Here is a 277,957-nt window from a genome sequence, read left to right as displayed (position 1 = left end):
AGGGCGCGCCCCGCCCCCGTCCTCCCCACGCCCCCCCCGGGCGGCGCTTTCGCTTTCGCTCTGGCTGGGGGGGAGGCGATGTGGGCGCCGGGGGGCGCGGCGGCGGCGGCGGCGGGCGTGGAGGTGCGGGGCGTCCCGCCCGAGGTGGCGGACGAGCTGCTGGTGCTCTACTTCGAGAACCGGCGGCGCTCGGGCGGGGGGCCGGTGCAGAGCTGCCGGCGGACGGGCGGCCGCGCCCTCCTCGCCTTCCACAGCCCCCACGGTGAGCCCGCCCCGCCCGGAGGGAGGGGTGGGGCCAGGCAGGGCGCCTCCGCCGCGGGGCACGTGCAGAGGGCATCTGCCCCCTTCCCCCCGGGAGGCGCTGCGGCTTCTCGCGGGCTGCCCGGGGACGGAGTGGTGCTGCAGGCCCCGGGCCGCCCGCGGGGAGGCTTGAGGAGGCCCTCCGCTGTGGGCGGCTGTGCAGGTGACCCAGGGGCCGCCGCTTGGCCCGCCCGCCCGTCCGCACGCCCACCCTCCGCTGCGCTGCGCTGCGCCCTCCATCTGCATAGGCGCCCGGCCCGGGCAGAATAGGCACCCCGCGGCGCCCGGCCTCGAGAAGCGCAGCCAGAGAGCTTCGCGGGGGCGGGGGGGGGCCCGTGCCTTAGATCCTAGGAGAACACGCAACACGCAACACTGTCGCTGCATACGTGGGGTTGGTTTTCGTGGGTTTTTATCTTCTCTTTTGGAAATGTACATCCAGGTTTTTTTCCCTTTAAATTTTGGGGGGCCCCCAAGGGAGTGGGGCCCTCAGCTATGGCTTGTTTCGCTTATAGGCACTGTGCAGGCCGCTCCAGGGGAGGGGAGGGGAGGGGGTGGGGTGGGGGGGTCGGCTGTCTGGAGCTCCTGGTGGGTCCAGGGAGGGGGCGGACCTGAAGGGGGCCCGGGGGTGGCTGGGCTGGTGCGCCAGCTCCGGAGGGGGTCTGGCTGCGCGCAGGGGAAGGGGGGTTTGGCCAGAGACTGGCGGCAGCAGCGTCTCTCTCTCCCCCAGCGTGGCGTAGTGGTTAAGAGCAGTGGTTTGGAGCGGTGGCCTCCAATCTGCAGACCCAGGTTCAATTCCCCACTCCTCCACATGAAGCCAGCTGAGTGACCTTGGGCCAGTCACAGCTCTCTCAGCCCCACCTACCTGACAGGGTATCTGTTGTGGGGAGGGGAAGGGAAGGTGGTTAAAGGCCGGTTTGATTCTCCCTTCAGTGGTAGAGAAAGTTGGCATAGAAAAACCAACTTTTCTTCTTAAGAGGGGTGGTTCGGAGTGGTGGACTCTGGCCTGGAGAACCAGGTTTGATTCCCCACTCCTCCTCCACATGAGTGGCAGAGGCTACTCTGGTGAACTGGGTTGGTTTCCCCACTCGTACGCATGAAGCCATTTTTGGAGGCCTTGGGCTAGTCACAGCTCTCTCAGCCCCACCCACTTCACAGGCTGGTCTGTTGTGGGTAAGGGAAGGCGATTGTAAGCTGGTTTGATTCTTCCTTACGCAGTAGAGAAAGTCGGTGTGGCGGGACTCTTTTGTTCCCCCCTCCTTCTAGTTCATTGTGCATGGCCCTCTCTGCCTGCTTCACTCACCAAAAAGCAGCCCAGAGAGATCTGGATATAAAAGGACCTTTCATACAGAGAAACATTCTTACACAGTCATTCTTAAACAGCATTCAAGCCATATGAGCAGTAAACCAAACAGTTTTATTGAACTTACAAAAAGAATATGGAGCAAAGGAAAAGCAATATTTAACTGAATACCGTGTTTCCCCGAAAATAAGACACTGTCTTATATTTATTTTTCCTTAAGAAGACACACTATGGCTTATTTTCAGGGGATGTCTTATTTTTATTAAGTATGGTACAACAATCTACATTTATTCAAAGATAGTTAAGTCGTCTTCTTAACTAAACCTGCTCGATGGGAAACGAACCCCGCCGCAGTAGACACCTGAGCTGACTCCGCCAAGCCGAATCTGCCCGCCAAAAGCCAGGCGGCGCTGCCCTGCAGAGCACCGACTCTGGCATAAGCGGCTTCGGGATCGCAGGCTACTTTCTCACAGACAGCCTGGAGAGTTTCCCCAGGTCCCCCTCGCCCGTTTTACAGTCACACAGAACCGAACCTGCACGCATCTGGTCCCCCCCCCCGCAACTTAATACTGAGAGACAGAAATGCCCCCAGTTCTCCCCCCACCCTGTACACAATTCCCCCCTTTTAAACAGATAGTGAAGGGAAGCATCTGCAGACGGAGAAAAGAAGCCGTTTTTACCTGATGAGGCAGTCCTCGCTCTTCTTCCTTTGGATCTCACCCAAACCCCACTGGGTCAGGAAGGTGGAGAGGGAAGCTGCCCAATTCCTGCATTGTACTAATTTAAGGATCGCCGCCAAGATCTGGCTTTGTTCCATCGCTGGCGAGTGCCCCAATCCTCCTCATAATCCCCACCTTCCCCCGACGATACGATTCCCGGAGGGCGGGCGGGCGAGCAAGGGGGGTCTTCCAGAGCCTCTGTCCAGCCGGTTATTCAACCCAAATGCGCCAAGAGCGGAGGTGATTCCCAAAGCCTCTTTTGTTTGGGGGGTGCGCAGGGAATCAAACCTCTCCCCACCCCCACCCCCGCCAAAGATCCTGAACGGCGAAGGGGCTGAGTCAGTGCAAGGCACAGCCCGCAGACCCCGAGGTTCCCATCTCCCCAAAGCGCGAGCTGTTGGGTTTAAACCGGGGGGCTGTGGCGATGGCGGCAGTGCGCAGCGTCGCCCGCCTCGAACAGCGCCTTACCGCTCCGCGCAGGTACGCTGCATATCACCATGTCTTATTTTCGGGGTATGGCTTATGTTGCGTAAATGCTTAGAAATCCTGCTACGGCTTATTTTATGGGTATGTCTTATTTTCAGGGAAACAGGGTATATATGACAGTACTTAACAAACGTACACATATTGACAGACAACAGAAACAGAGGCCCCTGGGTCACTTCCAGAGAGAGAGACAGAGATGGCAACCATTCAAACGGTCTGTGGTCTCTCAGTGGAAGTACAAAGAAGGTATATTTGGACTGTTCATTTATAGAGAGGAGAAGGTCTCAAATGACTCCTCCCTGTCACATTCTTAGGAAATGAGTTTTCTGCAAATCATGACTAAATTGTTTAGAAATATCTTGTTCCATAATAATTATTTCAGTGTCCGGGTCTGCTAACTGATTGTTCTTTCCATCCATCACTGTTCCAAAACAATCTTCTCCCTTGATTTGTTGTCTGTTTTAATAACCTTGCATAAATTTTGGGGCATCTGATGTGCTTTGGGTGATTAACTGCGAGCAATGCAATTTCTTATGACCTTTTAGGTCACAGTCCTGCTTGGAGCTGATGTCAGCTAAAGGGCTGCTTTTAAAAGGTCAGGTCTTTTTTTTGTGTGTGACTTATAGGTGATAACGGTAAGGTATGCATGTGGTCATTTTCAACCCAAACTCATTTAATATAAAGTAATAATATATTTAATATGAACTAATGTTCAATACTGAAAATTCTCGCAACAGTCAGCATGTAAATAACTCCTCTTCTTCCTCCTCCTCTCGATGCAGATGCGCAGCGGGTCCTCTCCCAGTCCAGCCACGCCTTGCAGGGGGCTGAGCTGATGGTCCAGCCGGCGCCCCCACGGGATTACGGCAAGCTGCTGCTGCAGGGCCTGAGCCGGCAGAGCAGCCAGGAGCTGGTGGAGCTCTACGTCGAGCGGCTGCTGGGCTGCCAGGACGGCCAGTGCTCCCTCCGCCGCAGCCCCGCTGGGGACCAGGCCCTGGTCCTCCTGCCCCAGCCCATCACCCAAGCAGGTCAGCAGGGAGGCAAGCTGCTGGGGGGGGGGCAGGAGCTGCCCAGGGGGCATCTGCGAGGCAGGGGTGTGCGTGGGTGTGTCGGGCTCCCGGGTTGGAGGGGTGCTCTTGGAGCCTCCTCCCTCCCAACTGGCTCTCGTGAGTGCCGTGGGGTCCTCAGTCTTGTGGAGCCAATGGGCACTTTGGGACACTTGAGAAGGGGCAACAGCGGGCACCAGGACAAGACGTCTGCCCTGGGTGGCACCTCAGCATTACCGTGTTCTGGGCAAAGGGGGAGGACCTGTCACCCAGGTGTATTTGGGCAGACTTTTGAGGGAATATCTTTGCCATACAGACTTCAGGAATGGAATTGCAGGTGGGAGGGGTGGCGGTAGGGAGTTCTTTGAAGGAAGCAAAGGAAAACATCTGGCGGCCGCCAATGATCCCAGCCGAGGAAAATCCTTCCAGGGGAAATACTTTGTGTGTGTGTGTGGGGGTCTTTGTTACCATCTGCAAGTCACTGTGGGATGTGGGGGGGTCTCTAGTCAGGGAAGGGGTTTCCACTGGCCCTGTGAGCCTTGTGGCTTGGCTGTCCTTTGGTGCCCCTGCGTAGGGCTGACCAGAAGGTGGGTGGGGGCCAGGGGGTGAGTGTGCCCTTCCCCAGCTGTGCCTGGGGGAGCCTCCGTGCCCCTTGCTCCTGGGCTCTCCAGTCAAGCGGCTCCCCCTCCAGCACAGCAAAGTGGTAGGACTGACCAGTGGTGGCGGCAGAGGAGTCCTGAACACAGGGGGCCACCCCCGTGAAGCTTGGTACTGGGGCGCCCGTTGCTCTACACACTGTGGCCGCAGCTCACCCTTTGGGGGGTGGGTGCTTGTCTCCCCTCCCCTCCTAATCCTGGGGCAGCAACCCCTGCAGCCTCTCCCTGGGGCCAGCTGGAGCGGGGGGGGGGGTTGAGGAGAGAGACAGAATGGGAGGGAGGCAGGGGAAAGGACAGGAAGGGGATTGGGGCTGGATGTGGGAGACAAGAAGGGAACCGGGGCGGGGGGGGGCGCGGGGGGGAAAGGTTGGGAGGGCCTCCCTCATCTCATGGGTGTGTGTGTGTGTGAGTGTGGCTTTTCCAGAGCCACCCCTGCTCCTTCATCGTAGGCGCACGGCCCTAAAAGGGAGCCTTCACAGGTGTTGCGCGGCCTGTGGCGTAGAACAGCTGCCGACCTGCGTGCCTCACTCCACGTTGGGTCCTCTGGGGCATCGCTCTCTCAAGAGAAAACTGGCAGCCTAAAACATAAGCAGTACAAAAATCTGTTCAAGCAAAATAATACAAATCTCGCTATAAAGATACATATACATCCACGTAACATTCCTGCAACAAGAAAGTAGACGGTTATAGGAACGTTAAACTGTTATTTTTGTATATTGAACCCACCTGAGGCTCCTGAATGAACTTGGTGTTTGTGAAGGCCTCTTCTTTCCTCACTGTTGTTGTGAAACTTATTTCATTTCACTGGTAAAACAAAGGAACGGTAGTAAGTTTAGGAATTGTTGTAATAGTATGTATAGTGCATGCTAGCGTGGATGTATATGTATTTTTATAGTGAGATTTGTATTATTTTGTTTGAATAGATTTTTGTACTGCTTACGTTATATGCTGTCCGTTTTGTTTAGACGTTAGTACAGCATAGAGTATTCTTTAGTTTGGTTTTTGCAACCGCTGTCTCTCGAGCCTCCTCGGCTCCCAGAAAGGTTCCTCGCTGCTCTCTGGGTAGCTCGAGAGACTTCAAGGACGACCCTCCCACTGCCTCTTGCTGCTGGTGCTGAGCTGTGTCCCAGACCAAGGGGGCAGGCCTCTGTATGTCCTTCATGGGGCAGCACCTCTGTACGTCCAGTAGCCGCAGAAGGAGGGTTAGGGCTTTCTCCCTTCCTCGCACAGAGACACAACAGACAGGGTCTCTGACTCCTGCGGGCCAGGACAGAGGTCGACAAATCTTCCTGTGCAGAAAGTGGGGTGGGGTAAAGAGGAGTTGTGACTGCTCCTGGGCCGGGAAGGTCCTTGGGGGCCCTCGACTCAAGACCCCTTCCTTCCCCTTGACCCGGCAGAGTTCCTTGCTTTGGCCGAGCGTGTGCAGAACCAGCCGCTGGAGAAGGCCCGCCTGGAACTGGACTGGGTGGAGCAGACGGACAGCCTCCTCGTGGCGGGGGGTGGGGTGGGGCTGAGCCAAGACCTTCTGGAGCTCTACTTCGAGAGCAAGCGGAGCAGCGGGGGCCCCGTGCGAGCCGTGAGACTGTTGCGAGGGGCCACGGTGGCCGTCGTCTCCTTCCACGACCGTGCAGGTGAGGCAAGGGGGTGCTGGGGGGGGGAGCGCTGCTTGCAGAGCCTGTGGGCGGAGGTCCCCCATGGAGGGGCCCAGGCCTCGCTCTCTGCACCCGTGGCTCCCTGGGTCTTGGAGGAAGGTGGAGTTTCTGCCTGCCCCACGGCTGGCTGATCTCCAGAGGGTTCGCCTGATGATGGGCTCTTGATGCCTCTTCCGAAGCCCTGCACAGGGGGGAAGGTCTTCTGGCAGTCTGGAGCCCCTTCTGGCACAGCACCCTAAGGGGGTTGGGGTTGTGGAGACTTGTTAGTCGAGAGGCAGTGGTCCAGGAGGGTGAGGAAGTCCGGCTGGGCATTCCAGCACCCTGGGGTGGGGGATGGATGCTGGGGGAGGGTCTTAATCCTATATGGTCCTTTGCCTCTCTCCACAGTGGTGGGGAGGGTGCTGCAGAGAGCCCATCAGCTCCAGGGCCACAGCTTGGATGTGTCCCCTTACTATGACTTCTTGGAGCCCCCCGAGGATGAGGAACCAGCCACTGAAGCTGCACCCTCCCCAGAAGACGGCGGGGTCTCTTCTCTGTGCGTACCCCTTCCCGAAGCAGCCCCTCGCCGCCTGCTGGAGTCGGTCCTCGTCCTGGAGGAGCTGGGAGCCTGCGTCCCGGAGTGTGCACTTCGCCTGGAGGGAGGGGGGCTGTGCATCTCCGGGGGGGACGCAGCCCGCCAGCAGCAGCTGCGGGAGAGCATCCAAGAGGCCTTACGGGGGGTGGTCCAGGAACACCTGCCCTTCTCTGCCTGGGTCCTTGGCTTCCTGCACCGGGCAGATGTGGAAGAGCACCTGGCGGGGCTGCTCGCGCAGCAGGGGCTGGGGGCCTGCTACCTCCCTGCCGAGGAGGGGGTGCTGGTGGTGGCTCTGAGGCCCTCCGCAGCTCGCCAGGCCACCTCCTTGCTGGGCTCGCTGCTGGCCTCCTTCTCCCTGCCCGTGTCGGAGAGGGAGCTGCTGGCGCTGGCCTTGCCGCGCTGGGCCCGGGTGCAGGCGGGGCTGCGGTGTTGCCTGGTGCGCCTGGCGGAGGACGGTGCGCACCTCGAGGGCCTGACGGTGCGGGGGCTGGAGGAAGAGAACGTGGCGTGCTTGAGGGCTTTCCTGCGAGACGGCGTGCCCGACGAGACAGTGGTGGCCATGGAGGCGGGCGCCCTGCGGTACCTCCAGCTCTACCACCAGGAGATCCTGGCCGGCATCGCCAATGTCACCCTGCTGCCACTGGAGGGCGCTGATGTCACAGGCTTCCGGGTACGGCTGCCTCCGTGGGCTTCCTGCTCCGCCCCCCCCTTTGCTGCTTGCTCTCCCCTGCCGAAAAAGGGGGCGTCTTCTCTGGGCCCCCCTTGGCCTCTGGGTGGTGGGCACCCAGGTCCCAGCCTGTCCTCCTCTGCTTCAGAGAGCTTCAGTTTATGGTTTCAGGTGGCAGGCCCAGGACATCTGAAGGAGCCACATGGAACACATGAAGCTGCCTTATACTGAACCAGCCCCCCCCCCTGGGTCCATCAAAGTCAGTACTGTCTACTCAGACTGGCAGCGGCTCTCCAGGGGTCTCAGGCAGAGGTCTTTCACATCACCTACTCGCCTATAGTCCCTTTAAGGAAATGCCAGGGATTGAACCTGGGACCTTCTGCGTGCCAAGCAGATGCTCTACCACTGAGCCACGGCCCCTCCAGAGGGTACCTTAGAGAGTACTTTCCCTCTCTCAACCCCCCCAATAATCATACCATCATGGAAAAGAACAGGCTTGAGAGCTCCGTGTACCCCATTCCTCCCATGTGGTTTCTGGGCCAAAAGTCACGTGGTGCAGGACTTCCTTCAGTCCCATGGATGGCTGCTCCGTAGGGGCAAACGGTGCGCCTGGCAGTCCAGTCACTGTGCTCCGGGCACCATGTGTGGCTTGGCTTGGTGCCAGCTGTGCCCCATGTAGGCCAGGGTGGAGGACCCTGATGCCTGATGGGGGGCTGGAGCATTCTCACACCAGGGTTTCCTGTGGGAGGAGGTTGGGAGGCACTGTGGTCCTGGGAGTAGACGGGGATCTGGATTCGAGGCCTTCCTACATCTGTAAACTGAAAATGAATCCAGCTACTGTTCTTCTGCTAGCTGAGAACACGGAGGAAGCTGCTTCCTGCTTGGGAGCTCTTGGCGGGCGCCTGCTGACTCTGGGCCTCTCTTCTCTCTTGCAGCTGAGTGGCGAGGCCGGGGCATGCCTGGCGGCCGCTGAATTACTGCAAAGCCTGGCAGGGGCCATCCACACCCAGACCCTGACCCTGCAGCTGCCCGGCATCTGCCGCTTCCTCCTGGACGGGCGCGGACGGGCCGTCCTGCAAGACCTGGAGAGGCGCTTCCGTTGCGTCGTTGGGTTGGAGAGGGTCTCCTGGAGCCCCCTGCTTTTGCAGGTGAGAGCCCTTGGAGGTGTCGGAAGGGGCCCTTGCCCATGAGGAGGGTGGTGGTGTGTTGCATGGGCATATTTGGCACATGGGGAGATGGCAGAGGCTTTTTTGGGGGTGCAGAAGCTGAGGCCCCAGCGGGAGAGGAGATGAGTATGAGTGGGGGGACCCAAGGGCCTGAGGAGGGGTGGCGATTTCCCCTGGAATGAGGGGTCGATGTGGGGGGTTGACCTCTGGTGCCAGGGCCTCTATCTCCTGTGCCCCTTCTCCGCAGCATGAACTGGAAATGTCTCAGGCGCCGCTTGCCCTGAGTTGCCGGCGGGACTCCTTGTGTGGCTCAGAGCAGCCCCCAGACACCGAACAGGGCCCCACCAACATGGGTAACGAACTGGGCACCTGCCCTCTGCACCTGGGACAGGCTAGAATGGTGGGGGGAGAGCGAGTTGTGGGGGTGCCCCAGAGAGGCACTGAGAGTGTGTGCCTCGTTCCACTGGACTCTGCAGCAAAGGTCGGTTTGGGGGCTGCCTGCCCGCCCACCAGCCTTCTGCGGGGTGCCGGAGACCCCAGCCACGCCGTTCCCTGTCCCCAACTGATGCCTCCTGTCTGGGATGAGGTTTGCCGTGGATTTGAGGAAGCCCCCCCCCCCCGGCCACGTGTGTCCCTGTTCTGTTCCTGGCTAGCAGGTCCTGGCTGCCTGCCTGCCTCCGAGGGTCCCTCTTCTCCCATTGTCTGCCCTTAACCCTCTTCTCCCTCCGCAGAAGAGATCAAGGGCTTGCTGGCGGCTCTCCAGCCGGCCAGCGTGGGTGCTGCTGCGGAAGGGGAGGCCTGGCCCGTGGGGAGCAACGAGGTGGAGATCGAGGACCTTTACTCTGCGCCGGAGCTAGAAGCAGCGGTGCCGCCCTCTACGGGTGAGGAGGAGGCCCGGCCGAGCAAAGGGGAGGTCCTGGAGGGGGGCCCCCTGTGCCCCATGGCTGACACGGCTGCAGAGGAGGCCCAGCTGCTGCTGGCCATCCAGCAGTCGATGGACAGCGCCCGGCAGGAGGAGGAGGAGCTGCGGCGGGCCACGGAGCTCTCCCTCCGCTCCTACCAGGAGGAGGAGACGGTGCGGGGGGCCAGTCCCGATGCCGCCCTCCAGGCCGTGCTCAGCATCTCTCTGGAAGAGGCCCAGCAGACCGCCCACTCGGCCCAGCTGGGCATCTGCGCGGCCTCCCCGGGGGATGCTACCCGCCTGGCTCAGGAGTTGGAGGTGGCTCTGCGGGCGCAGCTGCGGGAGGAGACAGTGCACCACGAAGGCCTCTGCTCGCTGTCCGCCCCCTGCCTCGAGTACCGGGCCCACCTGGAGCGCAAGCACGCCGTGCGGATCTCGCTGGACGGCGCCGTGGCCACCGTCTGTGGCTTTGCTGACTACCCCGTGGCTGCCACCCGTGACCTGGCGCTGCTGCTTACCCGGTTGCTGCGGGCAGAGGCGGCCAGGGGGTCTGGGGGTGTCTGCTGGGTCCACTGGGATTCCTCGGGACGGGGGTCTCCCACCCCGTATTCCGCAGAGGCCAGCGCCCTCTTGGAGGAGGCCTGGTGCCGGGGGCACAAGCGGGTGGACGTGTTTTTCGACGGGCACCCCTTCACCATTGACTTTGAGCGCATGGAAGAGTATGACATCGGCAACGCCCGGACTCTGCCCATCGGCCGGACTGAGCGTCCAGTGGCCCCCCCAGGTAGGCACCTCCCCCCCCCCCCAGTTTAGCCTCTTGGGAATGCAGCAATTGGGTGTGGCCTGTCTAAAGATGTTGGGCATCCCCAGGGGTGGGGGCTCAGCCTTGTGAGCATCGGCTGTCGTCCGCAGCTCCCCACAGCCCAGCTGCCCTGGCAGGCGATGAAGTGAAGCTGCTGCTGCTCCCCGAAAGCTCGGAGGAGTTCCAGGCGACGGTGCGCCAGTTCTACGGCACGCTGGAGGATTTCCACAACAAGATCCGCATCGTAAAGGTTTGCGAGGGCAGCGGCGGCGGTGTCTCTTGCTCGCGGCTTCTCTCCCTCTCCCTGGTTACCCCTCTGCTTTCCTGGGGAGGTCTCTTGGCGCCACGCTTGAGCCATGGGCTTTGCTTGCAGGGTCCAGCAGCCCCCCAGGGAGCAAGTGGGGCCCCAGAGAGTCCTGGGCCGTGGGAGGGGGCCACTGGAAGGGCCAGTGACTTGACTGGGGGGGAGGGGCACAGAGGGCAGAACTGCAGCTTTCCTGGTCATCCAAAGGCCTTTTCCTGCTTGGTCTCTGACATGTAGGGCTGCCAACTCTAGGTCGGGAAATTCCTGGAGATTTGGGGAGTGGAGCCTGGAAATGGCAGGGTTCTGGGAAAGGGAGGGACTTCAGCGGGCTGTCACCAGTGCCACAGGCTCCACCCTCCAAAGCAGCCATTTCCTCCAGGGGAACTGACCTCTGTCATCTGGAGATCTCCAGACCCCGCCTGGAGGCTGGCAGAGGTGGCAGGCCTGTGCCCTCCCAGTGAGGAATGCCTTGTGTGCCAGGAGAGGCAGGGTCTTCTGGGACGGCGTGCCTGCCTTTCTCCAAACAGCCAGGGAGGGAGGGAGGGAGGAGGTTCCTTTGGCAGCTGAGAACTTGTGGGGCTGCCCCAGTCACTTGAAGGGAGATGGAAACTGGTCCCGAGGAGGAGGAGGCAGGGAGCTGGGGAAAACTTCCAAAGCGTTCTTCCCCTAAGCTTTGGATGCATTTCCTGGGGCCGCTGTGGGGTAAGCAAGGGTGGCTGCAGACTGTGGCCAGGGCTGGTAGGTCTCAATCTAGGGTCAGGCCCAAGGGAACAGAGGCAAAGGAGGGACCTGGAGACGAGGGTCCCGTCAGGGGCCTCCTGCCAGACTTCCTTTTCTTCTGTTGGCCCAGGAAGAGAGTTTTCTGTCACCAAGGCCTCGACTAGCTGATGCTCGTGGTTTCAAAAGCTGCAAGGGCTGAACAAACAACCGCTCTTTGCCCTCTGTGTTGCTTTTCTGTTAGATGAGATCCTGTAATACATATATTTTTTAAGAAAGCTGCCAGGGTTTTCACATCTCGGTTGCAGTTTCCTTGTGCAAGGAGCAGCTGCCCAGGAAATGGGGAGGAGGGGTAACCTGGGCTCTCCCCCAAGTTATAGTAATGTCCCAGAACCAAGCTAGTGGCAGGAAGTGCCTGGACTGCTCAGAGGTGTTACGGGGGGGGGGGGGGAGCTGATTTTTCTACCCCCTTGGGAAAGGGGGGCTCCGTCGAGATCCTCCCTATCGAAAAGCTTCCTGCTTCTGTGACTGTTTCCCCCCTCCCTGTCCTGATTTGTAACTCCCCCCCCCCCGTTTTGGGGTTTTAATTAGATTTCATTGCCAGGGTTTCTAAACTGGTGCACCTTCCCTGCGTTACCTCAGAGCAGACCCCAGTGGAGAGGTGGGTGTTCCGCCCCCTCCCTCCCACCCACGGGCTCCTTGACCCTGCCCCCCCCGTCCCCTCTCGCTGGCAGGTCCAGAAGGTGCTGCACCCGCTCCTGTACCAGCAGTACTTGCTGAAGAGAGCCGCCATGGAGAAGGCGTGCGGGCACCCGGAGGTGGAGCGGATCTTGTACCATGGCACCACGGAGCAGTCCAGCCGCGAGATCTGCCAGTTCGGCTTCAACCGCAGCTTCTGTGGCAAGAATGGTGAGGGGCCCCGGGGGCTATGGCTGGCGGGGGAGGGGGCTGCTGTTTGCTCTACTGACGGGGTGGGGGTGGGAGGACTTCCGTTGGGCTCCTGGGCTGTGGATGCTCCGTGGACTTCATTTATACCCCACCTTTTTCCCCAGTGGGGGCCCAAAGTGGCTGATGCTGTCATCCTCACCATTCCCACAACAACCCTGTGCCGGTAGGTTGGGTCGAGCGTGTGTGACTCAGCAAACTTCTAAGGGGTCTGGAACCTGGGTCTCCCAGATCATGTACGACACTCTGACCCAGTGAGAGCATCAGAATGGCCCCGCTGGGTCAGACCCAGGAGGCCCATCCAGTCCAGCAGTCCGTTCGCACAGAGGCCAACCAGGTGGCTCCGGGAAGCCCACAAGCGAGACGGCTGCAGCAGCAGCATTTATCCTGCCTGTGTTCCTTTACAGCACTTAATGGAACAGGTGGGCTCCTCTGAGACCCGAGAGCGTAGGCCTGCATCAGGACTAGTAACCCCCTATTAGCACACTGGTTCTCCCGCCTGCATGACCCACTCCTGTGGCACAGTTTGGGCTGCTGGGATTCTGGACCATGTTGCACATGTGCGTGCACAGCACTGGACAATGGGGGTGGTGCAAGGAAATGTGGAAGGTTTCTGGGCATAGAGCAAGGGTCACTGGGGGGTGGGGTGGGAGGCAGTTGCGGATTTCCTGCCTCGTGCTGTTGGGCTGGATGGCCTAGCTCTCTGCTTTTAGGGAGCAGCCATTTGTCTTTAAACCCGAGCAGAGGCCTGGGAGGAGCAGCTGTGGGTGTTGCCAAGGAGACCCCCCCCCCCTGCGGGCGGGCGAGCCAGGACTTGGCCTGCAGCTGTTTTGTTCCCTGTGAGAAAGTCTGTGCTGTCAGTTGTGTGGGGAAAAGCAAAGTGGCTTCCGGGCACAGTAGCTGCCAGCCCTGATGGAGCTCTACTCCCTCCAGTCCCAGAGGCAGGACGACCGACGCTTCGTGTCGGTTGCTGAGGAGCACGGCAGGAGGGTGCTGCGGCCGTCACCCTGCTGGGGGGCTTCCTAGAGGCAGCCGGTCTGCCACTGTGAACAGGATGCCGGCCAGGTTGGGCACCTGGGGCCTGATCCAGTGCGGTGCTCTTACCCAGGGGCAGCCTGAGGACCGGAGCCTCCGCGGCGGAGGATCAGTGGGCTGGAGGAGGGAATGCAGTACAAGGAGATGAGAAGAGCCTCGCTGGATGGGACCAGGATCGAGGAAGCCCCAAGTTCTCTGCCATGCAAGGTGGCTGGGTGACCTGGGGGCCAGTCACACACACTCAGCCTAACCTACCTCACAGGATTGTTGTGAGGATAAAATGGAGGAGTGGAGAATGATGTAATATTCTTTGGGTCCCCGACTGGGAAGAAAGGCAAGATACGTGTAAAGAAAATAAATACACTTGGAGTGAACAAACAGGGAGATGAACCTTGCCCAGTGGAGCGGCTCCTCCCCAGTCTGGCTGTCCCATTTATGTGCTGTGGGGGCCATGGCCCGTAGTGTTCTCCTTCCTGCCCGCCACTGACCCTGCCCCCCACTGCTTCTGTTTGTTTTGCCAGCCACGCGCTACGGCCACGGCGTCTACTTTGCTGTCCAGGCCTTCATTTCGGTGCAGGAGCAATACTCGCCCAGCACTGCAGACGGCAACAAGTACATCTTTGTGGCGCGGACTCTGGTTGGGGACTACACCACTGGCAGCCAGGAGCTGCGGGCGCCGCCCCTGTGGGAAGGAGACGTGGCGTTGCGGCGCTATGACAGCGTGGTGGACAACCTCCGGGCACCCTCCATCTTTGTCATCTTCAACGACACGCAAGCCTACCCCCAGTACCTCATCACCTGCCAGCGCTCCAGGCGACGCTGACGGGACTGCGGGGGGCCTGCTTCCTGGCGCGGCCCCTTCCTCCGGGGCTCGCTGCACTTCTGCTCCTATTGCCTCTTTCTCAGGAGTACCTCAGCCCTTCTGATCCAAAGTGTCCTTTATGTGTGGGGCGAAAGGGAAGGCCGCAGTGGGTGGAAGGTGCCTTGACCAGACGGCCTTCTTTTGGCCCCTGGTTTTTGGATATTTTAAGTGGGGCTCACTGCGAAGGGGGGGGAGCGGTCTCAAGGGTGGGAAACGTGGGCACAGACCGTCACCATGTCAAAGGAGGTGGGCACAGCTTCTCGTGCCCTGCTGCCTGTCCTGTCACTGTTTGACTGGGCAAGAACGGGGGGCGGGAGCGGCAAGGGCAGGAATCTTAACTTCCAGCCCTCTTCACCTAATTTCTGCATAGCCAACTCAAACTCAGATGACTTGGGGGGGGGGGGGGGACACACATTGCTGTTCTGTTGCCTTTTCTCTGCTGCCAGCCCAGTAAATGGTCTGAATTCTTCAGCTTCTCACTCCCATTTGTATTATTGAGTCTCCGTGGTCTTTAGATGCTGTATTTCCGGGATCCTGGAGCCTGCACTGTTTTTCTCTCTTCTCTCCCCCCCCCCCAGTGAAGGAGATGAAGGCATCGGGGGTGGGGGCCTGTTTCACCCCCCTCCCCCTGGCAGGGCCACACTTCCTGCCCTCTTCTTTGTGGCGATCTGGAGCCATGTTTCCTGCTCCAGGGCTGGATTTTTATGGCCGGTGGGGAGGTCTGGTGGGGGGGGCTTGGAGTTGGCTCCTGCAGAAAGGGAAAGCTGTGGCCAGGATGTGCTGCTGGGTTTTCTTTACACGCCCCCCACCCACCCCAAGCAGCAGTCTTCCGGGTCTGCTGTTTATTTGTTTGTTTGTTTGTTTGTTTATCTTTTAGACTTATAACCCCCCCTCCCCAGCAAACTGCCTCAAGGCGGGTAACATTATTTAAAAGCACAACAAACAATATATATAATCCTTAATAAAACCGAACAATAAAGCTCTAAATCCCCAACATGATGGCACGCTGAATCCCAAGTATACTGTAGGTGCCATACAGGTGGCAATTCTTCAGTCTACATTATTCCCATTCACGGGAGGGAAGGGGGTGGGTGGCGAGTAAAGATGGTATAAGCTGATACAGGCGGCTGCCCTCAGTTGTAGGCCTGGTGGAAAAGCTCAGTCTTGCAGGCCGGAGAGTGTGACTAGCCCAAGGTCACCAAAGCTGGCTTCATGTGGAGGAGTGGGGAAACAAATCCAGTTCACCAGATTAGCCTCTGCCACTCATGTGGAGGAGTGGGGAATCGAACCCGGTTCTCCGGGTCAGAGTCCACCTCTCCAAACCACCACTCTTAACCACTACACCACATGGGTAACATCATTTAAAAACTCAAAAACATTCCATATATACAGTCATTAATACAACCAAACAATAAAGCTCTAAAACCCCAACATGATGGCACACTGAATCCCAGGTATACTGTAGGTGCCGTACAGGTGGCAATTCTTCAGTCTACATTATTCCCATTCACGGGAGGGAAGGGGGTGGGAGGCGAGTAAAGATGGTATAAGCTGATACAGGCGGCTGATATAGGCCTGGTGGAAAAGCTCTGTCTTGCAGGCCCTGCGGACGGCTTTCAGGTCCCACAGGACCCTGATGTCACCAGGCAGAGCTTTCCGCCAGGCCGGAGCCAGGGCTGAGAAAGCCCCGGCTCTTGTCGAGGACAGCCGCTTAGCTCTTAGGGCCAGGGACCACCAGTATTGTCCTTGGGGGGGAGGGATACCAGGAGAGGCAGTCCCAAAGATAGGAAGGTCCCAGACCGTGTAAGGTTTTAAAGGTCAAAACCAGCACCTTGAACCTGATCCGGTTCTCCCGCTGGAGCCAGGTGCAGTTGGCAGAGCACTTGGCTCTCCGTGCTCCCTGGGCGAGAGGCTCCTTCCCTCCTTTGGGGCCGAGTGGGGGCGCGCACGTTCCACTGGAGCTAGCAAGGGTGTTGCCTGTGTTTGGGGGGGGGGGGGAGGCAGCCATGGACCGCCGGCTACTTTGGCCAGGAGGCATGTTCAGGGTTTTTGTGTGGCCGGTTCAGGAAGCGGCTGCTCCCCGGGGGCCCCATTCTTCCCTGATTGCTCATTATTTGGGTTGGGGAAGAGAATGTTCCAGGCAGCAGAGATCTGGCCAGGCAGGGCTGTTTCCATTCAGGGGGGCAGGACGGGCGGCTCTCCAGTGTTTGCTGCAGAGATTGGGGGGGGGGGTTCTTCCCCAGTTTAGGGGTGTAGCTGTGAGATGAAAGTGCCCCAACTTTTCTAAGGAGGGGATAGAAGCTGGGAGCCTCCCCACCCCCACACCCCAGGCAGAGTCTGGGGCTGGGATGTGGTCGGCTGCTTCTCCCTGCTGACTCTGCAGTGATGTGCGGTCGTCACGCCGTTCTGATTTGGGAGCGGCCAGAGTCTGGCATGAAAGGGACTGCAGGGCTGGGGGCAGGAGAAGTGAGCACCCCCCCTGCCCAAGATGCCATCCTCTTTCATCCTAGGGGGCAGTGCTATCTCTCCCCCAAATGTGTGGGCGGGGGATGGGTCGCGGCCCTCCTTCCACCCCGCCTGTGTCATGGGCGGGGGCCCCTCATCTGTTCCTGGAAGCGGCAGCTTCCCCCCCCCCCATCAAAGCGGGCTGTGGGGCATTGCCAGGGCTGTGGTTGGAGAGCAGGCGCTGTTTTTCCGGGGGGGGGGCTGGGGCCGTGCTTCACCCTGGGTGCGCCGCAGTGGCTGAATGCCCCTGCCCTGGCTGCTGCCCCCCGTGGGGTAAGTGCCCCCCCCGCCCAAGACCGTGGCTGCCCCCTGCGGCGCTGGTGCTTGGTTTTGTCTGGGGCCACCGGCCATCTCGCGCACCAGGAAACCAGGGCTGTCCCCGGCCGTAGGGCTGCCCCACTGCTTAGCAAACTGCTCCAGTAGCGGGCGAAGTCTGCAGACAGCAGGAAAACGTGCAGAACAGCCAGCCTTTGAGCTTTACCCACGGCCGTGTCTGCAAGGTGGAGCAAATTTGCACCCAACCAACTCCCCTGTGCAAAGGTGGGCCCGAGAGTTGTGGGGCGACGCGGGCCGGGATCTGAGCCACCGGTGGTTTCAGGACACCCCTCTGCCTGCTGGGTGCTCTCTAAGGCTGGAGCCTTTACCCGGAGGCCAGCTGTTCACCCACAGCTGAGGGGCTGCAGGCCAGGCAGCGCCCCCCCCCCCGCCTCCAGAGTGGGGAGGCAGAGGAAGGCGGCCTGGCCCTGGGACTAGGGGTTTGGGGGGGTGGTGGGGGGAGATAAAAAGGAACTTCCTGCCCACCTACTTATTTTTTGGGGGGTGGGTGGGTAACTCTGAGGGGCCTTGGGTGTCCCATAGTAGGCGGGGCTTAGTGTGCTTCAACTTTGCCTCTGGGTCTAGGCCCACCTCCGAGGCTGCCTGCTCCGGGGGCCCCTCGCCGGCCGCCTATGGGGCTGGAGCCAAAACGGGGTCGGGGGCGCCTGGCCAGGAAGCCCCTCCTGGAGCCCCCCCCCCGGCAGGTTGGTGGCGAGGCCGGGCGGAGGAGGCGCTTCTTCGGCAGCCCGAAGCCCCAAGCTCGTCCCGGGGGGGGGGTTGGTTTTGAGAGGCCGCCCCTCCTCTTCTCCCCCCGCCGCCTGCCGGTGGCCCTCCTTGGGGGCGGCCCTGCCCGCCAAGAAAGCGCTGGGTTCGAGTCCAGCAGCCCCTCCCTCCCAGAGCCGCGGGATGCGCGGGGACGGCCGGCGGGCAGCAGCGCCGGAGGCAGCGTGGCGCAGTGGGGGGAGCCGCCTAGGAGCCCCCCTCCCCCGGGGTGGGCAGCTGGGGGCTGGTGGGCGGGCCTGGAGAGGGGGGGTTGCGAGCTGGGGGGGAGGGGCCTCTCTCCTGAGCGGATCCCGGGCTGCTGCGTGCAGGGGGGGCCCGGAGCCCTCCCGCGTTGACCGCCGCTCTCCAGCCAATCGAGGTCCGTTCCCCTGCAGAAAAGGGCCACTTGGGCCATCGGGCTCTACGGCGTTGAAGTCCCGCCCCTCCCCAACCCCCCTCCTCAGACTCCACCCCCCCAATTGCCAGGCATTTCCCAACCGGCAGCTGGCAGCAGTGCCCTGGTTCGGCAGGCAGGCAGAGCGGGGGGACGGGGGGCTGCTGTATTTGGGGGCTCCGTCAAGAAGCCCCTTGGTAGACAGGGGGCAAGCAGGTGGGGAGGCAGGCTCAGCCGCCCCACCCACCCACTGTGAGAGATCCCCCTCTCTGAGTTTGCTTCTCCAAATCAGTTGCTCAGACGTTGATACAGAAACAATAGATTTATTGAAGCCTTCAGGAGATGAGACAGGCACAGGTAGAAAGTTGCAAGTGAGGGGCTATACGGGTTTACAGAATATATTGACTCCAGGGCACTGGGGCACTGGGGTTCACACTTATTGTTATGGGAAGTTACAAGCTTGGCATAATACAAAACATCAGACGGATCCCAAGAAGTCTGGTGCGGCTATCACACTTCCAAGGCCGCACCGGCCTGAGGGAGTACTGGCAGGAAGAACAGCGGGGGGGAAGATACATGGGCCATCAGGCCTGGCGCCTGAAACCAGAAGGTGTGAACTGCTTTTACGAGTTCACTGATAACACCGCAGGTGATGGAAAGCAGAGACACAAAGACAGAGACCCTCACATTCTGCCCCCCTTAAGGCCCCCCTCCGAGAGGACGAGGCTTATCGGGATAAGCGAGGTGGAATTCTCGGACCAAGCGAGGAGCTGCCATGTGGGGTGCGGCCACCCATTCGTCATGAGCGGAGCCAAGGTTTTTCCAGCGAACAAAGTAAAACAGTTTCCCTTTCTTCCATTTGGAATCTAAAACCTTGGATATTTCCAAATGGGTATCCCCTCCTACTACGGTAGGAATCTCATGAGCGGGAGGGGGGTGGAACTGGGGAGCTGCTACATAAGGTTTGAGGAGGCTTACATGGAAGACTGGATGAACTCCCTTGAGAGTCTTAGGGAGACTCAGTTCCACGGTAACCTCGTTGATTACTCTGGTAATGGGGAAAGGTCCTACATAACGGTCGCTCAGTTTTTTGCAGGGGCGAAGAGAGCGGAGGTTTTTGGTGGACAGATAGACTTGCTCCCCCACCTTGAGTTCCCATCCCGGAGACCGGTGTTTGTCTGCTTGTTCCTTGTACTTGCTTTTTGCCCTTTCCAGATTTTTGAGCAACCATGGCCAGGTGGATTTAACCACCTGAATCCACTCCTGAAGATCAGGGGTAGACTGGAGCTCTGGCGAGACGGGGGCAGAACCGAAAGGGCCAAAATCCGTCCCGTATATAACTTGGAAGGGACTAAAGCCGGTAGAGGAATGAGGCGCATTGTTGTACGCATATTCGGCAAATGGCAGCAGGTCGACCCAGTCGTCCTGGTGGAAATTTACATAGCAACGCAAATAACATTCTACTACCGCATTTACTCGTTCCGTTTGACCATCCGTTTGGGGGTGATAGGCGGAAGAAAGGCCCTGTTCCTCCACTCCCATTAACTTTAGGAAAGCCCGCCAGAATTTGGCAACAAACTGGACCCCCCGGTCGGAGAGGACCTTCCTCGGGATCGAGTGTAGCCTGAGGACGTGCGTGATGAACAGTTTAGCTAAGCCCTGGGCTGAAGGAAGACCTGCACATGGAACGAAATGAACCTGTTTGGAAAAGAGGTCTGTGATAACCCAGAGAACCGTTTTCCCCCGACTTGGAGGTAGGTCGGTGATAAAATCCATGGCGATGACTTCCCAGGGACGGGAGGGGTTCTCAAGCGGTTTGAGAAGCCCCGGGGGTTTTCCCATCCGTTTCTTGGCTGTGGCGCAGGTGGGGCAGCTGCGCACATACAACTCTACATCAGATCTCATACCGGGCCACCAGAATTGCCTTCGAACCAGGTGAAGCGTTTTTATGAAACCAAAATGACCCGCTAGCCTGGCCCCATGTACAAGTCCCAATACTTCTTTGCGAAGGGAAGATGGGACATATAGTTTCCCCCCTTGCACCCACCAAGTGTTGGTTCGTTCCAAGCCAGTGGGGAGGAGATGGTGCTCCTCCTCCTGTAAGGAGGCGTCCCGGAGTCGCTGTTGGAATGCTTCCGGGATACCTTTGAGCGTAGGGGGGGTCTCCGGTTGGCGGGCTTGGGATCGGGTGGTGACGGCCAAGCCAGGGACTTCCCCTCGCTGTTCGGGAGTGAACAGGGAGTCGACGGGGCGATCGAAATCGTTGCGATACTGGGGAAGTCGTGACAAAGCATCAGCTAGGGCATTTTCTTTGCCAGGGACATGTTTGAGGGTGAACCGGAATTTTGCAAAAAATTGGGCCCACCGAATTTGTTTGGCATTGAGTTTTCTAGCTCCCTTGAGAGCCTCAAGATTCTTGTGATCTGTGCACACTTCGAACGGCAGCTCGGCCCCCTCTAAGAAGTGTCTCCATATGGTAAGGGCATGTTTGACCGCTGCTGCCTCCTTCTCCCAAATGGCCCAGTTGATTTCGGACTGGGAAAACTTCTTGGAGAAGTAGGCGCATGGCCTCAACCGTCCCCCCTCATCCCTCTGCAATAGGGCCCCGCCCATGGCTACATCCGAGGCATCCACCTGCACCACGAAGGGCTTGGTGCAATCCGGGTGAGCCAAAACGGGTTCGGATGAAAAAAGTAGCTTTAAACGTTCAAAAGCTTGCTGGCACTGGGGAGACCATTGCAGACGGGCTGAGGGGAGTGCGGCGCTAGCCCCCCTGTCCTTGGTACGCAACAGGGCAGTGAGGGGAAGCGCAACTTGGGCAAAGTTGGGAATGAAATTCCGGTAAAAGTTGGCAAACCCCAAAAACTGTTGAAGTTGGCGGCGGGTAGTGGGGGTTTCCCAGTCCCGCACCGCCTGGACCTTGGCGGGGTCCATTTCCAACCCTTGGTGGGAAATCACATACCCCAGAAATGTAATAGAAGGTTGGTGGAATTCACACTTGGACACCTTAGCATACAGTTTGTGCTCCCGCAGCCGCTGGAGCACTTCTCGCACTAGGCGCACATGTTCTTCCATGGTCTCAGAGTAAATAAGAATGTCATCGAGAAATACCACCACCCCCCGAAACAGTAAATCATGCAAAACTTCATTAATTAATTGCATAAAGACACTCGGAGCCCCCGAAAGTCCGAACGGCATGACCAGGTACTCAAACATCCCAAAACAACTGGAAAAGGCCGTTTTGGGTTCGTCTCCTTCTTTGATGCGAATGCGGTGGTAGGCTTCTACCAAGTCCAGTTTGGTGAAGATTCGGCCCTCCTTTAATTGTGCTAGAAGGTCAGGAATAAGAGGGAGGGGGTAAGCATTAGACTGGGTGACTGCGTTCAGTCTGCGAAAGTCAATACACAGTCTTAAATCTCCCGTCTTTTTCTTTACAAAGAAAGCTGGGGCTGAATAAGGAGCCTTGGAGGGGCGTATGAAACCCCTCGCCAGATTGACATCCAGATAGTCTCGCAATACAGTCTTTTCACTAGGGCTCATGGGGTAAACCTTTCCCTTAGACAGTTTGCCTTCCCCTACAATCTCGATGGCACAGTCCGTTTCTCTGTGGGGAGGCAGTTCGTCGCACTCTCTAACATCGAAAACATCAGTAAACTGCGAGTACTCAGAGGGTAATTGAGGAGAGACTGGGGCGGGGGACCCTACCAGTGCGGCGGCTGGAGTTCTGAGTACCCGTTCCTTGTCATGCAACCCACAGGGGTTTTCGGGGAAGGAAAGCACCCGTTTAACCCAATCAATGGAGGGATTGTGTCCCCTTAACCAGTTCATCCCTAACACCACAGGGGTTACAATAGGGGCGATGGTGAAATACAACCGTTCCCAATGTTCCCCCACGGACATAATCACGGCTGCAGTTCTGTGGGTCACAGGGCCCCGTTTAAAGTCACTCCCGTCCATTTGGGAAAAACGGAGGGGTCCCGGAAGCCGCTTGCGCCGGACACCCAACTTCTTGGCAGTTTCCTCATTTATCATGGTGCGGGCACACCCCGAGTCGACCAACGCGGGGACCTCTAACGGGGGACCCCCTTTGGGTAGGGACAGATGAACACGCACAAATACATTGTCCTCTTGGGCGCTTACCATCGGTGGAGCTCCTTGCACAACGATAGGGACGGTCTGCTGCGGAGCCCCCTCTACAGCAGACCGACGGCGTTTTTTGCCGGCTGTTCCCACTCTTCCTCCTCGCTGGAAGAGGGGGACGGGGTGGTGGCTTCCGGGGAGCCGTCCGAATCAAAGACGGTATTTGTAATCCGGGACCCCGATGGGACCGTAGAGTCGGATGCCCCATCCTGGGGGCGCGCGTGGAGAGCGGAGGGTGCGCCGGAGCGCCGGCTCAGTGGTCCACTTCTGCGGCGAGGCTGGCTGTCGGCGGCCGGTTTCGTCGGCTCGGCCTGGGTTTGGCGGGGGGGGGTCGGACGGCCTGAGCGAGAGGGGCATTGCGATGCAAAGTGACCCTTTCCCCCGCAGATCAGGCAGACGCCGGCCTCGAACCGCTTGCGGCGTTCCGCGGCCGAGAGACCCCCGCCACCCCCTTGCCGGAGTTCCCGGCCACGGTCACCTCGGGGCCTGGGGTCTCGCCCAAGCCGTTGCTTGGACAAGTTCAGGAGTTGTTTGCGATTCTCGATGTCAGCAGCATGGCGAACCCAACCTTCCACATCCGGGGGGTTCCCTTGCATGAAGGCCCAATGTTGGAGGTCTGGGTTGAGACCCTCCCTGAAACATTGTACCAAGGTAGCTTCACTCCAGTCCAGAATTCGGCTAGCCAGTGACTGGAACTCACTTGCATACTGCGCCACCGACTTAGTCCCTTGGCGCAGTTGCATCAGGGAGGCTTTAGCCCGCTCACCCAGAGTCGGGTCCTCAAAACGGTTTCGGAGTGCTACCATGAACTCGTCCAGGGTTCGCAGCACCGGCGAGCGGAGTTCATACTGCAACACCATCCAGGCAGCCGCCTCCCCTTGCAGTAAGGAAGCCACGTACTGCACCCGGGACTCCTCAGAAACGAAGGTTCGGCCTTGTTCCCGCATAAAAATGTCTACTTGGACCATAAAAAAGGTCAACTGGTCTCCCGACCCGTCATACGTGACTTTCAGGTCCCGACGGGCCGGGGGGGCAGGGGTTGCGGGCGGAACTACCGGCGCCCCGTCTGGGGGAGCACCGGCTGGAGGTTGCAACTTCAGCGCATCTAGGGTCGTGGCCATCTCACCCATTACGCGTTGCATGATCTCCATCTGCTCCTGCATAGCCCGGCGGTCTTCCTGCCACTGCTTTCGTTCTTCCTCCATGAGGGCCTCTTTGCGGGCCGGGTCCCCTTCGAGTCCCGTGCTGGGGAAGGCCAACCGGCGATCCTTCGCCGCAGTCCGCGAGAGCGACCAGCCCTTGGGAGAGTCCAGCCAATAAGTAAGCCCCCGGGGACGTCCGTCCCGATCTTGGTCGGGGGCGCGACCCTTCGGTTTCTTTGGCTTGGCTCCCTCCTCCTTCGGGTCCGGCTTCTCCGGCTCGTCCGGTTCCTTGGGGGCATCGGGGTTAGGGGTGGTGTCCTCGTCGGCTGACATTCTGTCCAAAGCGGTACAGCTGCAGTCCGAGAGGCAAGGACTTGCAACTTAATGTGAGAGATCCCCCTCTCTGAGTTTGCTTCTCCAAATCAGTTGCTCAGACGTTGATACAGAAACAATAGATTTATTGAAGCCTTCAGGAGATGAGACAGGCACAGGTAGAAAGTTGCAAGTGAGGGGCTATACGGGTTTACAGAATATATTGACTCCAGGGCACTGGGGCACTGGGGTTCACACTTATTGTTATGGGAAGTTACAAGCTTGGCATAATACAAAACATCAGACGGATCCCAAGAAGTCTGGTGCGGCTATCACACTTCCAAGGCCGCACCGGCCTGAGGGAGTACTGGCAGGAAGAACAGCGGGGGGGAAGATACATGGGCCATCAGGCCTGGCGCCTGAAACCAGAAGGTGTGAACTGCTTTTACGAGTTCACTGATAACACCGCAGGTGATGGAAAGCAGAGACACAAAGACAGAGACCCTCACACCCACCCACCCAGCCAGCCAGCCAGCCAGCAGGTTTCTGTGTGACGGGAGGTGGTCCCACTTCAAAGCTGCCTTAACGCCCCCTCCCCGCCCGAAGTGGGGACTGGCCGGGGAAAGACGTCCCCTGTGTGCCCTGAGCCCCTCGGGGGGCAACCCTGAGCGAAGGGCCGAAACTGCCGGTCTCTTTTGCGGGGGGGGGGGGCGCTTCCCAGGGAAGGGCTGCGTCCCCTCCCACCGCCCCCCTGAGCAAACGGGCCTTTCGCCCCCCCAGCCCCAGCTGCAGCCCCATTGCCGGGAGTCCAGCCGGGCCCCTTTCAGCGGCCTGCCCTGGGCGTCAGAGGCAGGCGGCTGTCCGGAGGGTCAGGTCCCGTGCCGGCCCCCCCCCGAGGCAGCGGGTGGGGGGGGGAGAGGAAGGCGAAAGGCGCGGCCCCCCCAGGCCTGCCGGCCCGGCGTCCTCTTCCCGCCGCCCAGGGCTGCTGCCTCCGTGGGCCGGCCACATCTGGAGCGGCAGGCGGGCCCGCCGGGGTTAAGGGGGCCGGGCCGGCACACCCTCCCGCCCTCCCGCCCGCCCGCCCGCCCGCCCCGGGCGGCTCAGGCCGGCGGGCGTGCGTGGCAGCGGAGCTCGGGGCAGAGCATGGCCTTGGGGGGCGCCGGGGGGGCGTGGAGCGAGGCTGCGTGGCTGCGCGTGGCGTGGGTGGGGGGCGTGGCGCTGGGCTCGCTGGGCGTGTGGGCCCTCTTCCTGCTGCGCCCCCGCCCAGGGCCCCCAGCCCCTCGCCTCGGGGCAGGTAGGTGCTCGGGGGCCCCGCCCTTGCTGGGCACTGCTTGAGGGTGCGTGGGCAGCGGGCAGGGAGTGGCGGGCCAGCCGCTCGCCTCTCCTTGCTGTTCCGTTGGCTGCTGGACACCCTCTGGCATGCCCGGTTCTCCTTCGGCAGGGGGCTCACGCTCTCCCCCCACCGCCAGCCCCTCCTGGCCCGCGCCCTCCCCTCTTCCTGTGCCCGCCCAGCCCTCCAGGGCATCCTCGCTCGCTGGGGCTCCGCTTGCGCCCATTTCGCAGATGGGCTGAGCTGCCGCCCGAGGCCTGGCTTCCCGGCCCCTGGCGCTCCAGGGCCGCTGTCTGCTCTACCCGATGCTCCTGTCCACCCCATAATAATGCCACAGCTCTAAAGGGGGGAGGGGCCTGGGTTGTCATTTGGAGGGTGGGGCTGGCCCCTCCCCAGCGGAGAGAAAGCCCTGCTCCTTTCACCCACGGGTGGGCCAGCCGGCCGTGAGGACCGCCTGCCTGCCTCCCCATGACCCAAGAGACCCTGCTGGGCGGGGGGATCATCGCGGGTTGGCTGCAGGTATCGAAGATAACATTTGCGCAGAGGACCCCCCCCCCTGTGTATCTCATGCTCCCCCAAGACCCCCTGCCCTGCCCTGCCGGCAAGAAGCTGCCCCTCCACCCCAGCAGGGCTTCCTCCCTGCCCCTGTTGGACCCTGAGCCCACCTCTCTTGTTTTTCCAGGTCAGCAGCTGGGAGGAGCAAAGGCCCCCTCAGAGGTAAGACAGGCACCCTTCTGTCCCCCCCCAAAAAAGCCTTCTTCCTTGCTGTTGCTTGTCCATTCTCTGTACCCCCCCATCAAGGCTACCTCCCACCTCTCCTCCTGCCCCCCAGCTTTTTCAACAGACAGCTCTCTGCCTGCCTCCTGCCCCACAGCCTGCTCCCTGGGGCCTGCTGCTACAGCAGGGCCACAGCCTGAGACTATTGTGGGGCCCTCCTGGATCAGACCGGGGGCCCTGTTCCCCACAGATGCCCCCAGAAGCTCCCAAGCAGGGCCTGCCTCTGCCGTTGCCCTCCGAGGACTGGCATTCAGAGGTACCCTGCCTCGGAACATGGAGGTTCCATTGAGCCATGGAAGTGAACAGTCCCTGTTTCTTCATTCCAGTCCACGGTGGGGGGGGGGGAGAGGGCAATTGCTTGCAATTAGAGAGCCAGCCGTGGTGTGTCGTGGTTAAGAGCGGCAGAGTCTGATCTGGTGGACCGGGTTGGTTTCTCCGCTGCTTCACATGAAGCCAGCTGGATGACCTTGGGCTAGTCACAGTTCTCTCTGAACTCTCTCAGCCCCCCCCTCACAGAGTGTGTGAGGGTCTCTGTCTTTGTGTCTCTGCTTTCCATCACCTGCGGTGTTATCAGTGAACTCGTAAAAGCAGTTCACACCTTCTGGTCTCAGGCGCCAGGCCTGATGGCCCATGTATCTTCCCCCCCGCTGTTCTTCCTGCCAGTACTCCCTCAGGCCGGTGCGGCCTTGGAAGTGTGATAGCCGCACCAGACTTCCTGGGATCCGTCTGATGTTTTGTATTATGCCAAGCTTGTAACTTCCCATAACAATAAGTGTGAACCCCAGTGCCCCAGTGCCCTGGAGTCAATATATTCTGTAAACCCGTATAGCCCCTCACTTGCAACTTTCTACCTGTGCCTGTCTCATCTCCTGAAGGCTTCAATAAATCTATTGTTTCTGTATCCACGTCTGAGCAACTGATTTGGAGAAGCAAACTCAGAGAGGGGGATCTCTCACATTAAGTTGCAAGTCCTTGCCTCTCGGACTGCAGCTGTACCGCTTTGGACAGAATGTCAGCCGACGAGGACACCACCCCTACCCCCGATGCCCCCAAGGAACCGGACGAGCCGGAGAAGCCGGACCCGAAGGAGGAGGGAGCCAAGCCAAAGAAACCGAAGGGTCGCGCCCCCGACCAAGATCGGGACGAACGTCCCCGGGGGCTTACTTATTGGCTGGACTCTCCCAAGGGCTGGTCGCTCTCGCGGACTGCGGCGAAGGATCGCCGGTTGGCCTTCCCCAGCACGGGACTCGAAGGGGACCCGGCCCGCAAAGAGGCCCTCATGGAGGAAGAACGAAAGCAGTGGCAGGAAGACCGCCGGGCTATGCAGGAGCAGATGGAGAGCATGCAACGCGTAATGGGTGAGATGGCTACGGCCCTAGATGCGCTGAAGTTGCAACCTCCAGCCGGTGCTCCCCCAGACGGGGCGCCGGTAGTTCCGCCCGCAACCCCTGCCCCCCCGGCCCGTCGGGACCTGAAAGTCACGTATGACGGGTCGGGAGACCAGTTGACCTTTTTTATGGTCCAAGTAGACATTTTTATGCGGGAACAAGGCCGAACCTTCGCTTCTGAGGAGTCCCGGGTGCAGTACGTGGCTTCCTTACTGCAAGGGGAGGCGGCTGCCTGGATGGTGTTGCAGTATGAACTCCGCTCGCCGGTGCTGCGAACCCTGGACGAGTTCATGGTAGCACTCCGAAACCGTTTTGAGGACCCGACTCTGGGTGAGCGGGCTAAAGCCTCCCTGATGCAACTGCGCCAAGGGACTAAGTCGGTGGCGCAGTATGCAAGTGAGTTCCAGTCACTGGCTAGCCGAATTTTGGACTGGAGTGAAGCTACCTTGGTACAATGTTTCAGGGAGGGTCTCAACCCAGACCTCCAACATTGGGCCTTCATGCAAGGGAACCCCCCGGATGTGGAAGGTTGGGTTCGCCATGCTGCTGACATCGAGAATCGCAAACAACTCCTGAACTTGTCCAAGCAACGGCTTGGGCGAGACCCCAGGCCCCGAGGTGACCGTGGCCGGGAACTCCGGCAAGGGGGTGGCGGGGGTCTCTCGGCCGCGGAACGCCGCAAGCGGTTCGAGGCCGGCGTCTGCCTGATCTGCGGGGGAAAGGGTCACTTTGCATCGCAATGCCCCTCTCGCTCAGGCCGTCCGACCCCCCCCCGCCAAACCCAGGCCGAGCCGACGAAACCGGCCGCCGACAGCCAGCCTCGCCGCAGAAGTGGACCACTGAGCCGGCGCTCCGGCGCACCCTCCGCTCTCCACGCGCGCCCCCAGGATGGGGCATCCGACTCTACGGTCCCATCGGGGTCCCGGATTACAAATACCGTCTTTGATTCGGACGGCTCCCCGGAAGCCACCACCCCGTCCCCCTCTTCCAGCGAGGAGGAAGAGTGGGAACAGCCGGCAAAAAACGCCGTCGGTCTGCTGTAGAGGGGGCTCCGCAGCAGACCGTCCCTATCGTTGTGCAAGGAGCTCCACCGATGGTAAGCGCCCAAGAGGACAATGTATTTGTGCGTGTTCAGCTGTCCCTACCCAAAGGGGGTCCCCCGTTAGAGGTCCCCGCGTTGGTCGACTCGGGGTGTGCCCGCACCATGATAAATGAGGAAACTGCCAAGAAGTTGGGTGTCCGGCGCAAGCGGCTTCCGGGACCCCTCCGTTTTTCCCAAATGGACGGGAGTGACTTTAAACGGGGCCCTGTGACCCATAGAACTGCAGCCGTGATTATGTCCGTGGGGGAACATTGGGAACGGTTGTATTTCACCATCGCCCCTATTGTAACCCCTGTGGTGTTAGGGATGAACTGGTTAAGGGGACACAATCCCTCCATTGATTGGGTTAAACGGGTGCTTTCCTTCCCCGAAAACCCCTGTGGGTTGCATGACAAGGAACGGGTACTCAGAACTCCAGCCGCCGCACTGGTAGGGTCCCCCGCCCCGGTCTCTCCTCAATTACCCTCTGAGTACTCGCAGTTTACTGATGTTTTCGATGTTAGAGAATGCGACGAACTGCCTCCCCACAGAGAAACGGACTGTGCCATCGAGATTGTAGGGGAAGGCAAACTGTCTAAGGGAAAGGTTTACCCCATGAGCCCTAGTGAAAAGACTGTATTGCGAGACTATCTGGATGTCAATCTGGCGAGGGGTTTCATCCGCCCCTCCAAGGCTCCTTATTCAGCCCCAGCTTTCTTTGTAAAGAAAAAGACGGGCGATTTAAGACTGTGTATTGACTTTCGCAGACTGAACGCAGTCACCCAGTCTAATGCTTACCCCCTCCCTCTTATTCCTGACCTTCTAGCACAATTAAAAGAGGGCCGAATCTTCACCAAACTGGACTTGGTAGAAGCCTACCACCGCATTCGCATCAAAGAAGGAGACGAACCCAAAACGGCCTTTTCCAGTTGTTTTGGGATGTTTGAGTACCTGGTCATGCCGTTCGGACTTTCGGGGGCTCCGAGTGTCTTTATGCAATTAATTAATGAAGTTTTGCATGATTTACTGTTTCGGGGGGTGGTGGTATTTCTCGATGACATTCTTATTTACTCTGAAACCATGGAAGAACATGTGCGCCTAGTGCGAGAAGTGCTCCAGCGGCTGCGGGAGCACAAACTGTATGCTAAGGTGTCCAAGTGTGAATTCCACCAACCCTCTATTACATTTCTGGGGTATGTGATTTCCCACCAAGGGTTGGAAATGGACCCCGCCAAGGTCCAGGCGGTGCGGGACTGGGAAACCCCCACTACCCGCCGCCAACTTCAACAGTTTTTGGGGTTTGCCAACTTTTACCGGAATTTCATTCCCAACTTTGCCCAAGTTGCGCTTCCCCTCACTGCCCTGTTGCGTACCAAGGACAGGGGGGCTAGCGCCGCACTCCCCTCAGCCCGTCTGCAATGGTCTCCCCAGTGCCAGCAAGCTTTTGAACGTTTAAAGCTACTTTTTTCATCCGAACCCGTTTTGGCTCACCCGGATTGCACCAAGCCCTTCGTGGTGCAGGTGGATGCCTCGGATGTAGCCATGGGCGGGGCCCTATTGCAGAGGGATGAGGGGGGACGGTTGAGGCCATGCGCCTACTTCTCCAAGAAGTTTTCCCAGTCCGAAATCAACTGGGCCATTTGGGAGAAGGAGGCAGCAGCGGTCAAACATGCCCTTACCATATGGAGACACTTCTTGGAGGGGGCCGAGCTGCCGTTCGAAGTGTGCACAGATCACAAGAATCTCGAGGCTCTCAAGGGAGCTAGAAAACTCAATGCCAAACAAATTCGGTGGGCCCAATTTTTTGCGAAATTCCGGTTCACCCTCAAACATGTCCCTGGCAAAGAAAATGCCCTAGCTGATGCTTTGTCACGACTTCCCCAGTATCGCAACGATTTCGATCGCCCCGTCGACTCCCTGTTCACTCCCGAACAGCGAGGGGAAGTCCCTGGCTTGGCCGTCACCACCCGATCCCAAGCCCGCCAACCGGAGACCCCCCCTACGCTCAAAGGTATCCCGGAAGCATTCCAACAGCGACTCCGGGACGCCTCCTTACAGGAGGAGGAGCACCATCTCCTCCCCACTGGCTTGGAACGAACCAACACTTGGTGGGTGCAAGGGGGGAAACTATATGTCCCATCTTCCCTTCGCAAAGAAGTATTGGGACTTGTACATGGGGCCAGACTAGCGGGTCATTTTGGTTTCATAAAAACGCTTCACCTGGTTCGAAGGCAATTCTGGTGGCCCGGTATGAGATCTGATGTTGAGTTGTATGTGCGCAGCTGCCCCACCTGCGCCACAGCCAAGAAACGGATGGGAAAACCCCCGGGGCTTCTCAAACCGCTTGAGAACCCCTCCCGTCCCTGGGAAGTCATCGCCATGGATTTTATCACCGACCTACCTCCAAGTCGGGGGAAAACGGTTCTCTGGGTTATCACAGACCTCTTTTCCAAACAGGTTCATTTCGTTCCATGTGCAGGTCTTCCTTCAGCCCAGGGCTTAGCTAAATTGTTCATCACGCACGTCCTCAGGCTACACTCGATCCCGAGGAAGGTCCTCTCCGACCGGGGGGTCCAGTTTGTTGCCAAATTCTGGCGGGCTTTCCTAAAGTTAATGGGAGTGGAGGAACAGGGCCTTTCTTCCGCCTATCACCCCCAAACGGATGGTCAAACGGAACGAGTAAATGCGGTAGTAGAATGTTATTTGCGTTTCTATGTAAATTTCCACCAGGACGACTGGGTCGACCTGCTGCCATTTGCCGAATATGCGTACAACAATGCGCCTCATTCCTCTACCGGCTTTAGTCCCTTCCAAGTTATATACGGGACGGATTTTGGCCCTTTCGGTTCCGCCCCCGTCTCGCCAGAGCTCCAGTCTACCCCTGATCTTCAGGAGTGGATTCAGGTGGTTAAATCCACCTGGCCATGGTTGCTCAAAAATCTGGAAAGGGCAAAAAGCAAGTACAAGGAACAAGCAGACAAACACCGGTCTCCGGGATGGGAACTCAAGGTGGGGGAGCAAGTCTATCTGTCCACCAAAAACCTCCGCTCTCTTCGCCCCTGCAAAAAACTGAGCGACCGTTATGTAGGACCTTTCCCCATTACCAGAGTAATCAACGAGGTTACCGTGGAACTGAGTCTCCCTAAGACTCTCAAGGGAGTTCATCCAGTCTTCCATATAAGCCTCCTCAAACCTTATGTAGCAGCTCCCCAGTTCCACCCCCCTCCCGCTCATGAGATTCCTACCGTAGTAGGAGGGGATACCCATTTGGAAATATCCAAGGTTTTAGATTCCAAATGGAAGAAAGGGAAACTGTTTTACTTTGTTCGCTGGAAAAACCTTGGCTCCGCTCATGACGAATGGGTGGCCGCACCCCACATGGCAGCTCCTCGCTTGGTCCGAGAATTCCACCTCGCTTATCCCGATAAGCCTCGTCCTCTCGGAGGGGGGCCTTAAGGGGGGCAGAATGTGAGGGTCTCTGTCTTTGTGTCTCTGCTTTCCATCACCTGCGGTGTTATCAGTGAACTCGTAAAAGCAGTTCACACCTTCTGGTCTCAGGCGCCAGGCCTGATGGCCCATGTATCTTCCCCCCCGCTGTTCTTCCTGCCAGTACTCCCTCAGGCCGGTGCGGCCTTGGAAGTGTGATAGCCGCACCAGACTTCCTGGGATCCGTCTGATGTTTTGTATTATGCCAAGCTTGTAACTTCCCATAACAATAAGTGTGAACCCCAGTGCCCCAGTGCCCTGGAGTCAATATATTCTGTAAACCCGTATAGCCCCTCACTTGCAACTTTCTACCTGTGCCTGTCTCATCTCCTGAAGGCTTCAATAAATCTATTGTTTCTGTATCCACGTCTGAGCAACTGATTTGGAGAAGCAAACTCAGAGAGGGGGATCTCTCACAGAGTGTTTGTTGTGGGGAGGGGAAGGGAAGGCGATTGTAAGCTGGTTTGAGACTCCTTCAAAGGTAGAGAAAGTTGGGGTATAAAAGCCAGTTCTTCTTCTTCTTGCTCCTGCCCTGCTGGCTCTTGGTTCTCTCTGCCAGGGCCAAGGAGGCAGGTATGCCGGCAGCTGGCAGAGGGCTCGTAGTCGCAGTCTGGGCAGGTCATGGGGGGGGGGTCTCTTCTCCATGGGGAGGGGGGCTGGGGGTGAGGAGTGTCCTGCGGCTGCTTCCTGAGCTGTGTTGGGTCCTGAGTGCCCACTGGTTGACCTGCCGGCCTTTTGCTTTTGGCCTCTCGCAGAAGCGGCGGAAGAAGACCTCCAAAGGGAAGATGCCGGCCGGCCGGAAGGAGCAGCCCCACCTCTGCACCCCTCTGGCAGCCAAGCGGCAGGTAGGCGGAGCTCCCAGTGGGGCAGGCGGGCTGCGCGCGGGAGGGTGTCTCGCAGGGGAGATCATTGATGTGCAGCCCCACTCCGACCCCTGTGCCAGGTGCTGAGGCTGAAGGCATGGGTTCTGCCAGGAGGGGGGGAGGGAAGCCGCTCTCTCCTCCCCCCTCTGGGCTGACTTTGCCGCTTTCTTTGCCCCCGAGCAAGTGGGCTGTTGCCTGCCCAGACTCCGGCAACAGCACAACAGCCACTCAGAGGGGCCTCTGACGTGCCTTTGGGCCTCTGCGGCAACCGGGGCAGGGGTCTCCTGAGAGCCCCCTCCTCTTTGTGTCACTGGGATTCCTGGCTGTTTGAACCCTGTGCCAAGGATGCCCTCCACTCATCCCCATAAGTCGTGACATCCCCCCCCCCCCGTCGCCATTGGGCTCCCTTGCCCACCCCCTTCCTGCATTTTGAGATCAGCCACGGTGACCCTTTGTGCGTGTCCTATTGGCATCTACTCGGAACAGGCCTTTTTCTGTGGTGGCCTCAGAATGGGTGGACTGGGAGGCGAAAACGGCCCTGGGAAAGGGCCCCATCCGTTAGTGGAGAGGTGGAGGAAAGAGGCCGGGCTCCCCCGCTGGCCCGCCTTGTTTGGGGCTGGTGTGGCGGCTTATGGTGGCTCCCGTGGGCTGGTGCGTGGCGGTGGCTGCCGTCTCCAGGGCGGTGTGGGCACCGGTGGAGGTGAAAATGCCAGTTCGCCTTGCCCTGGACTGCCTCCAGGTTGGGGTGGCTGCAGTGTGGGGGGGTAGCCTCCCTGGCCTTCAGCCCCCCTGGAATGTTCCGGTTGGCTTTAATGGCCAGTCCCCTCCGGCCTCCTTCCCCTGGTCGGAAGCCCACTTACGAAATTCCCTCCTTTGTTCTGCGGGGCTTTGGGGAGTGGGAGTCCCTTTTCCAATGTGCCCTTCAGATGCTGACTAGGAGATCTGGCTGAAGGGTGAGGGGATGTTTTAGTTGATGAATCGTACCATGAGACACGGCAGGCGGCTTATTTTAAGTACGGGTATCCTTCACCACGAGCCCGTCTGCTTCCAGTATCGGCCATTCAGACTATAAAACAAAAGAGGAAACAAAAGAGGCTCCAGCAATAAGACCAGCCATGGAAGCAACAAGGGGGTTCTGTCTGTCCCCAAACCCTGGGGGAATAAAACCCTCGAGGGCAGACGGTCTCAGCAGCCAGCGCAGAAGGCGCCGGGGAGGGGCGTTTGCCCGTGAGGCACCACAACTCGAAAGGTCCTGGTGCCGGCTGGCATGGGTGTCGGTGGTCTTCAGGGCAGGCGTGGGAATGGCCCCTTCTTGGGATCGTGCCCGGAGGCACGCCTGCAGCCAGGCCAGGCGCTGTTCCTGCAGTGCGGTCTCCCCGCAGTTTTGCACCCCGTGGAGCTTCCTCAGTGACCCTCAGAAGAGCCCGCCAGGATTCGACCGTCCATCGAGTGCAGCCAAACCATGCGGTCATCTTCATGCCAAGTTCTTGGCCACTCCTGCTCCAACCGTTCCCCAGCATGCTTCCTTGTCCCAAGTGCTGGAGTCGGCCGAGGAGTGGAACAGGGGCGCATGATGGGACGACGGTGGTCTCAGGATGCCGGGGAATGTGCCCTGTAGGGGCTCCTAAACACAGGGTACTCCCCAGGGACGTGAGGGGCCTGGGTATTCAGTCGCACAAAGAGTTGCATCGCTTGGGAGCGTGCAAAACACGGAGGCCCCCTTCTCAGCTGGCTTTGGGGATGTGGGCGTCGGTTGCCAGCGGCCTCCTTTGCCAGTGTGCTTCCAGGTCCAGGTCCAGGGCCTGTTGCTGGCTGTAGGTTGGCCGCCGCCTTGCTCACCAGCCTGGTTGCCTTGGAGAGCCCTCTTTCGGGAAGTTGGGCTTCCTGGCTGGTTGCCCAGCTCTTCCCACCAGACGAAGAGAGTTGCGCAAGGGGCCTTCTCTCTGGTTAGCTGTGTAGCTGTGCCAGCCTTTCTGGGCTGTTGTGCCCCCTCCCTGCCTTGGCCGGTAGCAGTTTTGGGCTGTGGCTTTTGGCGTGGGACTGCAGAATCTGCAGGCCGTTCGTGGCGCCCGCCTGTCGCCTCTTGACAGTTTGGACAGTCGAATGGGAGTGGAGCGCTACTGGGAAGTTGTGGACGTTTGTTGTATTTCACTGGCTACTGGAAGCCGCTTTAACTGAAAGGGATGCCGGGGAGGAATCGTTCCAGTTAATTAGGCTGAGAGCGGCTGAACAGGACAGGCCTGCAGCTGGGGGTGGGGGGGTGGGGAGTTGTTTGCTCCCCCTTTGCAGTTTCCCTGGTGTAAAGCTTCCTCTCTCCCTGCCCCTCCCTCTAGATTCTGTTTGCCCTAATAGGCAAACTGCACGGGTGTGTTTTCCATGCTGCCGTCCGTAACAGTTTTGACGAATTTATGGCTAGTAAATGGCATGGCGGAGGACGTGGAAAGGAGGAGACTGAGGGGTGACAGGATAACCATTCTTCAAGTACTTGAAGGGCTGTCGTCTTGAGGAGGGTGCCGAGTTGTTTTCTGTTGCCCCAGAAGGTCGGACCAGAACCAACGGGTTGAAATTAAATGAAAAGAGTTTCCGTCTAGATTTTCTTCCCCTTCAGTGGTGGGGGAAGAATTCATTACTGGACCAGTTGCTTTTTGTACTGGCTCCAGTACTTCTTTACATATCTATGAAAACGTTTATATCTCGCCTTAACTCTTGGTTCAGGGTGTCTTACAATAATAGTCAAAAACATTTCCAATTTACATCAGAGGTAAAACAGCAAGCCCCCAATCCCTCCCTGCTCCCCCTTTCAAGATGGCTGCCATCCCAACCCCCTCAAAAGCCCTGGCAAACAGACAGGAGGGGGGCCCCCCTTCACCTCTGGAGAGCCAGCGTGGCGTAGTGGTTAACAGCGGCGGACTCTGATCTGGAGAACCGGGTCCGATTCCCCACTCCTCCACATTCAGCCAGCTGGGTGACCTTGGGCTAGTCACGGTTCTCTAAGAACTCTCTCAGCCCTACCAACCTCACAGGGTGCCTGTTGTGGGGAGAGGAAGGGAAGGCCGCTTTTGGGTAGAGAAAAGTGGGCTATAAAAAACTTCTCTTCCTGTACCTCTTCCGGGAGTCCGTTCCACAGAGCCTCGATGGAGAACAGCCGGGTTCTGGTCGATGTCATACGGGTCCCCCTAAGCAATGAGTGGGGCAGTTACCAGATGGTTGCCTGACGAACGTAGTTTGGCAGGCAGGGACATATGGAAGGAGACGGTCCCTCAAATAAGTGGGTCCATCCAGGTTGTGAGGGGTTTTAACCAGCACCTCGGATTGAACTCGGAAACAGACCGGCAGCCAGTGTGGCTGTTGCAAAATAGGCAACGGATCTTCCCAGCGGCTAGTCCCTGGCAGCAGTCGGGTTGCCGCGTTCTGGACCGGTTGCAGCTTCTGGGTTGTCTTCAAGGGCAGCCCCACGCAGAGTGTGCTGCAGTAATCCAACCATGAGGTTACGGAAGCTTTCGTAAGCGGTGCTTTCTAAAGCAGTTCTGAGATTATAAACTATGTTTTGGAGGGGCCGGCCGTGTGAGTCTGGGGTGGAGCAGCTCGATCTGAGTCCAGCCTCCCTTCGTCAGTATCTGCTTTCGAGAGGGGCGCACCTGTGAAAGGGAGCTGTGACTCTCGGAAGCGAATTCCCCCAAAGTCTTGTGGATCTGAAAAGTGCTGCTGGTCTCAGATCTGGGGTTTATCTGAGGATTGGGGTCACCTATCTGCTGTAGTGGTGACATTTGGGGTCGCTCCCCTCTTGCTTTCTGTGTTACAAGGCTGTTCTCAGAAGGACACTGTGAGGAGGCCGGGATTAGGCTTTGTGGCAGCCATAATTAGAAGCGTGGGGCTGTGATGTTGCAGAACTCTGGCGGCTGAAAAAAGAGTCTGGCTCCTAAATTTTTTGGGCTGGCTCCTCAAGCCACAGATTTGTCAAGGCCCGGGGCTTTACAACAGAGCTTGGCACGAGGGACTCAGCAGAGGAAGGGGGTGGAGGGGAAGAAGGACCGGTGTTCAGTTCAGCAACCCGCACTCAAGACTTTGGCTGAAGAAGGGGGCATTTGGGGGGGGGGGCTGGGGCCCTGATGAGTGGGCAGGGACCAGCTAGCAGGCTGCATAGGGAGGAACACCTTTGGCTTCTGGGAATTGCTGCTTTCTACCGAATCAGACCCCCCTGGTTCCATCAAAGTCAGTATTGTCTACTCAGACCGATGGCAGCTCTCCAGGGTCTCAGGCAGAAAAGGGTCTTTCCCATCTTCTACTCGCCAAGTCCTTTTAACTGGAGATGCCGGGGATTGAGCTGGGACCTCCTGCACGCCAAGCAGATTCTTTACCGCTGAGCCACAGCCCCTCCTTGGGACACCCAGTAGCAAGGAGTTCCACGTGTTGCTGCCTCCCCAGAACTCCCTGGTTTGCACTTATCTGTGGGGCTCCTGCAGGTGGAGAGAACTACCCAGTGTTTTCCCAGCCGCTGTGCTGTTCTTGGCCCTCATTTCTCTCTTTCATCCCCCCTCCCTCCCCGCCCCCCCAGCCCAACGAAGCTCATCCTGCCTCTTGTCCTGGTCTGCTGCAGATTTTCCGAGGGATTCCACTCGGTTCTTGCTGCAACCGGGCAGCCCTGCTGAGTGTGTTTGCTCAAGGCTGTGGGGTGCGGCAGCCGGGACAGCCGGGGCTTGTTCTCTCTGCCAGACCCACTCTTTCTCCTCCCCCCTTTTCCTGAGGCCTGACCTCTGCCATTTCAGTTCTGGTGAGAGCGACCTGCATTGTTGTCCGTCCACACTGGGCGCTGGGAATTCGGAGGATGCAGCCACGCTCGGCCGGGCTCCGTGCCCCTCTTCCACCACCCCACCACTCCTGGTTCAGGAAGCCTGTAGGTACAACATGGTGGCCGCAGAGGATGTTCTGGGCGGGGCTGCCTATTACACCCCCAGGCTCCTCGGATTGCCTGCCAGCCGGAAAGGCAACGGGGGACCCTTATTCTGCCCTGCATGGTGCAGGCTCTGGGGTTGCTGGCCTGCGTGCCCTGCCTGGTGTGGGGCAATGGCTGGCCAGCCGTGGGATTAGCGGGTGCTTCTGCCCCCTTTGAGTGTGGGGGATGCAGTCAGGCAGCAGCATGCAGTGCCCACGTGGGCAGCTGTGCCAAAGCGAAGGCGGTAGAGCTTTTGTGGCCTCTCTGTGCAGAGGGATGAATCCTGCCTGGATCATTGCTGAGCTCCAGCTGAGGACTATCTGCTGCGGGGCCTAGAGAGGCCCCCCCTCTGCCGCTCTGCAGAATCTTCCTGGAGGCCGACAGGAGGCCAAGCTCACGGGCTGAGAAGGGAGGGGACTCTGCAGGGCCTTGATCCGCTGCATTCCCCCTACTTGGTGAGCAGCCGACTGCACCAGCTGATGAACTGCAGGGTGGCCAACTCTGGATCTGTCTGGGCTCCTGCGATTTGAATAGCTGCGGACTTTGGACAGGGAATTCTTCCCACCGCGTCATTGTATGGGGAGGGCTGCACCTGTTGAGTGTCTGACTGCGGTTTGGCTGTAGAAGGCTGCAAAAGAGGGCCAGCGGGATCCCTTCCCCATTGGAGCCACTCCTGCTCCATCCTTGACAGATCTGGCCCTATATGCGTCCCTTAGAGTGTCATCCTTCCCTCCCCCCCCCCCCAAGAAAACACCGCCCTTCCAGCTGTGGTTGGGATTTGGATGAGTCTTGCTCACGGGGGGCATCTCAGGAGGGTGTTTGAGGCCCCACGGCAGAAGCCCCCCCCCATGGCATGCAGAAAGCCTTTCCCAGCGCCCAGCCCCTCCTTCGCAGTGGGGGTGTGGAACAGAGGCCTAGAGAGAGAGAGAGAAAGAGAGAAGGGACCCACTCCTTCGGGGCTGGCAGTCGGCTTGCTCGGAGGCAGGCCTCCGTGAGGCTAGGAGGGGTGGGGCCGTTGCCAGAGGGAGGGGAGGCTTTGGCTCGGCGGCAGGTGGTTTCCAGGTTGCCCACGAATCAGCACACACCTTGATTGTCCTGGCATTGTCTCTCAAGGCTCAACTGGAAGGAGCGGAGCTTCCAAAGGACCATCGTCTGGATGAGGTCAGGCCAAGGGCCCCAGACACGGGAGGGTTGGCATGCTGGGATTGGGGCAGAAATAATGGGGGGGGGGGACAAAGTGTTATCCCCCCAGGATGCCCTGTACCCTTCCAGAGAGGGATGGTGGGGCAGGCCTCTTTGTCTTTGGAGTGGCCTGCTCCGTAGGGCTGGTGGTTGTGCTGGGTTTGGCTCTCTTTGGCACCTCTTCTCCCTGCCCACTTGGTCTGGAGAGTGGGGGAAGAGGCGTCTTGCAGGTAGCATGCTGGGAGGCTCATCCGTGTGCGATCCTGGGCATAGGAGGGCAAGAGACCCCCCAATTTCTTCTCCTGGCCTGGAAGTGCAGACCCCAAGCAGTTCCCCATGCCAGCTGGCAAAGAGTGGTGGTCCTGAGCAGCGCGGCCTCCTCTTTGCCCCTTGCTGGTGCAGCTGGCCGGGCAGGGTGGCAGCGGAGGCAGGGGCCTCCAGCACTGGCTGTCTGTTTCTGGGCTTTCCTGGCAGCCTGGGCGCCCTCTCCGCTTGGCACAGACACAGTGCAGGGCCTCTGGCCACCGACGCTGGGGCTGTGGTGGCCGGTGGGGGGGGGGCTGCCTCCATTGTGCGTCCTGAATGGGAGTCTCTCTCGCTGGCAGCCTGTGCCCTGGTTAATAATTCATCAGGCTGCTGCTGCTGCTCAGGACTGGGCGGGTGGGGAGGCGAGATAGAGAGAGACACACACAGGCACACACACCCAGCCGGAGCTGCAGCGCTTGGCGGAGGAGGAGCTTCGGCTGCAAAAAACCACTGGGCGTTGCTAGCCGGAGCTGCCCGCGTCACTTTGCCACCTCTGGGAGCCTCGTGACGTCTGCCAAGCCATCAGCCCCCGGCAGAATTGCCCCCTCCAGCGCCGCCTGCCAGGCCCCCGCCGCTCCATGCCCTGCCAGGGCTTCCTGCCATGCTTCCTGCGGAAGGGCAGGGCAGCTTGGTGCATGCAGCCGCCCGGACTCGGTGAGTGGCCCTCCCTCGGGCTGTGCCAGGATGCCATGGGGGGGTGGCTAGGTGGGAGACCGGGCTGCAGGGGGAGCGCGGCTGCTGAGTCCCCCTGGTGCCCGGAAACGCCTTTGTGTTCATTGCTGGACTCTGTGGGCCCGTGGCAGGTGCTGCTGGCCGGAGGTGGGTGGTGCTCCGGTGGAGAGTGGCGGCCTGTGGGCTGCCTACCCGGACTGAGGGCTGGGTTGGCATTCTGCAAAATGGCACCACATGGCTGAAACAGCTGACTCAGGGAAGAGGCATGGTTGGGCCCTGGGACACGGGGGGGGGGTGTTGTTGGGACAACCAGGGCATGTCTGCTCCAGGCCTAGCAAGAGTGGGGGGGGGGAGGGGGAGGAACCAGTCAGTCCAGCCGGGCCAGGGCTGCAGCCTGTCGGGCCGGTCCTGGTGGCCATGGCTTGGCCGGCCAGTCCAGCTGGGGTCCAGAGCTCCGTGCTTCCTTCCCCAGGGGCAGAGGGGTGAAAGGGCCCCCTTGGAGGAGGGGGCAGACCTTCAGCTGCAGAGGCCCCCTGCCAGGGGGAGATGCTGGGGGGGCTGTTCTGCTTACCCTCCCTCCGCTGTTGGTGTGTCCATGGCAACCGAGAGGTGCTCAGCGGCAGGCAGAGCCGGAGCTGTCAGATTAACCTCCCCCCCAATTGGGGCGTAGCCCCACCCACCCACCTTCCCTTTGTCAGCTGATGAATGCGGGAAGGATGTGGGGGTGGGCGGTGTGGGGGCACATCAGGACGAAGGCTGTGAGGAGCCAGGCCCAGTGGGGGGGGGCTGTGCTGAGGCTGAGGGAGGTGCCAACCTGTGTCCACTGTCCAGGGCCCTGCATGGCATTTGTTTCCTCTGCCTCATGCCGGAGAGGGTTTCAAGGTAAGGGTCTCTCTCTCTCTCTCTCTCTCTCTCTCTCTCCCTCTCTCCCTCCCTCCCTCCCTCCCTCCCCCCCCCAGTTCCCAATCCCACCCTGTCGGAAGGCTTTGCTCCTCCTTGCTGGCTGGCGCTGCCCAGGTGGGCACAGGGGCTTCCTTGCTGCCATCTGCCTCCTGGGCTCTGCACTCCCGGGGTGTCTCTGTGAGGCAGGCGGCCCAGCCCTGGGTCTGCCGGCGGAAGTGGGCCTATGCCAGGGGCTGTCATGGGGTACCAGGGCTCTGCCCAGGGGCTCCTGGTTGTGGGAGGGCAGGAGGACGAAGCAAGTGGAGCTCTCTGTGCTGCCAGAGGTGGGGGGCCCAGCTGAAGATCCCCTCCCCACCCCAGGCTCAGGAGTGCTTGCAGGGGGAAAGAGCATGCAGGAGTGTGGGGAAGGAGCCAAGGGGGTGAGGAGGGGGGCACAGAGCCTTCCTTTTGGAGAGACGAGTGGCCTAAACCCCCCCTTCAGAAACAAGAGTGGGGGGGAGGGAGCCTAGCTCCAGGCCTGCTGCTTCTGCCTGGCACCCTGTTCTGATGCCAAGTGGCCATCAGGCAGATGGTCACAGCTCTCCCCAAGGCATGCGGGGCTGCGTTGCCACCCAGGCTGCCCCTCTGGGGGGGCACATGTGTTCTGGCTGGTGGCCCAGCAGGGGGGTGGATGACCCCCCCCCCCGGGACAAGCCACCTGGCTCGAGGGAGGGATCTTCCTACCAGCTGGGGCACCCAACTGACCCTCTGGCATCCCTCAGTTCCCTAGGCCAGGGGTCTCGGGCTGTGGTGGCAATGCCCGGCCGGAACTGAACAGCTGTCCAGCTGGCTCCAGTCCCCAGCACTGCCCAAACTGGCAAGAGGGGGGTGGTCCGCCTGTGTTGCCTGGGGGCTACCACTGTTGTGGCCAGAACACGGACATGTTCCCTGTGTGCCTCCCTTCTGAGAGCTTGGCTTGTAATGGTTACAGGCTGGTGGGCTTGGCTGCAGTGGACTGCAACATTTGGGGCTGGGGAAGAGTCCCCTCCCTCTGGGGCCAGATTCCTGCCAGCCCCTGCTTTGATGAGTGAGCACGGCTTGGCTCACTTTCTGGAGTCGCGCGTCACACCTGGCCGGTGGGGCTGGTGGTGCCTTTTGAGGGCCCTGGAGGCATCCCTTTTTCATTGTTCCTCTGTGGGGGATGGGGGAGGGGGGTCACCGGGTCCAGCTGCAGGCACCTGCTGGACCCCTTTGCTCTAGGGCAGTGATGGCGAACCTTTTAGAGACCGAGTGCCCAAACTGCAACCAAAACCCCACTTATTTATCGCCGAGTGCCAATGCGGCAATGTAACCTGAATACCACCCCCAGAGGGGGCCCAGAGGGAGAGGCTAGGGTTGCCAAGTTCCTCTTCGCCATGAGTGGGAGGTTTTTGGGGTGGCGCCTGAGGAGGGCGGGGTTTGGGGAAGGACTTCAGTGCCATAGAGTCCAATTGCCAAAGTGGCAATTTTTTCCAGGGGAATTGATCTCTATTGGTTGGAGATCACCTGTAATAGCAGATCTCCAGCTAGTACCTGGAGATTGGCAACTAGTTCCTTAGTGTTTTCTCTCTACATATCAAGACAAATGGAAAGGTGTTTGGAGGATAGCTTGTGGGCACTTCAAAGGTGGAACAGGACTGCACGCCCCTCCGCCCGCACAGACCCAGAGGGTGCCGGAGAAGCCGCTGGAGGGAAAGAAGGAAGGAAGGAAGGAAAGAAGGGAAGGGAGGGGGAAAGGGAAGGAAGGGAGGGAGAGAAAGAAAGAAAAAGAGAGAGAAAGGGAGAAAGAAATGGAGCAAGGGAGAGAAAGAAAAGGACAGAGGGAGACAGAAAAAGAAAGAGGCCATTTATACATGGGAGGTTTTGCCTTGGATTTGCCACTCGGTGGGGCGCGGCGGCAGGCTTGTGAGAGGCGAGCAGGGTGGGGCAGAGGGCGCCTCCTTCGCACCCACCGACCAGCCATGCCCCTCCGCCCGCACAGGCCCAGAGGGCGCCGGAGAAGCCGCCGGCCATGCCGAGTGTGAGCGCTCAGCTTTTGTTCCCCGCTCTCCCACCCGCCTGGCTGGCCGCGCACGCTCCAGCGGCGGCAATGGCGGCAGCTTCTGTGGGAGAGTCCGGGGGCCACTGCCAATGATGTCGGAGGTTCCCCACCCCTGGGCTACAGCCTCCCCCATCCGGGGTGGGGCAGAGCCGGAAAGGCCAGCGGCTTGGAGGAACCGTGCGTGCCGGCAGAAAGGGCTACGCGTGCCGGAAGTGGCACCCGTGCCATAGGTTCGCCAACACGGCTCTAGGGGCACCCTCTCATGCACCTGTGGGGCTGGACAACGGGCTCCAGAGCAGCCTCGCTGGGCCTCGAGTGGGACCCCTTTGCGAGGAAGCCGTGGGGCGCCTCCCGCTCTGACTCTGTCGCTCCCTCTCGCAGGAGGTGATGTCTGCCCCACGGAAGGAGAAGTCTAGGTCAGTCGAGGAGAGCTCGAGTGGCAGCAGCGGCTCCCCCAGCCCCGGCGACACCCTGCCCTGGAACCTCCCCAAGCACCAGCGCACCAAGAGGACCAAGTCGGCCTCCGGCAATGGCACCGTGCTGGACCCCGCCGAGAGGGCCGTCATCCGCATTGCCGGTAGGCACAGGGTGGGGGGCGGGGCATGAGGGGGGAGGGCCGGTCAGGATGGGAGTTGGCAGCAGAGGAGAGGAATCACAATAATGGGTATACATTGCGGGCAGAAAGGCACCGGCTGGATATTAGGAAACATTTTTTTTACAGTGAGGGTAGTTCAGTGGTGGAATCAGCTGCCTAGGGAGGTGGGTGAGCCTCCCCCTCAGTGGCGGTCTTTAAGCAGAGGCTGGAATAGCACTTGTCAGGAATGCTCTGGGCTGATCCTCCATTGAGCAGGGGGTTGGACTAGATGGCCTCTATGGACATTTCCAACTCTGTGATTGTATGAGTCTGGAGTGGGGGGGGGAGCTAGGCAAGGGCACTGGAGCCTCATGAGGTGCAGCCTGCGGTTGTGTTGTGTTGCGTGGCCGGTGGTGGCCGTGGATCGCCCTGGGGGCCTTTGTGTCTGTGGCGGGGTGTGTGTGTGCTTGTGTCTCTGCTGAAGGTCGTCATGTGAAGCTGCTCCTGCGTCGCCATGAATTTAGGTGGATCGCGAGAGGGGGGGGGCAGGAAGGGTGGCGTCTTTTCCTTGACTTTTCCTGGCGCCCTTTCTTACATTCTAGGGCAGTGATGGCGAACCTTTTAGAGACCGAGTGCCCAAACTGCAACCAAAACCCCACTTATTTATCGCCGAGTGCCAATGCGGCAATGTAACCTGAATACCACCCCCAGAGGGGGCCCAGAGGGAGAGGCTAGGGTTGCCAAGTTCCTCTTCGCCATGAGTGGGAGGTTTTTGGGGTGGCGCCTGAGGAGGGCGGGGTTTGGGGAAGGACTTCAGTGCCATAGAGTCCAATTGCCAAAGTGGCAATTTTTTCCAGGGGAATTGATCTCTATTGGTTGGAGATCACCTGTAATAGCAGATCTCCAGCTAGTACCTGGAGATTGGCAACTAGTTCCTTAGTGTTTTCTCTCTACATATCAAGACAAATGGAAAGGTGTTTGGAGGATAGCTTGTGGGCACTTCAAAGGTGGAACAGGACTGCACGCCCCTCCGCCCGCACAGACCCAGAGGGTGCCGGAGAAGCCGCTGGAGGGAAAGAAGGAAGGAAGGAAGGAAAGAAGGGAAGGGAGGGGGAAAGGGAAGGAAGGGAGGGAGAGAAAGAAAGAAAAAGAGAGAGAAAGGGAGAAAGAAATGGAGCAAGGGAGAGAAAGAAAAGGACAGAGGGAGACAGAAAAAGAAAGAGGCCATTTATACATGGGAGGTTTTGCCTTGGATTTGCCACTCGGTGGGGCGCGGCGGCAGGCTTGTGAGAGGCGAGCAGGGTGGGGCAGAGGGCGCCTCCTTCGCACCCACCGACCAGCCATGCCCCTCCGCCCGCACAGGCCCAGAGGGCGCCGGAGAAGCCGCCGGCCATGCCGAGTGTGAGCGCTCAGCTTTTGTTCCCCGCTCTCCCACCCGCCTGGCTGGCCGCGCACGCTCCAGCGGCGGCAATGGCGGCAGCTTCTGTGGGAGAGTCCGGGGGCCACTGCCAATGATGTCGGAGGTTCCCCACCCCTGGGCTACAGCCTCCCCCATCCGGGGTGGGGCAGAGCCGGAAAGGCCAGCGGCTTGGAGGAACCGTGCGTGCCGGCAGAAAGGGCTACGCGTGCCGGAAGTGGCACCCGTGCCATAGGTTCGCCAACACGGTTCTAGGGAAATGCCAAGCGGCTCTTTGGGGCCAAGGAGCCGTTTTCCTCCAGGCCAGGGATCCTGGAGGGTTTTTTTTGTTTGTTTGTTTTTTGCCAATTTCTAGGGTTGGAGCAGGGGGTCTCAGGGTGTGTGTGGGGGAGGAAGTTGTGAATTTCATGCACTGTGTAGGGGGGTTAGACTGGATGACCCTTGAGGTCCCCTCCAGCTCTCTGTTTGTGTGATAAGGGGGGTTGGGGCTTTGAAGAGTTCTGTGCTGCTCCTCAGCCTCTGATGCTGCCTAGCCTGGATGCCACCATAGAGGGAGCTGTGGCTCAGTGGTAGAGCATCTGCTTGGCATGCAGAAGGTCCCAGGTTCAATCCCTGGCTTCTCCAGTTAAACTTGGGACTAGGCAGGTAGGTGATGCGAAAGACCTCTGCCTGAGACCCTGGAGAGCCGCTGCCGGTCTGAGCAGACAACACTGACTTTGATGGACCAAGGTGGGTCTGGTTCAGTATGAGGCAGCTTCTTGTGTTCATCTAAGGTGAGAATCATAAAGTTGGAATGTGGGTTGTGGGGGATGGTGGCCCCTGAACTGTCTGCAGCTGTGGTAGGTTTGGGGGAGGGGGCTTTGACTGAGGTGCTGCTTCCAGGATGCTGTCTGGGGTGGGGGCCAGTCCCAGAAAGGTGTGTCGTCATCCCGTCCCCTCCACCATGCTGCCCTTGTCCTCTGGTTCCCGAGTATTTCTGGGTGCTTCTGGCACAGCATCGGTTGTCTGCAGTCGGCGTTTTCAGCAGCAGCAGCTTCTCTGCCCTGATGATTCCTTCCTCGTGGCCGCGTCCAGGGCCAGGGCCCCGTCTCTCTCCCTTTCTGGGCCCTCGGTCACTCTGCGCTCGTGGTCAGAACCGGGAGGTATGTCAGCTCCCCTTCTTTCTGAAAACGTCCAGGGGAATGCCTGGGTCACCTTGCCTTGCAAGGGGGTCCCTGGGGGGCCAGATGGTGCTGCTGGGGGTGTCAGCCCCATTGGGAACAAACGGGGTGGCTGAGAGAGAAAAGGGCCACTGTCCTCTGAAGCTCACAGGCTTCACTCCCACAGGCCGGTTGGGATCGCCCGACTCTTTAACACATCTAATATTAAACTATTCTGAAAAATGCGAGATACAGAAATAAAACGTTGATAATCTACTGGGCTGAGGGAGGCATGGGGAGTCTGGGGTGCTGCTGCTTCCTCCACTGCTCTCCATTCTGCTTTCTCCCAGGCCTGAAATGGAGGTCCTGTGTTGGGCAGGGCGCAAACCGCACTAATTAAGCATTGATGCGAAATGAGCGCCTCTCATATGCAAGAAGCCCCCCCCCCAGAAGTCGTTTGGTGGGGCTTTTGCTCCTCCAGCTGCTCATGGGGCAGGTGGGAGTGTGCCTGTTGGCCGGCAGCCTCTGGCATTTCATGTCCTGGGGGGTGGGGGTTGCGGTTGGGGAGATCACAAAGTCATGCCATTTTTTTGAAAGGTCTCCGTGGCCTCTGCCCCCCAGCAGCCTCTCTGCCCTTTTCCTCTGGCACGATCAGCCTGCAAGAATGCACAGGCCTAGAGGGTGGGGAGGGGTGGGGGGGCACACACAGCCTTCTGCCCTGCCCCCTTGGTTGTGAAATGCTCCTTCAGCAGGCTGTGATCCCCCAGTCCTTTGGGGGCGCGGTGGCCTTTTCATTCTTTCTACAAGCGCCTGCCATCAGACAGAGCGTGCCACTCCTCCCCATGTAAAGAGCTGAGTCGGGAAAAGCGCGGCTCACTTGCGGGACCCGACAGACGATCCGCAGATCTTGTGTTGGAATGCTGAGCCCGCAGGCCGGGAACTACAGAACGGGAGATGGGCTCTGCATGAAGCAATCCTGTGAAAGACCGCAAGGCAAGAGCGGGAGGTGGTGATGGGGGGTCAGGACCTTCCAAATCCGTCAGTTCCAGAATTATGTCCTTGGCATCAGAAGATTTCAGAGGTGGGAGGAAGGAAGAGGCGGGGTGGGGTGGGCTACGCAAGCCAGCCAGAGAGAGAGGCAGGTGGCACAGGGCAGCCCTTTGTATTGCCCGTCCTCTCTGGGTTCTGGCTGGCCCTGGCTCTTTAGCTGAATGGACCCGCTGGTCAGGGCAGGGTGCCCGAGAGACCTTTCCTTCCTAGCGGATGACCTGTCTGCCCTGGGCAGTTGGGTTCCTTGTGGCAGAGGGACTGGAACAAAGGATTGGCTTGTTGGAGAGGGCTGGTCAGCGGCTCCTTCGAGAAGAAAAATGCAGGCATGAGAGAGTGCAATGAAAGATTCCCTCCTGCAGCCAGTTAGAGGGTCTGAACTAAACAATTTTAAAGGCTTTGCCTGTGGAAAACTGTTTAGCAGCAGAGTTCCCCAGGATTCATCAGTTAAAGGGATTAACAGCCTTTAATTCTGATAATAAGGGGGTAGAGTTTGGTTCTCTGAACAGTTAACCAGCACACAGAACACCTGTGGAAACTGTTCTCTTTTACTGAAAAAATAATATATCCTTTTTATGGGGCAAGACAGAAAAATATAAAGGCATAAAAAAAGTTAACCTTACAATTCCTGTGAAGATAAATGCTACAATTCTCAAAGTTCCTAGCATTGGTTAATCATACTAAAGCAAGCAATTGCTTTTTAAACCAAATCAGGTTTCAGCTTTTGTCCCACTCCCAAGTTATCCAAGAAATCTCACCTAGAGATCTCACCTTTTCATCTTTTGAGACTTCCAGACGGAGAAAGTATGGTTTGCTTTTCTATGATTTATAGAAAAATATCAATCTTATTTTTCTGTAAATCTGATGTGTTGTAATCATGTGATCATATCTAGAGATCTGATCGGTTACAATATGAGATAAGCAACATAACTGGAAATAAGCCAGGTCATCAGGTGAATATGAGGAAAAAATCTGATGTGGCAAGAAAAGAAGGGGCCAGCCCCCACACTTGACCGCAATTAAAAAGCAATTAATCTTCGTTCTGTGACTGTTTCCATTAACTGTCCAAGATGAGAGAAGCTCTAAGCAGCAGAGTTCATTGACAGTTGAAAATTGTGTGAACTCTTGGTCAACTGGCAAGCACAGCCAGAAGAGGGGCCTGGGTCTCCCTGCTCCCCCCACAGGAGGTGCTAAGCGGATGACGGGCGGGGGGGAGGTTGCAGCTGGAAAGGTGGGGGTGCCTTGGTCCTTCCGAAGGATTATTGGGAAGCTCGGATTTCCCAAAGAACCACTGAAGCACGAAAGCCACAGTTTGCTCGTGCCTACTGCATGGTCTCTAGGAACTGCCTCCAAAAGGGCAGCGGCCTTCATGGAAATCCCAAGGGGATGAAATGCAGGGGGGCTGGCGTGTGCCGGGAGACAGGTGGGCAGCCAGCGCCGGCAGGTCCTTCAGCACTGGAGTGATACAAACCCTGTACCCAGCCCCTCCCCACAGAAGTGGGGCTCCCCACCTAAAAAGGGATATTACAGAGCTTGAGAAGGTGCAGAAAAGAGCAACCAAAATGATTAAGGGACTAGAGCAACTATCCTATGGGCAGCGGTTAGGACGCTTAGGGCTGTTTAGCTTGGAAAGAGGGCGGCTAAGGGGAGACATGATAGAGGTCTATAAAATTATGCATGGTTTGGAGAGAGGGGACAGGGAGACGTTTTTCTCCCTCTCCCATAATACTAGAACAAGGGATCATCTACTAAAGCTGGAGAGCGAGAGATTCAAAACAGATAAAAGGAAATATTTTTTCACACAACGCATAGTTAAATTGTGGAACTCCCTGCCCCAGGATGTGGTGATGGCTGCCAGCTTGGAGGGCTTTAAGAGGGGAGTGGACATATTCATGGAGGAGAGGGGTATTCATGGCTATTAGTTAGAATGGATACTGGTCATGCTGCATACCTATTCTCTCTAGTATCAGAGGAGCATGCCTATTATTTTGGGTGCGGTGGAGCACAGGCAGGACAATGCTGCTGCAATCGTCTTGTTTGTGGGCCTCCTAGAGGCGCCTGGTTGGCCGCTGTGTGAACAGACTGCTGGACTTGATGGGCCTTGGTCTGATCCAGCAGGGCCTTTCTTATGTTCTTATGAGTGTGGCTTCTGCAGTTTGGGCCATCAGAAGTTTCCAAACAGTTTTCAAAGGCCACCCCAAGTGGAGAGCATTACGGTAATCTATCTTGGATGTAATCAGAACATGGATCACTATGGCCAGATGAAGCTTTTTGAGGAACGGACAGTGTGGGCGTCTCAACCGAAGATGAGGAAAGGCACTGTGTGCCACAAGGTAGGCCTGGGCCCCAAAGCATAGGGCAGGATGCCAGGGGCAACCACATGCTATAGAGCTGCTCCTTCAGGGACACTGCACCCCCACCGCCACCAAACAAGCTGGCTCCGCAGTCCTTGGGTTTCTCTGTTGACCAACAGCACCTCAGATTTGCCTGGATTGAGCTCTAGTTTCCTGGCCCTCATCCATCCTGTTACCTTCCCGTTACCTTCTCCAGGCGTCTGTTCAGGACTTCCACAGATCCACCTGGCTTAACTCTTGCAAAGAAACAGAGCTGGGTGCCATCTGCGTCTTGGTGGCACCTCACTCCAGGTCCCCAGCCAGCCTCTCCCTGCAGTTCCATGTCGATGCTAAATCGCATGGGGGACAAGATGGACCCCTGCCGGACCACAAGGCTCAAATGCCATGGTGCCCTCAGGACCCCCTTCTGGAATCGGTTGGTCAAGAGCAGAACCGCCAAACCATGGCGCCCCCTTCGCCCAGCCAGCCAGCCTCTCCAGAAGGATGGCATTGAATGCTGCTGAGATGTCACGCTGCCATCTACCACTCTCTCGATGAAGGTCATCCATCAGGGCTGCCGAGGCCATTTCCGTCCCAAACACAGGCCTGAACGCTGGCGCAAACGGGCCCAGGCAATCTGTCTCCCCTAGAGTGCCTGACTTCCATATTCATACCTGGGTAGGTCATGGCTCAGTGGGAGGGGCCGTGGCTCAGTGGTAGAGCACCTGCTTGGCATGCAGAAGGTCCTAGGTTCAATCCCCCGGCATCTCCAGTTAAAAGGTCTTGGCAAGTAGGTGATGTGAAAGACCCCTGCTTGAGACCCTGGAGAGCCTCTGCTGGTCTGAGTAGACAATACTGACTTTGATGGACCTAGGGTTTGATTCAGTATAAGGCAGCTTCATGTGTTCAAATGCAGCTCCTTGAATTAAGCCTGAGCCAAAGAAGCACGTCAAGCAGAGAGCCAGTGGGGCTGCCCACAGACCAGGGACTGCCCACTTTCCCTTTGCCCAGCTGGTGCAGGGCATTTTTAAAAAATTTCTCCACATGACATTGTCCTCCGTTTGTGCACCAACTCTTCACAAACCGTTCCTTTTGCAAAACAAACTGCTGTGTTTTAAACATGCAGAAAACCTGATGCTTCCTGGGCCAGATGCCCTGTGTGGGGCACGAGAAGTCTCGTGTGCCTATCTGGAGGGGAAGCAGCGTAATTGGGGAAGTGCCGGTCCGTTGCTCTGACTCCTCCCTGTGTTGATGAGGCAAGGGCCCAATCCCCTGCTGAAATGGTCACAGCAGAAGGGGAATCGCCTGCCTTTTAGAGGATTGTCCGAGGTATCTCTAAAAATATGTGGGTTTTTAAAAAATATTTTTTTAAAAGATATTGCGTTATGTCTATGCAGCATGATCCATGCTTCTAAAAGCAAACTAAAAACACTGAAACAAGGAGGAGAATCCTGAGGGTTACATGAGAACACGGGGTGGGGGAGGCTTCAATGTGCATCAGGTGTGAAAGGGAGACCACGGCTAAAAATGAGGAGAAAGTGGATTAGTCCAGGCTTTGTGAAATCTCTGTTGCAAGGGCGATTTGACCCAGAATCACATCCCCACTGTGTATGTGTGAGTAGGGGGGTGACCCCTCCCACCCCTTTCCCAGACGGATTCTGTGCTCCGCAGAGCACATGGCCATTTGGCTACCTGCTCTGTAGAAAGCAGAGCTGCAAGATTCCCCTCTGTGGCCCACTGAATGGGGAGATGTTGCTCTGTCCTCCTTCTAGCATTAGGGTTTGAGCTGAAGCATTTAGACCAGGGGTGGGGAATGTCAGGGCCGGGGGCCGTTTAAGGCCCGCAAAATTATTTGGTCTGGCCCTTCGTGGGTCCTGGCAGATCTCTAGCTCAGAAGGATCTAAGACTGGCAATCCGCCCCCTCCCACGGTCAGGAATAGCCTCTATTCAGGGTGGATGTGAGTTTGTTTTGCTGAGAAAAGGAACCTTTTCCCCCCTTGCAGAAGAGTCGTTAGCTATGGAGCTGCTAGGACTGCCCAAGAAACTGTGTTAACCCTTTCCCACCCGGGCCGTGGAGAAACATATTCCCTCTGTACTACAAGAGGGCTGGGGGCAGAAGTGGCAATAATGGAGGGGTTAAAGGGGGCAGGGCCAGAATGCATGGGGGGGGAGTTCTTAGCCAGTGTGTCCTCATTTCATCCCTGCAGGTGGAGGTAGCAGGAGCCGACTTTAGAATCCGGCCCTGACCATGCAGAGCAGGAGCAACTCCGGCATGTGGCTGGATGGCTACCCCTGGCTGGTGCAACAGACCATCCTGTGCCACCAGGTGGGCGAGTGCGCCACCGTTTGGATGCCTGCCTGCACCGTGTGTGTGTGTCATCTGGGGCAGCTACCTGCTTGGGGCTTGGTCGGCTAATTTATAAGCTGATAATTTTGTATGGCCCGCGAATGATGTTATAAATATCCAAATAGCCCTCGGGGGAAAAAAGGTTCTGTTAGGATCAGGCGTCTGTCCCTAGCATCCCATAAGCAAACTCATCCAGGCAGGTAGCTCTGAAGCAGTAATACTTTATTAGGAGCAAAAAGACAGATTAAAGGACTGACTGCCTACAGGCAGGTGAGGCTAGTAATGGTGAACACAGGCAGGTTACATGCTTAGGACACTATGGACAGAAAAGGTAAACATTGCTAGGCAACCCCGAGATAAGTGGTTCCCTGGAATACAGACTGAACATTATTGCAGCTGCAGAAAACAGGATGAGCGAAACTGTACACAGACGTTCATAGGCATGAGAACCAAGGACTTGACGTGTGGCCAGAACCTGGCCTAACTCATGTCAAGAGCCTATGCTCCAGCTAAAAGGCAAAGGCCTGACAGGTTCCTCACCCCTGGTCTAGACAGTCCTCAAGGGCAGCCCTCACATGCAGTGCCATGACAGCAGACCAGCCACAAGGTTATGGTGCAAATTGCCAGGCTCAAAATGTGTCAGAGGAAGGTCCCTGGTGGTCCCTCCCAACTCTATGATCCTAGGGGTCTGCCATCTGGATTCCTAAGCCCAATGATGCATCCCAGACTCACCAAGGGGGGAGGCAGGGGCCCCGTGAGCAAGGGGTTCTCCCTGCCAGTCACAAGGCCTGCCAACACCTGTACCAGCCTTTGCCAGGGGCTCGCTCCCCCAGTTGATGCTGCGTGGGAAGAGGGGGCCTCTGCCACCTGCCCCTGTGGCGGTGGCTGGGGGAAGAGGGCACAGCCATGGTCAGTAGGAGCTGCCCCCTGCTTACTGCAGTGTGTGTGTGTGTGTGTTTGAGGTTGTGTGCAAAACCCAGAGGCAGGCGCTGGTCTCAGTCCGCCCCCAGATCTTCTCCAAGCTGTGTTGAGTGAGTCAATCAGAAGGTGCCCTGGGGGGGGGTGACCCCCACATTCCACTGCGCTCAGGAGGAGCTGCACACAGCTTCAAGCCTTTCCTCTTAAAAATCGGGGAATGCCATTTCCAAGAACAAGGTCACCTCGGCAGTAAGCCACATTCAGCAAAGATTCCCCTACTCCCCACAATTGTCCCCTGGAACCTGTAGCTCTCGATGGCTTCTGTGTGCTGCTTTCCGTGCCCAGACCCCTCCCCAGTCCTTGCTGCATCTTTAATGAGTTCCTTTTTCGGGGGGGGGGGAGAGGCTTTAATTAAGCATAGAGGGCCAAGGGGAGTGGGGGCCTCCCCCAATGTTGCCTCCAAGAACTGAGCTCCGGAGGTTTGTGGCCCCCTTATAAAGCCCCCTAGACTAGTGGCTGTCACCGCTGGCGGTGAATCCCTAACCCTCCCAACAACCAGAAGCAGGTAGGAAGGCTCACGAGAACATAAGAAAAGCCCTGATGGATCAGACCAAGGCCCATCAAGTCCAGCAGTCCGTTCCCACTATGGCCAACCAGCTGCCTCTAGGAAGCCCCCAAACAAGACGACTGCAGCAGCATTGCCCTGCCTATGCTCCACAGCACCTAATAGAATAGGCCTGCTCCTCTGATCCTGGAGAGAAGAGGGATGCATCATGACTAGTATTAAGAACCTAAGGCCCTGCTGGATCAGACCCAGGCCCATCCAGTCCAGCAGTCTGTTCACGCGGTGGCCAACCAGGGGCCTCTAGGAAGGCTCCAAACAAGACAACCGCAGCAGCATTTATCCTGCCTGTGCTCCACGGCACCTCATATTATGGGCTTGTTCATTTATTTGGCGGTGTCCCGTGCCCCTCGCTGTGGTTTGTGGGAGGTGATGCAAGGAACTCTTGGGAAAGTGGCAGGAGGGGGGGGTCCGGAGAGCTTCCTCCTCCTCAGGACGGCTACTGTGATGTTTCTGCCTTCTGTGTGGTTTGAGGCTTTATTTATTTATTAGATTTATTTTTAGTCATGACTCACCCAAAGGGTCTCGCGGTGACGTACAACATTAAAACAGTACAAGTGAATTAAAAACAACATAAAAGCAAATAACAAATATTAAATATTAACATTAAAATGTTAAACTATTAAAATATGTGGCTAGCACCATACCACTAACAAAACAACCAAAACATGTGGATTATACTCCAAAGGCCAACCTAAACCATTTGGCCTTGCGTGCCCTGTGGAAACTGAACAAGTCCGGCAGGGCACGAGTGTCATCAGAGAGTCCATTCCACGGGGTGGGAGCCACGACTGAGAAGGCCCTTCCCTGGGTGGCCGCTGACCGAGCCATCCTGGAGCCCAAAGTGTTTCTCAAGGACTTCTCAGTGGGAAGAGGGGGGGGGCAGCCGCCGAGGCTCTGGAGCGATGGGGTTTCACCCGCAGAGCAGCTGTTCTGCCACCTGAGGGCACCGTGTGCCGCAGGTGGACGCGTGGGCATGTGCTGGCCTCCTCGTGTCCCTGGAGGTGTTTGTTGTTGGGGTGTGTGTATTTGGTCCCACCCTTGCACCTGTGGCTCTGTTCCTCTCTGCTTCGGGATCGCTGTCCTTGAGCAGGGAGCAAGAGAGGTTTCCTTGCTGGTGCTGGTAAAAGGTAAAGGTCCCCTGTGCAAGCACCGGGTCATTCCTGACCCATGGGGTGACGTCACATCCCGACGTTTCCAAGGCAGACTGTTTACGGGGTGGTTTGCCAGTGCCTTCCCCAGTCATCTTCCCTTTACCCCCAGCAAGCTGGGTACTCATTTTACTGACCTCAGAAGGATGGAAGGCTGAGTCAACCTTGAGCTGGCTACCTGAAACCGACTTCCGTCGGGATCGAACTCAGGTCGTGAGCAGAGCTTTTGACTGCAGTACTGCAGCTTAACACTCTGCGCCACGGGGCTCTTCTCCTGCTGGTGCTGAGCAGGATATTTTCCCTGGAAACCCCCCCCCCCCAATGTCTCCGTGGCCCTCCCTTCTGGGCGGGCTCCTTCCTTGTTTTATGTTGTGTTGGTAGGTTGGGCTCGGCTGGGCTCTGTGCCTTCCCGGCAACCATTTCCTTGGCACCCTGAGCAAGTTGGGAGCCTTGGCTTCTCTTCAGACATAGACCGTTTTAAAAGGGGATTAGAGAGAGTCGAGGAGGAGAGGGCCTCTCAGTGGCCACGCGCCATGGGGAGGACTCGAGGGAACCTCCAACTCAGGGCCGTCAGCCTCTGAATGCCAGTGCCAGGAGGCGGCGTGAGGGGAAAGGTCTCGGCCTCTGTGCCCTGCTGTTGGGCCTCCAGAGGAACTGGTGGGCCGCTGTGTGACACGGGATGCTGGACTGGATGGACCCTCCCGGGCCTGATCCGGCAGGGCTCTTCTGGGGTTCTTATTAGGGGAAGGCCTCGGCCTCTGTGCCCTGTTGTTGGGTTTCCATGGTGACTGATTGGCCACCCTGTGAGACGGGATGCTGGGTATGCTTAGCCTGGAGAGGAGAAGACCGAGAGGGGACATGAGAACCATCTTCAAGTACTGGAAGGGCTGTCATAGAGAGGAGGGTGCCGAGTTGTTTCCTGTTGCCCCAGAAGTTCGGACCAGAACCAACGGGTTGAAATTAAATCAAAAGAGTTTCCGTCTAGACATTAGGAAGAATTTTCAAACAGAGCGGTTCCTCGGTGGAACAACAGGCTTCCTCGGGAGGTGGTGGGCTCTCCTTCCCTGGAGGTTTTAAAGCAGAGGCTAGATGGCCATCTGTCAGCAATGCTGATTCTATGACCTTAGGCAGATGATGGGAGGTAGGGCACCTTGGCCATCTTCTGGGCATGGAGTAGGGGTCGCTGGGGGCGTGTGTGTGGGGGAAGGTAGTTGTGAATTTCCTGCAGGGGGTTGGACTAGATGACCCTGGTGGACCCTTCCAACTCTGTGATTCTATGACTAGATGGACCCTCCCTGGCCTGACCCAGCAGGACTTTTCCGATGTTTTTGTGGTCCCGGATGCTCCCTGGGACTAGTTGAGCCCTGACATCCCAGTGCCGGCGCTGTTATTTTGGACCTGCCTGTTGAGAGCTTGCCTGCCATTCCTTGGGCCTCTCTTGCCCGGTCTGCTGAGGGGCTGGGGTGGGGGGCACGTGGGGTGGGGGGCACGAGGCAGACGCCCTGTGCTTGGCTGTGCTTGCAGTGACCGCGGCCTCCACCAGGGGGCTGCGGAATACCGTCAAGTTCCTCTCTAAAGGGACCCCTTGAAGGCAAAAGGCGGGGGGGGGGGACCTCTTGGCAGACAGGGAGGCGGGCAGCCCGTCCGTCGTGGGGGGCAGGAGGAGCCCTGGGCAGGGGCAGACCCATCCCCGTGGACCAGCATGCCAGAGTCCCTTTTCCAGCGATATCCTTCATCCCGGGCTCTGCCTCTGACTCTGGACCCAGGACGGTCAGAGGTACCTGCTGGATCAGGCCGGGGGTCCATCTCCTCCAGCATCTAGTTTCATACAACTCTGTTTCCCCGGAGGGCCAGGCACACAGGGCCTGGAGGCCTCCCCTGATGCCGCCTCCCAGATCGGGGTTTCTGCCTCTGGACGAGGAGGCTCCCTTCTGTCACCCCGGCTCGTGGCCACGGATGGACCCCTCCTCTAGGAATCTGTCTAAGCCCCTTTGCTTGCGGCCATCACTACTTCCACCAGCCGTCAATGCCACAATTAAATTACTCGGTTGAGTAAGGAAGTATTTCCTCTTGTATGTGCCGAACCTGTTGTTCACCAGCTTAGTTGATTGTCCTGAATTGTAGCTTGAAGGGAAAGGAAAAATGTTCTTTCTACCACTTTCTCCACCCCATGCAAAATTAAAAAAACCTGTCATGCCCCACCCCCAATTTAAACAGAACAGCCCCAAGACCTCAGCTAGAGTACTGTGTTCAGTTTTGGGCACCACAATTTAATAAAGATGTAGACAAGCTGGAACGTGTCCAGAGGAGGGCAACAAAGATGGTGAGGGGTCTGGAGACCAAGACCTAGGAGGAAAGGTTGAAGGAGCTGGGTATGTTTAGCCTGGAGAGGAGACGATGGAGAGGGGATATGAGAACCATCTTCAAGAGCTTGAAGGGCTGTCACATAGAAGAGGGTGCAGAGTTGTTTTCTGTTGCCCTAGAAGGGCAGACCAGAACCAACAATTGAAATTAAATCAAAAGAGTTTCCATCTAGACATAAAGAAGAATTTTCTAACAGTTAGAGCGGTTCCCCAGTGGAACAGGCTTCCTCGGGAGGTGGTGAACTCTCCTCCCCTTGAGGTTTTTAAGCAGAGGTTGGATCGCCATCTGTCAGCAATGCTGATTCTGTGACCTTGGGCAGATGATGAGAGGGAGGGCATCTTGGGCATCTTCTGGTCACTAGGGGTGGGGGTGGGGAGGTAGTTGTGAATTTCCTGCATTGTGCAGGGGGTTGGACTAGATGGCCCTGGTGGTCCCTTCCAACTCTACGATTCCAAGAATCTCCAGTCTTTCCTCATAGGGAGAGCACTGCAAGCCTCCCTGAGCCCTGCTTGGCAGGGAAAGGTGTGGGTAGAAGTTGAATAAATAATCATCTTGGTCACACTCTTCTGTACTTTTTCCAGCGCTGTCCTTTTTGAGATCCGGCGTCCAGAATTGCACACAGTATTCCAAATGAGGCTCCCCCGTAGCTCCGTATGGATCCTTGCGGTGCCCTGGGGCCATGGGGTGGCGGGGCAGGATTCTCCAGAGGCACCTGGGGGAAGCCCTGCCTGCTCTCTCTCTTTTCCAACAACAGATGGACTCTGGCTCCCATGAGGTTCCACTTAAAGAGCTCCAAAATAAGGAACATATTGTGTGGCTTGAAGGTCAGAATGGTACCAGGCCTTTCTTATGTGTTTCCACATAGAGATAGGCTTTTGTGGTTTCCCAACAGTTGCATAATAACAGTCTCTCGGTTCTCTGAATCCCCAGTTTTCATTTTTTTAAAGTAAATCTCTAGCCCTTTCATTGCAGAGATATAAGGGGAAAGGCATATCTCTGCAAGGAAAGAAGCTAGAGACTTAATTTTTTTTTAAAAGCTGGGGATTCAGAGTACCTGATAGACTGTTATAATGCTACATGTGGGGACCTGTGAGACTCACGGGGGGATAAATGCTGTCATCCCTTCAGTCACTCGGCATCTCTGCGGGCCTGGCTCCTGCTCCTTCCTTCCCAGGCAAACTAGCTGGGCAGGGAGACTCTCACTCCCCTTCCTCCTCGAATCTCCATGTGCCAGCTCCGTCTGCCCGCCGTCCTCTTAGCTGCTTTCTCTACAAGGCCCCAGACTGTGGATTTAAGTATCTGCAGGTGGGGCCAAGTTGAAAAGTAGACATATTGATGACAATCCTATATAACAATAAGTCAACTGCCTTTTTTAAAAAGCCCTCCTATGGCGGGCAGGGAAATGGCCACCATAGGGGACTGGGACGGGGGAAATGGGGCTGGCGCCAGGAAGATCCGGGCTTTCCCATCCACGTGGATGCCACCCGAGCTTTCCCAAAACATCTCAGCAAAGAAGGTTTAGGAAGATCATGGGGGGAAATGGGGAAACTCCAGGAGGTGCCTGGAAGCACCACGGCACTGTGGGGAAAGATCTGCTTCCCACAAGCGCCCAAGACAGGGCAAAGAGCCTGGGTGCCAGCGGCCTTCAGACTAGGGGCCCCACCCTTGCAAGTTATGCAGTCAGAGTTCCTGTTTGCTGTCGAGATGCCTCTCTTCTCTCCGGTCAGCATTTCTGAAATAAACCAGGCATAGGGGGGCTCTCCGCTGGGCCAAGGCCTCGCTAGCCCTGGCCCTAGAAAGGAATTTCCCCGGGGGAGGCGAGGCGGGGCCTGTGCGTGTGTTGACTTCTCTCGGCCTTGGTCTGCTGTCTGAGCAGGGCACCGCCCAGTGCATTGCCTGGGGGTGGACTGGGGGTCAGGGAGTGACCTGCCCTGGTCCCCTCTCTCCAGCTCTTGCCTGTGATCTGTCACAGCACTTAGGAAGGATCCGGGCCTTTCCCAGGGCCTTGGAGCTGGGGTGTGTGTGTGTTTTTCTGTGGGCCTCAGTCCTTGGCTGGCTCCGCACATTTGGGGAGGGCAGGCTGGGGCTCCCTGCCCGGCTGCCCTTTTCTGCTCTGGCTACGGAGACTTTTCCGAGCCGTGCCTGTGGCTCCAGCCAGAGACAGAAAGTTTGGGCGCCCGTCCTCCCGTTTGTGCCCTTTTCCGCTGAGTGGCGTTGAAGCTGCCAGGTGCAGTGCCAAGACGGGAAGCAGGACTGGATGCCGGGGCAAGGGCGTGTGTGAGGCGGTGTCGCGTACAGGGGGTGAGCCCCAAATCCTGCCCTTCCTGGCTCACCAGCTCTGGACTGAGCTTCATGTCTTGCTGCCAGTCCCCAGAGCTGAAGCATTCCTGGTTGCTGGTGGTGGGGTTGTGTGCTGGGATCCTGTCCCCATGGCAGAAACTGGCCATCTGGCCAGAGAAGGGGGTGTTTCTGCGATGGGAGAGAGGGCTGCCATGGGGGAGGGGGGGCTGCAGGGCACAGCCTGTCTCTGGGGAGGGCCCCACGTCCCCAGAGGTCCAACCTTTCCCCCAGAAGTGCATCCTACGATGGGAGAGAGTCTCTGACCATGAGCGGGCCTGCAGAGGCCGTGCTGGGCTGGGGGGAGCCAAGATCCATCTGCAAGCAAGGGAGAGCTGAACAAGCGTTTGTGCAGTTCTGCCCCCCTCCCCGGTCAACTTTTCCATGCTAGGAAAAGTGGAGGGCAGCAGGAAAAGAGGAAGACCCAACAAGAGATGGATGGACTCAATAAAGGAAGCCGGGGGCACTCCATTTGCAAGACCTAAGCAAGACTGTCAAAGACAGGACATTTTGGAGGGCTTTGATTCATAAGGGCGCCACGAGTCGGAAGGGACTTGAAGGCACTTAACACCCGCCCCCACCAGCCTGAAGTGGTGCAACCAAGGAACAGCTTGACCGCTCGATTCTGCAGAAGGGCGTTGATGTTCCTGGTGTGAGGGGCACAGGTAAAGGGTCTTGTGAGCCACTCGGCCCCCAGGAAGGGACAGAAGTGTGTGTGCGTGTGGGGGGGGGGTCGTAAAATCCACAGAGACAGCTCCTGCCACGGCAGTTGCAGGAAATCGTCGTGTCCAAGACAGCCGCCCGGAGGGCGCTGTGGGGAGCTGCTTGAGAGGAGCCCAGAGAGGCCGGAAGCCAGAAACCTACCCTGGTTTTGTCCCCCTTCTTCTCTCCTGGACTGGGGCTGGGCCTCTGTGGCTCAGTTTGTGTGTGTGTGTGTGGGGGGGGGGTTCTGGGAGGGGCCTGTTTTCCAGATTGCCCCCGGCCTGTCTTTGGTGCTCAGCACAGCCTGCCACGCCTGAGTCGAGGGCTGTAGAGGGACCCTGCCAGCCCCCCAAGAAGGGAGTTTCCCTGGGGCAGCCGCAGAGGAATGGCGTGTGTGTGTGTGTGGGGGGGGGCATATGCGTGAGAGAACTGCTTGCTTTGGCCCAGAGCCTGTCTTTCCTGGCTCTGGAAATTCGCCTTGGCCTGGTTTGGTGGCCACACTTTCCCCAAGACACGGGGCTTCCTGTGACTCCCCCTCCCCCCCTCCACATGCCCCAGCTAGAGCTGTGTGGCTCTTGCCCACCAGTGGTCACTAGGCAGGAGGGCAGCGTTGCCAAGTGGTCTCCGATGGGACCTGTGAAAGGGCCTGTGAGGCTGGCTATGGGGAGCCTGTGGAGGGAGCCGCCCTTGCCCCCGGTGCCCTTGGAGAGTGCCCGGAGGACAATGTCTGGCACGGGCCGGGCCTCCCGTTCGCCAGGTGCTATTTTGGGTGAGGGGTGGATTGCAGGACGAGGCTGGAGCCCGCCTCTGAAGGGCACGGCGGGCAGCAAGGCAGGAGCCTGTGATCGAAGGCAGTGGTTGAGGCTCATCCTGACGAAATCTCTCTTGCGGGGGCCTCTGGGCCTGAGGGTCTATCTGGCAGCCCCTTGATTTGTGCCGCTGAGGAGGGGGCTGCTACGGTCCAGAGTGACTGTGGCCCTCTCTACCTGGAAGGGCAGCACTGGGCCTGGGACAGATGGATGGACATCCCCCCCAAGGGGTTTCCTTCCTCCAGCCTTTCACCAGAGGGTGGGGAAGGAACCCAGGAAAGGGTGAATCCGCCATGGGATCAGGGCCACGAAAGGGCGTGTTTGGCTAACCCACTGGGCATTTCCACAGCATGCCTGCCTGGGTGGGAGACCCTCAGGGACCCCCACCCCAAGGGCTGAGCCCTGAGGGCTATGGAGGAAGAAAGACAAGATGGACCCCAAAACAGTAGCCGTGGAGGGGGGCAGGAAGGTCAGTGGGGCAGGAGCTCTGCCGTGCCCAAAGCTGCCAGGTCCCAGGGCTTGAGAAAGGGGTGGTTGTGACCCACGTTCCCTGCCCACCCACCTTGCGTGGCGACACCTTGCCTGGCGCCAAAGAGAAAGTTCCAGGAGAATCATTGTGCTGGAATGGCGGGGGCCCCCGGGGGTGTTCATGCACACCCCAGCCCTTTGATCCTTGGTCCATTGAGGGTTGAGTTTCCTGGCAGGCAGAGTCCAGCGTGAGGTGGCTCCTAGTCATCTCTCTCGTAGCCCCTGGCAGAAACCCAAATCTGCATGGCAAAAATGGAGTTTGCACCCTGCCTGAGAAGTGGCGGACCCTCACCCGTGAAGGGCCAACAGGGGTGGGGTGTGTGTGAGGGGGCTGGCAACCAGGAAGCTCCTTGCTGCCCGTCTTCCTTTTCCCTGTGTCCACGCTAAGCCCCTCCGTTGGGACCTCGTCTTCTGACACCGAGTCAGAAGGTGTGAGCTGGAGCGTGCAGACGGATGGAAGGAAGGGAAGAGCCCTGGCGGGGAACGGCACTGAGCTGGGCAGGCGGGCGGCTTGGCTTGCCTGGGCAGAGGACTCTGCCCGGTCCTTCGTGGCGGAGGACGCTCATTCCAATCCTGAAGCCAGCCCTGCCCTTTGCGTGCCCGACAAAAGCCCTGCCCTGCCTTCCTGCCACTCCCAGATAAGTGCCTGGAGTTGAACAGGCGGCAGGATGGCAGCAGCCCCAGGTGAGCAAGCCTCGCCGTGCCTGCTGGTGGCACCCTGCCGCTTGGCACCTTCGGAAGACCTTAATCAGAGGGGGGGGGCTGGCTTTCCTGGAGCAGCCACGGGCTTTGGGGGCGCTGTCTGAGACGGTTGCCCACAGAGCCAGCCAGAGGAGTACGTGGGTCTGTGTGGGGCTCCAGACCTGGGGAGAGATGAAAACGAAGTGGGGCACCAGTTGGGGACAGTTGGGACCACAGCGCTACTCGGTTCAGCAGTTTCACATCAGTGGAAAGTTCCCCTAAAGTCCAAAACCACCACCTTTGATTTCTAAAGAAGGAACTTCGCTGAGGCTACTCAGAAAGAAGTTAAAAGGGTGAATCAAGTGATCCAAATCCTTCCAGGATGCCTGGAAGCTATTTAAAACAACGCTACTAGTAGAGGCCGCAGTAGAATGCAGTGCCTCAAGCTTGGAAAGAAAACACCAAGCTAAAAGGACTCCTGCATGTGAGGTGCCAGAAGACTGGAGGCAGGCAAATGTTGTCCCCGTCTCGGGAAAAGTGTTCGAACAAATCATCAAACAGTCGTCCTGGAGCATTTAGACAGGGTGGATCTGATCACTAAGAGCCAGCACGGGTTTCTCAAGAACAAGTCATGCCAGACTATTCTTATCTCCTTTTTTGACAAAGTTACTACCTTGCTGGATCAGGGGAATACAGTAGGCATAGTTCATCAGATTTCAGTAAGGCTTTTGATAAGGTTCAACATAGTATTCTTGTTGACAAATTGGGAAAATGTGGTTTGGATCTTATTACCGTTAGGTGAATCTGTAACTGGTTGACAGATCACACCCAAAGAGTGCTTGTTAATGGTTCCTCGTCCACTTGGAGTGACTCATGTGTTCAAGGATCGGTATTGGGGCTGGGGCTGTTTAATTTGTTGATAAATGATCTGGAACAGGTGTGTGCAGTGCAGTAGTCCAGCTTGCCTCAACCTTTGGGCAGCTGGGGGGGGGGGGTGGATTCTGCTGCTCAGAAGCCCGGGCCCTGCTTTGGAGGCAGAGAGTGAGAGAGGAGCTTTATAAATACCTGTTGGTCTCATCCCTGGTTGGTGGGGGTGGGGGGCGCTTGGCGCAGTAAAAGCCCACATGTCCCGGTCTCTCGGGGAACAGAGTGTGTCATCTTTGAAGGGTGGGGGGGCAGGGGCTGCCCACCCCTGGCTCGGGTTTCACTCCCCACCCTTGGAGCAGGTGGCCAGGGGCAGAGGGCTGGAGAGCAGATGGAGGAGGGGGTGCGGGTGGGGGGAAACGTCTGGTTTGGGGCAGCTCCTTCTGAGGGAGGGGCCGCCCTTCTCTCCAGCCACCACAGGGAGTCTCTGGCCTCTCCTCTGTCTGGGCAGACATGGAGAGAAGCCCCCCGCGGGAGGCTGAGGGCCCCCTCTTCTGTGGGCCAGCCCTGCCCGGTGGTGGCGCCCTCAGTTCTGTTCTGAGGGGCTCCCCTGACGGAGACACGTCCTTGGGGAGGATGCCACACGGTGCCACGGAGGGGGTGCAGCTGCCCACTGCCCTGGGGGGTGGGGGTGGCCAGGGCTGTCTGTGATGCCCACCGACTCCTCAGTCTTACCGTGGGCTGCCCCTGAACCAAGTTCCATCGTCAAAGGCTGTCCAAAACTATGCCAAGTGATAAAAGGCACCTCTGAGCATGTGCAGGGTGTGATGCTCCACACTCTGTCCCCAGACTTCTGGAGATGAGAAATGTGGGGGAGGGGGCCCTTGCAGCTCTTCTCTTCCAGGATCTGGCCCCCTTTCTCTTGGGAGTGTTGCCCTGTGCCGTTTCTGCTGAGCCCCAGGAGCTGTGCGCGCACCCGGGTGCAAGGGAGAAAATGCGTGCCAGCCTCTGTGGGCTGAGTCTTCACTGCACCCTCTGGGAGCGGAGCGGGCCCCTCTTCTCAGCCCCCAGGCTCTGGTGGGTGCCTAGCTGTGGACATTTGTAGGGCTCAGAGACGAGGGGGGGTGTCGGGCCAGGGATCAGCCATAGCTGGCTGGCTGCAAGATGCAGCAGCTGGAATGGCTCCCTTGCCAGGGGAGGGGGTGTGATGTGGGGGCCAACCCCCTAGCTCAAAGTATGGGCCTTTGGAGAGCAGCTGGAGGGCTGGCGTTCCCCGGGGTGGGAACGTCCTTTGTCTGGCGAGGGCTTCGGGCCCCGGGGGCTGCAGGTGGGGCCTGGAGAGCTCCCAGACGTCCAGCTGCTCGGCAGAGGGCCCGGCTGGGCACCCCTTGCTGGCAGAGGGGCGCGGCAAAGGGTCCCCTGCCCAGGAGGCGCTGGGAGCGGGCGGCAAGTCCGCTGGGGCGCGCTGCCCTGGGCAGGCGCGCCCGGGGGTTTGAAGCTCTGCGCGGCTGCCCCGGGGGCGCCCGCCCGCCCGCCCCGGCGTGGGCGGCGGTGCCTTTAAGGGGACGGGCCGGGCGGCTGGAATGTCCCTGCTGGGCTCGGGCGGGCCGGGCCGGGCCGGGCGGCCTCCCTCCCCTCCCCTCCCCTCCCCTCCCCTCCCCTCCCCTCCCCTGCCGTCCCCTCCTCTCCTCCCTCGCCGCGCAGCCCCCCAGAGGCGGCCGGGCGGCGCCATGGCCACCTTCGACCTGCGCCTGCTGCCCCCCAACCCGGAGGAGAAGGACTTCGTGCAGGCCTACGAGGACGTGCGCGAGAAATACAAAGGTACCCGCCGCGCCCACGTGGCGCCGGCCCCGCGCAGCCCGACCGCCCGCCCGCCCGCCCTCGGCCAGAGCCCCGCCGGCCTGCGGGAGGGAGGAAGGCCGGCCGGCGGGCGGGCGGGCGGGCGGAGCGGCGGGCGGGGGGGCCCAGCGGGGCCGCTGCCCTGGGGGCTTCCAGCGGCCCCTCGACGGGTGGGCAAAGCCCGGGCTCTTCCCCGCCGGGAATCGGGGTTCTCCCGCGCCGGTTGGTGTCAGACTTCAAGCGATGCTTTCCCGAACATTGCCCACCTCTGGCTGCATCGCCGGGAGTGTGCCGAGTGCGGGGACAGCCCTTGGTGGAGAGGAAAGCCTCGCTGCAGGGACCGCGGCGCCCCTCGCTTCACCGTGGGGGGCGGGCGCTGGCTGGCTGGCTGGCTGGCTGGCTGGCTGGCTGGGGAGAAGACGGGCCCCCCTCGTGCAGCAGTTTGCATTCCAAAGGGGGGGACTGGGGGCGGTGTGCGGAGCAGAGAGGTCGACTTTGGGGGCAGGCCCAGCTCAGCATCTGGAGCGGGGGGGGGTTGCTTCTACATGCAGGAGGGGTGGGACTCCGGCATAAATTATTTTGGGCCTCTCCTTTTGCAGCATTGCCCCCCCCCCGTCCGATTTGCTGGGGTGGTCTTTCTGCTGGGGAGGGGTGAGAAAGGGTGGGGGGCGTTCCAGCTCTCCCCCGCTCTGACCCGGGAGCCCTGCCTGGCCGGCTTGAAACTCGGCCCCGCTCCACTTTGGGTCTCCAGAGGCTCCGGAAAACAAAGCAACCTTCAGTGCCCTGGCTAATTAGAAAATGAGCAGCCCTGGGAGTCCCAGGCTTCTGCTCTGAACTCGGCACCCTGCCTCCTCAGGGAAAAAGGCACTCTGCACATGCTTAAAGGCTTTTACATCTTGCCCCAGAAGAGTGTCTGTCTGTTGGTTAAGGCCTAGCATCGCTCGGCCTCCCCAGACTCGTTCTGTATGGGGGGGGAGGGGCTGCCAAATTGCACCTGGGGAGTAAAAGGGTGGGCCTGCTGGTTGCTGGAGGGTCCCCCCTCCCCCCCCCCCCGGGAAAGCTACTTATAGGCCCTGGCTCCCACCCTCCAAGACAGCTGGCCTTGCTGCCAGACATCGGGCAGGGAATCCCCTGGAACCGCCTCCTCTGCTTGGGGAGGGGTCAGCCCTTTTCTCTGGCAAGGAGGGGTGGGGCGCTGGCTGAGTGGAAGCGTGCCCCCTCCTTGGCATGCAGAAGAGCCCAGGTTCAATCCCCAGCCTCTCCAGTGAAAAGGAGCAGGTGGTAGGGGAAGGGAAAGAGACTCTGGAGAAGCCAGGCCAGTCAGAGGGGCGCCCAGCTGAGTTGGGCCTTGCCTAGCTCAGGATTCGGGGACGAAGCCCCCTTCGGGCACCTGAGATGGTGGGGGGCAGGTGGAACAGGTGTGGGGGGCATGATTCCTTCCAGTAGCTAAACTATGGGCAGATCTGGAGGGGGCAGTGAAAAGGGTCCCGATTTTCCCTGTGTTGCTTGAACAAGGGGATAAAAATAAGGCCAAGGCTGATGGTGCAGCAGGCAAAGGGACAAATATCCTTTATTACTCAGCTAAAAATTCCCTACAAGTTTCACCAGCAGGCTTTTTTGGGGGAATCTGCCGGCTGCTGACCTTATACTCTGGTTGCTGAAGGAACACGGAAAGACTCACAGGTTCCCCCCCCCCCAAAGAAGCCTGTTGGTGAAACGGGTGGGGAATTTTTAGCTGAGTGATACCATATATGTCTTTCCTTTTATTTGCACCGTTGATCTGGGCCTTATTGTTCTCTCTTGGTGACTGGTGCGGCCCGTTTTACTTTCTCCTTGCTTGAACAGGGGGGCATGGGGGGTTGTGAACGAGGGGCACAGGCAGGCAGGCAGTCCCCCTAGACCAGCTGGTCTCGCTGCTGCCCTGCCGCCCCTGCCCAGCTGACCAGGCCCTACTGTGGGCAGTGCGGGGAAAGGAGAGCTCTCCACCCGTCCTTGTCCGCCTGTGCAGCCGTGCGGGAGGGGCTTCCTGCCTGTGATCAGAGGCACCCCTTGTAGGGCAAAGGAATGGCCTTCCCTCCCGCCTGACTCCACGTCCCTTTTGGTGCGGCGTGGGAGCTGGCTGCAGAGGCCTCCTCGTCCTGAGGGCCAGCCTGCCAGCACCAGCACCCCTCCTGGCTGGCAGTCTGGATGTGGCGACAACGCAAGACCATGCCACAGCTCCCGCTTCTGGCAGGCTGGGGCACGTGGGCATGGGTGACGGATTCACGGGGGAATCGGTCCAGCAGGAGCTAGGCGCCACAGGGACTGAAGGGACCCCCCCCCCCAATTCAGAGGTGGTAAACTTCTGGATATCAGGGTCAGGTCTCTGTGGTGTCGTGGTTAAGAGCGGCGGTTTGGAGCAGTGGTGTCTGATCTGGAGAACCGGGTTTGATTCCCCACTCCCCCCACATGAGTGGCGGAGGCTAATCTGGTGAACTGCATTTGTTTCCCCACTCCTACACACGAAACCAGCTGGGTGACCTTGGGCTACTCACAGCTCTCTCAGCTCCACCTACCTCACAGGGTGTCTGTTGCGTGGAGGGGAAGGTGATTGTAAGCTAGTTTGATGCTTCCTTAAGTGGCAGAGAAAGTCGACATATAAAAGCCAACTCTTCTCCTCCTCCTCCTCCCCCCTACATGTTTGGCTCTCCAGGTCAATCGGTCGACCACGGTGTGAGATAGGATGTTGGACAAGACCAGCGGGCCCTGGTCTTTCAGGCCTTCTCTTTGGTCTCCGGGCTGGTTGGCCTGCTCTCCTCAGACTGAGCGCAGGGCCTCAAGGGGAGAGGAGGGTCTTCCCCATCCCCTGCCACCGGATCCTGCCCATTGGAGAGGCTGCTGCGGAGGATGGGGATGGGCCCTGGCTGGGAGCTTCTTCTGCATATGCCGAGGCTCCTGCTGCACAGGCCCCTGAGCATGCGCAGGAGTGCAAAGGCGCAGCCTTTTCCCTTCCAGCAGCCACCCCCACCCCACCCCACCCCGTGTGTGGAGGGTGAAGTGTTAGGTTTCCTTTTACCTCTGAGCAGTGCTCTTCAAGGTAAGGGAGTGGAGAGGAAAAAAACACCCCGTAGCTGAGCCTGACAGCCTTGGTCTCTCTCCCTTGCTGGAACATTAACTTCTCCTAGTGTGTGTTGGGGGGTCAAGTAGAGTTTCCAGTGGGGGCAGGAAAAACAGGAGTCTGGGGGGCCCTTAAAGAGCAGGACCTCCATTCCAGCTGGAGCCTCCATGGGCTGGAGACCGCTTTTGCAAATGTGATTTAGTGAGCACCTGAACACAGGTGAAGCTGCCCTAGACTGAATCTGGCCCCCTGTCTATCAAGGCCCTCTGTCTTGTCTACTCAGAGTACAGCTGCTCTCCGGGGCCTGAGACAGAGAAAGGTCTTTCGCTTCACCTCGACTGATCCTTATAATCGGAGATGCTGCCGGGGATTGAACCTGGGACCTTCCGCATGGCAAGCAGATGTTCTACCACTGAGCCACAGAAGGCACTTCAGGCAGGGGTGTAAAAAAACTGACAGCAGGGTCAAGAGGCCATGAAAGGCAAGAGGTGTGTGGGTGGAGTGTGTGATTACTTAAAAGGCAAAGCCGATTAAGAAAAGCACAGAGATGCTCAATAGTTAAGCTAAGCCATTTAACACCTGGAATGGGTGGGGAATCCCCAGGTGTGGCTAGTGAGCACCTCTGTGAGCGTGTTAAATGCCGTCAAGTTTCAACCAACTTACGGCGACCCCAGCAAGGGGCCTGCAAGGCAAGTGAGAAGCCAAGGGGGTTTGTCACAGCCTTCCTCTGCAGAGCTTTCCTTGGTGGTCTCCCTTCCCAGTACCGACCCTCTTCAGCTTCCAAGATCGGGCTATGCCATGCCGCCGTCCCTCCCTAGTGAACACCTATAGGGAGCAGGAAATTCCAAGTTCCTGTTTAACCCTGGAGCCAAGAGAGAAGTGGAGGAGGGCATTTTGCATTCTTCAGGGGCTCCGCGAAAGTTAGGCAGGCGGAAGGGGATCCGTGTGCAGCTTTGCTTTCTGGACAGAACCTATGCCGGTTGCAGAAGTGCGCTTTCCCCGGGTCATATTTGGATGCCTTTGTTAGTGCGGAAAACACCTGAGGCCCTTGCCAAGAGGGACGGGCAGGACTGGTGGCTTGGCACGGATTTCTTGCTACCTCTGCCAGCCATGCCTGGCCGCGCAGAGCTCTGGTGGGGGAGGACATGCAGCAGCAGGAGGAGGAGGGGGGCAGTGGAATCTCCTGCTGGGGAGCAGTTGTGGAAGTGATGGGAGGGGGGGAGAAGGGCCTTGAGCTGCCAAGGGCAGGCTGGCAAGAGTGTGGCACAGCCAGCCGGGCTCTTCTGATTTATGGCCCCGCAGGGCTGCAGTGCGGCTGCTGTCGATTCCCACAACCGGCCTGGCCAGGTGATGGGGCAGCGGCTTGCTGGTGCGGAGGGCTGGCCCCCAGCATTTCTCTCTGGGACTGGAAGGGGCAAGAGCAGGGTCCGTGGGTCTTTCTGCATATGGGGTAGCCCCCCAAGCCCTGGGCTTGGCTTGCTGGCAGCTCTGACAGGCTAAGAGCCAACCAGGCAGCCAGAGGCAGGACGCCTCAAGGCAGGAGTGGAATCCAGGATGGTGCTGCTGCCACCTCTTCACACCCTGCCTGCAGAGGTTCTCTCTCTCTCTTGTGCCCCCACCCCATCCCCTCTGTGATCTGGAGATTAGTCACGTGAATGAAGACATGATGCGTAATTTCTTTTGTTTACACAGCTTCTTTTACAAAACCTGCACTTTGTATGATTTTGCATCATAGAATCATAGAGTTGGAAGGGACCACCAGTGTCATCTAGTCCAGCCCCCGGCACAATGCAGGAAATTCACGACCACCTCCCCCCCACACATACACCAGTGACTCCGACTCCACACCCAGAAGATGGCCAAGGTGCCCTCCCTCTCATCATCTGCCCAAGGTCACAGAATCAGCCTTGCTGACAGATGGCCATCTAGCCTCTGCTTCAAAACCTCCAGGGAAGGAGAGCCCACCACCTCCCCAGGAAGCCTCTTCCACTGGGGAACCGCTCTAACTGTTAGGAAATTCTTCCTACTGGCTAGATGGAAACACTTGTGATTAAATTTCAACCCGTTGGTTCTGGTCCCACCTTCCGTGTTTGATATGAAGGGGAGGTTTGCAGGTCTATTTGCTTGTCTACTTCATTTATAACCCGCCTTTCTCCCCGATGGGGACTCCAAGTGGCTGCCATCATTCTCCCTCCCACCTCCATTTTACCCTCACAACACCCCTGTGAGGTGGGCTGGGTTGAGAATGTGTGGCTGGAGGAGGAGGAGGAGGAGCGGGGATTCGAACGCGGGCCTGCCTGCCTGCCGCGGGAGGGGCGCTGCAGCCCGGGCCTTTGGGCCTTGTCTGCTTAGGGAAGGGGCCGCCAATGCGGCGGGCCAGGCGGGGCAAGGGGGCGCTTGCCCCTCCCTCTCCGTCTGACGGGCAGGAGGCTGCGGACCGTCCGCCCTTTCCCCGAGGGGGAGTCCGCTGCCCGGGGGCGGGGCGGGGGGGGCTGGCACGAGCCCCGCTAGGCCTACGAAGGGGCTTGGCGCTCCAGGCCGGGGGGGGGGGCGGGGGAGAGGCTCAGGCCCCCCTGGCGCGTCGCGACCCCTTTGCGCCCCGGCCCGCCCCGGCCCGCGAGGGGGCGGCTCTCCGCAGCCGTCCCGCGGGAGGGAGGGAGAGAGGGAGGGAGGGAGGGGGCGTCGAGGAGGCGGGGCTCCTGGGCCAGCTCGCCCCCCCCCCCCGTCCCGGTGCCGCAGTGGCCGCGCAGCCTGGAGGCGAGACGCCGGCGGGGCACGTGGGGAGGCGGGGCGCGGGGCTGCGGGTGCGGGGTGTGCGGGGTGTGCGGGGCCGGCCATGGACTCGGCGCGCTCCATCCAGCACGAGATCAGCTCGCTGAAAGGTAGGGCGCGGGGCGGCGCGGCGGCCGAGTCGGGGGAGGCGGGCGCCGGGCCCCCGCCGCGGCTCCGCAGTGCGGGCGAGGGCGGGTGGGGACGCGCCTTGGCGCTGCGACGGGACGGGGCGCGGCGTCGGGGGGCTTCGCGGCCGCTGGCCTGGCGCGCGCCGGGGAGGGGCGGGAGGTTCTCCTCGCGGCGGAGCGGGTTGCCCGGGAGGAGCCGAGCCGAGCCCGCGGGGGGCGGGGAACATCCGCGCCCAAAAACGCGGACCCGGCTAGTTGGGGGGAGCCTCCGTGTTCGGAAGCAGGGAGGAGCTGGCATCAGGAGCGAGGGGGCTCTGCCCCGTGCTGCCCGTGGGCATCCCAGAGCTCCCTAGCCGGGTCTGTTGGGCCCGGGAGCCGGCGGTGCTTCTCCGGAATCGCTCCCTGGGCCAGTCAGGGTGTGTGTGTGTGTGTGGGGGGGGTGCGCTCCCCGCCTTGGCACGCCCTTCCCGCCTGGTGGGGCCAGCCGGTGAGAGCCCAGACTGGCTTGCAAGGGAACCGAGAAGGGGTGTTCGGTGCCCAGCGGGCTCTCTGGGGGCAGAATGACCTGGCCCCGGTTGGGGCCTGGCGGAAGGCGTTGGGGGCATCCTGGTTTCGGGTGGGCTTGCAAGGTTCGGGGAGCGAGGCCAGGGGGTGCTTTCCTCTGAGGAGCGCCGGTCAGACAGGATGAATGGCAAGCCTCCCTGTGGGTGCTGGGGCCCTGCCCATGACAGCCTTGCTAGGTTCAGTGGGGGGCATCTTCCCCAGATGTTGTACTGTGCCCCTAGCCGGATGCAGAGGTGCCCTGAAAGAGGCACGTGGCGGGATCCTCCTCCGTGTGTCTTTGCCTCAGGTAGCCCCTTGCAGGTGCTGTGCCAGGGGCCCAAATTGGCAGCCCCCGCCATGCCAGGCCCGACTTAATGCAAAGGGTATGGGCAGCCACTGTCTCCCCTTGAGGGGCACCTAGGGAGGACTCTCCCAGTATTGGGCAAACTGGCACCTGTGGGCGGCCTCTGGGCCTCCTGCTCCTTGGTGCCAGTCCTGAGTGCTTCCCCCCCCCCCATCAAGAGTGATGATAACAAGCGTCTGCTCTGAGCCGAAAAGGTGCCTGTCCTTCCTTCAGGGTGCGAGGGAGGCTGCCTGGGCCTCGAGGGACATTTGTGCGTGGCGTGGCCCTGGAGGGAGACCTGGGGCCCCTGAGGACGATGCCGCCATGGGGCCTTCTGCGCCTCATCTGTGGCTGCCAGTCCAGCCTCCGTCTCTCGCAGTGGGTCGGGAGCTCTGCAAGGTGGCTGATCCTCCTGCTTGGAGGACTCGCAGGGCTGGCGTAGTTGTGTTGTGGGTGGACCAGGCCTAATTCTGCCAAAGGGGCTGTGCAGGACCTGCGCTGTGCTGGGGGGCGGCTGCTGCTGCCCTGCCCTGCATGTGGCCGTGGGTCGTGTGGGAACTTGTTCCTTGGCGCCTGGGGGTGGGAGGGGTCTGGTTTGGCAGGACCCGTCAAAGCAGGCAAGGCTTCACAGGCTGGTGGGGTGGCTCTTGGCCTGCCAGGCTTTCTCGGGTGCTTTTGTGCCAACCTGGCTGATTTACTGTGAGAACGAGTTCCGCCCGGCCTGGCTCATAATCCGGCCTCTACCCCCCCCCCCCCAGGGCTCTGGCTGCCTCCCCTGCAAACAGCCTCTCTTTGTTCCTGGCTCAGCCTCCCCCCCCTCATAGCTTTTGGGAGGCGATGGGGTAACAGGAGGTCAGAACATCTGCCCCCCCAGCTTTGGTTTAAAATCAATACTCGAAGCAGCTGGTGGGGATGGGGGGGGGGAGCCAGCCATCGAGTGGTCCAGGAATCCCTCCCCCTCCCCCGCCTCTGAGGCTCTTCTCAGTTAAGGTGCTTTGGGAGGGGAAGGCCCTGATCTGTTCTTTCCCCCCTGCTGTCCGTGTCCCTTCTTCTCCTTGTGGTGTTTCAGGGTTTTTTCCCTAGGGCAGAGGGGGGAGGCATGGAGGGCAGCGATCCAGGCCAAGGAATGTGTGGGGGAGGCAGGGCAGCGGGGGGGGGGGGGACCCTCGGCTCCCTCTTCCAAAGCTGGTTTTCTGTTGCATTTCTTCCTTTGAAATGTTTCTCTCCTGGTGTTCCAGCAAAGCTCCAGGCAGGCTGACAGTGGGGGTCAGCAGCCCAAACACAAATACCAAGCCCAGCCCAAAAGCCGCTCGCTGCTTTGCCCACACTAACAATTGAAATTCCTGCTCCGGTGAAGCGGCTGCCCAGCAATCCCAGGCCACGGGAGGCTCTTGAAACGCGCCCCTCCTGCAGGCTTTCCAAAAGCAAAGGAACCTGACGGGCGGATTCCAGGCTGCCCTTCCCTGGGCAGGAACGGAGACAGCCTGTTTGGGGTCAAGGCCTTTTGGGCAGTGGAAAGAAAACTGGGGAGTGGCCACAAGGAGATGAAGCGGGATCGAAATCTGTTCAGTAAATAAACAGGCATGCATCAGGAAGGGTGGTCCGGGGACCCACCTGGGTTGTGTCAAGATCAGAACCAGAAGCTTGGACTGAACCGGGAAGGGTTTGGGAGCCAGGGCCGCTCTTTGGGTATCCTGTGATATGGTCATACTGAGCGACATTTTGTACTAGTGGAACCTTTGGTATTGTCTTCAAGGGCAGCCCCACGCAGACTGCATTGCAGTAGTCCAGATGGAGGTTACAGTGACATTGGTCAGTGTGGCCAGATTGGCATACTCTAGAAGTGACCTTGTGGTGGAGTGTGGGACTGTAATCTGGGAGAGGGGGGGTCCCCCCACCCCTCTGGAGCCCTGTGAGCACTTTTTGAATTTTCAGGTGAAGCCATGGGCATTACCGTAGGAGGGCTGCTGGGGGTCTTGGAGAACTATGGAATGGGGGCCAGGGGGTCTGAGGCCATCAGAAGGATGGCAGGGAGCTGTAGGCCAGGCCAGGCATCCTCCTGGCTTGGCAGTGGCCGTGCCTCACGTGGTGGTCCCAGCAGGCCCAGAGCGGATCGCCTGGAGAGGGGGAGGAAAGCCAGGGTTGGCTCTCTGCTTTGGGAGAGAAGGAAGCGGGCACCAGGAAGCACCTCACAGTGGAGGCCTGGTGCCCATGTGAGCCAGCTGTGCACCCTTGGCTGAAGCTTGCTCACAGAGTTGTTGTGAAGGGAGAACCTCTCATCAACCCCCTCAGGGTGCCCGTTCCCTGGCAGGCTGGGCTGGTGCAGACTGAGGCAGAGATGTGGGCGCCTGTCTGCCCACCGCCTCTCTCCGCTGTGCTGACTCTGCGCTTTTTCTGTGGCTGCTGCAGTCCGGGGAGGGGGGGGGGAGAAAGGCATAGCTGTTTCCATGGGGAGGTGGGGGGGGAAGGAGGATTCAGTGCTTCAGCCCTTGCTGATGCCCAGGAGAGCCTTTTGTCTCCAAGACGGAAGGGGAGAAGAGTCTCTCCTAGCGACCGACCGGCTGGGGGCTTCAGCAGGCCCTCCGGGTTGCTGCGGCTAATGGGGAGGGGGGTGGAGGTGGAAGTAATCCAGGAACTCTCTAAATGACCCTTCCGGGATAGAGAGGCCACACCATGGGTGGGCGGGGGCTGCAGAAGAGGCTGGAGAGAGCTGACTGAGGAGGGACTCTGGTCTCCCCCAAAGGGAAGTCTGCAGGGAGCCCTTGCCTACACCTGGGGAGGGGAATCGGAAGCCTCTGCTGGACAGCAGGCAGTGCGTGGGGGGGGGCGCATGGCAGCCCTGAGGCCAGACCCCCTTGAGGCAGGAAGAGAACCTGGGCAGGTGGGGGCGGGTGGGCCCTAGCCTCTGCCCGGCTGCCTCCGCCCAGCTGACCGCCCTCCCTCTCCCCTCCTCCCCTGGCTGGGCACTGGGCCGCCCATCTTAGCAAACCTAGGAGAGACTAGTGAGGATGGAGGAGAAGGTGGGAAGTGCCCAGGGAAAATAATATAAAACACCTCCCCCCACACACACACACTTCTGTCGCATGGTGGCCAGAGACCCCTGAGTGACTGCTGGCCAGAGACGCTAAATGAACCCTCCATGATCAGAGGCAGTATACCTCTTATGTTCACCTGCAGGGGGACAGCTGAGGGCTTTGGCCTCTGTGCCCCTGCAGCTGCATGACACCAAGAGGAAGTCGAGTTATGGGGGGGGGCACGTTTGGGTGATCCATCAGAACTCTTTGGATGTCCCCCCCACACACACACACAACATGCCAGCCAGAGCATCCCTCCTCCCCGTGGTGGCCAGAGCCGAGTCCCTCCTCCTGCCTTCCTGGCAGCCCCCTCCCCACACAGCCCTGCATTGCCAGTCTTGGTCAGTGGCCAGGCTCTCCCGCCCCCCACCGGCCTTTGCAGCTTGACAGGTGAAGTCGACTGTTCCCCAGTGGAACGAGGCTTCTTCCCCGGGAGGAGGTGGTGGGGCTCTCCTTCCATGGAGGTTTTGAAGCAGAGGCTAGAAGGTCATCCATCAGCAATGCTGATTCTATGACCTTGGGCAGATCATGAGAGGGAGGGCGTCTTGGACCATCTTCTGGGCATGGAGTAGGGGGTCACCGCGGGGGGATGTGGGAGGTAGTTGTGAATTTCCTGCATTGTGCACGGGGCTGGACTAGATGACCCTGGTGGTCCCTTCCGATTCTATGACTCTACTGCGTATGTCTTTTTCAGATGCTCTTTCTTATCGGGAAGTCCAATACAGGCTAATTTCCCCTCCCCTTTATTAAAGGGCATCTCAGAGGAAGGGAGACCAAGGAATCTCCTATGGGAAGGATCAGACCAGAGGGTCAAGCAAGTAGCTAAATTCTGTGCCGCAATATATAAGATCCGTCAGACAAAGCTAGGGCTTGGGTCGCTTAACTTAAAACGGAAAATATTTTATTAGCTCGAGGTCTGTTCAAATTGTATAAACTGTCTATGAATCGTATATCCCATAGTTTTAGTTACTGTATATTCTCCAATTTTAATTCTGTAACTGATATGAACGTTTTTAATGGCATTTACAATATTAATAAATGAAGCTAAATCTGGTCAGTGACCAGGCGCTTCCCGCCCCCCGCTTGACAGGCCTGTTCTGGCCCAGGATGGGGCGCTCCCTAAGGGGGGGGGGAGAAACCGGAAGTGCGGTTGGTGCAGAGACGGGCATCCTCTTCTGTGTGAATCTGCCCCATCCCTTTTCAAAGCCCCCCCCCCCCCCGCTTGTGGCCATCACTTCTTCTTCTTGTCCATCGTGAATTTGCTGCCCGTCATCTTCCTCAGGGGCTGCGGAGTTCTGGTATTTTGGCAGAGGGAGGAAAAGCTCTCTTTCTCCGCATTCCTCCACTCTGCGCATGATTTTCTAAGCGTCTTTTTTTTAATAGAGTGAAAAGCCCCGGACTCCCCAGCCCTTCCCTCTTAGGGGAAGGGCTCCAGCCCCTGAATCCCCTTGGTTGCCCTCCCTCTTCAATACTTTCCCCAGCTCTCCATGCAGTATTTCAAAGGAGGTCACCCCAGAGACCTGTGCAGGGTCAGGACCACGCAGCCGGGGCTTTCTCCGTCCTGAGCAATGTGGTCTCATCCACAAATGTAGCCGTGACGCTGCCCACGCCTGAGTCCAGGCCACTTCTGAACAGATGGGGCAAAACCGGGGTGAGGCCTTCTCGTGCACCTGCCTGACCCTGAGGTGGAGCCCAGCTCTCTCCTGGCCAGAGGGGTCTCCTGGGCCTGGCAGCAGCTCTCCGGGCACTGTTGGTGCTTGCCCGTTGTTGGCCGCCTGGTCATTTTCACTGGAGCCGCTGCTGGGGATTGAACCCAGGGCGTTCTGCTCTGCCACCCGAGCCTGGCTCCTTTTTGGTTCTCATGGGGCTGAACCTGCTAGATCAGACAAGGGTACTTCTAGCCCGGCCTCCTCCTTCTGGCCTTCATATAGGATCTGGGAGACCCTGGTTCGAGTCCCACTCTGCTACAGAAGCTTGCTGGGTGATCTTGGGCCAGCCACACACACGCAGCCTCACCTACCTCACAGGGTGGCGGTAAAGAATAAAACGGAAAAGAAGAGAATGATATCAGCTGATTTGGGCCCACACTGAGGAGGAAAGTGGTTATAAATGAAGTAAAGAACTTCATAAAATTGCAGATGTAATTTCTGAGCCTCCACTATTTTTGAGAAGTCTTGGAGAACAGGTGAGGTGCCAGAAGATTGGAGGTGGGCAAATGTTGTCCCCATCTTCAAGAAGGGGGAAAAGGAGGATCCGGGTAACTACCGACCCATCAGCTTGACTTCTATACTGGGAAATGATTTTGAACAAATCAACGGTCAGTCCTTGAGCATTTAGAAAGGATGGATCTGATCACTAAGAGCCAGCGTGGGTTTCTCAAGAATAAGTCATGTCAGACTAATCTTATCTCCTTTTTTGACAAAGTTACTACCTTGCTGGATCAGGGGAATGCTGTAGACATAGTTTCTCTAGATTTCAGTAAGGCTTTTGGTAAGGTTCCACATAGTATTCTTGTTGACCAATTGGGAAAATGTGGTTTAGATCCTATTACTGTTAGGTGGATCTGCAACTGGTTGACAGATTGTATCCAAAGAGTGCTTTTTAATGGTTCCTCATCCACCTGGAGAGAAGTGACTAGTGGAGTGCCACAGGGATCTGTCCTGGGCCCTGTGTTGTTCAATATCTTTATAAATGATTTAGTTGAAGGAATAGAGGGGATGCTTATTAAATTTGCAGATGATACTAAATTGGGAGGGGTAGCAAATATGGTAGAAGACAGAGCCAGGATACAAGATGATCTTGACAGGCTGGAAAACTGAGCTAAAACTAATAAAATGAATTTCAACAGCAATAAATGTATAGTTCTGCATGTAGGTAGGAAAAATCAAATGCATAATTATAGGATGGGAAGATTTGTCTGAACAGTAGTGTATGCGAAAAGGATCTTGGGGTCTTAGTAGACTGAACATGAGTCAGCAGTGTGATGCGGTAGCTAAAAAGGCAAATGCGATCTTGGGCTGCATCAACAGAAGTCTAGTGTCCAGATCACTCGAAGGGATGGTATCGCTTTGCTCTGGTTAGACCTCACCTATTGTGTTCAGTTTTGGGAACCACAGTTTAAGAAAGATGTAGACAAGCTGGGACGTGTCCAGAGGAGGGCAACAAAGATGGTGAGGGGTCTGGAGACCAAGTCCTATGAGGAAAGGTTGAAGGAGCTGGGTATGTTTAGCCTGGAGAGAAGAAGACAGAGAGGGGATATGATAACCATCTTCAAGTACTTGAACGGCTGTCATAGAGAGGAGGGTGCGAGTTGTTTTCTGTTGCTCAAGAAGGTCAGACCAGAACCAACGGGTTGAAATTAAATCAAAAGAGTTTCTGTCTAGACATTAGGAAGAATTTTCTAACATTGAGAGCGGTTCCTCAGTGGAACAGGCTTCCTCGGGAGGTGGTAAGCTCTCCTTCCCTGGAGGTTTTTAAGCAGAGGCTAGATGGCCATCTGTCAGCAATGCTGATTCTATTACCTTAAGCAGATGATGAGAGGGATGGCATCTTGGCCATCTTCTGGGCATGGGGTCACTGGGTGTGTGTGTGTGTGGGGGAGTTGTTGTGAATTTCCTGCATTGTGCAGGGGGTTGGACTAGATGACCCTGGTGGTCCCTTCCAACTCTATGATTCGATGATTCTAAATAAATAAGCAAACGATGCCCTGGCCCTCACCACCTGGCCTGTTTTTTTTCCCCCAAGCTAAAAAGCCTGAAGAACCTTCAACTACCTAACAGGGAAGGTGTTCCAACTCCTTGAGAATTTTGGTTGCCCCCACTGGGAGCCCACCTGCTCTACAGCCCTCTTTTAGAGCGTGGCCCGCGGGAGAGGGCTGTGGGTTTGGCAGCCCCAGCATGGGTTTTGCTTCTTTTCTGCCCCTGCTCACAGATCCTTTTTCAGAGAGCTGGTCTGTCAGTAGAGAGGGGGGACTCCTGGTGTGGTGGGAGCCAGCGAGCAGCTGGACCCTCGAGCAGGAAAGCCGAGCAAGGGGTCACTCTGCAGGGTCCGGTGCGGGAGAGCCCCCCCCCTTCCCTCCTGCCCTGGTAGTTGGTTCCGGTTCCACGGTCCAGGCACTCACCACAAGGCAGTTTCTCCTCGTGTGCAACCAAAATCTCCCCGCCTGGAACTGAAGTCCGTTAAGCTCTGGCCTTTCCCTCTGGAGCTGCTGAGGGCAGGGGCCATGGCCCTCTTCCCTGGGACCATGTGTGCGAGGTGCCTGCTGTTTGGGGATAAACATCCCAGTAGTGCCTCCAATCTTTTCTTGTGGTACTTTTTCCCACCCCCACCCGTTTTCATTGCTCCCCTCTGAATGCGCTCCTGTTGGTCACGTCTTCCTTAAAAGTGGACCCAGGACCTTAGAGAAGGTCTGACTGGCACAGGCAGAAGGGGATGAGGATCACTCCTGGCTTGGCTACTCGGCTTTGGCCACCTAAAATCACGTTTGCCTTTTCTGCAGCTGCATCACATTGCTGGCCAATTGCAACCCTGAGATCATTTTCCCAAGCGAAGCCAGGTAATCCTGGCATGATGCCCATGCATCCCATCCTTTTTGCCAGAATGTGGGGCGTGGCACTTGTCTCCGTTGACTTTGTTTGCGAGCTTCAGCCCAGCTTTCCAGCTTCTTGAGATCCCTTTGTGGGCAAATAAACTGAAATTTAACCCAGACAGGGAGGGCCCAGAAGCTGTGGGTTGGCCAAAAGATTGATGCAGGACGCCAGGGGTCCATCGCCTCAGAAGGGAGGGACACGTATGTGGCTTGGAGGGGCCCCTGGGTGCCTCACCGTCCCGGGATGGGCAGGTGGCAGAAGCTGTTGGAGGAGGCCTTTTCCCCACCTGAGGCAGGTAGGGCAGCTGTGATGGTCCTTGCAGAAAGCTGCCTGGCCACAGTCAGGAATACCAAAGTGACACCCCCATTGGACTATGGCAACATGCTGTGCCGGTGGCTGCCCTTGAAGACTGTTCAGAGGCTAGAATTTTGAAAAGGCCGGCGCTCTTGGGCCCGACTGGTTCGCTTGGGGCGGCTCTGGCTCCCGGTTTGTTCTTGGGCCGAAGCAGGCTGCTCAGTTTAAAGGCCTTGATGGACCTGCCCAAGCAGTAAGATTCGAGGGGGGGGGGGCTTCCTGCAGGAACATGCCGTATCACGGGCAAGACTGGTGGGGGCCTGTGGCAGGGCCTGTTTAGTTGCCCCGCCTCTGGGCAAAAGGGAACCTTCCCTGTTCCAGCCAGGGCTGCTTCCTCTTCTCTTGCCTTCCGCCCTTCGCTTTAGGAGCCATGCTTTAGTCTTTGCGAGTGATTTCTTCTGTCGGGGCGGGGGTCCTGCAGGGGCCAGAGGGCAGCACGGGGAAATGGTGCTGCGAATGCTGAGACTGACGGCCCGCCAAGGTTGCCAAGACGTGGCTTCCCTGGCCCTCTGCTGCAGCTTGGCCTGCTTGCACGAGTCACCTCCATCTGTTCAGCCCACAAGCTCTGCCCCGCACTGCACCTGTGGGGAGTGCAGGAGGGCTGTGCCTGAGGTGTGGGAGGGGGAGGCTTTCCCCCAGCCCTCAACAGAGAAAGGATGTGGGCATCTCCAACCCTGGCGCCCAGAAGCAGGAGGCGATTTGCTGGCCCAGCTCTCAGTCCTTCCTTCTGCAGTCCTGCCTTCAGCCCCGCCCCGCCCTCGAAGCTTCTGGCTGATGATTGACTTGTCAGGAGAAGGTGGTTTCCTGCCAGCTGCCGGGCAGAGGGCCAGGGGCTGGGGAGGGGTGGGCTGGCACAGCCCATTGATGGCACAGCCTGAGCTTCTAGTGCCCCCTCCTGGCAGTTGCCAGGGCTTTCCTTGGTGATGCCCGGCTGCTGCCACGTGGCTCTCACCTGCTCTCGCTCTCTGTGTGGGCAGTCTAGGGCAGTGCGGGGTAGAGGCGTGGGCTGCTGCCCATGGCAGGCATGTCCCTCTGGGGGCCAGGTAAGCATAGGGGGCACTCTTTATCGGGGCGGGGGCCTGTAACCCGACACCGGCACTGGGGACTGCTTCATTTCTGTCACCTGCTGCTGTGCCGCCCTTCTCCCTCCCTGTCCGAGCCCCCCCCCCTCCAGCAATTGGTGCTGAACACTGGAAAGGAGTTGCACGTGGGCTGGATCTTGACTGCAGCTCTCCGGCCCCACCTCAGACCTGGGGAGGCAATTGGGACAGAGCTACGAAGCCAGGATTCGGCCCCTGCTCTTGTTCCTGACCGAGGAGTCAGCCCTGCAACAATTGATTTGATAACACTGAGTCTCCCTGAGCATGTGCAGAGTGCTATTCGTCCCCCTGCACAAGGGCTTAAGCTCCAGCACCTTTCTCTGCGGGCAGGTGGACTCACTCCTCTTGTGTGTAGGGTTGGGTGTGGTGGAGGGGGACTGGGGGGAGGGAGTGCTGCCGGAGGCAGATTCTGGGTAAATATTGACATTGGCGCCTGCTCTCAGGAACTGACCCAGAGAGGCTCTTTCTCACCAAACTCCTGTTCTGGAAAGGACACACCTTGGCCTCTGTCAGCAGCCCCACCCGCTGCCTGGCTTGGGGGGGGGGCAGGAGCCATGCCTGTGTGTGTGTGTCTCTGGGGCAAACACCCCCCCCCCCAGTCCAGACAGGCAGCAGAAGCGCTGGGCCCAGCCGCAGGGCATCCGGAGCTCCCTGCCTGGCGGCCGATGCACCCTCTGGGCCCTGCGGCTATAATTGGAAACACCCCTGGGGGGCACTGCAGCCGCCCTCAGGCCCCAGAAATAACTTGCCTGTCCCTGCCAGGAATAGCTCTGGTGCCTGGCTGCCTGGAGCATGGGGGTGGGGGTGGGGGGGAGACAGGTGGGGAAAGGCAATCCTGCCTGACTGCCATGAGGCTGGGTGCAGCAGCCTCTCCCCCATCACCCCCCAGGCAGTGCCTTTCCAGAGCAGATTCTCCCTTGTTTCTGCAGGGCGCCCGGGTTCTGTGCCCGAGGTTGGGAGGGGCACACGCTTGACTTGTGAACCTGCATTTCCCCCCCAACCCCCGTTGCCATTCTGCCCCATAGCTCTTCCTCCTGGCCATGCCTTCTGCCCAGCTAGGTGCCCTGGCCTCGCTGGGGGGTGCTGGCACGCTGGGGGTTAAGCATGGTCCACTCCCTCCCCAGCTGGGCTGGGCCTCTCGCCAGGCAGAGCCGGGCTCTTGGGTGTTCTGCTCACTGCCCGCCTTCCCTTGATTTAGTTCCCAGGATTCCCCCCCCCCCACCCGTAAGAAACCTCCCTAAACCAGTTGGCGCAGAGAAGATTTCTCGCTCCTCTGCTGGCGGAGGAGGGGGCTGCCCCCTCCATCCCGGCCACCGAGCCAAAGGAAACTCTGATGCGAAGTCTGGTGTGGGCGCAGAGGCCAGGCGTGGCCAATCTCCCCTCCCCTCTTTTGCTGAGTCAGACTGGGCAGTGCCCAGCCCTGAAGGGTGGGCAGGGGGGCCCCTTGGCTGGACAGAGGGTGTGAACAGGGCCTGTGCTCCCCCCTCCCCATCACGGCTGTGTGTGTGTGTGTAGGGGGGGTGTTGCTGCTGGAGCTGCAGCAGCTGCCGTCTTCTGTGAGCCGGGGCGGGCGGGCGGCTCCTCTCTTCCTGTTTCGTCCCGGCTGCTGCCTCAGTCTCGTGGTGAAGCGGGCTCCGGCTTCCCTCTGCCGCTGCCATGGTGGCTGGGATGCTGATGCCCCTGGGGCAACTGCGCTCTATCTATGAGCTGCTCTTCCGTGATGGCGTCATGGTGGCACAGAAGGAGCGGTGCCCGCGCAGCGACCATCCCGAGCTGCCAGGGGTCAGCCACCTGCACGTGCGGCGGGCCATGGGTTCCCTGCTCTCGCGGGGCCTGGTCCGCGAGACCTTTGCCTGGCGCCACTGCTACTGGTACTTGACGGATGAGGGCATTGCCCATCTTCGCGATTACTTGCGCCTGCCGCCGGAGATTGTGCCCGCCACCCTGCAGCGCATCCGCCACCCTGTTGCCAGGGTGAGGCCTGTCCCACGCCCTCCTCGTACGCAAACCGTGTCAGGGCCGTTTGCCTGCCCCCCCAAGCCTCAGGAGGCCTCGCGGGAAGCCTATCGCCGGAAGGAGGGCCTTGCCACCCCTGCCGTGCGGGCAGCATCACAGGGGGCATCGGGTGCCAGTCCTGCAGAAGGTCAGAGATCCTCCAGAGGGGACCCGGGGTGCAGGCAGAGGTTTGCCCCAGGGTGGACAAAAGGGGCTCCCCTGCTTGCAGTGGGCAGGAGGCCGGGTGGGTGGGGGCCCTACAGGTGTGGGGCGTGTGTGTGGTGGAGAATGCCGGAGCCGTGACGTGATGCGTGGGACCCCCAGGCTGGGGGCGTTGCAAGGATCTGGGGGTCACAGAATCACTTGTTGGGGCTTCACTGTCCCTTCTTGCTTCTTAACTTGTGCAAAAATTAGATTCTCCCTGCGGGCCCCACGTTTTTGGGATTCTAACTGCTGACTGTGGCTCAAAACTGTGGGCAGTGATGGTTTGAGGAAAACAGCCATGGAATACAAGGGGGCATCAGCTGCCCTGGCGTGATTTGTCCCAGCCTGCGGTGTGGGGGCCACGGGGCTGCTCTTTCGCCGGCTGGGTGGGTAATACATTCATTCATTCATTCACTCACTTATTCATTCATTCATGACATCAGCCGAGAGACGGAAGCGACGCCAGTGGGGGAGGGCACCGGGGGTTTCTGAGGGAGGCGTGAGGTCCTGGTGGATCCCTTTGCCCGGGTGTCCTTGGCCACGGTGAGGCGTAGCCGAACAGCCTCTCTGGCTGGAGGAGGGGGGTCTGGCAGCCACTGAGGCCAGTTGTGGGGCAGGCCTGGATCTTGTGGGGGGGGGTTCCTTTGCTGATAGGTGGGCAGCAGCTGCAGCGCCTAGTGCTATCCTTAGCGTGCCCCTCCCTGCCCCCGGGGGCCCTCCCACGCCTCGTCTTTCCTTCTGCCAAGGTCAGAGGCAGCCGGGCCGTTTCATGGAGGCGGCGGGAGCGGAGGGGGTCTCTGGGGAAGAGCCCCGGAAGAGGCGGCATAGGGGGCGCAGGAAGAGGGGGGGGCGCTCCCGTGAAGGTAGCTTTGCTGCTGCTGGGGGGGGGCGCAGGTGGAGGCCAGCGGCCTTGCAGCCAGCCCCTCGCCCGGCCCTCGGCTGGCCAGCATACCCCTGCCACTCTCCTGGCATTTGGGGGGCTGCGGCGGGCCTTGGGTGGGCCAGGCCTCTCTGGGGGTTTGCTCTCTCTGTCCCTAGGAGGGTAGCTCCCCCTTGGGGGGCTTCTTGGCGTCCCATTGCACAAGAGCAGTGATTGGCTTGGGTGAGGAGGGGAAGGTGGGCCCCTTTGGGGGCTTTGTTCAGCTACCAGGATTCATCTCCACCCCGATCCTCTTGGGCACAGCTGCCCACCTCCCTGACATCTGGGCGTTTGCATGGCGGAGGGCGTGGCTGTTGGGGCTCTGGGTCTCCTCCCTGGCAGCCAAGGCCGGGGCCGGCGGGACCCGAGGGGGGGGGGCTGCTTCCAGTCTCTCTCTCCTCCCTCACATCCAAGCTGTGCTTGCAAGGTCTGCAGTGGCAGGGGAAATGGTGCCCTCGGGGAGGGGAAGGCCCCCCAGCGGCCGGAGCTGGCTCTGAGGGTCTGCTGCCCTTTGGGGTGGGGGCTCTTCTTGGCTGAGCCCGGCACCTGCCACGGGGAGGGGGTGGCACAGGGGGCCATTTCCTGCCTGTTAAATCTGGGGGAGGGGCCCTGGGAAGGCGTCCCTGGCAGAGCGTGTGGGGCTCCCTGTTGCAAGAGGAAAGGAAATGTGTCAGGCAGCCGGCTTGTATTCCAGGGGGGTGAGTCAGCTCACAGCATTCCCCCCCCCACACCCACACACAGCGGCAGGGAGGAGGGCTGGGGGCTGGGGCAGGGAGAGCAGCTCGGCCACACCCTCCTCGCTCCTGCAGCTGCTTTCCTGGAAGGGCAGGGGTGTGGGGGCCTTTTTTTCACCCAGGTGTGGAGGGAGGGGTCTGTGCCAGGCACACCTGGTAGGGCCTGGAAGCGGATGTCTCAGAACAGCCAAGGAATGTCCACCACAGCCCCCCCCCCAACCCCATTGGGCCCTCCCTCTGCCTGGCACCATTTTCCGAGGGGGAGGGGTTGCTTTCAAGGGCTGCCTTGATCTGGCTGTCGGTTTCCCTGCTCCTGCCGCCACTGTGGGAGGGGGCTGGGGATCCTGAAGCTCCCCCCCCCCGCTGCCTTGCCTTGGGGGCCTTTGGAGGGGCCCTTGTTGCTGTGGTCAGGGAGGGTTGACTGTGGGCCCTGGACCATATGCAGGCCTGTGTGGCCCTGGGGGAAGGAAGCCCCCCCATGTGCAGCATCTGGCACATCTGTGATGCTCAAAGTAGCTGTGGGGTGTGTGTATGTGGGGGGACACCCTGCTTGCTTCCCGCTTGGCCTCGATTCCCTGTGCCCTCATGTGCATTCCAGGAGGAGGAAGTGCTGTGGGGAGCCCCGGGAAAGAGAGACTCTTTTCTCACCCCCCCAGCATCTAATTCCCCGACTTCCTTTCCAGGCGCCCCCGGACAAAAATCTCTTTTGCCGAAATGCTGCTGCTTCTGCTTCTGGGCGGCAGATGGAGTGAATTTGGGGCTGGGCAGGGAGGAGGGTGGCTGCCCCCTCCCTCCCTCCCTCCCTCTCCCTCCCTCCCTCCCTCTCCCTCCTGGGGTGTGGCAGCTGGGGGGAAGGGGGGCCCCGTGGCTCCGTGTGCCGTGCTTTGCATGGGCTTGCCTGCTGGGCTGCGATTCCCGCGCTGGCTGCCTGGCTGGCTTGCTCGCTGGGGGAGGCAGAATGGCCGCTCTGGCCATGGACTGGGAGGACGGCCGCTACTTCATGGAGGACCTGATCCAGCAGGGGCAAGGTAGGGCGGGGGCTGCCCTGGGGCTGCCCTGGCCCGGAGGGAGGGGGCAGATGCCTGGCTTGGGGGGTGCACGCAGGGAGCAGAGGCCCAGGCCTGCTTGCCAGGGTCTTGGGGCGAGATGGCTCCCTGGCCCCTGCCAGGAGGGGGCTCTCGGCCCCTGGCCAGGGGCTGCATGGTCATCCTCAGGTGGCCCTGCTAGCTTGGGGGGGGGGGGGCTTGTGTGGTTCCCCCTGAGCCCGGGAGTGGGAGGGGTTTGTTGTGTCGTGGGGCTGGTGTGGGGCGTCCCTGTGCAACAGGACCCTACAGAGGTCTGGAGGCAGCTTGAAGGCCAAGGGGGTGGGGGTGGGGGTCCCCCCCTGGTGCCAGGCACCTAAGGAGGCGGGCTGTGGGCCTAGCAGATGGTCTCCCTGGGGGGGGGGGCTGGGCTGTGTGGAAACTCTGGGCGGGGGCTGCTGGGCAGGGGGATGGAGCATACCTGCGGGGGGGGGGGAATCTCCCTTGCATTGCTCAGTTGCTGCCTGTGGGCAACTTTTGCCCCACCTGCTGCCAGGGCTTCCTTCTGCCCAGTGCCTGGCAATCAGGGTAGCCAACTCCCAGTGGGGGAATTCCTGGAGATTTGGGGGTGGAGCCTGGGGGGGTGCAGAGGGGTCTCAGCAGGGCTGTGATGCCGGAGAGTCCGCCCTGCAGAGCCACCGCTTTCTCCAGGGGAATGGATCTCTGTGGCCTGGAGATGAGTTAGAATTCTGGGAGATCTCCAGTCCCCACCTGGAGGGAGGGCAACCCTACCTCAGTCCTTCCTCTGGCTGTACTCTGGCCCCAGCAGCTTTCTGCAGGGAGGTTGATGCTGGATCCTGGGCGGGGGCCAAATGCCCTCCCGTGTCTTGCAAGATGGTGGAAGTCTCTTCTTCAGGATCCCCAGAGCAGGAAGCCCAGGGAAGGGGGGCTGGCTCCCCCTCGCCTGATGTCTCCTGGGCTCTTCTGAGGGAAGGGCAGGCCATGGGCTCTGGCACTGTAGCCCCCCCTTGGTGGGACCATCAGGAGGAGGGGAGGTCGAGGAGTCAGAGGATGGTGGCGGAGGGGTCTTTGGGGGGATGTGGTTGCCCCCATGGGGGTAGGATGGGAAAGGCAGCCTGGTTCAGGAGAGGAGGGAGGGATGACCCCTCTAGAATCACAGAGTTGGAAGGGACCACCAGGGTCATCTAGTCCAATCCCCTGCACAATGCGGGAAATTCACAACTATCTCCCCCCCACACCCCCAGTGACCCCCTACTCCATGCCCAGAAGATGGTCAGGATGCCCTCCCTCTCGTCATCTGCCTAAGGTCACAGAATCAGCATTGCTGACAGATGCCCATCTAGCCTCTGCTTAAAAAACCTCCAAAGAAGGAGAGCCCAACACCTCCCAAGGAAGCCTCGTTCCACTGAGGAACCGCTCTGACTGTTAGAAAATTCTTCCTGATGTCTAGATGGAAACTCTTTTGATTTAATTTCAACCCGTCTGGGGCAACAGAAAACAACTCCGCACCCTTCTCTATATTACAGCCCTTCAAGTCCTTGAAGATGGTTATCTTATCCCCTCTCCGTCTTGGTTGCCCTCCTCTGGACCCGTTCCAACTTTCTTAAATTGTGGTGCCTAAAACTGAACACAGTAGGTGAGGTGTAACCAGAGCAGAGTAAAGCGATACCATCACTTTGCGTGATCTGGACACTATGCATCTGTTGATGCAGAAGATCTGGGTGGGTATCCCGGGGGGGGGGGGGGACGGACAGTTTGCTGTCCTGAAAGAATCCCCTCTTGAGCCAACCGGCCTGCTGTCTGACCCGGTTTTGAGATGAAAGGGCTCCAGGTGGTGATGGGGGGCTGGGAATGTGGTGCCCAATCAGGGCGTCCTGACCCCCTTGCCCTTCTGGCATGACTCTTCAAGGGGGGGTATTTGGGCCTGGCAGTTTGGCGGGTCGGCTGCCACTTGACTGGACCCAGAAGCGGATGCTGGAATTCCTTTCCACCCCACAGCATTTGTGTGGTGGGGTTCCAGACAGTCTCATCTTGTCTCCCATACTATTTTAATGTTTACGGGGGGGGGGGAGAGTGTCTTGCAGAGTGTCAGGGGTTCTGGACCGTCAATCAACTCCATTTCTTCTGTACGCTGAGCCCAGGGGAGGCCTGGAGCCGGCATAGGGGACCAGTGAACCGGTGCTCACGCGGTGCTGGGCATGGGGGTTGGAGCTGCTCTGGACAGGGCTGTCCCTGCTCCAAGGGAACAGCTGTGTGTGTGTGTGTGTGTGTGGTGGTGGTGGTGTTTGGTTGTGCCCTGTGGACAGCTGGGGGCTCTCTGACACAAAGTGCTGCTTCTGGTTGGTATCCCTCCCTGGGAAAACCTGGCCCAGCCACAAGTCTCTGTGCTCCTTGGAGCATCCCAGTGCGCATTCTGCAGCAGGCCTGCTAAGGGGGAGGGCTGCCTGAGAAGGGAATTTGGAAGCTTCGGCTGGCTTAATGGGTCACTGGGTGTGTGTGTGAGAGAGGGGGTGAGGTAGTTGTGAATTTACTGCATTGTGCAGGGGTTGGACTAGATGACCCTGGTGGTCCCTTCCAACTCTGTGATTCTGCAATGCAGCTGCCGCACGGGGGTCAGCAGGACACCTTTTGGAGCATCGCTGGCTCCCCATGCAGTTCTGGGTGCTGCTCAAAGCCCAGGTTTGCACCTGTGGAGTTGGCAGTTTGGGACTTGGGCGCTGGCAGGATTGCCCTGCCCCTTGCTAACAAGGCCCTGCCTGGAGGGTTGGCCACCTTGGTGGTGGCACCACTCACGTGGACCTTTCTTTCCCTTCTTGGTGCCAAATGTGAATGGTGTTTTGGTGGCAGAGAAACACTCGCTTTTCCTGGCTGTATAATGATGGTTGTGTGGTTTTCTTAAAAATTCCAGTGCTGGTTTTATTCTATTGCTTTGTATGATGTTTTAATAGATTCAAAAGCCACTTTGAAAATCAGAAATTGAAAGGTGGTAGGCATCATTTGCCTAAACAGGCATCTGCCTCTCATCTGGTGGTTTCTCTCTCTCTCTCTGGCACTGCAGGTGGCCACCAGGGGCCAGCCCTTGGGCAGGGTGGGTGGAGGGCACGGGGGCATGTGCTGGGGAGGGGGAAGGAGCCTGGGAAGGGTGTATCTATAGGCAGATGGTCTCTGGGGGCAGAGAAGCTGGCGTGGGGCAGGCCAGGCCAGCGTGGTGTTCTTTTTTGGGGGAGGGGGAGGGCTTCAGTCCATCTCCTTATTTGCCCCTGCTTCCTCAGGGGAGGTGATCTGTGAACATTGTTCTCCTTTTCTTGGTCTTCTCTTCCCAACACCCTTGTGAGGTTGGTGAGGCCAGGCTGAATGTGAGGGAGGGGCTGAGCTCAGCCAGTGGGCTTCCTGGCTGAGAAGGGATTTTGGCCCAAAGGTCGGGGCTGTTTGTTCCTGCTGCCTCTTCATACAGGCCCGACACCCCTCCCAACCTTAGAGGCGAAGGGGGTGGATTGGGCCCCCCTTCAATGTCGATGGGGCGTGGATCGTTCAGCCTCTGGGACTTGCCCTTGCTGGGTTGATAGTTGTGCCCTTTTTATTCTGCTCCTCCTCCACAGCCTCGCAGAGTTCCTGCCCCATTTTAGCCTCACAACACCCCTGGGAGGGAGGGAGGGAGGGAGGGAGGGAGGGAGGGAGGGGAGAGAGAGCCTGGTTGGCCCCAGGTGAGTTTCACAGCTGTGAGAGTACGATTCTGGCAGAAAAATCAACTCTGGGCAGGTGGATTAGAACCACGTCATAGGAGCAGTGGAAAAGCCACCCTATGGGTGTTTGTTTAGACACCATTTTTCTTTCCAGTGGGCAGTCAAAGTACTTTATAACACTCTTCTCCCCTCCTCAGTTTTCTCACAACAGCCTTGTAAGGTAGGCCAGGGGTTGAGTGTGTGTGAATGGCCCAAAGTCACCCACCCAAGCTTCCCTGACAGAGTAAGAATTTATTTTTATTTTATGATCACTCTTATATCCCGCTCTTCCCGTCAAAGCCGGGCTCGACAAATCAGAACAATATATAGTAGATTTATATAAGAACACATAGAACAATTCATATAATAATAAAATCCAGCCCCATAAATATAATCAATCGATAAAATCAGCAATAAATTTAAATGCATGAGGGCCCTCCCCGGCTCCCCCGGCTCCAAGTCTGACATCCTAAGGACTACACCAATTGTTTCTGATTGCTGGGAAAATATCATCTTTTTTTTTTGTTTTGAAGAAAAGTATTAGTTTACTAGCAGATGACTAATGTTATGACACAGACACTGGTGGTGAAAAGAGCACATGGAAACCCCACACAGTAAAGGTGCAACATTAAAAATCAAGGCTCCACAGTGCTGCCCTGGAACAAGCGCTGCCTGACAGCGAAGGTGCGCGGCCTCCTCAGGGGTCGTGTGGCAGCCTTGCCCGCTCTCCCCCCTCCCCCTTTTCTGTACACTGATGGACCACCAAGCAGCGGTCTCTTTCCCGAGGGCCCCCTGCGGGGAACGGGGGAGGCTTCTTTTATTGGCGCCTCTCCCAGCTGCCCCCCTTCCCCAGGACAGCGCCTGGCCTTCCCTGCCCAGCCCGGGAAGCTGTTTAAGGCCTCTCCCGCCCCTTTCCCTTGATGCTTCCCTGGAGTCCCTGGCAAGAAGAGGGGCCGCTCAGACCCCGCAGGTGCCGGGCTTTGCCCTCCTCGGTGCCAGGCCTTCCGGCCCCTTCCCCCGCGCCAGCGCCAGGCCGTTGCTTGTTTGAGTGGCGTGGGCGCTGCTGGTTGCTTGGCGCCGTCTTCCCCGACGGGGCGGTCCACCAGCCCCTCCGGCCGGCACCGGCCCGGGCCGCTCCGTGCGGCCCAGCACTGCCGGGGGTGGTGCGGGAGGGGGGCTTGTCTTCGCACAGGGGCCGGCCGGCTGGGCCGGGGTCCCGCGGCGGCCGCCCCGGGCCAAGCCCCTCCTCCTCCTCGGGTGTAATGTTCTAAGTCGAGCGGGCTATTTATAGGGTGCTGGGCTGCGCCCCCGCCCCCTCCCCCATGGCCCCGGGGGACCCGCGGGGGCTGCTCTGCGCCGACGCGCCCCGGACCCTCCGCACTCGAGGGCTGCCTGCCGCCGCCGGCGCTGCTGCGTGGGGCTGCGGGGCCGCCCGACCCCCACCATGAAGATCGTGCCGGGTAGGCGAGGGGCGCCGGCGGGGCTCCTGCTCGCGGGCTTGCCGGGGGGGGGGGGAGGGAGGCGCTGCGTGGCCGCCCGCTTCCCTGGCGGGCGAGCCCCGCGCTGGCGTGGGTGCGACGGGGTCGCCGGGGGCGGGCTGGGCTGCCCGCGAAGGACTGGCGGCGCGCGCGGGGTGGGGGGCATAACCTTGGCCGTTGTGGCGCGGAGGCGCCGGGCCGGGCCGGGCCAGACGGCGGCTCCGCATTGCGGGCCGGGCGCCGAGGGGGCCGGGCCTGCGGGCTGCCTGTCCGCGAGGGGGGGAGGCGGCGGCGGGGCCGGCGGCTCGGGAGGGGCCGCAGCAGCAGCCGCAGCAGCAGCGCCGCTCTCCTCGCTCCTCGGGCAGCCGCTCGCCTCGCCGCCGCCATGGAGCCCGGCAGCGGCAGCCTCTTCCCGTCGCTGGTGGTGGCGGGCCACGCGCTCACGCTGGCGCTCGTCTGGTACCGGCGCCGCGCCGGGAGTCCCCCCGACGGCGGCCAGGGTGAGTGGCCGAGGCGGGCTGGCGGGCGGGCGACGGCGGCGCTGGGGCCCTGCGGAGCGCGGGGACGGGGGGGGGCGGAGCCGGGCTCCCAGCCCCTCTCCCTCGCCGCCAAACCGCGGCACGTGGGCCGCCCGATTAACCCCTCGGTGCCTGCAGGGGGGCGCGCGGCCCTCCTCCCGCGAACCTGGTGGTCGTGGGCCGCTGTGGGCAGGCTCCTGGGAGGCCGCTAGCGGGGCTGCTGTCGCCCGGCCTGCTGGAGCTTGGCGTTTCGGAGGCGGCTGGCTCGGCCTTTGTGGGGGTGGCCCCCTGGGCCCGCGTCCTGGCGGGGAGGGGTCTCGGCGCAGCTGGAGCCCCCGCGGAACCGTTCTCGGTGGCGGACGCCGCCGAGCCCTTTCCCTGCCTGCCGCCTGCTTGCTCGACTCCCCTTGCCCGGGTCTTTGGACCCTGCTGGCCTGACCTTTCTCTCGCCCGCCGCCCCGCCGCCTTTCACTTGACCAGTGGCTGGATGGCCATCTGTCCGCTCATGCGGAGTCTATGACCGTAGGCAGATGATGAGAGGGAGGGGCCCCTTGGGCATGGAGTGGTGGGTCACGGGGGTGTGCGGGGGGGGGAGGCAGTTGTGAATTTCCTGCATTGTGCAGGGGGTTGGACTAGATGACCCTGGCGTCCCTCTGACTGCCCCTCGGTGGGCGGTGCAGGCGTGGGCTCTCCATACCCTTTGACTGGGGCCTGAGGCAAGGCCTTCTCCCTGGGCAAGGAGAGCCTTCGGCCCCCAGGACGGGCACCCTCCACCTCGTGGCAGGTTTGCCTGGGGCACGGGAAGGCGCCTGCCAGGGGCTCCAGAGCTGGACTCAGCGAGGTCAGTCCTGCCTCCCCAGTAAGCAGCAACGGCTCTCTGGGGCCTCCTCCCCCCTGGCCTTATCGCTTGACCTGGAGATGCCGCGGGATGGACCAAAGCAAAGGCCACGAGAGGGTCTTGCCGTGCCCCCTCCCCAGCACGGAGAAAGGACTGCTGGGCACTGTGCGCCTGGTGCCAGGGTGGCACGTGATGCCCCAGGAACCAGCGACAGGGCAGACCTCTGCTGGGCATGAGCCCTCGCTTCCCCGGGGCCCTTCGAGAGCATCATTGCCCGGCTTGGGGATCCTCCGCCTGCCAGAGCCTCGCCCAGAAAGCTCTGCTTGGTGGACTAAATTCTGCCCCCTTGAGCGTGTGGCGGGGGCATTTCCCTCCCCCAGCACCTGAGAGGCGGGACCTGCCCTCAGCTCAGCACCCGTGGTCTCCAAGCAATCTGGGGCTGGGTTGGATTCTGCAGGCTCTCTGTGGGGCACCATTGCTTGCTGCCTCCTCACCCCACCCCACCCCCAAACCATGAGTGACATATTTGGAGAGCTCTTACTACCAGGCCTCCGCCTCCCCCCCCCCCAATGCCCTTGATGGGCCTGCTGTTTTCTGAGAATTTCTGCTGCAGGTTCCTGGCAGCTGTGCGGTGCCAGCCAGCTCATCTGGTGCTGGGGCCACCCCAGATTGCTATGGCAACTGCTGGGTTTCCCCCACATACCACACAGGGCCAGGAAACCACAGCCTGGTTCTGCATGGCAGAGCAGCTGCCTTGAGAGGGGGTAGGCGGGGGGGGGAGCACATGGCCCCAGCAGCCCCCGTGCCTGGGAATCCTGAAGCAGCCCCTGTCCCAGGAACCTTACTTGTTGGGGGTGGAAGGGCAAGTGGGGGAGAGGGCAGGCTGGGCATTGGGAGGGGCCCCTGGCAGTGCTGGGGGGGTGGCCTCTGGTGCTGCCCTGAGCCCGAAAGCGATGGAGCCTGCCCTCCCTTCTGTCCCCCCCCCATCCCAGTTGGGCCAGGGCCTGTTCCCAGGCAGAGCGATGCCCACCTGCCAGCATTCTGTCCCTGGCTCCCTGCCCGGCTGACTTCCAGGGGGTGGGCAGCTGCTGTGCCAAGGTCACACCTGCTGGGACACATCAGTTACCTGGGTGTGGCCAGATTCCTGACTAGCTTGTAGGTCACCTCTGCTCAGCATGGGGTCTCTGCCCGCCCCCTCCCGCCGCGCCCCCCCCCCCCACGCATCAGTTTTTCACAGAGTGTGGCCCATCTCTGGTGTGTGTTGCTTGCAGGGTGGATCCCTTATGGGCAGGTCATGTTGCCCAGGAGGAGGAGGAGGGGTCCTTCCCCTCTGGTTCTGCCTCCCTATTTTTAGCGCTGGCTTCTGTCTGCCTGTAATGGGGGAGGAAGGCTGTTTACCCTGGAAACAGAACACTGGGTAGGTCTGGTTGCCAGCATGGGCGGGGCTGTGGTGGGGGCGGGGAGAGACTGTTTGGCATGCAAAAAGGCCCCAGGCTCAATCCCCAGCTTCTCTGGCTAAAAAGATTGGGTAGTAGGGGAGGCAAAAGACCCCTGCCCCTGGAGACCCCCCAGGTTCAGATTGCACCCAAGGAGTGCTTGTTAATGGTTCCTCCTCCTCTTGGAGTGACTAGTGGAGTGCCTCAGGGATCTGTCATGGGCCCTGGGTTGTTCAACATCTTTATAAATGATCTGCATGAAGGAATAGAGGGGATGCTTATTAAATTTGCAACTGATACTAATTTGGGAGGGGTAGCAGATATGGTAGAAGACAGAGCCAGGATACAGGATGATCTTGACAGGCTGGAGAATTGGGCTAAAACTAATAAAATGAATTTCAATTGAGATAAATTTAAAGTTTTGCATTAGGTAGGAAAAATCAAATGAGTAATTGTAGGAAGGGGGAGACTTGTCTTGGCAGTAGTGTGTGCAAAAAGGATCTTGGGGTCTTAGTAGACCGAACACTGAACATGAGTCAGCAGTGTGATGCTGTAACTAAAAAGGCAAATGCGGTCTTGGGCTGCATCAACAGAAGTATAGTGTCCAGATCACGCGAAGTGATGGTATCGCTTTACTCTGCTCTGGTTAGACCTCACTTAAGAGTATTGTGTTCAGTTTTGGGCACCACAATTTAAGAAAGATGTAGACAAGCTGGAACGTGTCCAGAGGAGGGCAACAAAGATGGTGAAGAAAGGTTGAAGGAGCTGGGTATGTTTTGCCCGGAGAGGAGATGATTGAAAGATGATACGATAACCATCTTCAAGGACTTGGCTGTCATACAGAGGATGGTGTGGAGTTGTTTTCTGTTACCCAAGAAAGTTGGACCATAACCAACAGGTTGAAATTAAAAGAGGTTTTGGTTAAACATTAGTGGAATAGGCTTCCTCGGGAGGTGGTGAGCTCTCCTTCCCTGGAGGTTTTTAGGCAGAGGCTAGATGGCCATTTGACAGCAATGCTGATTCAGTGACCTTAGGCAGATGACAAGAGGGACGGCAGGAAGGGTTGCGCCAGTGTTCGGCTCTTCTTATGTGCCAGGGAAGTGCCAGGGAAATGCTGATCGCCACTTTGAAAGCAATTTTCCTCCAGGCCAGATTGGCTAGGGATCCTGGAGTGTGTGTGAGTGTGTGGGTTGTTTTTTTTTTTGGCCATCTTCTGGGCATGGAACGGGGTCACTGGGGGTGTGGGGGAGAGGAGGTAGTTGTGAATTTCCTGCATTGTGCAGGGGGTTGGACTAGATGACCCTGGAGGTCCTTTTCAACTCAATGTTTCTATGATTTTTAATGATTCAATCCCCAGTAAAAAAAAGATCTTGTAGTAGAGGAGGCAAATGTCTTCTGCCCCTGGGGTGCCCCCAGGTTCAATCTTCAGTAAAAAAACAACAAAAAACAGGTCAGGTGGTAGGGAAGGTGAAATATCTCTGTCCCCTCTGAGCCTCCCCCTCCTCCCCACACTCTGCCTGGCCACTGTCCTCTTGCCCGTCTTGGCACCATCGGGGCTCCTCCCTGGCGGGGCTCAACTCCTGCTTGGCCCCAAACTCTCCCGATGGCAGACGGGCTGAGCTCTTGGGTGGTGGGAAGGGGCCCTTCTGCGTTCAGGTCTGTTGCCTGGCGAGGTTGCTGGCTCGCTGGATGCCCAGGGGCTCCAAAGACCATCCTGGCTTTCGGGGCCCTCTGGTGCAGGTCCGGTCACTCCCCTCCTCCCAACTAGTCCTTTGCTGAACTGAGGGCCAGGCGGGGGGGTCACCTGGGGCTTCCACCCCGACGTGTGTCCATGCTAGTGGGAAGCACACCTTTGGGCATTTGCGGAGGTGCATCAAGCAGTGTGCTGGCCTTGTTGGGGGCTGAATGCGAGGAAGGGGCAGGATCCTGAGAGCGGGGGGGGGGGAGGCTGTGCAAAGGGAGGGAGAAACGGGTGGCTCTCTCTTCTCCGCGCTCCCCCTCCCAGAGGCGAGTGCTGGATCCTCTCCCCATTCAGTTTTTCCAGCTCCCTCCCCCCTTGTAGCTGTGCCAGAGCAGAGGCCTCACAGGGAGGGGGGGAGATGCCATGACGCAGAAGCTGACCGCAGCTGTTCAGTCGCCAAGTGACTCACTTATCCCAGGGTCTGGTGGGGATGGAAGGAAATGCCCGGGCCCTCCTGGGCCTGGCTGAATCCCGCTGCTCCAGCCCCACAGCCTGGGAATTGGGCTGGCTGCAGCTTCTCAGCCTCCCCTCCTGGCTCGGCAGGGGGGCCCATTTGGGATCCAGCTGCTGCGGTGGGGTGGGGCGCTGGCACCCTCGGCCTGCGCAGGCTTGCTGCTGTGTTCAATTCATAGTGGCTACAAGCTCCCCCCCCCCCCGCACCTTATCTGTCTTCTGCAGGCAGGCACATGTGGGGCTGGGAGGGAGGGGGCAGGCCCTCAGCTCTGGGGCTCTTCTTAGGTGGGTACCTGGGTGCTGTGCCACCCTATGGGTGGGCTTGTGATTCTCCCCAACCCCCATCCACCGCCGAGAAGGCAGAGGGGTCTCCTTGTCAGAAGCCCTTTGCGCTCCATTCTGATCTGAGGTGGGAGCTGGGCGTCTGGCATCAGGCTGGGGCTCAGCCCCAGAGAAAAAAGGCGCCCAGCAGTGTGTGTGTGTGTGGGGGGGGGGAACACACTCCATCGCATGCATAAAGATGCTGCCCTTCCTTCTGTAGTTTGCCCACCCCACCATGCCGGGCTGGCAGGGAGACTTGGCTGAGGGCTCCATTCCAGCCGGAGCTTCCGGGATTTGGTGCCACCCGGCAGAAAGGGGCTGCTGGAGAGCTGCTTGCCCTGCCTCCTCTGCCACAAAAGGAAATGCCAGGAGGAGGAGGGAGGGGCTGGGCACGGGAAGAGGGTGCCCCCCCCCCCCGCCGCCTGCCCTGGCTGGCAGCCAGAGTGCCACTGTTGGGTGCCGTGACGGGGGGGGGGGGAAGGGCTCGGAGAGGGAGTCCCCCAGGCCCGCTGGACTCTCTGGTCATGAGCGCAGAGTGATGCCAGCCGAGAGTGTCTCCTGGGCCTGGCGGCCTTCCCACGGAGCCCCTCCCCTTGCCGCCCACAGGGACTCCCTGCTGGCCAGATGGAGCGGCACAGTGGGCAGGGAGGCTGCGTTGGGGGCAACGGAGGGGGGGTGTCCCAATGAGCGCGGTGCGTCCCCACTCCTCCCCCCTTCAGGGCCGGAGTCCTCTTTGGGCTGGCTGCTCCGGTTGGAGATCTGTTGGTTTGGGTTATGAAACGGATTGTGCGTGGGGGGGGGGCGATCAGGAGCGCATTGAACATCCCCGCCGCAGGGTTTTTGCCTCGTGCCTGAACTGCGCGGTGGCTTCGGACGGGGCCGGGCCTTGGCGGGAGCGCCGGTTTCGGGACTAGCCGACGGGGGGGGGAGCCGAGCTCCCCGCCGCCCCGTGCCCGGCCTCAGCCCCCTTCGGAGGCGTCTCTTGCTCCGGCCTGCGGCCCCCGGGTTGCGGGGGCAGGAAGGGCGGGACGGAACGGGCGGGGCGGAGCGGGGTGAGTCCGGCGGGCGGGCGGGCGCTGGAGAGGAGAAGGCGGGCGGCAGCGGTTGCCATGGCGGGCGCGAGCGCGGAGCCGTCGGTGGCCGCCTACTTCGCCTTCAAGCGGGAGGCGCTGCTGGGGCCCTCCGAGTGGCTGCGCGCCCCCCACCGCCTCCGCCACCGCCTCCTCTACGGCCAGCTCTGCTGCGTAGGTAGGTCGGGGGCGGGGGGGAGGGGCGCGGGGCGCGGGGGGGGGGCGGCGCGTGGCGAAGGAGCGGGGCTCGCGGGCTCCCGCTGCAGGCAAGCGCCCAGGAGCTCCGGCCGGCCGGCAGGCAGGCGGTGCCCCCCGACGGGCTGGCTTGGCAAGGCGGGGAGTGGGGCGGGCGCACCCCGCCCCCTCCCCCTCCCCCTCCCCCGTGTGCCGGAGGGCGAGCCAGGAGCCGGCCCTGCCAGGCTGGACGCGGGCGGGCGGGCTTCGGCGGCCAACCGGCAGAAACGGCGCCGCTCTGCCTCTGCTCGCCCCCTCGTGCGGTTGGCACGGTGGATCCTGCTGGAAGTCTCTGAGAAGGGCTCTTCCTCCCCCCCCCCCGCGCGCTGCCGCGGCCTCCTCCGGGCCCGCCGGGCGCAGGACCCCGGAGCGCGCGACCGACTCCCTGCACGTAGAAAGCCAGCTCCGCCCGAGAAGAGTGCGGGCACTTCCGGGTAGAGCCAAGGTGGTTGAAGTGGGACCCGGGTGCGAAGCCTGGCTCCGCTGCCCTGGAAGCGGGCTGGCTGATCGGCCGAGCCGACCTCGCCGGGAAGAGAGCACAATGGCAGCCCCCCGGGGTCCGCACTAGGGACAGCAGCCGGGAAGAAGACCGGAGCAGCGTCGGGGTTTCTCTGCCGACTTTCTCGCGAGAAGAACCAACCCGCGGGCGAGCGCCTGCCCTTCCTCGCCCCACCACAAAACAGACAGACGGGCGGGGAGGGGGGGGATCTCCGCTGCCGCCTCCCCCGCGTCCCGAAGCCCGTGGCTGCAGCCGGAAGCCCCGGCGCCCGGGGGCAAGGCCTGGGTCCAGGCAGGCAGCCCGGAACGGGCTTCCGGCGGGACGTGCCCGGGAAGGCCGTCTTGCGCCGGGGGGGGGCGGCGGCCCGGTGCGGCCCAGTCCAGGCTCTCTTGGCCGGCGTGCCGCGCCCGGGCCTGCTGACCCGCGGGCTCCGGGGCGGGTGCGCTCTGCCCCGGGGCCCGCCGGAGCTGCTGCGGCCAGGGCAGGCGGCGCGGCCCCGCTCTCTGGGGCGGCGGCCCGGCGGGGCGGGGCTGCTGGCGGGCGCGGCGCCGGGGCAGGCCGGAATGCGGGGGAGGGGGGAGGGGCGGCCTTTGCCCCGCCTTCCCGCCCCTGGCCCACCTCGGGCACTCCGGAGGGGCCCCGGGGGATTGGGGGCCCCCCGCCCCGCTCCAGCCCCGTCGCTCCAGAGAGGCCCGAGGCCAGGCGGCGCCGGTCCGAGGGCAAGCCCGCGTGCTGCCGGGGGCACGAGCGGCGGACTCTGAGCTGGAGAACCGGCTGGGCTTCCCCACTCCTCTTCCTGCACGGGAAGCCAGCGGGGCGGCCTGGGGCTAGTCACCGCTCCCTTCCAGCTCTGCCAGCCCCACCTCCCTGGCAGCGCGCCTGTCGTGGGGAGGGGACGGGAAGGCGCGCGTCAGCCGCCTCGAGGCCCCCTGAAGCGGGAGCGAAAGTCGGCGCAGAAAAGCCCGCTCTCCTCCTCCTCCTCCTCCTCCTCCTCCAAGGCGTGGCCCGCCGGCCAGTCGGGGGGGGGGAGGCAGGGGGGGCCGAGCGCTGGCTCCGGCTACCGCCTTCAACTTGGGGCGGGGGCGGCGAGCGCCGCTTTTCGCGCGGCCAGGTGCGGGGCGGGCGGGCGGGCGGGGCGCCGGTGAGTCACGGCCAGCCTGGCGTAGCCCGGGGCGCGCCGTCTGCGAGCGGCCGCCGGGCCAGCGGGGAGGGGGCGCGGACTCCTGGCCGGCCCGAGCGGCTGCTCCCTGGCCCCCCCCCCCGGAAGCCGGAGGGGCGGCTGGCCGCGCCCTGCCCCGCCCCCCCCCCGCTGGGCAGGGCTGTGCAGGTCCCTGCCCGCCAGGAAGCGGAGGCGAGGGAGGGGGGGAGGTCGGGGCGGGGCGCCTTGCCTTGCTTGGCCGCCTGGGCTGCGCGCGAGCCCCGAGAGCCACTCGCGCCCTGCGCCGCCATGTCCCGCCAGAGGCTGCGCAGCCGGGAAGCGGCCGCCGACGGCCCCGCCTGGCCGGGCGACAGGAACGGCGGCGCCGACGACAACGTCTACCTGGCCGTGCTGCGCGCCTCCGAGGGCAAGAAAGGTGCTGCCCGCCGCGGCGGAGGCGGAGGCGGGGGGGGGGGCTCCGCGGAGCAAGAGGCAGCCAGCAGGCCACCGACCGGCGGAGGGCCGGGAGGTGGCGGAGCAGCCGGGGGGGGGGGCAGGTCGGGCTGCGCCCGGGCAAGGCGGCCTCGGCCCGGGGTCCCCGCGACCCGGTGGGTGGGGCGTCTGGCGGGGCAGAGGGGCGCCAAGCTGCTGGGGGCGCTTGTCCTGCTCCCCGGGTTGGGGGCTGTGCCCCTTGCCCTTCCGGGCCGGTCTGGGGAGCCAGGCGTCCGCAAGGCTGCGTGCGGTCGAGTCGGTTCAGCAGCCAGCCTGCATCCTGGGCGGGGGGGGGGCGTTTGAGGGCGCACGCTTGGGAAGAGGCTTGCTGTTGGCTTTCACCTAGCAGGGCCTTGGCGCCCTCTGGAGTGGGATGGTTTGGGCCTGGCGGGGGCTGTGGGCATCGCCCTCCCCGGAGGGCTCCCACTTGCTGAGCTTGACGGTCAGATCCCATCTCAGTGGCGCTCGGCTGCCTTGGCAGGGGAGGGTGGAGGGCCGTTGCGCTTCCGTGGCAACTCTCCCTGCCCTCTGTGGCGGGTTCTGGGGCCAGCCGGTTGCTCTCGCTCGGATGGGCCCCCAGGGGAGCGCAGAAGCGTGGCTGGCGCAGAGCCCGGGTGCCAGGCCTTCCGACGCCACTTGTAGCGGTGCCCTGGCACTCGCCGGCGGAGTCACAGAGCCGCTTCCTTCCTGCCCCGCCGGGTGAGTCGCTGTAGGCTCCCTGAGGCTCCACGGCCGGCCTCCCTTTCCCTTTCCTCCCTGCGGGGCTAGGCCGGGGCTCTCCCCTTCCCAACGCCTCGGCTCCCGGGACTCCCGCTCACGCCCACCTCTCCCTTTCTGTCTTGCAGACGAGCGAGATCGGGTCCAGAAGAAAACCTTCACCAAATGGGTGAACAAGCACCTCATCAAGGTAACTGACGCCCCAGTTGGGGGGGCTGGACCCCTGAGTCTTGGGGCGGAGGGGGGTGGAGACCATCTTGGGCCGCAGCTCATCTGAGGGCCCACCGAGGAAGGGCCTGGATGGGGAGAGGGGTGGGCCGTGGTCGGATGAGCCGCAATTCTCTCTCTCCGCTCAATATTTCCATCCTTTCTTCCTGCGGAGAGCGCTCCTGGTGCTGAATGGGGCCCTTGTGACCTCCTGCAGCAAGTGCTGGCTGAGGGATGTGTGTGTCCTGGGCGTGGCTCCCACCCCCTCCGTTCCTGTCCTATGACTTCTCTTGCTTGGGGCGCCTGCAGCTGCCTGGAAAAGGCCTCTCCTTGTCTCTGGAGCCCCCACCTCTGGTGCTCTCTCCACCTCTGGGCGGGGCAGCAGCATCTCCCACTACAGTTCAACCCCCACCCCACTCCCTGGGATCATCCTCTGGGGGCTGTTCCTTTGCGTGTCTCAGACACCCCGCACGTGGGTACCTGTACCCAGGGGGGGGATATTTCAGTGGCCTCCCCCCGCCACACCCTATTCCACACCCAGAAGGTGGCAAAAAAAATAAATCCCTCCAGGATCTCTGGCCTGGAGGAAAATGGCTTCCTGACCCCCAAGTGGCAATTGGCATTTCCTTGGGCATGCAAGAAAGGGATCCAAGAGCCAAACACTGGCCCAACCCTTCCTGCCCTCTCTCTCATCATCTGCTTAAGGTCACAGGATCAGCATTGCTGACAGATGGCAATTTAACCTCTTATTAAAAACCTCCAGGGAAGGAGAGCTCACCACCTCCCGAGGAAGCCTCTGTTCCACTGAGGAACCGCTCTGTTAGAAAATTCTTCCTAATGTCTAGATGGAAACTCTTTTGATTTGATTTCAACCTGTTGGTTCTGGTCTGACCTTCAGGGGCAGCAGAAAACAACTGTGCACCATCCTCTCTATGAAAGCCCTTCAAATACATTAATCTAATTCTTGGGGGAATCCAGTTCCCCTCTTGCCTGTTAAGGGGATCTGGGCCAATCACAATCTCTCAGCTTATTCTGCTTCACGGGTTTGTTGTGAGGATAAAATGGGAAAAGTAGAAGAATTATCTGCATAGTCCTGAGTTGTCAGAATGCATGAACTTGGTGGCAGTAAGTGAGCGCAGAGTTCCTGCGTTTGCTCCTTTTTATTCCATTAGAACCCAGCATTTGCCAAGGTTACAGCTTGCAGGGGTAAATTACCTGCTGGTAGCAGAAACCATGCGCAACTGTTGGGACTTCTGGTCTAAGCCATTTCCAGCCCCAGATGCTCAGGATTGGTAGAGCAGGCGTGCACACACACAAAATTGTCTCATCCTGAGTCAAGCCGTTAATTGGTCTCTCGAGGTCAGCCTCGTCTGCTTGGACTGGCAGTAGCTCTCCAGGGTCTCAGCCCGAGAGGGGGAATTCACGTCGCCTACTGCTGGAGATGCTGGCGACTGAACCTGGGACCTTCTGCATGCCAAGTGGAGGCTCTGCGATGGAGCCACGGCCCCTTCCTCAGCCAGGCACAGGTTTTGCGTGCAGGAGGTCTCGGGATCAGCCTCTGGCAGCTCCCCTGAAGGGCCCTCGGGTAGCAGAGGCCTTGGGTAAGACTGCTCTTGCCGGTCAGAGGAGGAAATCCTGAGCGAGCGGAAGGGAGAGACATGTGACGTGTCTGCCTAAGGCAACCGCTGCTTGCAGGAGAGACACAGACACTGGGGTGGTGGTGGGTTGTAGTAGCTAGGGATGTTTGGGGCAGGGCCTCATGGGGGGAGGGGGGCTTGTTCACCTGGCAGCCCACGAGCAGCCTATTCCGCCAGCCCCCTCTGTGCCCGGGGCTCGCTCTGGCAGTGCTCTTCTCTTCTTCCTAATCTGTCTTTCTCTTCCTGCTTTCCTCTCTCCTCTCGGGTGGCATCAGCACTGGCGGGCAGAGGTATGTGGCAGGGCACGGTTGGCGTGGTTGGGTCAAGGGCTTCTCCCAATCCTTTTTTCTTTCTGCTCTGTACCTTCATCTTGGGGCCACGGAGGGTTGCTGGGAGGCCTGGGAGGTACTCCAGGGATGGCGGCCCAGGGCTGGTGGGCTAGTGTGAGGCCTGCCCAGCGTGGGGGCCGGGCCGCCCTGTGGGCCTGGCGAGTCCCAGGAGGTCTGGCATCTGGCTAGAGTCAGTCCCCCTGCCCAACCAATCCAGATGGATGTGGGGTGGGAATTTCTGCCTTGGTATATTCTGCTCCTCTTTCATCAGCAGCCATGATGGTTCACCCCAAAGCAGCTTGGGGGAGGGGCGTGCTGCATTGGTGGTGGGGCAAGGGGGGTGTCTGGCTCCTCGGGCCCGTCTCCTCCTGACTCTCTTCTTTGGCCGGGCAGGCCCAGCGCCACGTGAACGACCTCTACGAAGACCTCCGCGATGGACACAACCTGATTTCTCTCCTGGAGGTGCTCTCAGGAGACACCCTGGTACGTAGCCCCTCCCTCGGACGCCTGCCCCGCTTGCTCTGTGGGGCAGTGGCAGGTTGCCTCCCCTGGCCCAGCATGGTGCTACCCTTGGGCTCTGGAAGACCCGGCGGTCTGCATGAAGCGGCAGGGAGGCCAGGCTGAAGCCCCTCACATGACAACCCCTCCAATCCTGCTTCTGTTTCCTCTGAGCCTCTGCTTCTCCCCTAACCACCACCCCCTCCCGTTCTTGGGTTCCTCAGCTCTTCCTTAGAGGGAATCAGGCAATTCTCTTTCCCGCCCGGCCTCTCCCTCCTGCCCTGGCCTTTGACCTGCAGCGCCAGAGGAGGGGGGGCTGCCTTCCCTCTACAGCATTGTGTGGATGTTGCAGGTGGGGAGGAAGGAAGGCTCCCCCCCCCCATCCAGGTGGTCCGCGTCCCCTCTGGGTGTATCTTCTGCCTGGTGGTCCATCTGAGGTTTCTGCTCCAAGGAAACCCCTGTTCTGCCGGTGTGGTGATGATGGGCAGTCAGAATAATGGGCAGCCCCCTTGCTTTGCCAGCCGCTTGGCCCTGCTCTCCTCCCCGCCTGCTGGCACGGGCTGCAGCCCCACCCCCGGGCGCCTGATGCTTGGACTTGGGAGCCTTTTGTCAGAGACAGGCCGGGGTGAGGGCTGGCGGGCAGGACCATGGCTCAGTGGCAGAGCATCTGCCTGGCATGCAGAAGGTCCCAGGTTCAATCCCTGGCATCTCCAGTTAAAGGGACCAGGCAGGTAGGTGATGTGAAAGACCCCTAGCCGCTGCCAGTCTGAGTAGACAAGACTGACTTTGATGGACCAAGGGTCTGATTCAGTATAAGGCAGCTTCATGTGTTCTTGTGTCCCCTCCAAGGCTTCCCAAGTGGGAGGGAGGGTGGCTCTGTGGGGTGGGGGGGAGATTGCAGCCGAGCTGCTTGGGAAGCCCCTCCAATGCCCCACCCCGACTCTCAGGGGCCGTAACAACTTCTCACTCCTGGCTGTTGTGTTTCTTGACCTCCCCTCCCCAAACGTGATCTCTCCCCCCCCCCTCTGTTGCTCTAACACTTCTTGTGCGCTGCACTGGTCTTTCTCTCTCTCTCTGTCTCTCTGCTGCCCGCTCTGTCTGCCTCTCCCGGGTGCCGGATTCTGCCCTTTGGCCTCTGCTTCCTTCTTTGCTCCGCCCTCACCTGCCCTGTAGCCCAGGGAGCGCGACGTGATCCGGAACTTGCGGCTGGTGAGTGGTTCTCCCCATTGGCTTCCCGCATGGCCCTGCGGCCTGCATGCCCTTCTGTGAAGAGAGACCCCGTGCGACGCTGCCTCGCTTGAGCCAAAGTGACCTCACGCTTGCCTCTGCCAACAAACGCTCTGCTTAACCTCTGGCCAGGCTGGCCTAGCACGAGATGAAGGTCTTGCTGGCCTCCCAGATTGATCTTCCTCCTCCTCCGTTTCCCAGGCCAGGGCTGTGTAACACTTCGCGACCCTGGCCTTAGCGGGGGTGGCTCCGTGCTCCGTTTGTCCTCGAGGGAGACAACCGGAGCAACTGATCAGTGGGCTGTGGGTTGCTTCTCAGGAGAGGGGGAGCCCTGAATCCCAGGCCTGGGAGGCTGTTTCCTGCCCGTACTTGTGGCTGGCAGGGCTTGGGGGGGGGAATTGAGGCTGATCATACTGTGCAGCTGAGAGATGGTCTGTGTTTTTTGGAGTGGGTGGTGGGGAGAGATGCCTGGATGATGGCAGTCTTTGTCCCAGCTGCCTGCAGGTGTCCAGGCTGGAAGGAAACCGGCTGCATTGGAGAGGGGGGGGGATTTCCAGGGCATTGTTCTCTGGCGGCAGGGTTTCCTGACAAAGCCACTGCTCTTCCTGTTCCTCTTGGAGTCTCTTTCTGGCAGGGACGGGGGGAGTGTTAAGGCTCACAGACATGGAGTGCAGTGGGGCAGAGGCACTAATCACTCTTCCTCCCCCCCCCCCCAGCCTCGGGAGAAGGGCCGGATGCGGTTCCACAAACTGCAGAATGTGCAAATTGCACTGGATTACCTGAAGCACCGGCAGGTGAGTCTCCTGGGGAGGGCGTGGGCGGGGGAGGGCCAGAATCCCTCTGGGACTGGAGGGGCTGGCCCTGGGCCCTGCCCCCAGACGAGTCAGCGGGGCTGTGCCGTTGATAGGTGAAGCTGGTTAACATCCGGAACGATGACATCGCAGACGGGAACCCCAAGCTGACGCTGGGCCTCATCTGGACCATCATCCTGCACTTCCAGGTGAAGGGGGGGGGCAGGGGCTACTGCCAGAGTAGCACGGGGGGGGCATCCTCTCCTCTGAGGGGATGCTCAGGACTGGGGATGCCCCGGCTGGCTCTGCTCCAGCCTCTCTGGAGAAAAGCAGCCTGGGAGAGGCTCAGCTTTGGGCCCCGTTGTCTGCGGCAAGGCAGGCACCACTGTCTTTTGGGGGATTTGGTGTGTTCCCTTTCACAACACATTCACTCTTGTGCGCATGGTCTCTTCTCATGCTGGCCGTCTTGGAAGCCCCCTCCCCCCTTTCCTTCCAGGCCACACAGAGGAAGAGGCTGAGCAGGTTGGGGTGTGGGCCTTGGAAAGTGGGGGAAGCATCATCTCCCCCTCTTTCCGGCTGTAGATCCTTCCCCCCTTTCCTGGTGCTGAGTTGGGATTCTCTGCCCAGTCCCAAAGTGCTTATGAGTGGGACACCTGGCTCCCCGCCCCCGCCCGGTGTGCCCATTCTGTCCCACAAGGAAGCAGACCAGTGTGGCGTAGTGGTTAAGAGCGGTGGTTTTGAGCAGCGGACTCTGATCTGGAGAACCGGGTTTGATTCCCCTCTCCTCCACATGAGCAGCAGAGGCTAATCTGGTGAACTGGATTTGTTTCCCCACTCCTACACACAAAGCCAGCTGGGTGACCTTGGGCTAGTCACAGCTCTCTCAGCCCCACCTCCCTCACAGGGTGGTCTGTTGTGGGGAGGGGAAGGAAAGGTTATTGTGAGCCGGTTTGATTCTCCTTTAAGTGGTAGAGAAAGTCGGCATATAAAAACCAACTCTTCTTTTTCTTCTTCTCAGCCTCTCCCTCAACACACACAGTTTTTTGCCTGCCTCCCTGCCAAGCTGAGGCCTGGGCTGCCCCCGGGCTAGGTTGCTGGTGAAGATTCAGGGTGTGGCTGGCACCGTGGCAGCCGGGGAGGGGGGGTTGTGGGTGTGCCACCCAGCAGGACTTAAAGCAGAACATGGTCTTGTGGTTTGCTGGGGCTGACTCACCCGTTCGTTGCTCTGAGACATGAGGTTTTCCTTCCTCGGGTGCTGATGCAATTCCCGCTGCTTGTGCCCTAGAGGGGAGGCGGGGGGGGGGGGAAGAATGTGCCCTGTCCGGACCCTGGGGGCGCCCCTCCCTGCTAGGCCTTGCCTGGGATGGTGCTGCCTGCTCAGAGACTGGGCCTTGACAAGGAGCTTCCTGGAGGCACAAAGCACAGGGGGACCTGGCCAGCTCCCGTGCCCTCGGCATCCCGGAGTGGGAGGTCAGGGTGGGGTGTGAGTGTGCTGGGCCCTGCTGCCGCCCTAGGCCCTGTCTCCAGGCGTGTTGGGCCTCTCCCTTCGTGGCCTCTGTTTTCATGGCGCCCCCCCTTCCCTGCCTCCGCTCTCTCCAAAGATCTCCGACATCCAGGTGAGCGGCCAGTCAGAGGACATGACTGCCAAGGAGAAGCTGCTGCTGTGGTCTCAGCGCATGGTGGAAGGGTACCAGGGCCTGCGCTGCGACAACTTCACCGTCAGCTGGCGCGACGGGCGCCTCTTCAACGCCATCATCCACCGGCACAAGTAAGGGGCAGATGTGGTGGGCATCGGGCGTGGCGGGCATTGCTCAGCGGGGGGATGAGGCTTTCATGTGCTTTTTCTGGGAGAAGAGGCAGGGGTGCCCACTCTGTCTCGTTCTGCTGCTACTGAGCCTGGTGAGGCTTCTCCTCCTCTGGACTTTGCCTTAGCGTGGCTTGGGCAGTGCCAGGTGCGGCCCCTTTGGCACTGGCCCAGCTCTGACAGGCGTGCGCCAAAATGGCCTCGTCCATGTCAGGAATGTGATAAATGTCTACCTTTTATGCAGATTCTTTTTCTCGACAGAAGGGCAAGTCAGGGCAGGTCAAGAATACATGAGCCTCCCCCCCCCCCACAGGCAGCCCATTGAAATGTCATGAGAGCAGCCTGAAAAGGGGGTTGGTGGTTCTCCTGGGTCAGCCGTGGCCCTTTTGGGTAGCTCAGATCCAAAGGAGTTCTGTTGAGAGATGGAGTGGGTCAGGCGTGCGTTTACATTTTTTATTTACTTATATCCCACTTTTCTTCCCTGTTGGGATTCAAAGCTGCTTTTAGAACATTGTTCTCTTCATTTTCTCACAACAACTTTGTGAGGTAGGACAGGCTGGTCACCCAGCAAGCTTCCATGGCAGAAGTGGTGACTCAAACTCGGGTCGCCCAGGGTCCTACTCTGCCAGTATATCTACCGCACTGGCCTTGCCCACAAGCCCTGCCTCTGCGTCCTGGGACATTAGAACATAAGAAAGGCCCTTCTGGGTCAGACCCAGGCCCATCGAGTCATAGAATCATAGAGTTGGAAGGGACCACCAGGGTAATCTAGTCCAACCCCCTGCACAATGCAGGAAATTCACAACTACCTCCCCACCACAAACCCAGTGACCCCTACTCCATGCCCAGAAGATGGCCAAGGTGCCCTCCCTCTCATGATCCAGCAGCCTGTTCACACAGTGGCCAACCAGGGGCCTCTAGGAAGCCCACAAGCAAGGTTGCTGCAGCAGCATTTATCCTGCCTGTTTTCCACGACACCTAATAGAACAGGCCTGCTCCTCCGATCCTGGAGAGAATAGGTATGTGTCATGGCTAGTATCCATTTTGACTAGTAGCCATGGATAGTCCTCTCCTCTATGAACACTCCCGCTCCCCTTTTAAAGCCTTCCAAGTTGGCCACCCAAGAGTGGGGTGCGGCTGGGAGAGTTCTTGAGGGTCGGGGAGTTTTATCCCTCCCCAGCCCTACAGGTTCTCACCTGCTCTTTGTGGAGCTGGCTAGGGGCACTGCAGCCCCTGCCCTGGCTGTGGGGTGGGGTGAGAGGGGCACAGCTGAGGATCCCGGAAGGTGTGGGGAGCCCTGCATCCTCCGTCCCCCTCCACCCGCGACCACGCGATGCATCCATGGCCAAGCGTCCCAAGTTCAGTAGCGCCGGGCAGCTGGACAACTTGGTTGTGATTTATGCCAGATGGTGTCTTTTCTCAGTCTTGGCTGCGGTATTGGGGGGAGTCAGCCAAGTTGGGGATGGGCAGCCCCTACAGGGTGTGGTCGGTGGAACTTGCAGCTCCCTCCTGAAAAAGTATCCAGAAAAGTCAGTGTCGTCCCCCACAAAAAAGATCAGTCCGTCTCCTTCCCGGCGTTCCCTGGCAGTCTGGCCTGGAGCGTTGCCAGATCCCCTGTGAGCGCCAGAGGATGCAGAGGTCTGCCTGGCCAAAGGAGCGTGGCTGCAGGGCTTGCCATGGGGGCTTCTCTTAGCAAGGAAGTCCCAGGTTTGGCCGAAGCCCCGGCCTGTTTTCCGTCCTGCTGAACGTGGGCTGGGCCTGCTCCTCCACCCGGAGGGGGCAGCTTGTGTCTCTCCCATGCTGGCGTGTGTCGGGGCCTGTTGGGTGCCAACGCAGCCTGTTCTGGTGCCCGCAGGCTGCCTGGAGCGGGCCCAAACAGGTGTGGGAGTGGCTTCTGACAGCCACGGTCCCTGGCGGCCGGCCCGCGGTGGCACCCCCCCTTCGGGAGGCTTGGCAGGCCCCACCCACTTGCATTCAGAGGGCCTCTCCTCTCTGCCGGGCCGGCTTCCAGCCTGGGAGGGGCTGTGGCTTGGTGGAAGAGACTCCGCTTGGTGTGCAGAAGGGCCCAGGTTCAATCCCCAGCAGCATCTCCACTTAAAGGGACCAGGCAGGAGGGGATGTGGAAGGCCTTCACCCAAGACCCTGGAGAGCAGCTGCCAGTCTGAGTAGTCAAGATCAGCCTTGATGGACCCTCAGGGGTCTGCTTCCGCACCGGGCAGCTTCGTGTGTGATCCTCCCCCACGCAGGCCTGGGGCGTCTCCTCTGCCGCCTCCCCGGTCTTCCTGTCGCTCTCTTCCACTCCTGGGGTCCTGCCACTGCCCTCTGTGCCACGCTCTCGGCCGAGGGGGAGCAGCTGCAGGTGCCAAGCGCAGGGTGTGGGCTCCCTTCCCTCCTTGGAACCACGAAACCGTAACAAGTAGGAGCAGAAGCCGCCCCACCCCACACATGGATGGGCGTAGGGCGGAGCTCGAGCTCTCAGGCTGGCGCGCTCCACTCAACGCAGGCGGAGTGGTGGGACTGGCGGTTCTCTGCACACCGGAGCCTTCGCCTTGCCTGCTTGGATTGCCCCAGCGTGGCCATGAGCGGGCGTCGGCAGGTCCGGTGGAGGGCCGGGCTCCAGGGATCATCCGGATCCCTGCAGGCGGCGGCCGAGGAGAGGCTTTGGATGCTGGGCAAGGAGGCCCCTGGGGCAGGCTGCGACTCGCTGCCACGGCTCCACAGGACGGATGGCTGGGCGCCAGCGGAAGGCCAGAACATCAGCGGCTCCTTGTATTCGGTTCACTCCACGCTGCGTCTCCGTGAAGTGTAGGCATCTCTCCCCCGGGGATTTCTGTGGCTTGGCATTCTCCCGGGTGCTCCAACCCCCCCCCCCCCATGGCTTCCTGCTGTGATCTTTCCCTTTCCCACCTGGCAGTGGGGATCCGGAGGTGCGCCGGGGGCGGGGGGGGGAGAAGAACACCGCATGTGTTGCAAGCTTAGAAAGGTTTTTAGAATGTATTCCCCTTCTAGTTCTGGCCTGCGGGCATTAGCGAGAGCCCCCGCCTCCTTCTCCTGGGTCTTCCAAGAGGCAGGTGGTGTGTTTCTCTACCACCCCCCCAGCTGTCGGTGGGAGGCCTGGCCTGTCCGCACTCCCTGCCTGGGGTCCAGCGGATGGTCCTGTTAGGAGCCCAGGAAAGAACGGTCGGGGGAGCAGTGGGGGGGGGTTGTGCCTGGCCTCATCATCTGTGCCTTGACTTGCTTGCTCTTTGCCACGGCATCTTTCTTGGGGCTGGGACTAGGCGAGGGGGGTGGGAGAGCAGGGGGGATCTTGCCTGAGGCCCTTCTGGCTCTTGTGGGTGCTGGTTCTAGCAGGGGGCAACAGGACACGCTCCGTGTGGGGCAGCAGCCATCCTCCCCTGCGCTTCTCTGCCGTGGCTGAATTCCAGCCCAGGAGGAGACATGCTGTGGTTCGGCCGGGGGCCTCTTCTCGCATGCTCAGCTGTGGGGCTGGAGTTGCAAGTGGGTTAACCCAGCCCTCCTAGGCTCCTTGACCCAGCAGAAATGGGGGGGGGGCGGCTCCAGCCCCGGAAGCAAGTTCCTTCCCCACCCCCACGCATGCACTCTGCAGCTTGTTGCAGAAGAGCCGCAGCCCGGAGATTTCCACACCCCCAGGCTGGAGAACCCCGGGAGAGCAGGGAGCCGCCAGGCGTTTCAGGGTGTTTGGCTGGGCCCAGGGTGCCGGCCCCGGGTGTGGGGGACGCCAAGAGCCCGGCTGCCCCCGGTCGAGGCCGTTGCGGGTCTTTTGTCGCCACTATGGTTCGCAACACTTGGCTGTTGAGAAACTGCTACAGGAAGCAGCCCGGCCCTCTTGTGCCACCAGGGCATTTCCAAACGCTCCATCTCCGGAGCCTTTGAGCCGAGTGCCCCCTACAATGCCCGGCCTCTCAGGGCCCACTTCTCCGTTCCCCATCTTGTCTGCGCGGGGGGGGGGGGGGCACTGCGCCCTCTGCAAGTCCTGATTTTTTCCTTTCTTGAACATGTGATGCCGGTTCCCCCCCTCCTGTAATTCTACACCCCCCCCCCATGTCTTGGCTGTTGGTGCTGCCACCGGCCCACCTCCCATCAGGAGGCATGTCTGGGTGAAGGTAGAAGCTGAATCGGTGCCACGTGGTACACCTAGAATCATAGAGTTGGAAGGTACCACCAGGGTCATCTAGTCCAACCCCCTGAACAATGCAGGGAATTCACAACTGCCTCCCCTCCACACCCCCAGTGACCAGAAGATGGCCAAGGTGCCCCTCCCTCTCATGATCTGCCTAAGTTCACAGAATTAGCATGGCTGACAGATGGCCATCTAGCCTCTGCTTAAAAACCCTCCAGGGAAGGAGAGCTCACCACCTCCCGAGGAAGCCTGTTCCACTGAGGAACCGCTCTGATTCTTCCTAATGTCTAGGAAGACCTGCAGGGCACAGCTTAAAGGGGACGCACAGCATCCCTGGGGAAATATTTTGGAAACTTTATTCGAGGCAGGGGACTCATTTTGCTTCAAAGAAACGGGGAGAGGGCTGTGTACGGGGGAGCAAAATTTTGCAGCCCACTTAAATGTGGTGTGGTTGTTGAGTGTTGGACTAGAATCTCAGAGTCCTGGGTTTGAATCCTCCCTTGTGCCAAGAAAGCTTGCTGGGTGACCTTGGGACAGTCACGTGCTCTCAGCCTCACCTCCCTCACTGGGTTGTTGTGAGGAGGAAACAGGAGGAGGAAATGATGCGAGCCACTTTGAGCCCGTTGCGAAGAAAAGTGGGGTATAAATGAATTAAATAATGCACATTAAAAAGACCTCTGCTCCTGCTGGTTTGTGGGAGGGGCACTGGGAACCTTGTTCATCCCCCCCCCCCACTAGGCATCGCCCCCACACTCTTTTGAGTAGTACAGTGGAGCTGCAGGGCTGTTCCTGCAGTCGCCACAGGGTTTAGCAGCTGCCGTGCAGACCCCCCCCCCCATCGGAGTGGCGTGAAGGCCCCGAGGAGGGGGCTGGTTCCTCTCTGGGGGTCTGGCTGTGGCTGTCCATACGGGAGGGGGCCTGTCCTTGCTCACAGCTGCTCTTTTCCATCCTGCCCCCAGGCCAATGTTGATCGACATGAACAAGGTGTACCGCCAGACCAACGTGGAGAACCTGGAGCAGGCCTTCTCGGTGGCCGAGCATGAGTTGGGGGTGACGCGGCTGCTGGACCCTGAAGGTACTCCCCACCCCCCTCTGCACTTGGGCGGATGATTCTTCCTCCTGGGTGCAGCGTGGTGCTGCCTGAGAGAGTGTTGGGGGGGCACTAACCTCTCCCCCCCACCGCTGCAGATGTAGACGTGCCCCAGCCAGATGAGAAGTCCATCATCACCTACGTCTCCTCGCTCTACGACGCCATGCCCCGTGTGCCGGATGTGCAGGACGGTGTTAAGGCCAACGTGAGTGGGGGGGCAGAGGGGGCTTTAGGGCACGGGACACGCTGGGCAGGGAGCTGAGCATGGTTGCCATTTTCCTCCCCCCCCCCCCCAGGAATTGCAGCTGCGCTGGCAGGAGTACTATGAGTTGGTGACCCTTCTTTTGCAATGGATCCGGCACCACACGGTGGTCTTTGAAGAGCGGAGGTTCCCGGCTAGCTACGAGGAGATTGAGGTGAGGGCAGGGGACCCCCTCTGGCTCGCTTCCCCCCCTTGCCCCCTGTGCACACCACTGGGGGTCTTGGGAGGATTGGCAGCAAGCCAAGGGCCAGCCAGTGGCCTTCTGTGGGGTGGCCGGTCCCTGCCCACGCCCCCCACCCCCTCCCCCCCGCTTCTGCCTGCGTCTCCCACTTCTTGTGGCTTTTTCTTTTCCTTCAGTAGAAACAAGGACGGGTGGGGCTGGATTGAGGTTGGGGTTGGGGTGAGGGTGCTGAGCTGGGCAGGGGGTGCCCCGGAGATTGTGTCTTGGGGTCAGGATCCCCAGGGGCCCAGGAAGGGAGGGGCATCTCCCTGCAGATGGGAGTGGGGTGCTGGGTCTGTGCCAGCGCGTTCCATTCCAGGCACTCCCTCGCCGGCTGCTGGCATCCGATGAAAGGGCCCCTCCTACGTCGTTCCAGGGCCCGAATCCTCTGCTTGTTGTTGCCAGAGCGGAGAGCGGGCAGGGTGCCCAGGACAGGCTCTCAGGAAAGGCCTCCGGGCGGGAATTGTGCTGTCTTGTTTTGCCAGGGCTGAGCTTGGCCAACTTTCCGGATGCCTGCCGGGGCCCGGGGCCTCTCTAAGACATCCCAGAGAGGAAACGGGGGGGGGGGGAGCAGGCATGCCCCCTCACCCTTTGTCTCTCTGCCCCCCTGCCCCGCACTGGCGGTGTCTCTGGGAGGGCCCTTTGTGTAGACGGGTGTGCTTCAGAAGCCTGGCTAGCCAAAGTCTCCCAGTACTCCCCCCCAGCAGGCTTCGCCTGACCGAATCCCGCTGCCCCCCAGGTCCTGTGGCGCCAGTTCCTGAAATTCAAGGAGACGGAGCTGCCGGCCAAGGAGTCCGACAAGAACCGCTCCAAGGCTATCTTCCAGTCCCTGGAGGTGAGAGAGGAGCAGCCCCCGCCTGCAAACCTGATTGATTGGGACACTCTGCAGGTGGCAGTTTTCTGCCCTGTTCCCCCTCCCCCAAAGCACGAGTGAGCCTGCAGGAGGGATAGCGGGCCGGGGGCCTTGCAGACCAGCCGCTCGACCTGTGGCGTCTCCAGGACTTGGGAAGGATCTTTGCTGCAGCCACTCTGAGCCAACCGCACACACACCCAGGTGGCGGCGACAGCGTACCACCCCAACTGTTGGAGGCCCCCTCGTGCGCGTGGCTGCAGTCAGCAGGATGCCCCCACGCCTGGGCCATGCCTGGGCAGGATGGGGGTGGAGGATGCTGTCGAGTCACAGGCGACTCATGGCGACCCTCACGGGGTTTTCAAGGCAAGAGAAAAGCAGAGGCCCTTTGCCATTGGCTGCCTCTGCAGAGCAACCCCAGTATTCCTCGGGGGGGGGGGTGTTTCTCCCATCCAAGTACCGACCCCTGCATTTGCTCCGAGTCTGGGAGGGGCATTGCTGGCTCTGTGTCCCGTTCATCCCACCTCCCTCTTGGATTCGATTCTTGGCCACGCTCTGATTGTGCCCCCTCTCCTCCCTCCCCCCCCCGGCTGGAGTAGCCGGCAGTGCAGTCCGGGCAGGTGAAGGCGCCCCCCGGCTACCACCCGCTGGACGTGGAGAAGGAATGGGGCAAACTGCATGTGGCCATCCTGGAAAGAGAGAAGCTTCTGCGCTCTGAGTTTGAAAGGTGCGGAAATGACCGGACGTAGGGTGGTGGGTGACAGAGTGGGATGGGTGTGGTCAGGGGAGACCCACTGCGTGGCTGAGGCCCATTTAGTTAGCTAGTTACTTCATGTATACATCGTGTCTTTCTTCCCTAAGGAGATCTAAAGCCACTTAACGTGGAATCATAGAGTTGGAAGGGACCACCAGGGTCATCTAGTCCAACCCCCCTGCACAGTGCAGGAAATTCACAACTGCCTCCTCCCCCCCGCTCGTTCTCCTGTCCTCCATTTCATCCTGACAACAGTCCTGTGAGGCTGGGAGCACATGTGACTCGCCCAAGGGCACCGGGCGAAGAGTCTGTGGTAGAGCAGGGATTCGAACTTGGATGCCCCAGCTCCTAGCCCGAGCCTGTAACTACTACACCCCAGTGCCTGTAGCTGGGTGGGGCCCTTGTGTGTGGGCTGCTTTCCTAGCTGCTGAGTCCCGGAAGAGCTGGAGCGGGCAGGACTCGGCAGCTGCCACGCCCTTGCCTCGGGGAGGGGAACGCGCGAGAGCCTGGCCGGCCCGCCAGCCCAGCCCTAATGGGAAACACACGGCGGTGGCGGGTGAGTCACCCTCTCTGGCCCACAGCGCTCTGCAGGAAACGGCGAGACTTGAGCCGCAGAGGCCAGCTGAGGCTGCCCTGGAGCAGCTGCTGAGCCGGGATCCTGCTGGCAGTGCTGGAGTCTGGCACCGGGGGTGGGGTGGGGGGTTAGATCCCTTGGCCACACATGGGGGGGGGGGGCTTCAGAAGCTGGCTGGAAGTGCTGGGAGACCGGTGAAGGATCTGACCCGCTTGTCCCCTCCCCAGGCTGGAGAGGCTGCAGCGCATCGTCAGCAAGCTGCAGATGGAGTCCGGCCTCTGTGAGGAGCAGCTCAACCAGGCCGACACCCTCCTGCAGTCGGTGAGACCACGACCCTGACGCCACCAGCGCGGCCCCCCCCCTGGTCCCTGGGAGGGGAGGGCCCCCCTGGCTGCGCTGCCCTGGCTGAGGCTCAGCCGTTCTCTCCTGTGTTTCCTGCTAGGACATCCGGCTGCTGAACGCCGGCAAGGCCCCGCAGAAGTCGGCCGAGATTGAGCGCGACCTGGACAAGGCCGATGCCATGATCCGCTCGCTCTTCAACGACGTGCAGGCGCTCAAGGACGGGCGCCACCCCCAGGGCGAGCAGATGTACCGCAGGTCAGCCTCTTCTCCCTGCCGGGCGCCTCCCTGCTACGCCGACGCCGCGCCGCGCCGTCCCTCTCCCTCGGCTGCCTCTTGGGCTGCACTTGGACAGGCCAAGAGCGCCCCCCCATGCCTGACGGCAGCCGCTGGTAATGCAGGCCGGTGCCCTGTCCGTGGATCCGTGCGTGTGCACGTTGGGTCCTTTGCAGGAACATGGTGCCGCTGCACCCACGCAGCACAAGCAGGCAGGCGGGCCGCGCACAGCAGTGTGCTCTACCTCTTGGGGTGTTGCTCCTTTGTGCCCCCCCCGCCTCCTGGTCTTGTACTTGCCCTGCTGTGGCACGGTCCATCGGCTGGGCTGAGCCGAAAGGGTTGCCCGCGCTTGGCTTTGTGTTGCCCGCACCGCTGGCAGGCCCCTCACGGCTTCGCCCTCCTTTGTGCCCTCCCCCACCCCACCCAGGGTTTACCGCCTGCACGAGCGTCTGGTTGCCATTCGCACGGAGTACAACCTCCGCCTGAAGTCCGGCTCGGCGCCCATCGCCCAGGTCACCCTGCCTGTCACCCAGAGGCCCCGGCAGGAGCCGGAGGACGTCACTCTGCGCTACCTGCAGGACTTGCTGGCCTGGGTGGAAGAGAACCAGCGGCGCGTCGGTGCAGCCGAGTGGGGCATCGACCTGCCCACCGTGGAGTCGCAGCTGGGCAGCCACCGGGGCCTGCACCAGTCCGTCGAGGAGTTCCGCACCAAGATCGAGAGGGCCCGTGCCGACGAGGTGAGCGCGGCCGGCTCTTCTGGCCTGGGCACAGGAGAGCAATGCCGGCAAAGAGCCCCCGGAGTTGCGCCACAAGCGGGTTCCAGGGTGCAGGCTGCCCCTGGCCTGGCCGTTGCTGGCACCTGCCACTCACAGTCGTGTTTGCCCCTCCCGCAGGCCCAGCTCTCTCCCGGCCCCCGCAGCGCCTACCGGGACTGCCTGACCAAGCTGGATGTGCAGTACGCCAAGCTGCTGGTGAGAAGGGGGGTGGGGAGGAGGAGGAGGCAGAGGGTCACGTGCGGGTTCCTCAGCTGCAAAATCTGGAATTGATATGGTCTGAGCCAGCGTGGTCTAGTGGTTAAGAGCGGTGGTTTGGAGTGGTGGACTCTGATCTGGAGAACCGGGTTCGATTCCCCCACTCCTCCACAGGAAGCCAGTCTTGGTGACCTTGGGCAAGTTACAGCTCTTTCCGATGCCCCACCTACGTGATGTGGGGAGGGGAAGGGAAGGTGGTGGTAAGCCAGTTTGAGTCTCCCTTAAGTGATTAAGAAAGTCGGCATATAAAAACCAACTCTTCTTGTTCTTCTTCCTCTGATTGGGAACGAAAATAGACTTTTGGGCGTGGTCTGTTGTGTGGGGAGGGGGAGAAAGCCTAGAGCAGGAACCAGTGGAAGGAAAGTGCTTTGGGAAAACTGGCCTGGTTGGGTCTCTTCTTAACATGAGGGCTAGGAACTTGTTTTGTTTAAAATGAGTTTGAAAATCCTCCGGTTCTGGCCTTTGAAAATGCCCCAGCTTCCCCCAAAGGAAGTGAGGTGGGGCAGGGAGGCAGGCCGGAGGCTGGGGAGGCCGGGCCCCTCACCATGGCTGTCCCCTGGCAGAACTCCTCCAAGGCCCGCCTGCGGCACCTGGAGAGCCTCCACGCCTTCGTGGCGGCCGCCACCAAGGAGCTGATGTGGCTGAACGAGAAGGAGGAGGAGGAGGTCACCTACGACTGGAGCGAACGCAACAGCAACATGGCCGCCAAGAAGGAGAGCTACTCGGTACGGCTCGGCAGGGTCGGGTGGGGAGGGGCTGCAGAGGGGCCGCCACCGCCTTCTGCGCGTGCTCAAGGCACCCCTCCTCCTAACATCTCTTTGGCAGGGGCTGATGCGAGAGCTGGAGCAGCGGGAGCGGAAGATCAAGGAGATCCAGAACACAGGGGATCGGCTGTTGCGAGAAGAGCACCCGGGCAAGCCAACGGTGGAGGTAGGGGCGGGGAGAGGGAGGCGGGGTCCTGCGTGTGACTACCACGAGGGCAGTCATGCATTTCCTGAGGCCCGGTCAGCCGGCCACATCCTGCCGTTATCATCGCTACAGGCTCTTTGCCATATCCCCCCCCTTTTCAGGCTTCGAGGACCCACGCCTAGATTCATAGAATCATAGAGTTGGAAGGGACCACCAGGGTCATCTAGTCCAACCCCCTCCACAAAGCAGGAAATTCACAACTATCTCCCCTCCACACCCCCAGTGACCAGAAGATGGCCAAGATGCCTTCCCTCCCATGAACTGCCTATGGTCACAGAATCAGCATTGCTGACAGATGGCCATCCAGCCTCTGCTTAAAAAACCTCCAGGGAAGGAGAGCTCACCACCACCTCCCGAGGAAGCCTATTCCACTGAGGAACCGCTCCAAGTGTTAGAAAATTCTTCCTAAGGTCTAGACGGAAACTCTTTTGATTTAATTTCAACCCATTGGCTCTGGTCCGACCTTCTGGGGCAACGGAAGACAACTCTGCACTTGCCCTTCTGCTTCCCTCTACCTGAGACCCCCCTTTCCCCCTTCCCGGCCCTGCGTGACCCCTGACCCTCTCCCCTATTCCCCTCAGGCCTTCCAGGCTGCCCTGCAGACCCAGTGGAGCTGGATGCTCCAGCTCTGTTGCTGCATAGAGGCCCACCTGAAGGAGAACGCAAACTACTTCCAGGTATGGGGGGGCACCCCACCCGCCACTCTCCTGGTTGCCGGAGACCCCGAGGCAGTGCCGCACTGGGGGGTGAACAGCGGGCGGCTACCTACGGCAGCCTTCTTCCCCACAGTTCTTTGCTGATGTGAAAGAAGCCGAGGAGTTCCTGCGCAAGACCCAGGAGACGCTGCGGAAGAAATTTGCCTGCGACCGCTCCATCACCGTGACGCGCCTGGAGGACCTGCTGCAGGACTCCCTGGTGAGCACCGCCACTGCCGCTGGGCCTCCCTGTCGCAGGCGGCTGGGCCGGAGACATGTCCTCACACGCCCCTCTCTCCTCTAGGACCAGAAGGAGCAGCTGGCCGAGTACCAGGGGCAGCTGGCCGGGCTGGCTAAGCGGGCCAAGGCCGTGGTGCAGCTGAAGCCCCGTAGCCCGACCACCCCCGTCAAGGGCCGCCTGCCTCTCCAGGCCGTCTGCGACTACAAGCAGATGGAGGTGCGTGGAGCAGGAGCGGGGCGGTGCCAGGGCTGCAGGTGGGGTGGGGGCAAGCTGGGTCTGGGCGGGAGGCGTCATTTGAGTCTGCCTGTTCTCCCCCCCCCCAGATCACGGTGCACAAGGGCGACTCCGGCACCCTCCTGAGCAATGCCCAGCCCTACAAGTGGAAGGTGTTGAACGCGGCTGGAAGCGAGGCCGTCGTGCCGTCCGTCTGCTTCGTGGTGCCCCCGCCCAACAAGGAGGCTTTGGATGCTGTCGGCAGGTCAGCATAGCCTCCTCCCTTGGGGGTTGCAAAGGTGGGGGGAAGTCCCATAGGGAGTCACCAGGACACCCAGGCTCTGGGTTGGGCGCGGGTGGGAATCCGCTTTGCTCCAGAAGGATGCTGGAGCCGGGGCTTGGGGAGGGAATCATAGAGTTGGAAGGGACCACCAGGGCCATCAAGTCCAGCCCCCTGCACAATGCAGGATATTCACAACTACCTCCCCCCTACACCCCCAGTGACCCCCACTCCATGCTCAGAAGATGGCCAAGATGCCCTCCCTCTCATCATCTGCCTAAGGTCATAGAATCAGCATTGCTGACAGATGGCCATCTAACCTCTTCTTAAATACCTCCAGGGAAGGAGAGCCCACCACCTCCCGAGGAAGCCTGTTCCACTGAGGAACTGCTCTCAATGTTAGAAAATTCTTCCTAATGTCTAGACGGAAACTCTTTTGATTTCAACACCTCCACTTGCCTCTGGTGTGTGTGGGGGGGGTTCCTTTTCCGCGCTGAGGGTTCTGCGGCTCTCTGTCTACCCCCCCCCACAGGTTGGAGTCCGCCCACCAGAGCTTGCTGAGCCTCTGGCAGCAGCTGCACATCGACCTACGGAGCCTCCTCTCCTGGCAGTGCCTGCAGCGAGACATCCAGCAGATCCAGTCCTGGTCTCTCCTCATTGTGAGGCTCCATTTCTTCTCTCTCTTGCCCACCCACCCACCCACCAGGGGGTGGGGTGCATTGCGCTCCACTGCCATGCCAAAGCAGGTGTTGGGTGGAGCTCTGACTCCGAGGCGTCTGTGGGCTTTGGGGATCTTCCCTGGAGACCTGCAGGCGGCCTTGGTTTGCTGAAGCAAAGGCGAGATCGGTTTGCGTGGCCCTGCTGCGCTCTGAACTCCGTGTGTAGTAAAAATTGCTGTTCAGCGTAGAGGAAATGTTTCAGGCCCACTGTATGCTGGGCACTGTGTAAAGCACAGCAGGACCCCCGTTGCTGTCTAGGGGTGTGTGTGCCAGTTTTGTGCTCTTGACCCGGGCCATTGGGGGTTGGACTTGCCATTTAGAGCCCCCTCTCCCCCCCACTCTGGTCACGTTTGCACTAACGTTCTCCCTCCCCGGTGCTTTTCTTTTCTCCTGGGCCCCGCCTCTGAACAGCGTGTTCTGTATCCTGGCACCGGTATACCCCCAGGCCCTCCCCTCTGTCGCTGGGCCATGGCACCTCGGAAGGGGTGTCCAGATCCCTGCTTCCCCACGGGGGTGGGTGCTGGGAAGGGAAGGGCCTCTGTGACCACTGAGTGCCTCTTCCTCAGTTCCGGACGATGCCCCCCGAGGACTACCGCCAGACGCTCCGCAGCCTGGAGACCCACTACCAGGAGTTCCTGCGCCACAGCCAAGATGCACAGAACTTCTTCCCGGACGACCGGCTGCACGTGCAGCGCGAATACACCACCTGCACCCAGAAGTACGAGCTGCTCCTGCGCAGCCTGGAGAAAGGTAAGGCTGTGCGGGCAGGGGGTGGGGTGGGCAAGGGGCCCTTCTGCCTCTCGGCGGGCCCTGCTCTGCCTGGAGCCATCTGCTTGAATGATGACTGGCAAGGGGAGAGCGTGGGGGGGGGCGCATCTTGGTGTTTGTAGCACAGTGAGGGGCTTTGCCTTCTGGCCCCCCGAGGCGGCACTTGGCCCCTCTCCCCACAGGCTACCATGGACCCCCCCCCCTGTACTTCCCTGCAGTGCCTCCAGGCCTGGTGTGGGAGCCCTGAGTGCCCTTCTCCCTACGTCCGTGGAAATATATCCATAGAATCATAAGAGTTGGATGGGACCACCAGGGTCATCTAGTCCAACCCCCTGCACAATGCAGGAAATTCACAACTATCTCCCCCCCCACACACACACACCCCAGAGACCCCAACTCCATGCCCAGAAGATGGCCAAGATGCCCTCCCTCTCATCATCTACCTAAGGTCATAGAATCAGCATTGCTGACAGATGGCCATCTAGCCTCTGCTTAAGAAACCTCCAGGGAAGGAGAGCTCACCACCTCCCGAGGAAGCCTCTGTTCCACCGAGGAACCGCTCTGTTAGAAACTCCTTCCTAATGTCTAGATGGACATTAGGCATCCTGCTCCTCCTCCAGGTGTGGTTACCCACCTGCTATGCCCAGGTGGTGCCCACTTATCCTGGCACAGTCTGGCTTGGAGCCTCAGCCCAAAACCTTCCCCCGTGGGTCTTTTCTGCAGCGGAGGGCAATGAACTCTGCGCTTGTGTGTCTTCTTTTCCCGGGCGGCAGGGGAGCAGGAGGAGTCTCTGTGCAGGAACTTCATTTCCCAGCTGAAGGACATCCGCCTGCAGTTGGAGGGCTGCGAGTCCCGCACCATCCACAAAATCCGTTCGCCGCTTGACAAAGACCCCGCCAAGGAGTGCGCCCAGCGCATCAATGACCAGCAGGTACTCCCTTTTCCTCCTCCCTCCCTCCCTCTGGGGTCTCCTCATAACTCCTGCTCACTTATGGATTGGCGGGGAGGTTTTCTGCCCTGGCTGCTAGCGCCTGGGCATCCCCGGGCAGGGAGAGTGGGGATTGCAAGTCAGCCATGAGTCCGGAGCGGCGTTCACTCTCCAGCACGCCCATCCCCTGCCCTCCCTGTTCTGTCTGCAGCAAATCCACCTGGAGCTGGAGGGCATCAAAAAGAGCCTGGGCAAAGTGAGCGAGAAGACAGAGCGGGTGCTCTCCCAGCCGGAGCAGGCCGGCTCGGCCCCCACCCTGCGCACCGAGCTGGACGTCACCTTGCAGAAGATGGACCAAGTGCACAGCCTTTCCAGCGTCTACCTGGAGAAGTAAGCAGCCCTCTGGGAGAAGCGGTGGGGCTACTCGTCCTGCCTGCTTTGCTGACCTGCCCTGCCCGGGGTCTCTGGGGACCCTCCCCCTTTGCCCCCCACCCCTGCTGGCCAACAGTCAAGCCCTCCCCCCAGTGAGCCTGCTCTGGGAGGTTCTGAAGCAGGCTAGCGAGAGCAGGCAAAAGCAGGCAGCAGCAGCCCCTGCCGGCCCTGCGCAGTGGACCAGAGGCAGGGGAACCTTCCAGCCCCCCCACCTACTCCCCTTGCTGTGGGCAGGATTGGCAGGGCTGTGTTGGAGCACCCTCCTCCTGGCTTTCTTGCCCTTTGAGTAACAACTGAAGAAAAAAAGGGGGGGAGAAACTCAACCTAGAAGTTAAAGGAAACCGGAGGGGTTGAGCTAAACAGTATCCACTATAACAAAAAACATTCGTTTTGTTATATATGGTGCACAATTGTATTTTAAAACACAGGGCCTAAAACAAGGGCCTAAAATAAAATAATTAGGAAGCCTTCTTTTAGGCCGTGTTTTCAAACACAACGTCTTGAGATTTGGATGTTATGCCTCTGTCGATCCACCCCAAGATCGCATTAGCTTTATTTGTCGCTGCATCACAGAGGTCTTTCACATCACCTGCTGCAAGATCCTTTTAACTGGAAATGCTGGCGATTGAACCTGGGACCTTCTGCACAATACATAGATGCTGTACCACTGAGCCACACGACTCCTTCAGAGGAGGGATTCTGACCATCCCTTAGAAATAACCCTATGAGTTAGGCTAGGCCGAGAGACAGGGATGGGTCATTGAAGGAGCTTTATTGGCGCCCGGGATCCAGCTTCAGCGGTGCCGTTCTGACTTTGGCATGGAAGGTGCCACTTGGACTTGGTGACCCGAAGCGGATGCCCCTTCTGCTGAGCAGGCAAGAGTGGGAGAGGAGGCCGCTCCCCCCTGCCTGCAGGCACCCAGCCAACTGGTCCTTCCCCTCGCAGGCTGAAGACTATCAACCTGGTGATCCGCAGCACTCAAGGCGCCGAGGAGCTGGTGCGGAAGTATGAGGAGCCGCTGAAGGGAGTGCAGTCTGTGCCCGCTGACCTCAGGGCGTTGGAGGAGACCAAGGCAGAGCTGAAGGTGGGCTGGGCCTGACCCGGAGAGGCAAGGGAAAAGAGGGGTGGGCCACATGAACACACATGAAGCTGCCCCATACTGAACCAGACCCCCTTGGTCCATCCAAGTCAGTATTGTCTACTCAGGCTGGCAGCGGCTCTCCAGGGTCTCAGGCGGAGGTCTTTCACGTCACCTACCTGCCTGGTCCTTTTTAACAAATGCTGCCGGGGATTGAACCTGGCACCTTCTGCATGCCAAGCAGCTGCTCTACCACTGAGCCACAGCAGCTCTGCCTGTCGTGGGGGTGGGGGGGGCACTTTCACTCAGGGGCTGCGGAGGCAGCCGGTGCTGTGACTGTAGGGAAGAGGTGGGGGGTAGGATTGGGGCCAGCGAGGGCTGCTGTGCCCGCCCACCCACCCCCTGATCCCTGTGCCCATCCCGCAGAGGCTGCGTGAGCAGGCAGAAGGGCACCAGCCCCTCTTCAGCACTCTGGAGGCGGACTTGTGCAAGGCCGGCGAGGTGAACGAGCGGATGGTGCGGGGCCACAGCGAGAGGGACGTCGACCTGGACCGCTACCGCGAGCGCGTGCAGCAGCTGCTGGAGCGCTGGCAGGCTGTCTTGGCCCAGATCGACCTGCGCCAGCGGGAGCTGGAGCAGCTGGGCCGCCAGCTGCGCTACTACCGCGAGAGCTACGACCGGCTCATCCAGTGGATCCAGGAGGCCAGGCAGCGGCAGGAGAGCATCCAGGCCGTGCCCATCACCGACACCAAGGCCGTGCGGGAGCAGCTGCTGCAAGAGAAGGTGAAGCCGGGGCATAGGGGTGGTGGGGGGGCTGCTTCTCTTTTGGCTCTGCTCCCAGCTTTGCTGAGCACCTGCAGCCACAACTGTTCCCACTGTAAGATTTGGCCCGATGGATTGGGACTTGTAATGCTGGAGGCTTTTTGCTTGTGGTGGCTCTCTCTGTCGCAAGGGCCAGCTGGGGCTCGGCTTTGGATCCTGCGGCCAACGACCCGTAGGCTCGATACAGGGTGGTCTCATGGCTGCCGACGGGGCCTCCTGGAGTCTGTCGTGCACCTGGTGAGGGGTCTGGAGACCAAGTTTTACGAGGAAAGGTTAAAGGAGCTGGGTATGTTTAGCCTGAAGAGGAAAAGACTGAGGGGTGAGAACCATCTTCAAGCACTTGAAGGGCTGTCATTTAGAGGAGGGTGACGAGTTGTTTTCTGTTGCCCCAGAAGGTCAGACCATAACCCACAGGTTGAAATTAAATGAAAGAAGTTTCCTTCTAGACATTAGGAAGAATTTTCTAGCAGTCAGAGCGGTTCCTCAGTAGAACAGGCTTCCTCAGGAGGTGGTGAGCTCTCCTTCCCTGGCGGTTTTTAAGCAGAGGCTAGATGGCCATCTGTCAGCAATGCTGATTCTATGACCTTAGGAAGATCATAGGAGGGAGGGCACCTTGGCCATCTTCTGGGCATGGAGTAGGGGTCACTGGGGTGTGTGTGGGGGAGGTAGTTGTGAATATCCTGCATTGTGCAGGGGGTTGGACTAGATGACGTCCATAAACGTGCTGCAAAATGATGTTGCAGTGCAGGAAGTGGGCCTGGCCTGTGCGACCAAGACCTGGGTGAGGGAGGGCAAAACTGTCGCCCTGAAAGAACTTGCTTCCTTCCCCCCCCCCCCCCCCAGGATGCTTGGCTCTTCATCAGTCATTGAATCATAGAGTTGGAAGGGACCACCAGGGCGATCAAGTCCAACCCCCTGCACAATGCAGGAAATTCACAACTACCTCCCCCCACCACACCCCTAGTGACCAGAAGATGGCCAAGATGCCCTCCCTCTCATCATCTGCCTAAGGTCACAGAAGCAGCATTGCTGACAGATGGCCATCTAACCTCTTCTTAAAAACCTCCAGGGTAGGAGAGCTCACCACCTCCCGAGGAAGCCTGTTCCACTGAGGAACCGCTCTAACTGTTAGAAAATTCTTCCTAATGTCTAGACGGAAACTCTTTTGATTTAATTTCAACCCGTTGGTTCTGGTCTGACCTTCTTGAGCAACAGAAAACAGCTCGGCACCCTCCTCTATATGACAGCCCTTCAAGTACTTGAACATGGTTATCATATCCCCTCTCAGTCTTCTCTTCAGGCTCAACATACCCATCTCCTTCAACCTTTCCTCATAGGACTTGTTCTCCAGACCCCTCACCATCTCTGTTGCCCTTCTCTGGACACGTTCCAGCTTGTCTACATCTTTCTTAAATTGTGGTGCCCAAAACTGAACACAGTACTCTAGCTGAGGTCTAACCAGAGCGGAGTAAAGCGATGCCATCACTTCGTGTGATCTGGACACTATACTTCTGTTGATGCAGCCCAAGACTGCATTTGCCTTTTTAGTTACAGCATCACACTGCTGACTCATGTTCAATGTTTGGTCTACTAAGACCCCAAGATCCTTTTCACACACACTACTGCTCAAACAAGTCTCCCCCATCCTATAATTATGCATTTGATTTTTCCTACCTAAATGCAGAACTTTACATTTGTCTTTGTTGAAGTGCATTTTATTAGTTCTAGCCCTTTCTCCAGCCTGTCAAGATCATCCTGCATCTTGGCTCTGTCTTCTACCGTATTTGCTACCCCTCCCAATTTAGTATCATCTGCAAATTTAATAAGTATCCCTTCTATTCCTTCATCCAAATCATTTATAAAGATGTTGAACAACACAGGGCCCAGCACAGATCCCTGAGGAACTCCACTAGTCACTTCTCTCCAAATGGACGAGGAACCATGAACTAGCACTCTTTGGGTACGATCTGTCAACCAGTTGCAGATCCACCTAACAATAATAGGATCTAAACCACATTTTCCCAATTTGTCAACTAGAATACTATGTGGAGCCTTATCAAAAGCGTTACTGAAATCTAGAGAAACTATGTCTACAGCATTCCCCTGATCCAGCAAGGTAGTAACTTTGTCAAAAAAGGAGATAAGATTAGTCTGACATGACTTATTCTTGAGAAACCCATGCTGGCTCTTAGCTATCAGATCCATCCTTTCTAAATGCTCAAGGATGGACTGTTTGATGATTTTGTTAAGTCCGAGACTTAAGTGCCAGATGCACTCGCAGATACCCTTCCAAGCCTCCTAGAGGGGGTCTCGCAGTGGGCCTTGAGATACCCTGTGCTTATAGCTCTGAGGGACTTCCTCTTCTGCATCTTGGGCTTCGGACCTGGTGTACGGCTCTCACAGTTTGTATCGGGTCCCACACATCAAGCAGGCCCCACACGCTGGACTTGGGACTTTCTCGATGGGTGTGGACGGGACGGGCTGGAGTTGGCAACAATAACCTGTTTTAGTCTCCTTTACCAGGTGAACTCCTCCGGGGCATCCTAAGGGGGGGGGCATGGAGGTTGGCACTTTCACACACACACCTTGCTGTGGCAAGGTAGATAAGTGTTGCAAAGGCCCTAACCCCTGGCTCGTTTCTCCAGAAACTCCTGGAGGCATGTGATCGGAACCGGGTGAAAGTGGAGGAGTGCCAGCGCTTTGCCAAGCAGTACATTGACGCCATCAAGGTGAGGCTGGGGTCCCGGTGGGCCCCAGAGGAGCAGGAGCTGTTTCTGAAGGGGGGGCTGGGCTTTAGGTGCTGATCTGACCCCCAACCCTCATTTTCCCCCAAGGATTATGAGCTGCAGTTGGTGACATACAAGGCCCAGGTGGAGCCGGTGGTCTCCCCAGCCAAGAAGCCCAAATTTCAGTCTGCGTCAGACAGCATCATCCAGGAGGTAAGGGGCGGGGAGGAGGGAGTCCAGTGAGCTTTTGACGGCAGGCAAAGGGCCCCCGGGGGTCCTGAGTTGCTGGCAGTGGAGGCCAGCGTCCTGGCTGCCTTCTTGGGGCAGGAGGGGGGCGAGGGGGCGCCCATCGTTGGTTGCCATCCTTGGTCGGAAGTGCCTCTCGCCTCCCCGCCTGGCAGGCTTTGGGGCTGCCCCTTTCCGGAGCGCTGACGGTCTCACCTTTGGTCATGCAGTACGTGGACCTCCGGACTCAATACAGTGAGCTGACCACGCTGACCAGCCAGTACATCAAGTTCATCACCGAGACCCTTCGGCGGCTGGAGGAAGAGGAGGTGAGGGGGCGGCCGGTGGGAGGGGAGGGCTAGGGGCCCAGCATGCCTTGGCTGCATCTTCCCCTGCCCTAGGTCCCCTGGCAGCCCCAACCCCTCTGCCTTTGGCACCACTAACCATGGCCTGTCCCTGCAGGCGCCCCGTGGACGGAGCTTGCTCTCTCTCTCTCTCTCTGTCTCTCTGTCTCTTGGCCCCCATGCCAGCAGGGCTTGGCGCTCGGCCTGGTCCGAAGGGGCACTTCCCAGATACACTCAGTGCTGCTCTCTTGCCCTTCCCCCTTCCCCCTCCCCAGCTCGCTGGCCGGCCTTCTGCTGTGTTTCTCCTCGTTCCCAGCTGCTCTGGTCACCTCTCTAACTCTTGGTTTCTGCCCCGGCAGTCGAGCCCCTTTGCGGGCGCTTTGTCTTGGGGGATGTTTGTGTTGGTGGGGATCTAATGGAGGGGGTGGCGCCACCAGGAGGACCCCCCCGGGCGTTGCTGCACCAGGTACTCCGCTACACGCGTCACCCCCCCTCCACCCTCCTGCTTGTCTCATCGTGGTGTTCTCCCCCCCCTCCCCCCCTTTGCACTCTTGTCTCAGGTCGGGGGCCCTTGTGGTGTTTAGTGGGGTGGTGGACTCAGTACTGCATGCAGCAAAGGATGTGGAGGTGTGGTAGGGGGCTAGTCTGGCCCCACGACTGGAGCCAGCTGGGAGGAAAGGAGGGCTTGTTGCTGAGCTCCACACTCCTCTTGTCGCAAACACGCACCCCCCCCCTTTCCTGCTGTCTGTATCACCTGGCCAGGAGTCTCAACCCCCACCCCCAGGTGTTTTCCTGGACTGCCAGGCTTCATGGCTTCTCTCTGGTGTGCTCTGTCCACGCTCCCCTGCTCCCCGGGGGTGTCTCTCGGTTTCTCGCAGAGGTGAGTCAGCCACCTCTCTCTTGTGCTGCCTGCTGTCTTGAGCTTCCTGTCGTCAGGTATCCTGGAGGTGCTTCTGGCTTCAGGGGGCTGCTTTTTGAGCCCAGGAGTGGGAGGTCTCTCTGGGCCCTCTCTGCACAGTCTTGGGCTGCTTGGGCTTGCCCGGTGGGACCCATCTCTTACGGCCTGATGTTCTGAGTCCAGCGGAGGCTTGCCAGCTGCATTTCCCCCAGGGGGGTCATTTGTCTTGGGCTCTGCTTGTCTTCTGTGTGTGTCCATCTGTCCCGGGTCTGCTGCTCGCCCTGCTCCCTCACCTGTTGCACTAAGCGCCGGGCAGGAGCGCTGCGTCATTGTCCTCAGCCCCGAATGAAGCCGCTGGGGGGGGGCTGCCCCACCCCTCGGCCCCCCTCACCCCTGCCAAGCCCCCTCTGGTGATCTCTCTCTCTTTCCCCTTTTCTTTGCACCGTCCCCGCAGAAAGCAGCCGAGAAGCTGAAGAAGGAGGAGCAGCGGCGGCTGGCCGAGGTGGAGGCTCAGCTGGAGAAGCAGAGGCAGCTGGCCGAGGCCCACGCCCGAGCCAAGGCCCAGGCGGAGCAGGAGGCCCAGGAGCTGCAGCAGCGCATGCAGGAGGAGGTCAGCAAGCGGCAGCTGGTCGCCGTGGACGCCGCGCAGCAGAAGCAGAACATCCAGCAGGAGCTGTCGCAGATGAAGCTGAACTCCGACCTGCAGATCCAGTCCCAGCTGCAGCTGATGGAGGAGGCCGAGCTGAGCCGCAAGAGAGTGGAGGAGGAGATCCGCATCATCCGCCTGCAGCTCACCACCACCGAGAAGCAGAAGCTGGGTGCCGAGGAGGAGCTGCAGGCGCTGCGGGCCCGGGCGGAGGAGGCCGAGCGGCAGAAGAGGCTGGCCCAGGAGGAGGCCGAGCGCCTGCGCAAGCAGGTCGCCGAGGAGGCCCAGAAGAAGAGGGAGGCCGAGGAGGAGCTGAAGCGCAAGGTGCAGGCCCAGCAGCAGGCGGCACGGGAGAAGCAGGCGGCACTGGAGGACCTGGAGGCCTTGCGCCTGCAGGCCGAGGAGGCGGAGCGCAGGATGAAGCAGGCCGAGCTGGAGAAAGAGCGGCAGATCCAGGTGGCCCAGGAGGTGGCCCTGAGAAGCTCCGAGGCGGACCTGCAGAGCCGGCGCCTCTCCTTCGCCGAGAAGACGGCCCAGCTGGAGCTCTCCCTCAAGCAGGAGCACATCACCGTCACCCACCTGCAGGAGGAGGCCGAGCGCCTGCGCAGGCAGCAGTTGGAAGCCGAGCAGGCCCGAGACGAGGCGGAGAAGGAGCTGGAGAAGTGGCGCCAGAAGGCCAACGAGGCCCTGCGGCTGCGGCTGCAGGCGGAGGAGGTGGCCCACAAGAAGGCCCTGGCCCAGGAGGAGGCCGAGAAGCAGAAGGAGGACGCCGAGCGGGAGGCCCGGAAGCGGGCCAAGGCCGAGGAGTCCGCCCTGCGCCAGAAGGAGCTGGCCGAGGAAGAGCTGGAGAAGCAGCGGCGGCTGGCCGAGGGCACCGCCCAGCACAAGCTGCAGGCCGAGCAGGAGCTGATCCGCCTGAAGGCCGAGATGGAGAACGGGGAGCAGCAGCGCCTCCTGCTCGAGGAGGAGCTCTTCCGCCTCAAGGCGGAGGTGAGCGAAGCCATCCAGAAGCGAAAGGAGCTGGAGGAGGAGCTGGCCAAGCTGCGGGCCGAGATGGAGCTGCTGCTGCGGAGCAAGGCCAAGGCCGAGGAGGAGTCCCGCTCCACCAGCGAGAAGTCCAAGCAGATCCTGGAGGTCGAGGCCAGCAAGCTGCGGGAGCTGGCGGAAGAGGCGGCCCGGCTGCGGGCCCTCTCCGAGGAAGCCAAGCGGCAGCGGCAGCTGGCCGAGGAAGAAGCGGCCCGGCAGCGGGCAGAGGCCGAGCGGATCCTCAAGGAGAAGCTGGCGGCCATCAACGAAGCCTCGCAGCTGAAGGCCGAGGCCGAAATCGCCTTGAAGGAAAAGGAGGCTGAGAACGAGCGGCTACGGCGTTTGGCGGAGGATGAGGCCTACCAGCGGCGGCAGCTGGAGGAGCAGGCGGCACAGCACAAGCGCGACATCGAGGAGAAGATCGCCCAGCTGAAGCAGTCCTCGGCCAGCGAGCTGGAGAGGCAGAAGGGCCTCGTGGACGACACGCTGAAGCAGCGGCGCATCATCGAGGAAGAAATCCGGATCCTCAAGATCCAGTTTGAGAAGGCCTCTGTGGGAAAGGCAGACCTGGAGGAAGAGCTTGGCAAGATTAAGCACAGTGCGGAGATGGTCCAGCAGAGCAAAGAGCAAGCTGAGCGTGAGGCAGAGAAGTTGCGACAGCTGGCCGGGGAGGAGGAGAACCGCCGCAGAGAGGCTGAAGAGAAGGTCCAGAAGATCCTGCTTGCCGAGCGAGAGGCCGGCCGGCAGCGTAAAGCAGCCCTGGAGGAGGTGGAACGCCTGAAGGCCAGGGTGGAGGAAGCCAAGAAGCAGAAGGAGCTGGCCGAGCGCGAGTCGGAGAGGCAGATCCAGCTGGCGCAGGAGGCTGCTCAGAAGAGGATTGCTGCCGAGGAGAAGGCCCACCTGGTGGCCGTGCGGCAGAAGGAGCAGGAGATGCTGCAGACAAGGCAGCAGGAGCAGAGCCTGCTGGACAAGCTGAGGGAGGAAGCCGCCCGGGCCAGGAAGGCCGCCGAGGAAGCCGAGCAGGCCCGAGTCAAGGCCGAGCAGGAGGCCACTTTGTCCCGGCAGCTGGTAGAGGAGGCTGAGCGCCTGAAGCAGCACGCGGAGGAGGAAGCGCAGGCCCAAGCCAAGGCGCAGGGGGAGGCCGAGAAGCTCCGGAAGGAGGCCGAGCGGGAGGCGGCCAAGAGGGCGCAAGCAGAGAAAGCTGCTCTCCGGCAGAAGCAACTGGCTGATGCAGACATGGAGAAGCATAAGAAGTTTGCTGAGCAGACTCTGCGGCAGAAGGCCCAGGTGGAGCAGGAGCTGGCCAAGGTCAAGCTGCAGCAGGAGGAAACCGACCACCAGAAGAACATCTTGGAAGAGGAGCTGCAGCGGCTGAAGGACGAGGTGACTGAAGCCATGAAGCAGAAGGCCCAGGCCGAGGAGGAGCTCTTCAAGGTGAAGATCCACATGGAGGAGCTGATCAAGCTGAAAACACGCATCGAGGAGGAGAACAAGGTGCTCATCATGAAGGACAAGGACAACATGCAGAAGTTCCTGGTGGAAGAGGCAGAGAAGATGAAGCAGGTGGCGGAGGAGGCCGCTCGGCTGAGTGTGGAGGCGCAGGAGGCCGCTCGCATGAGGAAGCTTGCGGAGGAGGATCTCGCACAGCAGCGGGCCCTGGCCGAGAAGATCCTCAAGGAGAAGATGCAGGCTGTGCAGGAAGCCACGCGGCTGAAGGCGGAGGCGGAAGTGCTGCAGAAGCAGAAGGACCTGGCCCAGGAACACGCCAAGAAGCTGCAGGAAGACAAGGACCAGATGCTGCAGCAGTTGGCGGAGGAGACAGAGGGCTTCCAGAGGACCTTGGAGGCGGAGCGCAAGCGGCAGCTGGAAATGAGCGCCGACGCAGAGCGCCTGAAGCTGCAAGTGTCCGAGATGAGCCGGGCCCAGGCCAAGGCGGAGGAAGAGGCCCGGCGGTTCAAGAAGCAGGCGGAGGAGATCAGCCAGAAGCTGCACCAGACGGAGCTGTCCACCCAGGAGAAGATGACGCTGGTGCAGACCCTGGAGATCCAGAGGCACCAGAGCGGACAGGATGCCGAGAAGCTGAGGCAAGCCATCGCGGAGCTGGAGAAGGAGAAGGAGAAGCTGAAGCGGGAGGCCGGCCTGCTGCAGCAGAAGGCAGAAGAGGTACCGGTCCCCCAAGTGGTCACTTACCTCGGGCGGGGGGGCGTTCTTTAGAAAAGCTGCTCGCTCTGCCTTGTCACGCCAAGTGAGGAGGAAAGCCCACACGTACACATGCAGCTTCCCTAGATTTCTGAGCAGGTGTGGGCGGCTGGTCAAATGGCCCTTGCAGGTGACCCTGTCCTCTGTACTGTCAACGTGTGCCACGTTCCCCCATCATCAGGGCAGCTAGTAAGAAATCCCAGGTATATTAGTGGGGTGGATGGAAAGGCTGCCAAGAGTTGTCCAGTTCTCCGTGTTCGCATCTGAAGCACACATTTGGGGTCTCTCGCACTCACTGCTCCAGGTTGAGCCCCAGTTTTGCTGCTGCTCAATAGTGGAGCTCCCCTTCTAGTGTTCCATTCAAAACCACCCACTCAGCCGCCACTCAGGGGCCAGGCTGGCCCTGATCCTGGGGCTGGTATTATCTCCCGAGCTGGTAACCCTGTCAGCAAATGGCGGGATGGCAAGAAGAAGGCCAGTGAGTTGAAGGGCCTTTGGGGAGGGCTGAGTTGGGGCCTGAGGAAAGCTGATTGCCTTGCAAACTCTGGCAGGGTTGAAATTAAATCAAAAGAGTTTCTGTCTAGACATTAGGAAGAATTTTCTAACAGAGCGGTTCCTCAGTGGAACAGGCTTCCTCGGGAGGTGGTGAGCTCTCCTTCCCTGGAGGTTTTTAGGTTGGATGGCCATCTGTCAGCAATGCTGATTCTATGACCTTAGGCAGTTCATGAGAGGGAGGGCACCTTGGCCATCTTCTGGGCATGGATTAGGGGTCACTGGGGGCGTTTGCAGGGGAGGTAGTTGGGAATTTCCTGCATTGTGCAGGGGGTTGGACTAGATGACCCTGGTGGTCCCTTCCAACTCTATGATTCTAGGGATGGGCCCTCTCTCTGGCTAGGCCTAAGTTGCGTCAAGCCCCCTGCCCAAAGCTTGGGTCTCCCGCCAGGCCATTCAGAGCACAGTTGCAGCTGCGAGATGCCTGCAGCCCTTCGTCTAGACGGCACCCTTGTGCCAGTTGGGGCTCCGCAACTTGGAATGGGGGAGGGGAGGGGTTGGGGGCGAGGAAGGTAGACATGGACCAAGTCGTGGACCGTGTGAAGAGAGAGATGATTTCCTCCGCCCCCACAAAGCACCCATGCTGTAGCTCCTTAACTGGACATGGCTGGTGGCGTGTTGAGGGCAAAAAAACCCCATTCCTGAATAAACTGATGAATGAAGTAGCATGTGAGGAAAGCACTTGCCTACAATAACATAAATGAACCTGTTAGGCAACAGGACTCTCGGTTGTAATTATCTCATGGAAGTATTTTGTTAGACTTAGGTGACAGCCGCTGTCCCAGAAACTTATGAAAAGGAGGCCTGTTCAGGGCCCTGAACCCTAAAAGCACCCTCAAGCTGAGTGAGGGAAGCACCAGGGAAGGATTCATGTCACTGTCCTGGGAAAGCCAGCAAGGGGAGGCTCCAGCCTTCCTGTGCAGATCCTCTTTCTTCCACATATCCATCTTTTCCCCTTTTGCAAGCCGATGATGGCCCAGTCATCAGTAAAAGCGATTCCTGATTTCAGTAGTCGGGTTCTGCTCTTTGAGAAGGGAATGTGGTTGCTTTGCACTGCCCCCTCTGCCCCCCCCCCATCCTCTGGTTTGACCTACGTGGAGCACAGAGTCGCTGCCTCCCGGCTCCTTCTGTCCAAGGCAGTGCTGGCCTTGTGGCTTCTCCTCCGTGGGCTCCCCTGCCAGCCCCCTCCCACGGAAGCCTCCCTCTGCCATCAGCTCCTCACTAGCGCTCTTTTCTGCTCTCCTCCCTAGATGCAGATGGCCCAGAAGGAGCAGCTGCGCCAGGAGACACAGATGCTCCAGCAGTCGTTCCTCTCGGAGAAGGACACGCTCCTGCAGAAGGAGAGATTCGTCGAGGAGGAGAAGGCGAAGCTGGAGAAACTCTTCCAGGACGAAGTGAACAAAGCGCGGGGCCTGAAGGCGGAGCAGGACCGTCAGCAGAAGGAGATGGAGGAGGAGAAGCAGCGGCTGAGGGGCAACCTGGAGGAGGCCAGGAAGAAGCAAGCAGAGGCGGAGGAGAACGTCCGCCTGAAGCAGGAGGAGCTGCAGCGCCTGGAGGAGCAGCGGCGGCAGCAGGAGAAGCGGCTCGCTGAGGAGAACCAGAAGCTGAGGGAGAAACTGGAGCGCCTGCAAGAGGAGCACCGGGCGGCCCTGGCTCAGACCCGAGAGATCATGATCCAGACGGACGACCTGCTGCAGGTGGCCGCGGTTCCTTCCCTCCAAGCGCCTCCACTGAAAGCCGTGCCCAACGGGAGAGACGTGGTAGACGGCATAGCTCAAAATGGCGAGCCAGAGTTAGCCTTCGATGGCATCCGGCAGAAAGTGCCTGCCCAGAAGCTGGCGGAGGCTGGCATCTTAAGCAGAGAGAACCTGGAGAAGCTGGCCAAAGGCACGGTGACCACGGAGCAGCTGTCGCAGAGGGACGACATCAGGAGGTACCTGCAAGGAACGAGCAGCATCGCCGGCCTGCTGATCAAGCCGGCCAATGAGAAGATGAGCATCTATCAGGCCTGGAAGCGGCAGCTGCTGAGCCCGGGCACGGCTCTCATCCTGCTGGAGGCCCAGGCAGCTTCTGGCTTCATCGTAGACCCTGTGAGGAACAGGAGAATGTCTGTCAACGAGGCCGTGAAGGAAGGCATGGTTGGCCCAGAGCTGCACAACAAACTGCTGTCTGCTGAGAGGGCGGTGACTGGCTATAAAGACCCCTACACCGGGGACAAGATCTCCCTCTTCCAGGCCATGACGAAGGACCTCATTGTGAAGGATCACGGCATTCGACTCCTGGAGGCCCAGATTGCTACCGGGGGCATCATAGACCCCATCAACAGTCACCGGCTGCCCGTTCAAGCGGCGTACAAGCGAGGCTACTTCGACGAGGCGATGCAGCAGATCCTGTCTGACCCAACTGATGACACCAAGGGCTTCTTTGACCCCAACACCCATGAGAATCTGACCTACCTGCAGCTGATGGAGAGGTGTGTGACTGACCCAGAGACGGGCCTCTTCCTCCTGCCCCTGACGGGCAAAGCGGCCGCGGGGGAGCTGGCCTGCACTGACCAGGAGGCCAAAGACGTCTTCCAGAAAGCCACCGTCTCTGCACCCTTTGGCAAGTTTAAGGGCAAGACTGTAACCATCTGGGAAATCATAAACTCTGAGTATTTCACTGAGGAGCAAAGGCGGGACCTGCTGCGCCAGTACAAGACAGGGAAGATCACTGTGGAGAAGATCATCAAAGTGATCATCACAGTGGTGGAGGAGAGCGAGAAGAAGAGCCAGCTCTGCTTCGATGGCCTCCGAGCTCCTGTTCCCGCCGCTGAGCTCCTGGAGAGCAACATTCTCAACCAAGATCTTTACAACCAGCTGCAACAGGGGAAGAAGTCCGTGAAGGACGTTGCCGGCGTTGATTCCATTAAGAGGTATCTGAAGGGCAGCAGCGCCATCGCGGGGGTCTTGGTGGAATCCACTGGCCAGAAGCTGTTGCTCAGTGAGGCCTTGAAGAAAAGCCTCCTCAAGCCAGAGGTCGCCCTCATGCTTCTGGAGGCCCAGGCTGGCACCGGGTACATCCTTGACCCAGTGAGGAACGAGATGCTCCCAGTGGACGAGGCGGTGCGGGCCGGCATGGTTGGGCCCGAGTTGCACGAGAAGCTGCTCTCCGCAGAGAAAGCTGTGACCGGCTACAAGGATCCCTACACGGGGCAGGTGGTCCCTCTCTTCCAGGCTCTGCAGAAAGGCCTCATCCCTAAGGACACGGGGATCCGCCTGCTGGACGCCCAGCTGGCCACCGGTGGCATCATCGACCCCGTCCACAGCCACCGCCTCCCTCTGGAGGCTGCCTGCAGGCGGGGCTGCTTCAGCGAGGAGATGCACAAGGCGTTGTCTGCGCCAGCCGACGAGGCCAAGCTGTACTATGACCCCAACGGCCAGGAACGCATCACCTACACTCAGCTGCAGGCTAGGTGCCCAGTGGACAAGCAGACAGGGCTCCACCTGCTCCCGCTCTCAGAGCAGGCCATCCGCATGCAGCAGGAAGAAGTCTACTCGGACAGTCAGGCCAAGGAGTCCTTTGACAAGACGGCCATCGAAGTGCCCGCCGGCAACTTGAAGGGCAAGACAGTCACCATCTGGGAGCTGATCCACTCCGAATATTTCACGGAAGAGCAACGGAGGGAGCTGATCCGGCAGTACAAATCGGGCAAGGTGACCATCGAGCGGGTCATCAAAATCATCATCACCATTGTTGAAGAGGCGGAGGCCAAGAAGCAAGAGAAGCTGACGTTCAGCGGCCTGCGGGCCCCGGTACCTGCGAGCCGGCTGCTGGAGTCCAGGATCCTAAGCGAGGGCCAGTACGAGCAGCTGAAGGACGGGCGCAAGTCTGTGAAGGAGCTCTCTGAGGCGGAGGCCGTCCGGCGGTTCCTGCAGGGGAGCGAGGCCGTGGCCGGCGTCTATGTAGAAGGGACCAAGGAGAAGCTGAGCATCTACGAGGCCATGCGGAGGAACCTGCTCTTGCCCAGCACGGCCGCCATCCTCCTGGAGGCCCAGGCGGCCACGGGGTTCCTGGTCGACCCCATCAGGAACCAGAAGATGTATGTGAACGAGGCGGTGAAGGCTGGCCTCGTGGGGCCGGAGCTGCATGAGAAGCTGCTGTCTGCAGAGAAGGCGGTCACGGGGTACAAAGACCCTTACTCGGGGAACACCATTTCTCTCTTTGAGGCCCTGAAGAAAGGACTGGTCCTGAGGGAGCACGCCACCCGCCTGCTGGAGGCCCAGCTGGCCACAGGGGGCATCATCGACCCTGTGCACAGTCACCGCCTGCCCGTGGAGGTGGCCTACAGGCGGGGCTACCTGGACGAAGCCATGAACCGAACCCTCTCAGACCCTACGGATGACACCAAGGGCTTTTTTGACCCCAACACTAAGGAGAACCTGACCTACTTGCAACTGAAGGAGAGGTGCGTTGAAGATCCCGAGACCGGCCTCTACCTCCTGCCCCTGACACAGCCTGAGAGGCCCGCAATAGTGGAGACCACCCAAGTGTACACAGAGGCAGAGACCAAGAAGGTGTTTGAGGAGACACAGATTGACATTCCAGTGGGAGACATGGCCGGCTCCTCCATGACCCTGTGGGACATCATGCACTCCGACCTCCTCCCTGAGGAGCAGCGCAAGCGGCTGATGGAGGAGTTCCGCTCGGGCCAGGTGACCAAGGAGCGCATGATCATCATCATCATTGAAATCATAGAGAAAACTGAGATCATCCGGCAGCAAGACCTCACCTCCTACGATTACGTCCGGCGCCGCATCACCGCTGAAGACCTGTATGAGGCCAGGATCATCTCCCTGGAGATATACAATGAGCTGAAGCAAAGCTCCAAGACCATCCGCGAGGTTCTAGAGATAGAAACCATCTGGAAGTATCTCTATGGCACCGGCTGCATCACTGGCATCTACATCCCATCCAGCAAGCAGAAGCTCGGCATCTACCAGGCTCTGAAGAAAGGGCTGATCAGTCCAGAGGTGGCGCGACCCTTGCTGGAAGCCCAGGCTGCCACAGGCTTCATCGTTGACCCCATCAAAAACGAGATGTTAACGGTTGACGAGGCTGTCCGGAAAGGGGTGGTGGGCCCCGAAATGCACGACCGGCTTCTGTCCGCCGAGAGAGCTGTGACTGGCTACCGTGACCCTTACAGCGAGCAGAAAATCTCTCTTTTCCAGGCCATGAAGAAAGATCTCATCCCTTCTGAAGAAGCCCTCCGACTGCTGGATGCCCAGCTGGCCACAGGAGGCGTAGTAGACCCTCACCTGGGCTTCCACCTGCCCTTGGAAATTGCCTACCAGCGCGGCTACCTCAACAGAGAGACTTACGAGAGACTGTCCGAGCCCAGCGAGGTCCGCAGCTACGTGGACCCTTCCACGGACGAGAAGCTCAGCTACGCGCAGATCCTCAAACGATGCAAGAAAGATGAGAACACCGGCTGCCTGCTGCTGCCGCTTGGCGACACCCGGAAGCTGACTTTCCGAGGCCTGAGGAAGCAGATCACCGTGGAGGAGCTGGTGCGCTCCAAGGTCATGGATGAAGCGACGGCTCAGCGCCTCCAGGATGGCCTCACCTCTGTGGAGGAGGTCTCCAAAAACCTGCAGAAGTTCTTGGAGGGCACCAGCTGCATCGCCGGGGTCTACGTGGACTCCACGAAGGAGAGGCTGTCCGTGTACCAGGCAATGAAAAAGGGCATCATCCGTCCCGGCACAGCCTTTGAGCTGCTGGAAGCTCAGGCGGCCACCGGATACGTCATTGACCCCATCAAGGGCCTCAAACTGACGGTGGAGGAGTCGGTGCGCATGGGGATTGTGGGCCCAGAGTTTAAGGACAAGCTGCTTTCTGCAGAGCGAGCAGTGACCGGCTACAAGGACCCCTACTCAGGCAAACTGGTCTCCCTGTTCCAAGCCATGAAGAAGGGGCTGATCCTGAAAGATCACGGGATCCGGCTGCTGGAAGCTCAGATTGCTACAGGAGGCATTATTGATCCAGAGGAGAGTCATCGCTTGCCTGTAGAGGTAGCGTACAAGAGAGGTCTATTTGATGAGGAAATGAATGAGATCCTGTTAGATCCCAGTGACGACACCAAAGGGTTCTTTGACCCTAACACAGAGGAGAACCTGACATACCTGCAGCTGATGGAAAGGTGCATCACAGACCCAGAGACGGGGCTTTGTCTTCTGCCCTTGAAGGAGAAGAAGCGGGAGAGGAAGACTTCCTCCAAGTCCTCTGTCCGCAAACGCAGGGTGGTGATTGTGGATCCAGAGACGGGGAAAGAAATGTCTGTGTACGAAGCCTACCGCAAAGGCCTCATTGACCACCAGACTTATTTGGAGCTGTCTGAGCAGGAGTGCGAATGGGAGGAGATCACCATTTCCTCCTCGGATGGGGTGGTCAAGTCAATGATCATCGACCGGCGGTCGGGGCGGCAGTACGATATCGACGATGCCATCGCCAAGGGGCTGATCGACCAGTCTGCCCTGGACCAGTATCGCTCAGGCTCCTTGTCCATTACGGAGTTTGCGGATATGTTGTCTGGCAACATGAGTGGATTCCGATCTCGGTCATCTTCCGTCGGCTCCTCTTCTTCCTATCCTATCAGCCCGGCCCACGTCAGAGGTCAGTTGACGTCTTGGAGCGATCCTGCGGAAGAGACTGGTCCTGTGGCCGGCATCCTGGACACGGACACCCTGGAGAAAGTGTCCATCACGGAGGCCATGCACCGCAACCTGGTGGACAACATCACCGGCCAGAGGCTGCTGGAGGCCCAGGCCTGCACTGGGGGGATCATTGACCCAAGCTCTGGGGAGAAGTTCGCCGTTGCCGATGCTGTCAACAAAGGCCTTGTTGACAAAACCATGGTGGACAGGATCAACCTGGCTCAGAAAGCTTTCAATGGTTTTGAGGACCCAAGAACCAAGTCCAAGATGTCCGCCGCGCAGGCCCTGAAGAAAGGCTGGCTGTACTACGAGGCCGGCCAGCGGTTCCTGGAAGTGCAGTACCTGACAGGGGGGCTGATTGAGCCCGACGCAACCGGCCGGGTCTCGCTTGATGAGGCGCTGCAGAAGGGCACCATCGATGCCCGGACCGCCCAGAAGCTGCGGGATGTGAACACCTACTCCAAGTACCTGACCTGTCCCAAAACCAAGCTCAAGATCTCCTACAAGGAGGCCATGGACAGGAGCATGGTGGAGGAAGGGACCGGCCTGCGCTTGCTCGAAGCTTCCTCCCAGTCCAGCAAGGGCTACTACAGCCCCTACAACGTCAGCGGCTCCGGCTCCGCCTCTGGCTCTCGCTCGGGGTCACGAACTGGTTCTCGGCAGGGGTCCAGGCGAGGGAGCTTTGATGCGACGGGATCGGGCTTCTCCATGTCCTTCTCTTCCTCCTCCTACTCCGCATCCAGTTATGGGCGCAGATACCCATCTGGCCCCAGCAGCTGTGCTGATGCAGCTGGACTCAGCAGCCCCTCCTTCCGCCTGAACGGGAGCGGCGGGGGGGAGGAAAGCCAGCCAAAGCGCCTTGAGCGGCAGGGGCCGCCGCAGCTGTCCGTGGCGTAGAGCTCCGCCCGGCCCCCAGAAGCCTGAGATCACATTTATTCTGCTCTGCATGTGGTAAAGCTGCTGGCTAACCCCAATAATTATTGTTTGTTTGTTTTTATAATTTTTAAAACACCTTTTCTTCCAAAGCAGTGCCTAAAGTTTAACCAAAAAGACTAGATAAAATATATTAATATATATGATTGATCTGACAGTATTTGTATATTGTGAGAGGAGAGAGAGCCGGATCGCACCCCCTCCGTTCAGCCCTCAGCTGCACCTGGTTTCTGTTTGTACCATCTGCTGAGCAGCATCACCAGCCGTGTGCCAACCGGAAGCCTTTGGGTCCTTTTGTACCCTGACCAGCCAGGAGAAGAACTTTCCCCCCCACGAACTCTGCCAGTTCCACCACCCCCTCGCCCCCACCCCAGAGGAGGAGAGGACCCTTGTGCCATGCCTTGTGCCGTGCGGTCGGCGGCATCCGCAGGCAGGAAGGAAGAGCCTCAGACCAGCCTAGCCTCCCAGAGACATTCCCACGGCCCCTTCAGCTCTACAAAGCTCCTGAAGAAGTTGCTGCCTGGGCCCTCTGCCACGCCGGCCTCAACAGGGATGACCTCGGGAAGCACTCTCTGCCCCCAAAGCTGTCCCATCGGCTGGCCTCCCCTCAACCATGTGGACTTGGCACTCGGACTGTAAGTGCCCGCTAGTGCTGGCCTGGTGGATGGGCCTGCCTGCCTGCCCTGCCCTGCCTCGTGCCCTGCCTCCTCCCTCTAGGAGGGCTGGCTTCCTTTGCTTCTGGCTCTGCCGACTTCTCCAGCTCGCCTGCATCTTCATCCTGGTCCTCTCCATTGTGCTTGGCTTTACTGGCTCGTTCTGCTGGGGAGTCTTGCGCTGCCGTGGGCTGCTGTTAGTTGCATGTCTTTCTGTCTGTCTTTCTGCCTCCCTTTCTGTGTATCTGGGAAGTGCCCTGCCCGTGGTTGGCATTACAGGCTGTTAAGATGGAAGCCTTAGCAGGCATCTGTCGGAAGCAGGTCAGTCTGTCCCACAATGCCACAGCAAAGAGTTCTTCTGCTCCACAGGGCCCACCACCTGCCACCAGTAGAGGAGGTTTGGGCCACCCCTTCTCTGTGGGTTGGGGATGGTTCTCACAGATCCCATTTCCTTTACTGTCAGATCTCTTAGAAACCACAGTTTCCTTTCTGCTTCAATTTTCTCACTTGTTTTCCCTGGCAATAACGTGCACTCTTTCTCTCAGACATCTTCTTCTAGTCCCTTCAAAGACACCCCCTTGTCATTGGGAGAACTCCTGACCTGGTTTTCTGAAATTAGCCAGTCCTGGATGAGTTCGAGAGGAGGCCCAGAGACAGCTGCTTCTCCACTGTGGTCACCCACAAAGGTAATCCCTGGGTTTTTTCTCCCCCTTTCTGCCAGGGCTGTCGGCTGCTTGCATGCGCTTCTGGTGACGGAGGTGGTGCAGGATCATGACACTCTGGGCATGGGGAGCAGCTTGGCCCTCCCCGCTGGTTATAAGATGAGAATGGTGCTAGACTAGGTGTGGGTTGGGGGGCGGGGGGCTGCAGGCCGGCAGGCAGAGGAAGCAGCGGGGCAGAGGCTGTCTGTGGCTTCACCGGCTTAAGTCGATGCCTTCATTTCACATGTGAATTCTTCTGCCTCATCCCATCCTGTTCTTTTTCTTCATTTTTATTTTAGTGTTGCTGGATGTCCCTTTGAACGTTCCTCCCAGTGGCCGTGGATCTCGTACCCCTGCTGGGGGAGGTGGCACAGCATGGTGGATCCAGGCAGGCCCTGCCTGCCCCTTCCCTTGGTCCGGGGGCTGGGCCTGGGAGGCCGAGCTCCAGCAGCCCGTCCGGGACAGGCTCTCTAGCGCAGGAGGACCGCTCTGCAGGGACAGACATTTGCAGCACTAGCCTTGGGGGGGGAGGGGGCTTCCGATGTTGCTGCTGCAAGGGCCAGAGGCCAGGTTGTGCTGCCGGCGTGCCCTCCAAAGCTCCCCAGCCGCATGCAGCCCACTCCCCTCCTGCCCTCCCCATGGGTAGGGTTCGGCCCATACGGTCCTCTTCCTCCTTCGGGGTGCCAATTCTGTGGGCTGTGGAAGGTGCTTGACTCTCTCCTCTAGAAGCAATAAGGGGTGTGAAGGGGGGGCGCTAGAGCTTGGCAGTGGGTTGGGGTTTAAAGGGGACCGTTGGGAGTGGGGTTCCACTAGGTCTTCTGATGCGCCCTCCCCATCTCGCTCTCCCCCTCCCTCTCCCCCCCCCCCAGTATTCCTCTCAGGCACATCAAGTCGTTCCTCCTCCAAGTCCAATCTTAATTTGCTGCATGTGAATCGAGACATCCCATTTCTTCTCGCCATTGTTTATATTATTATTATTCTCATTCTCCAGATTTTGTTTTTGCACAATGTCCTTGCTTGGCCAAGCCGGTCTCCATATTCGATGTGATTCTGGGGCTCGCAGGAGCAGCGGGGGGAGGGGGGAGTGCTGGAGTCACTTTCGGACTGAGCTGTCCAGGCCCGTCTCTGTTTTTTGGGAGGCAAAACACTAAACCAAGACATGTAAATAACACGAAGTGTTTGTAAAAACAGGCAGTATGCAACCACAGCCTCTCCACAAGGAGGGCAGTAAAGAAGAGTCTATGAAATGGCTTGGTGTGGTTTGTTCGAAACGGGGCAGGGGGTGGGGGGCGGCCTTCGAGACAACTTGCCCTGGCTGATCCAGCAACGTCAGACTGTATGAGGGCAGCATCTTGTTTGCGTGGCACGGCACGGCCCGCCTTTGCACTAGCAGGCGCAGAAAGAGGCTTTGGATTTGGTAGTACTCTTTGTGAGCAACGGATGCAGACAGATTGGACCCCCGTCGGCTCCTGTGCCTAATTACCGCAAGAGGTTCGGCCGCAACTTCTGGTGCGAAGGCCCCCTGCAGTGGCCGGGGGGAGGGGGGAATTCTGATCTTTGTACTCCGTTGGCCGCAGCAAAGCCGCTCCCTGTGCGCATGGGCCACGGCGGGCAGTGGGAAGGATGCCGCTGCTGGAATAAGGCCTTTGCGTGGCAGCGCTTGCCAGGCAAGCGGTGGCAGGGATGCCGCTGTCCACGTTCGTCTGCTTGCAGGCAACCGATCCCTGGAGAGCCGGGTGCCAGCATTCTACACCAGAGTCTACCCAGGAACCGCTGCCAGGCACCTCTGGTTTCTGCGGGGGAAACTCTGCAGGCTCTGCAACCAGCAACTTCCAAATGGATGAGGGAAGGGGTGCAGCTGTGCTTAACTGGGAGACCCAAGAACAGTGTCTTTTGGAGGTGGGACTGGTGGTGGGGTGGGGGAGCCCTCTGCATCTTTGCCGCTGCTGATTGCTGTTGAAGAGCCCCTCTGCCTGCCTCCAGCCCCTCTGTCCACCTTGGTCTCTGTCCCAGTGCATATCAAAGGCAGGGTTTGGCTGTGCCCTGCCGTTTTTCTGGTGGGGGGGGGGTTCCAGCATTCATGGCTGGCTCCCAGGGGCATGTTCAGGGCACGTCCCACAGTGACAGCAGAGCTCTGCCCAGCCTTGCCTACTGCGTTCCAGAAGAGGCCCCGGCCTATGGCATGTACTAAAGCTGGCGCTGCGATGGGGGCACGCAGGCTGGCAGGAAGGGCTGGCGGCCCAGAAACGGGTGGAATCAGCAGGAGCAGTTGGTGCGCATGTTCCCGAGCCCCCCCTCTCCCCCCCCCAAGGCTGAAGGCCTGGGACTCCAGCTGGAGGGTATCAGGCATTTCTTCAGAAGTGTTTATGGCAGTGAGTGAAAAGGTAGCGTGCAGTGGGTAGAGCAGGGAAAGAGTTTGACAAAAAAAGACCCAGGTTCAAGCCTCTCTTAGGCATGACGCTCACTCGGTGACCTTGAGGCAGACACTCTCAGCCTGGCCTATTCTGCAGGGTTGTTGTGAGGTGTGGCGCAGGGGCCAGTCTTCTGTACATCCCCGAGCTCTTGGGGAAACGTCACGTCGTGGAAGAAGTTTGGCTGTGCGTGACCCAAAGAGACCGTGGGCCTGGTGCAGTGCCAGGGCTGGGGAGGGGGGTGGCAGAGGGGGCCCCAAGAGCACCTTGGCTGGCTGGCCGCCTTGCGTTGGGCGCAGAGGAAGTTTAAGGTGGTGAGCAGGTGCCTCTTTTCCCGCCGGCTCCCCCCAGAGTGCCGGGGCTTAGAGAGCAGCTTCCTGCCTCTGGGCAGCTCCTCCTTCGGCCTGAGGGTCCTGCTTGGCCCCCCATGGGCAGGTTCCCCCCGCCCCCCATGGGGGGCCACTCGGGCACTTTGGGCCACGGAGGTCCAGCCGAGGCAGCGTTTCTCCTCCTTGGCCGTTCGGTTCCCTCCTGCTCTTGGCCCTTCTCCGCAGCCCCCTCCCCCCCCGGCCTCCATGGCTGCCGAGGGCTTCGTTTCTGAAGAAGAGGGCAGAGGCTCACCCGAGCCCCAAGTCTCAGCTGCTTGTGGTTGTTCCGCCCATGTTGGAATGTCGTGTGAGGCAATGGAGATGGTGCAGGGAGATCCAGGTTCAAATCCTGCTGAGGGGCTCTGTGCAGTTCTGAGCTGGCAGCTCTCTGTTGACGCCGGCCAGGTCAGTCGCCCTCTCGTGTAGGAAAACACGGGCCGGCGCTTGACGTCCACGGCTAGAGACTGCGGAGGAAGAGGGATCTGGATGGGCAGCCGTCCTGCTGAAGGATAGGCACTCTGTGCATGCTTAGAGCTTCCGTCATGATGAGGATGCCCCAGGCTGTTCCCATGGGCGCCGCACCAGGACTTGCTGCTGGATCACAAAGTTGATTCCCCCTTCAATGGAGTCCCAACGGCCTTCCTTCATGCCCAGAAATGAGACTCTCCTCCCGGCCGCCCGAAGGTTCCTGCCTGCCTAAGCCCACCTTTCCTCTCCTGCCTGGAGGCCTCCTCCCTCGCAGCCATCTTGTACACCCACCCCCTTCAGGGTCTCCTCAGAGACAGGCGGCTTGCATTGTAGCGGCCGGCCACGGAGCGGGCGGCTGGGGCCGGCATCCCTCTCGGAGGCTGCTGCCCTGGTGGGAAACCAGCAACGGAGGAGGGAAAAGAAGCACCTCGGGGGACCACCTAATTCTCCCCGGCAGAGACTCTGGTGAGCCTCAGGTCTGCACAGGCACTTCGTAAAAGCGGGGAGAAGCTGCTGTGGCTGAGGGAAGGGGCCCCACCCTGGACCCCCCCCCCCCCCGGAACATGAGAAGGCCAGCAACCCTTGCATGGGGAAGCCGAGGGCCATCTCTCCCCCCCGCCCCCCTGCCTGAACCTCAGGTTCAGCTGAGGGGAGAACCACAAAATGGGCCAGACCAGGGGTGTTCAGCAATGCCAGCTGCAGGAAGCGCCCCTGTCTTGGATAATCCTCCACCTCACTTTTGAAGGGACGCACACACGGACACACACACAGGGCAGAGCTCTGCAGAAGATCTCCCAGGCTGGGCATATTCCTATGAGAGTAAGTGGTCGTGTAGCTCCTAGACCCCCCCCCCAAGTTATTTGGGGGTTTGAAGGTCACACACAGCAGTTTGAATTACGCCAGAAAGCCAGCGCAGGGCCTTTCAAACCGGCAAGATACATTTCCTATAGCTTAGGCAACCGGTCATCCTGCTGACACGTTCTGAACCAGCTGAAGCTTCTGAACGGTCTTCAAAGGCAGCCCACGTTGAGCACATTACAGTAGTCCACCCCCCCCCCATCTGTTTAGGAAAGGCCAGAGTTGACAGGCCCACCACAGCGGGCTGAACACCCCTCAAATGAGACCTGCCTGATCGTTTGTGGACAAAAAGCAGGAGGTCACCAGTGTGAAAAACCTGCTGTGGAAGTAAGAGAGAGGCCTGGAGATCGCCTAGAATTACAGCGCATTTTCAGAATACAGTGATCAGTTACCCTGGAGAAACAGATTCATAGAGTTGAAAGGGACCACCAGTGTCATCTAGTCCAACCCCCTGCACAATGCAGGAAATTCAAAACTACCTCCCCCCCCCCACGCACACACCCAGTGACCCCCTACTCCATGCCCAGAAGATGGCCAAGATGCCCTCCCTCCCATGAACTGCCCAAGGCTATAGAATCAGCATTGCTGACAGATGGCCATCTAGCCTCTGCTTAAAAACCTCCAGGGGAGGAGAGCTCACCACCTCCCGAGGAGTTTCAGGAGGTAGCTGTGTTGGTCTACCTGGAGAAAACAGCTGCTTTGGAGGATGGACTCTGTGGCATCATCTCCCTACTGAGCTGCCTCCCCAAACCCCACCCTCCTCAGGCTCCACCCCAAGATCTCAAGGAATTTCCCAACCCAGAGTTGTCAAGGGAGGGGTGGCAAGGCGAGGCCCTGCCCCTGAAGAAAAGCTGGCTGTTTGGCCATGTTGCCAAGCAGGGGCATCTCACTCTTGTCTATACTGGACCTCCTCCGCTGCATCACTACCTCCAGGTCCCAGACCAGAACCTGCCCTGCTGTCCCACATCGCCCAGCTGGGAGGGCAACAGGAGCTGATTCAGAGGATGGCCGTGTTGGCCGACGGTAGAAGAGCGAGATTCAAGTCCAGTAACACCTCAGTGACCAACAAGATTTTCAGGGCATCGGCTTTCAAGAGCCGAAGTTCCTTGGTCAGACACGCAAGGGCTGTGTGTCACCTCTGCACGCGGCTGCCATCACAAGCAAAGCGCCTAGATGCTGCCGACTGGCAGTTTCATACAGATGTTTGAAAGCTTGCAAGATGGAGCAAAGGTCTGACACCCCCACAGTGCAAAAGCGCCAGGGGGCACCGCAGCTGGTTCCCAGCACCAGTCAGAGGGGGATTGCCACAAGCAGGCCCAGGTCAGAGGGATAGCCGGGTCAGTGACTCTGAGAATGGCTGAGGGTTCCCCCCCAGGGAAATCCAGGGTGTCCCTCCCTCCCTCTCTCCCTCTCACACATGCACGCAGGAACACACCGGCCTGTTTGGTCTGTCAGGGCAACTGCAGGAATTTCCGTTCCAAAACCAGACCAGGAACTCTACTGGAATGGGTTGCCACACTGCTGTGTTTCATGCGCTTGAGGTGCCTTCTGCAAAGGGAGCCATTTGCCACCAGCTGGCGGGAGGGGAGGGCTGTTCCAGTCCAGGGATGGCTGTTCCTGAAGACGTTTCATGGCTGCCTCCGTGGAGGGCAGCAGCAGTACCTGTGCCAGATGTTGCCAGTTGATGGTATTGTGAAGCACTGCAGCAGAATAGTTTGTCATCACACTTCTGTGCCGCAGAGGGACCCACTCAGTCGCTCGCCTCCTCCGAGGGGGCCCTTTGGCAGATTCACTCTGGGCCTCAACTTGCCTTCTCCCTCTGCACCTGTAGGCTAAGGGTGGCACGCTCTGGCCCTTCCTGATTCATGGCAGGCTCTCCAAAAGGTTCTGGAAATCCAGGCCCTGACCTGACGGGACCAGCTTTGTGTCAGGAAGGTGGCTGAGTCACGTGCACCAGACCTTTGGCCCACTGAGCTCAGGGTTCTCCACTCTGAGTGGCAGGAGTTTTTTCACAGCATGCCTCCTCTTTTTGACTGGGAATGCCGCCAGGGATCGAACCCAGGACCCTCTGCATGCCAAGCTAAGGCTCTGCCACTGAGCCCCACGGCCCCAACCCCTGCCATGTACCTTCCAGCCATAGCCTAGACTGAGTATAAACTCTGCTTGCACGCTTTTGGGAAGGATTGAAGGAGAACAGAATGCTTATCAGATAGGACATGGTTAGCAAGCAAGATTAAATACATACCAACACATGCAAAAACCCACACAGGTAACTAAGGTGCCAGTCCTGTCTGTTGAACATAACCTTAGCATCATGGGTTGATGTGCTCGCTTCTGGAGCATCAAAGCATGAGCGTGGAAAGCCAGGCTGTAGGCAGAACACGGGCGCATCCAATTAGCCACGTGTCTCCTCCACTGGGCCTTGACCCAGCCTGTCTCCCATGCTGGCAAGTTCACCCACATGCTGAGACCAAGTTCTGCCCCCCCCCCAGACAGTTGGCTGGAGGGGCCTTGATGGCCAGGAGGCTGCAGCCCCCCTGCTGCAGAGTGACGGAGGCAGCTGCCAGAAATTGATCTTTGCACGTAGTTGATATTTGGTTAAAAAATTCCATTTAGATTTTGAACGTGCCATGCCTTAGAATGTCAAAACCACCCCCTCACCCTACCCAGTACAGCAGCACCTCCCAGCGCATGAATTACTGAACAAGAGGTCCGGCAGCCAGCGGCAGAGGAGCCCACAAGGGGGGAGCAGGTGGGAAAGTCCCTTGGCGGGTGGGCAGCCGGCCTTTCAACACCAATGGCTGTGATAATTCTGAGAGAGGCTCTGGCGAACCACTTCAGCTCAAGCCTAACCATTGCACTGTGAACTCCTGTCTTAAAAAACAACAACCCTGCAAGGCACACCAGTGGTCACAATGAAGCTGTTGTTAAATATGTTTTATCTGCAAACCTCCCATCCACCAAAGAGCAGAATATTGATAAATGAGTTCAGAACGAAGAGTCTTTGCCGTCCTTTCCCATGCTTGAGAAGTAGTCATGGGACCTGAACGGAATCCATAAAAGCTGAGTAATTGTTTAGCCCCCCTCCCCTCATCCCCCATGGAGCTCAGGGCCGAGTGCGGCATTCTCCTTTGCTCCGTTTTATCCCCACAACAACCCGGTAAGACCAATTAGGCTGCAGGTGAGAGAGGGTGGCTCTGGTGAGCTGCGTGGCAGGGTGGGGATTTGAACCGGGGTCTCCCAGATCCCAACTACCCCATGCCACTGGCATTTTTGCAGACAGGGCTATGTTGGATGGCTGGTTGACCAGGGCATCATTTGGAATAAAGACGTTGCTCTTACTGGGGGGGGGGGGTCCTGCAGCTGCAGGATTTGCTGCTCCAGCTGTTGCTCAGGGGATGCTGCTTTGGCAGGAGGCAAGAGGAGTGCTTCGGCATGCCCCGACCACTTGCTCTGTCCTGCCCTTTGCTGGCTCCAGGTTTGTTCACCGGAGAGGGCTCCATCTCCCTGTGGTGTTTTTCCTCCCCACAGAAGTTCCTCTCCACGGACGCCACTGTCTTCTCGGGATGCAGCTCGGCTGCCTCATCGCCAAACTCTGAAGAGGGTCCTGAGAGGTACGAAGGGCTCCTCTGGCAGCTCCCAGGAACGAGGCTGGCAGGCAGGCAGGGGTGCTGCCGCCCCTTCCCCCGATCCCTTCCCCTGGCCAAGGTGGAGGGGGGGTCCACACAGCAGCAGCTCCCCCTGTTCCCCAGGGGGCCTTGGAGCAGATGCACTCCAGGCCTCTCTTCTGCCAGGCCTCCAACTTCTTCTGCTCCGGGAGGCTCACAGGGGCACTGGGGCATCTCCCCAAGTACATTTCCCTTCTACCCCCTCCCCCTCTAAGGACTCCCACCCAGGCTAAGACCGGCTTCGCTTTGCCCACTGTCCGTAGCCTTGCACGCTTCAGGAGAGGGCCACCGGCAGTAGCCACCATTCTGTGCCAGTTCACTGTTGGCAAATCCTGCTTAAACGCTGGCACTGCAGCTGGGAGGAACCTTCAGAAGGGCAGGCAAGCCCCCCCCCCCACAGAGTGCCCAGGGCTCTGTGTGTACACACCTGCATATGGAGGGGGGATGCACTGCCACAGAAGCTGAAGTTGCTGGTGGTGTCCAGCCTGTGGTCATCCCAAGGGTTGGCCATCCTGCCCCCAGAAGACATGTGGGGCTGAGAGAGTTCTAAGAGAGCTGTGACTAGCCCAAGTGGGGAAACCAACCCAGTTCACTAGATTAGCCTCCGCCGCTCATGTGGAGGAGTGGGGAATCAAACCCGGTTCTCCAGATCAGAGCCCATCGCTCCAAACCACCACTCTTAACCTCTCAAGAATGAGCAGTGAGGTATTTTTAATCTGCGTGCGCCCAAATTAACCTCGGCAAACAGGTGGGTATAAGGTTGCCAACTCCAGGTTGGGAAATTCCTGGTCATTGTTGCAATGGGGTCTGGGGAGGGTGGAGTTTGGGGCTGGAGCTTGGCAGGGATGGGACCCGGAAGATTCCACCCTCCACAGGAGCCATTTTCTCCCCGGGGAACTGGAGATCAGTTGTAATCCTGTGAGATCTCCATGCCCCACCTGCAGGTGGCAGCCCAAGGTGGGGAGGACGGAGGGGGGCATCAGCCTCCGCCCGCATGGCTCGGACCCAAGCTCTGTCTTCCTTTTCCACAGCACGTGTTCCATGGCAGAGGCAGGGAGTGCTTCGTGGCATAGTGAGGCCCTCTGGTGCCAGGAGCTCTTCTCTGCTCATGGCCAGACGCTGCCCAGGAAGGGCCCCTCTCTGGCAGACCACTCTCTGCCACGAAGGCCAAGCCACAGGGCCAGGGTCCAGGAGTTTGCTCAGCAGCCCCCCTTGCCTCCAGCCAGGGCTCAGAGAGTCAGTGCTGACGCGGCGTGGGCATCTGTGGAAGGAAGCGGGTCTTGCAAAACCAAGGCTGGCACCAAGACAGCTCCTGCTGCAGCCTGGCCTCGGCGTCTGGGGAGGGCAGCACTGGTGCCCTCCTGGCATGCATGCCGTGAAGTGGAAGCCCCCCTGTACATCAGATTAAACCAATGCCAGCCTGTTCCTGGCATCCCTCCATGGCAGCCAGCCATGGCTCACTGGTTTCCAGCCTCTCAAGCAATTCAGCCGGTTGACCCAAGTGGTAAAGCTGGCCTGTGGTGGTGCGCCACTCCTTCTGCCACGGCCTCCCTCCTCCTTGGCTCTCAATTTCAGCGCCCCAGGCCTCTTGCCTCCAGCCTGCCGTTGGTGTCGCTGACCCCATGAGCTGGGTTCTCACAATCACCGCTGGCAGATTGGAGGTGGGGTAGGGTTGCCAGATCCAGGTTGGGGAACTCCTGGAGATTTGGGGGTGGAGCCTGGGGAGGACAGGGACCTCAGGGGTACAAATGCCCCAGAGTCCACCCTCCAAAGCAGCCGTTTTCTCCAGGGGAGCTGATCTCTGTCGTCTGGAGATGAGCTGTAATTCCCGGGGGATCCCGAGGGCCCACCTGGAGGCAGCTGGCATCCCTACTCCTTGCTTGGGTTCTGGGCAGCACCTGTGTGATCCAGTAGGCTTTTCAGCTCCCACCCCCTCTGGGGAAGGTCAGAAACCCCCACAGCCATCCCAAGCCACCACCTGGTGCTGCCGCCCCTTTCCCACCCTCCCTGGGGGTGCCAAAAACAAACTGATATTCACCTGCTTCAGGTAGCAAGATAGACGAGATGTGGTGTTTTTCCAGAGATCAGACTTAGAGCATTCAAAATACAGGGACGTTTAATAAATCAATCAAAGAATACACATTTACTGTTCAAACTTTCGGTCTTAGCAAGGAAATTAAGAAAAGGTGAAAATGCCCCCCAACCCCCCCTTCCCTTCACTCTGAACCGCCTAACTGATGTTTAACGAGGTCAGGACAGAGTTACTTGACGTTGCAAAAGTTTGAAGTACGTCCTTACCTTAGTTCTCACGCTAGGATCTTCTCTTGTTACCCCTTGTTGTGTGGACAGGACAAAGAGCCCCTCGGTATAAGCTGAGCCCACCCTGGCTCGGGCTCCCAACTCAAAAGCCCAGTGTAGGAGCAAGAAAGCCTCTTCCTCGTGTCCAGAGAATTTATCCTCCCACCTTGGGGAGGAGTCCCTCCTCCCACCCAGGCCTCTTTTGGATCTTGCTGCCCCCAAAGAGGCCTGGTGGCTTTCTAGGCCCTTAACTGTCTCTGTCGCTTTTGGGTGTGACCTGGAAGCAGGGTGTGGGGGCGTAGGTAGGGTTGCCAACCTCCAGCTGGAGATCTGCTGCTGTTATGAGCGATCTCCAGCCGATAGAGATCAGTTCACCTGGGGAAAATGGCCACTTTGGCAATTGGACTCTATGGCACTGAAGTCCCTCCTCTCCCCAAACCCCGCCCTCCTCAGGCTCCGCCCCTAGGTGTATGACATTGTCTGGCTTTGGCCAGACACACCGGCTTCACCAAGAGCTGGAGCGTTCTGTGCGGGGAGCTTGAAGGCTCCTTTCTCCAACCTCTTCCTTTTTGCCAGCTACTAGTCTGCAGCCAGGCTCCTGTACATGGACAGAAAGCATAGAATCATAGAGTTGGAACGGACCACCAGGGTCATCAAGTCCAACCGCCTGCACAATGCGGGAAATTCACAACTACCTCCCCACCACACCTAGTGACCAGAAGATGGCCAAGATGCCCTCCCTCTCATCATCTGCCTAAGGTCACAGAATCAGCATTGCTGACAGATGGTCATCTAACCTATTCTTAAAAACCTCCAGGGAAGGAGAGCTCACCACCTCCCGAGGAAGCCTGTTCCACTGAGGAACCGCTCTGTTAGAAAATTCTTCCTAATGTCTAGACAGAAATGCTTTTGATTTAATTGCAACCCATTGGTTCTGGTCCAACCTTCTGGGGCAACAGAAAACAACTCGGCACCCTCCTCTCTATGACAGCCCTTCAAGTACTTGAAGATGGTTCTCATATCCCCTCTCAGTCTTCTCTTCAGGCTCAACATACCCATCTCCTTCAACCTTTCCTCATAGGACTTGGTCTCCAGACCCCTCACCATCTCTGTTGCCCTTCTCTGGACGCGTTCCAGCTTGTCTACATCTTTTTTAAATTGTGCCCAAAACTGAGCACAGTACTCTAGGTGAGGTCTAACCAGAGCGGAGTAAAGCGATGCCATCACTTCTTTTGATCTGGACACTATACTTGTGTTGATGCAGCCCAAGACTGCATTTGCCTTTTTAGCTACCGCGTCATACTGCTGACTCATGTTCAGTGTTTGGTCTACTAAGACCCCAAGATCCTTTTCACACACACTACTGCTCAGACAAGTCTCCCCCATCCTATAATTATGCATTTGATTTTTCCTACCTATATGCAGAACTTTACATTTGTCTTTGTTGAAGTGCATTTTATTAGTTCTAGTCCACTTCTCCAGCCTGTCAAGATCATCCTGCATCTTGGCTCTGTCTTCTACCATATTTGCTACCCCTCCCAATTTAGTATCATCTGCAAATTTAATAAGTATCCCTTCTATTCCTTCATCCAAATCATTTATAAAGATGTTGAACAACACAGGGCCCAGCACAGATCCCTGAGGAACTCCACTAGTCACTTCTGTCCAAGTGGACGAGGAACCATTAACTAGCACTCTTTGGGTACGATCTGTCAACCAGTTGCAGATCCACCTAACAATAATAGGATCTAAACCACATTTTCCAAATTTGTCAACTAGAATACTATGTGGAACCTTACCAAAAGCCTTACTGAAATCTAGATAAACTGTGTCTACAGCATTCCCCTGATCCAGCAAGGTAGTAACTTTCTCAAAAAAGGAGATAAGATTCGTCTGACATGACTTATTCTTGAGAAACCCATGCTGGCTCTTAGTGATCAGATCCATCCTTTCTAAATGCTCAAGGGCTGACTGTTTGATTATTTGTTCGAACACTTTTCCTGGTATAGACTTCAAGCTGATGGGTCGGTAGTTACCCGGATCCTCCTTTTTCCCCTTCTTGAAGATGGGGACAACATTTGCCCGCCTCCAATCTTCTTGTACCTCACCTGTTTGCCAAGACTTTTAAAAAATAATGGACAGAGGTTCCAAAATTACATCTGCAAGTTCTTTGAGTACCCTTGGGTGCAATTCATCTGGGCCAGAGGTTTTTGTTTCATTTAAAGAAACCAGGTGTTTGTGCACTACCCCAATGCCAATTCTAGGCTGCAAATCCCTTCCCTCATCACATGTTCTGTTTATGCCATGTTGAGCACCGCTTCCCGCACGAGTAAAGACTGAGGAAAAGTGGGAATTGAGGAGTTCTGCCCTCTCTTCACCGCCTGTTATAATTTCACTTTCCGGTCCATGCAATGGGCTTATCTTGTCCTTGTTCTTACACCTACTCTGTACATAGGAAAAGAACCCTTTTTTGTTGCGTTTAGCATCTCTTGCTAGCCTAAGTTCATACTGAGCTTTAGCTTTCCTAACACTCTCCCTACAAGCACTAGTTATTTGTTTATATTCCTCTTTGGTTATAAGGCCCTCCTTCCACTTCCTAAATGAGTCTTTTTTATTTCTCAACTCTTTAAAAAGCTGTTTATGGAGCCACCCTGGCCTCTTTAGGCTCCTCCCATTTTCCTTTCTCATAGGAATGGTTTGGGATTGCACCTTCAGTATTTCATTTTTAAGAAACGCCCACCCTTCTTGAATTCCCTTCTTAAGTATTTCCGACCATGGGATTCTACCTAGCATAAGTTTAAGTTTGTTAAAATTTGCTCTTTTAAAGTCCAACCTATATGTCACAATAACTGAAATCTTGGGGTGAATCCTTGAATGGAAGGCAGTTCTCCACCCTTGGCAGCGCTCTTCTAGGGACAGGCACCAGCCCCCTTTCCTGTCCCACTCCACGCCCAGTCGCACATGTTTCCCGTCACCTCTGCAGAGCTCTTGGCTTGGTCCCAAGGAAAAGCAGGTGTCAGGCAACCCCGCCCACATCAGTAGCAATAATATTGGGCTTCTATCACACACAGCTATCAAAAATTGCTGGCTTGTGTGTGTGTGTGTGCATTGGGAGACTGTGAGGGGGCAGGGCAACGTGTGTGCCGGGGGATGGTGGTTCCAGCTGCTGCCAGGCAGGGTGTGTGTGTGTGATTCCCAGTGTATTTTTTTTTTTAGCACGCACTTTATTCTCCAGCCTGCAGGGGTTCAAGAGCATGTGGTTAGGTTGCCAGAATCCAGGGCTGGAGATTACCCAAAACATGTTAGAAGCTTACAGAGCAATAGAGACATGGAAGAAAGCAGGCAGGCAGGCTGTAGGGAGAGCCCAGCCTATTCTCCCCCCACTCTTTTGGAGAGTCAGAGCCAAGGTCCTGAGCAGATTTTTGCACAAAGTCTGCTGTGAACAGAGAAACTCCCTTCCTCCCCTTTTAGACTACACAGCTAAAAAAAAACTGCTTTGAAAACGGCATTTTCCTCTCGAGAGGAGCCGAGGGGAGTGCATGGAAAAAGCACATTAGGGCTTTTATAGTGGGCATGCTTCAGACAGTCTTACAAAATTATCTTAACCACGTGTAGGGCTGGAATGAAGGGAGGCAGAGGACAGCCCTCGTGTGCTTTTTCCATGCACTCCCCTCGGCTCCTCTCGAGAGGAAAACACTGTTTTCAAAGCAGAGGTTTGTTTAGCTGTGTAGTTTAAAAGGGGAGGAAGGGAGTTTCTCTGTCCACAGCAGACTTTGTGCAAAAATCTGCTCAGGACCTTGGCTCTGACTCTCCAAAAGAGTGGGGGGAGAATAGGCTGGGCTCTCCCTACAGCCTGCCTGCCTGCCTGCTTTCTTCTATGTCTCTAGAGCTCTGTAAGCTTCTAACATGTTTTGGGTAATCTCCAGCCCTGGATTCTGGCAACCTAACCACATGCTCTTGAACCCCTGCAGGCTGGAAAATAAAGTGTGTGCTAAAAAAAATACACTGGGAATCACACACACACACACCCTGCCTGGCAGCAGCTGGAACCACCATCCCCCCCCACACGTTGCCCCACCCCCTCATGGTCTCCCAATGCACACACACACACACACAATGCTGCAATTTTTGACAGATGCTGAGACTGTGTGTGATGGAAGCTCCCTATTATTGCTACTCACATCCCCAAATAGCCTTTTCCCCTAGACGCACTGGGTGGTGGGTGGTGGGGTGCAGGAGCCTAAAACCACTTGGAAAGCTTCATTGTCCTGCCAAGCAGAGGGGGCATAAGGGGTGGGGGTGGGGATGTGAGTTTCCTCCCTGCTTGGCTGGCAAGACAGACTGGCAGCCTCCTTCTTAAGCAGCAGGTGCCAGTGGAGGAGGGGGGTCTGTTCTGGCCACTCCTCGTTCCCTCCACCCCCCTTGTCCAGCGCAAGGACAGGTGAGGCCCAGGAACACGAGACACACTCTAGCTTTGCTTTTGCTCCCAGGGCCTGGCCGAGGTGCGAGGGGAAGGAGCGCAGCCCGGGGGTGGACGTCCGAGAGCAGCTGCTCTCTCTGCGCCACTGGCTGGATGCGCTGGAGAAGAGGCTGCCGGGCCTGCCAGGCCAGGAGGACTCCGCCCTGGAGGTAAGTCCAGGGGCCCAGGCGGCCGCGACGTCTCGCAGCCTGGCCGTGGTGAGTGGGGGCAGGGAGGTGGGACAGTCGGCCAGAGCACAGCAAGTCGGCTTGTGCAAGTCCTCAGCTCTTCTGCTGCCTTTGCAAGAGATCAGCTTCTCTGGAATGAAGGACTTTGGGTACACAGCTTCCCGGATGGGGTACGCAGCCAGTTTCCCCACATGTCCGGTTTCCCCACAGTTTCTCTGCCTTTCTTCCCAGTGGAAACCCCCACCGCCTCTGGCCAAGGCTGGCTGCTTTTTAAACTTTTTTTAAAAATCCGCAATTGAATACCATTTAGGGTGGCCAACCTCCAGGTATTAGCTGGCGATCTCCTGCTATTACAACTAATCTCCAGCTGATTTCACCTGGAGAAAATGGCCGCTTGGGCAATTGGACTCTGTGGCATTGAAGTCCCTCCTCTCCCCAAACCCCGCCTTCCTTAGGCTCTGCCCCAAAAGCCTCCTGCCAGTGGAGACAAAAGATTTTTTTTTAAGAAGTCTCTAGACTCTTTAATTGTGGCGGTTTAAGGGGAGAGGCATATCTCTGCAATGAAAGGTGCTAGAAACTTTACTTTAAAAAAAGGAAAGCCTCCTTCTTTGGAGGTTTTTAAGCAGAGGCCAGGTGGCCCTCTGGCAGCCAGGCTGATTCTGTGAACTCAGGCAGATCATGAGAGGGAGAGCAGAAAGGGATGAGTCAGTGCTTGGTCCTCGGGGCCCTTTCTTGCATGCCCAGGGTAATTCTGATTGCCACTTTGGGGTCAGGAAGCCATTTTCCTCCAGGCCAGATTGGCCAGGGATCCTGGAGAGTCCCCCCCCCCCATCTTCTGGCCATGGAGCAGGGGTCACTGGGGTGTTTGTGGGAGGGAATAGTTGCGAATTTCTTGCATTATGCAGGGGGTTGGACTAGATGACCCTAGAGGTCCCTTCCAATTCTCTGTTTCTATGATGCAGTGATTTTGATAGAATACTGCAATGGCTAATGTTACATCATATTAAGTTGCTGGGCAAGTTGTCGTGGGCACAGCCGGGCAGGGAGCCCCCACCCCCGGTGCTTGGCTTTCTGCTGCCTGCTGACCCTGGCGCACCCTCAGCTCTGCCGTTGGACCCTAATGGAAGCCTCAGCCTTTGCCCTGCCCCTTACACATACAAACATACATACATACAAACATACGAAGCTGCCTTATACTGAATCATACCCTTGGTCCATCCAAGTCAGTATTGTCTACTTAGACCAGCAGTGGTTTTCCAGGGTCTCAGGCAGAAAAGGGTCTTTCACATCACCTACCTGCCTGGTCCCTTTAACTGGAGATGCTGCCGGGGATTGGACCTGGGACCTTCTGCATGCCAAGCAGATGCTCTTCCACTGAGCCACAGCCGTTCCCTGTTATGTTAATCGAGATGCTGCCCAAGCAAAGTCTTTTAGAGTGTTACTTGAGCGGTCTCCCATGGGTCCCTGCACTCTAGGTAGGGTTGCCAACTCTGGCTTGGGAAATTCCTGGAGATTTGGAGGCAGAGCCTGGGGACGGGAGCGTTGAGAGGGGCAAAGCTCGGTTTCTCCTGGACTCTATGTTCCACCCCACTGTCTGCCCTCCGAAGCCGCCATCTCCACTGGAGAAACTGATCTCTGTCACCTGGAGATCAGCGGTAATTCTGGGAGAAGTCCAGGCCCCACCGGCAGGTTGGTAACCAGAGTGCCCCCTGTGTCTGGCTGACCGCTTCCTTGGGCAGGGCAGCTCCTGGCTCAGTGGCCACAGAGAGAACAGAAGGCCAGATGAGAGAAAGGGCCAGTTGGGGCCGGCAAGCAGGGTGCTGGGGGGCCAAACTCTCCCATGTGGGGGAGGGTGTCTGGGAGTCCTGCTTGGCTCCTGCACCCCCAGGACGGCCTGCCTCTTTCTGGAAATCTGGGGCAGAACTTTACGGGGCAGGGGCAGGGTTGCCAACCTGCAGGTGAAGCCTGGAGAACTCATGGAATTACAGCTGATTTCCAAACAAACATCAGCTCCCCGGAGGAAATGGCAGCTGCTTTGGAGGGTGGACTCTGTGGTGGCGTTATACCCCGCTGGGGTCCCTCCTCTCCTCAAGACCTATCCTCTTGTGCCTCCGCCCCAAATCTCCAGGAATCCCCCAAAGCTAGGGGCTGGGGGCTGGATTCCTGCCCTCACCTTCCTCCAATGAGGGGAGAGGCTTTGGTGTCGCCAGGGTGGGCCGGCCTGTGTGGCCTTTTCCCATGGAAAAGCCCCCTTGTGCGATCCCGGCAGCCCCAGTTCCCATCCCCTCTGGCCTCCTCAACAGCCTGCTGCAGCGTGGCATCTGTGGGGTTAATGTGCCCCCCCTCCTGCACTGGCCTCTTCAGTGCCCCCTCCTTCTCTGTGAGGAGCATCCCTGTCTCCCCCTCCCCAACACAGAGGCCCTGCCAGCTCCCCCCCCCCCCCCCGCCGCTGCCTTTTGTGGCCAGCCTGCTCTGCAAAGGGGCTCTTCCTCCACAGCCCCCACGGCACAGGCTGAAAGGCTCATTCATGCCGAACAAAGATGCCCTTGGCTGGGCGCCTTCTCCACCAAAGAGAAGGAGCTGGCTGCTGCTACTTCAGGGAGGGGGGCTCCAGAGCACACACACACACACACACATGTATGCCAGCACATGCATGCCCGCACCTGAGAGCAGAGGGTGCCTGTCCCTCGCTCAGATGGGTCAGTCCCTCTCGTGGCATGTGCCCCCTTGGTCCCCACCAGCTTGCACAGACAGGGAGACTTTGGTGCCAATGTTTCTGAGGGTGAGGGGCATGCCCTCTGCAACCCCTCAGAGACAGGGCTGGCCCAATGGCCTGAGAGCACCGACCCGACGCCTGGGCTGAGTGCCACAGTCCTGCCAGGCCCTCTAGAGCAGCCGAGCGCAATCCGAGGGCGAGCATCTGCTCAGAAGCTTGCTCTGCTGTGGGCTGCTCGGGGTGGCCTTCGCTCGTGCACCACACTCTCTCATGAGTACTGGGCTGCAGTGACGGGGCATATGCGCAGCTGCTCTGCCCCACGGAACAATCCACTTTACATAAGTCCACTTGCAAGTGCAGACCCACCCACCTGCCCCTCGGTCAGTGCGCTTGGCTCAGACCGCATTTAAATTGAGGCAAAGAGATTGTCAGGAGAGCCGCTTTCGTGGGCCACAGCTCACACCATCAGGCGCACACATCCCCCCCCCATGCCACCCCCACCCCCAAGAGGCCCGCTTGGCCTTTTCGCTTGCCTCTTTCACAAAGTACCAAACCTGCTTGAGCACAGCCAGGCGCACTCTGGGGAATTCTAGCCCAGCCGTTTCATGCGGGAGTCTCCCTTCGAAATTCTTTTGTGGCGGTTCAGCGTCCCGGTCGATCAAAGCGTTCTGCCCCAGGCAGCTTTTGGAGGTCCGGTTTGTGTCACACTGGAGGAGGATGGCTGCCGTCGGTGGGGCTTCGAGGTCTGCCCTGGGCTGCCTCTGCCAGCGTGCAGCATGTGGCAAGAGCTGAGCAGCTGCTGGAGGGGTGGGGTTTGCCAGTCAGTGCGGACAGCTCTGCCACCCAAGGCCTGGCTCCCTCATCCCACGGGGGCTCTGGAGCACGGAGGAGACCTTGGAGTGCGTGTGTGTGTGTGGCGGGGGGAATGGCCCTCCCACCCCTCTCTGAACCAAGCCTCCGGCACCTGGGCACAGAGGCAGAATGCCACCTCTTCTCTTCTTCGGCTCTCAGGTCAACCAGATGAAGCCAACTCTGGATTGGGAAATTCCTGGAGATTTGGAGGTGGCTCCTGGGGAGGGCAGAGGTTGTGGGGGGAGGCACCTCAGCAGGGTATGATGCCATAGAGTTCACTGCCCTCCTTCAGAGGAACGGATCTCTATAGCCTGGAGATCAGTTGTGATTCAGGGAGATCTCCAGGCCTCACCTGGAGGCTGGCAACCCTCCATGCAGCCAAGGGTAAACGAGCCCAATCCGGACACGCTTGTGCTACAATAAACCTGTCTGTCTTCAAGATGCAGCTGCCCCTCTGGAAGTGGGGATGGGGGCAGGGGGGATGGGGGTTCAAGCCTCGTGCAGCCAGGAAGCCTCTTGGGTCGGCTGGGGTGAGTCCTTCGCTTTCAGCCAAGTTCGCCTCACAGGGTTGTTGTGAAGCTAACATGGCAGGGAGAGAGCCGTGTGTACCGGCTGCCCAGTTTAATTGTACCGATCGTTAGCAGGAAAGGAGCGGGGGAGGGAAATCCCAAATGGGAAAGGACAATTGGTGTGTTTGTGGGGAGGGGAGGGGGGCAGTTTGTACACGTGTCTGTGTGAAACAGTGGCTCGAAAAGCTCAATGCCCCAGCCAGCCCTGTGAGGGTTGCCAACCTCCAGGTGGAGCCTGGAGATCTCCTGGTATTGGAACTGATCTCCAGATGACAGAGATCAGTTGCCATGGAGAAAGTTGGTACTGGTACAGATAGTGGATTCTGTCAGCCGAGATCCCTCCCTAGACCCCACCTTCACCAGGTCCCACCCCTAACTGTCCAGCAATTTCCCAGCCCGGAGTTGGCCAGCCGACTCGAGGGTTTTTCCTCTCCATTTTTGCATTGAATCTGGGGTCCCTTCCAGGCACCTTTTGCCGGTGTATTGAGACATGTGGGGTGGTCTTTGCCCCCGGCCTGCATGTCTTTGCTTCTTTGTCTGATGGGGCTGAGAGTGTGGCTGAGGCCTCAGCCCTCCTGTCGCAGGCCCAGCTGTGGAGATAGGGCATGCCGGACCGCTGCCGCGGGACAGAAGCAGAGCTCGCTCCCCACCTGGGCCTCTCCCCCCATCCTTGGAGGCTCCAGCCACCTTCAGGCCACCTTCAGGGCTAGGAGGAGGACCCCCTCCTCCTCCTCCCATCCGGATCAAGCTGTGCTCCGTGGCCCCACAGGCAGGGCAGCGAGGGCACCCGAGTTCCACTTGGCTGGACCAGAAGCCCAGACGCTGGGCCGGGGTCACTGGGCATCTCCGGAGCTGGGGCTGTGAGCGTGCCTCCCTCGAAGGGGTCCAGCAGGCATTCTGGTGGGAAAGTTGTCGGCGAAGGGCCGGTCCCCCCTCCTCCCCGCTCCCAGGATGGTTGTCCGCCCTGTGGTGTTTCCCCAGTAACGGCAATTGTGTTGTAGTGAGCAAAGAGTTAATGTGTGCAGGCTTATTGTATTAGCCCGAGTGCGGCTGAGGGGGTCAGCGGGGCAGAGGGGGGCAGGGAGGGAGGGTCTTTGCTTCAGGCAGGCAGGCGCAGCCTGTCTCGCATCCCCCCAGGGCAGCCTGCCGCTGGGCCCCCGGGATGCGCAGGGCTTCCCGCGGAACCCTCCCCGAGGACGGCCCGGGAGGGAGAGCTGCAGGTGAGGCTGGCCCTGCCACCGCTCTCCCCACCACCACCTCCGCACCGGCACATACCTCTGAAGAGGACCACCGAGCCCCGCCTGGGCACTGGCCTCCGATGCCCCATCCGAAGCCCCCGGCGGACAGGACAGCGAAGCCCGCCAAGCGCTCTGGAAGAAGCACAGCAGCCACTTCCCCTGCCCTGCCAGGCTGCTCCTCCCGGCCCCAGCAGAAGTGCCACCTGGCTGGCCCGCCGGAGCAGACCAGCCGCTCAAAGGAGAGCAGGCGGCCGAGCTGACCGCGTGGCCCCCCGGCCGGCCTGCCCGCCGCACCCTCCACACCTGCGGAGCTTCCCTGCTGCTCCCTGAAGGTAAGGGCACAGGGAGGGAATGGAGAAGGGGCAGCCCACCCCCACTGAACCCGGCCAGAGCAGAGCCAGGCTGGCAGCCTTGCCCAAGGCAGAGCCGAGGGTCCCGGGGGGCATGCCAAGGAGCACGGGGGGCCCATGGCAGCATGCAGCCTGGCCTTCTGCTCCGAGCAACTTGGCTTCCCTCTCCAGCACCTGCAAGCCGGAAGTGCGGGGTGTGTGGGCAGTGAGGGAGGGGGGCCGTAGCAGGGCCTGGGGGAGGCTGGGGGCTTTGGCACATGCAGGGCAGGGTGGCTCTGGCAGGGAGGCTCTAAGTCCAGCAGGTCCTCTGAGGCTGAGCGGCCCTCTCTGCCAGAGCCGTCGCCTCCTCCTCCTCCTCCTCCTCCGGTGGGGCTCTGGGGACAGACAGACAGACAGACGGCTCCACTTGCTGGTCTGTGGCTTGCTGGGAGTTAATCTGGTGGCACAATGCGAGGAGGGCCGTTGGGAGCAGCTGTCAGTCTGGCTGGTGATTTGTGGCCTGGGGCGTCTGGTCGGGAGAGGGGGGGCCGCCCTCTGGCGCCACCAGAGCTGGTGTGCCGAGGTGCGGAAGACACGGCCCCCCTTGCGCCCTGGCTGGCCGGCTGCCCCGACTCCCCTTGGCCCAGGAAGCCGGTCCGGGCCCCCCCCCTGCACCAGTCAGGTCAGCACAGATGAAGCCAGCCTGGACATTTCGCCAGCGGGGCGCATTTCTCCCATGGCCACAAAGCACCGTCCTGCCGAGAAAACCGGGGGTGGTAAAACTCTCCAAATGCCCAATGGCCAAAAGTCTCACGGGCACTGTCTGGCTTGCGGGGAGCGGAGAAACATGCCTTGGCGATGAAAAATACCCATACTGGGGGCGGGGGGGGGGGAACCTGGGGGGAAGGCCTGCTTATTTTGAGAGCTCTGGGCTGTTTGTGAGTGCAGCCACTCCCACAGCCCCACACTGCAGGGGCCAGCATGTCCTTATGGGTGCTGGCCTCAGATGCTGCCACCCTCACCCCACCCCCGAAAGGAGGGCTTCTGCTTTCTGCGTGTGGCCGTGGGTCTCCCCTCTCTGGGGAGGGGTAATGGGGCTGCCGCTCGTCTGTTTCAGGCCGGGAGCCTCTGAACCCCGCCCCCGGGGCCATGGGCAACTCGGGGGGCAGGCCCAGCTGCCTGGGGGTCAAGGGCCAGAAATCGGAGGACTTCCTGAAGGACTCGTACCTCAAGGACCTGGGCCTGGACCCCGGGGCCCCCTCCGGGAGGAACAACGCGGAAGGAGGCCACGCGGGCCCCCCGGAAAAGCCGCCCCTCAACCCGATGGTGATAGAGAACGGCTGGCCCCTCGCCCAGCAGGGCAGCCCCCTCCCCAAGCAAGACAACCGGGACGTCAAAGTGCAGCACCGGGGCCTGAGCTGCAACCCGCTGAAGGCCCGCCTGGAGGCCGCCTGGGCCCCCCCCGGGGAACTTCTCCCGAGGGGGGGTGCGGGCAGCAGCTGGGCCTGGAAGCCCCTCGAGGTGACCGAGGTGACCGAGGTGACGGAGACTGTGGTGACCGAGATCGTGGAGGTGACCGAGTACCCCAGCGGGGACAAAAGCCACGAGCCGGTGGTCACCAGGACGGTGAAGGTGCTGACGGAGTGTGCGGGAGCCCTGCCGGAGGTTAATAGGGGGCGGCTTGGGGGGGGGGGCAGAGGAGAGCCTGCAGCCGCCCCTGGCTGAGCCCCTTCTCCTTTGGCATCCCTCCCCCCCCCCGCATCGCTGCAGGAAGGTAGTAGCCAAGAGAGAGGTCTGTGAGCCAGGAAGCCAGCGAGGGTGGGAGGGTGAGAACGCTGGCCTACCTGGCAAGATGGTTGTCAGGATCACTCGGCGCGCCAGAAAAGGTCAGTCCGTCTTTCAGTCATAGGCGGCTCTTGAGCCAGGCAGAAAGGCCAGCTTCTGCCCCCAGGGCATCGAGCCCCCTGGCCCCGCCTCAGCCGCCCTTGCGTGCAGCTCCCTCCCGGACCACTCTTGGCCAGGAGTTCCCCTGAGAGAAAGGATCGGGGCCAGACCCACTCTGTTCAGGAGCGGTAGGCCGGCTCCAAACCAGCCCCCACGGAAGCCCCTCTTCCCTCCCGAGGAGCCGCGCCCAGCTGAAGCCCTTCCTTTCCGTCCACACAGGCTCCGCTCCCCTCAGCGGCAGCCCAAGAGGGCGGGCAGGGGGGGGCTCGCTCAAGGGATGTGCCGGTCCATCCTGGGGATCTCCCACAGGCCTCGGGGCCCTCTGGCCGTGCTGGACTCGGTGCCCCTGGCTGCCCCCTGAGGGAGGGGGCTCCTCACTGGAGGGCACGGCTGGGTGAGGCGGCCCAGGCAGCCTCAGCCCTCTGCCAGCCGCCCGCAGGGTTCCAAAGTCGCTGCCCTGTGCCTGCTTTTCTCTAATAGCTGGCGCCTCTGGAGCCAGGCAGCCCCAGCCACAAGGCAGAGGGCGGGGAGGGGAGGGGAGGGGTGGGGTAGCCTCTTGGGCCCCCAAGCCGCCGGGTGCCCAGGGCTGGGAGCCACGGTGGTCAGTGACCAGGAGTCCTCCAGAGCGGATGCCAGGAGCAGAGCCGAGAGCTGGGGCTGCCAGCCTCCAGGTGGGGCTGGGAGATCCCTGGGAATGACTGTGGATCTCCAGGCAGCCAAGATCAGCTCCTCCAAAGAAAATGGCTGGTATAGTGGGTGGACTCTACGAAGGCACGATACCCTGCTGAGGCCTCTTTTTTTTCCCCCAAGCCCACTCCCCCCCCACTCATGTTCCAGGGGTTTTCCAACTGAGAGCTGGCAGCCCTGGCAGAGGGGCTGCTTGAGGCTGGGCACCCGGCCCCGCAGGGGAAGGGGCTGCCCCAGGAGCTGCTCCCTGACCTGGGGGCGTGGGGGGCGTCCTCTTTGTCTCCGCAGGCAGTGGCCTTCCTGGGAGAGCGGCAGAGCCCCGATCAGGCCCGGGAGACCTTGGGGGAGCTGCTCAACTGGGTCAGGGACATGGAAGACCTGGTGGCCAGCCAGAAAGCCCCTTCCTCGGAAGCAAAGGTGGTGAAGGCCCAGCTGCGGGAGCAGAAGGTGAGCCCAGCCCCCCGAGGACTCTGCCACCCGGCTGTGGGCCCCAGAGGGCCAGTCAGGGAAAGTGTGGCCTCCCCAGGGAGGGGGCCTCAGGCAGGGACCGTGGCTCAGTGGCAGAGCCTCTGCTTGGCATGCAGGAGGTCCCGGGTCCAACCCCCAGTGGCATCTCCAATTAAACTTGGGACTAGGCAAGTAGGTGATGTGAAAGACCTCCACCTGAGACCCCAGAGAGCGGCTGCCAGTCTGAGTAGATTAGACTGACCTTGATGGACCCTAAAGGGTGTGACTCAGTAGAAGATAGCTACATGTGTTCATAGCTTGTGCTGTCTGGGAGGGGGCCGTGGCTCAGTGGCAAAGCCTCTGCTTGGCATGCAGAAGGTCACAGGTTCAATCCCCAGGGGCATCTCCAGTTAAATAGACCAGGCAAGTAGGTGATGTGAAAGACCCTTTTCTGTCTGAGACCCTGGAGAGCGGCTGCCAGTCTGAGTAGACAGTATTGACTTTGTTGGACCAAGTCAGACCACTCAGTATAAGGCAGCAGCATGTGTTCATGTGTCTCCAACATGTGCAGCACCCTGGATGGGCTTTGGCTGGTCCCTGCGTTATGACCATCCTTGGGAGTGGGATCTGGCCTCTAGTAATGGCCCAGTTAGTTGGCCCAAGGCCCTCGGTGTGGGGCTACTTTGGAAGGCCGTCCGGAAAGGTCAGCTGGTCCAGCGGGAAGCCACACAGCTTCTGGCCGTCGTCACCTTGGGGGCCCGTGCGAGGCCTGTGCCTTCCGCCGTGGGCTGTGCATTCCTGAGCCCCACTGCAGGGGCCTCCAGGGGCTGGCGACAGCGTATCTCCTGGGCTTCCTGGCCCCGTATCAGTCTGCCCGAGTACTGAGGGCCTCCTGGCATGCGACAAAGTCCCGGGCAGGAGGACCCTGGAGCAGATGTTCCGGGGGAGGCTTTGTGCCTCCCAAGCCCAGGTGAGCCCTTTCCCCTCCACGCTGCATCCTCTCAACCTGTGGCCCAGTGTGCTCCTGGAAGCAAGGAGAAAGGGACCTGCTGCTCGGCAAGTAACGTGGATTTGCAAATCAAATAGCAGCTCCACGGAACACTTTAAGGAAAAGAAAACAGCACCGGGGCTGGGGCTGGGGGAGCCAGTCTGGTGTGTGTTTGTTGCTATTTTGTGACCGTATGCAGCTTTTGTGCGTTTGTATGTTTTGTGTTCTTTCTGGAAACAACCTTAAACTACTTGTAAGGAGCTGAATAGAAATATTTTAAATCTATACATTAACATTGGAGTTGCTGGGAGATCAAGCGCAGGTGGAAGAGGCATTTTAGCAGCAGTCACCAAGATGCCAAGAGACCCGGGGTGCTCCTAGCCAGAGGCAATAAACTTGGCTCCCCGGCAAGAGCCAGGTGGTCTCTGTTGCTCTCCCCGCTTCCTGCCCAAGCCCCAAATCAGACCAGCGGGTGGTCTTCTCCTTGCAGAGTGAACCCTGCTTCCCGCGGGCAGACGGTGGCGCACCAGAGAGGCCGTGCCAGGGCCAGAGCCAGCAGCGAGGCTGGGTGGGATGTGGGGAGGGGAATATTCCCAGGGGGGTGAAATGCGTGGACGCTCTCTCCCTGCAGCCAGTCTGTGGAGGGAGGTAGAACTATGGTCCCTGCCCCACCATGCCCTTTAATGGGCCTTCCATTGAAGGGGGGGTGCAGTGTGGAGATGGGGGGTGGCGGTGGGGCCATCCCTGTGTGCTTCCACCCTGTGCTCCTTCCCCAGTGGGGATGGCTTTTCCCACTGCTGTGTGAGAGCGGCTGAGGCCACCGAAAACAGAGTTAAGAAGTTAAAACGCTGGAATAAGATAAAAGAATTAGGCTAAAATCCATAATCAGCAATGAAATGAGACAGCAAGAGCAGCCACACGGCCGGCTGTTCTTTGGGCCATGGCCGGGCTCTGGACACACCGGGAACAAGGTTTTTGGTGATGGCGGCAGCACTTGGGGCTGGGGAGGGGGCCACAGGGAGCGCCCCCAGCTCACCTGCCGCTCTGCCCTCCCTCCCACAGCTCTTAAAGCGGCTCCTGGAGGAGCGCCGGGCCCCTGTGGAACGAATGCTGCAGGCTGGAGAGACGCCCCTCGAGCCCGCTGGCAGGACTGACGGGCACGAAAGGAATGGGGGCCTCGCCAACCTTCGGGAGAAGTGGACTGCCTTAATTCGGGGGGCAGAAGCCAGGTGAGCCCCAGAGAGCCGAGAGGAAAAGGGCCTCCTCTTGAGTGTAGCCCTTGGTGGGTTTCGAATCCTTAGTCACCTCTCCAGAAATCTGCTCAAGGTGGCCTGGTATCCAAATGAAAACTATTAGAGACTTTAAATTAGAAGTCAGAAGCAGCGGCGTAAAATACCTTAAAAAGAGCACAATGAACATGTCAAACAAACAGCAGCAGAAGCAGCGTGAAGCTCCTTAAACGCCGGGCCCTTTGGACGAGGCCGCTCGGCAGAGGCCCTGAAGCAGGGTGGGGGCCAAAGCGTCCTCTGGAGCGGATGGGGATTTGGCTGCCACCGTCTGGACCACTAGAAGCCTCTGAACAGCCTTCAAAGGCAGCCCCGTGCAGAGTGCACAGCAGTAGTCCAACTTCGATGTGACCAGAGCCTCAGTTATCATGGCCAAATCTTGCTTCTCAAGGAAAGCATACAGCTGGTGTACCAGCCAAAGCGGGTACGGGGAACTGCATAGCCTTGCTGTGCCAGCCCTCACAGCCAGCTGGCAAAAATTAGTCTTTTTGGCTCTCGTATGAAAGATGATGGTGGAGGAAGCAGGGAGAGGAGAACTAACCCGCAAATTGCTGGCTGGGGCCAGCCTTTGATCCCCAGGGGTGGGGGGTGTCCTTCTTTTGCTGCAGTGGCGGCCTTTGAAATCCTTCCGTGGGAGTCATTCATGCAGTAACGAGCTCTGCTCTGCTTAGCTCCGTTTTAGCCCCCCTCCTGGGCCTTGTTGGAAGGAAAGGGCCCTTCTGGTGCGAAGGCTCTGCCAGGCAGTTTTGGAAGAGCTCCCCAGGTGGCCGGGCCCTTCCTCCGACTCCTGGGGAGACCGCCACCCCAGTTCCCTGCCACGGTGGAATGTTCACAGTTCTGCCATGGCTTCTGGTGCTTGGAGGAGCCACCGGCCCAACGGTGGGGCAGGTGGACGCGGGCTCAGAACGGGGGGGGGGGAGGGTCCTGGAGCTGAGCAAAGCTTCGTGTTAAGCCGCCAAAGACCAGCCGAGGAGGGAGACAGAGAGGGGAGGGGTGGCCTGGTTCTTTGGTCTGGGGGCATTTTTGCCAATTCACCATGAGGGATTAAAGCAGTCTTCATTGTGCCACAAAGCCTTTTTATACCTGGGGCCCCCATCCTGAGCACATGCTGCTGAGACCACTTGAGGGGGGGGGAGGGGCCCAGCTACTGAAATTAATGTACTGGGTGTTTCTAAGTGCTTCAAGAATTAAGTGATTGTTTCTAAATTTTCATCTGTATTTAAAAATTTATTGTACAAAATTTATATTCCTCCTTTCTGCCCTCACAAGTACCACCAAAGTGGCTAACAAATTAAAACATACACAATAAAATCACATTTTTAAACTATGAAAACCACCCAAAAACCATTAAAATAATTAAACCGGAGCCAAAATAAATATAAACAAAAACAACAATTAAAAACATTGTGGGATATGCAGAGAGCTGATATTTAGACAATCGCACATCATCACCTTTTTCTTTTGTCCTTCCTCCGTCTGTTCTGTTTCTGTCTGCTGTGCACACTTTTTATTTTCTTATTAAACTTCTTTTAATTTTCAGTGAGGTTAGTCCAATCTCTGTGACCCCTGTTAACGCTGCTGTTCGGTCCCCCACGTACCGACAGTGGCACGAGTAATAGGGCCTGAGAGCCCACTTGCAGGCCCGTGTGCCAAAGGAGAGGGAGATGCAAAGGAGCCAAGCTGCTCCTTTAAGTGGCCAGTGGTGGAAGGTGCCAGGGCTCAAGCCCTCGGGCAGAAAGAACGTGCCCTAACCATTGGTTGGATGGTGGCAGTGAGGCCCAGAGAGAGAGTGGGAGAGGGAGTAATTGTGGGAGTCGAGAGGAAAAGCCTCCTCCGAGCGAGCCACTCAGGATGGCAGTGGGGCTTTCCCACTCCCACGTGTCGCGGTTTGAGCCGTTAAGTGCCTACACTCTTAGAATGTACCATTTACTGAGTAATGGAGTTATCTATTCAGCGAGACACCACTAGACCGGAATCAACGGTTCCTAGAAACTTGTTATTGCTTCTAGGACATCTCTTGAACACGCCAATAAATTTATAATAATGGACAAGAGTAGAAGTATATATAAAAAACACATTTATTTACATTATACAATATATGCTTTTTGGTTGCAAAGCCTTAAATATCATATAAGGATAGACATCATTAGTCTTAAACATGTTTATGTAGCAAGTAATCATTCACATTCTCTATGCCTCCATAAAGGAGTATCTTAGTCAGAATATACTCATAAAGTATCCTTAGTGCAATGCACCTTCATTCAGAATATAAGGTTACAGAAATCCTGTCAAAATATGGTTAATTCTTTGGAGAAAGATTTGGTTAGAAGCATCCTAACTTAAATCATTCAAAACATCATAACATTTCTGTACAGAAGACACAGTATACCTTGCTGTGTCATCTGGAGTCCTTTAAGAGTCTAAGCTCTATGAGAACATATGAAGTTATCCCAGAGTATCTGTATTTGCTAAGTCTTGAATCCTTTAAAGACTTCTATTAATATTCTTAACTGATCATCATTAAGATCAGGCATTGTCTATGTACATGCTATGCATGCTCTTTCTATTTTTAGATAGCAATGCTGAATATATAAATACTATGTGTTAGCTTAAAGCTGTTTACAGTCTCTTTGACTGTACCAATCTGTGTATGTGCTGTACAATGTATCAGCATTGTGCATATCTCACAGAGTACAGAAAGTCTCCTTTCCCTTCTCTGGTCTCTTGCTCTGAGGAGGTTCAGAAGTCCCTCTGTTAAGTAGAGGACGTTCTGACACAATCTCAGAGGTCTAGCTATTAGCCCTGTGTTCAGGATGCTTCTTAGCATTGGTAAGCCAAATAGGCTTAGTTTGTAAGAATCCATAAATCTGATGGACTCTCAGTGTTCCAATACATGGAAAGATCACTGCACTTAGATTCCTATTTAAAGAATAGGAATTCTAAGGGTCTCTATCCTCTTCTAGGAATAGAGCAGTCTCACAAGAAGACTGTAAGTAAGATATGTTGAAATATCCAGATCTTGATACCTCAAGATATCTCTGATAACTACTGTCCACGCAAGAACAGAGTTTCAATGTTTTACATCTCAAGCCTTTTGAGATGGAGGTGCTACACCAGACAGCTGCAGTCTGCCAGCCATAGAACTCTAAAGTGCCAGCTGTACTGTGGCTGGTATTTATACAATTTCTAGACCCATTAAGAGTGAAGAGTGTTCCTTTTCCCCTCTTCCTTAGTCTTCAAAAGGGTACCTTTATTCTCCCTTTCTTATCCGATACCAGGAGCTTAGTGGCATCTGCTCCTGTCTTATGTCCTTATATGGATTTCCTTTCCTTTCACTCCTCTGTGCTTAAAGTATAAACCCTTATTTCTGAGTTACATGATCACGTTACATATATAATTTCTATACCATCCTCTTCGTTAGGACTATACGCATTAAATGAGACTACTTAGAAATCTGTAGCACAACGTTTAACTATATAACTAACAGAACACAATTTTAGCTGACATTGTCACTTTGCAAAGTGTTTTGTTTACATTAGTTAGCAGGTTTGCATCTGGCAAGATTACAGTAGAGCAAGGAAGCATATTACTCTTATCTTGAGAGAACTTATAATGCCTTTAGGCTATATTTTAAGCACAATTTCAACTATTAATGCACTCTTAGTACATTAAGATATCTTAAGACCTTGAAAAGGCCATTTAAGATTCTGACATCTGGCAGCTAAGTCAGAAAGATGACTTTTACGCTGCCCCTTCAAGGGAAAGCCAGAGTAACTTTAGTAGTTAGCTTTGATAGAGCTAACCTTGAGAGTAGTCTGTCAGCCTGACACAGAGTTGCCTGTCAGCATGACACAGACTTTCATTACACATTACACAAACCTCTGTATGTGTATGATGTGTTTAAGCTCTATATGGAATTAATTCTGCACATGTTCACAAGATACCATGATCATGTCAGGGCCTGTCATACACGCTTACGAGGCTGTTTCCCCACATGCTCGCACGTCTCCCCTTTCTCCAGCCCCAATCCCCTTGCTCCGTTTGAGAGGCTGGCCTTCTTTGAGCCCTGTCACCAAAGCAGCTGTCCCTCCCTCCCTCCCTCCCTGTCCCTAGGTGAGCACTGGAAGGCCTCTTGGTGAGACCTATCTGGCAATTCCTCAACAGCCCCCCCCCCGCCCACACTCCCCATGTGGGGACAAACATTTCCCCCCGCCTCCCGTTTCTCTTGGGCCTTGAGCTGTCCCTGGAACGCGGGCAAGAGTGGCTCAGTCTCCCTCGCCGTGACTTGCCTCCTCCCATGTGGACTGCGACTACCTCTATTCTGTGGCTCTGGGGTCTGTGAAGGAGGCTCTCTGCATGTGGTAATGGTCATTCTGAGGGTCGTCGTGTTGGTTTATTGCAATGAAACGGCACAGATGCCGGGGGCCCGTTCTGCCGGTCAGGAGGCCAAAGGGCTCCCCTGCGAAATGTGTGCTCGTGGGTACGTGTTGGAGGGGTTCTCAACAGAAACGTCTTTCTGGGTCTGCTGAGCTGTGACTCCCCCCCAGGGGTGGGGGGTCAGCCCCCCTCCCCCTCGCCACCCTTCCTGCTCTCTTTCCTTCCAGGCACAGCTGCTTGGAGCAGATCCTTCCTGCCGCTCAGACCTTCCAGCAATCAGTTGATGCCTTCCAGGACTGGCTGAGCGCCACTGAGCGCCAACTGGCCCAGCTCTGGCACGCCAACGGGAGCCTCAGCCAGGCGCAAGACTCACACCAGCAGATCCAGGCAAGGGCTGTGGGGTGGGGGGATCCCGGGCCCTACAGGAGGCAATGGGGAGGAGTTCCTGGCTCAGGTGGGCACACAGGTATCGGAGCGCACCAGCGTGGAGCAGGGCAACGGGGAGCTCTGCCTCAACTACCGGCCACCCGTGGGCCTCCCTCAAGGGGCTGAGCCTGTACTTTTCAGACTTCCTTGCTGGGCTGACTGGGCTCGAGGGAAATGGGCTATCTTGGGGAAGGGGCTGAAGGCGCAGCGCTGGTCCATGTGCCTCCTTCCGAAGAAGTCTTGGCTAAATGGGAGGCGGCGGGGGGTGGTGGAATCTGCCCTCAGAGGAGGGGCTGCATCTGACCGGGAAGGGCTCTTGTAGCCCCTGACTTTATCTGCCTCCTCCAGGACCTGAGCAAGGAAATTCAGGCCAAGCCGGGAGAGCTGGAAGGGTTCCTGAGGCATGGGCAGCGGCTGCTGGAGATGGTGTCAGGCGAGTGCCAAGGGCAGGCCGGGGTCTGCTTTTGGGGATGGGGGATGAGTGCACTGAGGGGCAGCAGGGGCTGTGGGAATTCTCCCCACAGAAGACCCTGCAGACTGAGGTTAGTGAAGGCCCCTGAAGGGAGCAGGGAGACCCTCCAGCGTCTGGGGTGCCGGGGGGGGGGGGCTTCCTGCCCTGCAGCCGAGGGATTCTCTCCGTAGGCAGGAGGGCTTCCAGGGGGCTGTGTGACGGGACAAGCAGCAGCCGTGGGGGGCTCTGCTTAGATCTCCTCCTGGCTGACCTCCACCAGGCCCTCGTGACCAGGAGGGTGTTGAGGTCCCTTAGACCACCTGCCCATTCTACATGGCCTTCCCCATTGGGCCAAATAGAACTCCCCCAGGCCTTTTCAGGACATAAAAACAGTGCCGGGGGGGGGGGGGGTCCAGAGCCCCTTTTCAACCATGCAGTGGTCCCAGACCAAATTGGACACTGCACGCGTGGGAACTGAGAAGAGCCCCGCAACTCACCTCTGACAGGCTTGGGACCTCAGACCCAACTGGCGCTCTTCATAACATGTGAACCGGCTCCGTCCAGAGGACGGATGCCCCAGCTCAGAGGCCAACCCCCTTGGCCACAGGGAAGAGCGTTCCTTCCGGAGCTGCCTCTCCAAGACCAGCCTTCCAACCACTGCACCGCCCTGCCCTCTCTCTGCGGATGAGGCCAGGGCACAGGTCTGCTGCTGCCGAAAAACCGGCAAGGAGCCAGGGGAGAGACCTTGTGCCCTCCGATGGGGGCGGGGGGGAGGAGAAGGGGGTTCTGAAACTGACTCGGCCGGTGGCGTCATCTCTGGTCCTGCCCCTGCAGGCGAAGAAGCCCAGCTTGCCCAGGAGAAGATGGACTCCCTGCGGATGAGGTTCCTGATCGTGGGCCGGAGCTGCACCGACATCTTGCACCGGCTGGAGCAGACCTTGGAGGCCTCTTCCCGGCTGGGGCCCACCCAGGAGGACCTGGCCCTGTGGCTGAGCCGCATGGAGCGGGAGCTGCCCCCCCAGGGCAGGGCGCCCGGAGATGGGCCTGGCCCCCTCGCGGCTGCGGACAGAGAGAAGGTGACGGGGGGGGGCTGGGGAGGCTGGCCAGCTGGCTGGCTGGCCGGCCTCCCTTTCTGGGCAGGGGGAGACGAGCGCCTGCAGTCCCCCGTCTGCACTTCCACCTCCTTCCACTTCCGATGGCTCCCAAGGACCTCCCAAGCTGGGCCTGAAGGCAGTGGCTGGGGAGGCCTTCCCCACGGCCGGCCTGCCTGCCTTCCTTCCTTCCTTCCTTCCTTCCTTCCTTCCTTCTCTTCCCAGGGTTACCTGGCCTTAGCCCAACTGAAGGAAGGGTGTGGGGAAGTGGCCTTGGGTTTCAAGCCAGTACTTGTGGGCAGGGCCGCCCTCCGATCCCTCGGCCGGCAACCCAAATCCACTCTGGCTCCTGGCTCTGGCCGTCCAAGCCTTCCCACTGGGGCAGAGAAGGAGGAGGATGCCTCCTCCAGTGGAAGGACCCCCACCCACCCACCCGGCCGCCTTGTCCCTTCTCCAGGAGGGCTGACTCAGCTGGGTCTTCTGTCTCAGTTTGAGCAGGCTCTGGGATCAGGGATGGCCCACGGGTCCCACCTCCTCGCGCGCTTGGAAGAGCTGAGCCAAGTCCACCTCGATGCCCATGCCCTCCACTTGCAGATCACCGATCAGAAGGTTGGCACCTGGGGCCCCATGAACCTGAGAGGGAGGGGTGGCCGGGCCGGGGAGGCGGGAGCAGGCCAAAGCAGCCGGGTGGGGCCCTTGCCTGCCACGCCCCAGGAACGACTGTGCCCCTCTTCCCTCCCAGCTCCTGTCCGCAGAGATTCTGCACCACTGTGGCCTGGTGGAGCGGCTCGTGGCTCTGGCTGAGCCCCTGCTCGGCTTCTGCTCTCCGGCTGTGAAGCAGCAGCTCCAGGTGAGGCGGGACCCCCGAGGCAGGGGAGGGCAGGCGGGGTCTCCTGGCTCCTTTTCGGAGCGCAGCCTGCAGGGTGGCGAGGAAAACCCTGGTGCAAGACCCTGTCCAGCCACGGAGTGGCACTCCAGAGCAACGAGAGGGGAGGGAGAAGCCCTTCCCATTTCCCGACCCACACCTGGAGCCAGCCCCTCCTCGCCAGTGAATGGGGAGAAAACCCCAGCCGGCTTCCCTGAGGATCTGCTAAGTGAGGGGTTCAGACTCATCCCCCCCCAACTCACTGTAACTGCTCCAGCTTCATTGCAATAGCCAAAAGTCACCCATTTTCACCACCAGTCATGCTTTGAAACAAGTGAGTGAGAGAGACATCTGTAATCAGTGGGGATACAAGGGAGTCAAGAGACATCCGGACATCTTTTGTGCCTGGGCAAGAGTGGAGGGGGGCAGGGGGGGCTCCAGGCTCCCATCCCCACTAACTCTGGGCCACTGGCATGTGGTGAGCTGCTGCTGAATGCATTCCCACGGTGCCTGAATCAATCATCATGCCTGAAGTTCTGTGCCACTTCCAGAGAAGTCTCCTTGGAAGGAGGTCTCTTGTGGCTTTCAGAGCCCTCTTGGGCAGATGCAAACAGCAGGACTTGAAGCAGCAGAGGGGTCAGCAGCAGGGCCCCAGGGCCCGAGCAAGAGGAGGCAGGGGGGTGTAAAAGGCCGGTGGAATCCAGGCCAGAGACCATCCACGACAGCGGTCCCTGGCGTTGCTCAGCCCGTTGGCCCCAGAGGCGAGCCAGATCCATGCACAAACACCCCGACAGTGGCGAGGAGACAGGGCGGCTTGCCTCAGGCAGAGTGAGACCAACAGCAGGGCTCATAGCTCTCTGCCTGAGCCCCCAGGCCATGCTGCCCCCATTCCCCCCCTCCCGTCCAAAGGCATACCTGCTGGGCCCAGGCAGCTTTCTCCTGGCCCGGCCTGTGGCCAGAGCAGAGCTGCTTGCGGGAGAGGAAGTGGCTCATGGGCTGCGTGGCTATGGGGTCACTCACGGGCCATCAGCAGCTCTTTCCCCACTGAGGGCCCTTCTGCCTGGGGAGGGGTGGTGGCAGCACCAAAGGCCCCTCCCTCCCTCCCCAAGCAACAGCCCCTCATCTTTCAAGCTGCTTGAAAGGAAAAGGCCGGTGCAGCTGGCCCTCCGGCTCCTGGCTTCTGCTTCGAAAGGAGCAGAGGTCGCCTGCTGGGCGGGCTCTCCACGTGCCAGGCAGAAAAGGGGGCCCTTCGTCGCATCACTGGGGTGTGCTGTCCTTGAAGATAATCTGGAAACTGCCAGCTGGTTCAGAATGTGGCAGCTGAGAGGAGCCAGCCGATGGGACCCGCCTTGCCCATGTTGAAGCACCCACATTGGCTGCCCACTGGTTTCCAAGTTGCTGGCCATGACCTTGAGGGGCCTCATGGCCTGCAGGGGCCGACATCTTGGGAGGACCGCTTCTTCCCCTTGGGACCCTGCCCTCGGGTTGCCCCCTTCCGGGTGTTCCCTCACCCATGGTAGTCTGCCTGGCATCTACTGGCACCCGTGCTTCTTCCAGCAGAGCGGTGGACTCTGATCTGGAGAACCGGGTTTGATTCCCCCACTCCTCCTCCACATGAGCGGCGGAGGCTAATCTGGCGAACCGGGTTGGTTCTACTCTTGCACATGAAGCCAGCTGGGTGACAGTTCTATTAAGAGCTCTCTCAGCCCCACCCACCTCACAGGGTGGTCTGTTGTGGGGAGGGGAAGGGAGGGCGATTGTTAGCCAGTTTGAGTCTCCCTTAAGTGGTGGAGAAAGTCAGCATATAAAAAAACCAACTCTTCTTCTCCTTCTTCCAAGGGCTTCACAGACACCCCCCCCCCGCTGCCCGCGACAGGCAAAGTGAGGCCTCCTGAGATGGGGCCTCCTGGAGAGGGGCATCCACCTCGCCCACCCCTGGCCCAGCCCTCTCTCCTCTGACGGGGAATGGCTGAGGGCCCCCCAACTCCACCCCCACTTTATCTCCTCTTGTGCGTCCCACAGCCGTTGGTGCAGCCTCTGCAGGAGCAGGCAGAGCATCTCTTGCGTCAGAGTCCAGCCTGCGCCATGCGGCTGGAGCAGGCCCAGTTGCTGCTGGCCCAGTATGCAGAGACCCGGGAGGAGCTGTCCCCGTGGCTGGAAGAGACGCAGCGTGAGCTGGAATGCTTCTCCCTGGACGCCCTCAGCTGTGACACCCTCAAGGACCAGCAGGAGCTGCTGCAGGTGAGGGGGGCGGGGGGCGGAGGCCGGGGCCCTCCCCGGGGTGGGTGGGTGGGTGGGGGAGCCCTCCTGGTGCCGAGGCCCCCCCTGCTCCAGCCCTCGCTCTCTGGCTTGTGCAGAGTCTTCGGGAGGCCGTTGCTGAACACAAGCCCTTGATGGCCAAGCTCCAGCGGGTGCTGGCGCAGCTGGCCCAGCTCTGCCCACAGGAGGCCAGCCCCTTCCAGCAGGGCTGGCAACAGGCGGAGGAGCAGTACGGGGGCATCCAAGAGCGCGTTGGTCAGGCTGCAGCTGTTTTGGAAGAGGCCCTCCCCCGCTATAGCCAGGTAAGTAACCAGCAGGGCATCGGGGCACAGAAGATGATTCCCGGGGTCTCCTCCCAAGGAGGACAGTGGGAACCTGGAGGCACCAGCCCAGGGCAGAACCCGGATCAGCTGCTCCTGCCTTATCCACCGGCTCCAGTGGATGCCAGGCAGGCTACCATGCTGTTAGCATTTTATGTATGTATGTATGTATGTATGTATGTATGTATGTATGTATGTATGTATGTATTTATTTATTTTTGTATTTCTAGCCCGCCCTCCCCCGGCAAGGCCGGGCTCAGGGCGGGTTACAACACCAAAATTTCCAATATAACAATAACAATAAAATATATAAAACCATAAAACCACAGCACAATCCAATTAATTTAAAAGATGGTCGCCGTATATAAGTGCATACTGTAGCAAGTAAGGCCAACCATAGTATATAATCGGTTCGGCTATCCACCCTCAAATAGGTCATGAACTGAGGGTGGGGAGTAGGGAGGCCAGCGCATTTTAGGGGAGAATGTTGACGGAGAAAAGGTTTTCTCTCCATTTTAGGGGAGAAAAGGTTTTCTCCTTTCAAATGCTGACAGCCAAGCAAGGAGCTTGGTGTCAAATAGCTGGATCAAGTGGACACTGAAGGGTTAAACTGCCTGTTCTTTCCCTGCATGGCTCCCAGGCAAATTGAAGCTGCAGGAGCTTTCCATTTCCTGGATAGCAGGAGAGGCGTGATCTCCGTCTCCTTCCTTGGCTCCCTCAGCGACTGAGTGCTTGCTTTCTGTGCGGGCGGGGGGCGGGGGGCAATCTTGGGCCCAGCCCCCAGCCTCCCGGGTCTTAAGTAGCCCAGTGAGGAAAGACCCTGATTGGATCCCAAGAGAACAGCTGTCTTGGGCGAGGTGGCCCCCCGTGCCCTGCAGCTCCAGGGAGACACTCAAAGAGCTGCAGGTGTACGGCAGGGCCTGCTAGTGCAAGCGGGACGGGGGGGGGGGAGCTCTCATGCTGGGACCAGAGCCCAGAATTCCCGATTCCCTCCATCTGAGCTGAGCCTCACTGCCCCCCAAGGTCCTCCAGGTGCCCCATGGCATTCCCAGGAGGCCTGGCGGCCTGCCAGATCTGGGCCTGGGCAGGTCCGGAGCCCCACCCCTCTCCCGTGCCTGCCTTGCAGCTGTCGGAGCGCCTGGAGCTGATGGCGGAGAGCCTGGAGAGGCTGCGGAGCCACGTGCAGAACCCGCCCCCCACGTGGGGGGACTCGGCCTGGCTGCGGGAGCAAGTGAGGGAGAACAGCCTCCGGCTGGCCGACCTGGAGAAGCTTGGTGTGGCTCTGGAGACCCTCCGTGGGCAGGGGGCCGAGCTGCTGGCCACTATGCCGGCTGGTGTGAGCGGAGGTACGTCAGCCCCCAAGCACCCACGGGGGCCCCAAGTCCTCCATGGCAGTGGTGTGTGCGTGCGCGCGTGTGTGCCCCCAGCCAATCAGCCAGATGCGTGGCTGGCCTGGAGACGTCCAACTTGGCCCAAGGTGCCAGAGAGAGAGAGAGAGAGAGACTGTGGCTGCCTACCCCTCCGCCCCCTCCGCCCCCCACCACCCCTGCTCTGTGAGAGGACCGGGCCCTGTGCCTCCCTCCACGGGGCAGCAGAGGGCAGGATGCCGGGCCCCTAGCCCCCCCCCTTGTGCTTCCCTCTGCCGCCGATAGGGATCCATGCCCGCGTGGAGCAGCTGCGGAGCCAGTGGGAAGGGCTGTGGCGGCGAGCGGAGGAGCAGGAGAGCTGGCTGCAGGGCCTGCTGGCTCTGGCCGACCGCTTCTGGCACGGGCTGGCCGACCTCGGGGCCACCCTCAGTGAGACCCTGCAGGGGGTGCTGGATCTAGTCGAAGTCTCCTCGGACCCCGAGGCCATTCAGGCCGGGCTCGGGACCATGCAGGTAGGCTGTTGTGGCTTCTGAAAGGAGACAGGGCGTGGGCAGGCCCTGGGTTTACTCTGGGTGCAAAAAAGCCAGGGCGACGGCCACACTTGGGCTCTTGCTCGGATCAAGACCTCCATTTCCTCCGTCAACAAACACTGGTGGGGGGGGAAGGGGTGGCCCTCTCACTCCTCCCTTGAGCAACGTGTGAAGTGGCTCTGGCTAAGGCCAGGGAGGGGCCATGGCTCAGTGGGAGGGCGTCTGCTCGGCATGCAGAAGGTGCTAGGTTCAATCCCCGGCATCTCCAAAAGATCAGGTAGGAGGTGGTGTGAAAGACCCTTTTCTGCCTGAGACCCCAAAGAGCTGCTGCCAGTCCGAGGAGACAAGACCGACCTCGATGGACCGGTGGTCTGATTCAACGGGAGGTAGCTTCATGTGGGATTGTGTGTCTTCCAGTGAGCTAGGTGGACCTCCTGGGAAGTTTTGACTCCGGGGTTGCGAGGGGTGTGTTTTATTCCTAAGGACTCTTGGCTCTCTATGCTTTGCTGGACGATGCTGCTTGGACTTAGCAGGAGCTGAAGGACAGACGTTGCCAGAATTCGGCCAGGTTCCCTCCTGGCTCAGCTCTGCCCTTCCAGGGGAGCCACGATCAGGTTCCCTGCCAGCTGGCCGGCCAGCCAGCCCAGCAGCGCTGCCCTGCAAGGCTGGCTTCCCTTGAGGCAGCCGCCTCACGCCCTTCCTGCCTCCCCCCCCTTGCAGGTGCTGCGAGAAGAGATCGACGGCCTGCAGAGCCAGCTGGACTCCCTGGGGGCCCTGGGCGTGGAGCTGATGTCCTCGTGCGGAGACCTGGACAAGCCAGACGTCACCAAGAGCTTGGACGATGTAAGCGGGGGCAGGGGGGAGCCTAAAGCCAGGGCGCTGCTGAGGCCTTCCTCATGCCCCCCTCCCCCGGGGGGGGGGCTTGTGAGGGACACGCGTGGAGGTGGGCGCGTGGAGGAATGCGTTTGTCGGGAGAGGCACCCTTGGGAAAGTCAGCGTGAAGGTGTGCCCCTGACCCACAGGGCCCACTGTGCCCCTCATGCCAATCAGCAGGCTCCTCTGATTAGGGCATGGGGATGCGGAGGGGGGGAGTGCAACTAGGACCAGGGCGACTTGGATTGAAGATGCCACGGAGCGACCTTGGGCCGGCCTGTCATCCTGACCTTCCTCACAGGGCTGTTGTGAGGACAAAATCAAAGGAGGGAACCAAGGGAATCCGTCAATGGCACAGCCGGGCTCAGGGCCCCAGGCGCACTTCCTAGGATGGCCCATGCAGGTGGCATGAGCTCACCCAGTGGGCGGGCAGGCAGGCTGGAGGCCTTTTCCTGGGGGGGAACTCAGCCCCTGTCCCCACTCCCCCCGGTCGGGGTCTTTCCCCTCTGCTCCCATCAGCTCTACGCCTCCTGGAACAGCCTCAGCAAGATGTGGGTGGAGCAGCAGAGCCGCCTGGAGGAACACCTGCAGGCCTCCCTCCTGGGCCAGGAGACGGTGGAGGTGAGACGACCCTCCGTGAACCCCCGGGGATACCCCTGACGATGGGGGATGGGGCCAGCCCAGCTGGCCAACTGGCCGTCCTGTCTAGAGGAAGCAGATGGGCTGCTGTGGGTGGGGTAGATCCAGCAGCCCTCCCTCAATGTAACAGGCGGTCCTGGTGCCTGCCCCCCCCCCATGGAGCCTGCAGCTCCCTGGCCCCACAAACTGGGGGCCGCTCCTAGCCCCAATGCCTAGTAGAATGGCCAAGCGGCCAACCCCAAAGGGCGTTGCGGGGCCTGGGGTGGAAGCCCAGCTGGGCCCTGGAGCCCTGTCCCCTTTCCACGCGCTCCCCTGCTCCGCATCCCACCCCCTGTTCCCTGCTGTGTCTGCCCCCCCCCCACAGAGGCTGTCAGGCTGGATGGAGATGGCTGAGGTGCGGATTGCGGAGGAGTTCCTGGTAGGGGGGGATCCGGGCGTGGTGAAGCAGCAGCTCCTGGAGCTGAAGGTAAAAAGGGGCCTGGGGTGGGGGATCCTCCGCCCCAGCATGAGTGGGGACTGGGGAGGGTTCTGCTGTGGGGACTGGGCTGGGGGGGTCACTGGCTCCCTACGCTCCTCCCCTAGAGGGACACAAGAGGGACCCCAGGATCTCTCTGTGTGTGTGTGTTCATGTGTGTGTGTGTGATGCTGCAAAGGGTTTGCCTTGGGGGTCCCAGGAGCGGCAGGAAACCTGCAGCAAAGCTTGGCGGGGCCTCCTCTGGCGGCCCCTCTCTCTGACCCCCAGCCCCATTTTAACAGGACTTCAAACGAGAGCTGTACCAGTGCAGGGTGGACATGGAGAGCCTGCGGCACTGGGGGGGGGCCAGGGGGGCTGCCAACAGGTGCCCCCCAGACGCTCTCGGTGGCTTGCAGGAGCGCTGGAGCCGCCTGGAGGAGGAGATTGTGAGCCGGCAGGTGAGGCCTCTGCCGCGGGTGCGCGTGGAGCCTGTGCCATGGCAATAGTCGAGGGGGGGCCTGAGGGAGGGGAGCGCCCTCGGGGGTCAGGAGGGGCCGGAGCACCTCCTCTGCTGCTGCTGGTCCACCTCTGGTCCGACAGCAGCCGTCCGGGTCCTTGGGGCAGAGGGTCTGGCGGGAGGTGGGGGGCTGCCTTTCCAGGTGGTGCTCGGAACCGGGGGGCGGGGGGACTTCTGCCCTCCTGCCTGATGCTCTGGCCTCTCCACCCCCACCCTCAAGCTGGAGAAAGGAAGACCTCTCTGGTGCCATGGCTCAGTGGGTAGAGCCTCTGCTTGGCATGCAGAAGGGTTCCAGGTTCAATCCCTGCCCCGGCATCTCCAATTAAAGGGACTGGGCAAGCGGGTGATGGGAAAGACCCTTTTCTGCCTGAGACCCTGGAGAGCCACTGCCGTTCTGAGTGGACAATACTGACTTTGATGGACCCCGTGGGGGGGGTCTGGTTCAGTATAAGGGGCAGCTTCACGTGTTCAGGTGGGGCCGGTCTGGGCGGAGGGACGGTGCTGCCAGCCCCCCCCTTTGCCCATGGCCCAACCGGGAGGGGCTCTCTGTTGCAGCACCAGCTGGAAGAGGCCCTGCTGGGCTTGGGCCACTTCCAGAGCCAGCTGGAGGGGCTTCTGCAGTGGCTGCTGCACACCACGGAGCAGCTGCAGGACCGGACCGCCCCCTGCCTGGACCTGCAGAGCTGCGAGATCGAGCTGGCCAAGCACAAGGCAAGAGTGCCAGTCCAAAGAAGCGGGGGGGGGGAGGGAGGGAAGGTGCCAACCCCACCCCGGCTAGGCCAGGCTCACCTGGCGCTCCTCCTCCACAGGTGCTGCAGAATGATGTCGTGTCCCGCACGCGCACGGTGCAGTCTGTGACGGAGGCTGGCGAAGGCCTGCTGGTGTCCGTCGGGGGCCCCTGCGAGGAGGGCTTGCAAGGCAGCCTCCAGCAGCTCCGCCAGCGCTGGGACTTTGTCCTGGCCGAGATGGCGAGTCGCCAGCTGGAGCTGGAGAACAACCTGAGCCAGGTAACCCTTAGGACTGGCTGCGGGGTGCCCACCCGTGCCTTCCTGGTAATCATGACGCTGGCACCCCCAGTGGCCAGTCCCCTGGAGCTGGTACTGCCACAAAGACCCGGTTGGCCTGTCCCCTCTGCATCCCGTGGGGCAGGCGCCACTCAACTGAGCTGCATGGCACAGGAAACCCCCCTCCCTTCCCCCGTCATGTTGGGGGGAGAGACCAGAACGGTGTGCCTTGGGTGCTGTCTTGCCACTTCCAGGCGCAGGACGTCGCCCTGGAGAGGACCGAGCTGCTTCAGTGGCTGGACCAGGCGGAAGTGCGGCTCTTCTCCACCCAGCCTCCCTGGGGGCACCCCGAGACTGCCAAGGAGAAGCTGGCAGCGCACCTGGTGAGCGCCTTCCCCTGCCTGGGCAAGTGGCTCTCTCCCGAGGCGTGGCCGCAACCCTGCAGGAGCTCCGGGCTGGGCTTCCCAGTGGGCAACGGTCAGCCCCCTCCCCAGCTCCAGGAAGGACTGGCAGGGATCCCTGATGGCAGAGCGTCCATTTTGCGCCCAGGGGAAGCAGAGCCCATATGGGAAATGAAAACAAAGGGAGTTTATTTAGGAACGAACATCCTTGAAGAGAGCAAGAGAGAGTGAGAGAGAGCAGTCTGCAGCATGGCTGGCAGGCAGGAGAAAGAACCCTGGCCACTGGACCAGTTGGGCAGGCCTCTTTGGCCACGTGGCCTGGCCCTGCCGGCCCTCCTTGTGGCAGGAGCTCTGCTTTCTGGGCTGTGGGGCACCCCGATCTTGCCATGATGCCTTTTGGCCTTCCCAGACCCCAGTCCCTTCTGTCCCCACCCCCACCTGAGCATGTGCCAGTCCAGCTCTTCCTTGTTCCTACTCTCTCCTGTGTCTGATCAGGACCCCCTCTCATTCCTCGGGAGGGGGTGGTAGGCTCTCCTTCCCAGGAGGTTTTAAAGCAGAGGCTAGATGGCCATCTGTCAGCAAGGCTGATTCTGCGAACTTAGGCAGATGATGAAAGGGAGGGCAGGAAGGGTTCCGTCAGTGTTTGGCTCTCGTGGCCCTTTCTTACATGTCCCAGGTAATGCCGATCGCCACTTTGGGGTCAGGAAGCAATTTTCCTCCAGGCCAGATTGGCCAGAGATCCTGAGGGGCTTCTTTTGTGGCCATCTTCTGGGCATGGAGTAGGGGTCACCAGGGGTGTGTCTGGAAGGGTAGTTGTGAATTCCCTGCATTATGCAGGGGTTGAACTAGATGACCCCTGGTAGTCCCTTCCAACTCTAGGATTCCATGATGCACAGTGATGGATGTGGGGGGGCAGCATGCTTGGACAACCTCACTGTTCCTGGACTTTTGCAACAGGAGCTGTGCAAGGAGACGGAGGCGAAGCAGGAGGCCTATGACCGGCTGCGGGGGCGTCTTCGACGCCTGCTGGCCTCCAGCCCCCCTCCCTGGCCCTCCAGCACTGAGCATAGCCTGAGCATCCTGGAGCAGAAGTGGGGCCGCGTGGCCAGCCTGGTCCAGGAGAGGAAGGTCAGTGGCGGGCGGGGGTGGGGAGGGGGTGCCATCAGGGTTGCCAGCCAGTGAGTGGCTGCAGCGGTCTGTGTCCCCCCCCCCAGGATCAGCTCAGCGAGGGCCTGACGGTGACCACAGAGTTCCACTCCACCTCCCAGGAACTGCTGAAGGGGGTGGGGGTCCTGGAAGAGGCCCTGGGGGTCATGTCCCCACCCAGCTTTGTCCTGGAGACCCTCACTCACCAGATCCAGGAGCAGAAGGTCAGCCTGAGTGCCAGAAGGCGGCATCCTCTGCCGGCGGGGGGTGGGGAGCTGGGCTGGATCCCTGGGTGGCCCTGGTGGGGGGGTGCTCTTGGCCTGCCTGGCCTGGCTGCGCGCAGCCATGGTCTGTGTCCTGGACTTGTCCATCAGATCCCCTGTGGCCGCCACAGACCCTCCCCTGCCTCTAGAGGCCGACCCCTGGGGCTGCAGCTGGCCAAAGGAGCCGGCCCCTCTCAGGATCCCCTTGCCCTTCCGAAGGCTCAGGTTCCTGTCCGAGCCCAGTTAACTTCCCAGAGCTCCAGTGGGGGGGGGGGTGTCTCCTGAGGCCACGTACGCAATGCAGATTAGCCCCCCCCCCCCAGCCCTTGTGGGTTTTCTTTCGGTCGCTGCCTTGTGAGGTTGCACCAAATGGCACCACTTTCTCAGGTGACTGCCGGGGCCAAAGGGTGGTGGCCCTGGGACTCAGCCCTGCCCTCGCGAAGGCCAGGGCCTCTTTCTCCCAGGAGGCCCAGCCCCAGATCCCCCTCCCCAGTGTCATCTGGGCCAGACCCCTGGAGGCTTTGGAGGCCCAGCCATGGGGTGGGGTGGGGTGGAGTGGGGGGTATTGCCTTTCCCCCAGCCAGTCTGCCCTCCCTTCCCGGGCTCTTCCTCTTCAGTGGGGCCACACTGAGCTGGCCTCTAGCCCTGTGGCCAGCTCCCCCTGGCAGGGGGACTGGGGGGGAAGAGGGGCTCTGGCCTGCGGGCCCACCTGCCCTGTCGGCCCCTGCCAGGCTCTGCTCCAGGAGGCCCAGGCCCACAGGGAGAGGCTGGTGGGGCTGGAGGCGCTGGCCGCCCGCATGAAGGACTTCAGCCAGAGGCAGGACTGCAGGGCCCTCCACAGCCTGGTGCTGACTGCCGAGGAGCGGCTGGCCAGAGTGCTTCAGCAACTCAGCCAGAGGGGCAGCGTCCTGGAAGAGGCCCGCAAACGTGCCAAGCAGGTACCTGGCAGGGGGCCTGGTCTCAGCAAGGGGAACGGGGAGGCCGTGCTCGTCGAGGGAGGGGGCGTGGGGGGGGGGAAGGCCCCGGCCTGTGAGCTGGTGGGGCAGGGTTCTTCTAATGGCGGCATGCAGGACCGAGGCTGACCGCCGCACCCCTCGGGGCTTCAGTTCCGTGAGTCTTGGCAGCTGCTTCTCGACTGGCTGGATGAGTCGGAGTCCACTCGGGAGACACTCAGCAGCGCCCCCAAGAGCCCGGAGGAGGTCAAGGGCCAGCTGGGAGAGCACAAGGTAAGCGAGCGCCTCCCCGCCAGGGCAGGTAGGCAGACCGAGGGGCCCCCTCCACCTGCATCCTGCTGCTGCTGCATCCTGAACCCCCCAGAGCTTTCGTCTGCAGCCCTTCACTGTTGAGGGTCCGGGTGCGAGAGAGAAAGTGGCATCAGTGCCAAGGGGGGGGAGCAACAATCTGCAGCCAGCTGCAAAAGAGCCCAGATAGTCCGAGCAAGCGAGCCAAGCCACACACGAGGGAGGAGCAGTTCCACCCAGTGGTAGCCATCTTGGTCTGTGGCAGCCAAAATCAACAGGGCTCTGGTGGTTCCTTCTTATTGCAGACACGGGGCCACAAAAGAGCAAAATCTCCTTCATCTTTAAGATGCCATGAGAAATCCTCCTGTTTGTGTGCACGTGGGGGTGGGAGGGAATTCCCCAAAACTGGGTGCCCTGGCCAATGCAGCCCCCTCCCGAAACATGCCAAGAGAGAATGCAATGCAGCCCCGTGCCCACCCAGCACCCTTTCACCTCTGCTGGCCCACAAGAGAGGAGCACCCTCACACCCCTGGGGGGGGAGGCACAGAAGAAGAGCCACTTGGCTGCTTCCTGCTGCAGCCACAGCCAAGGAGCTGGCCTTGCCCCCCCCCCCCCCGCCACCACGGGTCCCTCTCCTCTCCCCTCCCCCTCCCTCCCAAGCAGCTCTTTGCTCCCACAAAGTCCAGGGAAGGAATTCCAGGCAGGACCTCCTAGCTTTCCAAGTGGCAATCCCGTGGGTCTCAGAGGGGGGAATCAGTCAGGATGCACGAAGCACGTCCTCTCTCAGGAGGATCCCCACGAAGATGCCACCCATCCCTGGCAGCGCAGCTCAGCCTGCGCTGCTCCCCATAAGCCCCCCACCCTTGGTGTCCTCCGGTAGCCTTCCTCCTCCGTGGGATCCTCCTTCCCTTCTCCGGCCTTGAGCATCCGTGGGGGGGGGGGCTACAGTTCAGCTGGCGCGGTGGCCTTTGAGGCCAAGAGGGAGCCTAGGAGATGTGGTGCCGAAGCCCCCCACTTTCTGAGCCACATGTGCTTTGCCAGTAGGCGGCAAAAGGAAGGCTGATGAGGTGGCCTGAAACGGAGCGGGGCTGTGCTCTTAGAGCCTTCGGGCAGCCCTTCTGGAAACCCTCCGGCAGATGGGATTTTTTGGGGGGAGGTGACGGATTTTCATCCCTTCCTCCCTCCCTCCCTCCCTCCCTCCCAGCGGCTCAGGGTAACACGCAAGTCCTTCTCCGTGGTCTCTGCGCAGCCAAACAGGTAGGAACTTGAGCCTGCCCAAAGTCACAATCGGAAGCTTAGGAGCCCATCCGGGCACTGACTCCACCCCCTCCGCAGCAGGGGTGCCTAAGAGGTGGAGCCCTCCCTTCCTGCTTAGATCTTCTACGCCGACCACAACAGTTGCCCCATGAAAGACTTCCTCTGAGCTGAGCGTGGATTCTCTTCTTGGTTTGCTCTCAGGCTTTCCAAGAGTCCTTTTCTCCCTCTTCTGGTGGCTACTGAGAAGCGTTCCCTTCACAGCCACAGCATTCTTGTGGCTGGAACCAGCAGCAACAGTCACCACGGCTCATCCGAGACTTGTGAGCCCACTGGCTTTGATACAAAATGTGCTCACCTTCTGAATTGGAAAGCCACTGGAATTACTTAGACCCACTGGCTGTCCAGAAAGCATGATGCGCGTTCCTTCGTCTCTCCAAGGGCAAACGTGTATTCATTGCCACAGACAATGTGGCTACGATATTCTGTATCGACAAGCAAGGTGAGATAGGCTGACCTGAGCTCTTTGGGAATGATGCGTAGACCATCAGAGCTTTCTGACAGCGGCACACCGCCCAGGGGAGGACAGCGCATGGGAAGATCTCAGGCCATGAGCGGCCTGTGTGTGTGTGTGTTAAGTGCCGTCAAGTGGCTTCCGACTCATGGCGACCCTATGAATGAAAGTCCTCCAAAATGTCCTATCTTTGACAGCCTTGCTCAGGTTTTGCAAATTGAAGGCTGTGGCTTCCTTTATTGAGTCCATCCATCTCTTGTTGGGTCTTCCTCTTTTCCTGCTGCCCTCAACTTTTCCTAGCATGACTGTCTTTCCTAGGGACTCTTGTCTTCTCATAATGTGATCAAAGTACGACAGCCTCAGTTTAGCCATTTTAGCTTCTAGGGTCAGTTCAGGCTGGATTTGATCTATAACCCACTGATTTGTTTTTTTGGCAGTCCACAGTATCCGTCACACTCTCCTCCAACACCACATTTCAAAGGAATCTACTTTCTTCCTATCAGCTTTCTTCATTGTCCAGCTTTCACACCCATACACAGTAACGGAATATGATGGCATGAATTAACCTGATCTTGGTGGCCAGTGACACATCCTTACACTTAAAAAAGTCTTTTCTGGATCCTTCATGGCTGCCCTTCCCAGTCTCTGGGGCCTAACGCACTCAGTATATACTACGTTTAAAAAAACGTGTTATCCAGGTTAGATCGCACCTCAGACCTACCATTTCGGCTTGGAAATGCTTTGGAAGCGCCAGACATCTGTTTTTCCCCAAAACGCCTATACCACGATGTATTTCATTATGTCGTTTCAAAACCAGCAATCCAAGGGGTGCGTGTAGTTACATACACTATTCAGTTCTCCTCCCCTCTTTTCGCAGCACCCAATGAAAAGCCTTTCTCCTCCCATCCCACCTTCCCCCTCCCCTCCCGTTTGCATTCACCAATCATTATTGTTACATAATCCCCCCCCCTCCCAAGTGCTTGTGGTCTTACAAAGGAACACGGGACCATTGGAACATTAGACCAACCATTTTTATTTGTGCAGGGTCCCAATCAAACATTTCCCTCATATGGAATGTCCTTGAAGTGGATTTTGTAAACGGTTCGTGGGCTTGAGTGGGAAGGAATGCAGAGGAGGGCGAGGGCTGGAAAAGTAGCGAAATTGCTGTGAGGAAGGGAGAGAGCACACACACACAAGTCAGGGCTCTCCTGCCGGCACAAAGTTTCTCCCTGCCTGTTCCTCCCTTTCTCCCGCTGCCGGGGTGCCTCCCTACTCTCAAAAAAAAAATTTTTTTTTTAAAGAATCTGAATTACATTTTTATTGTTTTCTCTTTTAATACATCTCATAAATCATTATTCAATTATGCAAATCTTATAAATGTATAACAAAATTAGAAAATTGAAAAAACAAAGTATCTAATATAAACAAAAACGACTTCCCTTTCACACTCTTCCGTCTAAAATATAAATTGTATATACTTTTGCTAAAATATAATCCCCATCTATATATTAAGTTGTATTTATCTTATTTTATCCAATCCTGTTCATATAATATTTTGAAATAACTATAGTAAAAAATTAAATCAGGGATCAAACCAGAGTATCCTTTAAATTGACCTATCGAAAAATAATCTTCACAATAGATTCTCCACGCCTCCCATTCCCCCCAAAAGTGTACAATATCAGTCTCATTTATAAAGGCTGTAAGTTTAGCCGTCTCCATCATATCTAACATTTTACTTATCCATTCTTTTTTTCTGGTATCTCGTCAGTCTTCCATTTAGCTGCACATATCAATCGTGCCGCTGTGGTGGCATATTTCAAAAATGTTCTATGAGTAAAAATTGAATCCGGCACCATACTAAGTAGCATCATTTCAGATGTTTTAGGTATATTCTGCTGTAAAACCACCCTTATTTCCTTATATATCATTTCCCAAAATCTCTTAGCTTTTTCACAAGTCCACCAAATATGATAAAAAGAACCAATTTCCTTATTACATTTCCAACAATTTGGTGACATTACGGGAGATGACATTGCTAGTTTCTTAGGTGTTAGATATCACTTATACATCATTTTATATATATTTTCTCTTAATAATTGCGATGACAATAATCTCAAGTCCCTTGTCCACTATTTCCCATTTCTGCAACGGTATATCGTGTGCCAACATTTGTGCCCAACTAATCATAGTAGGTTTTATTCGATCTTGTTCACAATTAAGTTCAAGCAGCAGTTTATACATCTTAGATATCAAATGATCATTTGTATCCAACAAAAGTTTCTGCAAGGTTGATTTAGTCTTTGAAAAACCTGTTTTTAAGTCTCGCAAATAGACCAAATTAACTTGGTGATACTGGAACCAAGATAGTAAGTCTTTAACTTCTTCATATTCTTTAAGTGAACATTTTGTACCATCCCATTTCAAAAGATGTTGATAAGTTATAAATTGAGCAGGCCTTAGTGGACGCAAAGTTAGCATTTCTTGAGATGAAATCCATAGTGGAGTTTTTATTTCTAACGAATGTTTGTATCTGATCCATATTCTATAAAGGGAAGATTTAACCATATGTTGCTGAAATGATGCATGAGTTTTAATTTTATTGTACCACAAATAACCATGCCAACCACTTCTATTATCATATCCTTCAAGATCCAACAATTGTGTATTTTTTAAGTCCATCCAATCTCTCAGCCATACCAAAGCCGACGCCTCAGCATAAAGTTTAAAATTAGGAAGTGCAAGACCGCCTCTCTCTTTAAGGTCTATCAAATATTTATATGCAATTCTCGTTTTTTTACCTTGACAAATATAGTTCAATATGTCTTTCCTCCAGGTATCATGATACTTTACTTGGGATATAGGTAAGTTTTAAAACAAAAACAGTAGCCTTGGAAGTATATTCATTTGTATCGTTGAGATACGGCTAACAAGGATAAGTTCTTTGTATTCCAAACCATCATGTCTCTCTTTATTTCTTCCCACAGTTTAAGATAGTTATTTGTAACCAAATCCGCATTTTTTGTGGAAATCCAGATTCCCAAGTATTTCACTTTCTTCACTTTCTGCCAACCTGTCATATCCATAACGTGTTGTTGTTCCAAACCGGTAACATTTTTAAAAATCATCTGCGTTTTCTCTTGATTGATTTTGAATCCTGAAACTTTACTATAAGCGTCCAATATCTCTCTCAGCTTGGTTGCTGATTAGTTAGGGTCATCCAAAATCAATAACAAATCATCTGCAAATGCTCTCATTTTAAATTCCTGTTTACTTATTTTCAAACCACATATATCCTCAGATTCACGAATCTTACAGCATAGGGATTCTAAGACCACGAACCTGCGCGGGGAGACCCCAATGGATTTCCAGTCCATCACCTTAACCACTCGGCCAATATCAAAAGCCTTTTCTGCATCCAGGAAAACAAAAGCTGCTTTATGTTGAATATTATATTCATAATACTCCAAGGCATCCAAAAGTACCCTCACATTGTCCTTAATTTGTCTTCCTTGAACAAAACCTGCTTGATCCTCATGTATGAGGTCCATAATAAATTTTTTAATTCTAGATGACAAAACTGAAGCGTAGATTTTATAATCCACATTTAACAGAGAAATAGGTCTATAGTTAGTTACTCGTTCTGGATCTCTCCCCGGCTTATGTATCAAGGAGATAAAAGCATGAGTCCATGTTTCTGGTACTGATCCTGTTTCTATTATTGAGTTACAAAGTTCAAAAAATGGTTTCATCAGAGAGGATTTAAAAATGCGATAAAACATGGCAGTAATTCCATCCGGGCCTGGAGTTTTATCTGTTATTTGTTTTTTGAAAGCTTCATTTATTTCTTCTAAAGAGATTGGCTCATCAAGTAATTTCTGTTGGGCTATTGATAATTTTTTAATATTTGTAGAATATAAGAATTTTTCCATCTTTTTTATCGATATTTCATCTTTCTGGTACAACCTGGCATAAAAAGATACAAACTCTTTTTGAATATCTGCTGTAGTATAAATAGGGCCTTTAGCTGTTTGTAACTTAGCAATAATCCGTTTTTGAAACGAATCCCGAAGTTGAGTTGCCAGAAATTTACCTGGTTTATTTGCCTGTTCAAAAAATCTTTGTGCTCGTCCCAACAAAAAAATGCAAGATTGTTCATTTCATTTCATTTCATTAACCTTTATTGGCATACCAAAGACAGAGATAGAAAAAACAACAACAAAATACCTCCAAAGGGCAATACATATAAGTTACAGTCGGGTTAATAAAACTTTTCTTGTTCTTTAAGAACTCCTATAAGAAATTCAGCCACGGTAGCAGTAATTTTGGGATCATGGTCACTCAAAAGAAATTTGCATTTCGCTTCATTACTCCTGTATGTCTTGTATTGGAGCAAAGTAGATAGCAGTTTATCCCGCAGAGTCACATAGAAGGGGCAATCTAAAAGGATGTGGTCAATTGTATCTAACAAGTTTAAACCGCATGTGCATAGGCGTTCATGTCTAGGGATCTGGAGGTATCGGCCTAAGAGCATCCTAGATGGGAAATGCAAGATTGTTGGACCAACGCCCGAAAAGATGGCAGCTCTGTGATTGGCACTGTGCAAGGAACGGCTCATTTTGGGTTTTTTTTTGGGGGGGAATGCCTGCATAGGTTGTGATTAGGGTTTCCCTGCTGTGCAAATGAGGCAATTCTTAATGGCATACAGCGCTCCTTCGGATCAATGATATTGCGCATGCGTGAAAAAAAAGGGAAGGGGAGGCGGGGAAGCATCAGCAACGTAGACATGACGCAGTGCTCCCCCACGCTCCTCTTTGCGATATAACGATATTCCGTCTTGGGAGCAGTCTTAACAGGCACAGCGCGATCAGAAATGAAGAATACACATCCAAAACACACACACCGAGCACAATGATAATATGCTTTAAATTGTTGGTGCGATAAGTCTCTCAGTCTCCTTCTGGTTTCTTGGCTGCAGACTCGCTTTTGGTTGATGATGGAGCCAAGGAAGAGGAAGTCTTGAAACAATGAGCAGCCTAAGTGTCAAAAATTCCTGTGCTCGATCTTCACTCAGTGGGGAGCACTTCCAAAGGGCATGCAAAACGCACTACTTTTTGCACAAGGAAAGGGAGAAGGCGAGGCCTTCCTGAAGAACTGGAGAGGCCACGCACTTTACTTCTTCCACCCAATCCCAGCATCACCCCCAAGTTGTCAGGAAAATAAGGCTGGAGACAACTGAGACAGCACCCTCCTTGCCTCCTTTTGGCTGAAACAGCCAAGCTGCTCCAGTCGGCCCAGGGTGTGTTCTGCCGTCTTCCAAGACACCCCAGCCTTCTGTCTCAGGGCAGGGGGTGTGTTCTGCAACTGGGCACATCCAGGCTTCATCTGACACTGTGGAGAACTCAACCACAACGTTCTTGGAGGCACCAAACAGCACCCTCTTGAATTCTAGGAAACCGCCCACCAGGAAGTTGTACAGGGAGGGGCCATGGCTCAGTGGCAGAAGCCTCTGCTTGGCATGCTGAAAGTCCCAGGTCCAATCCCAGCTGCATCTCGGGCTAAAGGGATCAGGCTGTAGGTCATGGGAAATACTTCCTTCTACCTGGGATGCTGAAGAGCCACTGCCAGCACCCACCTTGGTGGTCTGATCCAGCATGAGGCAGCTTCCTGTGTGCTTAGGTGTGATTTCAGAAGGCAGCAGTTGAGCCTGATTGCTGCTCCCAGGGTTTAGACCCCCTCGCATCCGACATCTGCTGCCCTCGATGACCTGCTGCACCTTCATAATCATTTGATGACATTTCATCTGGCAGCAGTCTCTCCCAAGCAGGCTGTCACTGAGAGTTGCCCAATTTTCTCTCATCCTCTGACGAAGGAGTTCTTCACTGGCACGTTGCATTCTTTCCCTCCTACGCCATCTATTGCACCTGCCTGTTGTACCTGTGTGGGATGGGCAGCTCATATTCAGCAGCCTTCCTGAACTCCTTGTTAGGAAAATTCTTTTATCAGAGGATTATGGATCGTATGATTGTGGCTGGTGAAAGTCAATAAAGGCACACTCACACAATGAATAGACAAAGTCCTTTGTCTTAGCAAAAACAAACTTTACTCACTATAAAATAGGGTAGGGTATACTTGAGTTTCAAATAATAAATCCTTACTACATCTCGAGTTCCCTAAACGTGCCAGAATAGATCTGGCAGGATCTAAACTTAAGCACATGGCATCTCTAAAATACAGAGTTGCCCCATCCTCTCTGGTTGATATCCAAAAAGTAACTGAGTACTGCTTTCTTTTCTAAACAAAGGAAGAAAGCAGTAATATGCAGATTCTGGTTACGTGACAAAAACATGTTTACAACTGATCCTCTCTGACCAATAGCTAATTGACACATTGGCGATTACATCACCTTCTTGAACTGGTCAGCATCAATACAATCAATTTTAACCCTTGTCTGTCTGACATGTAACAAAGCTCGCTATCTAATCCTCAACACTCCTGGCAACCAGTGGCTTGCTTATTTTGTCCTTTGGGGGTCAGTTGCAATGACTGCAACAAGAAGGGCTTAATCGACGAGTTACATATCCTTCAAACTGACCCTCCCCTCGATCTCTCGTTTTACCGGGACAACGTAGCTTTGTGTACCTCGATGTTAGTTTTTTACCTAAGATTGTCATGGTATTTCTTCTCCCACAAAGCACAGAGTTACCTGTCTGTTTTTCTCTCCCTGGACCTGTCATCCAATTCAGCCTGTGATTTGTATCCGTTAGATGTTTGGGGGGCTCTGGCGTTTTAGAAAACCCGAAAGAACTTTGCTTCTGGAAAGAACATAAATTATGAGGGCCTAAAGAGGCCGACAAACTTTCCTCTCAAAGGTTTGGCAAACAGCTGGTTTCATTGATCTCCCTTTGTTATGAGATCCGAAGACGTCACATCCCTCCGCACATCAAGGTCTGCTCTACCAGAGCTGGGAGCGCCTCCACAGCTTTCAGGTCAGGTGTGCATGTTGCTGAACTGTGTAGCACTCCTGTGTGGGCACCACTTTTAGCAATGGTGAAGCTATGAGGCCTTGGCACCAGGGCACAAAAGGGCTCTTCCTTCAGGTGCGCGGTGCGAAACTCCTTGTTTGCCTCCAGGCGGGTCCCGCTCATCTTCCTAGATGTGATCCACAGAGACGGAGATGGAGAAGAGCCGGTTGCTGACCTGCAGCTGGTGCTCTCCCAGTGGTCAGCCACACAACCTGCCCACCTTCCCCACAACAGGCTCTTTGGTTTTCCCTCCCTGCTGAGTTGTTTTTGGAAAGAACAGGAAAGGGCAGCTTCACAGTTGTGTTGCTGAGGGAGGTGGAGTGAGTGCCAGAACAAACTCTTAAACCTAGCTCTAGAAGACCACGGTTACACAGCCCGGATAACCTACAAGAACCAATGAACTCTGACCGTGAAAGCCTTCGACAATATCTGCTCATTTATTTGTCTGTTTGTTTAAAACATTTATTAGCTGCCTTTCTTCTTTATGGAGCTCAAGTCGGCTTATGGCCCTGCACAGGCTTGAGTTCCTACCTGTGTGACTGCACAGATGACCATCAGGTACAGGTGAGCAACCTGTTTTTCTCCCTTCTCCCATTTGATCCCGCAACAGCCCTGCGAAGGACGGTTGGCTCACCTGCCCAGAGGGCTCCTCTTCTCTCCCAGCTCCCCTCATATTCTAGTTCATGCCAGGGGACATGGGGGGCATATTGGCACAAGCTGGGGTAGGGGTGGCACCCAAGTCCCAGAGGCACCCTGGACATTCCGCCTCGGCCACATGGGGATCCCTGAGCAAACCTCCATCTTTTGCCCAGAGGGCTCCGTCTGTCAGATAGGAAAGGCAGAGCCTGAGGCCTGCTTCACGCCGAACAGGAGAGAAATCCCGTGAAGCATCCTGTCGCAGTGAAAAGGATCCTCCTCAGAGGCCTCCCTTGCTAGTCCCAGGGCAGGTTTCCTCCGGGAGAGAGGGGAGTCTGGGCTCTCATGCAGCCGGGCCCCTTCTGTCTCCCACCGCAGGCCTTTGAGAGCCCTCTCCCTCTCTCTCTCTCTCTCTGCCCTTAGGAGTTCCAGAAGGGCCTTCGCACCAAGCGGCCGGTGTACGAGGCAACCCTGCGGAGCGGGCGCTTGCTCCGCGAGAAGGCCCTGCTCCCGGAGGATGCGCAGGCTCTGGATGAGATGCTGGGAGAACTGAAGGAGCGCTGGGAAGCCGTGTGCAGCCAGGCGGCAGAGAGGTGTGTAGGCTAGATGAGGCAGGGGGGAGGCCTTCACTCGTGTGGGGGGTGGCCTGCATGGACTGGCTTGGGGGGGGGGCTGAGGCTGCTGCTCTGCACTCTTTGGTTCCTCCTTCCTCTGCCTGCTGCTTCCCCCTGCCCAGCCTCTCCCCGCTTGCCTGCACCTCAGCTCTGCTTTGGCTTCCAGGGATTCCTGCCAGCCTCCCACCCTGATGTTTGTGGACCTCTTCTGTTAACCTGTGCCTCACTGGCTGTCGCAGGGAACCCCACCCTTCAGGCCACGGTGGTTGGCCACTGGGGGGTAGGGCTGTTGAAAAAGATTTTTGGTAAAATTCGGATTCGGCAAAATTCGGCCCGTTTTGATCCGGGAAACTCCCCTGCTTCGGTTCCGTGGAATTCGGCGTGAGATTTGAGTTCGGGGAAAAATTCACCCGAAAAAAGCCATAAAAAACACATTCGCGCCTTTCCGTGGCTCCGGGGGGGATTTTTGGGGGTTGAAGTCCCAAACTTTCAGCGTAGCTTGAGGGGGCCCTTCCTGCAAGAACCCCCAAGTTTGATGATGATTGGGGCAGGGGGGGCGAGATATGGGGCCCGGAAGGGGTCCCCCCACCTATCTGCCCATTGCAATAAAAAAAATCAAGGCGGAGGAGGCGCCTTTGCCAAGTGGTGCAAGTCACGCCGCCGCTCTTTCCCCCCTCCACCCCTTTCAAACCATCGCGGCCAGGCTGCACCCCAAACGGGGGAAAATAACCAAGGCGGAGGAGGCGCTCTTTGCAAGCAGACGGAGACTCATGCAAGTCGCGCCACCGCTCTTCCCCCCCCCCCGCTTTCAAACCAACACGGCCGGGCTGCACCTCAAACAGGGAAAAATAACCAAGGTGGAGGAGGCGCGGTTTGCAAGCGGACGGAGACTCATGCAAGTCTCGCCGCGGCCCTTTCTCCCCCCCTTTCAAACCAACGTGGCCGGGCTGCACCCCAAATGGGGAAAAATAACCAAGGCGGAGGAGGCGCGGTTTGCAAGCGGACGGAGACTCATCCAAGTCGCGCCGCCGCTCTTCCCCCCCCCCCTTGCAAACCAACACGGCCGGGCTGCACCCCAAACGGGGGAAAATAACCAAGGCGGAGGAGGCACGGTTTGCAAGCAGACGGAGACTCATGCAAGTCGCGCCGCCGCCCTTTCTCCCCCCCTTTCAAGCCAATGCAGCTCGGCTGCTGCACCCCAAATGGGGAAACATAACCAAGGTGGAGGAGGCACGGTTTGCAAGTGGACGGAGACTCATGCACGTTGCGCTGCTGCTTTCAACTCCAGGGGCAAAAAACCGCTGCACCATCGCACTCAACCCCCCCTCGGCAGATGGGGCAAAAGCCCCCCTTTGGCTTCCTCCCCTCAGAAACTGCTCCCCCCACCCACATACACACACAGACTCTGCTTTCCCCACACACACACACACACACACACAAACGAGAAAAGGTATAGAGGAAAACCCCAAAAATCAAACTGTGTGATGTCTTCTTCAAGCAAGAGCATGGAGAAGTAAATCCAATCCTATTCCGGTAAGCAGCAGCCGCTCGGCCCAGTCAGGAATCAGATCTCTCAGTAGCAACGCCACCAAAATGGAAGGCAAGGCAATGATTGAATACAGTTGGGACGGGAGGGGAGGGACGGGACTTTTTATACTCCTGGCCATTTCAAAAGTGAGAATCACTGCTCTGATTGGCCAGGAGAAGACCCAGCTTGGCCACCATTTGCCACGGAGGAATGCTGTTTACTAAGTGACAGTTATGCTGCTGATTCTGAGCCCCTGAATTTGCCGAATTTATTCAGCGTTTGCTGAATTCAGCTCCTTGTTTTCCTGCTTTTTTAAAACTTCGGTTCTATTCGAACTGGAAACCGCCGAATCGGGGGAAATTTGGCTGCTTTTCAGTTCGGATAGAGCTGAATCGACAGCCCTACTGGGGAAGGTCACTGGCTCCTCTCCGGGGCATGCGGCCGGGGCATGTTCCTGTGCTCGCCTATTGGACCCTGGGGTCACTGGGGTGTGTGTGGGGGAGGAGGTAGTTGTGAATTTCCTGCGTTGTGCAGGGGGTTGGACTAGATGACTAGATGCACTTGGTGAAGCTCTGTGTTACTCAGTTTTATTCCCACTGTGCTCATGAGTGAGTTTCTCAGGGCCGTGGAAGCTAATCGCTGGCCCCTCAGAGGGTGGCAAAACCTTTCTCTCTTCCACAGGAGCATATGAATGGCACTGGTTCAGGAAGGCGTTCCGTAATGAGTCCATGTGCCCTTTGCAACTGCAGCCGAAACCGTTGGGGTGGATGTGCGCGTCACAGCGATGCTCTGTTAACCCCCGTGCCCCCCCAGACACAGACCCCTCTTCCTTGTCTTTCGCAGGCAGCACAAGCTGGAAGAGGCGCTGCTCTTCTCGGGCCACTTCCCCGATGCCCTGCAGACCCTCATGGACTGGCTGTACCGGGTCGAGCCGCAGCTGGCTGAGGAGACGCCCGTGGCAGGTGACAGAGACGTGGTCAGCGCACTGATGGACAAGCATAAGGTGCATGGGGGCACCAATGGGGGAGGGAGCAGGTCCTGAGGCTGAGGGGGATGGTTTGGGGCCGGCTGCACTCCCAGCTGGGAGAGAAGGGGCCTGGCCTACACCGCCTGCCCACCCCCCTCCCCTGCTACAGCCTGCAGGAGGAACCTGGCTTTGCCCCCTGCCCCCAGGCCTTCCAGAAGGAGCTCGGGCAGCGGGCCAGCTGCGTCCGGACCCTCCGGCGCTCCGTGCGTGACCTGACGTGGGGCAGCCAGGTGGGCGACTCCCAGTGGCTGCAAAACCAGGTGGAAGAGCTGGGCCACCGCTGGGAACTCGTCTGCAGACTCTCCATCTCCAAGCAGGCACGGCTGGAGGCTGCGCTGAGGCAGGTGAGTGGGGAGGGAGAGGAGCGAGGAAGGGGTCGCAGGGAGGGTTGGGCGGAAGCTCTGGGCCCTGGCCGGTCTCGCCTTGGGCTCGGTCTTCCCCTGCGATCCTTGTGTGCTGTTTGGTCCTGTTGGGTACCTAGAGGTTGGCAACCCTTGATGGGGGCACCCATCAGTAATGTTGCCCCCTGGCCCCTTTCCCCACTGAAGACTGCCCCCTCTTCCTCAAGCTGCTTTGGCCCCCTGGGCCAGATGTACCAGTCCAGCTTCAGCGATAGAGAAGACAGGAGAGGGGGGAGGGGCTTCCACCCTCCCTTGCCCAGCCCCCTGGCACTGGGCATCTTTCCCACTGGGGCTGGTGGCTGAGACGCCAACCCCCTGCTCTCCATGCCAGGCAGAGGAGTTTGACCGGCTGGTGCGCTCATTCCTGGGCCACCTGTCTGAGGCGGAGAAGAGGATCAAGTGCGGAGTCTTCCCAGCAGAGGCGACGGCGGTGCAGGAGCGCCAGAGCCAGCTGAAGGTGAGCCTCAGCCACCCCGAGAATCATAGAGTGATGGAGTCGGAAGGGGCCGGCAGGGGTCTTCTGATCTGGTCGCATTGGCCTTTTTAGCTACCCCATCACACTGCTGACTCACGTTCAGTGTTTGGTCTACTAAGACCCCAAGATCCTTTTCGCGCGCACACTACTGCTGAGACAAGTCTCCCCCATCCCATAATTATGCATTTGATTTTTCCTACCTAAATGCAGAACTTTACATCTATCTCTGTTGAAGTGCATTTTATTAGTTCTTAGCCAATTCTCCAGCCTAAAAGGGGGGGGGGCTTCAGCAGGGGGCAAGCCAGTCCTGCAATGGGGGTCTGGCTTGGCCTCCCCCCTGCCTCCTCCTCTCCCCCCCACAGAGAGAGGGGTGTGGGTCCTTGGTCCCGTCCTGGGGTGCTGAGGGACCCCCTCCTTCCCTCCCTCCCTCCCTGGTGCAGGAGGTGAGCCAGAGCCTGCGGTGCCACCAGCTGGAACTAGACTGCATCACTTCGCTGGGGGAGGAGATGCTGAGCTCCTGCCACCCTGACGCCGTCATCACGCTCCGATCCTGGCTGACCGTCACCAGGAGCCGCTTCCAGGAGGTGAAGGGGGCCTGGTGGGGACAGGGAGAGCCAGAGCAGAGGAGCCCACTCTGGGGTGGGGGTGGGGGGTGCCAGTCCAAAGGGAAGCGCTCTGACTCCTGCAAGCCAGCGGGGTTAGTAACCTCAGGGGGCTTCCCCCGCTTCCCCCTGGGACATCCTGAAGTCATAGACTGCACCGTGGGGTCTCCATCTCCTCTCATGAGCGTAGCAGGGAAAGAGGATTGCACTGGGCAGGACTGGGGGGGAGGGGGGGAGAGAACCAGCCTCCAGGCAGGGTCATGCCGTGGGGGGGGGCAGGGGGCAAAGACCTTTGCCTGCAGCCGCCCGCCCCAACCCTGCCCTGCCCCTGCAGGTGGAGAGCTGGGCCCAGCAGCAGGAGGGGCGGCTGCAGGCCCAGGCCTCGTCCCTGGCCACGGAACAGGAGGAGGCAGCCCGGCTGATGGACTGGATTGCGGCCGCTGAGGAGTCCCTGAACCTGCGGGACCTGGAGCCCCTCCCGGAGGACGCCGGTCAGCTGCAAGAGCTCAGCGCGCAGCATGCGGTGAGTGGGCCGCAGGCCCCGCGGGGGGCCCCCCTCCCCTTTCCCTGGCAGCGAGCCCCACGGGATCCAGGGGGCCGCTTTGCGTGCTGCACGGGCTTCACAATTATTAGGGTGTGTGTGTCGGGTACTAAATGTGCAAGACAAACAATATATCAACTGGTACCCAACCTCTGGTATAGAATAATATTCAAGACTCACAATGTATTCATGAATATTAATATGTTCATAAATGTATTTGTATGTACATGAATATCAATTTAATAGTAACAAAGGTACATATTACATTTGTAATTCAAGTCTTACAAATGAACACCTTTTAATACAGACTAAAAACAGATATGAATAAACCATGGAAACCACGGCCAATTGTAAAAGGAATTTACAGGTGTGGACGCTGAAAGCTTGCAAATATATGTTAGAAACAAGAAAGGTTCAGCGTCCAGAAGTACCTTTAAAACAAATTTTTGGTCCTTATTCTATACCAGAGGTTGGGTATCAGTTGATATATTGTTTTACTGCTAGGGTTGCCAACCTCCAGGTACTAGCTGGAGATCTCCTGCTATTACAAGTGATCTCCAGCCGATAGCGATCAGTTCACCTGGAGAAAACGGCCGCTTTGACAATTGGACTCTATGGCACTGAAGCCCCTCCTGTCCCCAAGCCCCACCCTCCTCAGGCTCCACCCCCAAAATCTCCAGGCATTTCCTAACCTGGAGCTGCTGGCAATCTTATTTACTGCACTTCTCCCCTCCTCCACTTTCACCCTCACAACAACCACCCTGTGAGGTGTGCTAGGCTGAGAGTGTGTGACTGGCCCAAGGTCACCTAGCGAGCTTCATGGCAGAGCGGGGATTCGAACCCGGCTGTCCCAGACCAGAGTACAATACCCTCATCACCACGTGACGTTACCTCTCTATCCCTCCATCCCCCAGCTGAGTGCTGACTTCTCTGGCTGCCCTTCCTAGCGCCTGGGCATGTGCTTCTCAGACACACACCCCGACCCCTCTTGCCTGTGCTACGAACCCCCACCCCAGCCTCTCTCTGGGAGGTTCCTCATTTCAGCCCAGCTGGGGGAGGGGGCTGAGGCCCACGTGCCCCCTGGAGGCCCCCTCACTTTCTGCCTTCTCCCCTGCCAGGTGTTCATGGAGCAGTTGAACCAGAAGCAGCCAGATGTGGAGAAAGTCACCAAGAGCAGCCAATGCAGACTGCCCAGGGACCCCCCGCCCCCCCACAAGCTGCCTTCCCGTGAGTAGCCTCCCATCAGAGCCACACACACACCCCGGATCCTGGTCTCCTGCACCTCTTCCCCATAGGACTGTGGGGTGGCTCCATGGGATCCTTGGGAGTCTGAGGCTGGACGATTGCTGTCCGGGGCCTGATTCCTCTCCTGACAGGTTCCACCCTCTGGGCTGCTCAGGGGCTCCCCTGTGAGAGCTATTGGGCTCCCCACCCCCCACATATCCCACACAGTGCGTGTGTGGGGGGCTGCCTAAGGCACATAGCAAGATTGTGGTTGGGCTGAGATGGGAATTGAGCTCCCGTTGGGCAGCATGCGCCCCCCCCCCAATTGCCTCCACCACCACCCCATGTCTCTCCTCCCACAGGGCGACGGTCAGCTGGCAGACTTCCCCAGAGGGCTCCCGCCGCCGTGCCCCTGGACGACCTGGGGCTGCAAAGCCCCCTCCTGGCACGACTGGCGCGCTGCTGGCAGCAACTCTGGCTGCTGGCCCTGGACAGGCAGTATCGGCTGGAGAAAGCCCAGCAGCACCTCCAAGAGGCAAGGCCGGGCGGGGCAGGGGCAGAACCCCCACCCTGCTTCCCACCGGGCCAGGCTGCCTGAGTAGGGAGGGGAGGGCCGGGCCACGGGGGACGCCTTCCCCAAGGCCCCCCTCTCTCTGTGCGTCTTTCCGGCAGGTGGAGGAGTTCTCCCACTTTGACTTTGCTATCTGGCGAAAGCGGTACCTGCAATGGATCAGCCACATGAAGTCTCGGGCCCTGGATGTGTTCCGAGGCATCGACAGGGACCAGGACGGGCGCATCAGTCAGCAGGAGTTCATTGAGGGCGTCCTCTCCTCCCGTGAGTGCCACACGCAGGCCCGAGCAGGGCTTAGACCCGGCTTTCCCAGCCCTGGCTGGCTGGCTGGCTGGCGACCGCCCCTCCCCTGCCTGATGCAGATGACAATGAGGGGATCCCCTCCCCTGTGGCGGGGGACGGAGTGGGCACCCCCCCATTCCTGCTTCCTGACAGCCTGGGCGGGGCCTAGCGCTGTCTCTCTCCCAGGCTGGGGGCCCTGGCCGGCCCGGCCCTTCAGCCCCCGCATCCTTTCCCTTCCCAGGATTCCCCACCAACGTGCTGGAGATGAGTGCCGTCGCCAGCATCTTTGACCTGAATGGGGACGGCTACATCGACTACTATGAGTTTGTCAGCGCCCTGCACCCCAGCCGGGACCTTCTGCGCAGGAATGCAGATACGGACCAGATCCAGGATGAGGTACCGCTGGGGGCCGGGGAGCGAAGCGCAGTTTATAGCGGATTCTGCTCCTTTGCAAGGAGAACAAGTGAGACAGGGAGCTGTGAGGCCCAAACCTCTGCTTTTCCTTCTTTGCAAGAGAATTGCAAAGAAAAGCCCTAAACTTCCTTTCAAGAGCGGAAAGAATTATGATTTTCCCCAACAAAAAAACCAGCTCTACAGCTGGAGGGCCAAGAAGAGAGAGGGAGACTCTGACCCAGGATTGCACTTCTGGCCGCTGTCAGGGGAGCCCCTTTTAGGTGAGTGGCAGAAGTGCCTCAGTTTCCTCATTGTACTTAGCTTTTTTTTATACTCCCAGAAAGCTTCGCTTTCCCAGTCTTTAGAATGAAACCGGTCTTGACACTGACTCAAAGTCTTTTGAAATGCTCCAAGGGCTCTCCTCTGGGTAAGGTCAGGAAGGAAAGGGGGCCTCCGGCTGGGAGCCCAGGGATGGGCCAGGTGTTGCTGAGGCTCAGGTGGCCCAGGGCTCTCTTCGGAAAATGGAATGGCCATGCTGGGGCCCGCGTGGTGAATGGCTCGGCGTCTCAAGAGAGTCCCTCTCTGTTCCTGCTCAGTGGGCTGCCGCCGCTTCTGCCTCCCCCAAGAGTCTTGAAGCCCAAAACTGGAAAGGGCCCCCCCTCCTCCTCGGGCATTGCCACCTGCACCCAGCCTCCCCCTTCTCTGCCCATGGAGTTAACAGCCAGGCTTTCATTTTTAAGGCAAAGAGAGAGAGGATTCCCACGGTCAGCGTAGCCATGAGCTCCCCTCAGGCACTACCGATCATTCGCCCGTCCCCCTAAGAAATGGGGGCCCTGCGGCAGCCGCAGTCTCTCTTCCCCCAGGCATAGATTCCGCTGGCCCTGGTTTCTCAGAGACCAGCTCAGGGGCTGCCAGAGTCTCCGGAGAAAGGGTTTCCAGCCCACCCCCCCAGTCAGCACAAACCCTCCACCCAAAAATTCACGAGCCCAGCCTGCCTGCTCCGAGCAGGTTCTCCCCCCACTGACCCCCTGGAGACTCCAGCCCCGGCTGCTCTGGGCTGGGCCTCTCTCACGCTGGCTTCCTCTGGGCCGGTGGTTACCTGCTCTGCGTGCACACACGCACCCCCTCCTCAAAAAGGCAGGCAGGGGGCTGGCAGAAAGGGGCAAGACCTCAGCTGGTTCATTGCAGGAGCCAGGGTTGTGCCCCCTGGGTGTGGCATTAGCAGGCTGGCGGCCCCGGGGGTCAAGGAGACGGGAGGGCGGGGTGAGCTGGTGCAGCAGCAGCCAGACTGCAGGCCCTGGGCAACGGGCTGGCTACAATGGTGACCTGGTGGAGGGGCTCAGCCCCCAGGGCAGCGGAGGGCAGCCTAGCTCAGCTGTTGACCGCTTCAGGCCTTGGAGACAGAGGACGATGGGTGGCCATGTTAGTCTGTCAATAGCAGCAAAAAAGAGCCAGAGTCCAACAGCAGCAGCACCTTAGAGACTCACACAATTCCTGGCAAGGGATGAGCTTTGGTGAGCCGCGGGTATCTGGAGAAGGGAGCCGTGGCTCGCGAAAAAGCTCCTCCCCTGCCAGGAATTGTGTGAGTCTCTAAGGTGCTGCGGCTGCTGCTGCTGGACTCTGGCTCTTTTCTTCAGGCCTCCCTGGCTTCTCTTCCAGGTGAACAGGCAGGTGTCGCAGTGCAGCTGTGCCAAGCGCTTCCAGGTGGAACAGATCAGTGCCAACAGATACAGAGTGAGTGCCAGCCCAGCCCAGCCCATCCGTGCTCCCCCTCTCCTCCCCCATCACCCCCCATTCTCCAGCCTTTAGGTGGGGGCAGTGCCCTTCTCTTGCCCCTGGACAGCTGGGCACTGAGGCCTCCTGGGAAGCCAAGAGGGCCCCTCTGGGGAGGGGGAGGGGGGTGCTGAGGCCGGCTGCAGCAGCAGGAAGGGCAGCTGGCCCCTGCCAGGGGAAACCCTACCCCTGTCAAAGGAGGCCTGCCGGAGGGCATAGCCCCTTCCCCCACTGAGCCCCCCCTCTCCTGACCCCTTTGCAGTTTGGGGAGTCCCAGCAGCTGCGCATGGTGCGCATCCTGCGAAGCACCCTGATGGTGCGTGTGGGGGGAGGCTGGATTGCTCTGGACGAGTTCCTGGTCAAGAACGACCCCTGCAGAGGTCAGTGGGGGGAGGGGGAGGCCTGTGCCCGAAGGGAGGGGGGCTTGGAGAGGGAGGGAGGCAGCGGTCCCCAGAAGGAGGCCTCTGGCAGGAGGGCTCGGGCCTGGCTCAGTTTGGCTCCCTCTGGTCTCCTCGCAGCCTCGGCTCCGTCTCCCAGGGCGGGAGGGGGGGGAGGGAAGCTGCCCTTGGCAGAAGGTGACTTGGGCGGGGGGGGGTGACTTCCGGAGACCCAGCAAGAGCCGTGCCTTCCCTTCCAGCTGCCCTTTGGAGATCGATTGGGGCCTGGTCTTCCTGGCACCCAGGGGGGCTCCCCACGGGCAGGTGCTTCGGGGTCACCCCCTGCCCCGGGGCGCCCTTCCCGCTCACAACTCACTCGACCTCTCGCTCCCTGCAGTGAAGGGCAGGACCAACATGAAGCTCAACGAGAAGTACCTGGCCCCCGAATCCTCGGCGTGCAGAGGGGCCGGCAGCGCCAAGGCCCCGTCTCCCGGCCTCTCCATGTCCAGCCTCAGCCTCTACAGCAGCGCCTCTGCTCCCAGCAGCCCCCTCTCCAGGAAGGTGCGTGTCTGGGGTGGGGGCAGCCCTCCCTCTCCTTCCTTCGTGGGTTGGTCCCTTCGTACTCCTCCACGGAGCTCAGGATGGAGTGCTTTGTTCTTCCCGTCTGCATTGTATCCTCAAAACAACAACCCTGAGAGGTAGATCAGGGCGAGAATGAGCATCTGTCCCAAGGTCACCCAACCAGTTCCCATGGCAGAGAGCAGGGATGGGGATGGGGGCTCCACCAGATCCTAGCCCCACCCGCTGACCACTGAGGCATGCCGCCGCCTCTCCTCCCAGCTCGCCTGGGCTGGGCTGGGGCCTGCTTCCCCCAGGGCGACCGGCCTGTCCTCTCCTCACTTCCAGTGTGTCCTGCGGAGAACCCGCTCTGGGGATCGGTGCCCCCCTTCCCGTAGTCCTCTGGCGATGGAGAGCACGGAGCTGACGTCGGCCACCGCAGCTGAGGACGGCTCCCATCTTCATGCAGAGGCGGCTCCTCCCCCCCCAGGTGAGTTGTGCTCTGGACTGGGCTCCTCTTCCGGGGGTGGGGTGGGGGAGCAGAGCCCTGTTGTGTGGTGGGGCAGAGGTGGGAGGGCGCCAATGCAGGCAGCACATCAGAGTACTTGAGCCAGCAGCCTGAGCCCCCTACTTGCTGGCTTTCGCCCTGCCAGTGTCCCTCCACCCTCACCCCATCCAAGGCCCTGGTGAGGAGAGAGTTTGGGGGCCCTCAGGCATTACCACCACCACCACCCCATAAACACATGATCATGTGTTCAGACTGAGATGGGGAATCAGCCTGCGTGTTCACACAGGGAGCAGAAAACCGGGAACTTTTATCTGGAGAGGTGGCTGAGAGCAGCAAGTCTTAGCAGGAAAAAGATGACGGAGACCCTGGTTTCAAGATTTCAAAAGGAATATGGAGTTTATTGAGGGAGTTGGTACAATAGTGCAGGGGGGGAGTGGGGAGGACTTATCCTAAGCAAACACCAGCAAATACTAAATAAAAGCACAGATTAATAGCACACTCCTTGTCCAAAATAACAATATAACAAAAACCACAACAATCAAACATTGATCTGAGCTACTCCAGTCTGAAGCAGGGGTTACTTTTAAGCTAAAGGTGTAGATGTGGAGAAAATGGGGAAATAGGGCCCAAGTGGGAAGTGGTGATGGAGAATTCTTGGTTTTCCAGGTTCAACAGAGCTGGAGCCGTACCCCGCAAATAGGCCAGAGAGAGAGATCCTCTTAGAAAATTAGATTTTAATGAATGGATACATGGAGAAGTCAATTTCTGAGTTCTCAAAATACATCCTTCTCCACAAGGGTTTATATAGGGCAGGATTGAGGCTTACGTGTACTTTCAGAAAAATCCTGACGACATGTGACAATTGGGCAAAAACCATCATTTCTGTACCTGTGAAATAGATACTTTTCAGTGTTTACACAAAAGAGCTTAGTTACCCAAACCAGTGTCTACTTAGCTCAGGGTACCAAGTTCTTTCTGATCCATTAATTATTAATACTTGTTTTCGATATTCAAGCATTTTAGAAGCTACTGTATGTTGCTGTATGTCATTGAGTGGCAGCTAATAGCAGACTCTTAAGAGAGACAGAGAGAAACTGATTTCTCTCAACTTATACTGTTTTCTTAAATTCCTTAAACTTAATGTTCTTGATTTCTTCATTTCCTCAACAGTGGAATCTGTTGAGGGATCTAGTCTTCAAGATGTGAGGCCTAAATAGCAGAGAGGGGCAAAATGCCATCTCTCTGTGTAGTGCAGGGTGGACTGGAAAACGAAAGGGGTGGATCCAGATGGGGAGCGATGTTATAGCTTTCACAGGCCTTTTATGCACAGGTTGTTCCTGTCACGGTCACTCCCCGACTGCTCTGGGGTTTCATTTTAATGATGCATGTATTTTCCGACCTTCAGAAGTCGCCTTGCTCTCCCCTTGCGTTTTCCCTGCATTTTCAGGATGCTGTTTTACCCCGAGTTTAAAGTCTGCCTCGATCCCAAATCAAAAGCCGGTCCTGTGCATACTTGTCACTTTGGGCTTTTTCTCCCCACGCCCATTCTCGCTTCTCCCTCCCATGTGTCTGTCCCCCTCATCCAGCTCTTCCCCTCGAAGCCATTATCGGGTGCACTAGAGAGAGAATAATGCTGGAATACCTTCAGGCTGCTTATTTGGTCAGTTTCAGCTCTTCGCAGGATGGGACAGAGCCGGGCTGATTTGCCACCCTCCCCTTAGACGCCGCCTCTTATAGGCATGAAAGCCTTTTGTGTGTGAGAGACCACAGATGGAACGATGAATGTCACAAATGACCATGCGAGTGGTTTTATGTTCTTCTGACCCCTGCCTTGAGTAACGCAGAAACAAACTGGTCCAGGGGTGGGGGGTTGTCTGGACCTTTCTCTGCTTTGGCTGTAAAATGGCCCCTCATTTCAGATCAAATGAAAGAATCCTGCTGTGGGGCTGGTGACGTATTTCAAAAAAATAAACCACCGCCAATTCCAAAGCAGGGTTTTCAGGGGGGAGGGACCCACATGTGGTTCAGAAGCTCAGCATTTTTGCTGGGGATGCATAACTGGTGACAAGGTACTCCTGGAGTTTTTTCGGGGGGGAAAGCCCCTGGGCATAATGTTTTGAGAATTTGGCTGCAAATTCTGTGCAGTTAGAGAGCAGCAGATCCAGCGGAACCCAGGCCAGGCGTAAAAGGCCCTCATCTGTGTGGAAATCAGATGAAAGGAAGGAAGGATCCGGTAGGGCTGTTAAAAGAAAAAATCCGGTAAAGTTCGGCTTAATTCGGCCCGTTTAAATTCGGGCCGTGCCGAAGTCCGAACTCCCCCGCTTCGAATCCGTGAACTTTGGCGCGAGATCCAGAGTTCGGGGGGAAATTCGGGGGCCCCACGGGCCTTCAGGGGGCTTCCATGAAGGCGCGGGGGGGGGGGCTCTTAAACAGATCTGCGCCTCCCAGCTGGAAGGCGCAGATCTGTTTGAAGGTCCCCCCACGCGCCTTCAGGGAAGCCCCCTGAAGGCTCGCGGGGGTGGGGGTGGAACAGATCTGTGCCTCCCAGCGTGCCTTCAGGGAAGCCCCCTGAAGGCACGCGGGGGGGGGGGGGTGGAACAGATTGGTGCCTTCCGGCCGAGAGGCACAGATCTGTTTAAAGGGGCCCCCGAGCGCCTTCAGGGAAGCCACCTGAAGGCGCGCGGGGGGGGGGGGTGGAACAGATTTGCGCCTCCCAGCCGGGAGGCACAGATCTGTTTAAAGGGCCCCACGCGCACCTTCAGGGGGCTTCCATGAAGGTGCACGGGAGGCTCTTTAAACAGATCTGTGCCTCCCAGCCTTGTATGGCAGTCCAGTCTGCAGCCAGGATCAGACTCAAAGGACTGGCGCTGAAGCCAGGCCGGTGCTGCCATTTTAGGGCCTGGAGGAGAACAGGAAGCAAAAGATGGCGACGGGGCGGGGGGATAAAGGGACACTCATGAGCTGGGCAGCAGATTTGGCAAATGCGATCATAGAACTGACTTAAACGGCAGTGGGGAAGGGCCACGGGAAAGGGAGTTTTTGATTGAATTACAATTCAGGATTACAGAACTGGAGAGTCAAAGCTGAGTCATATATTTGGTGAGAACTTTGGGGACAACGGGAAGCCGTGAATCGGAGGCTCCGGGTTGCCAGAGGAGGGGCGCTCAGTGTCGGAATTGCATTAATGGCCAGTCGTTGCATGTCATGTAAAAGACAAGACGAGGCTCTGGAGGGCTTGGGTCCTCTGGAAGTGGCTTAATTGCCTTCATCCTGTTGGTTTCCTGGACCGTAGACATTGGGTGGGGGGGTGGAGATCCGTCTTGACGTCCCCAAGCGTGGCGATGACTGTCCGTGCTCGCCTCATGGGACTTGCTCGCGGTGTTTCACGTGCAGGACAGACGTTCAGGCTGGGAGGGAGGGGTGTGCAGGTGAAAGGGGGGTGGCAACATGGGGGGGTTGACTTAACTCTATGGCCAGCTCTGTGGGAGCTTCTCTCTGCTTCTTTTCAGACCCCCCAGGAGGGCCCCCACCTTGAAAGACGCATCCTCTTCCTCTGCCCAAGAGATGAGCTAACCGGTACCCCACAAGTGGAGCTCCGCCCAACCCCAGGAGGACGGCTCTCAGCCAAACAGCTCAGCTGCCCCTCCAAGCATAAAAAGGCGCCTAGCAGAGGCCCCAATTACCTATGTGGGTGATAGCCCCACCCCATTAATAGGGGCATCCTCTGGCTGAGTACATGTCACAGGTGGGGCCAGCACCTTTGCAGAGGTACCACCCCAAGTACACACTATATCATCCCTGCAGCCCCCCCCCCCCCCGACTCAGCACGAAACTCAGCACAAGCGGAGCTCCTGGGGCCTCTGCTGCTGGCTCTGAGCCTACTGGAGGGTCCACTTATACCTCCCCTGCCACACCTGCCCCCCCGCCTGTGGGCCCTTCCTCCACCGTTCCTGAGGCCCCTCTCCGCAGACTTCTTTCTGGTGCTAGCCCCCCTCCTCCTGCCCCAGGCTCCCCCCACACACACACACACACAGCCCTCTTCCTCTGGAGCCGGGTCACCGCTGCTTGCTCGCTAGGCTGCAGAACTGGACATCTGTCACGGCTGCCTCTGCTCTCAGCAAGAGGCAATAAAGCGCGTTGATTTCTGGAGCCACCACCCTCCTGCCGTGTGTTTCTTTCTGGTCCGTCTGCCAAAAGCGTGACATGCTTGCCCTCAGGCGGGGCAGGTTGGGAGCACCTTGGGAGAAGGCAGGCCCCTCTGGGGGTGTGTGTGGAAGATCAGGAGGGCCAGCCGGCGTCACAAGAGAGCTGCAGAAGCTGGCCCTGTTGTGGGGCCAGGGCACTTCTCTGGCACGAGAGATGCTCTGCGTATTTGCCAGGTACCCAGCAGATGGCATGGAGGTGCCCATCCAGGCTTTGGCATGCTGAATTTGCAGGCGCCTGGACTGTGGGGGCTTCCGTGGCATGCAGGGATTCCTTTGGCATTTCAGCCAGGCCCCTCTCTGTGCCACTCCGCCACCGCATGGCTTGCTGAGAAAGAGGGCACAGCCCGCCTGCTTCCCCAGGGCTCCCGTGGCCTCAGCCCTTACAGCAGTGATTGCATTGGAAGCTGGGTGGCACACAAGAGGGGCGAAGGCCCCCACCCTTCAGCTAGCCAGCTGGACCCAAGGCCCCCTTCTGCAGGCCCACCTGAGGGGGCCTTTGGTCTGCTTGGCTCAGATGTTCTTTCCTGGCTGCAGGGCAAGAGACCCCCCCCCCGGGGGGGGGCCTGCTCCAGGCCAGATTGGTCTCCTCCATCTGAGTGCTGGGGGCTCTGCAGGGCCTCGAGTCAAGAGAGCATTTTAGCAATATGGGTGGTGTGATTGGTGAGAAGATGCCTTCAGTTAGCACAGAGCATAAGTATGACAAATTGCAGGCTAATATAATATCACATTTACAGTGGTGAACAATTCAGTTATTGCATACACATATACACATATCTATCCAGGAACTATATAACACTTAAGACCATCAGAAGATAGTAAGGCAAAGGGGCATGAAACAAGAAAGGGAGAAAGTCCTTATACATAAGTTAGAAGACTTACAGTGTGGGCATAAGTATCTTGATTTTTTTATTTTTCAATTAGAAACAGTAAGAGACAGTGCAGGAAACACAAGGTGGTGCATACAAGAGGCAGAGTGGGTGAGACCACCACCCTCTTCCCTTCTCAAAGCAACCTGGTCTCCAGACCACTCACCATCTTTGATGCCCTCCTCTGGACACGTTCCAGCTTGTCTACATCTTTCTTAAATTGTGGCACCCAAAACTGAACACAGTACTCTAGGTGAGGTCTAACCAGAGCGGAGTAAAGCGATACCATCACTTCGTGTGATCTGGACACTACTTCTGTTGATGCAGCCCAAGACTGCATTTGCCTTTTTAGCTACCGCATCACACTGCTGACTCATGTTCAGTGTTCCGTCTACTAAAACTCCAAGATCCTTTGCAGACACACTACTGCCAAGACAAGTCTCCCCCATCCTATAATTATGCATTTGATTTTTCATACCGAAACGCTGAACTTTACATCTATCTCTGTTGAAGTGCATTTTATTAGTTCTAGCCCACTTCTCCAGCCTGTCAAGATCATCCTGCATCTTGGCTCTGTCTTCTACCATATTTGCTACCCCTCCCAATTTAGTATCATCTGCAAATTTAATAAGCATCCCCTCTATTCCTTCATGCAAATCATGTATAAAGATGTTGAACAACACAGGGCCCAGGACAGATCCCTGAGGCACTCCATTAGTCACTTCTCTCCAAGAGGAGGAGGAACCATTAACAACCACACACAGAGAGAGACACACACACATACAGCTCAAAATGCTGCTCAGCTGTCTCAGGAGAGGGAACATGCAAGCCCCATCAAGGGCCAAACAGGAGCTCCATCAACAGAGAATCGTTTTAAAGGTTGAGCATGCAGGTTTGGAGGAAAGTGTGTGTGTGTGTGCTTGCATATGCAAATGACAACAGGTTGTGCAGCCTTTCGGCTCTTGCCTAGACTTGCATGCTTCTTCTTTGTCTAAGCAGATCTCAAGGAAGTTTCTTTTGATCACAAAAGCTTCTTCTGTTTTCTTAGCCAGAGTTGCGTTTCCAGAATGTGTGACACAGAAACATGCTCTCACCAGCATGGCATGTGCATCTGGGCAGGGGGGGAGGCTCTTGGAATCCCTCATGAGCCAAGTCCCCTCCCTCGGCCTTTCTCAAGCTTGATACTCCTGTCCATCTATCAATGCCAGGATGGGAAGGCCTGGGCACAGGGGCACAAAGAAAGCGCCCCAGGGCATGGGGGGGTTGGGAAGGAAGCCTGGCCCTGACACACACACCCCTAGCTTCAGCACCTCCGGCCCCTTCGCCCACCGTGTCTTTACAATGTGAAGAAGTGTGCAGTGATCGGCTCTTCTCCCTCTGATGGCAGACCAAACACCAGGAGACATGTCCCCCCGCCCACTGACTCTCAGAGTAGAGCCCGGTACCACGGAGGGCCACTTGGGGTCCTGGAGTTGCCGAAACAGTGGCACCATACGTTGCCGGAGGCCACATTCAATCATTTGGGCTGAATCTTCCTGGCAGACACAGAATCCTTCTGCTCTGTGGCAAAACAGAAGCTCTTTGAGGTAGAATCACAGAATCCTAGACTTGGAAGGGTCCATAGAGGCCATCTAGTCCAACCCCCTGCTCAATGCAGGATCAGCCTAGAGCAGGGGTCTGCAAACTGCGGCTCCTGAGCCGCATGAGACTCTTTGGCCCATTGAGTGCGGCTCTCTGAACTTGGTTCGGAGCTCCTGCTCTCGCAGCCGCTCGCGCCAGCAGCCGGCTGCGGAGGCGGCGTGCCTGAGAGAGAGAGCAAGTGCACGAGAGCAGGCGAGCAGGCGTGCTGTCTTTCCCCCACCCCGCCGTGGAGAATGGCCGGGTCCCCCTTTCCCTTGCCCTCAATGGTTGGGAGGCTAAAGCCTCCCCTCCCCTCTAGCCGTGTGATTGCTGGGCGGGCAGCTCGGCGGTTCCTGCCCCCCCCCCGCCTATCAGCTGTTGGGCGGGGCGGCTTCCTTTGGTAGACCTGGCTGAGTCCCATTGGGAGGCCATGTCTACCCACTGGCTTTCTTGGCGGTAGACCTGGACTCCGAGGAGGGGGAAAGGTCCCCCTTCAGAGGCTAGGCCTACCAATTGGCTTCTATGGGCCTCCGGAGGCCAGGTCTACTGCCAAGAAAGCCAATGGGTAGACCTGGCCTCCCAATGGGACTCAGCCAGAGGCCAGGTCTACCAATAGGCTTTTATGGCGGTAGACCAGGCCTCCAGACGAGGACTCTGGACGGGGAGGGGGAAATGGCAGGGACTTACAATTTAATTTTTATCAATAAATAATATCACTATTAAGTATGATATCAAGTTTTATTGAGTATACCTATAGTTTAATTCTTAAAACTTTAATTAAAGTTTATTAAGTTAATAAACAGTGTACCTACCTATTTAGTTTAAATTTAAGAAATTTGGCTCTCAAAAGAAATCTCAATCGTTGTACTGTTGATATTTGGCTCTGTTGACTAATGAGTTTGCCGACCCCTGGCCTAGAGCATCCCTGACAAGTATTTGTCCAGCCGCTGCTTTAAGGTGTAACATTTCCAGGTTGATTCGCCAGCATACCACCCCCCTAACAAAATGTTGGCTCACTTCCTTCCTCTGGACAGTGCTCTCCCTTGGCAAAGGCATTCCTGAGCCTCCCTCTCTCTTCTCCCTTGGGGGCACCTCCCCCACACCGCCCCCAGATAGGTCGGCCAGGCGTCTTGCAGGCTGCGGATCCAGCAGCACCCCCACCTCCCCCTCCTCCTCTGGGCGTGCTGCACATTAGAATGCAGCATGCAGAGCTGGCAAAACTCCACAGGCACACAAAGGCCAGCCTGGCGGTGGCTCTGTCCTCCACCCCTGCGGCTGCTGCCGGGATCTCGCCAAGAGCGCTCCTGGCTCCTGAAGGGGGTCAGCCAGCCAGCCCCATCTGACCCAGCAGGGACCAGACAAAGGCTTGCGTGGACCACAGGCATCCTCCTCAGATGGGGCAGGGGGAAGGGGCATTGTCAGTCATAGAATGGGAAGGGACCTCCAGAGTCATCTAGTCCAACCTCCTGCACAATGCACGAAATTCGCAAGAACCAGCATGGTGTAGTGGTTAAGAGCAGTGGTTTGGAGCGGTGGACCGGGTTTGGAGAACCGGGTTTGATTCCCCACTCCTCCACATAAGTGGCGGATGCTAATCTGGTGAACTGGGCTGGTTTCCCCACTTCTACACATGAAGCCAGCTGGATGACCTTGGGCTAGTCACAGCTCTCTCAGCCTCACCTTCCTCACAGGGTGCCTGTTGTGGGGAGGGGGAGGGAAGGCGATTGTAAGCCTGTTTGATTCTTCCTTAAGCAGTAGAGGAAGATGGCAAATAAAGACCAACTCTTCTTCCTCCTCCTCCTCCTCCCCACACCCCCAGTGACTCCTGCTCCATGCCCAAAAGATGGCCAAAACCCCTCCAGGATCCCTGGGACAATCCAGCCTGGAGGAAAATTCCTTCCTGACCCCAAAGTGGCGATCGGCATTTCCCTGGGCATTCCAGAAAGGGCCGCGAGAGCCAAGTAGAGACGCAACCCTTCCTGCCCTCCCTCTGGTGACCTGCCTGAGTTCACACGGCCAGCTCCAGCCTGCCTTTCTCAGAGAAAGGCTGACCACCCCCCACTGCAGAGCCAAAGGGATCCCATGCCCCCCCCCACAACCTGTAATGGCCAGGAGCTGCCCAGGGCTTGGAGCATTTCCGCCTCCCCCTCCCATGGCAGCTGCCAGCCAAGGGCGCCACTTTGGGCTTTGGTGGCCAATCTCCGTGACGGCAAACACGGAGGCCGGCCATTAATTCTTGGCTGCCACTTTCTTCGGTGCCTCTCATGCGGTGCCAAGGTGGTGGCGGCTCTTCTGGGCAGGAGGAGCTCAGCAGCCTCTTCACAGGCGCGCCCTGCAAAGCAAACCCTTCAGGGCATCTCTCTGGCAGCAGGCACCCGGGGCCAGGCGCGGGCATGTGTGCCACCACACTCGGTAGCAGCTAGACCGGCAGGTTCTGGGTGGGAGCAACAAGCAACTGGGACGGCCCGCCCTTCAAGACTGTTGTGTCGCCTACTTTTGAGCAGGGAGGGGGTCTCTATCGAAGGGAAAGGCCAGCCTGGCCTTCTTTTGCCTGGCTCCCTCCCTGTCCTCAGTCTCTTCCCTCCCCCACTCTGACCCCTCCTGCCTGCCCCCCGCCCTGTCTGGCGCCTGCCTTCCGCATCCTGCAAGTTGGCTGGAGAACGGGGACCTCTTGGAGGGCAGGGCTGGACCCCGGCGGGGGTGGGAGAAGCTCTCCCGGGGACGACGGACGTTTCACGAGTCTCCTCTTCAGGTGGCTGTGGGGCTCCATCCCTTCGCCCTGGCGTGGTGGTTAGATTCTTGGACTACAATCTGGGAGACCCAGGTTCGAATTCCCACTCTGTCATGGAAGCTTGATGGTAAAATGGAGGGGGGGAGACACCGCCCTTCCTTGGAGGAAGGATGAGGTTAAATTTAATTTGTATTTATTGATTTAAAACATTTCTGTGTTGCCTTTCCACCCAAATAGGGTCCCCAAGGCAGTGAACATCCAAACATTAAAACATTTAAAATATTAAAACAGAAGTTAAAATGTACGTGTAACATATTAAACAATAAAGTGTCTCAACACACAAACACAACACAACCAGGCAGTGGGGCCAGACCGTCTACAGGCGGGGGGGGGGGGTCTGCCAAATGAAATTTTAAAAGGCCTCACCTGCTTACAGAAGACCATGACTGAGGAAGCAAGATGAACCCCCTGTGGAGGGAGGGAGTTCCAAAGTATCCACACCATGACCCAGAAGGCCCTTTCTCGGGTTGCTGCCCATCAAGCTGCAGGTGGCTGGGGGGGAGGGGTGGGCGTGAAGCAGACCCTTTGAAGATGGCGAGCATTCAGATGGGTTCATAGGGGAGTAGGCAATACTTCCGGTGTGCTGCCCCTGAAGCCATGTGGAGATGGAACAAGGCTAGCGCTGCAGGGTCCTTGCGACCCACCACCAGTCGCCCTTCTGGCCGCAGCATTCTGTCTCACCAGTGGCTTCCAGACAGTCTCCAAGGGTTGCCAGTTCCGGGTGGGGAAATATCTGGAGATTGTGTGGGTGGAGCCTGAGGAGGGCGAGGTTTGGGGAGGGGAGGGGCTTCAATGGGGTATAATGCCGGAATTACAACCGATCTCCAGAGGACAGAGATGGAGAAGATGGCTGCTTTGGAGGGTGACTAGCCCAAGGTCACTGAATCAGCCTTGCTGTCAAATGGCCATCTAGCCTCTGCTTTAAAAACCTCCAGGGATGGAGAGCCCACCACCTCCCGAGGAAGCCTGTTCCACCAAGGAACCGCTCTGACTGTTAGAAAATTCTTCCTAATGTCTAGACAGAAACTCTTTTGATTTAATTCCAACCCCGTTGGTTCTGGTCCGACCCTCTGGGGCAACAGAAAACAACTTGGCACCCTCCTCTTTGTGACAGCCCTTCAGGTTCTTGAAGATGGTTCTCATATCCCCTCCTCAGTCTTCTAAAACATCATAAACAGTTGTGGTTGGATTCGCAAATACGGAACCAGGAAGTGGGAATGAGGAACTGGGAACCAACCAGACCCCTGCTTTGCAGGTGAGGCAGCCAAACCCCTGGGCCCAGCTCTCGCCTCAGGAACCGATGGGGGGGAGGAAGACCTCCCCCCCCCCAAATGCACCAACCCTCATCATAGGAGGCTGGAAGTGCAAAGAGGAGCATGCAGCACGGGGTGGGGGGGCTCATCCAAGCCCAAAGAGGAAGGTCTGCGAAGCTGAAGAGATGCTGCTCAGAGCTACGTCAGCAGCTACAACGTGAGACTCCCCCAAAAAATCATGGGGGTGGGTGGACATGAACACATGAACACATGAAGCTGCCTTCTACTGAATCAGGCCCTTGGTCCATCAAAGTCAGTATTGTCTGATCAGACCGGCAGCAGCTCTCCAGGGTCGCAGGCAGGGCTCTTTAAGAACACCTCCCTGCCTAGTCCCTTTAACTGGAGACGCCGGGGATTGAACCTGGGACCTTCTGCATGCCAAGCAGATGCTCTGCCACTGAGTCACGGCCCCTTGCTTACAGGCAAAATAAGTGTGCAGATTGAGCTAGCTAGTGTAATACCTATAATCTTCATTATTATTGGAAATGTATGCTTTTATACTCAGTCCGCATACTCACACTTATAAAGATGCTAAGCCCGGAGTATAAGGGTTAGCATCTAGCACAATACCCTATTCTGCACACATATATAATGGCAATCCCCCACGTATAAGGGGTCAAGTATTATTCTTTGGTTCCTATCCACTCCTGTGTGATCACTGAGTTAGCATAAACTGGCATCCACTACGAATCCGGTGCCAGTGAGCTCCTCCTTGCAGGCCTGGTACCGCCAGCCGCCCTAATGAGGCCCAAGGCAGTGCTTTAGGGGTGTCAGATGAGAATGATAAGTTTCGTTTCTCCGTTAGAGATCATGTGGCCACCTAAATCCACGCCTCAAAACCACACCGATAGGATCTGCTAATCCAAATGTATCCATTATTGGGTCTTTGTGTCTCTACGCACTACATGACATATTTTGTAACACCCCTGACCAGAAGTTATAAACGTTGTTGCAATCCTTTATTCTGGCTTGTGAATTGTCCTGCGCATTTGGGGCAATTCTCACCCGGTGTGTATATTGGGCCTAATAAACAAACTGCTTTGAACTCTCAACCTCCTCCTGTGTTATGGTCATTGGGAATTAATACAATAATTCAGGCATATCAAAGGGAGACCCTCCTGGGGCAAGGTCCATCTGCATCCTGCAGGCATCTAATGGGCTTATGCAAAGGGAAAAGTGGAAACCCCTCCTCCGGGCTTCTCGAGCCCCTGGCCCAGCAGCCCAGTGTCAGGCCTGCTCTCTGCGTTTAGGGATAGTTGCTCAAGGACTGTTTTCCTAACGATTGCATTCCTCTCTGGCTTTGAAGCTCGTGGGAGTCTGGCCCGTTGGACTGAGGGGTTACCATGCCAACCTGTGCTATCTTGATATGACTAATCCCCCCCCCATATATTCTGTTGTATGTCTCTTTTGCCCCATTCCTGCCTTTTTACCTATGCAAGCTCGGAATACCTGTATGATCTCCACCCGTCCATGTAACAAACTCAGTGCCAAATACGTGGGTCACTATCCTACTTCTCGGATCATTAACCCAGTAACAGTGGAGCTTTCCCTTCCAAAGACTCTAAAACGTATCCATCCAGTTTTCCAGGTGAGCCTCTTGAAACCTCATGTTGCCTCCCCGGAGTGGCATCCCGACCCGCTTCCGGAGCAGCCGGTGATGGTGGGGGGGAGGAGCATTTTGAAGTTGCTAAGATCCTGGACTCCCGTATTCGTCACGGCTCCCTCCAGTATCTGGTTTGTTGGAAGCACTTCCCCCCTGCATTCCTCTCTGGCTTTGAAGCTTGTGGGAGTCTGGCCCGTTGGACTGAGGGGTTACCATGCCAACCTGTGCTATCTTGATATGACCAATCCCCCCCATATATTCTGTTGTATGTCTCTTTTGCCCCATTCCTGCCTTTTTACCTATGCAAGCTCGGAATACCTGTATGATCTCCATTAAAGTCAACTCTTCTTTGGATTACCTGTCTGCGAGTGTTGCTTGTGGGAGTGCATCGGGACCAAGTGCTTACACCCAGACCCTTTGCAGCCAGACAGATGCTGCTGCTGCAGGGCCCGCGGGAGCCCCTCACACTCGCAATGCGTCCACTAAAAGAGGGATACTGGCCAGGTTTTGCACATGAATGTCTTTTGAAAAGTTATCAGCATTTGAGGTGGTGATGTTATTATCCGTTTCCACCATAATTATAAAAATGTATTCAAATTGGGAAGGTCTGATGACTTCAGTAGAAGTTCCAGTTAGTTGCATTAAGCTGGCCGGTTGTGTTCAGTCCGGAAGAAGCGCCCCCCCCCCCAGTGGTTTTAAAGTTTCCCTCTGCTATCTGCACAGGCAAAGTACTTTATCTAAAGCACTGGTCAGCATAAGACCACAAACATCAGAAACTCAAAAAGGCCCCCTTGGTCCTGCCCACTTTCTAAAAACACATGGCAGGGCACCAGGAAAGCTGGGAGAGGCTGCCATGGTGGGGGAGCTGCTGTTTTGTTTGGCATTTGCTTCCTGACTCTTATTGTTTGCTGCTTTGGGGACCCTGAACTGTGTGGAAAGGCAGCATAGGGATGTTTTAAATAAATAAGTAATAAATATTTCCATATGTAAATAGGCTGCGGAACATCACCCACCCTCGTTTTAAAAATCCCCTCTGCAAAGAGGCTGCTTCTCCTCTCTTGGAAGAGCAAAGGCCCCCCCCCATCCCTTGATGGTGGGGGAGAGGATAGTGGAGCCCCCCACCCCGACCAGGGTCCGAGAGGAGAGCCCAGCAGCCCCCTTTTCTGGAGGCTGCAGCCTCCTCTCAGCCCTGCTTGACCAGGTGGGCCACGACACACTCTTAGGGTTGCCAGCTACAGGCTGGGAAATTCCTGGAGATTTGGGGGTGCAGCCTGGGAAGGGCGGGATTTGGGAAGGGGAGGGACCACAACAGGGGGAGGGGGCTGTGGCTCAGTGGTACAGCATCTGCTTGGCCTGCAGAAGGTCCCAGGTTCAATCCCGGGCATTTCCAGTTAAAGAGACTAGGCAAGTAGGTGATGTGAAAGACCTCCGCCTGAGACCCTGGAGGGCTGCTGCCAGTCATAAGAACATCAGAAAGGCCCTGCTGGATCAGACCAAGGCCCATCAAGTCCAGCAGTCTGTTCACACAGCGGCCAACCAGGTGCCTTCAGGAAGCCACAAACAAGAAGACTGCAGCAGCACCATCCTGCCTGTGTTCCACCCCACCCAAAACAATAGGCATGCTCCTCTGATATTAGAGAGAATAGGTATGCACCATGACCAGTATCCATTCTAACTAATAGCCATGAATACCCCTCTCCTCCATGAATATGTCCACTCCCATCTTAAAGCCCTCCAAGCTGGCAGCCATCACCACATCCTGGGGCAGGGAGTTCCACAATTTAGCTATGCATTGGTTCTTGTAGGTTATCCGGGCTGTGTGACCGTGTTCTTGGTATTTTCTTTCCTGACATTTCGCCCGCAGCTGTGGCAGGCATCTTCAGAGGAGTAACACTGAAGGACAGTGTCTCTCTGTCAAGTGTATAGGAAGAGTAATATATAGTCAGAAAGGGGTTGGGTTTGAGCTGAATCATTGTCCTGCAAAAAGTATCAAAGGTAACGTGCTAACCATTGTCCTGTAAGTATCAAGATAATGTGCTAATGAGCGTGTGGTATGTTAATATTGAACCATTGTATCCTGAAGGGATCTGTTAATGTGTGAAATCCAAAGCTAATCCGCATGGCTATTGTGGACTGTAGTCTTTGTTAGTCTGGAGGTTTTCAGGACAGGAAATAAGGCTTGGCTTCCTTATTGTGGGGTGGCTGCTGACCCCCAGCTGGGAAGGTCCTGAGATTTGGGAATGGAGCCTGAGAAAGGGAGGGGTTTTGGGGGGACCTCAGTGAGGTATCAGGCCACACTGTCCACTTTCCAAAGCAGCCATTTTCCCCAGGGGAGCTGATCACTGTAGTATGTTGTAATTCCGGGGAATCTGGGTTGCCAACCTCCAGGTGGTGGCTGGAGATCTCCTGCTATGACAACTGATCTTCCCTCCCTAGCCAAGATGCGCCTGCAGTCCTTTCCCTGATTTTGCAGGTGAGGCCGCCCAACCCGCAGCAGGCCAGGCAGGCAGATGTTCAGGAGCCGGGGGAACAAGCGCACCAGCCTGGATGAGAGACCGGGCAGGGCAGGCCTCTTGTTGGGAAGCCGTGTGCCGTGGTGGTCTGACCACAACCAGGCCTGGCCACACAGACAGGCACACAATTCGGTAATCATTTTCTACCACCCTGTTGCCCTCTGCACATGCCCCTTCACCCTGGAACCTCCCTTTCTCAGAAGAGCATTCCACAGTTGCAGGCCCCGAGGGATGTGGCCCAGGCCCCAGAATCACTGCCTCCCCCCTTGCCAGACTCCCCCCTTGACCCCCACCCCACCCCCTCTGCCCAGGCAGGCCTTTAGCTTCTGAGGTGGCCTGAGGGCCTTTTTCTCTGCCTTGCTGACGGAAGAACCCAAGTCAACTACGGACGACGCCCCGATTCCTGCCACGGACTGACAATGCGCAGCCGAGGGGAGATGCCAATCTCTTGGCTGCGCAAGGAGGCCCACCCATAAGCCGCCTTCCAGCGGTGGGAAAATCTGCCTGCATCCAGCCATGACACATTCTCCTCCTCCTCCTCCTGTCTGTCCTCTCAGCTCCTCGCCCCTTTCCCTTCGTCTCTTCCCTGTCTAAAGCTTTCTTTTTTTGCTTCTTGCAGACATTTTGGGCGTAGCAGGCCATGCTTGGGCGCACGCACACATGCTCGCCCACTTAGCATCCTGCCCCCCCCCCAGACACACACTCTCTCTCTCTCTTTAGTTTAAGAAACCATTTTTAAAGGCGGTTTCAGTGGGAGCTGACTTGAGGAGCCAACAGGCAGTGCGCACATCTGGCAGGACTCCGGCCCCTGTGCTGGGCTGCATGGGTGCCATTCTGAGGACGGTGTCCCGTCCCCCGACAGCCGCTCAGGAATCCTGAGGCTCAGCAATACGTGACCAACACAGGGGCCGTGGCTCAGTGGTCGAGCATCCGCTTGGCATGCAGCAGGTCCCAGGTTCAATCCCCGGCATCTCCAGTTAAAGGGACTAGGCAGGTAGGTGATGTGAGAGACCCCTGCCTGAGACCCTGGAGAGCCGCTGCCGGTCTGAGTAGGCAATACTGACTTCGATGGACCAAGGGGGGTCTAATTCAGTATGGGGCAGCTTCACGTGTCCATGTGTTCAACCCAGCATCAGCCCGTGCATCCATGACTTGTGCGCATATGCAAAGTGCTTTCCCCTCTCCACTCCCTCCCCCGCAGGGCCTGCCCGGTGAGAGCCCTGCCTCCGGCACAGGTGGAAAACCAGCTCCTCTCTCCAGTCAGGCAACTCAGCTAAACCGTCCCTCTCTGCAATCCAGCCTGCAAAAGCTGCCTTGCTGCCCACAATCCTTCCTTCCCTGGGGTTCTATGCCCTTCCTTCCTTCCTTCCTTTCTTCCTGCCTATGCAGCTCCCTCTTGACTTATTTTCTGCCAAAACCCAGACAGTAGCAAGACTGAACAAAGAAAAGGGAAGGAAAATTCTTCTGAGAATGTGCAGAGTGCCTTGCCCTCCTTTCTAAGCAACTGCCCCCCCTCCAGCACAAGGAGAAGTTTTCTCTTGCCCCCCCCATGTGCTCTCCTGCTCCTCCCCTTCTCTCCCCCCCCATTTCCTTCCTGCCAGCACCAAAGTTACATTTTTAAATAGACCGCTTAGCAACACAGTAGAGAGAAGCACATTTTCTGGGTTTTCTGTGTGCCCCCCCCCCGTGACCCCCGGCCAGTCTCTCCCACTTGGTGCACGGCTGGCTGGATCCCCTGGGGGGGGGGCTGCTCGCAGATGACACCCCCAGAGGGCCAGAGGGTACCCAACCACTGCAGTGGGGGCCTCGGGCAGCTGGCGCAGACGGCAGCCAGCAGGCCCAGCCAGTGAGCCTGACCCCCCCACCCAATGGATGGCAGCCCCCGTCCCACTTGCAGCAGAAGCTGCTGCCAGGGCCCCATACTGCCCCACAAATTTGCTTGTTCCTGGCCAGGTGAACTGCTTGGCAGCAGCAGGGTCTGTTGCTGGGTGTGATGGCAACATTTCGGATGCCCGGGGCCCTGCGAGAGCGGATGGGGTGGGAAGCAGTCGCCAGCTGCCACCTGGGGAGAGAGAAGAAGAGAGAGAGAAGAAAGGAGTGGGGAGTGAAAGACAGAGGGAGAAAATGTGAAGCAGAGGGGAGCCTCTGGGTATGCGTGAGAGGCTTGTGAGCTGGCCCTGCTTCCTTGGGGGAATTGCTTTGCATACAGTTTGGCGGTCCTTCCATGGAAATACGGCTTGGCTCGCTTCCTGGAGAGTTCTGCTTTGAATGGGTGCCGAGAGGGTGGGGCTACGTGGCACAGCCGTTAAACCCTTGTTCTGCTTTGCAGGCGAGACCCTCTGGTGACCCCAGATGGGGAGAGACCCTGCTCTCTGAGCCCCTGGCATCAGAGCTCGCGGGCGAAAAGGGCCAAAGGCTGACCATGCGCACAGCAACCTCTGGCCATCAGACTAGAAGCGCCCCCAGACTGAGCTGGACATGCTGGACCCCAGGATTCTCTCGCTGGACCTGAAACTCCCCCCCCCCCGGGTGGCTGCTACGCTCCCCCCTTGCCGCCCCCGCTTTGGAGTGCGGCTTGTGATCTGCTGGCAAGGCCAGCCTGGGAGCAAGTGCCAGCGGGTGGGTGGGTGGCTGCCCCCCACCGTGCCCGCCCAGGACAGAGCAGCTTCTTCATGCCAGCAGCAGTACCAAGATACACACAGCCCAGCCCCTCCACACGCTCCGTCCAGCTCAGGATTCACTTGAGCCGGGTCCAGAACTGCTGTTCCCCCCCCCGCAACCCCCCCCCAATACTGCCTGTGCTCTGTGGATGGAAACAGAGTGTTTCTGATACCAGGGTATTATATGTGTGTGTGTGTGTGTCTCCCTGTCTGGGTGTGTGTGTGTGTCCCAGTGCTTAGAGTCCAGGCAGGAGGGTGTCCACATGAGGAGAGACTCAGCCCCCCCCCCCGCCACTCTCTGCAGCCGGCCCAGGGAAAAGCAAAGCCGGGAGGGGAGACGGGGGTTCGATTTGATGAGGAGAGCAAAGGGCATCCTCACCTCTGCCGCTGGCAAAGTCCAACCCTGGTAGAGAGTCCCAGAGAGGGCAGGGTGGGGCGGGCTCCCTCCCTGGATGTGCCCGGATCTGGGAAGGGACCCCACAGCATTTCCCTCTGGGGCGTGAGGGGAATGGGGGGCACTAAAACTGGGGGAGGGCAGGCCCTGCTTCATGCACCATGAAGACGCAGACACACACACCCAATCCCACAGCACCGCTGCTGGGAAATGCCCCTGTATATGCCAGGCTGGGGGCACACCCACACCCACCCACTCACCCACAGCTGCCCCGACTCGGTGCCCCCTCAGCTCAGCCTTTGGACGGAAGCAGCATCGGTGCGTGGCCGTGGCTCAGGTCAGCGGCCACCACGAGGGCCACGGCTCAGTCCGCGGGCGGTGGGTGACAGACAGGCGGAGACACGCACAGGCTAGACGGGGGGGGCACCAGTCCCTCTTCTGTGCTCTGCCCAACGAGGGAAGCGTGCAAGTGTTTGCGTGCTGGATCCATGCCCTGCTCCTGGCGGGGTGGGGTGGGGGGGTTGTGTGTGAGCGTGAGTTGTGAAACCAGGTGCATTCTTGTGTGTGTTGCTATTGCCGAGTGGCAGGGCCGGGCCTGTGTGTCATCCCAGGGCGGGGACAGGCAGGAGGTTTCAATCCAACCCCGGCCCGGCTTGGCGCAGTTTGAAGCAGACACAGGAGGAGGCAGAGGTGGCCGGACACTCCCTGCCTGGCTCAGGACGCACAGGTAGGCAGGGTGGGGGGAGATGGGGGGCTGGCATGGCTTCTTCTGCTAGGCCAGGGGGGGGGGAGTGCTGGAATGCTGGGCAGAGGCATATGGCTGGAATGCAGGGTGGAGCAGCGACCGAGGTCACTCGGGCAAAGGTGGCAGAGGGGAGGAGGGCTGAATCCCCCCCACCCCCGCAAAGGGAAGCAGGCCTGCCTGGGGCCGAGGGGGCTTGCAGCCCGGTCTTTTAGGGCCTCCTGGGACCCACCGTGGGGGGAGGGGGGCACACAGGCCCAAGGGGATCACTCTGCCTATCGCCTGGCACTGGGGGTCTCTGGGAGACCTCCCTCCGCCCTGAGGATAGAAATGCTGAGCAAGCGGCAGCAAAGGAAACAGGCATGCCCTCCCCTCACCCCCTGCTGAGTGACATTTGGTACCCCCATTGCTGCCCTATTGTTCTCCCCCCCCACCCCCACCTTCAAGCTGGCTTCGCCCTCCGGTTTCCCCTGCTGCGCCCAGGGGGCTTCCGATGCTTCGGATGGGGCCTCTGCTCTCCTCCCCGAGTCCCCTCTCTCCCAGCCATCTGCTCTCTCAGCAAGACCCTCGTGCTGGGTGCTGGGTGCCAGTTCTGCTCCCTGGGCATTTCTGGCTCAGGCATGGCGGCAGGAACCATTTCTGCTGGCCAGGCGCTCAAGAAGAGGCAGCCTGCCCGCCTGCCCTGCCTGCCTGCCCTGCCTGCAGAGGGAGGACATTTCGGTCCTTGCTGGGTGCTGCCTGCTCGTCTCGCGCAGCACATGCTTACCACCCCCTTCACGATTGCAAGGATCGTGTCCTGGGCCCACTTGACCAAGGAGTGGGCGGTCTGGACAGAGGGCTGCCCGCCTTGTTCCGTAAGAGCAAAAAAGCCACGTCTCCCTGCCGGCATCCCGCCGTGCGAATGCTGGGCCCCTTCAGAGCCAGGAGGGCACAGCTGGGGTGTGTGTGTGTGGAAGGGGCATCCACTAGCAGCGAATCCCACAATTTAATGACGAGTACAGAAGAATTTCCTTTTGTCTGTCACAAATCTCTTGCCCTTCAACGTCACTCTTTGCCTTCAAGTTCTCGTAGAATAGGAGAGGCAGTAAAAGCCCTCCCTGCCCAGCTGTCCACCCCAGGAGGCACAGCTCGAGAAAGGTCTGTCATGTCCCTGCTTAGTCTTTTGTGTTTCTAGATCGAAAAGTCCCAGGCTCCTCAGCCTTTCCTGACAGGCTCCAACCCCTGGATCGTCTTCGTTGCCCTCTTCTGCGCTTGTCACAGCTCCGGGATGCCCTTTCAGAGATACGGTGACCAGACCTGCACACAGAATTCCACAGCAGACTGGCAGAGTAGCTTTATACAAGGGCATTACAATATTGACTGCTTTATTTCCTGTCTCCTTCCAAACAATTCCTAGCCTCGAGTTTGCCTTTTTTCCCACTGCGGCACACTGGGTTGACACTTCCATTGAGCGAGCCGCTACGACCCCCATGAGCTTTTTGCCTCTCAGCAAGTTCAGACCCCCCCCCCTTCGCCTATGCTTGAAGCTGGGAATCTTCATTCCATTGTGCATCAACTTACCAACACTGAACTTCACCTGGCCACGTTGTCGCCCCCTCACTTCACAGTCATCCTTGGTTTTCACCATCCCAAATACTTTTCTGTCATCTGCAGACTTGGCCACTACACTACTCACCCCGCCCCCCGTTCCAGATTATTTATGAACAAATTAGGTAAAGCCACCCCCAACAACGATCCTTGTGGGACCCCACTGCTTTCTTCCTTCCCTTGTGAGAAACGTCCATGTATTCCTAGTCTTTGACTCCTCTCATTTAACCAATTTTTAATCCAGAAGAGAACCCGTCCTCTTAGCCCATGACTGCTACGCTAACTCAAGAGTCTCTGGTGAGGTACCTTGTCAAAAACCTTTTGAAAGTAGATAATGTCTCTGGGATCACCCTTCTCCACATGCTTGTTAACCTGCTCAAAGCATTCCAAGGGGTTTAGTGAGGCAGGACTTCCCTTTGCAGAAGCCGTTTCGATTTTCCCTCAGCAGGTTTTGTTCCCCAGTATGCATAATTATTCTGCCTTTAATAAGAGTTTGTACCAATTCATCTGGAACAGGGGTTAGGCAGACTGTTATTTCTGGGTTCCCCTCTGGAGCCATGTTTTTTTTTAATGGGGATGACATTTGCTATTTTCCAGTCATCTGGCACAGAGCACTGATTTTAGCGACAGGTTAGATGTGCTGGGTCAGAAGGCTGACAGCTTCCCATTTGAGTTCCTTAAGAGCTCTTGGGCATTTGCATCTGGACCTGGAGACGTAGTTGTCTTCCATTTGCCTCGTAGTCCTAGGACTTTGTCTCTCATCACTTCAATTTGACCCCATTCTTCAAACACCGTTCCTAAAAACCAGTGGCGCCAGCACGACAACACACCCCACATTTCCCACAGTGAAACCAGACACAAAGAACGCATCATGTTCCGCTGACATCGCCCCGTCTTTCTTTAGAAATCCTTTCGCCCCTCAGTCCTGCAGCGGCCCGGCCGCCTACCGAGAGGGTTTCCTGCTCCTGATATAATTGAAGCCTGCTTATTGGTTGTCTGAATGTTTTTGCAAGCTTCTCCTCACTCTCTATTATTTAGCTCCCTTTATTCTCAGCTTACGTTTCTTCTTTGCCAGTTCTCCAGATCTGTGTGTGTGAGTGTGTGCTCATGCACAACTTTGTGAATGAATGGTGCAGAAACCTCTGCATGTGACCATCACTCAGTGAGCATGACTTACATTCGCTAGCGATGTGCTTGAGTCCTACGGCGGCAAATTCCATGCTGGCTGTCTTGGGTCAGGATTGAAATGTGGAGGGAGAAGCTGCCGGCTGGCCGCCGTGGGGCAGTGGGGCCCGGTCACTTTCCGGCTGCAAAGTGGGTCAAATGCCACTTCCTCGGTAGTGAGAAATGGCAGCATGGCAGGGTCTCCTACTCAGCGCTTCACCTTTATTTGGGGGTTGCAGATGTTGTCCTGAAACCCACTTGTTTCGCTGGCCTGCCCCCTTCCCTGCGAGGGACAAGGAGCCAGGCTTGGCCTGTCAGGGAAAGTGAGAGGGACCCCTCCCCACAAGAGGCTGCCGGGGAGCATCAAGACCCACCTGCAGCAGAAACCGGGAGGGGGCCTGGAGCGAGGCGAAGCAGGGGAGGGGTCTTGCAGAAAGGCCTGTGGTGAGCCAGTCAGGACGAGGGCCCAAGCCCCTGGCGACGGCTGTGACGCCGGCATCATGTGTAGCCAGAGGGGCGGCACACGAGGGACTGTGGCTGTCGCTCAGGGGTGTGGCCGGCACCGCGCAAGGGAAGAGGCTCCCAAGGGCTGTCCTTTGCCTGAGACTGCAGAGAGCCACTGCCTGGCAGAGAAGGCCGAAGACGGACAACTGAGTCAGTTTGTCCGTGGTTAGAAGATCTTGGTGGTCAACTGGCTTTGTGTCCTGCTGGGGTCAGGAGAGAAGCAGACGTGAAAGCATTTTAAATAAAAGGAAATAAATGGATGTCTCCCTTCAGGCTCTACCGAACAGACCCGCTCCGTGGGTCCATACTGCTGCCCTGCTGCCCTTCCGGGTACTAGCAGCCCTGGCCCACCTGGCCTGGATGTGTTCACGGGGGGGGGGGGCTGCACGTCTCAGGCTAGAGGGCTGGAAGGAAGAAGGCCGGGCTGGGCCGGGATTCCCGCAGCAACCCCCCCTCCCCGGGAGCTTTCATGTCATTTCTTGCTCTTTTTTAAATGCAGAGATTCCTGTGCCCAGGGCCTAGGGAGCTTTTCTGGGGCCTGGGGTTGCCAGGCTCCAGGTTGGGAAATACCTGGTTTAGGGGGGTGGAGCCTGGGGAGGGCGGCTTTTGGGGAGGGGAGGGACTTCATTGGGGTTTAATGTCATAGAGTCCACCTTCCAAAGCGGCTGTTTTCTCCAGGTGGACTGAGCTCTGTCGCCTGGAGATCAGTTGTAAACCCAGGAGATCTCCAGACACCACCTGGAGGTTGACAACCTTAGGTCTGGAGATGTCCCGGAATTACAACTGATCTCCACACCTTACAGATCTGTTCCCCCACAGAAAACGCCTGCTTGGGAGGGTGGACTCTATGGCACTATATCCCCCTCCACCAAACCCTGCCCTCCCCAGGATACACACACACACACACACACACACACACACCTGATCTCCAGGAATTTCCCTACCTGGAGTTGGCAACCCTGGACTCCCGCTACAGCTGCTTCCGCTGTGGCTGCCTCAATGGCCCCGGGCTCCCCGCTGGCCCCTGGGGGGCCCACCCCATCCGCCTCCCCCTCGCTTTGGAAGGGGCAGCTCCCACAGCCTCCCCACCCCCGGGCTGAAAGGGCCCCACCCTTTAGCTGGCTTCCCCTGCTGGGTCCAAGCTGCGCTTCATAAACAGCCATTTATCTCCCTAATTGTCTTATCTCCGAGCCCAACCACATAATTGCTCCTGCCCACACAATGGCCTCTTCCCAAGTGCTGGTGGGAAACTCACCCGGCATCCGACACCTTTCCACCCAGCCTCACACATGAGAGCAGGCTAGGACTCCCCCACCCCCACCCCACACAAAGCACAGCGCCCCAGTGCCGCAGGGAATGGGTCTGGAATAACTGGAATGCCTGCCTGGATTTTCTTGGGGTTCCCCACCTCCCCCACCAGGCTTTGGTGTGGCCTTCCTTCTTCAGTTGCCAGAGCCAACTAGAGCCAGCCCAGCTCCATAAAAGAATTGGGCAATCCCCTGGGGGGTGGGGAGCAGCATGAACACATGAAGCTGCCTTTTACTGAATCAGACCCCCCTGGGTCCATCAAAGTCAGTATCAGCTACTCAGACCGGCAGCAGCAGCTCTCCGGGGTCTCAGGCTGAGGTCTTTCACATCACCTACTTGCCTAGTTCCTTTAACTGGAGATGCTGCAGGGGATTGGACCTGGGACCTTCTGCATGCCAAGCAGATGCTCTGCCCACTCAGCCACAGCCCCTCTCCATGGGTTTCCAGGGTCTCAGGCAGGGGTCTTTCACATCACCTACCTGCCTGGTCCCTTTAACTGGAGATGCCAGGGATTGAACCTGGGGCCTTCTGCATGCCGAGCAGATGCTCTGCCCACTCAGCCACAGCGAGGGGTGCCAGCTGGAGCCCATGTGTGTGAAGCAATGCCTGGGCACTTCTGGGGGAGGGGCTCAGTTCTGTGTCCCCGGTGTGAGTGTCATTATTACTCCCCCCCAGGGGGTGGGGGCACCTGCACCAGTCCTGGAGTGGAGGGAGCACAGAGGAGGCGGGGGGGGGGCTTTGGCAGGAAGGCCGGCCCTGAGCTGCGTGGCGGTGCCCAGCTCATGCCAGGCGCAGAGCACAGCAGGGCAAGGGTTCGCTGGCAGGAATAAAACGGCAGTCCGGAGAGAGCATCCTGATCGTCTTCTGGCTAGTGCAGGGTGGTGCTTAGAGGGCTGGGCTGGAACTGGGAAGCACCGGGTTCGAATCTCTGCTCTGCAACGGGAGCTCCCTGGGTGACCGTGGGACAGTCACTCTCTCCCTAACCCACCTCACAGGGTTGTTGCTGTGAGGATAAAAGGGGAAAGGGAAGATGACACTGTAAGTCACTTTAGATCCCCATTGGGGAGAAAAGTGGCATATAAAGATCTCCATAAATGCCAGGGGCCAGCGTTCGACTGCTTTTACTGTGTAGCTGGGGATAAAACAGGGAACGAGGGGGGGCGTATTTCACCCATGGCAGCAAAAAAGCTCCCCTTCCATTAAACAGAGGCCTGGCCACTCTGCTGCCTGCTCAAACCATAGGGTTTTTGTAAGCCATCCTGCGGCCATGACTGTAAATGACATCAGTGCCCCAGTGTGATGCTGGTACTTGCCCCAGTCCCTCCCCCGTTTCTTCCCACTGGCACCAGTAAAGAATGGGATGCTGGGATGTCTCCTGCTATGGTGGGAGTCCTGGCAACCCAGCAAGGAAAGGCCTGCCGCCCCAGGGGCTGTGACAGCGAGGTATCCAGGTGATGGACCAGGCCATGGGCAGGTGAGGGCAGGGGGTGTTCTGTCGGCACCTCCTTTGGGCCTGCCTAGTAGCCGGCTGTTGCAGGGGAGTCGCCTGACTTTGTTGATCTCCTTCATTTGGTGGGTGTTGTAATCCCAAGAGTGACCCCCGTAAATTCGTTAGGTGAGAGAGCCTCTGCCAGAGAGGCTGGAACAAATGGGGTTGCACCGTAGCGCTTGACTGTAGACATTAGATTGTTTGGGATGCTTTGTGGGATTTCTGGAATCATGCAGATGTGTGAGGCAGTCGGTGCTTTTCTGGTATAAGGTGGCACTTAGGCATCCATCATGCAGCAGCACGGTGATGTTCAGAAAATGCGTCTATTAGTTTATTAAAATATTTATATGCCACCTTTCCTCGTGGCTGGGGGCACCACACAGTTAAAAAATTACCATGGAATACTCCCTGTTGTGTGAACTGGTCCGTGGTTGATGGTCAAGAGAAAGTTGTTAGAAGTCTTGATGGAATCTCTGGAGAGGCGTCTTTCCCTGTGTTCAGACGATGAAAAGGCCACCAAGAAATCTCAAGAGCAGTGTGTGTGTGTGTGTGTGGGGGGGGGGAGTTGAGGAAGCATTGCTTCAAGTCTGCCATGGAAATGTTTGCATACTGGGGTGCCATTGCGGGGTGCCCGTGGCTGCGCCATTCATCCAGAGGTCTGAATTTTGGCCGAATCTGAGGTTAGTGGAGGTGAAGACAAAGTGGCAGAGCTTGGTAGCAAGGTGGCACTCACTGGATTAATGCTCCTGATGGCTTGTTGGAATGGAGAGGTTCGTCCTCCATAGTAGCCAAAATGGTGTTTCCTGGGTGACGGTCAAGGGATTGGGGTTTTCTCAGGAAGTCAATCGTATTGTGTAAGTAACCAAGGGTATTGCTGGCATCACGTCTGAGGGGGGGTTCCAGGTAGCCAGATACCCCGACAAAGATAGTACCTGAGACAATGGGGCATGCTGCTGGGGTGTCAGGTTTGTGTATTTTGGGCAGCTGAGGCTCCTGGGGCGCACCCATATAGATCTGATCTTGTCTTTGTGTGGACAACTTCTTCACAGGCCTCTTTAGCTCTCTCAGGTCTTCCTTTGCGGAAGACAGTGATTGTTCAAAGCAACTTCCTGGAGCATCCAGACAGACTAAAGGAGGGACCGGCAGAGACATTCGTGTGGGGCATTTTGAACACCTTCCCCACTGTGAATATTAGTGTCCTGATGGGTTCATCATGTCTGTGTGGAAGGCAGAAAGATGACCTCTGGCCCCCTTCTTCACTCTGTTCCCTTGAAAACTCCTGTAAGGTCCCACCTGAGCAGCCGGTGGCTGAGAATTTTTCGTTTGGGCTGGCTTCCAAAAACCAGGTGTATGAGTGCAATGGGCTGGCTTTAACTCAGGTACGTTTCACTGGTGGTGCCTATACTTGGGGGAATTGAGCTGACCCTCCTGGGCCAGAGGAGGAGGCGACATCAGAAACAGAAGAGCCACCGTGAGGAGTGCAGGAGATGGGCCGGCGTCGGTGCCGGTTGGGCCAGTGTGTACGGGCAAGGTTGTTTGGTGTTGCTGCGCGACACTGTGGGTGTGTAAATAAGGAGGAGTGGGGAAGAGGAAAGTATGTGCCTTTGAAGCCACGTGCGTGAGCAGCACAGAGAGGTGTGCCACAGAGAGGCAGCCGGCTCCGTCCCGTTTCCCAGCTCTTCCATGGCGACAGAGGGCCAGATCCGGAGGAGAAGGCAGGAAGCCCCTCCCGGGAGTCCTCCCACTTCCTAGCAAAGGCGGATGATTAAAAGTTTCCAGGTGAAGCAACACCCTCTAATTACGCGGGGGGGGGGAGCACCTTCCCCCAACCAGCTGCGTATTTCTGCAATCGACAGGCATCTCTGGGGTGTCAACACCCAGGGAACAGGCCCACGAGCCACAAGCAAGTTCTTCTCCCCAGATGAGAAACCTCTGCGGCACAGCTGCTCCCAGCCCTTCTTGCCCTGAGGAGGCCAGGGTGGAAAGGCCCGCCAGGGCTGTGGCCCCCAGTAGCCCCCCGCCTCCATCCATACAGCCCCACGCTTCTCCCCGCGTGGTCCGCTGATGCATTTGTGCCATCTCTTCCAACAGTTCCCCGAGGCCCTGTCTGGCCCAGGCACGGCCCTCCTCAAGCGGGTGGAGGGTCAGCCTGAAACGGCCTTTGCTGGGAGGTAGAGGATCGCCAACCAATATCCTCCTGGAATGACGACTGATGTCCAGAGATCAGTTCCCCTGGAGATGGCCTCTGCCCCCCTGCAGGGGAGGCCCGCTTCCCACCTCACCCGGGCCTGCCTGGGGCTGCAGACCCTCTGTGATGCCATGCCAGGGCTAGCCACCCCCTCACCAAGCCGTGGTTGGGGGTGGGGGGCAAGCAGTAGGGTTGCCGGCTCTGGGTTGGAAAATCCCTGGAGATTCCTGTGGAAATTCCTGGGGCGGGTGGGGTTTGGTGTGGGGAGGGACTTCAGTGGGGTACAATGCCATAGAGCCCACCCCCCCACAAAAGCAGCCCCTTTTCTCCAGGGGAGCGGATCTCTGACTAGGGAGGTGCTTCAGGTGGGCAGGAAGGTGTGAGGTTTCCGAGAATGGGAAATGGGCCCCACGCTTTGCCCTCCAAGGGGTGTGCGTAGCATTTTTATGTGTGGACTGACTTTTGCCCCCTCCCCTCTTCCAGAGTTCTCATGGCAGCCTGCCCCCTCCTTTTACCTTCACAACAAGCCTGTAAGGTAGCCCCATTGTGGGGGCAGGACAGTGAAATTGTAACAGGAGATGAAGAGAGGGCAGAACTGCTCAATTCCTACTTTTCAGTTTTTTCTTGCGAGGGAAGTGGTGCTCAAGATGGCATAAACAGAACACATGATGAGGGGAGGGATTTGCAGCCGAGGACTGGCATTGGGGTAGTGCACAAACACCTAGTTTCTTTAAATGAAATGAAGTCCTCAGGGCCGGATGAATTGCATCCAAGGGTACTCAAAGAACTTGCAGATGTAATTTCCGAGCCTCTGTCCATTATTTTTGAGAAGTCTTGGAGAACAGGTGAGGTGCCAGAAGAATGTAGACGTCTATACCTGGAAAAGTTTTAGAACAAATAGTCAGTCTTTGAGCATTTAGAAAGGATCACTGTGATTACTAAGAGCCAGCACAGATTGCTCAAGAACAAGTCATGTCAGACTAAACCTTATCTCCTTTCTTGACAGTTACTACCTTGCTGGATGAGGGGAATGCAGTAGACATAGTTTATCTTGATTTCAGTAAGGCTTTTGATCAGGTTCCACATAATATTCTTGTTGACAAGTTGGTAAAATATGGTTTAGATCCTATTACTGTTGGGTGGATCTGTAACTAGTTGACAGATTGTACCCAAAGAGTGCTTGTTAATGGTTCCTCATCCTCTTGGAGAGGAGTGCCACAGGGATCTGTCCTGCGCCCTGTGTTGTTCAACATCTGTATAAATGATTGGGATGAAGGAATAGAGGGGATGTTTATTAAATCTGCAGATGATACTAAATTGGGAGGGGTTCGGACCAGAACCAACGGGTTGAAATTAAATCAAAAGAGTTTCCGTCTAGACATTAGGAAGAATTTTCTAACAGTTAGAGTGGTTCCTCGGTGAAATAGGCTTCCTCGGGAGGTGGTGAGCTCTCCTTCCCTGGAGGTTTTTAAGAAGAGGTTAGGTGGCCATCTGTCAGCAATGCTGATTCTGTGACCTTAGGCAGATGATGAGAGGGAGGGCATCTTGGCCATCTTCTGGTCACTAGTGGTGTGGAGGGGGGGAGGTAGCTGTGAATTTCCTGCATTGTGCAGGGGGTTGGACTTGATGGCCCTGGTGATCCCTTCCAATTCTATGATTCTATGATTCTACGGTAGAAGACAGAGCCAAGATACAGGATGATCTTGACAGGCTGGAGAATTGGGCTAGAACTAATAAAATGAATTTCAACAGTGATAAATGTAAAGTTCTACATTTAGGTAGGAAAAATCAAATGCATAATTATAGGATGGGGGAGACTTGTCTTGGCAGTCGTGTGCGCAAAAAGGATCTTGGGGTCTTAATAGACCAAACACTGAACATGAGTCAGAAGTGTGATGCAGTAGCTAAAAAGGCAAATGTGATTTTAAGCTTTTTAATGTCAAGATCATGCAAAGTGATGGTATTGCTTTACTATGCTCTGGTGAGACCGTGGGGGAGATGGGGGCCCCGGGCACTGTCTGCTGAGGACCCCAAAACTTGGAACTGCCCTGGGGCGCTCTCTGCCCTTTGATTTGAGTCCAGGGACACTTTAGAGACCCATAGGGTTTTCCGGGTATGAGCCTTCAACAGTCAAAGCTCCCTTCGTCAGATACAAGTTGGAATGGAGATCTCTGAGCCCTTATATCCCAGTCTGAAGGTGGGAAGGGTGTTGTAAGGAAGGAACTCAGGAAGATGTATATGGTGATGAAGTTGAGGGCAGAGGGGAAATGATCTGGGGAGAAAATTAGCATCTGTGGTGAGATAAGAATCCAGCCCTGGAGGGTTCAGGGTTCTGGCCTTGTGTGCCTACGTGCTGCTTTCAAGAACTGCTGCCAGGGCATAAGCCTGTGGGTTAGGATTCAAAACAGTGCTGCGAAAGCCCCAGGGGGGGGATAGCAATTAATCAGCCCCTTACATTAGAATCGTAGAATCAGAGTTGGAAGGGACCTCCAGGATCATCTAGTCCAACCGCCTGCACAATGTAGAAAATGCACAGCTGCCACCCCCCACCCACCCTCAGTGAGTGACCCCCTATTCCATGCCCAGAAAATGGCAAAAAACAAAACAACCCTCCAGGATCTCTGGCCAATCTGGCCTGGAGGAAAATTCCTAACCCCAATCTGGCAATTGGCACTACCCTGGGCATGCAAGAAAGGGCCATGAGAGCCAAGCACTGATGCAAACCTTTCTGCTCTCCCTCTCATGATCTGCCTAAGTTCACAGAATCAGTCAGCTGGGTCACTGCAGCTGCTGCTGGGAAGGGTGGGGAGCTGAGGAAGACCCTGGTGGTCCCTTCCAACTCTGATTCTATGATTCTAAGACCCACCCCCCACCCCGGTTGTCAGAGGCTCTCGGTCTGTTTTTTTGTGCAATATTCCCACTCGCCACTGTGGACACTGAAGAGGAGAGAAACATGGAAGGCAGAAGCGATGGGGGAGAGCGAAGGAGAAGGGTTTCGTTCGGCTGATCTGCAGCTTCTTTCCCAGGCACTCTGGAGAAAGCCTGCTTGCACATTTCCCCTTATACCTCCACAATTAAACAGGCCAGTGAAATTACAGCTGGGAATTCAGAAGTGTGTCTGTGTGGGAGGTAGTTTGGAATTTCCTGCATTGTGCAGGGGGTTGGACTAGATGACCCTGGTGGTCCCTTCCAACTCTATGATTCTATAAGACGGTCATGACATATTGGAGGGGCACTGCCTCTGTATGCCCCCACACAGCTACAGGCCAGCTGCCATGTCAATGCTCCTCCCCTCTTACTGCCAAATACCAAAGCACCCTCAAAAAACAAAGAATCAATGGACACAAACAGTGGGAGAACATTTTTATCTCCCAGGGTACACAGTTGTTGGTTTAAAAGTTATCTTTCTTCAGCAAAACAAACAAATAAAAACCTTCAAAAAGAGACTCTAGCAAACAAAACTCTGGATTATCATTCCTCAGCAAATCTGACATAATCTCCTCAGGGTTCAACAAAGACCTAGGATTCCTTAGCCATGACCAGCTTATAAAATGTGGGACACTGACAGTGACCGGTTCGTGAAAGGGTCTCTGTTAGGGTTGCCAACTGCCAGGTAGTAGCAGGAGATCTCCTGCTAATTCAACTGATCTCCAGCCGATAGAGATCAGATCACCTGGAGAAAAATGGCCGCTTTGGCAATTGAACTCTATGGGATTGAAGTCCCTCCCCTCCCCAAACCCCGCCCTCCTCAGGCTCCACCCCAAAAATCTCCCACCAATGGCAAAGAGGGAGCTAGCAACCCTAGTCTCTGTACTTTTCTCGATTACCTTCGAATTTTAGCAGTTTCAGAAGTTTAAAGGTCATTAATAGCTCAGTTCTCACAGTTGAGAGTTCTCCCCGTTGTCCTTTGCTGCATGGACAGGATGGCCATCCCCAGGTAAAGGTCTTAACCCTGCTTGGCTTGTCCTTTCTCATAAGAGAGCTTCTTCTCTGTGTCCAACGCAGTTGTAATCTCCTTTTGGGAGAGTCCATCCCGTCCCTGGGGTCATGCATCCCTTCCTGCTTTTTGTGGAAGGGTTTACTCTCCCGCTTTCTGGTTCCTAGCAGTCGCTGCCCTTTAGGGGTGATATTCTAGCAGGATATGAAATGGTAACCCAGAGCTGTTAACAGACATAAGCCCTAAAGCACTCTGTGGTTATAGCTGGATGGTTCATGCCCTGGCCAGCTCTGAGTTTGCAGATGGGTTTTGACACAGGGAGTGAATCATTCAACACAATTATTGGAATGCTAGGGTGAATTCTTGGGTCGAGGACACTTCTCTACACCGTGTTTAGCCTGTGGCATCCGAAAAACTGCAGGGTTCCTCTGCCGACCCTCCCTGGAGACTTACAGCCCATTCCTGAAAAGTTGACGTGCGGAGTCCACGGGGAAGAGGTGCGGCGGCGCCTCTTCCTAAGCTGATTCGCGCACACCACAGGAACAAAAAAAGTCTTTTCAAGGCTCCTTTTATTTCAGTGGGGACAAAAGCCCCATTGAAAACAGCGAGGCTGCACCTGCTCAAAAGCAGGCGCAGCAATGCCATTCCCGCCGCCGACGTAACCAGCCGGACCGGGATAGGAGGCCACCTAACCGGCGGCTCCTCCCCTGGCCTGCCCCCCTGCACCGGCGCGGCCTCTCTACGCTGTTGGCGGCGCCATGGAGAGGCTGCGCCGGTGGAGGGGCAAGGTGCGGCCCTGCGGGCGCGCTCACCCACTGGCGGGACTGTTCTCGCCGCCAGCGTAAGTACGTGTAATCGCGCAATTACATGTACTTACACTGGCGGTGAGGTCATGCCTCCTCTTAAAGGGTTTCAGCCCAATTATCAGGAATGGGCTGTTAGAAACAAAGGCAGCCCTGCAGTTCAGAGGGATGGCACAAAATCACCCATGGTGGAACCCTGCCTAGAGTGCCAGAGCAAAACTGAAAGAACCAGGTTCCCATCCCCTCTCCACCACGGAAGCTTTCTGGGTGACCGTGGGCCCACCACTAACCCTCAGCCTCACCTACCTCGCTGGGTTGTCTTGAGGATAAAGTGGGGGAGGGGTGATATTGTAAACTGCCTAGGGTCCCCCTTAAGGAGAGAAGCAGGGCATAAATAAAACATTAAAAATGAACAATGCAGAATTCTTCTTCCTGCTATTCACCAAGAAGAATCACATGACTCCCCATCTCCTTCCCTTGCTCTCTTTGCAGACATCCGTGTGCCATTCCTGAAGGGAGCAGAAGATCCCTTTGCCTGTGTGAGCAGAACCCAAAGCTGTCCCCCTCACACACGCCAGGATGGAGTCAAGGGAGTCAGCATCAGGGAGCCAGCATCTCTCCACAGCCCTGCCAGGGGGCTGCCTCCCGCCTAGAACCCCTGCAGCAGAAAAGGCAGGCACAGACACCAGAAGCATTGCAGGAGTCTACGTGGAGGCCTCTGCCCAGACCACGAGCCTCTACCAAGCCGTGCAAGAGCATTTCCTCCAGCCTGATCTTGCCCTCTCCCTGCTGGAGGCTCAGGCAGCTACGGGTGGCATCGTTGACTGGAGGAGAAAGCAGCTGGTCTCTGTGACAGAGGCTCTGAGGATGGGGCTGGTAGGACTGGAGATGAAGGAGAGGCTCTTGTCTGCTGAGCGGGCAAGGACTGGCTTTGTGGACCCCTACACAGAGGAGAAGATCTCTCTCTACCAAGCCATCCAAAAAGAGCTAATTGGAAAGCAACAGGGCTTGGGCCTCCTAGATGCTCAGATAGCCACCGGAGGCATCATTGAGCCCAGCACGGGCCAGCGGGTCTCTCTTCAAGAAGCATGCAAGCACGGCTACCTGGGTGAGGAGACGAAGGACTTCCTCTGTGACTCTGGGAACGAGGCAGCCAAGGGCTTCTGGGACCCAAACAGCAACCAGATGGTCACCTACGTGGAACTTATGAGGAGGTGCATAGCAGACCCAGCCAGTGGCTTGCTTCTGTTGCCACTGAAAATATCTTTCCCTGGCCTGCGAGGGGGTGTGTGCAGCCATGAGCTGCTGGATTCGGGCATTGTCGATTCTGCTCTCTTCAAAGCCCTCCATAACGGCGAGATCACAGCGCAGGACGTTGCAGAGATGGACTCTGTTCAGCAGTACCTCTCGGGGACAGGCAGCGTCGCAGGCGTGGCTGTGCTGGAAACCAACAGCTGCAAGAGCCTTTACCAGGCTTTAATGGAGCACCTCCTCCCGCCAGGCACAGCAGTGACCCTCCTGCAGGCTCAAGCTGCAACAGGCTGCTTGATTGACCCAGTCAAGAACGAGAGGTTCACTGCGGATGCTGCAGTCCGGGCAGGAGTCGTTGGGCCAGAACTTCATGAGAAATTATTTGCAGCAGAGAGAGCCGTCATGGGATACAAGGACCCTTGCACCAGGGAGACCATCTCTTTGTTCCAAGCCATTAAGAAGGGCCTTGTTCCCAGAGATCCTGGCATTTTCCTGCTGGATGCCCAGCTGGCCACTGGTGGCATTGTTGACCCTCACATGCATCACCGGCTTCCTGTGGAGGTGGCCTGCCAACGAGGCCTTTTAGACAGAGACACGCATGCCCTCCTCTGCAGTCCCACTGATGGCATCTGTGGGTTCTTTGAGCCCAACTCCAAAGAGACCTTGTCCTATGCAGAATTGCTATTGAGATGTGTCACGGATCCAGACACGGGGCTCTACCTCTTACCTCTTTCTGGAGACCCTAGTGGGGTACATTCCTTCATTGACCACAGCACACAGTTGGCACTAAAGAACACAGATGTGTCAGTGGCCTATGGCAAATTCAAGGGGAAGCAGGCGTCACTCTGGAAGCTCCTCTTCTCAGACTACTTCACGGGAAACCAGAGGCGGTCCCTCATCCAGCAGCTCCGCTCCGGGGGCCTCTCCGCGCAGGAACTGGCTGGAATCGTCTGCGACACCATCCAGCAAGTGGCTGCAAATTCTAAAGTCACATTCAAAGGCCTCAGGGAAAAGGTGACCCCTGCCCAGCTCCTGAGTTCCAAAATCATCAACCAAGATTTGTTTGAGAAGTTAACCCAAGGGGAAACGTTGGCCAAAGACGTGGTTGGCATGGACACGGTTAAAAAATACTTGGAAGGGACCGGTAGCATTGGCGGCTTAATCCTGCCTGACTCGGAGGAGAGGATCAGCATCTACCAAGCAAAGAGAAAGGGCTTTCTGCGGCCAGGAACATCCCTCATCCTCCTTGAGGCTCAGGCTGCAACAGGATACCTCATTGACCCTGCTGCCAACAAGAAATACTCCGTGGATGAGGCCCTGCGTGCAAATCTCATTGGCCCAGAGGTTTATGACAAGCTCCTGACTGCTGAGAAAGCCGTCACTGGCTACACAGACCCATATACTGGCAACAAGATCTCCCTCTTCCAGGCCATGATGAAGCACCTCATTGTCAAAGAGCATGCCATCCGTCTTCTGGAGGCCCAGATTGCCACTGGAGGCATCATTGACCCCGTCAACAGCCACCGCCTCCCTGTGGAAGCTGCCTACCAACGGGGCTACTTTGACAAGAAGATGAACCTGATCCTCTTGGACCCCAGTGATGACACCAAGGGCTTCTTCGATCCAAACACGCACGAGAACTTGACCTACCTGCAACTGAAGGAGAAATGCATCACGGACAGTTCCACCGGTCTCTGCCTCCTGCCGTTGAACAGCAAGAAGCGCCAATTCATTGACAACCCCACCAAGGAGGCTTTTAGAAGCTCGTGGCTCTCTGTGAAATATGGGCGCTTCCAAGGGCAAAGGGTGTCAATTTGGGATCTGCTGAACTCAGAGTACTTCAGTGAGGGTAAGAGACGGGAAGTATTCAACCACTACCACCTCCGCATGGTCTCCCTAGACCAAATAAAGCTCATGCTGGAGGAGGAGATGAAGAAGTGGGCCCCCATAAAATTCCCAGCCATCAGGGGCCATGTCACCGCCTATCACCTACTGGAATCTGGCATCCTTGACCGGGACCTCTTTGAAAGATTGCTGGAGGGAGCCGTGAGCCCAGAGGAGGTGCTGCGCCTTGATTCGGTCAGGAAATACCTCTATGGCACTGGCAGCATTGGGGGCATTGTGCTGCAGCCCTCCAATGAGAAAGTGGGCCTCTATGAAGCCATGAGGAGAAACATTGTGCTGCCAGGCGTGGCGCTACCCTTGCTGGAGGCACAGGCAGCCACGGGGTTCCTCGTGGATCCGGTGAACAGTCAGAAGGTCTGTTTGGAGGATGCCGTGAAGGGTGGCCTCATTGGTCCAGAGCTCTACGACAAGCTGCAGCGGGCAGAAGAAGCTGTCACTGGCTACAAAGACCCTTTCACCGGCCAGAGGATCTCACTCTTCCAAGCCATGAAGAAAGGCCTTGTGCCTGACCAACAGGCCATGCGGCTGTTAGATGCCCAGCTGTCAACCGGGGGAGTAATCGATCCTCTCAGGGGCCACTACATCCCTGTCGAATTTGCCCAGAAAAAAGGCTACTTAGATGAGAACCTGAGCAACCTACTTTCCCACTCAGGCCATGACGTCAAAACGTTTAGCACTCTTGACAGCAAAGAGAACGTGACCTATGGCCAGCTGATAGGCCGGTGCCAGGAGGATGAAGGCACAGGCTTCCGCTTACTGCCTCTGTCACAAACAGCATCTCTTGTCTGCACGGATGAGCAAATTGAACGTCTCTTCAGGGAGACCCTGGTGGAGGAAAAGGGCCTTACTCTCTGGGAGCTCCTGAACTCTGGCTACTTCACTGAAGAGGAGAGAAGAGAGTTCTTGGAGGGGTTTAGGTCCGAGGCAATATCGCTCCAGCAGTTGGTCAGCCTTGTTTTGGGATTCATTAAGGAAATGGAAATGAAGGCTCAAACCCAGGTCACCTTCCAAGGTTTGCGAGGGGCAGTGCCTGCCGTCTGGCTCCTGGATAATGGCATCCTTTCAGAAAAGACATTCACAGAGCTGGTGCAGGGCAGGAAGACGGCCGAAGAAGTGGCCGAGATGGAGAGCGTGAAGCGATATCTGCAGAGCACTGGGAGCATTGCTGGGGTTTTCATTCAAGCCTCCAAGGAGAAAATGGGCATATACCAAGCCATGCAGGAAAACCTCCTCCTGCCAGGCATGGGGGCAAGGCTTCTGGAAGCTCAGGCAGCAACAGGATCCATCGTGGACCTGGGGTCAAACCGGAGGCTTGGTGTAGAGGAGGCCACCAAGGCTGGCGTGGTGGGCAAAGAGCTCACTGAGCAGCTGCTGCAGGCCGAGCGGGCACTGATGGGCTACAAAGACCCTTACTCAGGAAGGCCGATCTCCGTGTGCCAGGCCATCAGGAAAGAGCTGATCCCTGCTGCGGCTGGCATCCCCTTGCTGGAAGCTCAGCTGGCCACGGGAGGGGTCATTGATCCTATCCACCACCATCACCTTCCTCTCCGCTTTGCCTACAAGCACGGTTTCTATGACGAAGAAATGCACAAGTCTCTTTCTCAGCCCACTGATGACTCCTGCGTCTTTTTTGACCCCAACACCCAGGAGACCCTGACTTATCAGCAACTGAAGGACAGATGCATCCAAGATCCAGAAACAGGGCTATTTCTGCTTCCTCTCTCAGAAGATGCTGCTTTTTATGGGGACAAGCAAATGATGGAGGTGCTGAAAGCAGAAACCGTTTCCGTTGGCACTGGGCGGTTTAAAGGGCAAGTGGTTTCTCTCTGGGCTCTCCTGAACTCTGAGTACATCTCCAACAACAAGCGGAGAGAGCTGCTGGTGATCTACAAAGAGGAGAATGCTGAGGCCCTTCAAGAAATCATCACAGTCATCACCAAGGTGATTGGAGAGACTGAAACTCAGGGCAAGCGATTCACCTTCAAGGGTTTGCGCAAGCAGGTGTCGGCCAGTGACCTTTTCCAGGCGGAGCTCATAGACAAGGAAACTCTGGATGAGCTTCACCAGGGAAAGAAAACTGTCCAGGAAGTCACTGAGATGGACTCAGTCAGAAAGTTCCTGGAGGGCTGCAACTTCATAGCTGGAGTCCTTATACAGCCAAGTCATGAAAAGATGAGCATCTACCAGGCCATGCGGCGGGGTCTCCTCAGACCAGGAATGGCCCTGGTGATTCTAGAGGCACAGGCTGCCACGGGGTTTCTCATTGACCCGGTGAAAAACAAGAAACTGTCCGTAGATGAAGGGATGGCATCGGGGCTGATTGGAAGTGAAATTTACGAGAAACTGCTGAGTGCAGAAAGAGCTGTGACTGGCTACACACACCCCTACACGGACCAACAGATCTCTCTTTTTGAGGCCATGAACGAAGAGCTCATTGTGAGAAGCCACGGCATCCGCCTGCTGGAGGCCCAGATCGCCACAGGGGGCATCATTGACCCAGTTCACAGTCACCGTATCCCTGTAGAGGTAGCTTACAAACGGGGTTACTTTGATGAAAAGATGAACCAAATCCTTTCAGATCCCACAGATGATACCAAAGGGTTCTTTGACCCCAACACACACGAGAACCTCACTTACCTCCAGCTACTAGAACGATGCATCCAAGATCCAGAGACTGGGCTGTATATGCTGCAAATAGTTAGAAGGGGGGAAAGGTACTTCTATATCGATGATACCACAAAACAATTTCTGCAGACACAGTTGATCCAGATGCATGTAGGGAGGTACAAAGGCCAGGGAGTCTCCATCTGGGACCTCCTCTGCTCCCCGTACATTCAAGAACAGAGGAGGAAAGACCTGGTGAGACAGTACAAGTGTGAAACCCTGACATTAGAACGTCTTGTCAGCATCGTCACCACTATCATTGAGGAAACAGAAGAGAGAACCCAGAAGCTCAGGGTTAAGGGCCTCAGAGGGGAAGTGTCGGCTGCAGAGCTGTTCAACTCCGAGATCATTGACAAGAAAACACTAGATGGACTCCAGCAAGGGGCGCATGCTCTCGACCAGCTTGTCCAGAAGGATTCTGTGAAACGATACCTGGAAGGAACAGGCTGCATAGCCGGGGTCTCTGTGGCATCAAAAAAGAAAATGACTATCTATGAAGCTGTGAAGACAGGGCTTCTCTCCCCAGAAAACGGCCTCATGTTACTAGAGGCACAGGCAGCCACTGGTTCCATCACTGACCCACTGAAGAAGAAAGCATTCTCTGTTGACCAAGCTGTCTCTGCTAGAATTGTGGGTGATGAGATTCACGAGAAGCTTATTGTTGCAGAGAAAGCCGTTACCGGATACACTGACCCTGCCACAGGGAAGAAACTTTCACTCTTCCAGGCTATGAAGAAGAATATAGTTGAGAGAGACCATGCTCTCAGACTGCTGGAAGCCCAGCTGGCCACTGGTGGCACCATTGACCCTGACTATGGCCACCGCATCCCTGTGGAGGTCGCTTACAAACGAGGCTGTTTGGATGAAGACACCTTCCTCCTTCTTTCTGATCCAGAATACGGCATCAAAGGATTTGTGGATCCCAACACACATGAAAGGATTACATATGCTCAGCTCCTCCAGAGATGCATCAAAGACAAAAACACAGGGATGTACCTCCTACAGCTGCTCGACAAAAGTGAATATTTCTATGTAGATCACACAACAAAAAATATTCTGGCATCCACCAAAGTTAATATAAAGCTTGGGAAATATGCAGGGCAGACTCTCTCTGTATGGGAACTTCTTTATTCAGATTATTTTGATGAAGAAAAGAGAAAAGAGTTGATAAAAAAATACAAGCAGGGATCCTCAGCTATTCTTCATCACATCATGAATGAAATCCTGAACATCATAGAAGAAAAAGAACGAAACAGAAGGGACATATGGTTCCAAGGTCTACGGCAACAAGTTACAGCTTCAGAATTATTCAAAGCTGACATAATAAGTCAGGACACAATAGAGAAGCTTGAGGAGGGAAGACAGACGGTCCAAGAAGTGGCAAACATGGATTCAGTCAGGAGATACCTGGAAGGCTCCAGTTGCGTTGCTGGAGTGCTTGTGCCATCCAAGTCAGACCCTTCCAAGACGCGGAAGATGACCATCTACGAGGCCATGTGGAGGGGCATTCTGAGGCCAGGCACTGCCTTGGTGCTGCTGGAGGCACAGGCAGCTACTGGCTTCATCGTTGACCCACTGAAGAACGAGAAACTCTCTGTCGATGATGCCATCTCTACTGGATTAGTGGGTACAGAAATACATAGCAAGCTTCTTGCTGCAGAGAAAGCTGTGACTGGATACAGTGACCCATACACAGGGAAAAGAATTTCACTTTTCCAGGCAATGAAAAAAGATCTTATAATCAAAGAACATGGAATCCGATTGCTGGAGGCCCAGATTGCAACAGGAGGGATCATTGATCCAGTCAACAGTCACCGTATACCTGTCGAGGTGGCTTATAAACGGGGCTACTTTGATGAGCAGATGAACCAGGTTCTCTCTGATCCTACAGATGACACCAAGGGATTCTTTGATCCCAACACACATGAGAACCTTACATACATGCAGCTGCTTAAAAGATGCGCGAGTGACCCAGACACAGGATTGCTAATGCTTCCAATAAAAGACAAGGGATTTGGTGCCTTTCATTCAGAGGAGAACATCAGGAAGACTTTGAAATCTACAACAATAAGAGTCAGTTTAGGGCAATTCCAAGACCAGGATATTTCTCTCTGGGACCTCCTCCTCTCTACATACATTTCTCAATACAAAAGGCAACAGCTTTTAGAAGAGTATAAAGCTGAAAAAATAACTCTAGAGGAAATAACAACCTTACTTAAATCCATCATAGAAGAGACTGAGGTACAGGGCAATTATATAAAACACATTTCAGGCCTGAATGTAGAGGAAAAAACATCACCGAAAGAAGATGACAATAATTTACAGACCAATGAGCCCTGGAAAAACAGCTTGCAGACTTCTATGATGATTATACAACTAAAAGGTCTTCCAGACCAATACCTCTCGGTATGGGATGCCCTTTTCTCCAAGTACGTCCCACAGGATGAAAGAGAAGAACTTGTGAGCAGCTATAGAAATGGCAGGCTAACCCTGGAGAAGCTCACAGAAACCCTTGCTTCACTCGTTGCTGAGACCACAACCACACCGACATCGGATCCAAGAGCTCCAGATTCACCTAGTCCACCCGCGGCATCTTTTGTGGAACAGGAGGAGGAGGAGGAGGCACCAGAAGAGGGGGAAACAGAAAAGGCCTTGAAGGCCCGGATGGTTGAAATCTCCGTCGGTGATTTCCGTGGTCAGAAGGTCTCCGTGTGGGATCTGCTCCATTCCAAGTACATTCCTGAGGAGAAGAGGAAGGAGCTGCTGCACCTGTACAAAACTGGCATTCTCAACATTGACCAGATGGAAACCGTGGTCACCGGCATCGTCAACAGAACAGAGGAGGAGAAAATGAAAGAAGCAGCTTCCCACTCAGACACCCCATCGTCCTGGGAAGACCCCTTACGGAATCACACGGTGGTTCTGCATGTCGGTGAATTCCAAGGGCAGGAAGCCTCCTTGTGGGATCTCCTCTTCTCTCAATACATTTCTGACAGTCTAAGAGGGGAGCTGTTGACAAAGTACCGGTCAGGAATCTTGAGCATTCAAGAAATGATAGCCACGCTCGCCCCCATTCTCGCAGGGAGAGAGGGAAGCCACATCCACGCAGAGAGAGGTCTGGCCAGCGAGACAACTCTGTCCCGGGCAGATGGAACTCCCCCTGCTATGCAGGGTGAAGAGCTGGAACAGGCATTACGGATTATGATGGTCAACGTGCCTGTAGGTGAGCTCCAAGGCCGTGAGCGTTCTGCCTGGGAGCTTCTCTTCTCCAAATATGTGACTGCAGACAAACGGCAAGAGCTCCTGGAGATGTATCGATCGGGTGCTATCAGTGCTGAGGAACTTATCCGGATGCTCATCATCCTGATTGAAGAAACAGAAGAGAAGAGCAACACATTGAAGTTCCCTGGCCTCAGGAGACAAGTGTCCGCCTCAGAACTCTTCAGCTCCCAAATCATTGACCAAGACACACTGGCTGATTTCACGCGGGGAGCCAAGACCGTGGAGGAGATCACAGAAATGGATTCGGTGAAGAGGTACCTGGAGGGCTCCAGCTGCATTGCTGGAGTGCTTGTGCCATCCAAGACAGATCCTTCCAAGATGCAGAAGATGACCATCTACGAGGCCATGTGGAAGGGCATTCTGAGGCCAGGCACTGCCCTGGTGTTGCTGGAGGCACAGGCTGCTACTGGCTTCATTGTTGACCCGCTGAAGAACGAGAAACTCTCTGTCGATGATGCCGTCTCTGCTGGCCTGGTGGGTACCGAGCTTCAGGAGAAGCTTCTCTCTGCAGAGAGGGCCGTGACCGGGTACAACGACCCCTACACAGGGAATAAAATCTCTCTTTTCCAGGCCATGAACAAAGGCCTCATTGTCAAAGACCATGGCATCCGCCTGCTGGAGGCCCAGATTGCCACAGGGGGCATCATCGACCCTGTGCACAGTCACCGCCTCCCTGTGGAGGCGGCGTACAAGCGGGGCCTCTTTGACGAGGAACTGAACCAGATCCTCTCAGATCCTACGGACGACACCAAGGGCTTCTTCGATCCCAACACTAATGAAAACCTCACGTACATGCAGCTCCGGCTCAGATGCCTCCCCGATCCGGATACCGGTTTGCTGATGCTTCACTTGATGGAAAAGGGCTCCTTATTCTATGCCTTAAGTGATAACACACGGACGTCTTTGCAGTCTGCCAAGACCAGAGTTGACGTGGGGATTTTCCAGGGCCAGGAGGTCTCCGCCTGGGACCTCCTCTTCTCCAGATACATCCCTCCACACAAGAGACAGGAACTACTAAGGCAATACAAAGCTGGCTCGATTACTCTCCAGGGCATCATCCAAATCCTTACCACTATCGTCACCGAGACCGAGGAAGGGAACACCAGACATAGCGAGTCCCACAAACAACCTCCCCGTCCAGCTAAAAGAGAATCACTCAAACATGACGCTACCCATCCCAGCCTGGAGGAAACCTGGGAGAAGACCTTGAAGACCACAGTCATCAACATGCCTGCAGGAGAGCACCAAGGTCAGCAAGTTTTTGTGTGGGATCTACTCTTCTCTAGTTACATCACTGAAGAAAAGAGGACAGAATTGCTGGAGTTGTACAGGAGAGGGCTGCTACCGATGGACCGGCTGATAAGTGTCCTCACCACCCTCGTCATGAAAAAAGAAGCCACAAATAGGAAACTTGACATCAAAGTGAGAAGCCCAGCCCAAGAGATGGCGGCGTACGAGGAAGCCCGTGGTGCTTCGCCCTCACAACCAGAAAACTGGGAAACCTCCTTGCGGTCTCACCACCTCCGAGGGGCCCCTGGTGAGTTGCAAGACCAACAGCTATCACTGTGGGATGCCCTTTTCTCCCAGTACATCCCAGAGGATGAAAGAGAAGAACTTGTGAGCAACTACAGAAATGGCAGGCTAACCCTGGAGAAGCTCACAGAAACCCTTGCTCCACTCGTTGCTGAGACCACAACCAGACCGACGTCGGATCCAAGGGCTCCAGATTCACCTAGTACACCCACAGCATCTTTTGCAGAACAGAAGGAGGAGGAGGAGGAGGAGGCACCAGAACAGGGGGAAACGGAAAAGGCCTTGAAGGCCCGGATGGTTGAAATCTCCGTTGGTGATTTCCGTGGTCAGAAGGTCTCCGTGTGGGATCTGCTCCATTCCAAGTACATCCCTGAGAAGAAGAGGAAGGAGCTGCTGCACCTGTACAAAACTGGCATTCTCACCATTGACCAGATGGAAACCGTGATCACCGGTATCGTCAACAGAACAGAGGAGGAGAAAATGAAAGAAGCAACTTCCCACTTAGACTCTCCGTCGTCCTGGGAAGACCACTTACGGAATCACACGGTGGTTCTGCATATTGGTGAATTCCAAGGCCAGGAAACCTCCTTGTGGGATCTCTTCTTCTCTCACTATATCCCAAAATATAAAAGGGAAGAGCTTTTGATCAACTACAGAAATGGCAGGCTTAGTCTTGAGGAGCTCACAGAAATCCTTGCTTCCTTCATTGCTGAGACTACAACCAGAGTTAGTGGACATCTCACGGTCCCTGAAATACCTAGGCCTACCAGAGCATCTTTTGCAGAGCAGGAGGAGGAGGCACCAGAAGAGGGGGAAACGGAAAAGGCCTTGAAGGCCCGGATGGTTGAAATCTCCGTCGGTGATTTCCGTGGTCAGAAGGTCTCCGTGTGGGATCTGCTCCATTCCAAGTACATTCCTGAGGAGAAGAGGAAGGAGCTGCTGCACCTGTACAAAACTGGCATTCTCAACATTGACCAGATGGAAACCGTGGTCACCGGCATCGTCAACAGAACAGAGGAGGAGAAAATGAAAGAAGCAGCTTCCCACTCAGACACCCCATCGTCCTGGGAAGACCCCTTACGGAATCACACGGTGGTTCTGCATGTCGGTGAATTCCAAGGGCAGGAAGCCTCCTTGTGGGATCTCCTCTTCTCTCAATACATTTCTGACAGCCTAAGAGGGGAGCTGTTGACAAAGTACCGGTCAGGAATCTTGAGCATTCAAGAAATGATAGCCACGCTCGCCCCCATTCTCGCAGGGAGAGAGGGAAGCCACATCCACGCAGAGAGAGGTCTGGCCAGCGAGACAACTCTGTCCCGGGCAGATGGAACTCCCCCTGCTATGCAGGGTGAAGAGCTGGAACAGGCATTACGGATTATGATGGTCAACGTGCCTGTAGGTGAGCTCCAAGGCCGTGAGCGTTCTGCCTGGGAGCTTCTCTTCTCCAAATATGTGACTGCAGACAAACGGCAAGAGCTCCTGGAGATGTATCGATCGGGTGATATCAGTGCTGAGGAACTTATCTGGATGCTCATCATCCTGATTGAAGAAACAGAAGAGAAGAGCAACACATTGAAGTTCCCTGGCCTCAGGAGACAAGTGTCCGCCTCAGAACTCTTCAGCTCTCAAATCATTGACCAAGACACACTGTCTGATTTCACGCGGGGAGCCAAGACCGTGGAGGAGATCACAGAAATGGATTCGGTGAAGAGGTACCTGGAGGGCTCCAGCTGCATTGCTGGAGTGCTTGTGCCATCCAAGACAGATCCTTCCAAGATGCAGAAGATGACCATCTACGAGGCCATGTGGAAGGGCATTCTGAGGCCAGGCACTGCCCTGGTGTTGCTGGAGGCACAGGCTGCTACTGGCTTCATTGTTGACCCGCTGAAGAACGAGAAACTCTCTGTCGATGATGCCGTCTCTGCTGGCCTGGTGGGTACCGAGCTTCAAGAGAAGCTTCTCTCTGCGGAGAGGGCCGTGACCGGGTACAACGACCCCTACACAGGGAATAAAATCTCTCTTTTCCAGGCCATGAACAAAGGCCTCATTGTCAAAGACCATGGCATCCGCCTGCTGGAGGCCCAGATTGCCACAGGGGGCATCATCGACCCTGTGCACAGTCACCGCCTCCCTGTGGAGGCGGCGTACAAGCGGGGCCTCTTTGACGAGGAACTGAACCAGATCCTCTCAGATCCTACGGACGACACCAAGGGCTTCTTCGATCCCAACACTAATGAAAACCTCACGTACATGCAGCTCCGGCTCAGATGCCTCCCCGATCCGGATACCGGTTTGCTGATGCTTCACTTGATGGAAAAGGGCTCCTTATTCTATGCCTTAAGTGACAACACAAGGACGTCTTTGCAGTCTGCCAAGGCCAGAGTTGACGTGGGGATTTTCCAGGGCCAGGAGGTCTCTGCCTGGGACCTCCTCTTCTCCAGATACATCCCTCCACAAAAGAGACAGGAACTACTAAGGCAATACAAAGCTGGCTCGATTACTCTCCAGGGCATCATCCAAATCCTTACCACTATCGTCACCGAGACCGAGGAAGGGAACACCAGACATAGCGAGTCCCACAAACAACCTCCCCGTCCAGCTAAAAGAGAATCACTCAAACATGACGCTACCCATCCCAGCCTGAAGGAAACCTGGGAGAAGACCTTGAAGACCACAGTCATCAACATGCCTGCAGGAGAGCACCAAGGTCAGCAAGTTTTTGTGTGGGATCTACTCTTCTCTAGTTACATCACTGAAGAAAAGAGGACAGAATTGCTGGAGTTGTACAGGAGAGGGCTGCTACCGATGGACCGGCTGATAAGTGTCCTCACCACCCTCGTCATGAAAAAAGAAGCCACAAATAGGAAACTTGACATCAAAGTGAGAAGCCCAGCCCAAGAGATGGCGGCGTACGAGGAAGCCCGTGGTGCTTCGCCCTCACAACCAGAAAACTGGGAAACCTCCTTGCGGTCTCACCACCTCCGAGGGGCCCCTGGTGAGTTGCAAGACCAACAGCTATCACTGTGGGATGCCCTTTTCTCCCAGTACGTCCCAGAGGATGAAAGAGAAGAACTTGTGAGCAACTACAGAAATGGCAGGCTAACCCTGGAGAAGCTCACAGAAACCCTTGCTTCACTCATTGCTGAGACCACAACCAGACTGACGTCGGATCCAAGGGCTCCAGATTCACCTAGTACACCCACAGCATCTTTTGCAGAACAGGAGGAGGAGGAGGCACCAGAACAGGGGGAAACGGAAAAGGCCTTGAAGGCCCGGATGGTTGAAATCTCCGTCGGTGATTTCCGTGGTCAGAAGGTCTCCGTGTGGGATCTGCTCCATTCCAAGTACTTCCCTGAGGAGAAGAGGAAGGAGCTGCTGCACCTGTACAAAACTGGCATTCTCACCATTGACCAGATGGAAACTGTGGTCACTGGCATCGTCAACAGAACAGAGGAGGAGAAAATGAAAGAACCGGCCCCCGTTGTCCCCTGTGGTTCAGTTGTTTCAGGGGAGGGAGACAGTTCACAGTCCTCATATTATGACCTTCTCCAGCATACTTTACGCCTGGAGAATATTGATGTAACTGTCCGTGAGATTCAAGGCCAGAAGTCTTCTGTGTGGGACCCTTTCTTTTCACAGTTTGTCTCCAATATCAGGACAGAGGAGGTAGTACACAGACATGGTGCGCCAGCAGTAAGTGTTAAAGAAAGTATTAGAAGCATCACAACTGTTATTACAAAAACTGAAAGCACACCATATGCCATGGGGGAGAGTCCAAAGGGAGATACTATGTCCCCAGATAGATTAATGCCTTCTCCATCAAAATGCCAAGTAGAAACAGAGAATGCCTTGAAATCAAGGATGGTGAAGGGATCTTTTGGTGATGTGTTTGGTCCACACGTTTCCCTTTGGGATGCATGCCACTGTGAACACATCCCTGAGGACAAAAGGAAGGATTTGTTGGATCTCTTCAAAACTGGCATGCTCAACATTGACCAACTGGAAACCATCGTCACCACCATCCTCAACAAAATAGCAGAGGAGAAAATGAAGGAAGGATCCCACCCAGTCTTGCACTCAGAACTCTGGGAAGACTTGTTACGGAATCACACAGTGGTGCTACATGTTGGTGAGTTTCAAGGCCGGGAAACCTCCTTGTGGGATCTGCTTTTCTCTCAGTATATCCCAGAAAATAAAAGGGAAGAACTTCTTATCAATTACAGAAATGGCAGGTTAAGTCTTGAGGAGCTCACAGAAATCCTTGCTTCCCTCTTTGCTGAGAGCACAACCAGAGTTAGTGGACATCTCAGGGCCCCAGACACACCTAGTCCCACCACAGCATCTTTTGAGGAAGAAGAGGAGGAGACTGCTGCTGATACACCAGAACAGGGGGAAACGGAAAAGGCCTTGAAGGCCCGGATGGTTGAAATCTCCGTCGGTGATTTCCGTGGTCAGAAGGTCTCCGTGTGGGATCTGCTCCATTCCAAGTACATCCCTGAGAAGAAGAGGAAGGAGCTGCTGCACCTGTACAAAACTGGCATTCTCAACATTGACCAGATGGAAACCGTGGTCACCGGCATTGTCAACAGAACAGAGGAGGAGAAAATGAAAGAAGCAACTTCCCACTTAGACTCTCCATCGTCCTGGGAAGACCCCTTACGGAATCACACGGTGGTTCTGCATGTCGGTGAATTCCAAGGCCAGGAAACCTCCTTGTGGGATCTGCTTTTCTCTCACTATACCCCAGAATATAAAAGGGAAGAGCTTTTGATCAACTACAGAAATGGCAGGCTTAGTCTTGAGGAGCTCACAGAAATCCTTGCTTCCTTCATTGCTGAGACTACAACCAGAGTTAGTGGACATCCCACGGTCCCTGAAATACCTAGGCCTACCAGAGCATCTTTTGCAGAGCAGGAGGAGGAGGCACCAGAAGAGGGGGAAACGGAAAAGGCCTTGAAGGCCCGGATGGTTGAAATCTCTGTCGGTGATTTCCATGGTCAGAAGGTCTCCGTGTGGGATCTGCTCCATTCCAAGTACATTCCTGAGGAGAAGAGGAAGGAGCTGCTGCACCTGTACAAAACTGGCATTCTCAACATTGACCAGATGGAAACCGTGGTCACCGGCATCATCAACAGAACAGAGGAGGAGAAAATGAAAGAAGCAGCTTCCCACTCAGACACCCCATCGTCCTGGGAAGACCCCTTACGGAATCACACGGTGGTTCTGCATATTGGTGAATTCCAAGGCCAGGAAACCTCCTTGTGGGATCTGCTTTTCTCTCACTATACCCCAGAATGTAAAAGGGAAGAGCTTTTGATCAACTACAGAAATGGCAGGCTAAGTCTTGAGGAGCTCACAGAAATCCTTGCTTCCTTCATTGCTGAGACTCCAACCAGAGTTAGTGGACATCCCAGGGTCCCAGAAATGCCCAGGCCTACCACGGCATCTTTTGCAGAGCAGCAGGAGGAGGAGGAGGCACCAGAAGAGGGGGAAACAGAAAATGCCTTGAAGGCCCGGATGGTTGAAATCTCCGTCGGTGACTTCCATGGTCAGAAGGTCTCGGTGTGGGATCTGCTCCATTCCAAGTACATCCCTGAGGAGAAGAGGAAGGAGCTGCTACAGCTGTACAAAACTGGCATTCTCACCATTGACCAGATGGAAACTGTGATTGCCGGCATTGTCAACAGGACAGAGGAGGAGAATACAGACAAAGCTCGGAGGTTCTCAAATCAAGACCAAGAGACTAACCCATTCACAAAAAGTCAAAATGCTTCTTTTGGTTGCTCCCTCTCTTTGGAGAACATGTTACGGTCTGAGAGTAGTGTGGTGCCATTTGGTGATTTCCAAGGACAGATGGTGTCTTGTTGGGATCTTCTGTTCTCCCGGTACATCTCAGAAGACAAGAGACAAGAACTTCTCAACAAATTCAAAGAGAACATCCTCTCTGTTCAGGAACTGATTGGCACTCTCACGAATATCATCACAGAAGCAGAAAGACAGGATCAGTCCTCGAGGCTGGGCAGTAGTCAGTTGGGTATCTCCGAGAAAAGTGACGATTCATATGCACTGCAGCAGCAGCAACTGAAAAAATCTTTGCGGACAACCATGGTCCCTGTGATTTGTGGACAATTTAAGGGGCAAAAGGTGTGTGTGCTGGATCTCCTGTTTTCCAAATATGTCCCTCAGGATAAAAGGCAGGAACTTCTCGAGCTATACAGGGCAGGGACATTACCCATTCAAGATATGGTTACAATGATCATCGCCATGATTGAAGAGGCTGAACACAAACATGAGAAGGTGGATGTAAAGAGAAAAATGCCCAGTAAAAAAGGGACATTATCTTGGACAGATAAGAGTGCTGACCCATAAGTAATGAGACATTGGCGCCTTGATGCTCTTCTCAAGCCTCATAGACAGGACCATCGGCTACTTCTGCGCCCATGTGCATTAGAGCCTCCTCTAACTCTACAGATTCTGAACTGGTTTTGCTTATGGGGGAGGAGTCATCACCAGCTATTCCCTTTTGAGAGCACCTCAATCCTCTCCTCGTGATTGACACCTTGGACTCTGGCTTCTTTCAAACATTTGGCCTCGATGACCGATTATCCCTCTGCGAAGAACTTTGCTCAGCTTGGCAGGTCCTTGTGCTTTCTGTTCCATCCCAAGGGTGCAATGGATCACTTGGCTAGTCAAAGTGACGGCTGTGGGTCTCAGCTGGACGATGTCGGCTTGCGCTGAAAACAACATGAAAAAAGCAGTCTGTTTCGTGCCCTCAGCCTTCCTCCCCAATGGTAATTTTGAGGTGTGTTCTCCTTTCTAGTTTCAGAACTGACCGCTGTGCCAGGCACACAAGATTGTGTCTCTTGCAAGATTACCCATCTATTTATTGGCAGCCCTTCTCTTTTCCTAGCCAATGCCCTTGAACTGTAGTTAGTGAGGTCTTGCCAGGACCAAAAACAAAGAAAACCTGGGCTTCCTTTCTCATGGTACTTTGGTTCTTAAGCCTATTATTACAAATCAGACCTCTGCATCTGGGTGAATGAACTGATGGCCAGCTTTTGTCCTCTAGAGGCTGCCTCCGGTGTCCTCCATTCCATTCTGAAGGTGAGCTGGGTTGCCTGGCTGGTAACGGTGACACCCGGGCCGGAATCTGCATTTGACTGTATCCTACTGGTAGAAGCTGCTTTGATTAACTCTGTTAATAATACTGATAATAAACCTTTAAATGTTTACAGGATTCTCACTGGAACTGGGTTTGGTGTCTGACAGATCTGTTCATCTCTAGATCTTCTAAAGGGGAATACAAATAAGCCAGTGGTTCCAGTCACATGGCAAGAGTTGTGACGGAAGCAGCATTCTTAGAGGTGATGATGATGTGTGTGTGTGTGTGTGGGCTTTCTTTCCCTGCTCCCAACTTTATTCCCTGACAAGAGCTAGGGATTCTGGGAAACAGGCTCCACCCTCTGCACATGGCAGACAGGGAAGAGCTGTCCGCTCCAGCCCACATCCGTTGTCATCAGCAAAGAAAGGGGCAGCTGCTAGGGTTGCCAACCTCCAGGTGGTGAATAAAAAACAAACAGCACTAATGGCGTCACCAAAACGACCTGCTTATTAAGTCAATTTGTTAACTGATTATTTCAAAATTATTCTTAGTATGAAAAAAATAGATGCAACATACAATGACATGTACTGTCTCTGTTGTTTTTGAATCCTTAAGCATAACCAAATAAACGTAACGTTATAACCCTTGTCTTTGAATCTTGTATTTGTATGTTGTTATAGATTATATGACTTGTATGTTCGAGGTATCTCGCTAGTTACAACATTATGTTTATTTGGTTATGCTTAAGGATTCAATAACAACAGAGACAGTACATGTTATTGTATGTTGCATCTATTTCATAGTAAGAATAATTTTGAAATAATCAGTTAACAAATTGACTTAATAAGCAGGTTGTTTTGGTTAAGCCATTAGTGCTGTTCGTTTTTTATTCAATTCTGAATTCAGCATGAGGTTTTTCCCCCTTTTTTTGAATTCCAAACCTCCAGGTGGTGGCTGGAGAGCTCCCGCTATTACAACTGATCTCCAGGCAACAGAGATCAGCTCACCTGGAGAAAATGGCCACTTTGGCCATTGGACTCTATGGCATTATATCCCATTGAAGTCCCTCCCCTTTCCATACCCCACCCTCCTCAGGCTCCACCCTCAAAATCTCCAGGTATTTCCCAACTCAGAGCTGGCCGCTCTAGCAGCTGCACCATGGCCAGGGAAGTCACGCTCGTCTAGACCAGGGCTTCTTAAAAATTTTCCACTCGCAACCCCTTTTCACCCAAAGGGTATATAGGTATATAAAATAAGTATACAAATCAAACATTTACTGAACCTTTTACTGTTGTCATAGTTTTCGCAACCCCCACATTCACTTACGCAGCCCCATATGGGGTCGCAACCCACAGTTTAAGAAGCCTTGGTCTGAACAACTCCCCGTCCCCCCAAAAAACAAAAGCCATGAAACACCTGTGTCAGGATCTGGGGGTAGGTTAGCGAAGTTAGGCCTTCGGTGCTTGCTTCCCAAGTAAAAGAACAACTCTCTTCTCTTTAGATCCAAACAAAGCGGTATTCTTTAATATTTAACAGCAACTTGAAAACCAGAGTAAAATGCAGAGCCGTCCTAGTTCTTATTCTATACGTTCAAACTTACAATTTCCTAGGGCTTTTCTGCCAGCATCCGCGGGGTGGGGGGGAGATGGAGGGGGGATCGGCTAAGGCGGAGTGGGGTGGAGACTGATCTGGAGAACCGGGCTCGATTCCCCCACCCTCCTCCTCCACGTGAGCGGCGGAGGCTAATCTGGTGAACCGGGTGGGGTTCCCCCACTCCTACACACGAAGCCAGCTGGGTGACCTGGGGCTAGTCACAGCTCTCTCAGCCCCACCCACCTCACAGGGTGGTCTGTTGTGGGGAGGGGGAAGGAAAGGCGATTGTGAGCCGGTTTGATTCTCCCTTAAGTGGCGGAGAAAGTCGGCCTATAAAAAAACCAGCTCTTCTTCTTCTTCTTCTTCTTCTTCTTCTTGAAAGGTCTAACTTTTGATTGGCTCTTATTGCCAGGGCCAATAGGATTGCTCCGTTGCCCCTGCTCTCTGGTTGGTTCTTCTCTAACCAGGCTAAGGGACCAATGCCACAGCTCGGTTTTCCCGCCTCCTCCTCTAATAGGTCAACTTTACAAACCATCCTTAATGTGCACGATGGTTCAGGCTGCCTCAGTCTCACACACAGACCCCTTCAATCCGCTCTAGTGCACAGACATCTCCAGTCACACTTATAGATATACAAATAGACATGTGGATGGGTGTGTGTGTGGGGGGGGGGGGTTTGATTTCCGCACAACCTGTCACTGAGACCAGCCAGAATTACACACAACAGCCGGCCCTTTGGCCGGGGAAAGAGGGAGGGGAAACAGGGCAAGGCGGCCGGATCGAACCCAGCGCGCAAGCTTTCGAGTTCTCCAGAGCTCTTCATCAACTGGGTGTTAAAGACGACAGTAAAAAAAAGGGGGGGAGCAGGTAGCTGCTCTAGGGCCACCATCTGGGGGGGGGGGTCCTTCACCCTGCCCCCCTGAGGAGGCCGTGCACACTCCCAACGATAATACGGGGGGTGGGCGCTGGATGGAGTCGGTATCAGGTGGTACTTTTGGGTTTCTGAGGAGGAGAAAGGGAGACAAGGGCGGGCGGCCCACCGGACACACTAAAAGTAGCCGTTAATCAGACGACTTTTCAGCACCAGACAGAATATACAGGTTGCTTCCTAAACTGAAGTGACAGGTCACCATGTTGGTAGCCGTGTTAGTCTGTCTGCAGCAGTAGAACAGAGCAAGAGTCCGGCAGCAGTTTAAAGACCCACAACCTCTCTGGCAGGGTGGCAGCTTCCGTGAGTCACAGCTCCCTTCTTCAGAAGAGAGGGGGGGGGGAACAGAACCACGCTGAACATTATCCTTACTTAATGCACCGGGCAAATAAGTGGGGGCCGAACTGGATAACAGACTCCGCTCCGTCCTTTCACGGACCGTCCTCTTCCTGTGGAAGGATCCCTCCACGCATCGGTTCACTCTGGGCATCCCCACGCCACGCTAGAGAGAGAACCCGCGTTGCTGCCCTGGCCCAAAGGAAAGCCCAGCGGCTGCAGAGGGGGGCATCAAGGGCAGGGAACTCGGCAGCCGGCCCTTCGCTCTGCTTAGGTTGGGGGGGGGGCTGGGGGCTTGCAGGGATCCTCCTGGGGGTGCCAGGGCAGGGCAGGGCAGGGCAGGAGGCGCAGAAGGGCACTGCTGGGGGAGCCCAAGAGCCCTGGCAGCATTGAGACACAGCCCAGGGCTTAGAGGCAGTGGGGGGGGGGACGATGACAGATCAGAGGGTTGAATGGTGACCAGGACAGGAACGCCTGATGTGCTACTCAGCCCTACAACAGCCATATCCCCCCAAAAAAAAACAGACACCCCCCCCCCCCAATACGGATTGGCCTGCAGTTCTGGGGATGGGTGTGTTTTGTTTTGATTCTGAAACAACCCCGGCAGGCAGAGGGTTCCTGGCTGAAACCCCCACCCCACCCCCACCCGCACCCCCGCTTGTCCTCCTCGAGGCCCCGGCCGGAGTTCCCACCGGGTCATTTGGTGACCGGCCTCCAGGGTATTGGTGAACTGCCCAGGGCCCGTTTATGGTATGACGAGGCCCCATACAACAGGAAACAATACTTTATTACTCTCACAGAAATGACACTAAAATATAAATATAGAACTTCAGCTTTCCAGATATAGAAAGGCAGAGGCACGAAGAAAAATCGGCTAAGCCACATTCACGTGTTGTGATCTGCCTGTTCACATTATATAACCCTTTCAAATGAAAATACGTTCATGCTTTCTTCATTATCATTTACCAAAACTTCTTATCAGGCTACAGTTCAGACTCCTGAATGTCACCATATTAGCTTGAGAGCCTAAATTAGGACGAATGTCAAGTGGAGCTGCCCGGTCCCGCCTGCCCCCCCCCCAGCAGGATAAGCGGAATGGGGGGGGGATAGGGTTGCCAGATCCAGGTTAGGAAACTCCTGGAGATTTGGGAGGGGAGTGTGGGGAGGACACGGACCTCAGTGGGGTACAGTGCCAGAGAGCCCCACCCTCCGAAGAAGCCCTTTTCTCCAGGGGATCTCCCACCCTCTGTTTCAGGCTGGGCCTCATTTTATTTATTTCATTTATTATTTATTTTCTTCATTTGTACCCTGCCGCCAAAACAGCTTACATCCTTCTCCTCTTCTCCATTTTATCCTCACAACAACCCTGTGAGGTAGGTTAGGCAAAGAGAGTGTGACTGGCCCAAGGTCACCCACTGAGCTTCCATAGGAGAGTGGGGATTCGAACCTGAGTCTCCCAGATCCTAGTCCGACACTTCTAGCCAGCTCCAATTAGACTTTGCTGCGTGCCGGGGGGGGGGCAGTTTTTGTTTCCGTGGTGGCACAACCCTTGTCCCCCCCCCCCACCTGCCAGCTCTTCTCCTTCAGACTAGTTTTGGGCAGCAACCTCTCGCCATGGTGCATGGTCAGCACCCCCCTGACCCAGGAAGCGGCTGCTGACCTTCCCCACAGCTGGACAGGACCCATATGGACTTGTGCAGGAGGCCTGTTGGGTGCCCCAAACATACCACACGGAAAAGAGACACCCTGATGCCGAGGCCTGGGGAAAGGGCCTCTGCCGGTGGCCAAGAGAGCCTCCCAGGCTGGCACCCTCCACACAATCCGGCCTGCGGCCGTATTCCCCAAGATGCTTTTCTCCGTTACTTCAGAGCAGGTCCGTGAAGCATGAAGCCCGAGGGCAACCAGGCATTGTGATGCAAACCCGCACGGCGAGAGACAACCGTCGGTCTCCAGGCCACCAGATCATGGCTTAGACAATACGCGGGAGGACACTTGGCATTAATTGACACAGAATAACAGCCACCTATACTTTTGCTGTTGCAGGCGAGACACTCCATTTCACCCACCGTCATTCATCGAAAGGGCACGTGCGGCCAACTGGATGGGGATCGGGACCCAGGAGCAGAGGTCCACCCCCTGTGCAGTGCCAGGTTCAGTGGGGCTGGCAGCCCCAGCTGTGTTCTGCCTGAGGCTGGCCTGCTTGCCAGTGGCGGGGATGTCCGCTGGGTTGTCTCAGCCATGGGGGCGCACTGCCTGTCCCCACTGGAACCTGCCCCCCTTATGAGCATATTGCCCCCTTTTCCAGAGAAGAGTGGAATGTTACCCAAAAGGAGGGGGGTGTCCATTTGTTACCTTGCTAGGTCACCTTTCTTCCACTAAGGGGGTTCAAAGTACAATGGGGGGTGGGGGTGTCCCATCCAGACAATCTGGTGGCATCCTGCCCCCCTGCCCCCCGCCACCGTGACTTGGATTCATTGTGGAGAGCTGTCCCTCCATGTCTTCGTAGAACCCCTCCAGCGCGATCCACCAGGCCCCCTTGCCCAGGAGCTGGGAAACGCTGTGCGGCCATCCACGTCTCCCCCACCGGAGCGCAGCATGTGAGCCCTGGCAGGGGCCAGACGGCCAGAGCACAGAGGGAAGGGGGGCTGGTCCTTTCGCACGGCCACTGCGGGGCCAGGGTGCTCTTCAACCCAAGGCCTCCTCCCCAAGACGCTGAGCTGCCCTACAGCCGGGGCCCCCGGACTGCGCCCTAGAAGAGGCTGGGGCACACCGGATCTCCTGGCCCTCGTGGTCCCCGCACCCTGGAGATCATGGCCAAGGCTGCCTGGCGCCACCAGCCAGGAGCCACTGGCAGTGGAGGACTGGCCAGGGGGGTCAGCTTGCCTGATGGCAAGTGGGCCCTGTGGGCCCCTGATGAAGTGAGGGCCCCTTAAACATTAGACAATATGTTAAAAATGTTAATGACCTTTTAGTAGCTTGAAAATATAATAGACGTTCCAATATTATTACTGTATGCAACTAAAATGTACGTTACTATTTTTATAAAAAAATTTAATAAAATCATTTTTGAAGATACTTTCTATATGAGAATATAATAAATAAAAAATAATTCTGATTTGGGGTATGCGAGGCCGACGCACACGTTACAGAGGCTCGGATCTTTACTATTGCGACTGTGCAGTGAAGCTTAGCTGGAAATTTTTACTGTACCTTTCCCCCCACTTATGTATTTTTTGAAAATTTTATTTATTTCTTATAAAAATTAAATGATAGCCTTATAGTTGTGGGTCTCCTGGCAACCGACATTTTTAGACCCACCAGTCCACTGCTGGCGCCACTGGGACCTGTGGTGCCGTCGCCAGCAGAGGGCTCCGCTCTCCCTCACAAAAAGCTCACCTGGAAATAAACGCTGCTCTCCGTCATTCAGGTGCGCCGCCGGGGCTTCTCTGCTCTCCCTGCCTGGATTCTCTCGCCTGGCCCTTGCCTGAGCAACGCAGATCTGGGGGCCAAGGGGTGCCCTCTTTATTGGGTGGCTTGACCCAAGAGCCGGCTCTGGCATGCTGCCTGCTTAAGCCAGAGCAAGAGAAGAGAAGAGCCCCCGGCCCCTCAGAGAACACCCCCAAGGTTCCCGAGGGCCTTTGAAGCAACACGCCTGCCGGTGCCACCTCAAGGGCCACCCCTCCCCAAAGGTCCCCTTGGGGGTGCAGCCTCACGCAACACCAGGCTGCTGGCCCAGGATCACGGGTTCCGATCGGAGACGGCCGTCGGGCAGGGAGAGGGCTTACCCCACCGTGGGCCGAGCCACTCAGCCGCCCAGGCCTTCCCACAGGCCCTCCCCTCTCAAGCGCACACACCCGGGTCCCTTCAGATGGCCAGCAAGCCCCCCCCTCCCCAGCAGCCTTAGGGGGGCCACCTTGGAGCCAGCCCCCACAGCAGCTGTGTTCCGCTGCAGGCCGCGCAGAACATCCCCTCCGGGCTCCTGCTTCTCAGACTTCTGCAGAAGGAGCCAGAGCCGGGCACACCGGCCTCTTTGTCTGTCCAGCGGGCACCTTGGGCTCTGCCAGGGGAGGGACTCTTTGTCTTCACTGGTCACCTGCCTGGCCACAGCGTGCAGAGGAGCAGCTCCCAGGGCTGGATGTAAAAGAGGCGCCCAAGGCTGGGTGCAGGAGAGATGGGAGGGGGAGGGTGGGTGTTCTGGGCCTGCGGGAGCCGGCCTCTTCCTGAGAGGGCAACAGGGAGGAGGGGCTGCTCATGGAGACCCCTCGTGGAGTTTTCAAGGCAAGAGAGGAACAGAGGTGGTTCGCCATGGCCCGCCTCTGAATAGCGACCTCCTTGGTGGTCTCCCATCCAAGGACTCATTGGGGCCGACCCTGCTGAGCAGACCAGAGCTTATGAGATGTGTGTGTGTGTGTGTGTGGCTACTCTCTGAGGAACCCATCCATCACAAGCCTTCTTCAGAAACACAGAATAATAATTGTAGAACTAAAGCTCAAGAGGTTTGGTTTGTGGCTCTCCCTCTGTGCTCTCATTGTCCAGTTATGCCTTGGCGATGGGGTGATTGGTGGGCGACCCACTTGTTTTCTGCAAAGGATCCCCTGGGGGCTGACCGTCATGCCGAGGGCTGCCCTGGGCAAAACCCTTCTCCCAGGGCCCTTGCAAAAACTCCCGGGGGGCCTGCTGCTGTGGGGAGGGCTGTGCCTCGGATTCTGCTCTGCAGTGACCCCCCGCACACACACACACACCTTCCAGAAGGCAGCCGTCCCGGTTGTTCCCGGCTGGGCTGCCGCTATGAAGGGTGAAGGGGCGGACTCTGGAACGGCCCTGGGGCAGAGGAGAGGAGAGGCTGTGGCCGGAGTGTGCGGCTCTGCCAGGGCCGGGCCGGTGTGTCATCCCAGGGTGGGGCTGGAGTGGGAGGCTTTAAATTGAGGCAGCACCCCAGCCGGGCACAGAGAGGCAGGAGTGGCGGCGGCGGCGGCAGCAGCAGCCAGATCCCAGCCCTTTGCCCAGAAGCTGCAGGTAGGAAATGAAGGAGTGCGCCTTCACCCCCCTTGGCAGGGCTGTGTGGGCAGGGCTTGTCTGGACGGAGGAGGCCTCGTTGAGCTTGCTCCCTGCCCTGGAGATGCCCGCCTCTGGCCCTGGCCCGGGTGCCCAGGGCATCCCAGGCTGCATTCTTGGAGGCCAGGCAGCGCCTGCTGCCTCTGCTTGGGGCTAGGCTGGGCAGCTCGAGACCTTCTGTGGCCTCCACAGCTGCAGCAGCAACCCCGTCCTTCCCCTGTCCCCTGCCTCCAGAGGAGGGAGGGTGCCCACACGAGGAGACCTCTTGGCATCTCTCTGGTGCCCCTTTAAACCACCATCACGGTATATGCAAACTTTTTTTTGGTCAGTGCTGGCATTTCTTCACTGTCCTGTTTTTATGCCCTTCCCAGCCACCTTGAGCTTGGGATAAGGTGGCACATATGCTGTGTTGAATAAAGACATAGATGGAGGAATGGGGAGGTGTGGCAAGGGCTTGAAAAGGGGGCTGGGCACATTCATGGAACTGGAGGAGCCTGGCCAAGGCCAGAGAGTCAGAGGCGTTCTACCTCCGACAGCTGGCTGCTTGGGGACCAAGAGCCAGGGAGGCCCCTCCACGGTGTGTGCTTGGGCAGTTCTCAGAGTGGCAGCTGGTGGGTGAGGCTGGCAGCCCATCCAAGCGACACCAGCGGCTGCTTGGGGGTGGCACCGTCAGGCAAAAAAGGAGCCACAAGCGGAAGGTGTCGGGTCCCCCCTGAAAAGGCCTGACAAGTCCAGCTGGTTCAGCGCTTTTTGTCAAGACCATACTGAGGTGATGGCTGAGAGCGAGCCTGAGCTCCTGAAGCAGAAGCCCCTCTGCCCCTCCAGCCCACCTCCCCCCACCCAACACCTGGGCAGCAGGTGGGGGAGCTGCTCCCTCTCTCTCCAGGCCCGGCCTGACTGGCAGAGGCTGTCCGGGGTCTCGGGGGCACAAGACGGCCTTCAGCGTCGCCTGCTGCTGCCTCTGGCGGGGGCTCAGCACCCCCACCCCCACCCTCACACGGCGAGGCCAAAAGAGCTCAACATGGAGGGGGGGATCACCTGTAAAACCTCTCGATCCCTCCCCAACCCGGGGCTCTTGGCGCATTGCTTTGGAAATGCGCAGGGGGCCCCCCTGCCTTGCCCAGGAGCTCAGCTGGGTCTCCCCCCTCCTAGGGCTGCCAGGTCCCTCTTCGCCACCGGCAGGAGATTTTTGGGGCTGAGCCTGAGGAGGGCGGGGCTTGGGGAGGGGAGGGGCTTCAATACCAAACAGATTTCAATGGCCTAAGTGGCCATTTTTCTCCAGGTGATCTGATCTCTATCGGCTGGAGATCAGTTGAATTAGCAGGAGATCTCCTGCTACTACCTGGCAGTTGGCAACCATACCCCCTCCCCACAGGAGAAGAGGGTGGGCTGTGTGGGGGGGTTCATCACGGCCAGCGACGGGGTGGGCAGGAGTCAGCTCCACCCGGAGGGCATGGGTTGAGGCCGGCCTGCCCACCACTTGCAAGGGGCACGATCCATGCAGAAGAGCCCCCCCCCTGCGGGATTCTTGCAGCTGGAGGCGGTGCTGCACCGGCCCCGGAGGAGGAGGAGGAGGAAATGACACACAGGGAGGGAGGGAGGAGAGCGGGAAGCTGCTCATCCCAAACGGCTTCATGCCCCTGGGGGCCAGTCCACATAACTGGCAGCCTCCCGTGTGGCACGGGCACGGCCCCGTCACGGTGCCCCATGATCCCCTGCAGCAGGCTATGGAAGGGGTCCTGGGACGGTGCGTGGCTTCCCGGGTGGGTGGGCCGGTGGCCGGGGCAGAGCCCTCCTCCTCCTCCTCGCCTGGGAGTGGGGAAGGGGCCGGGAGTCCCGGGGAGGGCAGGAAGCCCCGAGGTCCACCCTCTGCCCCAGTGTGCTTGGAAAGGTCTGTCCATGCCCCCAGGTGTCCCCGTCACCACCAGCGGCTCCTCCTCCACCGCCACCACCACGAGCTCTCTTTTGAGCCTGACCTCACCAGACAAGCAGGTCTGTTTCCATTCTGAACACAATATTAGCCAGATGGAATAAATCATACTTCACAAGACAGCAATTATAATAATGAGTGAGTGGATAGCAATTGGGTAGGCATGGTGATCTGTGCCCAAACCAGTTTTCTGGCTTGGGGGCAGAGATGGGTCACAGGCCTCCCTCACGGAGTTGGGAGGGACCACCAGGGCCATCTAGTCCAACCCCCTGCACAATGCAGGAAATTCGCAACTACCCCAGTGGCCCCCTACTCCATAGCCAGAAGATGGCCCCAAAAAATCTCCCAGGACCCCTGGCCAATCCGGCTCGGAGGAAAATTGCTTCCTGACCCCAAAGTGGTGACTGGCATTACCCTGGGCATGTAAAACAGTTTAGCTCACTGTCCAGTTTTCCCAAGGGGGAGGAGACCCAGCGATGCTTCTCAAGGGTCAGATTCTTTCGGAGGTGCTGCCAAGCATCTTGGAGGGGCTTTACAAACACGGCATGCTTTTACCATCTGCTCATTTGCCACAGAGGAAGAATCCAAGGGCCTCAACCATCCCCATAGCCTACCAGGCCGCATCAGTGCCGGGGTCCCTCCCTGGCCAAACCGCCATTGCAGCTCTGGCCCGATCCCCCTGCTCGTCTGGGCCCTCATCCCAAGCAGACCCCACAAGCAGCCCTGGGGAGACCCGCCTCATCCTTCCCCGGAGCTGTCTGGTCAAGCGGCCTGTCCGCGTCCACCTGCTGCCGCTAGGAGAAGGCGGGATGGAAATGGGCTAAAAGAACGAAGGGGGGCAGCCTGGGTGCAGCACAGCAGACCGGCGTGGCTCCCATGCAGGGGTCCACGTGTGGCAGCTGGGAAGCTGCAAGCGGAAAGAGAAGGCAGAGGGGAAAGCAGGTGACTGCTTGGGGGGGGCGGGAGGGGGGCCCACCGATGGAAGTGTGTTGGGCAGCAGGGCTCTTTGGCAATATCTTTTTGCCCTCGGAAATGGATTCAGCCAAATGATGAAACTGCCACGAACATCCCCAAAGCATCTGGGACCGGCTGGAGGCCCAGAGCTGGATTTAGACAAAAGCTTCAGAAGAAAGAATTAGGGGCCTCTCATTTCCCCCCCCCCCACATTACTGCATTGCCATGTGGCCTCTTAAAGGTACAGTTTGGGGCCACAGCCTGCCTTAATGCAGCCCTGTGGAGGCCTCACCCCGACAGGCAGTCAAGAAGCGGAGGCAGCCCGCCCACAGGCCCAGCGTGTGTGTGTGAGAGAGAGATTTGCCGTGCCCCGCAGGTCAGAGCGCAGCGTGTTGAGGAAGGGTGACCCTTCCCATGTAGAATCTACGGGGCCTAAACATTCTGGAAACGAAGGCTGTAACTGACCAGGCCCTCAGCCCGCATTGCCCCGTGAGCCCCTGAGGTCTAGCGGAGAGAGAGCTGGCTTCCGCCCTCCCGCTTGCCCTGACACTGACCGGGTGGCCTGGGGCCGGTCACTCTCTTGCGTGTGCGAAATGCAGAACCCCACGGGCACCTTGGTGGGGGAGGCCTGTTCTGGGAGGCAGCCCCCCACAGGCCGAGCGTCTGGCACCCCTTAACGGAGGCCGTTCTGCTTCTTCTCTCCCCACAGAGACTCCGGTGGCGCCCCGGCAGGACCCACCCCCAGAAGGCGCCCAGACCCATCAGCCCCGCAGCCCATGTCAGAGACCAAGCAGGCGGCCACAGGGGCCACCGAAGAGATGCCGATTGTGCAAGTCCGTGAAGAGCCCCAGTGGCCCTTCCCTTGCCCGCCAGAGCAGGGAGAGGAGCCCCTCATCGCCGGCGTCCTGAAAGAGCCCAGCAAGGAGAAGCTGACCATCCAGAAGGCGATGCGGAAGGGCCTCCTGACGCGAGGGACGGGGCTGGCTCTGCTGGAGGCCCAGGCCGTGTCCGGCTACATCGTGGATCCCATCAAGAACCGGAAGCTGTCCGTGAGGGACTCCACCAACGCCGGCCTGATAGACCGGGAGTACTTCAATACCCTTCTCGTGGCAGAGAAAGCCGTGACGGGCTACACCGATCCCTTCTCGGGGAATAAAATCTCCCTCTTCCAGGCGATGAAGAAGGGCCTCCTGGTCAAAGACCACGGCATCCGCCTGCTGGAGGCACAGGTCGCCACCGGGGGCCTCACCCACCCCATGCACAGCCACCGGCTCCCCGTGGAGCTGGCTCACAAGTGGGGCTACCTGGACAGAGAAATCTGCGACCTGATCGCAGACCCTGCCAATCACTCCAAGAGGTGCTTCGACCCCGTCGCCCGCGAGAACCTCACGTATACACAGCTTCTCCACAGGTGTGTCCCAGACCCTGAGACCGGCCTGCTGATGGTGCAGGTCATGGAGAAGGGGTCCATCGTCTCGAAGCTGGACAAGGGCGCTCAGAAGTCGCTGCAGGCTGCCACCACCAGAGTCAACGTGGGTCTTTTCCAGGGCCAGGATGTCTCTGTCTGGGACCTCCTCTTCTCCAGGTACATCCCTCTGCCAAAGAAGCAGGAGCTGCTGAAGCAGTACAAAGCCGGCTCTGTCACACTTCAAGACATGATCGGAATCCTCCACAGCATCATCGCTGAGACAGAAACCAAAGGAGACTCCTTCCGTGGACAAGCGGAAAGACCCAGCCAAGAAATGGAGCTAAAAAGTGTATCGGAGCAGGAAGAACTAGAGAAGACCCTGAAGTCTAGGATGGTCAAGGTTTCAGCCGGTGAGTACCGTGGGCGGAAGGTCTCTGTGTGGGACTTGCTCCATTCCAAGTATATCCCTGAGGAGAAACAGAAGGAACTTCTGAAGCTGTGCCGGTCTGGCATCCTCAGCACAGACCAAATGGAAATGGTGGTCACTGCCATGGTCACCAAAATAGAGGAAGTCAGAGCCAAGGAGTTGGGTCACGCCACTGGCACAGGCAGGGAGATGGATACCATGGATGACTCTGACTTTTTTGACCCTGAAGAGGAAGAACTGAGGAAAACATTACAGTTGACCTGCATCCCAGTAACCCTTGGTGAGTTCAAAGGGCAAAATGTCCCTTTGCTGGACATTATCTCATCTAAATATTTCCCTCAGGATAAAAGGCAGGAGCTGCTTCACCTGTACCGAGCAGGGACATTTAGCACAGAGCAGATGAGCAGGGCTGTTAGTGGCATCCTGGAGAAATTAGAAGCCAGTAGAAAGAAACTAATTGTGAAAGTGATTGGTCGGCGCCCCGGGGCACCTGGATCCAAGGAGGGTCTGGTCGCAGCCGATTCCCCACCCAGCAAACATCTGGACGATTTGCTGAAGTCTAAGAAGGTCACAATGCCTACTGGGGAGCTCCAGGGTCAGCAGGTGTCTGTGTGGGAACTCCTCTTCTCACATTACATCGCCAGGGACAAAAGGGAGGAGCTTCTGAGGAAGTATAGAGACGGCACCTTTGGGGCTGGGGAGCTCTCCTCCATCCTTATTATCCTGGCTTCGTTGCATGACCTTTTTGACTCTTTGGAGTGCGCAACGCCCAAAACAAGCAAAAAGGACTCAGCACAAGGTGAGGCTGGCCCTGCCGCAGCCACATTCGAGGAGGAAGAGGACGACGACGATGATGAAGACAACGATGGGGACGAGGACCACGTTGGCGATATTGAAGACCAAGACAAGGACAAGGCTTTGAAGTCCAGGATGGTTTCCGTGACCGTCGGCGAATTCCGCGGACGGAAGGTCTCCTTGTGGGACCTGCTGCACTCCAAGTACATGCCTGAGAAGAAAAGGCAGGAGATCTTGAGGCTGTACAGAATTGGAATTCTCTCCGTCGACCAAATGGAAACAGTGATCACTGCAATTGTGGCCAAGGTAGCAGAAAAAATGTCCGTGGCAGGCAGGCACATGAGCGCCTCCAGCCCAGACGTCAGGACCGGGGGAAGCCGCCGCACTCGAGGGAAGCCCAGGAGGAAAACCGTGGAGATTCTAACGATTGACTTCCCACTGGGAGAATTCCAAGGCCGGAGCGTCTCCATGTGGGATCTCCTCTTCTCCAGGTACGTCCCTGAAGCCAAAAGGCAGGAGCTCCTCGCACGGTACATAACGGGAACACTCAGCAGCCAGGAGGTGCTGGCCATCCTCACCAGCCTCATCATGGAGACCCACAAGCTGAGGTGCACCCCAAGCTTGTACCACCCGCTCACAACGTGGCTCCCAGAAGCCCTGGGGCTGTCCCAGGACCAGAGGGCATCCCTGCGTGACCTCCACTGCCCTCCGCTGCAAGAAGAGCCCAGAGCGGGAACGGTGACCGTCAGTGAGATCACCGTGACCACCACGGTCATTAATGGGCCAGAGCAGAAACAGGGGTAACCCCCCCCGCAGGAAAGCCTCTGCAGTGGAAAGGTGGGGGTCACCAGCTAAGGACAGCCATGGGGTGGGGGGTGGGGAAGGGAAGATTAAACAAAAGGGGGGATGGGAAGGCCACCTAATGCAGCCTGGGTGAGGGAGGGGGTCATAAGGCAAGGGAGGGAGCGGGGAAGGGCTGGGGAAACAGGAAAAAGACTTGGGACTTATTCCAGGCCAAGACCCACCTGCAAGGCCATGGCACCAACTGGCATGCAAAGCAAGAAAGCCGTATTCCCACCACACACGAGGGATGGGAGGGGGGCTTTGGGGGGTGTACGTAACTGCTCTTCCCCCTCCCACCTGAGTGACCGGCTCCAATGTACCTGAGGAAGAGAACCTGAAAGGGTTCCCATTTGCCCGCTTAAAGCAGGAGATCTCCAGGTAACCGTGGTCCTTGCCCACCGGTGCTTACCTAATTGGCAGAGGCGGAAACTGGGGCCAAGTGTAGGGTGCGATTGTCCTGGAGAGAAAAACTAAGAAGAAAAATAAGTCCTCGTCTACACTTATTGGAAGTTCTGCCCATAGAGTTCCTAGAAATTCCTAGGGCTGCTGGCAGTGACAAGGGTAGCTCTAGGAATTGCCAGAAACTGTACGGTCAGATCTTCCTGTAAGTAGAGGCCTTATTTCCTTTTTTTCCCCAGTTTTTCTCCCAGGGCGCTGAGCCTAACCCCACAACCCTCCTGCCAGCTGCCACGGCTGTGAAGAATCCCTTGCCTTGGCACTGGGAGTGGCAGGAGAGCCTGGCACGGCTCAACAGCCAGACCTTGAGCCTTGGCTTGCCAACCTCCGGGGGAGGGGGGCTGGAGACCTCCTGGAATTACAACTGATCTACAGACTACAGAGTTCAGTTCCCCTGGAGCAAATAGCTGCTCTGGAGGATGGACTCGATGGCATCACATCTCTGCTGAGGTCCCTCTCCTCCCCAAACCCCGCCCTCCCCAAGCTCCACCCCCAAATAGCCAGGAATTTCCCAGCCCTGAGTTGGAAACCGTCTTTGGACCCCAAGGCGCAACGGCTAGGGAGGAAATGCACTTCCCGAGCAAGAAAGCTGATAGGAAGAAAGTGGATTCCTTTGAAATGTGGTGTTTGGAGGAGAGTATTACTGATACCGTGGACTGCCAGAAAAAAAAACCAAATCAGTGGTTTCTGGATCAAATTAAGCCTGAACTGACCCTAGAAGCTAAAATGACTCAACTGAGGCTGTCGTACTTTGGTCACATTATGAGAAGACAAGAGTCCCTGGAAAAGACAATCGTGCTAGGAAAAGTGGAGGGCAGCAGGAAAAGAGGAAGACCCAACGAGAGATGGATGGACTCCATCAAGGAAGCCAGGGGGCACTCTGTTTGCAAGACTTGCGCAAGGCTGTCCAATATAGGACGTTTTAGAGGACATTGATTCATAGGGTCGCCATGAGTCGGAAGCGACTTGACGGCACTTAACACACACAGCAAGAATCTGTGGGCAGTCGGGTTGCTGAGAAACAAGAGAGCCCGTGCTGCTGCCCGTGGCAATCCCCACCAGTTGTTGGCACGGGAAATGGACCATCTGGAAATGGCTAGAAGCTGAGCCACCCCCAGCCAAGGAATGAGAGGGTCCATGAACTCAGTGTAGTCGGGGGTGCCAGAATCAGGGGAGGCCGCAGAAGACAACGGGAGCAGCAAAGACGATCCAACAGAGAAAAGCAGGCCGCCCGCCCACCCTTCACTCTTCTTCTGAGAACTTCAGTAGGGGTGACGAGGGCAGTCGGTAGTTGTGCCTTCTTGTCACTTAGGATCTGGTTTGGATTCGAAAGGACACAAGCAGAGGCCCCGCTAGGCAGGCCTCAAAGGGCCTGAGTATGCAAACAAGAGCAAGTGTTGAGCAAGGCAGCAACTCTGACCCATTTTGGACGCTTCCCTAGGGAGAGGAAGGAAGGAATGGTCAAGCATGCAGAAGAAGCAGAAGCCATTTGGCCTCCTCTTCAGGAACGTCCGGCCTCCACCATGGATCCATCCGCAGCTACCAAAGAGCAAAGCCGCAAGAATCCTCGGCTCTGTGGCCTGATGCGTCCCGGTCTGGTGCCTGCCCACAGCGGCTGAGGAAGGGACGGACACGAGCCAGAGACCAGGAGCTGATCTGGCCTCTTATATTACAGGGTTGGAGGGAGGGAGGGTTAGGGTGCCCTCGATGAAGAAGGTGGGCTTGTAATAGGACTGGTTCGTAACCAATATTAAATATTAATCATGTCACACATATTAAGTGGATCATCATTACACTTGACATTTCTTATGGATTCTTGTGAGCAACTGGTAAACAGTGAAAAGGTCTAGACAGAGAAGTGCTTCTGGGGTGCCCCCTCCCCACCATTCCCTCTTGCCTCTCTTTAGAGAGAGAGAAAAGACCCTCTACTAGCAGAGGCGAAGGCAGACTCCCCCTCCCAAGGCCCTTTCCCACTGCTGAGGGGGAGGGGGAGGGGGAGGGGGGGAGGAGGAGGAGGGGGAAGGGTGTTTCCTCCCCACAAAGTGAGTTCTAGGTTCCTGTGGGGTTGGAGAACCAGGGTTGCCTACTCCAGTTTGGCCAATTCCTGGAGATTTGAGGGCGGTGCTTGGGGGGGAGGGAGTGTGTGGAGGGGAGGGGAGGGGAGCTCAGCAGGAAGGTAATTCCACAGAGTCTGCTCTTTGGAGCTGGCAGCTCTCTGTCATCTGGAGATCTGTTTTAATTCTGGGAGAACTCCAGGCCCCACCTGGAGGCTGACAACTCCAGGCAACACATGTGAATGTCGCACATGACCTCTGCCCCACTCGGTCGGCCAGCAGTGGTCCCACTGGGTTGCATAACCAGGCCTCGCAGCTGGTGGCAGGCAGAGGCCCCGTGGAAGAGAATGGATCGTCCTCTCTGGATGCTGACCCCACTTCTTTGCCAAAGGCTGGGGTGTGCCAAAGCAGGCCAGGGCTGCCTTCAGCCTCCAAGAGACCACCTCACCTGGCCCCGGGGAGGGGCACTTGCAAAGGCAAAGAGGGGAGCGCCCTAAGTCACGTTCGCAAAACAGTTGAGAAACATTGGGGAGAGGTCACAAGCCAAAAGGTGATGCAGCGTTCACAAGTCCAGCCAACGCAGAAGGGACGCCGCCCGCCCTCTCATCCCCAGCCCCCACCTGCTGAGTTGTATTGGAGTTTTCTCTCCCTCTCAGAATTCTCTCATTGGGGTATTCTTCACGGTGGATTTTGCTTCGGTTTCGAACCGGAGCAAATAATAAACTGATTTAAATAGCTTCTTCATGGCAGTGCAGATTCTCCCCCCATCCCAATTTTTCACGGGAGAAACAGCGCACTTCTCTGCGCTGCTTACGTCTGCTGCCGCTCATGACTCACCGCTCCAAATCCGCCTAATCCCGCCCACTCTTCCCATGATCCTGTGTGTGTGTGTTGGGCGGGGGGGCATCCCAAGAGCAGCAAATCCAAGCCAAAACTCCCGTCACCCTTCTGAAGAGAGGCAGCCAGTCTGCTCTGGGTCTCCCTCCTGCCGGTGTGATCCTATGTGTGTGTGTGGGGGGGGACCATGAGAGCAGCAAATCCAAGCCAAAACTCCCGTCACCCTTCTGAAGAGAGGCAGCCAGTCTGCTTTGGGTCTCCCTCCTGCCGGTGCGATCCTATGTGTGTGTGTGTTGGGGAGGGGAAACCTGAGAGCGGCAAAACCCCCATCACCCTTCTGAAGAGGGGCAGCCAGTCTGCTCTGGGTCTCCCTCCTGCCGGTGCGATGCTGTTAGAGTGGCAACTCCCCCAGCCAATCACCGTTCTTGGGGGAGGAGAAAGGAGACGTCCCGGGGAGCGAAGCAAACATTTCTTCATGGGCATCCGAGCAAAAAAACGCTCTTTTACTGGAAAGTACGGCTCAGAAGTGGTTTGGATTGCCTCTCTTTTAGCCCGGCTTATTTTGCTCAGTGGGGGAAAACACGGCTCTGCAGTGAATAACCATTGTTTTTTGCTTTACTCAACTCAATTCCACACCAACCGCATCTTCCTCCTGCACCAAAGGAGAATTCAGCTCCTAGATGTCCTCCTTTTAAAATAATAATTAAAAAAACCCAATGGAAAATAAATATGCTGGCTGTGGTAATGTAATTGGGACCTTTTGTATGACTGGCAATCTTGTTTTGGTTTTTGCACAGGGCAAGGATTGAAGTAGCCTTATTTTTCCTATCTTAAAAGTACACACACACACACACACACACACACACACAATGTCCTTAAAATATTTTCTGCTTCTTGTAGTACTCTGACCTGGGATCATGGCAAAAAACCCAACAACATTCAAGCTTAAACTCTGGGCCCTTCATCAGTGGGCATTTTTGTGCATAGTTACGGAGGTCAGACACATTTTGAAACTTTTAAAAAGTATTTTTAAAAGTGTGTTCCCGTAAATCTGAGCTCTTGTTTAAAAAAAAGGTGGTTAAGAGCAGCAGACTCTGATCTGGAGAACTGGGTTTGTTTCCCTAGTCCTCCACATGAATGGTGGGGGCTAATCTGGTGAACCGGGTTGATTTCCCCACATGAAGCCAGCTGGGTGACCTTGGGCTAGTCACAGTTCTCTCAGAACTCTCTCTGTCTCACCTACCTCACAGGGTGTTTGTTACAGGGAAGGGAAGGTGATTGTAAGCTGCTTTGAGACTCCTTAAAAGTTAGAGAAAGTCAGCATATAAAAACCAATTCTTCTTCTTCTGAGAACTGACGGCAGATCTGTTTCTTTTCTGGTGTTTGGCCTCAGAGGCAGGGGGAGGCACAAATGCCTGTTGGAGGCAAAAGAAGAGAGCCAGGGGGCAAGGCAGGGCACACTGGATTCCTGGCCAAAACACACCTGTCCAAGCCCCCCTCCCCCACCCTCCGGCAGGGAAAGGGGAGCTTCCGACAGCAAGCAGCTGCCTCCCTTGTGTGTGGGTGTGTGTGTGTGTGTGTGGGGGGGGTCCTTTGCTCCCGGCCTCTGCTTCAAAACCTCCAAAGAAGGAGAGCCCACCACCTCCCCAGGAAGCCTGATCTACTCAGGACACTGCTCTGACTTTTGATTTAATTTCAACCCGTTGGTTCTGGTCTGACCTTTTGGGGCAACAGAAAACAACTCGGCACCCTCCTCTATATGTCAGCCCTTCAAGTACTTGAAGATGGTTATCCTGTCCCCTCTCAGTCTTCTCCTCTCCAGGCTAAACATACCCAGCTCCTTCAGCCTTTCCTCCTAGGACTTGGTCTCCAGACCCCTCACCATCTTGGTTGCCCTCCTCTGGACACGTCCCAGCTTGTCTACATCTTTCTTAAATTGCAGTGCCCAAACTGAACACAGTACTCTAGGTGAGGTCTAACCAGAGCAGAGTAAAGCACTTCGCATGATCTGGACGCTATATTTTTGTTTACACAGCCCAAAATCGCATTTGCCTTTTTAGTTACCGCATCACACTGCTGACTCGGGTTCAGTGTTTGGTCTACTAAGACCCCAAGATCCTTTTCGCACACAACTGCTGAGACAAGTCTCCCCCATCCTATAATTATGCATTTGATGCAGAACTTTACATTTATCATTTTATTAATTTTATCATTTTATTAATTTTACCTCAGTTTTCCAGCCTGTCAAGATCATCCTGTATCCTGGCTCTGTCGTCTACCGTATTTGCTCCCCCTCCCAATTCAGTATCATCATCAAATTTAATAAGCATCCCCTCTATTCCTTCATCCAAATCATTTATAAAGATGTTGAACAACACAGGGCCCAGGACAGATCCCTGAGGAACTCCACTAGTCACTCCTCTCCAAGTGGATGAGGGACCATTAACAAGCACTCTTTGGGAGCGATCTGTCAACCAATTACAGATCCACCTAACAGTAATAGGATCTAAGCCACATTTTCCCAATTTGTCAACAAGAATACTATGTGGAACCTTATCAAAAGCCTTACTGAAATGAAGATAAACTATGTCCACAGCATCCCCCTGATCCAGCCAGGTAGTAACTTTCTCAAAAAAGGAGATGAGGTTAGTCTGACGTGACTTGTTTTTGAGAAGCCTGTGGGGTCACCCAGGTCTAGGGTTGCCAGGTCCTCCCTGGCCACTGGTGGGGGTAGAAGTGTAGGGTTTCCAGCTCTGGGTTGAGAAAAACCTGGAGATTGTGGGGATGGAGCCTGAGAAGGGCAGGGTTTGGGGAGGGGAGGAACTTCAATGGGGTATAATGCCATAGATTCTACCTTCCAAAGTGACAATTTTTTCCAGGGGAACTGATCTCTGTAGTCTGGAGATGAACTGTAATTCCAGAGGATCCCCAGGTCCTACCTGGAGACTGGCATCCTTACCCGGGTCCCGAATCCCAGCCAAAGCTCCTTGGTAAGCAACAGTTTTTGCCTATCCCAAAAAGGAACCAGACAAGATTCACAATTGTTCTAGAAGAAGAGGGACACCAGGAAAGAGGCCCTGCTTCAGGTGGTGACCAGCTTAGCCTCCAGGGAAGGTGGGATGCGAAGCAGAGACTGAGTTGATGCTTTGAGCACATGAGCAGATTCATTACCACAGCCTGTAGTGATAGAAATTACAACGTAGAGACATTCCCTTCTATTTTACAGTGGACTTGCTGAAGATCACATGGGCGTTCGTTTGTCTACAACAATGCTTAGAGTCTTCTGTACAAGAGGTTAAGCCATGCTGGATCAGACCAAGGCCCATCGAGTACTTGCTCTGCTTATTAAATGTGTTTTAAGGCCTTCCTCATTCTGGTTGTTTCTCGGCAGACCCGGAAACACCACCTGATGTCAGGAGTGGAGAATGAGGAATGCTGGACTGAGAACGAAGACTGATGGAGACCGCATCCGTGCCCCGTTTGCCGCGATAAATGTATCCACCACGCACAGCTCCTGTACACTCACCACTGAAGGCGGTTTCACACTGGCGCCATATAGATGTCGCTAAATATATTTCTTATGATTATTATACTTCTAATGATCGCCTACTCATCACTATTTCTCGTGGAACCCCTAGCAATTTCTTGCGGAACCCTGGGGTCCGGGGAGCCCCGGATGAGAAGCGCTGCTTTAGATGAAACTGAAGGGTGTTCCCTTTGTGCAATCAGAGGGCAAAGGGGGCTGTGAGCCTCACCCTCACCAAAAAGAAGAGAGCCTGTGTAAGTCCTACAGAATGTAAACATGGATATGCTGCAACCACCAGCCTGCAGTTATCACAGGATATCGCAGAGCATTGGAACAAAACAGAGAAAGGTTTCAACTCAGCAGTTATACGAGCCAAGGAGAAAAGGGATAAAATCACAGGGATAAAATCAAATCCTGTGTTTTTCAGCATGTTTTCGAAGAGAAGGCTTTGTGCCTTTGGAATAATTTTGGGCTCGCCAAAGGTGAGAATGTGAAGATAAAAGGAATAATGGACAAGTCTGAAGAACGTTGCATGCCTAAGAAGAAGGGACTTTTTGAAATAATTAACTTTTACATGCATACAAAAAGCAGATAAAACGATGGATCAGTACGTTATAGAATTAAGAAGGCTCAGTTAAAAAAAGGTGGTGTTGGTGATTTGAAAGGGTCCCTGGTAAGTGACAGAGTTGTCTGTGGCATCAGAGAGAGAGATAACGTCCATGGAGAATGCCCTGGCTGCATGAGGATGGAACCTGCCTCCCTAGACCCACCAGAGCCCCAAAGGCAGGGAAGGCCCGGCGGAAGAGGCGGTTGCCCAGGCCTTGAGCATCAAGGAGCCCCGTGCAAGACCGCCGACTCCAAAAACAGACACTCTTTCCAGAGGAAAAGAGATGACAAGCACGCAAAAAATGTGGACTGTAGCATGTTCCACCTTTGGGAAACTTGTAATCGTGGGAAGCATCATCATTTTGCAGGATGCTGTCAAACCACCGCACAAAAAAACGAAGTGCACACAGCTGAAGAGGCTCTTGGATCACGTGTTTTATGTAGGTGTGTAACAGAAGCAAGGAAACTGGAGGCTGGGGCTGGATTTTGCCAGTGCTGGTTAATAAGGCCCATGTAAACTGGACACTGGGGTTCAAATAGTTATCAGTACAGAATTATAAAAATGTGTCAGTAACGTTTTTTGGGTACCTTGGCACAAATATCCCAGTACGGGCAAGCTGCATTTCCACTGTCAAGTACGACAGGGCTGCACGTAAGTTCTTGTTCATAGTTGTACCCAAGAATGTGACACCCATCATGGGTTTAGCAGGTTGTTTGACAAACTAAATCTGGTAGAACATGAATTCTCATTACAGGACCGTACTAATCTAGGGTATGAGGCACTCATACCAAACTAACCAGGGCTGGGCTGTCTGCCAGGTCATCACACTGCTCGGCTTGTGGATTCATAGAGCAAAGGGCCTCTTGCTGTCTCCACCCATACAGGAAAGAACCATTTGCTCTTGGGGATAAACTGAAACCTGAGCTCAACAGGATGGAGGACCTGCCTGAAGCAAAAAAAAAAAAAGCTGAGGACCCAACAGACTGGGAACACTTTTTTGAATTTGGGGAGAAGAATAATGGACTAGTTGAGCATTTACTTGGATCCAAAAGACCTCAATAAGGCAATTTAAAAAAAAGCATTTCCAATTGCCAACTGGAGAGGAGATAATGCCCCAGTTTACAAATACCCATTCCCCCCCACCCCCCAGCAAGGTTCAGTATTTGGGCTGTTGGGAGTGACCAGGAGAGAGCGCTCCGAGATGGCTGCCTCTGTCCTGCTCCATTTGGATGCGAGAGATTTCTATGCTTGCCGTTTGGGGTTGCGTCTGCCCTGGTGCTCCGTCATAAGACCATACACATGTTATAGGAGCTCATCACTGAAGTGGATACATTTTTGGGTGACATCTCAGTTGAAGGTACAATTAAAGTTGAGCCTGATTGACAACCTTGGGAAGGTCTGAATATTACAAGAATTGCAGACTTAAAACTGAGCAGGGAGAAATTTGTTTTTGGTGTTATAGAACTGATGTTTATAGGAGACACCATTTTTGCTGAAAGGATAAAACCTAGGTAAAAAAAATAAAAATTCTTGGCATAAACTTGATGTCACAGCCATAGCCAAACAGAGACGTGCAATGGTTAGGGGGAATGGTGAATTATTTTGGAAAAAGTATTCCTAATTTGTCTCCCTAATCAAGCTGCAGAAATACGGTGTGGCGGTGGTCTTTGCACAAAGCAAATGTTTGTTCACTGCTGATGCACTTTGCTGGGCAGTCCCTCCCCCTCCCCCCCCCAGCAGAAAAGACTTTGCATAATGACAGGAGAATGAAAGGAATGTGGCAAATAAACAATCACAGCATACGAA

General features: G+C 57.5%; 3 protein-coding genes across 3 annotated transcripts; all 3 read left to right on the top strand.

Annotated features, from left to right (window-relative positions):
- The first annotated feature begins 78 nt into the window (after nt 1–78).
- On the top strand, nt 79–14,093 carry PARP10 (poly(ADP-ribose) polymerase family member 10). The gene is made up of 10 exons (XM_056854579.1): nt 79–262; nt 3,588–3,833; nt 5,905–6,138; nt 6,547–7,403; nt 8,336–8,548; nt 8,814–8,919; nt 9,298–10,251; nt 10,380–10,519; nt 12,025–12,199; nt 13,792–14,093. The coding sequence occupies exons 1-10, from the start codon at nt 79–81 to the stop codon at nt 14,091–14,093; spliced, it is 3,411 nt and encodes a 1,136-aa protein (XP_056710557.1).
- A 67,917-nt stretch (nt 14,094–82,010) lies between these two features.
- Nucleotides 82,011–231,912, top strand: PLEC (plectin). Its single transcript, XM_056854575.1, has 84 exons — nt 82,011–82,479; nt 89,971–90,003; nt 100,035–100,096; nt 102,473–102,562; nt 103,751–103,786; nt 104,521–104,598; nt 104,712–104,804; nt 106,197–106,363; nt 111,500–111,615; nt 111,729–111,835; nt 111,927–112,046; nt 112,852–112,947; nt 113,562–113,689; nt 114,518–114,611; nt 114,733–114,887; nt 115,333–115,642; nt 115,799–115,876; nt 116,500–116,661; nt 116,762–116,866; nt 117,487–117,582; nt 117,695–117,820; nt 117,905–118,057; nt 118,165–118,319; nt 118,867–118,993; nt 119,620–119,803; nt 120,595–120,752; nt 120,961–121,139; nt 122,128–122,266; nt 122,687–123,043; nt 125,728–125,811; nt 125,917–126,021; nt 126,264–126,362; nt 127,730–131,110; nt 132,949–139,283; nt 139,698–139,958; nt 140,698–140,806; nt 143,643–143,861; nt 148,314–148,396; nt 155,239–155,565; nt 160,670–160,752; nt 160,866–161,102; nt 162,217–162,764; nt 164,019–164,177; nt 164,992–165,147; nt 166,228–166,394; nt 171,056–171,215; nt 171,603–171,687; nt 172,540–172,781; nt 173,022–173,405; nt 173,539–173,646; nt 175,684–175,902; nt 176,019–176,222; nt 177,367–177,586; nt 177,893–178,119; nt 178,858–178,980; nt 179,530–179,631; nt 180,014–180,115; nt 180,406–180,561; nt 181,176–181,331; nt 181,430–181,627; nt 181,879–182,007; nt 182,983–183,153; nt 183,240–183,395; nt 184,052–184,372; nt 184,541–184,660; nt 194,528–194,697; nt 197,090–197,249; nt 197,420–197,617; nt 198,006–198,131; nt 198,590–198,733; nt 199,086–199,274; nt 200,411–200,519; nt 200,879–201,051; nt 201,189–201,351; nt 201,611–201,765; nt 203,422–203,496; nt 203,798–203,915; nt 204,310–204,473; nt 204,819–204,960; nt 223,210–223,321; nt 223,606–223,670; nt 224,229–224,539; nt 231,024–231,116; nt 231,829–231,912. The coding sequence occupies exons 1-84, from the start codon at nt 82,011–82,013 to the stop codon at nt 231,910–231,912; spliced, it is 22,860 nt and encodes a 7,619-aa protein (XP_056710553.1).
- Nucleotides 231,913–237,244: 5,332 nt separating this feature from the next.
- On the top strand, nt 237,245–270,746 carry LOC130481793 (epiplakin-like). Its single transcript, XM_056854574.1, has 7 exons — nt 237,245–244,726; nt 244,820–247,846; nt 248,087–253,603; nt 261,212–261,396; nt 263,966–264,061; nt 265,908–268,628; nt 270,569–270,746. The coding sequence occupies exons 1-7, from the start codon at nt 237,245–237,247 to the stop codon at nt 270,744–270,746; spliced, it is 19,206 nt and encodes a 6,401-aa protein (XP_056710552.1).
- Nucleotides 270,747–277,957: the final 7,211 nt, after the last annotated feature.

This window comes from Euleptes europaea, chromosome 8 (assembly GCF_029931775.1).
Source record: "Euleptes europaea isolate rEulEur1 chromosome 8, rEulEur1.hap1, whole genome shotgun sequence".
Taxonomy (NCBI): Eukaryota; Metazoa; Chordata; class Lepidosauria; order Squamata; family Sphaerodactylidae; genus Euleptes; species Euleptes europaea.
The sequence above is the reverse complement of the archived record's forward strand: the minus strand, read 5'-3'. Positions and strand labels throughout refer to the sequence as shown.

What these genes read in the sequence shown, in the direction of transcription:
- LOC130481793 (XM_056854574.1), top strand. Translation starts at nt 237,245, where the DNA reads ATGGAGTCAAGGGAGTCAGCATCAGGGAGCCAGCATCTCTCCACAGCC. An exon ending in ACAAACATGAGAAGGTGGAT is followed by an intron (nt 253,604 to 261,211) that starts GTAAAGAGAAAA and finishes GTTCCGCTGCAG; the next exon opens with GCCGCGCAGAACATCCCCTC. An exon ending in GGGCCAGAGCAGAAACAGGG is followed by an intron (nt 268,629 to 270,568) that starts GTAACCCCCCCC and finishes ACGCTTCCCTAG; the next exon opens with GGAGAGGAAGGAAGGAATGG.
- PARP10 (XM_056854579.1), top strand. Translation starts at nt 79, where the DNA reads ATGTGGGCGCCGGGGGGCGCGGCGGCGGCGGCGGCGGGCGTGGAGGTG. An exon ending in CGCCTTCCACAGCCCCCACG is followed by an intron (nt 263 to 3,587) that starts GTGAGCCCGCCC and finishes CTCTCGATGCAG; the next exon opens with ATGCGCAGCGGGTCCTCTCC. An exon ending in CAGCTTCTGTGGCAAGAATG is followed by an intron (nt 12,200 to 13,791) that starts GTGAGGGGCCCC and finishes TTGTTTTGCCAG; the next exon opens with CCACGCGCTACGGCCACGGC.
- PLEC (XM_056854575.1), top strand. Translation starts at nt 82,011, where the DNA reads ATGGTGGCTGGGATGCTGATGCCCCTGGGGCAACTGCGCTCTATCTAT. An exon ending in GGCGGCTGGAGGAAGAGGAG is followed by an intron (nt 126,363 to 127,729) that starts GTGAGGGGGCGG and finishes CCGTCCCCGCAG; the next exon opens with AAAGCAGCCGAGAAGCTGAA. An exon ending in TGGGCCAGGAGACGGTGGAG is followed by an intron (nt 179,632 to 180,013) that starts GTGAGACGACCC and finishes CCCCCCCCACAG; the next exon opens with AGGCTGTCAGGCTGGATGGA.